A 279978-nucleotide genomic window follows, 5' to 3' on the forward strand; every position below is an offset into this window, starting at 1 on the left:
ATATTGAGTGCAGCACTTTCACAGCATCATCTTTCAAGATTTGCAACAGCTCAACTGAAATTCCATCACCTCCACTAGCTTTGTTCATAGTGATGCTTTCTAAGGCCCACTTGACTTCACATTCCAGGATGTCTGGCTCTAGGCGAGTGATCATACCATCGTGATTATCTTGGTCATGAAGATCTTTTTTGTACAGTTCTTCTGTGTATTCTTGCCACTTCTTCTTAATATCTTCTGCTTCTGTTAGGTCCATACCATTTCTGTCCTTTATTGAGCCCATCTTTGCATGAAATGTTCCCTTGGTATCTCTAATTTTCTTGAAGAGATCTCTAGTTTTTCCCATTCTGTTGTTTACCTCTATTTCTTTGCATTGATCACTGAGGAAGGCTTTCTTATCTCTTCTTGCTATTCTTTGGAACTCTGCATTCAGATGCTTATATCTTTCCTTTTCTCCTTGGCTTTTCGCCTCTCTTCTTTTCACAGCTATTTGTAAGGCCTCCTCAGACAGGCATTTTGCTTTTTGGCATTTCTTTTCCACAGGGATGGTCTTGATCCCTGTCTCCTGTACGATGTCATGAACCTCCATCCATAGTTCATCAGGCACTCTATCTATCAGATCTAGGCCCTTAAATCTATTTCTCACTTCATCTCCAAATAAGGGATTTGATTTAGGTCATACCTAAATGGTCTAGTGGTTTTCCCTACTTTCTTCAATTTCGGTCTGAACTTGGCAATAAGGAGTTCATGATCTGAGCCACAGTCAGCTCTTGGTCTTCTTTTTGTTGACTGTATAGAGCTTCTCCATCTTTGGCTGCAAAGAATATAATCAATCTGATTTCAGTGTTGACCATCTGGTGATGTCCATGTGTAGAGTCTTCTCTTGTGTTGTTGGAAGAGGGTGTTTGCTATGACCAGTGCATTTTCTTGGCAAAACTCTATTAGTCTTTGCCCTGTTTCATTCCGCATTCCAAGGCCAAATCTGCCTGTTACTCCAGGTGTTTCTCGACTTCCTACTTTTGTGTTCCAGTCCCCTATAATGAAAAGGACATCTTTTTTGAGTGTTAGTTCTAAAAGGTCTTGTAGGTCTTCATAGAATGTAGGTCTTCATAGAACGGTTCAACTTCAGTTTCTTCAGCGTTACTGGTTGGGGCATAGACTTGGATTACTGTGATATTGAATGGTTTGCCTTGGAAACGAACAGAGATCATTCTGTCGTTTTTGAGATTACATCCAAGCACTGCATTTCGGACTCTTTTGTTGACCATGATGGCTACTCCATTTCTTCTAAGGGATTCCTGCCCGCAGTAGTAGATATAATGGTCATCTGAGTTAAATTCACCCATTCCAGTCCATTTTAGTTCTCTGATTCCTAGAATGTCGACGTTCACTCTTGCCATCTCCTGTTTGACCACTTCCAATTTGCCTTGATTCATGGACCTGACATTCCAGGTTCCTATGCAATATTGCTCTTTACAGCATCGGACCTTGCTTCTATCACCAGTCACATCCACAACTGGGTATTGTTTTTGCTTTGGCTCCATCCCTTCATTCTTTCTGGAGTTATTTCTCCACTGACCTCCAGTAGCATATTGGGCACCTACTGACCTGGGGAGTTCTTCTGTCAGTATCCTATCATTTTGCCTTTTCCTACTATTCATGGGGTTCTCAAGGCAAGAATACTGAAGTGGTTTGCCATTCCCTTCTCCAGTGGACCACATTGTGTCAGACCTCTCCACCATGCCTGCCCATCTTGGGTGGCCCCACAGGGCATGGCTTAGTTTCATTGAGTTAGACAAGGCTGTGGTCCTAGTGTGATTAGATTGACTAGTTTTCTGTGATTATGGTTTCAGTGTGTCCACCCCCTGATGCCCTCTTGCAACACCTACCCTCTTACTTGGGTTTCTCTTATTTCGACCTGGGGTATCTCTTCACGGCTGCTCCAGCAAAGCGCAGCCACTGCTCCTTACCTTGGACAAGGGACATCTCCTCACCATCGCCCCTCCTGGCCTTAAACGTGGAATAGCTCCTCTAGGCCCTCTGGTGCCCACACAGCCACCACTCCTTGGATGTGGGGTTGCTCCTCCCGGCCGCTGCCCCTGGCCTCGGGCGGGGGTAGCTCTTCTTGCCAGCTCCTGCGCTGTCTCAGCTTGGCACTCTCGGCCGCCACCCCTGACCTTGGACACGGGGTAGCTCTTCTCAGCTGCTGCCCCTGACCTCGGACTTGGGCTAGCTCCTCTTGGCCGCCGCACCTCGGGCATGGGGTCCTCCCTGCTTCTGCCCCTGACCTTGGACGTGGGATAGCTCCTCTTGGCCGCCGCACCTCGGGCATGGGGTCCTCCCTGCTTCTGCCCCTGACCTTGGACGTGGGATAGCTCCTCTCAGCTGGGCTCTACGCACCGTCGCAGCCACCTGCACTCTGTGTGCCATCGCAGCCGCCCTATATATACTCATAAAAAGATCATTAAAACACCCTTGCTCTACCAGAGACTTGGGTCCCCGTGTCTTTTTCTCTCTCTCTCTCTTTTTCTCTCTCTCTCCCCCTCCGGCTAATGCTCTGGAGCGTGGAAACCCGCCAAGCTCACTCTCCTGCCCGGGCTTTCAGACCTCCTCAAGAGGATGCTCTGTGCCTTTGTGAGCGGTGCAAGCCCTGTTCTAGGGTTTTATAGGTTCTCTGCGTAAACCAGGGAATACTAGCTTCTTTCTCTCTTTCACTTTCTTATCGTGGACTCCGGACCACCAGGTTCTGGTACATTAAAGGACCGCAACAGCCCTCCAGTCCTCCTGGATTCTGGGAGGCCAAGAGCCACACAAAGCATGTAAGAGTCTTCTCAGGAGACCTGAACAAGCCCATAAGATAGAGACAAACAAACTCTGACATATAGGTATTCCCCAACAGAAAAGCAGGCTTGCCATCTGACCACCTCCAGTGGAGCACACCAATAGCTGAGCCTGGCCAGGCACACAGGGCTTTAGTCAGCATCTGGGGAGCTCTTCCCAGGTGGCTCAGTGGTAAAGAACACATCTGCCAATGCAGAAGCCACAAGAGATGTGTGTTTGATCCCTGTGTTGGGAAGATCCCCTGGAGGAGGGCATGGCAACCCACTCTAGTATTCTTGCATGGAGAATCCCAGGGACAGAAGAGCCTGGTGGGCTACAGTCTGTGGGTCACAAAGAGTTGGACACAACTGAGCATGCAGTTAGTAAGAAATGGTACCCAAGGATCACTAGACATTTGACATTAAAGACCAGACATCTGACATTAAAGACTAAAGTCCAAACAAAATACAAGATCCAATCTGCAAAGAAAGAAACAAGAAGGATGGAAAGAAGAAAGAGGGAAAGGAAGAAAGAAAGGAAGAAAAATAGACACTATGCAGAGAACAGAAGAAAACTTTAACAATGCTAATTATAATTATAACATTCCTAATGAGAAGGAAAATATCACATCCAGACACAAGGGAGTTTGGAAAAAGGAACAGAGAACAAAAATGAGTTCTCAGAAATTAAAATTAAAAAAGTGATAAATTTAAAAACCAATATATGGGTAGAAGATGAAATATGAGGAATCCATTCAGAAAAAAATTCTCTTTAAAAATATAGGGGGACAATGTTACAACAGAATTAGAGCTTCATTTTAGGAAGTCCAACATACAGCTAAAGGTAATTCAAGAAAGCAAAGACAGAGAAAATGGAAAGAAGAAATTACCAAAGAAATTACACACAAAACCTCACCAGGGTTAAGGGACAAGAATTTCCAGAACAAAAGGGTTCACTTGGGTCCTAGCATAATGGATGTGGAAAAAGTCATGAGAGAGAATTGGGATGGTTATGAAGAGATCTTAGGAGCCTCCAAGTGACAGAGCAGGTCACAGGGGACCAGAAATGGCATTGGGTTTCCAGCAGTTCCGGAGTTTAGAGGTCAATGGCAATGCTTTACAACGGAAAGTATTCCCAATTAGAACTTCATGCTCTGGGAAACTTACAACAAAGTGTGAGGATAGAATAAAGACATTTTCAGACATAAAAGGATGGAGAATTTTACTTCCCAGGTGCCTTTCTCAGGAAGCTATTGGAGCATGGGTGGCACCAAAACAGGGGAACAAATGCTGTTTTGGAAGAAAAAGAAAGAGATTCCAGAAATGAGGACATGAACTGAGACGTGCAGTGAAGTATGTCTCAGCGTGAAGACGAAGACCAAGTGTCCTAAGAAGACGTTTGAGTCCCAGGCTTAGCAAGCAACAAGTCCAACTTAAAACAAGAAAACAGCAAAAAAGATAAAACCAACGTGTTTGATTGATATTGATAGGTAAGAGGCAGACACTGAAAAGGTTAACAATAGATACCTCACATCAGATAAATAAAAAAGGTTATTAGCTCTAGGTTGTATAAAAAAAAGAATGCCATTTTACTGTACAACTGAGCTCAGCAATCTTTTCTTTATTGTTCAGTTAAAAAAAAAAACTGGAAAATAACCATGTTGGAAGGACAGAGGGAAAGGAAAAAGGAAGGAGATGGGAGATTTGTCTTATTTTTTTTTTCTACCATGGCAAAAGTTCAAAAGTGAATGCCCAAAGCTGGTAAATAAAAAAAATTGTATGCATATTTTTAGAAAATGGAACTAAATAAACACTAGATGAAACACCTACAAGAATTAAGGGAGATAAGAGCCTAGAAATGATACTGAACTTGGAGAAGTTTGGACCAGAGATTGCTGATTTTCATTCTAAACCTTCTAGTATAATTTAACTTTTGTTATATGCTGACTTTATTTTGAGTTCCCCAAGCACAATTTTTAAAATTCAGTCCTTGTCCATAATCCAGACTGGCACACTGTAGGTCCTCAAATGTGTATGTATGGAATGAATAGAGAGAGAGATTCCACAGGCGGAATCTTAATAAACTGGGGCTGGAAATCTGCACAGGATTTGAATAAGCAGAGAGAAGGACCCCAGTTATCTTGAGTGGAAACTGTGGAGCATAAGGTCTGCAAAGACTCAGTAAGTTCAATTATTGCATTGCTTAATTGTTCTAGGAGTTTCTGGGTTCTGAAAGAAAACCCACAGAGAAAGCCCGAAAGGAATAAAGTTGGAAAAGCAGAATTTCAGCGCCCTTGGTGGGTGGGACTCTGTCTATCTACACAGAACTCTTAAACAGCTGCAATTAGGGGATCACATTGCATCCCCTCTTTCTCCTCTGCAAACCTCAGACATGCCTGCATTAGCTACTTCTTTCAGAGCAAGGGAACTCAACTCTGCACAGCAGAACTACCTGCAGAGCTTCCCACAGATGGTACCTCTGTCTGGAACACCCTTCCCAGGGAGTCTGACTCTACTGTCTGAGAAGGGACCTGAGCTTCAGGGCTGGGACTAGAGTGAGGCCAGGGAGGCACTTACTCTCTGGTTCAGCAGGGACAGAGTCCATCGTCACTTAAAAGCATGGGTGATTACTTTACAATATTGTATTGGTTTTGCCATACATCAACAATTAAAATAAATAAATGTATATTAAAAAACAACAACAAAAAAAGCATAGGTGATGTTTTGTTCATCATGGGTTTTTAAATTAATTTTAATGTCTTGAAATATTATTTATCTTGGCTACTGAGTTTGGGGAATGCATGTGTTTTAAGTCGCTTCACTTGTGTCCAACTCTTTGTGACTCCATGCCAGGCTCCTCTGTCCATGGGATTCTCCAGGCAAAGATTCTGGAGCAGGTTGCCATGCCTTCCTCCAGGGGATCTTCCTGACCCAGGGATTGAATCTGCGTCTCTTATGTCTCCTGCGTTGGCAGGTGGGTTCTTTACCACTAGAGTCACCTGGGCAGCCCCCACTGAGTTTGAGGGTGCCTCTTAAATTTTACATCTTAGGAGTGCCCCACTCTCCTCACCCTAGTTCTTCTAATCCTAGTGAGTAGAAGCATTTTTACTTAATCTAAAAGTAAGGTACTGAACCGTGGTGGGGTGGGGGGGGGCGTAATCATTGTTCCGAAGGTCCTTGGATGGGGAGTGGGGCTTCTCACAGCATTAGATACACTGCTCAGTTGAGGGTGGGCTGCAGGTCAGGGCAGTCCTGGGCTTCTGGACCTTCTAGAAGAGAACCGGCAGCATCCCGGCTCGGATGGCTCCATCTGCTTCCTGTGAGCAGCTTCAAGGTGAGAGGAATGTCTCTGTTGCCCCTGTTTTGGGCTGGGAAACTTCTACAGAGGGAAGAACAACATCTGTGTCACCTTCTTTTTCTGGAAAACCATCCAAAGGGTGTCCTGACACAGAACATTTCGATTTGCTGAGGGAGTAAATTAAGCGCCTGCTTGTTTCTTGAATAGCTAATGCTCATTCTGGTTCACATTGGTTCTAGCGATATTTGCAATCCAGAGAAGCTGAATGTTGCATGATGGCTAATTATCACTCACTATGTGCCAAATGCTGTGCTGGGGCTTCGGGAGAATGATCTCAGTGCATTCTCAAGCTTCATATGAGGTAGACAGCATTGGCACCCCCAGTTGACTGATGAAGAATCTGATGCCCAGAGAGGTCAGGTAACTTTCTGGAGGTCACACAGCCAGCAGAGGGTGGAGATGGAATTGGCACGTCGTCATCCTGACCCCCATGCTCAGAAGAATCCTCATCATTCTGACCATACTGGCAGAAATGTCTGGAGTATAGACTGGAGTTAGAAAGCCAGGGTCTCTGAGTGGAGACACAGCATGAGCCTAAGCGAACACACCCTCCTGTGTGCTGTATTTGATCCTCAGTTTCCTCATTTGAACAGAGGTCGCTCTGCTCAGCAGCGCTGACTGTTATGGCCCCGGTACTTAGGGATCCTGTGACTGGACCATCTGGGCCCATGTTCCCAGCAGTCGTCTGTCCTAGCAGTGTTTCCTCTGAAAATACTATGGGGGAGAGTGACCCCCAAGTCACAGGCTTGGCCTCAGCTTCTGAAGGAAAGAACAGTGGTGATATCTGGGCCATGGTCTTACAAAGTGCTCTGGTCACCTTCTCCAGGATCTCCTGGTCAGAGGATTCAGCTACTCCAAGCCCCAGGCATGCCCTCTCCTTGCCCCAGGATCTCCTGGCTCAGAAGGTGAAGGAGAGGTAAAGACTGAGCCCAGGCGGGATGTGGGAAGGGAGAAGCTGGTCTTGGAAGTGGACAGGTAGAGTCAGAGAGGCCTGGGGTGGCCAGGCCAGGAGGGGATGGAGCCCTAAGAATCCCCCAGTATCCAGGAGAGAACAGCCCTCAGGAAATGCTGGATATGTGCCTTGTCTTGAGGCAGGAAGGGAAAGAGGAGAGGAAAGGACCATCTGAGGTGCCTCCCAGCCCATGACAAGGGGGAGGGGAGGGGGGTTTCAGGAAGCTAAGATATAGCAAAGCCTCTCGCATAGGAAGCACGGCCAGTCCAGGAAGCTCAGGTCCTCCAGTGGTCAAGCACAGGGAACTCTGAGGAGCTGGGAGCTGAGCAGGTGGCCTAGAGGCAGCAGCAGCTGTCCCTGAGAAGACAGCTGGAGTGTGTGCCAGGCCCTCCAGAGCCTGGGGTAGCCCCAGGAGCTGTGAGCTCCTGAGAAGCCACAGTTGGGGTGGCCCACCAGAGAAGCCCATGGTGAGCCCATCTGGTGCCCAAGAGACTAGTGGGTCTCTTGCTAGGATGCTTCCTGCTTCCTTGAGGCCGGGTGTGAGGCCAGCAACAGGCTCTGCCCATGACCCGCTGCCTGGGCCGTGTGGTCTTTATGTCTGTACCGCCTTTCCCTGCATGAGTGTGTTTTAAGAGGGTGGGGATAGGCAGCATGTGGCAGGAGTAATTTCAGGAGGCCTCTGCTGGGTGGATGAGCCTCCTAATGAATGGCCACCAGGGTCTCACTCTGATTCTCCGTCCCTCCCTCCACTGGGAAATAGGATGGCCACCTTGTTATAGGCTGAACTGGAAACCATGAGGTGTGCCCTCGTCACCACCTCCTCATTGCCATGCTTGTGGTCACCGGACAAGGTAGCTGTAATCAGTTGTCTTAGAGGGTCTTGGTCCTTTAAAAACCCTGACTCTGCAGGTGATTGTGTGCCTAGACTCAAACAGTCTTCCCTGTGATGAGATCAAAGGGGCTTATCGTGACCACTGCTCCCTGCCTCTGACTCTGGGGCTCTCACGACCCCTCTTACTCTTGCCGGTAGGACAGCCCCCTCTTCTTGATCATCCTCGATTCGGAAACATTTGATTCTCCCGCAACATCTCAGGACATCAGTCATGTGAAAGATTCAGAAGGGAGGTGACTGTCCTTATGGAACGGACTCACCGACCAGGCCAAGAACACACTGACCAGGCCCAGCTCCCTCTGAGCTGTAACCTTTGGGCCACGGTAACGTCCCAGTGCCCCACCCAAGTCCTTTCCCCTCCTTCCTGGTCCTCCTTCCGGAGCATCTTAGTCCCCAATTATTCAGAGCCACAGGAGCCCTGCCAAGGAAGAAATTAGAGCTACACATCAGCTCTTCTATATTTACCACCTGACGGCTGAGGAGGATCTATCTTCTACACAATTAAATGAAAAGAGTTTTAATATCGGCAGGCAAAGGACTCGGGCATCAATGGAGAATTAGGTTAGAGCCAGCAATTGGATTAGCGCCCAGCTGCAAGTGAAATGAGGACTCAGACACAGTAGGGTTATCCTTCTTCTGGCGGCAGGCCCTTCCTACGTGGAGGGCGGAGAGGCTGTGTTCCTGAGACTGGCCAGACCCCTCCCCGCAAACCCTGAGACCCAAGACTAGGAGGGCCAAACTTTGCCAGAATCCTCTGTGAAGAGAAAGCCCTGGGCTGGCTGCAGCAGACGAGGGCACACCAAGGCCCCCAGAGCCAGTCAGACACCACCCCCCTGCTGAGAAGTAAACCGCATCACGTCCCCTCCTTCATGCCTCCTATCTCCTGCAGCAGCCCCTCCCAAGAGAGCTGCTTTCGTCCCTGTCCCCCACTGGCTCTCTTCTCTCCTTCCAGCCTCACCTGCAATCTTCCCGAAGCTGCCTCCTTCCTGAAGCGGAGGAAAGAGATGCTGGCGCACAGGTGTCCCCCGCTGACAGCTGTTGAAGACACAGCAAAAATGCTAGTCAAGTAATTGTCCCTTTGTTTTGTTTTTTTTTTTTTCCAATGTCACACTAAGTTGGTTTCTCTGGATTTGTTAAGTGTGAAGAACATGAACACAACTAGTTTTGCCAAGAGTTGATTTGGGGGCAAATTCCAGCACTTCCTGGGGAGCGACCTCACACGCCCGTCCCCTTGTTTCTGGCTACCTTCTACCTTCCCTCAGAAGACACAGATTCAATCCCTGGATAGGGAAGATTCCCTGGAGGAAGAAATGACAACCCAGTCAAGTATTCTTGCCTGGAAAATCCCATGGACATAGGAGCGTGGTGGGCTGCAGACCATGGGGTCGCAAATAGTTGAACTCAACTGAGCAACTGAGCTCACACGTGCTACCTTCCCCAGGCTGCCACAGCCTCCCTGACAAAGCCACCTCAAATCCTTGGCTAGAAACTACGGCAACTCCCTCCTGTCAGCTCCCTGAAGGTGGACGTCACATGTCTTTCTCCAAACAGAACCCCAGGAGAGACGCACAACAGCCCAGCCTCATGACAACACTGAGCCCCTGTCCTGCTTGCGCAGACCTCCAGAAGGAAAGACTCCGCGGCCAAGTGCGTCTCCGCTGGCTGCGTTCCCCCTTTCTCACTCACAGTGAGTTCTTCCTTCCTCTTTCCTAAGTTCTCTGGTTGGAGTCCAAGTGTGCTGGCATCACCTCAAAGGAAGACAGAAATCAGCTGGCAATTGCCAGAGAAGGCCAGTCATCCTCCTCCAAACCTGATTCCAACAGCCCTGAGTGTGAACTGGGTCCTGGGTGCTGTGCCTCTTGCAGACGGGAAAACTGAGGCTCCAGGAAGCATCAGTACTGCAGCCCCTAGGGAACCGGTATAGAATGAACTGTCTGGAGACTCCCCGGTCCCCAGGTCAGTGAGTGAAAAGGACACTTACTGACTGCCCGTCAGTCCACAGACTGCCCGGTCCTGAGCAGAACTGGGGTGGGGTGTCAAGAGCAATGCAGAGACTGAAACATCACCCTGTTTGTAGCTGTTGTTTAGTCACTTAGTTATGTCTGACTCTTTCGCAACCCCATAGACTATAGCCCACCAGGCTCCTCTGTCCAGGGGAGTTCCAGGCAAGAATGCTGGAGTGGGTTGCCATTTCCTCCTCCAGGGGATCTTCCCAACCCAGAGATCGAACCTGGGTCACCTGCACTGGCAAGCAGTTTCTTTACCACGGAGCCACTTGGGAAACCCCATTATCCTGTGTATAAGCTCACAAGTTAGCCTGCTACTGTTACACAGATGCCAGCCAAAGAGCCCAGACTCCTAGGTCTGAGACAAAGGACTTCATTACTCAGGCAAAAGCAGTCCCCAGAGCACTCTGATGGTTGGCTCTGGTTCTCTGCTGCCACTCAAGTCCCACACAGCCATTGCGAGGGGCCCAGGACGGGTGGGGTGCTCAGTGGCTAGAGTAACAGGAGAGGAACTCTGGCCTCAGGAGATTTTCCACTTTTATAGAAAGTGGGAGAAAGACTGCTCTTTGCCTGGTAGGAGATGTTACCTCTTCTCTCAAGATTGTTTGTGGCAGACATGACTCTGAGGAGTGGCCCAGGTGTAGAGAGGTCAGGGCCTTGAATTCGTGGAGTACCCAGTAGGAATGTGGAAAAATGCCCAGGGTTGCCAGAGAGTTGTCTGTCTCAGCAGGAGGGAAATGCAGGAGGGGGGTGGGCACGGTTCCTGCCCCCCGGCGTGTCCCAGGTGACCACACTCAGTATGCTGCCTCGTGCTTGCCCACTAGGCCTCTCCTTGGAGGCCTTGCACACGTTTACTACAGAAACAACATCATAAATAAGGGCTGAGTTCTCTGGGTATCCCACAGCAAAAACAAAGAGCTAGAAAGAAGAGTGAAATGAGGTCTAAGGAGACCATACAGAAACACTGGAGCAATATAGAGAAATACATCAAAATGCCCAGACCAAGACTGAACTCGTAGTACTTGATGAGTATACCGGTTGGGAGGAGGTAGTAGGCTAGACCGCAAAAACGAATCACTCCCCAGACCTCAGCAGTTCAACCCACACAGTCTTGGTCCTGCTGCAGACTCCTCCTGGTAAGCAGGGGCTCTGCTGCAGGCCTCGACAGCTGGTGCAGCTGATATCTGCACCTTTGCCAGAAACCAAGGCAGAAGGAAGAGAACATGGGGAAGCATGTGCTGGCTTTGCCAGCTCCTGCCCAGGAGTGACTCCCGTCACTTCCGCTTACCTTCTGCTGACCCAGGGAAGTTACCTGGCTGGAATGAACTTCATGCGGGCACAGAGGGGCTGTCTTGCCCACCCTGTACACAGCGAGTGTGAACCAGCCCACACCCTCACTGCTCTGCATATTAAAGAACCAGAACAGGAAACCAAAGATGAGGCATCATGGGTGTGGCTTATTAAAAAAAAAATAGATAAACTGGAGTTCCAGTCAGTGAACTTCTGTTCAAAGAAGAGGCTTTGGTCATATATTCAGAGTTATTAATAGAGCCATGCGTTTTAGAAATTGTCCCAAAATATGTAAGAACCATGTGCCATTGTTTATGACTCTCCACTTTAACTGGCATTTTGAGTTATCTCAACAGTAGTCCCTCAGGGCTTACCTTCAGATTGAATACTCCTTGGACCCCAGTGGTGAGTTACGTAGTTCTTCACTGAAGGGCTCCAATAAGCGTTCTGAAGTCACCGCAACCTGGGGGACTAAACTTTGGAGGGCAGCCCGAGTGTCTGCTACCCTGTGCCTTCCCCCTTCCTTTCTTCGAGCCTCTTCTCCATCTAATGTTATTACTCTTCCTTCTTACAAGCTTTGTGATCTTTGCCAAATCGTGTAATCTCTTTGTGTCTTGGTTTTCTCATACATGAAGCAGGGGCACAAATATTGCCTGTCTCAGAGGGCTTTGTGAGGATGAATGAAGATGACTTTTGTAACATGCTTAGAACATGGTCTGTCATTAATGTCTGAAGAGAAAAGGATTAGCTGTTGTAGTTGTTCTGTGGACACACACCTTGCCATCCAGATTATGAACTTTCAGCACCCCACCACATCCTGCCCTTGTGTGCATGGCACGGCCTCAGGCACTTGCTAAATGTTCATAAGTTCCTCCTTTTATAGGCTTTCTATTAATTCCAGGTGGGAAGAAAACACCTCTATCCCTTCCAAGAGGAAGACAGTGGTAACTTTCTGGTTGGTCTCTGTACTGCTGATGTTGTGTCTCGTTTTCACCTACATTCCTAAAGGCAGATACAACTCACTGCTGAGAACTGATGTCCTGTCTGGTCTCCTTGAAGAATATCGACTCCTCCAGCTGCTCCAATCTTTACTTTAATCCATGGGAAATAATAATCCAGGAGTATAATCCTAAAGGTATGTTTGCCTATTTTCTGGCAGAGCATCTGAACATGGGGTTCTCCGGGGGAGCTGAAAGTGACCATGCTTAAGGCATTGCCATAATGAAACAGATTTGCACCTATGTTAGTTTGCTGGGGTTGCTGTAGCACCTAGCACAGGCTGAGGGCTTAAAGGACAGAAATTTATTTCCCCACATTTCTGGAGGCTGGAAGTCCAAGACCCAGGGGTCGGCAGGGTTGGTTTCTCTTGAGGCCTCTCTTCTTGGTTTGCAGACGAGCATCCCTTCCCTGTGTCTTCACATGGCCTTCCCTCTGCGTGTTTCTGTGCCCTAACCTCCTCTTCTTAAAGGGGCACCAGGCACATTGGATGGAGAAGGCAATGGCACCCCACTCCAGTACTCTTGCCTAGAGAATCCCATGGACAGAGGAGCCTGGTGGGCTGAAGTCCATGGGGTCGCTAAGAGTCGGACAAGACTGAGCGACTTCACTTTCACTTTTCATTTTCATGCACTGGAGAAGGAAATGGCAACCCACTCCAGTGTTCTTGCCTGGAGAATCCCAAGGACGGGGGAACCTGGTGGGCTGGCGTCTATGGGGTTGCACAGAGTCGGACACGACTGAAGCGACTTAGCAGCAGCAGCAGCAGGCACATTGGATTAGGTACCAACCATAAAACCCTGTCTTAACTGAATCCCCTCTTTAAAAGCCCTGTCTTCAGATACAGGCACATTCCAAGGTACTGGGGGGTAGGACTTCAACATAGGAATTGGCAGGCCACTAGTTAGGCCCATAACATCTCCCACTCTCACGTTTTAACCCCAACAGCAGTTATGGGGGGAGGGCAAGTTTGATCCCTCTCAGTCTGGGATGTGAGTTGCCCACTCTGTAATCCCCACCCACCTGTATCTTCCATTGCCCCCAGCTATCGCAGCTGCTCCCAGCCTGGACCACCCTGCGGGAGGCCTCCACCCCATTACAGCCCATCAGCCCAGTCCCAATGTCCCAGAGAGTGAACTCTCATGGGAGCTTGGCTTGGGCCCCTGCCCCCCAGCCTGGCTTTGCTCCAGGGGAGCTGACATCCCCATGGGACCTGGCAGAGAGTATGCCCCGGGTGGGCACGGTCCACTCTGAGAAGCCAGAGGAGGCAGGCAAGACCAGAAGGGTCCAGCAGAGAGGCTGGGGAGGTACCACGCCGCCCTGGGTCTGGAAGTGATGCTGGGATCTGGGAAGGAAGAGGCCTCCCCGGCCCCACCCCCAGCCCACTCAAGCCCTGGCCCTTCTCCCTCGGTGGGAGAAGATGGCTACCAGATGTTCCAGATGTTCCCAAGGGCTGCTCAGCCTCCAAGTCCAGAAGAAGGCCAAAGGACAGCCTTGTAATTTCCTGGCAGAGGAACTGTACTGACCATGAGGCCGGCAGTTTATAGCATTTCCATGCGCCTCTCCCCACCTTTGTTCTGAACACTTGTGTTCTGTGTATCCGTCTCTTTATGGTAGTCTGCCCCTCCGGCCATCGGTCTCAGAGCTGCATGAGGCTGTGTGGTGAGGATGGAGGGCCTGTGTCAGGGACGGTTCAAGTCTCTGGTCTGATATTGACGTTTGTTTTCATTAGTGTATCCTTAGTGCTAAGGACCCGGTACATGACAGAACACATAGTCAGTACGAATTTTTGAAAAAATGAGTGACAAGGATGAGCAAACCCCATCTCGGGCCCTGAGTATGCTCATTAGAGTGGAGAGGGGGTGACAGGAGGACAGAAGTCCCCTCTGTAAACACGGACAGACAGCAAGCATGTGAGGGTCCTTAGAAGCACCCTTGGGAAAGGCAGGATGAGTCAGAAGCAGAGAACCTGAACTCTAGGGTCTGGGTCCAGAGATCAGGTGAACAGAAATGGAGAGAGAGCAAGAGAAAACACAAACTGGTAGTGAGTCCCCCATCATTGGATGTATGTAAGTCTAGCTAGAAATCTGGACTCCAGGATGCTGCCCAAATGAAATATACCAGAATTCCTAAAGGAGCAAATACAATCAAACTTGATGATGATGCAAAACTCTGACTCCAGGCCTGGCCCTGTCTCTGTCCCCCTGGGACCTTGGGCAGGCCTCGTACCTGCTCTGAGCCTCAGTTTCTCCTCTACAGTATGTCAGGAGAAGGTATGACTTTGAATTTTATGACAGCCCCTCTGGGCCTAAAAATCTATATTCTTGAGCCTTGGGAGAGTTTGCCCCAAAAGGGTGGACCATGCCCACCTCCACCACCCCCCTCCCCCCGCCCAGAGCTGCTCTCCAGAGGAAGGCAGTGCAGAACCCTGGCAGAGGCACGCAAAGGCTTCAGTGAGAACTGGCTTTACCCCGACTCCCACGCCTCTGGCCAGCCCCCACAGGCCCTCAGCCCTGAATTCGGTGGCCCCAGGGGTGCAGAAGGAGTGGATGCAGGCTTAGCAGGGTCAGAGGTCATGGCATCTTCCAGGAACCCAGGCTGAAGGCAGGGGCTCCAAAGAACACATGTTTGGCAGTGGAAGGGCCTCAGGCTGAGAGGCAGAAGGCCTGGTTCCCAGTCCTTGCCCAGACTCTTAATTCTCTGTGTGACCGTAAGCAGCTCACTCTCTCTCTCTGAGTCTCAGTGTCCTAACTGACAAAGGCTAGCTTGAGATGGTGGAGAAGGAAATGGCAATCCACTCCAGTACTCTTGCCTGGAAAATCTCATGGATGGAGGAGCTTGGTAGGCTACAGTCCATAGGGTCTCGAAGAGTTGGACACGACTGAGCGACTTCACTTTCACTTTTCACTTTCATACATTGGAGAAGGAAATGGCAACCCACTCCAGTGTTCTTGCCTGGAGAATCCCAGGGATGGGGGAGACTGGTGGGTTGCCGTCTATGGGGTCGCACAGAGTCGGACACGACTGAAGCGACTTAGCAGCAGCAGCAGCTTGAGATGGGGTCAGGAAGGAGGCAGGATGAAGCTGAAAGGGTCTTGTCTCAGGACCTCTGGATGAGACTGAAATTTGGGATGGAGGAAGAAGTTCACACAGGAAGGGATAAACATGGCAAAATCTGTGAAATGGACTTACTGATCTCTGCCTTGGCTTCTTGCCTGTTTCTGAAGAGTGAAAAGCAAAAATCTCTGCATGTCATATTTCAGAACTGGATGGGCCTCCAGTTCTTCACCTCACTTGGTCTAGAACTCAGCACCACCGTGAGGAAACACTCTAAGGAGGTTAGCTACCCACAGGTCAGCTACCCACACAACCATCTTCTTTGTCTGGGAAAAAGGATTTCCGTTTCCATTTCTCTTTCTTGTTCTATGGGTGCCCTCCTGCTTCCCTGTCACACACATGTCATTGCCTTTTGTCTTCCTGTCAGCGTCTCCAGCAGGCTGGCGGGTGGGGTGTGGTGTGGCTTTCTGGTTTGCGTCTGTATTTACAGGGCCCAGCTCGGCACCCAGGAGGATGACAGCTGGGGCCAGCCACTGGGTCAGAGTGGAAACTCACCCAAATGAAGACCTGGAGCAAAGCAGGAATGTCCAAGACCAGCTTCTTCAGAAGATTTTGGCTTCAAAGAATTTGATATGGATGATTCAGGGACTTCATGGAAGAAATCCAAATTCTGGATCTCTTTACACATACTTAATTCTCTCTCAGTTCTTTTGCACCTTTTTTTTTTTTTTGGATGCCTACTTGGTGTTAAGTTCCGCTGAACAAAGACGCAAAAAAACCCACCCCTGTGGAGCTTACATTCTAATGGAGAGAGATAGATGATAAACATCTTTGGATAAACAAGGTAGATGAATAAGTCATACAGTATTTTAGTAGGAGGGGCTTCCCGGGTGGTGTTAGTGGTAAGAAATCTGCCTGCCAATGCAAGAAATATAAGGGATACAGGTTTGATCCATAAGTCAGAAAGATCCCATGAAGGAAGGCATGGCACCCCACTCCAGTATTCTTGCCTGGAGAATCCCATGGACAGAGGAGCCTGGCAGGCTACAGTCCATAGGGTCACAAAGAGTTGAACATGACTGAAGTGATTTAGTGTGCAGGAATATAAAGTGAGAAGGCAACATAAGGCATCCCATGGGCTGTAGCTGAGGCTGAAGCATGCCTTTGGATCAGGGACCCTCACTGAGGTGAAGGAGTGATCCATGTGGGTATCCGAGGAAAGATGGCTCCAGACTGAGGGAACTGCAAGTGCAAAGGCCCTGGGGCAGAAATGCCAAGAGGTCAGCATGGCTAGAGCTGAGTGAGTCCAGAAATGAGACGTGTCCAGAGAAGTAGACATACAGGACTCTGAAGCCCTTTGTAAACCACTGTAAGGCCTTCGGCATTTTGCTTTGAAGAGAACGGGGAGCGACTGGAGAGTTTGTGAAGTAACAGGGTTTATTTTAAATTCATGTCTGTCAGAGGAGGAATAGGCACCATACTCTTCTATGAATCCAGCCCTGGTGTGAAACCAGGTCCAACTAACTCCAAACTCAGTGCTCACTAGGTCCCCACACCTCTGAAAAGGAAGGCGCTAGGAATGGAAGCAACCTGTTTAGCTCTGAGGGCCAAGCCCTGGGTCAGGGGTTTGGGCTGGGGCAGCGTTGCTGGGCTCTGAGCAGCTCTGGGAAGGAGTGTGGCTCCTGTGACCATTCACCCTCAGCAACACAAGGCATGCTGCCCTCAGGTGCCAGCTATGGAGCGCATGGGGAAAGGAAAAGTCTGGGTGAGGTAGATGTGTAGACCCAAGGTTGCGCAATAGCCTTTGGAGTCAGGGCCAGGCTCTCCTTGGGCGGGACCCTTCCCCACATTTCCAGGAGGCTTCCCAAGCTACTCCACCCTGGGGTCCTTGAAATCAGAAACTGCTTCAGAGTAGACCCACAGAATCCCACAGGCCGTGAGGGAGGGGCTCTCAGGGGAACTTGGTGGCCGAGGAGCTTGGGTACAGAAGGGAGGAGGAGGGGTCCCCAGAGGTGAGGTGACAGGGTCAGGGAGCCTTCTCATCATTGCCTGCCTGTCATCAGCACCTGTGTGTCCACCATCCAGAACCCAGTTATGATGTGTGTGAGCTGCAAGACTTAGTGAGCACATGAAACTCACTGAGCCTCAGTTTCCTGATCTGTGGAAGGCAGAGACCAGGGCCGCTTATTTCATGAGGCTTAAGAGGTGATGCAAGCAAAATGCTCAGCACAGACCCTGGCGCCTGGTGGCCTACACCACACAGTAGGCTCTTTGCTCACGGCTCAGTCTGTAAGCTGAGTGCTCTCCTCCGGGCACCCGGAGCTGGGCTTGGCTCTGCAGTGTGGGGAGCAGGGGGACTTCCCGGCCGGGCCTGATCCAGATGCTGGGCTGCCTTCCATGGATGCAAGAACCTAAGTGAGATGCAAAGAGTAAGAAGGCAACCTCTGGGAGGTTCATCAAACTTGGGGGTTTTTTACTTCATTTTTACTGTGACTCAGCATAAATGTGTGAAATGGAAATAAGTTTCATGAAACAGTACCTACCTTTACCAGGCATGATGTACTCTACTTTCATTCTTCCATTTCATTGAAACTATTAAATGCTGTTGTTGTTGTTATTATTTAGTCGCTAAGTTGTGTCTGAGTCTTTTGCAGCCCCATGGACTGTAGCCTGCCAGGCTCCTCTGTCTGTGGGACTTCCCAGGCAAGAATACTGGAGTGGGTTGCCATTTCCTTCTCCAGATTAATCGCTGGTCACAACCCAAGTGCAAAAAATGATTAACAAGCTCACATGAGGCGCAGCCCGCAGTCTGGCAGGCAGTCGGGCTCACAGAGGGTTCCCTTCAGCCCTTTTGAGAACAGCTTGGGGCTGTGAGGGCTGGTGGGTGAGTGTGACCGTTGCCACGCGACTGTCCTCTTCAGTCCCCCACAGGGACACAAGAGGCCTGGTGAGCAGACCCCAGAGGCAGATGCTCCCGAGAGTCTGCTTCAGCTTCTCAAATAGGGCCCTTCTGCCCAGCCAAGCTGCCTGCAGGAGACGACAGGGGCCATTTCAGGCAGAGACCAGATGGCCACTCACCATACAGCCTGCACGGTGTGTGTCTGCTTTGGGAAAGACCAAGGGACTGGGGACTCAGGAGGCAGTAGAGCATAGTGGTTAGCATAGGACCTTTGCTGCCGCACTGCCCAGGTCTAAATTCCACCTCATAACCAGCCAGCTCTATGGCTGTGGGCAAAACACTTGATCTCTCCGTGCCTCAGTTCTCTCATCTGTAAAATGGGGATAATGCAAATTCCTCAAAGGAGTCTCTGCAAGTCTATGTATGTGAGTGTTGTGTGTGCGTCCTAGAACAGCCCCTGGCACTACTAATATTTTGACTGCTGTCAGATGAAAGTGCTTATTGGCTGGAAGCCAGTCTTATAGCGTGCCAACATACGTCACATGGGGCCTCTGGGTTGAGTTTTCTCTCTCCACGGCCCCCAGGCCAGTGAGCCAGGCTCGCCTTGAGACAGTGGCGGGGCTGGGGAGAGGGGAGGCTGCTGCTCACCCAGAAAGCCTGACCCAGACAGCATGGATGACTGTCTGCCCCGTCCAGCTCTGCCCTCTGCAGAGGGAGTTCCCTGCCCCACCCAATGCCCCTCCGCAGACACAATCATCACTCGCTGTTCACAAATAACCTGCTCTCTGGCTGGGGGCTGGGGTGGGAAGGGCAGCTCTCAGAGTCATGTTTAGGGCTTTCTGGGGCCAGAGGTGTGTGGAGAGCCACAGAAAAGGAAAAAGGAAAAGAGAAGACCTCAGCTGGGAATCCAGAGCCTGGGCCAATGTATAGCTTCATGCCGTGTCCCCTCAGCCCCACCCATGTGAGGCCGGATGGCTGTGCTGGGGGTGGGGCCACCCTGCACGTGGAACAGGGTCCCTTAGACTTGATGTCAGTGTGCACGATTCATCTGTTTTCTTCCTGGAGGGATATGTGGGTTCCCATGGGGCCACCTTCACCCTAAAGTATTAAGAGGTATGCCACAGACCACGTGACAGGTGGGAGGGAGACAGGATGGTGGATGGGGGTCGTCTTTCCAGTGTTCCTTACACCAGACACCAAATACGAAAACCAGAGAGCCCGCCTCCCACTCCCCAGGGCTCCCCTCTCCCTGCCCCACAGGGCCCCACAGCCCTGGTCCCGGAGTCAGCCAGCCCTGCGTTCAGACTCCGGCTCTGCCAGTTGCAAACTTCACAACCTGAAGCTCCTTCCTCGACCTCGAAGGCCAGGTCTGGTGTTGGTACCCCAGGACCATTTCCTACCTGGCAGGGTCTCTGTGAGGATCAAATAAACTGAAGCGGGAAATTAACGAGCACAGTGCCTGTCACTTAGCAGGTGTATGACAAATATAAGAGGCTTTCTCTCTCTGTGGCCTCTCTGCTGGGTCCCCACTCCATCCTCCCCAGGAGTTGCAGCTCCCAGCAGAGCCTCCCAAGGCCTCTTCCGGGTGCTTGTCTTTGTAAACAGGTCCTGTGGCAGCAGCAGCAGCCTTAATTTTAGTTCTGGGCTTGGTAATTTCCCGTGATTACAGGCCTGTCAGTGCAGCAAGCTCTGCAGCTGCGAGGAAGCCAGCAGGCCTCATCGGGGCAGGCTGGAGCCCGTGTTCACACACGTGCTTGCTAAGGGGCATGGCACCCTCATGCACACACCCACACCATCCTCCCAGGACCAGACACAGGGGTCCTCAGCCAGGCCGCATACATACTGCATGTTCTCATGGATTCCTGCAGGGGGGGCAGGGTGATGGATTTAACAACACACTTGCACACACAGCTAGCCCCAGGACTTGTAAGTAGGGAGCAGAGGCCAGGAATAGCAAAGGTTTAGGACAAGGATGCCCACCTACCCCCTCTTCCTTCTCTCTCTTGCCTGTGGTGCCCAGAAAAGAGAATCCCTATCTTCTCAGCTCCAAGACCTGATAAGTACTCTGTATTGTAAGTGCATGTGAGTGTGTGTCTGTGTGTATGTGAAAGAGAGAGAGGCAGGACAATCAGTCAATAAATATTTATTAAGCATCTACTGTGAATCTTGACCTTGGCCCTGTTTGGTGCTGAAGATACAGCAGTGAATAAGCAAAGGGAAGTCCAGCAATACACACGAAACACTTAGGAATAACAAGCAGTGGGTCCTCACTACTGGCAGATTCCGTATTTGTGACTCGCCTGATCCCTGAAATGTATTTGCACCCCTCAGTCAATACCCACAGCGCTGCCACAGTCATTCTTGGACGTGCCCTGGGTGGGGAGAACTTGAACAGCCCGATTCACGAATCCCCAGCTGGGTTCCACCACGACGACCTCTGCAATCTTGGCTCAGTTCAGACTTTAAAGTGTCCTTTTTGAGGTTTACTGAGAGCTATGTTTCTTTACATTTTCATGCTTTTTGTTGGTGGTTTCACTGTTTAAATGGCCCCGAGCCTAGGGCAGAAGTGTTATCTAGAGTTCCTTGATGCAAGGCATCTGTGATGTGCTCTCCAGAGAAAATTCAAGGGTAACTTAGGGTCTCTCAATCATGAATAATAGTGCTGCTGGCCACGAGTTCTATGTTAATGAATCAGTGATATATATTAAATCAGGTATCTAGAAACAGAAACACACAGAAAACAAGGTTATGTATTGATCCGTTGACAAAACCTGGTGACTAGAGGCTCACAGGAGCCTAGCTCTGTCTCTCTTCTAGGAGCAATGGTTTCATATTTACTAATTCAGTGTTCGAGGTGACTTTATAGAATACCTGTGAACAATAAGGCTCTACTGCAACCACAGCCAAGTGCCACAAAGAAAATAAAACATGGAGATGCCACACGACCTTGAGCGATGTCCCCAGGTGGTTAGGATGAGCCTCCCTTAGGAGATAATAGTAGCGCTAAGTCGGGACTCGGTGAAGACAGCAGTTGGGGGAGATGCGGCGGGCAGAGCGTGCCAAGCAGCAGTCATTCTGGAATGAGCATGGGCCCGAGGGACTCTGGGCACCATGAGATGGCCAGTGTGGCCAGGGCAGAGCCCAGGGGAGAAAGATGAGGGAAGATGAAGCTGGGGAGGTAGGAGGTCCCGGCCACACCGGGCCCTGCAGGCCACGGAAAGAAACCTGGGTTCCTCTTTCCTAGTTAAATGGGAAAGTGGGGAGGGCCAGGAGGGCTTTATCCCTCCCCTGTGGTCGAGGTCCTGGAATGGCTGAGAGGCCACCAGGGAGGGGACCCCTGTGGCAGGAGCTCTAGGGTTGTCACAAGGGACTTGGTGACGAAGGGTGGATGTGAACACAGGACCGACCCTGAGGCTTCAGAACCCCCTGGTGGAGATGCAGGAATCAGTCCTGGAATCGTGCAGGACCTGCTGGTTTAGTGGGGGTGACCCTGAGAGCTGGGGCAGAGCAGGAGGAGCTGGCCCAGGTGCCCAGGCAGAGGGAGGTGTGGAGGAGGAGCTGGTTGGGGTGTGCGAGGGGAGTGGGCTCATGCAGGAGCCTCGTGGAACGTGTTCAGGAGCCTCCCTGGAGGCTGTGTCAGGGCGTCGGCAAGGCTCTTTCTAAGGGGATTTCCCACTAACTTTCCCCTACCTCACCCTCCAGGAGACTTCCTGCGCTCAAGCAGCCCAAAGCTAAACCTGGAGAAACCGCTACACACACACACACACACACACACACACACACACACACACACACACACAGATATTCTCTCTTTTGAAAGACCTAATCTCATCAGAGAGATCGTGTGTTCTGGGCCTCCCCATCTTCATGTCAGATGCTCCTCCTCCCAGGATCTTTCCCTGCCTCAAATTTTACTCATCCTCATGGGTCCAGCATACCACTGCCTCTCAGGAAGACTTCTGTGACTGCTCTGACCCCCACTGACCTCTGACATTTGAACCCCCACTGTCCTGCTGGCCTGAATCCTATATGCCTCTATCCTCAGGATGTGAAAGTGAAAGTGCCAATCACTCAGTGGTGTCCAACTCTTCCAGGCTCCTCTGCCCGCGGAATTCTCCAGGCAAGAATACTGGAGTAGGTAGCCATTCTCTTCTCCAGGGAATCTTCCCAACCCGGAGATCAAACCAGGGTCTTCTGCACTGCAGGCAGATTCTTTACTGTCTGAGCCACCAGGGAAGCTCCTGGTGTGCATTCCCCCCAAAACAGGGCTTAGGTCTCCACTGTGAGAACCCCAGGGCACAGGCCTAGCAGGAGAGTGTGGAGGGGATGAAAACTCTAAGGATGAGGCTAGGGACAAGGCCAAGATTTCTGCAGGCTGAGGGTTGAGGATGGGGCTGTGGACAGAGTCAGTTCTGCCTGCGCTGAGCCAGCTAGTATGGGAGGCATTTACTCCCATGGCCAGCCCCCACCCCACAGAGCTCTGGCCGCTGGGCTGAGACTGGCCCTGGGCTGCTTGCCTCCTGCCTGACTCCACAAGCACTCGGTGCCCGGGAGGAGCCCTGCCTGGCAGAGATCTGTCCAGTGAGAACCCAGAGTTGCTCTGTGCCAGCACCATGCCAGCTGAGCCCTGGGCCATGCTGGTGCCATGGCGATGCCACCGCCACCAGCCTTTCCCAGCCCCGTAACCATGGGGATGTACGCGGGGCTGCGGCTGCTTATGCAACATCTCCGAGACTGGGAAACGGACTGCCCATCAACCTCATCCTGCCTGCCAGCCTGCCCTGCTCCCTGGGAAGCCGGCAGACAGGCTCCGTGAACTTGGGTTGTGCTGTCCCTCCTGTCATTCCCCAGACTCCCTACACACACACACACACACACACACGGCATCCTGTCTGTGGCAGGGACACCTGGGGTAGAATAGTCTAGAGAGAAGACAGTGAGGAAAGAGAGAGACATACTGAGGCAGGTGTGCAAAGGGAACCAGGATTCTGACAGAGCAGGCAGCTGGCCACCTGGATGCAAGTGCAAAGCTCCAGCCACGTCCAGCCAACCCTAGCCCCAGATGTCCAGTATCACAGAGACAAGCCAGCTGCCTAATGGGTTGGTCCTTCACTTCCCACAGCTGGAAGCTGGGGCCCCATAAAGTGGAAGAAAGAGACAGAGAAAAACAAAAGGACAGGAACAGAGGGAGAGAGACATGCACACAGAGACAGGGTCGGGGGAGCCCCAGAAGAGAAACATCCACACCAGGAGATTCGCACAGGAGACACTACAGACCACCCCCTTCCCACAGAAGCCCCAGACAGCTACGGCTTTTGGCTTCTCGCTGTTCTCCAAGGCCCTGCTCTACCTCCCAGAGCAGTCCTGCTCCTCATGGTTGCAGGGCCCAGCTGCTGGCAGCCCCGGAGGGTGGTGAGGGCGTCGCAGGACACTTGGGCAGGACCGGGACACGCAGGCTCTGGAGAGGGGCAAGCGCCTGGGTCCTCTCCCGCCCGCTGCCCGCCCTGCCCGGTCTGCTCCATCTGTGGCTTTGCCCTGCATCTCCCTCCAGCATGCCCTGTCCTCCTCACTGCGTCACCCCTCCCTGCCTGAGCCCCCTTCCGCCATCACCAGCCTTCCCTCCTCCCTGGAGACTCTGGCTCCAAGTCTTCCTTCCCCTCCATCCGAGCCTTCTTCCTGGGTGACTGTGATGCCCAGGCCTACTGGCCAAGCGGCCCCTCCCATCCTGCACCACCCTGCCCTCCTCCTCGACTCACAGCAGCTCTTCCCCTGCCCGGCGAGGAGCCCTTGCCCTGGGTACAAAGGGCAAGGCAGGCAGAAGCTTCGGTCCCCTCTGACCTTGTCATCTGTCCTTCCAGTTCTCAACGTCCCCACCCACACAGCTAACACTTCCATACCCTGGACCTTCCATTCACTGTCCCCTCTGGCTCAGATCGCAGGGTCGTCAACACAAACCCTCATTTGCAAACATGGCCTAGAAGCCACTAGTGCCTCGATCTTCTGGGCAAAACCACACCCTCAGTAAGGCTCCCCTGGGCCTTCCCTGGGCCAGACACTCTCCTCAGGGGGAGTGCCGTCACTCCAAACTCACCTGCCCAGCTCACCACATTTCTTGCCAACTAGTTCCCCCACCTCTGCCACTGCTACTTCCCACCTTCTGCCTTCTCCTCAGGATGCCCAGCTCCCCTCCCTTCCCCCGCAGATCACCATGCTTTCAGAGTGAACGGCCAGCATTCCACAGCCGTCCACCCCTGCCCCTCCCGTCGCCTGCACCCACCACATCCCCAGGGCTTCCCGGGGGCACCAGCGCTAAAGAACCCGCCTGCCCACGCAGGTAGACGCAGGAGACCCGGGTTACACCCCTAGATCAAGGAGATTGCCTGGAGAGGGAAGTGGCAGCCCGCTCCAGTATTCTTGCCTAGAGAATCCCATGGGCAGAGGACCCTAGTGGGCTATAATCCATAGGGTCACACAGAGTCCGATATGACAGAAGCAACTTGGCACTCACACACCACATCCCCAGGGGCAGGGACCCCCTTCCCCAGACAAGGTACCCTCGTCTGGATTCGGAGACTACATTTTCGGTGAGCTCGCTCCACAACGTGCCCTCCCCTTATCCTTCAGTGATTCCCATATCCAGCTCATTAGAATTTATCCCGATTATCTTCTTATAACAAACCTCCCTACCATGAACCCCACATTCCCCTCCCAAAACCCTTTCAGCTCCCCTACCCCGCCCCAAGCCAGCTTGGTCTACACATCCTGCCTCTGTGTCCTCACGGCTCACTCACTTTTCAACACCCGCCCATCTGCTTTCCAAGTCTATCCTCTGCCCCAGACGTTCCTGTCCTGAGCTGTGCTCCCAGGTCCACCGACGAGTTTGCAACCCCGGTCTCAGGTCTCAGGGCTGCGAGGCAGTGCTCAAAGTGTCCCCAGTCCCAGTCCCTCTGGATTTCCTCCCAGTCTAGGGCTGTCCCCTCCAGCCTGCTCTGGAGTTTCCTGCTCCCCACGGGAATGTTCAGCAGCTCTGTCTCCACTACTCACTCTCACCCTTCGGGAGTCAAACACCACCACCGATATTCCCACCGCTCAGGAACTCCACTCCAGAGCCAGGCCTGTCTTCTCAGCTCCAGCCTGCCCTCTAGCATCCAACTGTCTCCCATGCACATCTCCTAAGATGTGATCTTCCTCCTAAAATGTGCTCTTCTCCACCACAACCTGTTTCAGAAGAACCTTCCTGGAAATCTCCCTTCCCTTCACCTCACATATTAACTCATCACCCAGTTAGACATCTTTACTCTGGCCTAATCTTTCCTACCACCATCCCCTGAGCCAAGCCTCCCTTTTCAGCCTCCCTGCTTCCAGCTGAGGTCTCCACCGGAAATTCAGTCTTCCTATCCAAACCAGTCAGAGAGATTATTGCAAAATTGGAAGTCTCATTACATCACACATTTCCAACAGCTCTTGAGATAAAACTTCCTCAGTGTGATTTCGCTGACCCTGCATGAGCTGGGTGCTGCCCAAACTCCCTCATCTCAGGCTTTTCTCATTCCAATAACCACAGTAGCTACTTTCAGATCCTGCCAAATGACAAGCTCCTTTCCACCTCAGGGCCTTCGCACATGCTATTTCCACTATCTGGGATTTTCACCCACTTTCTTATCCAGCCAATTTATACTTGTGGTCTAATCTCAGCTTGCATGGCACTTTCTCCAGAAAGCCTTTTTTATTTAAATATTTTTAAATGTATTTATTTTTACTTGAAGGATGATTGCTTTACATTATTGTGTTCATTTCCACCAAACATCAACGTAAGTATACATATGTCCAATGGGCAACAGCCATAGGCATCCGATGTCCCCTCTCTCCTGAACCTCCCTCCTATCTGCCTCCCCGTCCCACCCCTCCAGCTTGTCACAGAGCAGACAGCCTTTTTTTTAAAGAACTCGCCCAGGCTAGACTTGGTCCTCTAGCTGCTGCTTCTTTTGGAGCTCTGTTTCCCCCGAGTACACCATTATCATGCAATAGTTTGAGCTGCATGACCACCTCCCAGTGCTGGACTCTGTCACGTCCATGGCCAGCTTATTCTGAATGTCAGTCTTATGTCTGAGGAACTTGTGACAGTGTGCAGACTCTCTCAGGGTAGAAGTCAGCAGGGGCTCTCTAGCACCGCCTGCCACTAGCAGGCCAAGGCCGTGCCATCAGAAGTAGCTCTGTGGGACTTGGGTTTGGAAGAGAACACCAAGAGGAAGCCAGGTGCAATCGAGCTTTTGGTAAGCAGGCCAGTAGAGGAGTTCGGCTTTTCAGGACAGCCGTGTTGGGTACCTGGCATTTTATCCCCAGTGTTACTGGTATGAGCAGCTGTGTCTGCAGCCAAAAGCAGTGGAAGGGGGAATTCGCCACAGTGGTCCCCTGGTGGGGCACGGGCACTGCCTCTGACTCCTCTCCCTAACATCATTGACTACATCATGTTTCTACTCAACCCAACCCAAGGAGTTCTATCTTCTGACCCATATCCTCCCGAGCCAGACCCTAAGCCCCTTGAGCAGGGTTGTTCTGGAGCTGTTTGCAGCTGTGTTTCTAGGCTCTACAAGTTGTCTGACACCTAAGCATGTACTGAGCAAATGGGTGGCCCTGCGGAACCCAGCATTCTAACAGGAATGCCCATGAATATTCCTGGGGAGAACAAAGTCTCTGTCTGATGCCCACCATCCTGTCCTGAAGACCCTTCCTCCAAACATTGCTATCCAACTTGAGATCAGCCACATTCTTGCTTCCTGCCCAGCAGATGGTGGTGCTTGGCCTTGTGGAATTCTAGAGTCTATACAACCAACCTGAGTCCCCTCCTCCAGGAAGCCTTCTTTGACTGCTCCTGCCCTCACCAACACCCCGTTCTCTGAGTTCCTACAGCTGAGAAAATGTTAGCCCTGCACACCCGTTCTTACATCACGTTTTATCCTTGGGGATAGCTTCAACGCTCCCGAGGGCTCCCCAGGGACAAGGAACAAGCCCCTCATTTTTACTGTCACTCCTCCTTCCCGCAATGGAGAGGAGCACCTGGACACAACAGGAGGGAAGGAGAGTTTCTTCCTTTCCTTTAGAAAATGCCTTTTAGGACCTGCGGAGAATACGGCTGGAAGGAAAATGCTGCAGTGGATGATGGGAAATCCTACTCTTCCTGCGCAGAACCAGCGGTCCAGGGAACCCCTACGCAATCTGCTGTGAATCCTGTAGGGAGACTCCAGTGAGCACTCCTGTCTCTTCAGCTCTTATTCTTCTCATCAGCTTCTTACTCCACAAGACTGAGGTCAGAAGGGCTCAGGGGTATCGCATTGCCCCCTCCTCCAGGAGCCTCTTGCTCCCCTATGCTGGCCAGACCAGGAGCCCCTTTCTCCATCAGCCCTGCGGGCTTACTACGCGCAGGCCAGCATCTCCATCATCTCCAGTGTTGGGGCCTCATCCAGGAAGTACTGTCAGCCCATCCAGGGTTCTTCACTGCAATTGTTCTGCCATCTGGTGGCCAACTTAAGCATTGCTCGCCTCAACCTTGTTGCCTGCAATTCAATTTCTCTTTTGTAGAGAACTCAGAAGCCACTTACTGACCGACTTCTTTCCCCATACTGATGGGGATGCTGAGGCCCCAAGAAGGGATGGGTTTGCCAATCAAAGGACATACATAAGAACCCTTGATACAGTCCCAGTCCAGGGATTCTTGTAATGGAAGAGGCTAACAAAGTGGTGGGAATTTGAAGCTCCAGTAGAAACTGGAAGGAAGCAAGAAGTAGGCTTCGGGCCATAGATGAAGCCTCTAAGGAAGGAGTAGATCATTCACAAAGTGAGCTTCTGCTTCAACCACTGTTTCCAACTGCTAACTAACCTCTACTTAACACCAGTTAAAACTTCAGGAAACCACTGTTTGACTATTAAGCTGATGAAGATACTTTTAATGGCAATAATGAAGCAGAGAGACCATCACATTCACACCACTTGTGCAAGAATACACTGAGTCAACTTTTCTGGGAGGCAGTTTGCCAATAAGATTTTAAAAACTTATCACCTGCATTGTATTGGCTAAAAAATTCTATGTTTATGGGTTTACTCTAATGTTTTTATTTTTTTTGAGTTGTACATGAAGAATTACATGCAAAGAAGTTTGTCATCACAACTATTAAGAAATTAGAAGCAAAGTTCACCAATAGAATATTTGTAAAACACTTATTGGTTAAATAAAGAATATTAGATACATGAAATAAAACTGGAAATATTGATGCTTTAAAAAGACTATTAAATAGGCTTTACAAACTATGAAGCAGAATATAGGCCTGCAAGAGTTCTGCAGCAACGATTTGTTTACTTTTTGAATAACAATTTTATTGAGATATAGCTCACATGTCAAAAACTTTACCCTTTTAAAGTATATAATTCAGTGGTCTTTAGTATATTCACAGAGTGTGCAACCATTACCACTTTCTAATTTTAGAACATTTAATTCCCCCTAAAAGAAACCGGTACCTATTAGTAATCAGTTTGCATCCTCCCGACCCTTAAAACCTCTAATTTGCTTTCTGTCTCTATAGATTTGCCTATTCTGAGTATTTCATATAAATGAAATCATATAATAAATAATCTCTCATATCTAAGTCATTTCACTTAGCACAATATTTTTAGGGGTCATCCATGTTGAATCATGTATCCATATTTCATTCCTTTTGTTATTCATTATATGGATATATCACCTTTTATTTATTCATTTAATAATTGATGGACAGTTGGGTTTCCATCTTTTGGTAGTTATGAGTAGGGCTGCTATGAATATTCATGTATAAGTTTTGTACAGGCATGAGTTTTTCATTCTTTTGCCTATATGCAAAGTCACACGGTAACTAAATGTTGGACTTTTCCAGGAACTGCCAGACTTTTTGCCAAAGCAATGGTACCATTTTACATTTCCACCAGCAAAGCATGAGAGTTCCAATTTCTCCACATCCTTATGAATACTTGTTACTTTTTTTTTTCATTTTAGCCACTCTGCTGGATATAAAATGCTATCTCATTATGGTTTTGATTTGCATTTTCCCAATGACTGATGACATTGAGCATCTTTTCATGTGCTTGTTGTCCATTTTTATATATCATTTATGTTCATTTTAAATATAAGACATGACAGAAATTTATGAACACATCATGATCTCACAATGTTTCGAGAAAGCAGAGGAGAAAAATGTTTCAGGAAACATACAAAAATACGAGTGGTGATTGTCTTTGGGTAATGAGATTATGACTGATTTTTTAATTTAATGACTTTTTTTGAATATGGACCATTTTTTAAGGTCTTTACTGAATTTGTTATAATACTGCTTCTGTTTAATGCTTTGGTTTTTGGCTGTGAGGCATGTGGGATCTTTGCTCCCCAACCAAGAATAGAACGTGCACCCCTGCATTGGAAGGCAAAGTGTTAACCACTGGACCGCCAGGGAAGTGCCCACTGGCTGATTTTTATTTTCCTTTAAAATCCCTTCTATATCTCCCAAATGCCCGGCAATGAGGATGAACTACTTTTCTGATTTGAAACTAAAGGAAGAAAAGCATGTTGCCTTACTTCGGGGGCAGCACTTGGGCAGAGGACTTGGGAGGAAGAAGCAGGCTGGGGACACAGGAGGGCAAGCAACGGAGAAGACATAAGAGAAAAACCTAGAACTGAGGAACCTCCACCCTAGAGAAAAGTAAAGAGAGAAATTCGAGCATTTTCCAGAAGGCCAAACCTAAAAGGCTAACAGGCACAAGAAGAGAAGAGATGCTCGCTCATTAGTTATCAGAGGAATGTAAATTTAAACAACAAGGAGATGTCACCGTACACGCATTTGACTTGCAAACATTGAAAAGCTGGGTAATGCCAAGTGTTGGTGGAGCTGCTGGTGGGAGTGGAGATCTCGCTGGCAGTTCTGGAGTGCAATCTGGAAACACTCTGTCGCGTTAAGAAAAGGCATATCAGCTGAACTGGCACAGCTTTCACTCCCCAGAATGTGTCCCGATGAAAGGCTCCCCGGCCTGGGGATGAGAGGGCACGTGAACAGTCACCTAGAGGCGGGGGAAGATGGGATGGTCACACGTGGCTGGTGACACCATGTGGCACCATAAGGCAGTCAAAACAAGCCACCAGATGGGCACATGGCAACACGGGTGGCTCTCTTGAAAGTACTGTGCTGAGAGGAAAAACATTAGAAGCAGGATGAGGCATATAACCGACAGCATTTATGTAAATTTAAAGTACGGAGACACACAACACTACGTGTTTTGCAAGAACACAGAAACAAGTATTCGCATTTAACACAGTGGAATGTTTGCCTGTAGAAGAGGGGAATGGAAGCAGAGACAAAAGAGAACATATATTTTTTTTAATGAATTAAATAAGAGACCGTGCACAGACCGTGATGGGGATGTGACAGGAACGGAGACGGGATAGATGCACACCAGCACCAGGGTCCGAACAAAGCTTACAGGTCCCTCCCCCGCAGAGGCAGACAGGGTCACTCTAACGCAGCTATGCGTTTACAGGTTTATTGGCTCCTCTGGCCTTGGGCTGTGGCCCAGATTCTAGGAGGAGGGACATGAGAAGAATAGGAGCGGACACACAAGGACCCGGGAAAAAGAGTCAGGAACGAAGAGACAGGAAAGAAGTGCTGGGTGGAAGCATGAGGGTTCCCATGGGATGCTGTGGAGGGTGGTAGACCCAGGTAGCTGCCCAAGTTCAGGTGTGGGCTCCAGTCGCAGGCTGTGACCAGCCTAACACACAGATGTCAGCACCTTCACCCTCGAGTCCTCACTTGATATGAGTCCTCCGGGCTGGCAGAAGTTCAGGATCGTAGCCATGCCATCTCCGTGAGATCTCAGTCCTCACCTCCAAGAACAAGAGGGAGGGTGTTAGGAGGGTCCCACTGCCAGTTCTTTATTCAGCCCCAGTGGGGTTGAGGGTGCCAGGGGAGGCCATGCAGGAGAAACTGAGACAGGGGTTTCCTGCAGCAGGAGAAGCTATAGTTGGCCACAGCCACAGCTAAGTACTACCTCTAGAGGATACTACTTCCTCCTTCCTGCAAGTATTTCTGACCACTCCCTTTGGCTCCTTCTCTGTCTTTTAGTACTGCTTTTGTCTTGGCCCACTTAAAGACAATTATGGGTGTTTTCTTGAGTTTCTGGCCAAAAGATAAGTACTCTGTCCTCTCCAAGTAGCCCAGGGCCCATGAGCCATTACAGGCAGGTATGGAAGTCCTGTGTTTGCTCCCAGATCCCAGATAAGTCTGCAGGAGACTCAGAGAGGCTAGTGGGAACAAAGAATGTCAGAGGAGAGGGAGCCAATAAGAGACAGAAGTGTCAGGTAAGGGGTAGCAATGCTCCACAGCTGGCAGACAGGTCTGTGTACCCAGGTCTCCAGCAGAACAGCTGCTGCTGCTAAGTCTCTTCAGTCGTGTCCGACTCTGTGCGACCCCATAGAGGGCAGCCCATCAGGCTCCACCGTCCCTGGGATTCTCTAGGCAGGAACACTGGAGCGGGTTTCCATTTCCTCCTCCAATGCATGAAAGTGAAAAGTGAAAAGTGAAAGTGAAGTCGCTCAGTCGTGTCCGACTCTTAGCCGACCCCATGGACTCCAGCCTTCCAGGCTCCTCGGTCCATGGATTTTCCAGGCAAGAGTACTGAGCCCACCATAAATCCGTGGCCACCAGAGGGAGCCCATGAGTCGCCCGTGCACACAGCCGAAGCACCTGGTTGTCGCGGGAGCTGAGTTAAATCCTCCCACTACTGCCCATATAGCAAGTCTGTCCGAAGGGAAAAACGTGAAGTGTCTTCCAGGTCGGATGTTATGATTTACTCCTCTCTGCCATATCTCCATAATTCTACAAGTGCACTGGCACCATCTATTCGGTCTATAGGGACTTTGCTGGTGGCTCAGACAGTAAAGAATCTGCCTGCATGGAGAGAGTAACATGGAAACTTACAACACCGTAGGTAAAATAGGTAGCCAATGAGAATTTGCTGTATGACTCAGGGAACTCAAGCAGGGGCTCTGTGACAATCTAGAAGGGTGGGATGGGGAGGGAGGTTCAGGAGGGAGGCCTGATGGGTGTACCTATGGCTGATTCTTGCTGTCTGACAGAAAAAAAAAAAAATTCTGTAAAGCAATTATCCTTAAATTAAAAAATAATAATAATAAAGTGGCCAAAAAAAAAAAAAAGAATCTGCCTGCAATTCAGGAGACTTGGGTTTGATCCTTGTGTCAGGAAGATCCCCTGGAAAAGGGAATGGCAACACATTCCAGTATTCTTGCCTAGAAAATCCCATGGACAGAGGAGCCGCAGGGAAAGAGTCAGACATGACTGAGCGACTGCCGCAGGACAGGGACATTCTGGCTGTTCATGTGTGTGTTCGCCTGTTTGGTCTGCTCTTTTTGCGTATCTCTCCTCCAGGTCGTCTCTCTCAGCACCCCTGCCTCTGCTCTCCAGCATCTTCTCTGTCTTTCGCCTGAATCTATTTTCCTAGGCTTTGTGTGTCTACCTTAGACTTTGTTGTTTCCTCTGTGTCTTCTCTCTGTCTCTCTAAGATCTGACTTACTCCTTCCCCCAACTCTCTCTAATGTTCAATTTTAGGAATACAGAACGGAGGGACCCCTTTTAGCCCCTCAGCCCCTACATCCCTCTTCTAATCCCTGAGAGGCTTTTCTACCTCATGATGAACGGATAGTAAGCTTCGCCAAGACCAGAGGAAGGATGGATAAAAGATGCTCACAGGAAGTATTCAGGTTAAGCTTGATGCAGAAACTCAGGACAGAGTCCCACAAGGATTGCAGGACTCAAGTTATGGCCTGAGGTGGGATTTACAGGGGCTGGACAGGAGGGAGGCAGGCTTAGGAGTGGTGGGAGGAAAGGCTTAAAGAATAAGGATAGTCTGAGTCACATACCTCTTGGTTGAGGAAGCAGTACAGGATAGCGACAATGAAGCCCTGTGGGGTCAAACAGAAAAGACCCCATCACGCTGGCCTGGCCTCAGATGTCTGCAGTCTTCTGCTGCCTTTTCGCCCACCCCCCAACAGGCTGTGACCTGGGCCAGGTCTCTGGGAAAATGCAAAGTAGACGTATTCATCACATTACTATCTGCCAGGCATACTGTCATATGCAATTGCCGTAGCAAGCATTCAAAAGCTTTATCATTGGCCTGATGGCCCGTTTCTCTGATTTTATTTATTTCTGCATCCCCCAGTATTGAGCACAGAGCCTGGCACATAATAGGGGCTCAGTAAATGCTGAATTTGTGAGATGATTAGATGGCATCACCAACTTAATGGTCATGAGTTTGAGCAAGCTCCAGGAGTTGGTGATGGACAGGGAGGCCTGGCGTGCTACAGTCCATGGGGTCGCAAAGAGTTGGACATGACTGAGGAACTAAACAACAACAAAATGTTGAATAGAGTGGATGGATTGGTGTACGGAAGGATGGGTAGACAGATTCAGGGATAGGTGAATGGATAGATAGGTGGATATAAAATGACAAACAGAGGGACTGCTGAATAGATGAATACGTACCTGGAAGGAAGAATAACCAGTCTAGTCACCCTCATCTTCCATGAAATCAACCAACCCTGTGGACAGCAGCACTCCCCTCCCACCCAAAGACTCAGAGGGAAGGAGAGAGTACTGTGGGGACTCTCACCTGGAAAGAGCCCAGTCCCAGTTCTAGGGGGAGGCGGATGTCCAGCCCAGCACTGTCAGGCAGGAAGTTGAAAATGACATAGTGGATTCCAAACAGCGGAATGAGGAGAAGCGTTGACTTAGAGAGACGCCTGCATAAGAAGACAAGGCCTGTATTCTGCTGTTCTCTCTCTCAAGTGCTCTGGTCTCAATTTAACCCAGTCAAGTCTATGCATCTTTCAAAGTCTAATTCAAGGACACCTCTTCCAGAAAGTCCTCCCAGATTGTACTCCAACCCCACGATCCATTTAGAAAGGATCTCCTTCCACAAGCTCCCATAGAAATTGATCTCCTCACTCATCGCCCACAATGTGGGTTGCTAACTGGCTGTTTGGGACCCCCATTCTTCCTATATTGTGTTCCACTGGAGGCTAAGGACCAGATCTATTCTCTCTCTGGGAACCTGGGGAGAAGCACAGAACCAAGATGATGGACATCTAATTGCGAATAAAAAAGAACCATTTGACTCCTGCACCAGTTATGTCCCCAGAATTTCCTGAAACACATACACACACACCCACATGACACACACATACACACACATATGTTACCAGTACTGAGTCTGGGTGTGGAGGCTGCCCTGAGTTGGCTCCAGTTTCCTCAGCAGGATACGGATAATATTGAGAAAAAGCCCAAAGTTCACCTGGAAATGGAGGTGCAGGAAGATGGAAGGCAAGTGGCAGGAGTGACCCAAATGGCTTGGGGTAGGACCTCTTTGGGGACTAGAAACCTCAGGTCTTTGAGGGCCAGGATGTGCAAGTCATTGCTCGTGACCTTATCACCTGGAGACTGGGAGGTCTGACATGGTGCTCAGGGGATCCTGGGCTCAGGCCCTCCTCCAGTCCCAGGCCAAAAGTGGGACTGCTTCCAGCACCTCTCAGGCTCTTCTAAAAAGCGTGTGGCCTTCACTTGCACAATTAAAAAATAGACAAAGATGTGTGCATTCACCCAGGCCATGCAAACCAGTCCTGGCTGCCTTGCCTTGAGTGTGGGCAAGGTAGGGGTTTCAGCTGCTGCTCCTTCTACGCCCCCAGCCAGGCCTCACTGCAATGGTAGGTGATCTGCAACCAGGCCACCAGACTCATCCAAATTCTGAGTTAGAAGAAGCCTGAGCTCTGATTTTTCCAATGGGCTATTCATGGGCTTCCCTTGTGGCTCAGCTGGTAAAGGATCCGCCTGCAATGCGGGAGACCTGGATTCGATCCCTGGGTTGGGAAGATCCCCTGGAGAAGGGAAAGGCTACCTACTCCAGTATTCTGGCCTGGGGAATTCCATGGACTGTACAGTCAATGGGGTCACAAAGAGTCAGACACGACTGAGCGACTTTCACCACTGAGGTCCAGAGAAGGCCTCACAGAGCACATGTGGTTGAGTCAGGCTCGAACCCAAGATGCCCAGACTCCCAGCCTGGAGTCATGTTTCCTGCTGCGTATGGCTGCTCGGTAGGCCCAGGGAGATTGGCTGAATAATACAGAGGACACTGGCCTCAGGCACTGACCCCAACAGAGAGGACGATGGGTCCTTTGATGATCCACCAGTAGGGGGAGCTGTCGTCCAGGTCCCAGCACCTGAAGAGAGGGCAGGCCTGGACTGATGGCCGGGTGGCAGGGGCGCAGATGCTGGGAAGCCCTTTTCTGGGGTACCCCTGCTCCTCTCTCCTCTCTTCCCTCTACCTACCGCTCTAGGCTCCTCCCTCTAGAATTCTATCCTTATAGCCTCACCTTACCCCCAGCCAGCCTTATCTCCTAGAGACATTTAAGCCCTTTCCAAGGGGACACCCTAATTCAAGAGGGGCTCACCCTCTCCCTTCACCAAGGTGGGTGAGTTTCTCAAAAATCAGTCGTGTTTGCTGCTTTCTTGTGGCCCCAACACTTCCCCTGTTCTGGAAGGTTCCTACTTACAGCCCCTATCCCCTGAGATCCCTAAACCTGAGACCCTGTGCCCCCTTCCCGCCCAGGCTCAAGCCTCTTCTGTGTTATCCATGGACTGTGCCTCCCGCTCTTCCCCACCCCCACCCAACCCTGGGAGTTCCTGAAGTCAGGACCAGGGACCCCCTCCTTCTCATCCCAGCCTGGAGGACAGCCTCATCGCCCGAGCATCCAATCCATGCCCCATCAGGACCCAGTACAGGTGTGATGAAGGGACAGCCCAAACTCACGCAACATCTTCAAAGGCCAACTTGCAACCCACCCACATGCTGGTGAAGAGCAGAGGAAGCCCTGTGGGGGTACAGAAAAGACATGAGTAAGGGTCAGCATCCTGTGCCCACCTCCCACCACCACCACCACCAGTTACACAGGGCACTGTGAAGGCAGGACCCTGTGAGAGCCCCGGGGCAGGGGACCTGGTCCTGATCTCAACACTCGCTGCACGGCTACAGCCGTCCTTCCCCTCTCTGGGCCTTGGGGTCATCATGAGTGAGCTCCCTGGTCATCCCCAATCCTCCATCCACTCCACAGCCCCCCCACCATGGTGCCCAAACCAGCCCTCTGTGCTCACCCCAGGCAGCGAGAACCAGCCACCAGAAGACCCTCCTTGTGCTGGGCAATGTGGAGGCTAAGAGGCAGGTCAGGTACACAGCTTCTGCCAGCAGCCAGCTGAAGTTGGTCATGGTAGCGAAATGAGAGGCGGTCACAGAAGCCTTGCACAGGACCTGTGGGCCGGGGCCTGGGTGCCTCAGAGCCAGGACGCCCACCGGAGCCCCCTCAAGCTCCCTACCCCCGGTCTCTTCCACTTCAGGCTACCGCCGCGGGGATGTGGCAATATAACGTGGTGGTGAAGAGTGCAGATTTGGGATCCAGAGAGCCTGGCTTCAAGTTTATCATCTGGGTAACCCACCCACACCTTAACTTTTCACATATAAAATGAAAAACTTCCAACCCCTAACTCATGGTCTCATCATAAGGATTAACTGGAAACCCTGTATACAAATTGCTACCATTTTTACTGACACTAGCTCGCCATCCCTCCCGAGCACAAGTCTGCCCCTAGAGCTGAGGCTACGGAACGCCATTTACTCTTGCAGAGCTCCATCCTGCACAGGTGCGCGCATGCACGCATGCATCACTCATTCACTGAGTGATTCTGCTCATCGGTTGGGTGGCAGAGCGCTTGACTCTGAGCTCAGAGGCGAGGGCTCTGAGCGCTTGGCCCCATTCCCACCACTCAGCAGCCGGGGTGGCCTCCCAACTATCCCTCATCTACAAATGGAACTAAAATGAAAATATACATAGGAAAGAAAACGAGACAATGCATGTAAAGCCCTTAGCATAACGCCTGGTACCTAAGCACTAAATATATATGCTATTATTGTTTCTTACATTAAGGAATGAAGGTCATCTGTTGGTTTGTCCATTCATGTATCTATTCATTTCCGGTCCAGTGTCAGGAAACCTAGTAAGAGCTGCCCACACTCCGCGCAGCTTCTTTTAGTTTTGGCCTCCCCTCATTTGTCCACCTCCCCACCCCCATGATGGCTTCCCTGTTTCCTGGAGCAGCCCCAGCTTCTCCTGTCTGTGAGAGCTGCTTCACCCTGGTCCTCCCCACTCCCTCCGCATCATTGCTGCCCGTTCCCCGCACCCCAGAGCTCCAAAGCCACCTCCTCCCTAAAGCCCTCTCCTGTTCTCTCCCAGCTTTCGGCTCCCTCTACCCGGTGGTCCTGTAATCTGGTGCAATCTGTCCCCTTAGGCATCCTGGGTGCTTCTTGAAGAAAGGACCTGGATTTGTCCAGCCCCTGACACCCACACCCAGCACAGACCGAGCCCAGAAGAAGTGTGAGATGGAAAGCATGAGCGGAGTGAAGTGTGCTCTGGGTTGGGCTCTGGGATGGGGAATGAAACCAGAACACAGAATATGGAGCAGAGAGTGGACCAAGGGAATGACGGGGCTGGGCACAAGAGGATTTAGGACTTGACCCCAAGGAGGGGCGGGAAGGGGGAGGGGTGCTTTCCCGCTCTGTCCTTGGCAAAGCCAGAGCCCCGGGGTCAGCCCACTGGACTGCACGGGCTGACATCTCTAATCCAACCTCCCTGCCCACACCAGCACCCCCACCCACGACTGTTACAGTGGAGAAGCTGCAGTGGTCCATGTTCTCCCGGGGAAAGAGGGTGGCGTCCTTCAGGAACACAGCTGCCGCCTTGAGGATAAAGGTGGTGAACAGCTGGGTGTGGATGTAGTTCCTGGGGCAGTGGAGCCTCCTGGAGGGAGTGGGAGGGGTGAGGCAAACAGGAGGCAAGGAGGGAGAGCAAGCTTGGGGAGGCTGAGCAGGAGGGAGGTGAATCACATGGGCTTGGATTGGCTTTTATCAGATTGGATCCATTGCACTGAATGTGAGGCTTCAGCTTTAACGTTGTAGGACAGCCAGGCTCAGTGCAGGTGAAGGGATGGAAAACATCAGTTCCCTGCCTTCAGGGAGCTCATTATGTGGAGGACAGAGGCAGAAAAGACAGGGGACCCCCACCCTCCACCCCCGGATAATCAAAGAAACGAGGCTCATTCCCAGGAGACAACAGCTCAGGCCAGGCTGGAGAAGGCTTTAGGAGGGCAACAACCAAAGGCTGGAAACAGTCAAGAAGGGCTTCACAGCTTCACAGAAGAGACAAAGAGGATTCTTTAAGGCATATGAGAACTGAGCTTTGAATACGAACAGATTTGAGGGGTAAAGGAGGCAGGCACTCCAAGGAAACTGAATAAGTTCCCCAGAGCAAAGATGTAGAGGTGGGAGCAATCCTAGGGTATAAAGGGATGGGTCCACTCATGAGGAAAGCGAAAGGAGAAGTTAAAATGGCCACAGTAGCCCTGGGAACGTCTTTAACATCCAGGTGGAAGATCAAGTTTGGTCCTGTGGATGACGGGGAGGCAGGGAAGGTTCTGGAGCAGGGAATGAGGATGGCAAACCTGAGAGCGACCAGGATGATGATGGCCACTAGGAGGGCTGCAGCCGAGACGCTGTGGCCCATGGTGTAGACGATCCTTACCGCGGAGAAGTAGGATTTCTGGGGAGGGTGGAGGCAGAGGGAATCTCAGCAACGGGGCCTCTGAGGAAAGGGAGGCTTGACCATCAAGCAGGTGACGCTTTCAATTCTACCCCCAAACTGTCAGTGTGCGGGCAGGGGTGTCTGTGGGGACCAAGGCAAGCTCCCTTTGGAGTCTGTTTACAGCCTGTAGGCTAGTGAGCGAGCAGGACAGGGGAGGGAAGCGGGGGTGGGGGGAGGACGAGGATCAAGATGCTTAACTCTAGCTGCTGCTGGGAGATGGGGGGAAAGAAGCTTCCACAGAAACTGTGCGTCCCTGGGGAGTGACAAAGCTCAGGAGGAAACTGGGCTTGTTTATTGACATCCAGCTTGCTCATCAGCTTGGGAACACGACATCCTCAAATAAAGTGGACAGCAGGGACAGCTTCAAGGCTGAGCTCTTTCCACAAACAAGTATTTGAATCAATCAACTCAGCCTGGACCCCGGAGATGGAGACAGAAGGTGTAGCCTTGCGGGGAGGGGATTGATCGGGGACCCAGCTCCCCTGAGGGATGCAGGCAATCACCCCTGACTGCCTCTCCCTGACTCAGTCTTTTTGTCTGAAAGACTGTCAGACTCATGCTCTGCCTTCAGGGCTGGAGGGAGAGAGCTATGGGGTTATGGGAATGGAAGCGACGTGCCAAGGCACTGCTCACTTTGGAAGCAGGGAGTGTGCTGCTGGGGTAGGAGTCACTCCCTTCATTGGGTTTCCCTCGCTCTCCCACAGCCATGCACACCACTCCACAGACTGAGGACCAGAGAGGGCAGGCAGCTTTTGCAGTGGTCCTTGCCCAGAACAACTCAGAGCCTTTGTTTCCCGGAACCACCCCCAGCTCCCAGTCCTGGAGCCTGGGCACAGAGGGTGTCAAGGAGACACCGGCCAGGTAACACTGCCCACCCTGCCTTCTGCCTCCCTCTTCCTCCCAGCAGCGTAGCCCACCTGTCGCTCTGGAGCAAGTTAACACTTGCTCTCTTCTAATTCTCACTCCCTCTCTTCCAGCCATCTTCCACAAGTGTGCTATCATTCATATTCCGACCCGCCAACTTCAATGGAAGTGGCAGCCTCTGCCATTGTGCAGTCTACCAGCCACACAAACATCCGTGACGAGCCTCTCACCTCCTCAGTCAGCAGCTCCAGGGGCACAGGGCAGGCCTCAGGATAAGGCGGGAAGGGCTCCGACCAGCCTGCAATGGTGCAGTCCCTCTTCACAGCCCCTAGGAGGCAAGGGAGCCGGGGAAGCTGAGATGTGATCAGGACGACTCCCCCCTCTTCCCAGGAAGGTGGGGGAGCCGGGAGTGACCCTGGTCGAGTCTGCAGAGACAGCTCATCTCTACAGCAGAGAGAGGGGAGCCTTTTCTCCAGAGGCCTGGTGTTCTGCCTGCTTGGGACACCTTCTGGGACCTTCCTTTCTGGCCTCAGACTCACCTTCCGTTAATTGAGAGCTTCTGTTTCCTTGGAGCAGAGTAGCGAACTGGGTCCCCAGCATCCTAAGGAAAGGAGGCCCTCTCTGCCACCGGAGGAACCATCCACCCCAGACACCCAGGCCAGGGAGGTGAGGCAGAGCATGGCTGCCCTTCCGCTCTCCCCCACAAAGCAACTGGCAGCATCTTATGGGGAGACTGACTCTGCCTCTCCATCCCCATGGCCAGTCCTCCTTCTCACACCTCCTGCTCACACCCAGAGAACAAGTGTTCAGTGCCTGACCCCAAGCACAGCACTCTCAGACCCAACCACACCCTCTGTGCAGCCAGCGCTCTTGTTCTCCCCAGGTCACAGGAGGTCAGGAAGCTGAGTCTCAGGGAGAGTAACTGACTCATCCAAGTTCACAGAGAAAGACAAGAAAGGGTAAGGAGGTGCTCAATCCAGGTCTGCCTGACTCCAAAGCCAGGACGTGGCCACCACATTCTGCCACTGCCTGAGAAAACCACCTTGCCTCAGCTCTTCCCCCATCTCCACCGCCAGCACCCCTCACCTGGCTCCAAGCTGAAGTGAGAGAAGAAAGCCGGGCAGGGGAGGCTCACCCACTCTCCGGAGCCCGCCATCGGCCAGCACAGCAGCCCGTCCCAGATTCTGGGGCAGCCTAGACAGCGAGGTGGGAGCAGGAGGGACTCAGCCCAGGGCCAGGCTTGTCCACCGTCCTGAGCGGTGAGACTGGAGGAGGTGGAGAAACCCATGACGAGCCACCTCCTCCCTCCCCAGCCCCGTACCCAAGGTGGAGTTGGGCATCCCTTCAGCAGCTTGTAGACATGCTTGCTCGTCCTCTCTCAGCTGAGTGATGACATCACACTCTGGGTGCACGTGGCCCAGGACCTGTGCAGCAGAGGATGAATGACATGAGCCAAGCCAGCTGTGTGTTCCTTCCAGGCTTGCTGGTCAAATGACCTGAGGACAGAGGTAAAGCCTGATTCGTTTCCTTGGCTGGGCTCTTAGTTAGGTACAAGGACCAGGTTCATCAAAGAAACGCAATGGCCATTTGGATGAAGGTCAGGCAAGCAGGGAGGGAGGGAGAATAGACGGAGATTTGGACAAAGGCTTCCCCTTTTCAACTCATGGAAGTCAATTCTGAGACACATTAAGTAAAAGTCTTCAGAGGATGGTATGGGGGTGGTCAGCTCAACAATGCAGCCGTTCAGTGGCTTTTTTTTCTTTCCATGAGTGAGGTGAAGGAGCAGATGAATAAGTCTTCATGGATGAATGGATGAATGGGTAACTGTGCGGCTGGCTGGTAGAATGAGTGACTATACATACAAAATATAGATAGATGGACTTCTCAGGTGGTGCTAGTGATAAAGAACCTGGCTGCCAATGCAGGAGATGTTAGAGATACGGGTGAGATCACTGGGTCAGGAAGATGCCCTGGAGGAGGGCATGGCAATCCACTTTGATATCCTTGCCTGGAGAATCCCATGGACAGAGGAGCCTGGTGGGCTACAGCCCAAGGGGTCGCAAAGAATCTGACTGAAGCGACTTAGCACACATAGATGGCTGGATGACTGGATACATGGTGGATGGGTGGATGGATAAGGGCATGGGATGCACATAGAGATGGATGGGTAATGGATGATAGATGGAGGGATAACTGCTTTGATGTGTAGCCCAACAATCAGGAAGAATTAGGTTTTAGGAATTTCCCAGAGCCTGGTGCCTGTGGATCATTTACAGGGAATGATCTCTGTGATCAGCTAGGAAGCAAGCTGCTTTTCTGGAAACCCTCTAGCAGTATTTCTGAAAGTGTGCCTCTAACCCAGCCAGAGATCAACTGGAGTGGAGCCAAGAATACGCAGAGATCTATGGCTGGATCTGGAGAAGGCAATGGCACCCCACTCCGGTACTCTTGCCTGGAAAATCCCATGGACGGAGGAGCCTGGAATGCTGCAGTCCATGGGGTCCCTGAGGGTCGGACACGACTGAGCGACTTCACTTTCACTTTTCACTTTTATGCACTCCAGTGCATAAAACCCACTCCAGTGTTCTTGCCTGGAGAATCCCAGGGACGGGGGAGCCTGGTGGGCTGCTATCTATGGGGTTACACAGAGTCGGACACGACTGAAGCGACTTAGCAGCAGCAGCATGGCTGGATCTAGGACTTCCCATTTTAACAAGTTCTCCAGGGAGCTTGAGTCAAAGGCAGGAATTCTTAACACCTCTCCCTCCCACTTCCCCAGACTGGAGAAAAGCTGACCATCCAACAGGGCACAGCCCCACACAGACACATGTGAAGGAACTTAGCTTTACAAGACATGCTCCTTACACTGTGAACATGGATCCACAGCCCACGTTTGAATCCAACATGCACATCAAATTCAATCAGTGTAGATTTCTGTCCCCAAGGACTTACCAGGGAAGAGTGTGGTGAGGAAAGGAGTTAACACTTGGTCCTAATACATCTAATACAAACTGAGCAAGGGCCGGGCAAGCACTATGAGGGCATGGCCCCTCTCACAAGGACTGAGGAGGTGGCGTTTGAGCCAAACATTTGAAGAGAAAGGAGCATATTTTTAGAACATGCCCAGACAAGAGAGTGGGCAGATGTACCTGAGCTGCGTGAGGGGAGAGCCCTGCCTGTGGCCATCCTCACATCCACATGCACAAAAAAGCCCCCAGTGTCTGGCACAGAGTCCATGTCAGCAGGTGGTTCATTAACTCCTAGTGTCCTTTGACAGAAACCCAGGTGCAGCAAAAGCATAGTGGGTGTGAGACAGTGGCTGGGGTCAGAGACTTCAAACACTAGAATGGGGGCAGTCGACAGTAGGTGACCACATGGAAGGGACCCAAAGGCCAGTGGGCTAGGAGAGGACCTGGAGACCCTGACCAGTAAGGAGGGTCACCCCCAGCAGACCCACCCCTGCAAGGGAGGACACCCCAGTCCTGGCCGGCTGACCCCACTCCCCCAAAGCCAACTTGGGCTCAGCTCTGCCATCTCCTGCCTGGGCCCTGGGACCTCACGATGCAGATTCCACCTGCAGCCGGGCTCTGGATCTCCAATCTGGGAGCACCTCTTGGCTTCTTCCCAGGACTCAGTGAGCCTAGGGCCACCTCAGAGGAGAGCCCCAGTCTTACCTCTCCCACATGTCCACACAGCAGTCTGATTGTCCACAAGGGGGTAGATGGGGAGGGCGGGGCCTGATATGAGACCATGGGCTCCATCCGCCCCCCTCCCCCTCCACATCTACAATCCCATCCTTCCCTGAGACGCCTTCTCAGGGCCTGACTATGGGACCACCGAGGCCAAGGGAACTAAGGCCCCTGGTGGGAAGCCTCCTGTCAAAAGGAGAAACAGACAGCCACCACACTTCCCAGGGGAAGAAAAATTCAGGGAAGCTCGACTCATGACCCAGATGTGTGGTCACAGGTGGAAACTGCTAGGGGTGAGAAGACGTGGATCATTCCAAGACTTATCCCAATACTCCGGTTGGATTCCCAACTCACTGTGGGACAAGGGATCATCTGGCCCATGTCCAGGACCCCACTCCTCCTGAGGGGAGACTGTCATCCTGCATACCTTGGCCTGGCTGACCATGGCTATCGCTGACCTGGGCTCTGTGCAGGACAGAGGCCACACCGGGAGACTGGGGTTTAGTGCTAACCCTGACCCTGGCACCAGTGACTGAGTGACCCCCACAGGATCTCAGTCCCCCTTCTAGAATAAAGCATTTCCTGTGGGGTGCACACAGATGAGAGGGAGGAAGCCCCACTCTGTGCAGTGCGGGGAGGGAAATAGAAGTCACCCATGATGCACCGCAGGCCCAGCCTCTGGCAAGTCAGACCCTTCTCCAGGCACAATAGCCCTGGGGGGCAGATGTTATTTTCTTCTTTTACAAAAGAGACAAGTGAGGCTCAGGAAGGGACTTACCTAGGTCACATGGCGAATTCACAGCACCGGTATCCAAGCCCAAAGGCTGTGCACAAAGAGCAGGTGCGGCCCCAGCCACACATACACACTCACACATACATACACTCACACATATGCACACACATTGTCAAACACACACACACTCACACACAAGCCAATGGAGGAAGAGGGCAACCTCAGTCCTGTGAGCTCACAGGAGACCCTGGGAGCCACAGCTTCCAATCTGGGACTGTGTCTCCCATCCTGGTCCCCAAGTCACTATCACTTGCATTAAACTCTGGGAAAGTACACAAAACATTCAGAGAGGGCCCCTCCTGGCAGCCTGCTCCCTATCCTTCTAGGCCTTGGGACTGTACCTGATTGTGGAAAGCTGCTCAGGGCCCAGGGTGTGCCCTGCGAGGGAGAGGCTCCCAGATGTGGGAAAGGGGAGCAACTTCTCACTTACTACCCAGACACACTCAATCCCTGGCCACACCGTCTTCAAAGGAAGCAACTCAATCAAGTGGCTCCGGGGATCATGGGGACTGGGAGGGCTCTGCAAGCTTGTCAGAGAAGGAGGTGTGGAGAAGACTCAGGGTGTGAAAGGGAGGCAGAGATACTGTTTTAGGACAGAGTCTTGCGGCCCCGAGGGTGCAGACAGGCCCTGGGGGATGCAATGGGCAGTTGAACTCAGTTCAACTCCAGGAAGGACGTTTTGCTGTCAGAGGTCCCCAGGGATGAGCAGGCTGCCTGGAAGGGAGGGGAAGGAGACGTGGGGACCGCAGGTGTCAGGAGTTCTCCAAGCCAGGCCACCAGACTGCTTAGTAGAAAGACTCCTGCGCCGGGGAAGGGCAGTGAGCCCCAGGATGGCCCAGCGGTTCCCATATCTCAAGCTCAGTGCGGGGGCAGGAGGGTCTGAGCTGGCTACTCACGATTGGCAAGGGGCCCAGCAAGCAGAGGACGCAGGCGCCCCACATCCTGCTGCCCATGGTGGGAGCTCGGCGACGGCTGCCTGGGTCAGCCTCGGTGGCCCTGCGCTCCTTCCACTGTCCCGTTGTACTGCTGCCAGCACGCCCTCTGCTTCTCCTTCCCAGCTGGCTGTCTGCATAGACAGGAGCCAGTGAAGGGAACAGAACCCACTGAATATTCACCAGGATTACAGAACACCGTGCCCAGCTCCGCCACAGGCTCAGGGTAGAACTCATTCCCGGGGGGAGGGGTTGACTTTGTAAGTCTGCCCATGTCTGTCCTAACATTACCAAGGTCACAGACAAATGGCAGCCACAGGACAGCTCTTGCCCCAGTAGGTCAATATTCTTTATAATTTTCTTCTCTGAGCCCAGCCCTCTGAGGCTCCACCGTGGAAAGATTCCCCCCAAATGAAGGAGACTCAGCAAAGAAGAAGGCCTGAGTTCACACTCAGGGAGCCCAGTTTGGTTGTGATCTCAGCCCTCATCCACAGGCCTGAAGGATGGGTTCGGAGCCCTGGGGACCCAGCAGAAGTGGGTAGGGTGTCAGTAGAGTCTGGAAAATAGGAATCTTAGAAAAGGAAGTGCAATCATGAAGTCCCCATGCACCCCCATGGGCTGGTCGTGAAGATAGTAGTTTCAGCAAAATCTTGTCTCTGTTCCCAGCAAGGATACCAGTCTGGATGGCGAGGTGAAGTCTGACGAGATCCAGGCTCTGGACTTTACATGGGGGCTTGTCAAAGTCTCTTCAGAAGTCCATATGGAAACAGGGAAAAACAGGAAGCATGCAAGAAGATTCACGTAGCTAAGCCATCCTGAGTGGGGCAAAACCAGTGTTATCAGGGGCAGAAACAAGAGAACCTACATAGCAGCTCAGATTAATTTGAATATTCATTACCCTGTCATTTTTATTATAGTTTCAGACTTTAAAATGAGGGATCTCAGTTGGCCAGGCTAGAAACAGTGTTCTAAATTGCCCAGAACCTTGCAGAGCACTGGGGCGTCTGGAAATCACATTAGATCTTCAAGCGTCCTGAAGGTGCCAGTACCTGGTGGGCCCCGCCATCTGTGTGCTGCTGCTGCTGCTGCTAAGTCACTTCAGTCGTGTCCAACTCTGTGCGAACCCATAGACGGCAGCCCACCAGGCTCCCCCGTCCCTGGGATTCTCCAGGCATGAACACTGGAGTGGGTTGCCATTTCCTTCTCCAATGCATGAAAGTGAAAAGTGAAAGTGAAGTCGCTCAGTCGTGTCTGACTCGTAGCGACCCCATGGACTGCAGCCCACCAGGCTCCTCCATCCATGGGAGTTTCCAGACAAGAGTACTGGAGTGCGGTGCCATTGCCTTCTGTGTGCAGGTCTGCAATCCCAGAGCTTGTCAGGCGGGACTCTGACACACGTTTCCAGCCTGACGCCAATCATGAATGATGGAGCTCCTCGTCCCTGCCACATCTGGACTGAGGAATCATTTTACATCAGCAGGGCTGTGTTTTTCCATTTGTGCTCATCACCAACAAAGAAAAATATTTTGAAAGGAAAGAGAGAAGCACCCCCAGCCCCAGACACTCCTGCCCTTGTACGAGCGTCTTCATGTCCTCGGCCGTGACCTGGGGCAGGGCTCAATCACACCAAGCTTGCACATTTGCAGGGTGATGCAGAGCCCCTCTGTTAACAGGCTCAGTAAGGATCAATGCCAGACACAGAGCACCGAGCAGGTGTAGCTTAAAAGGAAAGCCAGAGCCTCCATCCCCAGCTACAGAGAGGCAACAGTCCAAGGATAAAATCTGCAATCGATCACAGTTGATAATTAACATCAACTGGTGTTACTGAGGGTTAATAATTGATATTAATGCTACTACTGATTTTTATCTATTTGTCAATGCCTAGAGACAGTTTTCAGTGTCACAGCCAGCAGTCAGGGGCGGGGAGGAGATGTGGCAAGGTACTAATATTATGTAAAGGATAAAAACTATAAAAACTGGGGTGCTGTTAAAATCCTACCACGCACAGGATGGCCCCCCACAACCACCTGAAGAATTATCCACTCCAAAGGTCAATAGAATTAAGGTTGAGAGACCCTGATTTAATTGTGTTCCTCGCTTCCCCCAGGCCCACTATCCCTTCTGAATGGGCCGGGGTCATTGAACTTCCATCTCCAGCTATTTCTGTATCTGCTCAGGGTTCAAAGTTTGACTCCACCACTTGGAGTTCAATGGCAGACATAAACAGGTCTGTCTCACACACACAGCGTGTGTGACCTTGGGCAAGTTATTTAGCCTTTCTGAACCTCAGTTTTTCATTGAAAAACTGGCATGATACCTTCCTTATTGGGTTTCTGGAATAAGCAGAAAAGGAAAGGCCTACAGAGAACCTCATACAGAGCATAACTCACAGAGAACATGTTACGAGGCTGGAGTCTCAGCAAAGAAAGTTAGAATAATCAATTCTTTGGATGGAAAATATAAGATTAGCTCTTTAGCTCACATTGATGAAATATAAATTCTAGAAGGCTTAAAGTCCAAACTATAAAGCAGTAAGACTTTTTCCAAAAATGCAAATTTGTTTTTACAACCTCAGAAGAAGAGAAACTTTTTCTACATAAAAAGAAATCATAAAGAAAAGAGTAGTAAGTTTGAGCACATTGGCATTAATAAATATATATGTTCAAGAAAGAACCCTATAAATAAAACTTCAAGCAAACTACAGACTGGTAAAAATATTTGTGACCAACAATGATAAAGATATAGTATTAAAACTTCATTTTAAAATACCTAAAAATTAATAATAAGAGGAAAATAATCCGATAGAAAAACGAGCAAAGGATATAAACAGCAATTCAGAAAATAAGTAAAATGGAAGCAATGAACAGATAAAGAAATGCTCAACATCACTAATATTCAAGAAAATGAAAATTAAAATAATGAGTTACTCTTTTTTACTTATCACATTGCTAAAAATTTTACGTCTGACAATATGATGTTTAGAATTATTTGGGGAAGTGGTACTTCTATATTGTACAGATGAGAGTGAACATTGGTACACACACTTTGAAAAGACAGATATAATCTTTTATATCTATGAGTGAACCTACCTTATAAACCAGAAGTTCTATTCCTAGATATTTGTTCTAGAGGGCAGAATTATTTGTGTTGTTGCTGTTTAGTCATTAAGTCGTGTCCAACTCTTTTGCAATCCCATGTACTGTAGCCCACCAGACTCCTCTGTCCATGGGATTTTCCAGGCAAGAATACTGATATGGGCTGCCCTTTCCTTCTCCAGGGGATCTGCCCAACACAGGGATTGAACCTGAGTCTCCTGCATTGCAGGCAGATTATTTACCACTGAGCTACCAGGGAAGCCCAGTATCATTTGTAAAACGCAGTAAAACCCAGAAAACAACACAAAAGTCCAATGATAATGAAATAGCTAAATAAAATGTGTATATTCACACAACAGACTAGTATAAAGCATTAAAAGGGTAAACTAATTCTATTTGTATCAACAGGGAAAGATTTCAAAAATACATACTTGAGGAACTTCTGCTTCCCTGAAAGGCAGAGTAACAGAAAGTGATTTCAGTTTAGTTGCTCAGTCGTGTCTGACTCTTCGGACCCCATGGACTGCAGCATGCCAGGCTTCCCTGTCCATCACCAACTCCTGCAGCTTGCTCAAACTCATCCATTGAGTCAGTAATGCCATCCAACCATCTCATCTTCTGTCATCCCCATCTCCTCCTACCTTCAATCTTTCCCAGCATCAGGGTCTTTTCTAATGAATCGACTCTTTGCATCAGGTGGCCAAATTATTGGAGCTTCACCTTCAGCATCAGTCCTTCCAGTGAATATTCAGGACTGATTTCCTTTAGGATTGATTGGTTTGATCTCCTTAAAAGCACCAGTGATCCAACACTCACATCCATATATGGCTACTGGAAAAACCACAGCTTTGGCTAGACATACCTTTGTTGACAAAGTAATGCGTCTGCATTTTAATATGCTGTCTAGGTTTGTCATAGCTTTTCTTCCGAGGAGCACGCATCTTTTAATTTCATGGCTGTGGTCATCATCTGCAGTGATTTTGGAGCCCAAGAAAATAAAGTCTGTCACTGTTTCCATTGTTTCCACATCTATTTGCCATGAAGTGATGGGACCAGATGCCATGATCTGAGTTTTTTGAATTCAACATCAGGACACCTAATTGTGTCATCTGTGAACAGAGGTAATTTTATTTTTTCCTTTCCAATTTAGGTGCCCTTTATTTTTTTCTGGCCGAATTATTCTGGCTAGAACTTCTAGTACCCACTGACTAGAAGTGGCAAAAGTAGAGATCCTGTCTTCTTCCTCACCTTAAGGAAAAACTTTCAGTCTTTCATTATTGAGTATGATATTCACTGTGGGTTTCATATATGGCCTTTATCATGTTAGGGGAATTCCCTTTGGGGCTTCCCTGCCGGCTCAGATGGTAAAGAATCCTCCTGCAATGTGGGAGACCTGGGTTCCATCCCTGGGTTAGGAAGATCCCCTGGAGGAGGCCATGGCAACCCACTCCAGTATTCTTGCCTGGAGAATCCCCATGGACAGAGGAGCCTGACGGGCTACAATCTACGGGGTCGCAAAGAGTCAGACACAACTGAGCGACTAAGCACATAAAATAGATATACATACACGTACACATTTTTTAATGTCTGGAAACTCCCACATCAAAATTGTAAAAATGGAGAAAAAGGAAACGGGAAAGGTATAGACTGTAGGCAATGGAATAGTTGCTTTGTCTCCAGTATTCCAGTGTTTAAAAAAATATGTATTTGTGCACTACTTGTAAAATTAAAATTAAGATCACAGCAGCTGGTGTTTAGTTTTTCCTTGTCACCAGTGGATATTGTAGATGTCAGGGTAGAGTCTGTTCTCGCTACAAGCAGGTGGGATTTTTTTTAATGGACTATCGGGTTTCTCCCTGAGAACCCCTCGAAGCCACAGCAAAAGCCCCAAGGCACTTGACCGCACAGGCTTTTCAGTGCCATCTATGTCTGGTGCCCCCTGGTGGTGATGCTGAGTAACTGCTGCCTTTTCCTGAGGTCAGTGGGAGGGGCCAGGCTAGAAAGCAGCCCTTGCCTCAAAATGGCTCCAGGCATGTCCATAACTGGGGCTGGGGTCTTATAGCTGATGCACAGGCCTCAGGATGCAGCTCTTTCTGGATATTTGGCCCTGATCTCCTTTGCTGGAGTGGGCTGCCAACAGAGGGTACTTGGCCAGAGCAAGGCTGGGGCGAGCCCTGTCCCTGGCTGAGTTTTAGCCCCTCTCCCTGTTACATGACTCTGTGCTTCCCTCAGGGGCAGGAACAGGCTAGCACAGGAGCTGGAGTGCTGGGACCTCAGAGCGGATCCCTATGGACAGAAGCCCCATCCTTGGCCCTCTGGGAGGGAATCACTTAGCTGAGGCTCTAGAGCTCCGGCTGCCTGAAGCCATGGGCACTCTCACGTGTGCCTATGACCCAGCTTTGCCTGAAGCTGGGGTCAGGGCTCAGCCTCTGTCTGGAGTCACAGTTCAGTCTGTGACCTCTTTAGGGTCAGAGTTGGATCCGGTTCGGAGCTCAGTCTGGCGCTGGCTCAGGGATCAAGTCTCCATCCAGGGTCAGGATCGGGAGGAGGACCAGGGCCGAGCCTCTGGGCTCTGAGGGCAAATCCATTTCTCTTCTTGGGTTTTCAGGTCAATCTCAGAGTCCCAGAGTGATTTTTCCCTGAGCAGGAATTATGACCCGCAGGAGCACCTGCTCAGTGCGGGTGGGGCAGGGTGGGACAAGGCGAATGGGCAGGGTGGGGGAGGCGCACTTCAGCCAGGCAGCCCCAGAACAACGTGACACTTTGTTTTCCTCTAACTGAAGAAGGCGCTGGCTTTGATTTGTGTATGGATAACTCATTTCTTGATAAACTTTAAACTTCCCGCAGACTTTGCCCTCCTCCCAGAGCGGGCTTTCTCCAGCCAGGCCTGACGAGAGGCACTGCGTGAGGGAGGTACAGGCCCAACCGTCCCTGGCACGTGCCCAGTGTGGATAACTGTCCCTGTTTTGCAGAAGGAGAAACTGAGGTGCGCGAGGTCACCTGGGAAAGTGTTCTCTGAGTTGGGACTGGGATGCAGGTCTCCAGGTTTCCAGCCCCAGGAGCTGTCTGTGGCCCAAGCTGCATGCTGCCATTCACGGCAAGATTCTGACTCAACGTTTCAGACGCTTATTTTGGTGTTGAAGAGGCTATTACACACTAAAGGTGCTGAATCGGGAAAATCCCCTGGAGAAGGGAATAGCAACCCACTCCAATACTCTTGCCTGGGAAATCCATCCCATGGACGAGGGAGCCTGGTGGGCTACAGTCCACGGGTTTGCAAAAGAGTCAGACACAACGTAGTGACTCAACAACAACAAAGGCGCTGGGAGCAGAGTCCCTAGAGCTCTGGGACATCATCACCAAGGAAAGGCGCCCACCAGCCCCACTGAGAGGGGGAAAGGAAGTGGCACCCCCCGCGCGGCCCTACCTTGCACCCGGCACACCAGACTTTCCAGATGGGGCAAGGTACCCCCTGCAGCAGAGAAAGGACTCCGTGGCTGAGGAGGGATGGACCACTTCACCCACTCTCCTCACAGTAGGGAGATCGTGGCCCAAAGAGGGCAGGAGACCTACCCAAGGTCACACAGCCAGTCAAAAGCAGAGCTAGAGTGCCATGCCGCCAGCCACTTCTCCCCAAACCACAAGAGAAGGGGCACTGCCCATGAAACGTGGCCCTGTATCCAGAGATCGTACTGGGATGCCAGGGCTCGGAGCTGAGGGCCAGTGGAAAGCCGCAGGGTGGGGGTCCAGGCCTGAAGCCCCGCAGGTGGTGGGCTTTGTGCTGCATAAGACTCTCCGTGGCCAGTGGTCAGGAGAGGGCAGGAGTGGCCGGAGAGACCAGGGGTGGCAGGTTCTTCACGATAAATGAATTCCTGCTGCAGGTGACAATAAGGATGAATCTCAGAAACAAAAGATGGAGGGAGCATCCTGGAAAGCTATCTACAATGTGCTATCATTTCCAAAAAGAAGAGTTCAGTTCAGTTCAGTTCAGTAAACAATAAATCGATTAGGCACTTAGGCTTGCTTGCATAATAAAAACGCTTTTTTTTAAGCAAAGGAATGATAAACACAAAATTCAAGACACTATATACCTCTAAGGGGTCTTCAGAGAGTAGCCGACACACAACCAGATGCGAATTACTGGAAATGTTCTAACTGGGGAGATGAATGATGGGCTCATGGGTGTTTATTATATGACTGAACTTTATTACTTTATGTTCTTTATATTATATGTATTATATTATTAAACTTTATATTTTACCTCTACAATAATGACTATTTTTATCAAATTTGGCCTTCCCTGGTGGCTCAGAAGGTAAAGAATCTGCCCACAATGCGGGAGACCTGAGTTCGATCCCAGGGTTGGGAAGATCCCTTGGAGAAGGGAAAGGCTACTCACTCCAGTATTCTTGCCTGAAGAATTCCAAGGATAGAGGAGCCTGGCAGGCTATAGTCCATGGGATAGCTAACTGTCAGACACATATCAAATTTACCACGTGCCAGACCCTTTAATAAGCTCGTTATATCCATGAGCTCATTATATCCTCACAACAGCTCTGTGAGGTGGGTGCCCATTTTACAGATGAAGAAACAGAGGCACCAGTGATCTGTTGGAGATCGTATAGCTGATATGAGATCCCGGATTCTAATCCAGGCAGTCTGATTCCAGAGCCTGTGACCTAAACCCTTCTACCAAGCTACATATATTATTTATAAGTATGTTATTTTAAATGTAACTTTTCAAAGTTAAAATGTACAGGGAGAGATATGTTCCACGTGAGATATCGATGTCCCCACCTGTTCTTCCCTTCCTCTGGTAAAATCCTTCCCTCCATCCCCACCTTCCCCCCTCCTTTCCCATCACCTCTCTGCCTACCCAACAGCCCACACTCATCTTCTCTGGGCACCCAGGTTTCATTTGCAAGCAGGGCAACTGGAGCAGTCAGGGTAGACGTGCTGAGCCGAGAAGATGAGTGGAGGAAGCCTCCCTGGTCCCCGCTTCAAGGACCTGAGGGCTGGACCAGAGCTGCCTACCCTGGCTTGGGAGGGGCAGTGAGTGAAGGAGGGTCTGGCTGTCCTCTGATGCCTTCTCTTGGCTTCTCCCTGCAGTGTGGTCCTCACTCTCCCCAAAGCAACCAGCCTGGCCCCACCCAACCCCTTTATTTATAAACTGTATGTCCCTGAGTCCCTGCCTGTCACTTCTGTTTGTCCAAAGCCTGAACTGCTTCCTCTGAGGACCAGAGGTCCTGGGGCACTGGGAGAGGCCCGGGGAAAGCTGTGTTCAGGGATGTTCAGCTGTGCCCCTCCACCTGCTCAGGAACCTTCAGGGACTCCCATGAAGGTTGCAGGACCTGATGCATAGAACTTGCTCAAAAATTGGTAGTTGTCCCCATTTAAAATGTTAATTTCTGTTGTTGCCTCCCAGGAGCAATTCCAGATGGCTTGGTCAAGTCCCTCAAAGTTGGGAGGGGAGGGGAGGTGACCCGTCTTCACTCACACGGCAAGGCAGTTTGAGGTTCTCTCCTCCTCGCTACACTGTCTTTCTACTCCCTGCCTCCTACCAGCGGAGAAATGGGAAGAGCTTGGGCCCAGACCATGGCCCTGAGTCCTGGCTCTGCCCTTGCTAGCTGTGCAACTTTGAGTTGGTTGCCTACCCTCTCTGACTTATAGTTTCTTCATTTTTTAAATATAAGCATGTCTGCTTTGTTCCATACTTGATACCCAGAACAGTGCTTGACAAGTAATAGTATCTCCAGAAGCATTTCTCCATTAAAAGAACGAGTGAATCCCTAAATCTCAGCTCATTCATCAGTATCAAGCGAAGCGACATGGCTGAGAGATCTTGCACAGAGCAAACACACAGCAGGGCATCGTAGGTGGCTTCCCCTTTGCCCCTTCACTCCGAGAGCTCTAGCCTCCCTTCTGATCCCATCCAGGGTCCTCCATCTCCAAAGCCCAGATCACCCTGAAATTCCCAGGCACCAAGCGCCTGGAGGCAAAGGGCTCAGAGAACCCCAGCCAGCCTCCTCCGCAGCGGCTCCTCTGGCCTGTGCTCCAGCTTCCCTGCCTATCCCGTGGCCCCTTCAGTCAGTGCCTAGAGAAACAGCACCCCCTGCTTCCTCGGGAGGTCCAACCTGCAAGGCCTGCAACCCGGACACCCCTTCCCTCTATTCTCTTTGGTTTGGTGAACATTTCCCTCTCTCCATGACCAGTGGAGGTGCGCAGGTGGGCAGGCTGAGCAAGCTGAGAGCAGGGAACCAGGTGAGTCTGACAACGATGCCCAGGTACTCACTGTGTTCGGAGAGATTCTGGAGGCTGTAAAGGCCTTCCCAGAAATGGATCGGGGCTGCCCCATGGGGACAGGGCAAGGCAGAGACAAGAAATGACCTCAGTGAAAAGCAGCCAGAGACGAGAGCTAGGGAAGGCTCAGGCAGCAGAGAGAGCTCCAGTCCAAGTGGGGACGGAGCCCCCAAGTGAGGGAGGGAAAAGCCTTTGTCTCTGGCCTCAGTTTTTCCAGCTCTTTAATGGGGGCAGGAGTGTAGATATGGGGGATTTGGTCAACTATCTGTCATCTCAGCTTCCTAGCATTATCACACATCACATTAAACAGCTTGCTCCCACGGTCCCCACGGTCCCCACATGCAGACACGGCTGTCCTGGGACACCCAAGAGAACAGGAAGCTTCTACTTCCAGCCTGGCCTGCTAAGGAACCCTACCCACCCCCTTCTCAACTCCTTCCTCAATCTATTTCACCCCAGAACCTGCCTTGTAGAGCCCACAAGGAATTAGCAGCCATCAGAGGGAGGGGGTAGGACCCTGTGAGCATGAGATTGGGGCTAAGAAATAGTCCCCTTGCTCAGCCCTGGGCAGGGACCTCTCTGGCTTCCTCAAGAGCTGGCCTGAGGTGCAGAGTGGTGCTTCCGCCCTCAGAAGCCCCAGCTCGTGTGGAATAAAGGCCAGGTCTGTGGGTGCTGCCCAGTCCCCCTCCTCCCTCGGCAGGGGGTTAGGTCTGGGTCTCCAGCAAGGGGTGGGAATGATGGTGCATGTGGCCAGCCTCTGTGAAAGCCCACCATGACCCACCTTCCTCTCACCTCCATGCTGTTGCCAAACTAACTTGGGGGAGGGGTGCCCCAGGTGCCCCAACCCAGGAGAAGCTCAGGCAACTGGGAAGAATGAGCATAGTACAGTCCTAGAAGGTGATGGACCCACTTGCCTCTCTTTCACCCTCTCCCCTTGCACCTGCCCTCAGGAGAGGTTCTCACCTTCTAGAGCTGGACGGACCCCGTCCTGGCTGTGTGGGATATCGGGTCTCCCAAAACATCCTGGAGCTTCCAGGATGGACCCAAGGCCTCCATCCCTCTGCCCATCCCCCACAGCAAGTGCAGAGGCCAGAGGGTCTTAGCTGCCGAGGCATGAGTTGGGGTCTGAATACAAAGACCCCTCCCAGGCCCATACATGGGAAGAGGCTTTCTGCCGTGTGATTTGGAAAAGCCTTTGGGAAAATCCTACATCCGAGAGGGGTTTCCTGGACTCTCAAATTCAGTCCTCCTTGTACAGTTGGGGAAATCGAGGCCCAGAGAGAAGGAACGAAGCCAAGGTTTCATGGGAAGTGGATGTCAGAGGCAAGCCCAGAACTCTGGGCCCGGAATCCTAGCCCACGTCCACTGCTCTGGTGGCAAGGGATCCCCCAGGTGCCCAGCACGTCCTGGTGGCCCTGGGTCAGCCTGTTTCCAAGGCTCTGTGTGAGATGCGGTTCAGCTCGGACTTACTCCCGGCCCACACCACCTTTGCCCACAGCTTGGGGAGATTGGCATGGACACAAGACTCCTCTGGTTCCAGCACAATGAAGGCCAGTCAATGATTCATGAAGGCTCTTTTCCAGGAAGCCTTCACTGTGTACTCCAGGTGCCTGCTACTGGCCACAGTACAGGCCCCCCTGGACCAGGCCAGATGGAGATTAATCAGTGACGGGCCCTGAAGAAGGTCCTCCCCATCCTTCAGGCAGACTGTAAGCAGCCCACCCCCAACCCCTAGCCTCTCCCTCTCTCTCTCTCTGTCTCTCAACCTTGGTAATCTATCTGCGTCTTCTGATAACTGGTTATTTTTCTCTCTTTCCGAGTCTCTCCCCTACACCCTCCTTCTCAGGCTCTCTCTTGCACACACACACACACACACCCTTACCTGCCTCCCCCATCCCCAGGGGCCCCAATACCCTCACCCTGAACTCAACACTTGTCTCTCTTTCACCCTCTCCCCTTGCACCTGCCCTCAGGAGAGGTTCTCATAGAATAAGCACACCCGCATCCCTGAGGTTTTAAATAGGGGAATCTGAACGCTGAGGAGCCCTCAGAGACGACGCCCAGGCCACAGTGACAACATGTGCTCTCTGGAAGATCGGTTGTCCAAAACAGTCATCGAATTGCTTTCAAAAGAGAGTTCTATGGACAAAAATAAGTTTGGTGAACACTGGCTTCAACAAGTTCTTTATTGAAGGACTTGTCAAAATCTCTACTACGATGAGTTTCCCAGAGGGCGATGTGTTTTTCAAAATCACCTCAGACCCTGGGAAAACCGGTCAAGAGCTGAGGCAACCACAGAGGGCAGGAGAACCGCCCACACCGTTCACTCAGGCCGTGTCTGGCCACATGAATGGCACCTGTCAGTAAAATCCCATGGCTGCTAAGCTTTGTCTCAAAGCTAATTCTCCAGAATTTCCCCTCCAGCTTGAGGCGGCTTCACAGGGAGAAAGAGGGAAAGAAAAGTGAGCAGGGAGCTGGGAGTCCTCAGAATCGTCTGGAACTGAAGGTTTGGGCCCGATGGAAACATTCCTAGGCTTGGTGTCTCGAGGCCCCACCTTCCTGGAGGCAGATGCCGTGGCTCCTCCCAGGCCGGGAGGTCAGCAGTGCCAGCAGTGGAAATTCTTGGAGTTCGTCTCGGATGGAAGGTGCCGCCGGCTCATCAGTCACAACCCGGACACATCAGCTAATCCTGGACCTTCACGAACAGTTTCACAGAGTCATCCTCTCCACAGAGCCCAGGAATCCTCTTGTGGGGTGTGGAGCAGATACAGAGCAGCGAGGCAGCGGGGAGAGAGAGAGAGGGGGGCAAACAGGCAGGGGACAGAGAGGTACGAGTGTACAGAGGACCGGTAAATGCCCGTGTTCCTGTCTCTGCTGCTAAGACCTGGAAATATGGGTGAACACACAGTATGCTAGAACAGGAGCTCACAAATACTTCTTTCAAAGTTGCAGGTGTATGCTTGTTGGCTCACACCTGCCAGAGGCTATAGACAGCGAGGGGCCATGTGCCCCTGTCCTGCGGGAGAGGTTGCCTCCCAAACCGGCCTAGGTCAATGATTTGACCTAAGACACAAAACGAGCTCCATCCTTCTCGAACATGGAACTTACCTCCCAGTGCTGATTCACAGGAATGTCAGCTGAGGAAGCGTGGTATGTGAAAGTAGAGGTTGCCAGCATTTTTATCAAATGTATAATTTATTATGCATTTCTCACTGGCCAAAAAGGGAAAAACACCACCACGTTATGTGTAATCTGCCCAAGCAAGAAGAGCTGACTTGGCGAGGGCAAGGAGGGAGTCTGATCTCTACCAGGCTCCCAGGAACTTGCTTTTCCCAGCAGGCAGATCCACTGGGACTACCTGGAACTCAGCATATGCTCATCTGCTCTGTGGTCTGGGTAATGTGCCTTCAATGTGTTCAAAAACTCAAGCTCGGCGATTTAGAGGTTTCCTTGGAGTTCAGACAAACCACCCCAAATGTGTGAGATGTTCACAACAATTCAGTGGCAAGCAGATGCTACAGGAGGTTGCACGGTCACCTCGGGCATCACTGATTTCTGCTTTATAGCCATCACTCTTCACCACACCCACACCCACCAAAGTCTATTGACACCTAGCGTGACCTGGGCATGACCCACAGCTGTCGATGTCTGCGTGATTATGACTAACTCTATTGGTTTTATGGGTTTAGGTTGTTTGGTTGGTTTTTTGTTGTTGTTGTTCCTTAGAGGCATAGGTTATCTAAATTGCATTCTGGAAAATATAAGTGAGTGAAAGTCACTCAGTCATGTCCGACTGTTTGTGGCCCCACGGACTGTAGCCCACCAGGCTCCTCTGTCCATGGAATCCTCCAGGCAAGAATACGGGAGTGGGTAGCCATTCCCTTCTCTAGGGGATCTTCCCGACCCAGGGATCAAACCCAGGTCTCCTGCATTGTAGGCAGATTCTTTACTGTCTAAGCCACCAGGGAAGTCTGAAAAATATAAGCTAAGTTTTCTTAAAAAATAAAACCCACATTAAGAAAGGGGTCAAGGATATGTTAACCACTTTTCAGAATGTTCGAGAGTTCTGTCACTGGTGAGCTCCCATCCTTGAGAATTTTTTTATGTTTATTAATTCTTTGGGTGTGCTTCTTTTGGACTAATCTCATTGGTTGAATTCACTGAATCTCTCTTTCTCCCTCCCTCCCTCTCTTTCATTTTTCTCCCCAAAGACAATACTTTTCTCCCTCCAAATTGTAGTTCCATTGGCTCAAGCAGTAGTTTGTTGAAAATGTATACCACCTCCCCCTTCCTGAGCACAGCCAGGCCAGTCCTCCCAGGCTCATATTCTCCATGGAGGGCAGGGAGGCTTCATGTAAATTGAGCATAGCCCCTGGTGTTGGACATCTTTTAAGATACACGACCATGAGCAGAGGAGGTTTCTTTAGCTTTTGGCCAGGGATTGGTCCTGGATGAGGCTGTAAGAGCTAGCAGAGCACTGGGTCTGTGTGCCTGCACAGAGCTGTCCCGTGACTCTCCCATGAGAACCACTGGCAGGCTCTCAGGACAGATCAGAGGGTGATCCAGATGCAGTCCTGTAGGAATGAGTTCTCCTCCATCACACACGGTTCCTAATTTGGACCTTACTGGATAGACACCTCTAAAATATATATATGGCTCACACAGTAAAGCATCTGTCTGCAATGAGAGAGATCTGGGTTCGAGCCCTGGGTTGGGAAGATCCCCTGAGGAAGAAAATAGCAATCCACTCCAGTACGATTGCCTAGAAAATCCCATGGGCAGAGGAGCCTAGTAGGCTACAGTCTATGGGGTCACAAAGAGTTGGACACGACTGAGCGACTTCACTTTAAAGAGAGAGAGAGAGAGAGAGAATGCACTCTCTTTTTTTCCCAACTAGAGGTGATGTGCAAGGTACACGTCTTGTGTGGCAGGGGCACCTGTCTACCAAAAGCATCCCACAACTGTTGAGCTGGACAAGATCTTGGGGGTCTTTCATCCTGCTAATGACACTTCAACCCTTTAAGTGCTGAACTGCGGACAAGTCTAGGGGAGGCTAGAGACTAGAGAAGCACCAGGGTAGCCTGAAACCAGACAGCTATGGGTGAGGGGGAGGTACTTGCAGAGCTCAAAATATATGGAGGTATTTTAATATTAACACATACATGCTCCTATACATACACTAGATAACCAACAAGGACCTACAGAGAACTATATTCAGTATCAGTGTAAATCAACTATACTTCAATTAAAAAAATAAAAATGAAAAAGTTAATAGGGAAGAAATTAAAAAGAAATAAATATTTCTAATTCATTAAACTTAAGTTCATGTTTAATATATTTAGCAATATGTTTGACTTGTACTCAACTTGGTGCCATTTAGTATTTAATTTAAGTAAAATTTGTTACTTAAAAATATTTTTGAAAACAAACAAAAAAAGAATTGGTGAGGTCATACTAACCCACATGGCCAAAGGTCAGTTCTGCCCTGGTCCCATTCCTCATCAGTACACTGGAAAAAACAGAAACATAAGCACACATCTATATACTGAGTATAAGGTTTATTAAAATGAAGTAGAGTCATCTAAGCAAGACACACTTGTTACAATTCCTGGGCTCCCTTCCCCTGTGGCCTCTCTGCACCCCAGGGCCCGAGGTGTTGGTGGGAACTGTTTCTTGAGGGCCAGGAATGAGGGCCCTGTTGGCAAGAGCCTCATTTGCCTTTCCTACTTCTAGAATTTCCCCTTTTGAGGCACCAAGGACAGTAAACATCACTACCTGTGGGTCCTCGGCCCCCAGAAACGGCCCCTCCCTGGCCCCCAGATCATAGCAAATTCCACTCATCGTCCTCATTGTATTCTAATCCTAAAGAAAACAAGGCGTCATGCCCAGCACCTCGACCATAAAACATTAATCACTATCTCCTTCCTTGAGAGGCTCCTGTCCAGTGAAGGTGTGACCCCCAGGAATGATGGAAAAATCCTAATGGCTCAGCACGTGGCCGGGCCACGCTATGGGTGGAGGCTCCTGGCACCAGTCCCTCCAGTGCTTTTCCAGACTGGCTCCTGGCTTTGGTTGCAAGGACACTGAGGGCCAGCCTGGGAACCCCAGTAGGCAGTGAGCCCTGTTTGCTTCTACCAAATCCCGAAAAGGCACCATATCCTTGAGGCTAGGTGGCAAATGGATTCCCTAAGCCACCCACAGTCTTTCATTTGGGCCCTCTTGGAGCTCACATGAGCTTTGGAGATGGACAAGGATGCTGGGTTCAGGGACAGTTTTGGGTCTCTAAACCCACTGAAAAATTCTGAAAGAGATGGGAATACCAGACCACCTGACCTGCCTCTTGAGAAACCTATATGCAGGTCAGGAAGCAACAGTTAGAACTGGACATGGAACAACAGACTGGTTCCAAATAGGAAAGGAGTACGTCAAGGCTGTATATTGTCACCCTACTTATTTAACTTATATGCAGAGTACATCATGAGAAACACTGGGCTGGGAGAAGCACAAGCTGGAATCAAGATTGCCGGGAGAAATATCAATAACCTGAGGTATGCAGATGACAACACCCTTATGGCAGAAAGGGAAGAGGAACTAAAATGCCTCTTGATGAAAGTGAAAGAGGAGAGTGAAAAAGTTGGCTTAAAGCTCAACATTCAGAAAATGAAGATTATGGCTTCTGGTCCCATCACTTCATGGGAAATGGATGGGGAAACAGTGGAAACAGTGTCAGACTTTATTTTGGGGGGCTCCAAAATCACTGCAGATGGTGACTGCAGCCATGAAATTAAAAGACGCTTACTCCTTGGAAGAAAAGTTATGACCAACCTAGATAGCATATTCAAAAGCAGAGACATTACTTTGGGTCCGTCTAGTCAAAGCTATGGTTTTTCCAGTGGTCATGTATGGATGTGAGAGTTGGACTGTGAAGAAAGCTGAGCACCGGAGAATTGATGCTTTTGAACTGTGGTGTTGGAGAAGACTCTTGAGAGTCCCTTGGACTGCAAGGAGATCCAACCAGTCCATCCTAAAGGAGACCAGTCCTGGGTGTTCATTGGAAGGACTGATGCTGAAGCTGAAACTCCAATACTTTGGCCACCTCATGTGAAGAGTTGACTCATTGGAAAAGACTCTGATGCTGGGAGGGATCAGAGGCAGGAGGAGATGGGGATGACAGAGGATGAGATGGCTGGATGGCATCACTGACTTGATGGACGTGAGTTTGAGTGAACTCCTGGAGTTGGTGATGAACAGGGAGGCCTGGCGGAGAAGGCAATGGAACCCCACTCCAGTGTTCTTGCCTGGAGAATCCCAGGGACAGCGGAGCCTGGTGGTCTGCCATCTATGGGGTCACAGAGAGTCGGACACGACTGAAGCAACTTAGCAGCAGGGAGGCCTGGCATGCTGCAATTCATGGGGTCGCAAAGAGTCAGACACGACTGAGCAACTGAACTGAACTGAACCGAACCCCACTGAGGTCTCACAGCGTCTATGTCTGGCCAGTTGACCAACCCCAGTCTTGGTCCTCTCTAGAGCCCTTCACCCTGGAAGAGAAGGATATATCAGAAGGAAAATACAAGTCTATGTGCGTGTGTGTGCTCAGTCGCTTCAGTTGTATCCACCTCTTTGCGACCTTATGAACTGTAGCCCGCCAGGCTCCTCTGTCCACGGGGTTCTCCAGGCAAGAATACTGGGGTGGGTTGCCATGCCCTCCAGTGGGATCTTCCTAACCCAGGGATCAAACCTGCGTTTCCTGTGGCTACTGCACTGCAGGTGGATTCTTTACCACTGAGTCACCAGGGAAGCGCATATGAGTTTCCAAGACTCCCAGATTCCTGGATATTTAGAAGCCCAGGACTGAACTGATGCAGGAGGTCATATATATGTGTGACTAAAAGGCAACCCTGAGTTGACCTGAGCATTACTCACAGGTCTTTGGCTGATGTCCCCTATAAAGGGCTTTGCAAAAGCATGCAAAAAGGTGTGACTCAGAACAGATGAGGCAATTGTGAAATCATAACTTTTTGCTCTTGTGAGTTTAATGGAGGGATAAATATCCTAGGATTCAGTAACTGCTGAATTACATCCTGCTTCCTTCTGGGCCAAGTGCTGAGGGCACAGTCTTCCGGGCCAACTGAGCAACCTTCACGCGCAGGTCTCCCCTGAACCGTGGGGAGCCCAGTGCAGGAAGCAGCCTGTTACCTGGTCTCAGCATGGATGCAGCTGGGGGAAGGGAGGTTGGTGATAGGTGGCCACCCCCCTCCATCAAAGCACCTCATGTGTGTAGTGGCTTGAATGCTCAGCAGCTGGGGAACCAAGGCTGAGTCATAGAACATTCCAGGAAATATACTCTCTCCATTAAATTTTGATGAACAAAACAGACAAGAGTTATGATTGCTTCAGAAGCTCTGCTTCAATTCAGTTACTCTCCTAAAGCCTCCCCTCTGTGCTGGGCTGGACAGAATATGAGCAGAGTTGGGGATGACCCTTGGGAGAAAGAGGACCTAAAGCCCGGAACCCACAGGCTGGAAGGTGAGGAGTCTGGGGCAGCCTGGCCCCATATGCTTTAGCCCCTAGGCCTGAGTGGTGCATTACTATCCCTCAGGGTGTAGCATTGTCCTACTCCTTCCCATATATGCTAGTGGCAGAGGACGACCTCTGGATGAAGAAATTTATCAAATGTTTTCCTCCCAAATAGAGAGAGGGGCAGTCAGGCCTGGCCGGCACTGGGTGGGGCCAGTGCCAGAGGAGCAGTCTTGGGCCAGGTGTTAACAACAGGCCCCGAGCAGACACAATATCCAGCTGGCCCCCAAATAAACGGCATTTCTCCTGGTGCTGGAATCCCCTTCAGTCAGTTATTGTTTTCCCTTATTTTTCCTCTAACACCCTCCAGGCAAAGCAAGCCTAGCTGGCCCAGAGGTAAATTTACTGGGAGTCTTGACAAAATGGGACAGCACCACATAGTGGAAAGAGCCCAATCTTTGAAGCCAGACAGAGCAAATTCAAACCCCAGTTTGGCCACAAACACACTGTGTGGGCTTGGGGAAATTATTTCATCTTCAGGGCCCTTAGCATCCTCTAGAAAAGGAAGCTGTTATCTCTGCCTTCCAAAGGTATTGTTAAGATTAGAAAAGCTGTATGTGAAGTCCAAGGGGAGTTCCTCAACCTCTTCTTCAGGCTCTGTATCCTGGTACTAAAATTCTAGAAGTTAAAACTAAACAGTTAACTAAGAAAGGCCCTTCTCTGGAATGGTCAGAGGATGGCAAAGGAAGAGCAGGGGTTAAGGTGGGGGGTGCCCAGGGCCCCTGGTGAGGACTGAGAGGGCTTCACACCAGGGAGGAGGGGACAAGATAAGGAGATAAGCCCGGAAGGGCTGTGAGAGAGAGTCTCGGCACACCTGCCTGGGTAGGCCTAGCTGCCCCAGGCTAGCCAGACCCTGTTTCCATGGCCTGGCCTGTACACTCCCACTCATAGCAGCTTGCCCTCAGCCTGGGAGGTGCAGAGGCAGTTTGCATGGACTGAGGCCCTAGCTGTCACTCGTAGTGGCCCACTGCACACTGGGATAAGAAAGCCTGCTCCAGCCACACTGACCTCACAACCTCCACAGGCCAAGCTGCCACTATATCACCATCAGCAAAGCCCCCGCATAGAGGGAGGCAGGACCTGGGCATCTCTTAGAGCAGAATGGGGGTGCCGGGACCTTCCCAGTCACCCCTGACCTGCCCATGTGGCCCAGTGAGATGTCCAGGTTGGTGGTTCTTGGAGTCTTCCAGACTCTGGGCCTCCGTTATTGGGCACTAGGTTTCCCCATGTACGTGTCCCTATTTTGAGAAACTAGCCCTAAGAGTGTGGGGGGGAGGGGCGGGGGGGGGGCCTGCATCCACATATCAGCTTGGCAAAGATCTGTCCTGAGACTCGGGCCTGTCTCTGAGATCCTCTTGCCTCCACTGAATGAGGGTATGCACGCCTGTTGTGCCCCCAGTAGCAGGGGGCCACATGTGGGATGGGATTTTGTGATCTGAAGAGGGCTGGACGGGGCCTTTCCAGCCTGCACCGGCCTTGGGCTACACCAGGACAGGTGTAAAGTCAGGAGCAGACAGAGGGGTCCTTTTCTGGCTTCCTGTCCCCCTGGGGACAGAGGTCAGGCCACTCTGATCTCTTCTGCCCTGAGGATGCCCTGACAAAAAACGTGGGAAGATGCCCATCCTCACAGAATGTGGCTCATGCTTTCAGAGCAGAGGAACCCTTCACACACACATACACACGCCTGCCACCCCTCCCCCGCCAGGCCCTAAAGAGCTGAGGGACTTTTCCCCTCTTAGCTACTGCACGTCACCTCTCCCCAGCATCCCTTGCACCTCTCACTAACCTCACTCCGATGGGTGAATCCATCTCCACCTCCGCCCCCAGAGCTGAGCCCCCCCAGGCAGAGCCCAGCCCCAGGGTAGGTGGGTCAGAAATGTGCGAAGGGCCAGAGAAAGAGGGGCCCAGGCAGTCCCTGGTGCTCCCCTGGGCTCTGTTCTAAGGAGGGGGTTAGAGAGAACCCTCAAGCTGTCACACTTCAACCCTGCAGGAGCCTTCTGTCCCTCAGATGGAGCTCTGGTTGTGTCCACCCCCTGAGACCAGGGATCCTGGGGTACAGTGGCTCCCCCTGAGACTGGGCCCAAGTTCTCAGACCCAGTGATCCCTTGTGGGAACACAGTGCCCAAAGAAGAAAAACCTTCATTCCATGGAGTCTGGATGACCTATATTGTGTTTATTTTCTTAACATATAATGAAATTCCAATTCCAAAGAGACATATATGCAGAGCAGACAGACGCAGGGTCCTGTGTGCAGCAGCCAGGACAGTCAAGATGGAGCGCCCCCCTCTCCCCTCCAAGAGTCCCCTCATCCTTCCCAGCACCTGGCCATTAGCCGGGCAGAAACGCAGGATCTGGGTCTAAGAGGGCCCAGTCCCACAGTCCAGGGAGTAGCCAGAGGCACAGCCCTGGCTGCTAGGCCTGGCCGAATCGTCGTCTTGGTCCGGGTCCTGGACCCCAGTTTCTTTCTCTGTTAAATGGACTAGAAGCTTTTACTCAGAAATGGGGGAGAGAGTGTATGGATGTCATGATGTGCTGTGACCATTAAGGGCCTCCTGGTCGTCCTGCTGCTTCCAGATACCTATGTATTGTGTCTCCCAGTGTTTGTCACCATCGTGGCTGTGGGGGATGGGGGGACATACTCTGGCCTTGGTGGATTTGTATGGAATGTGTAGATAGCTGCTAACAGACTGTGCTCAGAATTATCCTTGGGCTGCAGCCATAGCTACTTCATTCGGTCAAGACCAACTCTCCCCTCCAAATAAATGAAGAGGGAAGCCTATGGCCTAGGAAGCCTGTGCAGGTCACCCAGCTTCCCCCCAGGGCCTCCAACCAGGACCTCTAGAATAAGGGGGGGAATCTGCTTCTCCTCCCACCTCGGGATCTGCTGGGGGCTCAGAACCCTCACTGAGGGTCCAGCAAGGACATCTGTCTCCAGGGGCTGACCTTCAGATGACCAAGCGTCCTTCAGTCAACACACCCCTACATAATGTTGACCTGTGTCTGCACTGGCAAGAGAAACTGAAGAACCAAATAACGCCGAGGATGACGCAATGATAGGTGGAAAAGATCAACTACAGCTCAGTGAAGGAACGTGGACAGTCCTCCCCTCCCTCAGATGATCTTCATTCTGCAACAGCAGGCTCTGTCCACTCTCAGCCCTGCTCCCCTAGGAACGGGAACTTCCAACGGCTGGATGACCTGTTGCTCTTTGCTTTGGAACATGTGTGTCTATGTACATGTGTTCACATAGATGTGTAGGTTACAACTACATGCTAGGCAAGTGGAAGAAGCAGCGCTGGGCCAGACTAGGTCTTCCAGAATGTGCAGTGTGTCTACACTTACAGAATCCTGTAAGTGATTCTGTAACGGGTCTCGGGCCCATGTAGCTCTCCCTACCCCTGCCACATTATAGATGGAATTACTGAGTCCCCAAGATTGAGACGTTCCCAAGGTCGTACAGCACCTCCAGAGCTGGGGGAGCAGCCCTGGAAGCCAGCCAGTCTGCAAGGACGGGCTCTGACTGCCCCTGACCCCACCACTGCACTTGGTGGGGTCTCTTCCCCCTCAGAGCATCCTTGGGGCAAGTGCATGTTACAGGAAAGAGGGCCACACCCGGAGGCACAAAGCAATCACCGAGGAGCCCCAGGCACCTGCGGCAGGTGAGCTGGTGAGCAATTTGGGGATGGGGGGGCGGGTTTCTGGCATACCTCCCATCACACTCTGAGAGGACAACTTAGCAAGGTAGGTCCCTCTCTTTCACCTCCTTTGTGACTTCAAGGGAATGGATGATTGGAAAATCTTGGTCCTCAGGGATCCCCAAAGCCGGGAAGAGGAGAAAGAGAAAGAAGGTGATAGCAACAGTCCCAAATCAGGCTTGGCCACGCAAGCCCTGTGGATCTTCGGGAAGCGACTTTGGCCAGCTTGTCAGAGTGTCTATGATACAGATTTCACCCCTCCCCTCCCTCTGCCCGCCCCTGCCCCCCACACCCCTGACGTGGATGCCCAGGCCTAGCCCCCTTATTTGGGCTTCATCTCCACCCTGGAGTTGATGTCGTCGGCATCCAGGTCATACTCCTCCACCTGACCGCTGGTCCACACCTTCACGCGGTCTGTGAGGTCGCTGCTGCGTGGGGCCAGGATGAAGTCATAGATGAGCACTGCCAGGGCTGCTCCGATGAACGGCCCCACCCAGAAGATCTAGGAACAGACAGCAGACGTGCTCAGCAGGCCCTGATGCGACCTGCTTCGCATGAGAGCCCCGACCCAACCCCCCACTGCACGGTGCACCCCAACCTGTGCCTGGGACAGAAAAGGCAGTGCTGAACCCCAGCATCTGCAGCCCTCCACCCCCTACAACTGGTCCAAGCCAGGACTTAGGCAGTGATTTTCTCCTTGCTTCTGTGTGACGCAACTCAGCGTGCCTGGGAGAGGAGGCTGCCTACACTGCCCTGCCTGAGGTCTGAACCCACCACCCCTGTATCTCAAGTCTCATCTTCCTGAGCTCGTCCCCCTGGCCATCTCGCAGGGCCTCTGTGATGGAAGATGATGTCACAGGGTGGGGGATGGATCTACCATAAGGCACCAAAGTCTCCCTCCCACCTGCACGGTACAGCCCTTCGACCCCTCACCCAGTGGTCCTGGAAATTGTGCGTGATCACCGAGGAGCCGAAGGACCGGGCAGGGTTAATACCGCAGCCGGTGTAGTCTATCTGTAGGAGGGAAGGGTCGGGGGAACAGGAGAGGAGATGGAGAGAAAGAGACAGAGGGAGAGGGAGGGAGAGGGTGACATGGAGGAAGAAGACCAGAAGGGAAACAGGGCAGTGACCGTCAGACCTGGAAGGATGGTCAGCCAGGCCCTGTGCTTCCCTCTCCAGGGCAGCTGGTCCCCCAACCCGTGGAATGAGCCCTGTGTGAGTCCCACCCCCTGCCCTCAACAGGACACCCTCAGCAGCCTGGCTCCACCCTCCCCACCAGCACTCCTACTTGGGAAGATCCCCCCACTCACCGCCAGCAGGTGTCCCAGGGCCACAGAGAAGCCAATGGCCAGGGGCCCTGAGCCCCCGAGGTCGCGGCGCCTCCGGTCGGTGGTGGCCAGCACACACAGCACCAGCTGCAGAGTCCCGATGATCTCGATGCCCAGGCCCTGGCCCGAGTTCACGCCAGGGGCCAGCTGTGGGGGAGAGGGGCGGAGAGGCTCAGTGAGCAGAGCAGTGAGGATGGAGTCCCAGGGCCCCCAGGCCTGGGCACCAAAGGCCAGACCCTCAGTGCCCTCAGAGCCCACTGCATCCACCACGCTCAAGCACTCACAGCCAGCAGTGAGCACCAGGCCTTGGCCCCTCCCACTCCTGTTGAAGAACCAGCTTGTCCTAAACCCCACGGCGTCCTCCCCAGAGGCCAGAGGGGCCTGGAGACGATGGTGCTTCTGCATCCACCTACATCCAGACCAGGGTACCCTGGGGTATCAAGGCCATAGGTGGCAGGCAAGCCCTAGGCATGGGAAGAGATGATCAGGGGCATTCAGGGACAGTCAAAGAAGAAGAGGAGCAAACGGGTGGGAGGGCCCAGCTGGAGACACTTCTTCCTACCCCCACATCTTGAACATTCCACCGCATCCCCTGCAGAGCTGGAGAGGGACTTCGGCAGTTAGCTGGCCGCAGCTTCCCGTGTCCATCTCTCCCTTGAGCCTCTGTTCCTCGCAGCCCCCACCTCTGTCTCCTTCCCACCTCTGTCTGTCTCTCCCCTCCGCTGTCTCTCTCCCATTTCCTCTGGGCCCCACCCTCCCTATCTGCCCCCTCCTTCTCCCTCCTGGCCACACAGGCCCTGCCACCACCGTCTGGCTCCCACTTGCTCCTGGGCCACTTTTAGAAACATGACTCATGGAAAAAGAAGGGAATGGGAGCTGCCATGAGGTCACCAAAGCCCTCCCTCTGTAGCTGCAGCCAGGAGACCCCTCCCCAAGGAGCCTCTGCACCATCCCTCATGTGGGGGTCGGTCCCAGGGGCCCAATATGCCCACACAGGGGACCTGGGCCACGTGGGCCAAGGCCCACTCACAAATATGCCTTGATGTGGCCACGGAGGCTGCCTTCTCCCAGGCAGGGCTGGTGTGTCCAAATAAGACTGAACTTGAACCTTCTTCCTGAGCAGGGTGGGGGTGTCTCCAAGGCTACAGGGCATTTTGCAGAATCCTAGGTGGAGGGCACCCCTCCACCATCCAGAGGTTTTCACAGCCCCACCCTGAGGCCATCTTACAAGAACAATTCTCTTCCCGCCTTTGTCTGCCGCCCTGGATCACAGGGAGAATGACTCATATCCCCTCCCCTCGGTTGCAGGCCCAGCTCTGCGCGCCTTTCCTGATCGACCCCAGGGCTGCAGCCCCTCAGCTCAGCCAGCCCTCTGGGAAGTACCCAGCTTTCTTTGCACCCCAGTGTGGGGCTGTAGAAGTGACCCTGAGTTCAGGTCCCTACTCTCCTACTTGCTGGCACTATGACCATGGTCTTGCCCCTCTCTGGTCCTCAGTTTCCCCATCTGTAAAGTAGATCTAATTTTTCCTTCCCCATTCTCCAGAGAGGCCAGAGGTTCTAAGGCGTGGGGTGGAGGGGTAGGGGCTGTCTTGGGGCATTTGGAAAGGGTTGCAGAGGCAGGTGGGCTCAGGATAGTTGTTGTGGCTTTGTTCTGGTTCTTTCTCTTATCCTCAGAACTAGGTGGGGCAGGCAGAACAGGAGGGGCTGTGATGCTCAGGAGTGTGGACAGTAGAGTGAGGCCCACCTGGAGCAAAGACAGGCTCCACGGAGGCCAGGATGATGAGGCCAGGCAACTTGCACCAATGCCCATCACATTCACACCTGCCGCTGCCCTCCGTGTCTGAGCGCTCAGGAAGCTCAGGGCTCCTCCTCCCGCGCGCCTCCACACACTCTCCTTTGATCCCCAGGGTCGGCCTAATTGCTGGCTGGCAGGAGTCCCGAAACCAGCCCTTCCACTCTGATTAATGTAATGATCCCTCTAAGCGGCTCCTGCCTCATACTCCTCATCCCCACCGCACTCATCACAGATGTGGTCTGGGCGAGCTCATTCTTAACCAAATCTCAGCTTTTCAGCTCCTGCTCTGCCCAAGGACACCACTTTTCATGCAAAGTGAGCAGACCAAGGGCCCTGGTGCCATGCCCAGTCCACAAGAAGTTATATCTGCCCTGGGGACTCTAAGACATACCTCATCCTAGCGGCCCAGAGCCCTTAGAATTTGACTGCCCAGAACCACATGGGTTAGTAAATTTCCTCTCCCTAAACCCATTACCACCACCGCCATCAAAAGGAAGACTCCCCTGATTGCTTCTACGATCTCCTCTCTTTCAACTGCCTAAGAAGGTGTGCTAATTACATCTGAAAAAAAAAAATCATCGATCATTCCAAATTGAAACGGATAAAGGTCTGCTGAAATTTGACATCCAGAAGAGAGCAAGTAAAAATTCAGACCCAATGTTCCGATTTTGTTACTTTTGTTATTTCATCTCTTAAGTCATTTCTGACTCTTTACGACCCCATGGACTGTAACCCGCCAGGCTCCTCTGTCCATGGGATTTTCCAGGCAAGGATACTGGAGCCAGTTGCCATTTCCTTCTCCAGGGGATCTTCCCAGACCAGGAATCGAACCAGCATCCCCTGTTTGACAAGCAGATTCTTTACCGCTGAGCCACCTGAGAAGCCCATGTTCCTGTTTACAACCTATTGAATTTGACACAATGGCATAAATAGGGCTAATCCCAGTTGTGGTTACTTGTTATTGAAAAAAAAGTTTGTATATCCCCAGAGCATTTTGCCCAGCCCGGGTCTTCTATTTCACTAATTAAGGCCAAAAAAAACAAAAAACTAGTAACAATTTTCTGAACACAAGTATAAATAAGAGAAAAGCCACACATTTAATCTTAAGCATCAGAAAGATGCAAGCTCTCCAGTTTTGTATCAAACTCACTGAAGCCCACTCTCAAGGTCCAATTCAGATTCCTCCATCAATTCCAATTCAGCATCAAGGAGTTTTTCCAGGTCCCTGGCTGGAATTAACTTCTGCTTTCACTCATCAAGCCCTCACTGAACAGCCTGCAAATCTTGCAGAGAGATAACCTTTTTGTCTCCTATCGGGTGCCTCAGAACCCCTGGCCTGGGAGCTCAGTGGGGACAGAATACGGGTACCTTCTCATCTCCCTGCCCAGACCTCGAAGGGACACTTACTGTGTGGAGACAGGAGGGGCAGACAAGGAAATTTCTTGGAGACCCAGTGGTTAGGACTCTGCACTTTTCACTGCTGAGGGCCTGGATTCGACTCCTGGTCAGGGAAGTAAGATTCCACAAGCTGTTAGGTGTGTCCCCTCTCCCCCAAAAGAAGTGGCAGATAATGCTAATTTTCTAGCATTTCTACCCACTCTAGAAGGAAGTTCCCTGGAGCCAGGGCTGGTTCATTTGCTTTCTAGCTGGGAGACTGCAGGCCAATATTAGTCTCTGTGGACCTTGCAGGGCAGCCTTCTCAAGACTCTGTGAGGTTACAGATGGGGAGCTCAAAGCCTGGGAAGGAGTTGGCAATGCCAGAATTCTTGCCCCAGAGTCTATGCTGCCTACGTTCACAGGCAAAGGTGCTGGCTACCTATGCACCTGGCTAAAGGTCCTGTCTGTTGCCACCTTAGACTGAGGAGCTGGCAGAAGATGTTCTGTAGCTGCCAGGGTGCCCTGGGCCCCAGAGTGGCACAGAGCTGACCTCTCCAGGCAATGAACTTCTAACCCTCCTCTCCCTGCTGCCCATGAGCAGACTGACCAAAGTGACTCCTGAGGCCCAAGGCCCCAGCATGACCTGAGCATCCTGGTGTCCCACCCTTCCTGAACCAGGCCTGGTGGAACTCTGGGCATCCATTAAAGAACAAGACATCAAGGACCGCCCCACCCACCCGCCGCCTGCAGGACTCAGTATCCCAGTGAGGGGGACCTCAGTGAGCCCCCTCCCCAAGTATCACCCTTCCATCGGTGATTTTTCAAGCGCCCATGTGCCTCTGGGTATCCACGGCTTTGTGTGTCTCTCTACATCACTCTCTGCAGAGTCTCTGCTTGACCACATATGTCCAGATGTGACTCTTCTTTTTCCTTAGACATTAAGAGGTTTCTTAGACACTAAGTAAGTGAAAAGTCTACCCAACAGTTATAAAAGTTCTCAACCTGTACACACTAAACTATACAACCTAAAAATAGGTGACACAAAAGTTGACAGAGCTACAAAAAGAAAATGATCAATCCACTACCAGAGTGAGGGGGGTTAACCACCTCTCTTAGAAACCAATGGAGGGAAGTGTCGATAATATACACAGCAAGAACAGGGAAGATTCAAACCCCATAACTAACAAGCTTGATTTAAGGAAAATACATATGCCCTGCACTTCCAAATTCAAGAATATACCCTCTTTTTCAGCCCACGGGAGACATTCAAACTAGTCATGTATTAACCCTATTAGGCAGGATGCCGCCTCTTGCAGATGTGGGCTCTGGGGTGGGGTGGGGGGTGGGTGCTGTGTGTGGCCTTAGGTGTCTGTGCTGTGTGTCTAGTGGCATTTCTGAGTTGTCCCCATGTGTCCCCCTGTGTGTCTAGTGGCATTTCTGAGTTGTCACCCTGTCCGCATGTGCTGTCCTCCGACAAACAGGTCCGCTGCTGGCTGGGGATGGGGGAGGAGATGGGATGGAAGCACCCTTGAGTAAGAGAGAAAGAAGCAGGTCTCAAAGCGCCCTTTATTTGCTCTCAGAAGCCATTTCATCTTCCTGACAAGGAACAATACACAAAGCAAGGGCTTCCTCCTTCCCTCCCTCCTTCTTTCCTCACTCGGGGGCAGCCCCCGCCTTCCTGCTCGGGAAAGGAAGAGGTGCCATTGAGGAGCCCCCCCTCCACCTCCTCCTAGGGTTCCAGGGCTTGAGCGGGACCACCCAGGCTTGAAAACGTTCTTCCCGCCCACCCGTGTGTGTGTGTGTGTGTGTGTGTGTGTGCCCGTGTGCATCATACCCTTGTGACTGTGCACACACACATGTGTGCCAGTGAGTGTAACTATGTGCAATTAGCAGAGATCTTCAAGGGTTGCAGGCAGGCGGCTGGGGTCACAGTCCTGCTCCGCCATCATCTGCTGCACAGTCTTGAGTGACTCCACCCATCTGTGAGCCGGGGTTTCCTTATCAGTAAAATAGAGGCCTCAGCCCAGATTACAGCCCCAAACTGTCTCTAGGATTCCTTCCTGCCTGACATGGGACCCTTTCCCCCAAGACCTGCAGTCACCCTCCAGGCTAGGGTCCCGAGTGCAGGATTCCCATCTGGCCATGTGAACGGCCGATCTCCATACAGCCCAGAGCCTGTCATAGGGCCTCCCGCCCACCTGGAATGTTAGATGGTCCCCACCACCGCTCCCGCCCCACAAGAGCCACATGCCCCAGAGCCACGGCTGCCCGACCCCCTGCCTGCACAGCCCTGGTAACCAGGAGCTTATTGATTTGGAAGCTGTCCCTCCCCAATTTAAAATAGTAAGTTCTTTCTTTACCCTGAGCAGACACCAGCCCCGGGTTGTCCTGATGGTGGGGTTTCAGGCACTGAAAGGACGTGCTCATGGGAATGGGCATTTTCCCGCTTTTCTATCAGCTTGTGAGTTGTTTTTAGCCTCAGGGTGTACTCGTCCACTGGCCCGCAGCTCCTCGGTTGTGTGAAGAGAGCCCCTCACTTACCCCCTGGGGAACCACCTGGGTTAAGGAGCCCCTCTGAACCAGGACAGAGGGTCTGGCTGAGGGAATTTTCCTGCCCTTACCTGCAGTTGTGTGGGCTCAGCCCACACAGGGCTCAGATACATCTGTTCTTCCAGAGGGCAGGGACCATGCCCCTAGGGGGGCTCTGCCAGCAAGAATCAAGGGCTCCCTGTGCCTCCAGGAAAGCTTGCCCAAGCTAGTCTTCAAGGTGCAGGCAGGGGGCATGTCTGAGCTGCTTGGGGGAAGCCCTAGGTGGGTAAGGCTTAAGGCACCCTGCTGGGTGGGGCCCTAGAGAAAGTGGGGAACACCATGCGGGCCTGAGGTCAGGTTGGGGGAGACTGCATGGGATTGCCCTCCAGTGAGCCAGCGCAGTGAGGGGAGGCTGTGGCCTGGGCTGGGGGAGAACAATGGAAGAAGGTGAATCCCCTCAGACTGAGGGACCCCGGGGGGCCATATCCCCCCTCAGGGCATAGTCTCTTCAGAGGAGGATTCCCAGAGCAAGCCCTGGTTAGGGGCCAGTGTCAGGATGGACGATATGGGGCCGGCAGGGCGGCTCCAAGGGCTCTAATGGGGAAACTGCCTCAGAATTTTCCATGGTGAGGAAAGTCTCCACCGCAAAGCTTCTGCCTCTCTCTGCGCCTTCCCCCTCATCGGGCTCTGGCTGGAAACAGTAATTACATGTCCCATCTGTGGCACCACCACCCAGCCCCCAGCCCACTCTCTGGACAGGGCCGTCGGAAAACTGGCTTCCCTTTCCCCAGTCCACTCTCAACTCTGGGGGAGGCGGAGGGCTCTCAACACTGGAAGAACCGGTGGCACGGGGAACAGGGGTTAGGGAGTTGGGGGTGCTCTCATTCTGTGGTTGGGGAAACCGAGGCTCAGGAAACTGGGGAAGCAGAAAGTTTGGGGCTAAAGTCAGGTGCCAGATGCAAAAAGTAGAAGAGGTGCCCCAGGCACTCAGGCCCAGCATCAACAGGGTTGAGAAAAGACCCCAAAATAAAGGAGATTTGCACTCTGCCTGAGCTCCCAAAGGGGCTGAATTCACAGGCTCTGGGACGCAGGCAAACACTGACCTGAACCCTGAACCCTCATTGTTCTCTAGAGGCCCTGTCTCCCACCATGGCCCATCCCCCACCCAACCCCGCATCAGCCACACCCTGTGATTCTCAGGCCATGACCTCCTCTGCTGGAAACCCCTTCCCTCCACCCTGGAATCTCTACTTTTAGGCTCCCGGGACACCTCCTCCCTGAAGGCCTCCTGGCCCTCATCACAGCTCAAGGTCAGAAGTTCCCAGGTGCCCTGACACATCTTATCACACCTGCCTCCTGCCCCCTATCTTTGACAGATGCGCAGCGGCCTTATCTTGCTCGGGACCATGGACTCCTCAGAGCAGGGAGCGGCCTGACTCAGCCCCGAATTTAGTCTGTAGTAGTGAAAATCATGTTTACAGCGAACATGGGTGAGCAAGCAAGAGAGGGGAAGAGTGAACAGAGGCAGTGAGTGGTCAGAATTTCAAGGTTCAAGGGCATCTTCCAGTTCCCAGCACCCAGCCACATCTTGAGATATACCCATTCCACAGATGGGACCTGGGACCACACAGATGAGGTGGCTTACCTGAAATCACACTGTATTAGTAGCTGAACTAGGGCAGGGCAGGCCAGGCACCAGCCGCTGCCTCTGTCTTTTACTCTAAATAAACTCAGGGTCTGGCTTTGAGAACCAGCTAGGATGTGGCAGGATGGAGAGAGGTCCACGGTAGCTCCAGGGCATATCCTGAGCCCTGACTCAGTGAGGAGAAAGTTTTCTCCAACATATCCCCATGGGACACCCCCTGACTCACTCCAACCACTTCCTGCCACTTCTTTCCCTATTTTCCTTGAAAATCTCCATGCCAACGACTGGTTTGGGCTGGGAGAGGCCCGGATTCAAGGGGCTAGGGGAAACCTCTCCCAGAGCCTGGAGGAAAGAGCATGTCACCTGCTATGTAGAGTGGTTTCTGCCCTTCTTGAGGCACTAAGGCCACCTCCCAGGCCCCTTTAGATCCCAGGCTCATTGTTCTGAACCCTTTCTGAGTTCTTCAGCCCAAGACACGTGTTTCTGGACCCCAAACTTCCATGGTGGGGCCAGGGCAGTCCCTGGGCTCCCACCACGATGTTCACTGCCCTTATGTTCAGCCTGGCACTTCTTGGGCTCCTCTTAGCCAGCCCCTCCTGCGAAGAGTGATAAACTCAAGTCCACAAAGTGAGCTTGCTGGCAGTATGGGTGTGGCCAAGAGATATCAAGGTCCCCTCTTGGAGACTTAAGGGCTCTCAGCTCCAAGAAAGTCAACAAGTAAGCAGCCAGGCCTTGAACCCAACTTGTCTGCTTCCCTGCTCAGGGTTGGCTTCCCTTTTCTCCCTCTCCTGCAACCCACCCAGCTCAGGTATTGGGGAGACTGGAAAAATGGAGGCTGGCAAGGGAAAAAGACACTGAATCAGGGCCTGGCCAGATCAAGATTGCACAGGGATGCTTGCCCTCCTCAAGCCTGCCTGGGATGCCTGTGTGAGAGAAGAGAGTCACCAGCAGATGCCTGGCCTGACTTGCCCTTGAGAAGGAAGGTCAAAAGGGGACCAGAAGGCCTGGGGAGACTCTATTCCTCCCCAGGAAGGATCCTTCCCCTTGCCCATCATACCCAGCTGAGCCCCGAGGTGATCCTGACCCTACTCCGTGGGCACACCCTGAGGTTGCCCGGCTCTGCCCCAACTAGAGAGACAGGCCTGGAGGACCTTACACCCACAGAGACCACATCTTCTTTGACTAAAGTTTAAACTCCAGCCTGAAGGGCTAACCTTCAGTCCTGGACTGGGTGAAGTGTCACGGTGACACAAGGAGTGCTAATCCCTGCCTGGCAGGGTCATGCCAGCTGCCCTCTGCATGGACCTTCGCAGCCGAATCTGGACTTTGGCTGGGAAGCAGGAGGACGGCTGCTTGCCTAATCACCCGCCACTCTCTCTGTGGATCCTTTGGCTGCCTCCCTCACTGTCCCCACACTCGCCTGCCCTGCCCACGTCCCGCCAGCCCAGACCTGATCTGATTCCTTCTCTCTCCCTCCCTGTGAAAACACCTCCTCGGGCACTCTGAGACCTCCTCCAAGCCTTCCTCGGCCTCTCAGGCCAAATTTTCCCCCTGCTGTGGCCCAAGCCAGGTCTGAGTTTGCACTTGGCTGAGGGTCTGGAAAAGCCCAGGTCGGCGACAGCAGGCAGCTGCCTGCCAACGGCCAATTAGCTGTGCTAAGCGGGCCGGGAGGAATTCTTTTCCACAGTTTCCACCCAGTCACCCACATCTGCTTATCATGAGTGCCCCCAGGTCAGGCCCGAACAGTGGGCACACACAGGTATGCACTCACCTCCAGACACACTCACACCGCAGCACTAACACGCTCACAGATACACTTTCAGAAGTAACACAGCCAGCTTTCACAGGTTCGGAGACCCATGCTGGCATCCACGTGTGCACACACTGCTCACAGACACAAATACATGCGCCACACCTCTCTGCGTCTGGTGATAGACAGCAGACCCAGAGATGGAAGATGTCCATCTCCATCAGAACGGAGGCGAGATGTCCCTGCTCCAGCCCCCACCCTTTGCTCCCATCCAGAAAAGTCACCTGCAGGCTGCCCTGAAACTGTTTTCACTTCCCATCTTTGCCCCATTCCTGGAGCCAGCAGAGCAAGAGGAGCTTTTTCCTTGAAGGCAGTTTGTTTGAGGACCTGTGTGAAGGTGGGGCTGCCTGGATGCTCGAGGAGCCCCTCTGGGAGAACTCTGCTCACACAGGATCGTGTGACCAGCTGCAGACATGCCAGACGTGTGGTCCAGGGAGACTGGGGGCAGCAGGCAGAGTGTAAGAGGGTACAGGCTGCATGGAGGAGGGAGCCGCTGCCCAGACAGGGCTGAGGGGAGGGAGGGGAAGAAACTGCAGCCCAGGGGTGAGGAGCCGCTGGCCCCACTGTTGGCTGACTCCAGAGCTTATTCCCCACAATAGAGACCCGCAGGGGGCATTGGCAAGACCGTTATGCTCTGGGTCTCAGCTTCCCACAGTGCCTGGCAGAAAACAGGCTCTGGATGGCAGGCATAGCTGAGTTCCAGGTACAGCTCTGCTTGACCTCCAGCAACCTCTCATCCTCTCTGTTCCTCAATGTCCCCATCTGCACAATGGGTGGAGAATGAGACGGACCCATCTCAGCACCATTCTAGAGCCCCCAGAGCCTGGGGCCACCCCACTCACCGCATTGAGGCCAAGCGAGTTGTCAGGCAGAGAGGAGGTGATGCCTGAGAGGATGGCAGTGGCGACGATGGCCCCCACGCACTGGGCAATGATGTACATGATGGCCCGGAGGATACTGATCTGGCAGCTGAGCAGGAGCCCCAGTGTGACGGCTGGGTTGAGGTGGGCACCGCTGATGTGGCCCACGCTCTGGGCCAGCGTGGCGATGCTCAACCCAAAGGCCAGTGACACTTTCACGTTATCCTGGACTGCACCTGTCGTCTGGTTGCTCTTTATTGGGTAGTGGAAGCCCAGGGCTGAACCGATGCTGATGAAGATGAAGAGGATCATGGCCAGGAACTCGGCCACCACCGCCCTCCAAAAGAGCTTCTTCTTGAACTCGCTGGCCATGCTGGCAGGGGGCTTGGCTTGAGACCGCTGCCTGGTGCTCGCCTCCCTCTGAGAACTGAGCCACAGCCTGGGCTGGGCCTATTTATAGGGCCTCGGGGGGAGGAGAAGGGGGGAGCACAAAGGGAGGAAGGCCTCTCCTTGCTCCTGGCCCGCCCCACGCCACACAGGCCTCCTCTTAGCGATGGATGCAGACACAGCTCTGCTGTCGGACTGCCAACTTTTTTTCCCTTCCTCCTCTCTCCCCTCCCTCCCTCTCTCCCTCCGCCCTCAGCCCTGCCCAGCCCGAGGAGGCAGGCAGGAGGCAGCCACTGCTCTAATAGGCTTTGAGAAATTCCTCCAAGTTGGCCCCACTCAGGGGGCCAGAGAAATCCAGGTGTCCCCGCCCTGTGTGCAAAGCTCAGGGGGTGCCAGAGGGCAAAGCCAGGCCTCCAGTTGGACAGGGCGGGGTGAGCGGCAGGGATCAGCAGGTGGACGTTGCCCTCCAGGAGGCGGGCACCAAGACCCTGCTGGCCTGGCATCCCCATCCCACTCCAGAGTGGGCCCACATGTCCTGGGGTTCCTAGGGGCTGTCTGCGCCTCCCGCACATGGTTCAGACCTGGCCACTGGATGTCACTGTAGGAATGGCCCAGGGCCCCCAGCCCCACCAGCCGGATCTCAGCTGATGGAGACACGGCAACACCAGAGGGTACAGAGAACTTGTCTGTGGACCACCCCCGACAATCTGGTCAAGGGCAGGCCTGAGATAGGTGAGAATATGGAAGGCCCCCACTCTGGGAGCCCTCAAGTTTCTGGGGCAATTTGAGCAAATGATCTCGGGGCAGGAGCGGGAAAATGAAGGCAGGTAAGGATATTCGTCTCAAAGACTGTCAAGCTGGTGGACCCTAGGGGAGACAGAAGGAATAGCAGACTGACCTGGAGACGGAGGCCTGTGGTTGGCAGTGGGGAGGAGGGAGCATGAAAGCGAGGGGCAGAAAGACCCAGAGAGAAGGAAGAGGAAAAGGAGACAGACAGAGAGGAAGAGAGACAGAGAGAGAAGCATGGACAGAGAAGCAGAATCAGCAAAAGTGGAAGTGAAAGGGGTAGATCCCCAGGCAGAGACAGGGAGGTGGGTCTGGCTGAGTGAGAGAGACAGAGAGGGCATGCAGGGTGAGGACACAACCTGGAAAGAGGGGAGACAGGACTGGACCCAGAGGCAAGAGTCCAAAAGAGAAAGATGAGCGAGCAGGAGGAGCTGGGGGAGGGATCAGACAGTGTCCCCAGCAGGGCAGAGGCAGAGACTGCTCTGCAGACCATGCACACCCCCACCCCGCCCTGTAGTCCAGCCTCTACCCTGTGCATCCCCAAACCCAACGCCCGGAGGCAACCAAGGAAAGGAGAAGAAACTGGATCCCTGGGCCAGGAGCCCAGTGAGGAGCCACCAGCCGGCTGCGCGTTATCCTGTGTGAGAAAAGGAGTCGGGTGGGACCCTGGGTGAGGTTGGACCCAGGAGGGAGGGTCTTCCTAGCCCTCTCCTACCTGCCTCGCCACGGCCCTACCTCATTTACACCACGAGAATGCTGGCTTCTCCCCACTTTACAGGTGGAAAACTGAGGCCCAGTGAGGGGAAGGGCTTTGCTGAATTCTGTGTGTGTCCAGGGGCCACCTGCAGAAGATGAAGCCAGCCCTCATGGCCTCCCCACTGCCTGACTGCAGTGCACCAGAGATGCCCTCACTCTGGGGTCAGCGGTCAGCCTGGTGTTTACTGGGAGAGGAGGCCCCATAGGGTGGAGCTGTAGGGAGCTGTGTGCCCCTAAGCACACCTAAGCATCTGTCAATACAGGATGGAGTGGACGTGAGGCAGGGAGGCAGCATGGTGGCGACGGGCCCAGCCTGCCCAGAGAGGCCGGCGGCCGGAGGTAATTGGTGCCTTATTAACTGTCTGAGAGAGGGAGCCAGCCCCACTGGGCCACTTCCCGAAACCTCCTCCACGTCCTTCACTCTGGGCAGGCCCAGCTCGGCTCTCCACACCCCGGGAGGCTCCTCGCTCCCTAGCCCTGGCCCCATGGCCTGGTGGCCACCATGCCCCTCAGTGAAGGGTTTTCTGGTCAGTTCCAAGCCTCTGACCAGAGCTCCCTCCACGTGGCCGGGATCCCCGCATTCTCAGGCTTTGGCGGATGGCCAGTTTACCCTCAGACCAGGCTCTGAAGACAAGGTTGGGGTGCACCTCAGAGAAGGGTCTTCTGGAGCAGGACTGCTCCCTCAAAGTCCCGGACTCCATGTCCATTAAGAGGGCACACACCCTCGGCTTGGGCAGCGACCAGTTCTGACGCCGGTAGGTGCTGGGACCCAGCCAGGACAGCTTGAGGAAGGCAGCAGGGGGAGAGCTGACTCCAGCCGCACAGGGGCCCGTAGACAGGCTGGCGTGGGGGCGCAGCACCCTGGAAACAGGAACAGGAGTCTGAACGGGCCTGTGTGGGCTTCGGGGTCTGTGACGGTGCCTGGGGGTGAGGCTCACCTGGGAAGCACTAATTCATCCAATAAATAATTACTGAGCACTTTTCAAGTGCCAAACACCATTCTGGGCACTGGGGGGACAACTGCAGCCCGATGGCCCAGCTCCTCGTCCCCCTGAAGCCTAGCATATGAGCCTGCAGGCTCTGTGTGGGTGACCAGGCATGTGACAGTGGGGCCGTATGTGTGTGAGTGTGTACTTGCTGGAGGCCCACGTCCATCTGGAGCTGGGCAGAGATGGGGGATGTGAAGGGGTTGTGACAAAGCAATTTGCCCAGGCAAATTAGGCAGCCTCCAATCTCAGGATGATACGAGGGTCCTCGGGGCAGTACCCTCCAGCCCCCTGCATTTCCTGCCCCCTCTCCCAGGCCAGCGTGGCAGCTGCCTCTCTCTGGATGAAGGCACTGCCATCAGCAGGAGGCGCCATCAGAGTGCAGGCATCTCCAGAACAATGGCAGACATCTCTCCTCGTTGGCCCGCCATCTCCTGTTATGCAAAAGGGCCTCTGTGGCCATGTCCTGACCATTCCAACAGGGAAGGAGGAGCCACAGATGCTAAAAGACCCCCAAACTCCTCCACCTCCTTGCTGGTCGGCTGCAAATCAGCCCAATCAGGGAAGGAAAAAAATGGAAACAGCCTTTATCTGAGGGCCCGTCCTCACCATAACCCTGGGAGGCTGAGAAGGTAAGTGGTTTGCCAAGGAATGGCAGAGCTGGGGGATCAGGAGCCCCAGTCTGGTTCTCCGCCAGCCTATCAGGGCCCCTAATAGGAAACCCCAGTGCTGCTGGCCCAGGAACAAGCACAAGGACTGGGGGAGCTGGCCTCAGAGGCAATAGGATGGGTGAGAGGTGGGTGTGAGAGGACCACCTGCAACTCCCCGACATAATTCGGGTAGGGTCAGTGGTGCATGGGAAAGGGAGCATCAGGGAGAGAGTGGGTACATGGAGAAGCTGGGAGTCACCCGTGCAGCCCCACCAGCTGGGGAGCTTGGGCTCCGAGGAGAGCGCTTCCCCCACCCAGCTCCCCCTCCGTGCGGCCTGGCTCGGGCTCCGTGGCCCTCCCATGGGCAGTGATGTGGGCCCGGCCTCCAGAACCCACAGGCCTGAGCCAGCCTACATAAGGCGGGGGCTGCCCCCCTACCCCGCCCCTGAGGCCTGGGCACTGTCTGGCCCTGCCGGAGCAGCAGCCTCAGCAAACGCTTTTCCAGATGTGCTTTCTTCTTCCTGATGTGCCCAGGAGACCTGCCTTCCAGTCAGAGCTGGCTGTTCCCAGGGCCGTCTGGTCCCGGTCCCCACCGGATCCAGCGGGGGGACCTCCGCTTGGTCCAGAGGTGGACGCACAGAGACTCACACACTGGCCAAGGATCGGCCCCGGGCTGCGGGGGGGCGGCAGGGGGGCGCTGGTGGGAGACACCCATGGGTGTGGCCGAGGCTGTCACTCTTAGCGCCAGGAGCTTCTGTGGATCACAGAGCAGAGGGATGGAGCGGATGGACTCTCCCTTCTGGGCCCACAGGGATTTCCCACCCATGGGCTGAGTTGTGGGGAACAATGACTTCATTCCCTCCAGGAGGCCCACCGGGAAGATGGAGTTCGAGGTGGGAGGAGACGCAGACAGCAGACTGGCCGTGACAGTCATCAGCTCACCAGCAGCTTGGATGAATTTCCCAAAATCCCTCAGGCTTTTCTGAATCTGGCAGAGTACACCGATGGAGGGTGGAGATACAGGACAAAGTCCCTGGGGGTCTTGGAGAAGAAGCCACGAACGCCCACTCCCAGAGAATCCCTCTGGTCCTCGTAGCTCTTCCCCTCAATAGCACACCGGCTACAATACCACCCTGACCTTGACCTGGGCTGCCCAGATGGGGCCTGTCTGCCCCCATTGCCTGGGAAGCAAGGATTTGGCTCCAGCACAGAGTTGTCATTCCTGGGAGGCATGGCCATTCCCCTCCAAGAGGCAGGAGAGGCAGGACCGAAGCCCAGAGTACAGAGATCAAAACGGAGACTCAAATCCTTGGCTACCTCCTCAAGGCTCTCCACTAACCACCCTGTGTGGCACCTGCCACCACCACTTCCAGCCCCAGACAAAGGCCAGGGCCCCTGAGCCAACAGGCTCACTTTGCCCAGATGTTTGCGCTCGAACCCTGTCTCCTGCCTCCTTGCTACGCCAGCCTCCTCTGACCCCTCCTCCACAGCAGCACCCACAGCTACAGCACTGAGCTCACTGCAGCTTGGGCTGTCCCCTTCTGACCTGGTGGGGTGAGGTGGGGCCCAAGGGCCTGGGTCTTCTCCCTCCCCAGCCACAGGATCCCCCGCAGAACTGAGTGCAGGGCTGGGCGTGGCAGACCTGATCTTGGAAACTTCTGCTGGCTGACTGTCCAACTTCCCCCGGAGACAAGGTACCCACCTCTTAAAGCATGTGAATTCTTCCCTGTGTGACAGATAACTCCTGGCCATTGAGGCGTCATGCGATCCCCCTTAAATCAAAACTGGATTTAGCGGCCACCAGTGATTCACCAGAAGCGGAACGACTTAGTAATTTTCTAAACTACTGCGTCCCATTCAATTCCCCTCACGCTGCCCTCACCCCCTCCCTGCCTACCCTGTGTAACATCAAGGCTTACTGGGGAGGTAGGGAGGGTAGGACAGTGTCAGACCTCTTTCTGGAAAGCAGGGTTTTCTATTTTGACATCTTGGCAACTCTCCAGCAATAGCCCTTACTTGAAGCTGCAGAAGAGGATCCAGTGAGACAGAATGGGAAAATTGACCCCCTGCCTTGGGGTGGGGGGGGCTAGGTTCCTAGGCCTGGATGAGGACACGGGACAGCCCCTGCCCGCTTCACTCCCTTATGCCCCTGTCTGCTAGGACTGGAGGAAGTCCTCCAAGAGGGAGTGAGGCCACGTTTTCCCCAGCCCTACCCTTCGGGCGAGGAGGGCGGCATCTCTCACTTCCAGAAAACGCTGGTGGTGCCGTTTGTCCCAAGCTGCTGACCACACCCTTCAGGAGAACACTGGCAGGATAGGGGGCTCCACCTGGAGCCGACCTCAGCATACTGAGGAAAGGTTTGGAGCCTTTCCTCACCCTGGGCACACACAGGGCACCGCCTGCTCCACTGGGCTGGCTGTCCCTGCAGCTCCCATTTGACTCTCCAAGACCCACACACCCTCCTGCCCTGGACCCTCAAACATCTCTTGTCTTTGCCTTGTTGGATCACAAAGCATGAAGAATTGAGTGGGGGGTCTGAGAACAAGGGATCTGATGCCCTCATTTTGCACATGGGGAAACGGAAGCTCGGAGAGGCCAGGTAACGGGTCCGAGGTTCTTTGGTGGGTCAGAGTGAAGCCAGGGCTAGAGTGCAAGTCTTCAGGTTCCTGCCAAGGCCCAGTCTGCCAGCCGCACCCAGCCTCTTCCTCCTCCCTTCTCTGCTGGACAAGAGGCCACCTCCTCCTTGGGCTCCAGCAAGGATTCAGAGAAGTGTCTGGGCAGCTGGAAGATATCTTTTGGGGGAGCCTGACTTCTACTTCCTGCGCCATCCCGGCCTCACCTCACCTCATTGGCTCGGAGGAAGTGTCCAGGTGGGCACTGCAAGTCCAGCAGGCCGGGACTCTAGGCTCCCTGTTGTTCTCTCCTGCCCTTGCCTAGATGCCCCCGTGCCCTCTGGCCACCAGGTCTCCCTATCCCGTGGATCCCACTGCCTCTGACCCTCCTCACGACATTTCCCAGGGCCCTGCCTCTTCCTGAGAACCATCCCGGCTGCTGGACCCTGCTCCATCTGGCTCTTGCTCCCTTCACACCCGCTGGATGCCATGGCCGCCTCTGGGCCCTGCTGGGACGCCTGAGCACTTCCTAGGGCCCGAGCCTTGCTGGCTCTGTGGCGTTTCCAGCAAGCACGCTGCCACTGGGCTCTAGCAATGGGAGCAGGTGCCAGCTGGTGCCACGTTGTGTTCGCACCGGGCCCCATAGGGGGACTGCCTGGGTCCTGCAGGTTCCAGAGCTTTAGGGAAATTCCTCTTTCACTGTGCTTGTGCCTCACCACCATGATTAATACATTTGTCTTTATATCCACCTAGTCATCAAATTCCACTTTTAGTATTTTGTATGGAGGAAGGGACCCACGAAAGCAAAAGATCCCCAAACTCACAAAAATCACAGTACAGCTTGGAGTGCCACCACCACCACCACTGAGGCCAAAGGCAGTATTCAGGGAGGTGCCAGAGATGGGCACGCTCCAGCAGTGCCCACTTAGACTGACCCCTCCGACAAGTAAAGCGTAGCCCTGGGCTGAGCAGCATCCGCGACTCTCTCCTTCATCGTGAGTCCTTCATCCCTCTTGACTGCCCTGCCAAGTCACACCTGACCCAGCTGCTACAACACAGGCCAGTTTGACCCTTCCTTCTCCCTGACAGTGAACGGGCTTGCATGCACGTGTGCACATACACACACAGCATATTCTCACACACATGTACACACATACACACAGACATTGCCCATGGATATGTATGCAATGCACACACATTGGTTTTCATACACAAAACACATGTTGCACTCATATAAACATGTGTGCATGCCCAAATATATACACCTGCATGTGCACATACATGCAAACACACAGAGTAAAGATATACATCATGGCCCACAAACCCCTGCACCTCTGAAACACTCTACCACGTACATTGTGGCCTCTGCTGCCTATACCTTGAGCCCAGGGACATCTGCACAGCCTCTCTGGCACCTCCGAGCACTCACAGCTGCAGCCACCCATGTTGTTCACAAGCCCGGGACCTCCCTCTGCTCCTCAACATGAAGCTGAAGTTAAATGGTGGAGAGGAGGAGCCAAGGGCAAGAGGAACGCAGCAGTGGGCATTTCTGTGACACAGTGGCTTTGTGGATTCTCTTGGAAATTATCTTATCTCACTTCCTCTCTAGATGGGACACGGCTCCCCAGTCCTGGGTGGGTATGGGTACTGAGTCTGATCCAGTTGGGGAGCAAGCTCACTGTGCAGGGCAGCTTGGGCAAGTGTCCAAAGGTGAATGGAACCAGCCAGCTGCCAGCCCACCAGCCAGTGTCAGGGTGAGTGTGCTGAGCCCCTGCAGTGCCCAAAGGGGCAAGGCCAGCTATGGGGACCCCCCTCTTTCACTCTTTGACTTTCTAGAATTCTGTGGGCTGGGGCTGGTGGGGGAAATCGAGGACGGTGGGAGGAGGCAGGCAGAGCTGCCCTTGTCCACATCCACCGGAGCCCCCTCCCTCTGTGGTCCAGTCTGGGGATTCTATTCATGTGAAGCCAACATTCCTGGAGCCCACAGGGCCAGCAAGATCATCTCACACAGGCGGATCGCTGTCTTGCCTAATGAGAAAATGATGACATGGCCCCCTGCCCTGGGCTCCCGGGCCCCACAAAGGCCCTAACTCCCCAGCCTCCAGTACCGCCAGCCTCACCCCAACACACACACCTCCTGCTTTGTGCTACTGTTTTACAGGTATACCAGTCAGTCCTAGGAAGTCAACTCACAGGGTGCCTGTGTAACTCTTTCCAGGGCCCCCCTGCCACCAAGACTGGGCATCTCTGATCTCCTGAGTACTAGACCATTAGGATAGGAGGGCCTTCAGGTCATCAACACCTTATTGCACAAAGGTAAACTGAGGCCACAGGCTAAAGTGGCTTTCGCAGTGTCATACACAGTGAACTAGTCTCAGCCTAAGCCCCTTCCCCACCATCAGAGCGGCAGTCAGGCAAGCACACAGTGACCAGGAAGGACTCGCTGCTTGAGAGAGGCAGGACTCACCCCTCCCCACCACCCCCTCCAGGCTGACATCACTGGGACCTCTGAAGAGCCAGCACCTGAGGTTGAGGCAAGTATTGCCCTAAACTCAGGAACCCCGAGTCCCCTCATGTCAATCCTGCCTCTGCCCAAGGCAGGGTCAGGCCTGAAAGTGAATAAACAGAATGTTGACAGCAGGTTAAGAAGTGGTGAGAGGTCTTCCTCTGAGCCCTCCATGTTCAAGAGCCAGATGCCCTGGAAGCGGCTATTTTTTGAGTCAGCAGGAAAAGGGACCCACTGACCTGGATCAGCTGCTGGCATCTTCCTCTCATCTTCCTCTCGTCTCTACCCTGCCAGTCAAAGGACAGAGGGGCAGAGGGGGAGACCTAGACTTGAGCTACCAGGTTGCTTGAGGGGTCCCAGACTCACGAGTACAAAGCAGTCAGAGAAGAGCCTGGGCAAGGTTACCAGCTGGTGAGGAGAGAGTGATCGGTGAGGGCAGGAGAAGTCATAGAAGCCTTCTTGGAGGAGGAGGACTTTGAATCATAGAATCTCAGAATCTGAAGGGATCGTATAGGCTGGCTAAGAATTGCATTTCATTAGACCTTGGAAGCTCTTAATGTTTTCCCTTTCAGAGGGCTATGAGCTCCCCTGTGGATACTTCTCCCCCTAGGAACCCCCTCATCTGCTCCTGGTGAGGAACTCTTGTGTTTAGTGAGTGGTTCTTCATATGTCACTTCCCAGCATGCTGCCACCTTCACCAGCGCTGCCCTTCAGGGCCACAGACCAGGTGTGCCTCCAAACACTGACCATCACCAGCTTTTTGCAGAAGAAGTGGGGACTTAAGGACCATTTTTCAGGGGCTGTCACGTATCAGAGGGGCCATCCCCAAGTCTCTCCGGCCTTCTGTGCTCCCGCTTCATCCTGGTGGTGGTAGGGAGCCCAAGCCCAGCAAGATCACACCAGGACAATTCCATTACCCCCGGGAGTGGCCAGGAGCAGCCACTGCCCGGAGCCCAGTACTGTAGAAAGGTGACCTTGATTCATGAGGGAGCAGACAGCTGGCCCACGGAGGGTCCCCTGTCCTGGGGCACATGCCCACCACCTGTCTCATCCTATAGATGAAACTTAAGAAGACTCCCATCCCATCCCCTCAGTGACCTAAGCCTGCTAGAGAGCACAACTGAGGACCAAAATCAGAGCCAGGGCTGGTGTGACGGGCTGAGGTCAGCTTGAGCAAGGCTTCAGCAGAGATAAATTTCGTTGGTTAAAAAAATCAGGGTAGGAAATAGGAGAATCATTACTGGTTTTATTCAAATCTCTTTTACATCTGTTCCCAAAGCATCTGAGAAGACCATCAGTGCTTCTCAGACTTTGATGGGAACACGAATCCCCTGCGGATCTTGTTAAAATGCAGATTTTGATTCAGCAGATCTGGTGGGGACCAAGAGTGTGCTTTTCTAACAAGCTCCCAGGTGATACCAATGCTGCTGGTCTCAAGACCCTTGGTCTCAGGACCTCGAGCAGCAAGGAGCTGAATTACCAAAACAGGCAAGCAAAATAAACTCCTGATCTAAGTCTAGTTAAAATACCAGCACGGAAAGGAATGAACCTTCTCATGATACAGGAGCGATTGCAACTGAGTATCATTTTCCATTGGAGTTTCCTGGAAGCCATGGCAAGAAAGGAAAGACGTGTTTATCTACTTTTACTCTATGATAACAGACACAGCTCTCTGTCTTTCCCCTGATTCTGGCTCCCCAGGGAACTGATGAAGCAGCCCTCACCATCAGATTTGAGAAACAGGCTATGTTTTAGGGGCACGGCAGGCCTTTCCGTGAGAAGGACTGAGCCTGGGTAGCCCCGTGGCATGCACCCCTGAGGGACACAGTGCCCCTTGGGCCCAGCCTGAGTCAACACCGTGGTCAATGTTCACGGAAGATGACTCTTCCAACCACCTACTGGCTCAGACACTAGCTGGCTCAAGGGCCCTGACAACAGGCAAACCTGGAGCTCTGAGGCTTCACCTCTCAACCCTGAGTGTGCAGAAGAGGGCAGCTAAGGCCAGGGCCTGAGCCTCAGGAAGGGGTGAGGTGGACCTGTGGGCAGCGGAAGAACCCCACCTCTTCCCAATAATCAGGAAAGGCTTCCCGGAGGAGGGGACATGGCAGACAGATCTGTTTATGTAAAGGAAGGGAGGTGGTCTGTGGAGAGGAAAGACCAAGCAGAAGGAGGGATGCAATGGGGTGGGCTTCCAGCTACAGCAGAGGTGGGGAGGTTCCCTACCGCCCCTCTCTCCGTTGCTGGCTCAGATCCACAGGGAGGCACTGGTGGAGATGGGATGGCACAGCACCCCCCTCACGCCTGGGACATCCTGTGTGAGTCTATCTTCTCTTCGCAGCCCGAATCTCTGCTTCCCCTCCCAGCTGGTGTGGAGGGGAAGGCCTGGGCCCTGCCTACTCAGGGAGCACCCATGCCAGGGGTGGAGAGGCTGTGGCCTCAGAGAGCTCCAGGCCGGGGACGGTGGGAGCTGAGGCTGAGCGAGGAACTCCAGTATGGCCTCAGAACACGACCATGGGCAAAGCCACGGACCAGACCCAGGAGGAGAGAGACTTGGTCAGCCTCACGCCAAGAGGCCTTGGGAGGTCACTGGCCCCGCCCAAGGCCCTTCACTCGTAAACAGGTTTGCTCCTATGAAAGGCCAACCCAAGCGGTCATCTCAGCCCTTAGCGGGGTCAGATAGAGCACAGCGGGGTCACCTGGGAGCTGGGTCCCCAGTCTTCCTCACTGGCTCTCCCCATGGTGACTCAGAACTTACCCTGTCTCCCCAGCCTTCTTTGTGATGAAAGAGATGTGCAGGACTCTGATGATTTCTCAGAAAAGGAAATGGAAAATCTAGACAAATAAAGCCAAGGTGTGTCTGTGTTAGCAGGGAAGAAAGACAAAAGCTCTTGGCATTTTCTGTGATTGCCAAAGTCGTTGGGAGTGGATGGGGAGAACTGGGGGAAGGGGCGAGGAAATGGGGTTTGCAGGAGGCGCTGGGGCTAGGTGGCTGCTCCTTCCTTGGCAGGCCAGGCTTCCTTCTGGGCAGGGCCAAACGGGGACTCTGACCCATCCTTCTCTCCGGGCTGCTCGAGGGGAGAAGTCTGCAGCCTGAATTGAAGGAAAGGCTGGGCTCCCACACAATCGCTTGCTGGTATAGAAACCAGGACACTCGCAGATGTTTCCAGAGCCCCCAGAGTCTCAGGCCTGAGCTGGCGACAGGGCAGGAAGTAAGGGAAGATAGGAGAGGAGGGGTTCCAGGAAGCCCAGCCCCTCCTCCGCCCACTTGACCTTCAGGAGGCAGGCGAGCAAATAGGAAGGCTTGGCACCTGCCTTCTGTCAGCCTGGGGCCCTGGGAGAGTGCCCCGACGCTCTGAGACTCTGTTTCCTCATCTGGAAGCAGGAGGTTGGAGGGAGATGCCGGTTGGGTGCTGGTCTGGGTCTTAACTCACAAGCGGTCACTACTGAGACTGCAGGCCCAGCTATCCAGGGCCACGTCATCCAAGTGCCTCATTCCACAAACGGCACAAGAGGGGCTCAAAGTCCAGAGTCAGGAGGCAGGGCCTTACGGGGGTAACCAGAGAGGAAGACATTTCTCCATCTAATTCAGAAGCAGTAAGACCTGGGGGAGGGAGAAGAGGGACAGCTATTTTGGGATGGGTCTGGAAAGGTATGAGGAAAGGGACTGACCTCCAGGGCTCAGTGGACAGGTTAAGGTCCATCTGGCCTCGCTGCTTCTCAGCTTCCTCATGGTCACACTTCTTGGACACTCAGTGAGTGAGACCTCCACACCCCCCACCCCCCAATTCCTGTGCCTTTCCACCCAACTCCCAATAAAAGACTGGCATCTACTGGGCCCAGACTGGGTGATGGGCTCTGATCCAAGAGCTGTACACTTACTCCTCACACCAAACTTCAGAGGCATGGGATGTGATTATTCCCATTTTACAGGGAGGGAATCTGAGATTCAGAGAGGTTTTAATTTTGTTTGTTTTATAACTTAGGTGACATTGGAGCTAAGATCTAAACCCAAGTAATCAAGCTGTCTGGGCCCCTTTCTCACAGTGCACACCCCATGATGGATGCAAGACAGATTCCTCCAAAACCAGAGAGAGAAGAGCAGATGGATAGACTCAGGCCCTGTGATCAACAAGTCCCAGAGAGCTGCGGCTGTGACACAGCAGACATGAAGGAAGCATGACTTAGGACCAGGATCTGGAAGCTCTCTTTACCTTCCTGCCTAAGAAACTCCTGATCCTCGGGAGTGGAGCAGTTTCCAGAATGCCCACCAACATTCCAAATGGCCAGAGCTGGGGGACTTCAGCCTCTGAGAATACAAATGAGGCCCCAAGCCCCACCCCTCCCCCCCGCCTGACCGCCATGGCAGAGGCCCTCCCCAAGGCCACCAAGGGACCAAGAACCGTCCTGCCAGACTGGCTGTCTTCCATGTGCATTTGGAGGTGGCCAGGCCCAAGGGAGCTGACTGGTCCCGTCCAGCTGGCCCAAGGTCACCAACAGCTCTAGAAACAATGAGCAGTGGGTCCAGCCGTGGCCGGGGCCAGAACAAAGGCTTGGGCACTTCCTCACATTGAGGCCCCCTCCTTCATGGTTTGCCAAGGCAGGAGATGGAGGAAGCCTTCATCAGGAGGGCAGGCATGTTTTGCAAAGACTGTTCCCAGGAGAATCGCAGTCGCCAGTGCCGACAGGGGAGCTGACAGAGGGGATGGTTATTCATGGCTGAAGTCTGCCTGCTAGGAAGCAGGGGAGAGGGGGGCCTTGACTCAAGGCAGGACCAAGGGGTTCCACCTTGCTCCCCAGGCTGGATCACTAAAATGCAGGGTATCACCCTCCTGCTCCTCCTCTCCATGTCTTAGCTTGGAAGTTGGCATCTTCTCTGAGCTGCCTCGCCCTCCACACTGTTGCAGTTTTAGTCTTCTAAACCAACTTGGCTCTACTGTCGCCCTCCTCTGAAACCCCTCGTAGCTCTGCAGTGCTCAGAGACAGCTCAAGCTTCTTCGCTTGCTATGCAAAGTCCTTCAGGAGCCAGCCCTAAAACCCTCTATCTTCCTGCCCACCCCCAACCCCTGGACTCCCCACGCCCCTTTCCCCTGGCAACTCTGCCCTGCTCCCATCCCACCTGGAGTGCCCTACCCCTCCAATTCCCCTACCCTCCTTCAGGGTCAGTCTTCAAAGAAGCAACTTCTCCCCCTATACGAGTTTCCTCCTCTGAGCTCTGTGCCCCCAGTAAAATCCAAGAAGGATCTGAGCCCAGGAATTTGGAGAACAGGGTGTCAGGAGACAAAGTGATAATGGAACAATTCTTTCTCAGACTAAGCTTTCCCACACAGAACAGTCTGTTGACACAAGTGTCCTGACATCATTGTTAACAGCACCCCCTCAGGTTGGCCCCTGCGCTGGGGCAGAGGAGGCATGAGGCAGAGGGGTAGGGCCCAGTGTCCCCCACCCATGGTCTGAGATTGCCTGCCTGGGGTGCCCCAGCAGGGCCTGGGGAGATGGAGAGAAGGGCGCTTATCCCCCAGGGCTCCATTCTGCATGGAGGTGGGACTTGGCTTAGCCTCACAGATGTCCATGGGCCTTAAAACAGACCTTGCCAGATAAGCACCCAGGATCACCCTTATCAGAGGCCACAGGAAAGGCGCTGGCTTTAATCTCAAAACCACACCTAACTCAACAGTTTGGACACTTTAGGCAGCTGGGCTGCCTGTCAGCCCACACTTTCCCAGCCAGACACCCAGTGACTGGGGCTGGAGCTGGGGCCCAGGGTGAAGGGAGGGGGCAGGTGTGGGCTGGAAGGGGCTTCTTCAAAGAGGAAAATGAACCTTGGGCTTCATCCCCCACGACAGGACTGGTACAGGTTGCTGGCGGGAAGGAGGGAGAGAGTGAAGACCAGGACCTCCAGGTCAGGGATAAGGAAACACAGCCACAGTGTGTGGTATAGATGAGTGTGTGTGTGTGTGTGTGTGTGTGTGTGTGTGTGTGTGTGTGTGTGGTAGGCATGCAAACACACACACACTAAAGGGGGAAACCTGTAGCTGTGTGACCTACCCCCGCTCACTGGGCTCTGGGCTTGTTAGAGAGGAGCTGATCAAGGAAATTCAGCCAGGTAATCCAGGAGGGCTTCTAGAGGTGAGGTCTTAGACACAGGCCCTGAGGGATGGGCAGTATTTGACAGATGGACACAGGGAGCTGGAGGGCAGGGACCCAGGTGCAGCAAGGAGCACCAGGGAAGGCCTCAGGCGGCAAGGAGTTCACTGGGCAAGCAGCTGCTACGGTCTAGGGCAGGGAGTGCATGGAGCTGGAATTAGAGGCAGATAGAGTCAGCCTTCCCATCATATGTGCTCCTTTCCACCTGAAGACCTCTGTGGTGGTTTGGTTTCCAAGAGACGCCTATGAAGGAGAAACGTCCTAGGAGGACTCTTAATTACAGACTTCTCTCTGATCAGTTCCCCCATTTGTAAAGAGAAGTCCTTCGGTGTCTTCCTGAGGAATAGGATGGGTATTTTATGGGAATGTGGGCTGGACAGCAGGATGAAGCACCATGATATGAAAATGGCATGGAAGGAGGGGTGGGAAGGCAGACTGAGTATTTGATCAGGGTGGGTGTTCTCCCCTCTCTCATGCACAGTGGGTCTGCTGGAGCAGCGACCCCAGCAACGTAGAGGCCCTTGTCCTGTGCACCCCAACCCACGGGAAGTCTGCCTGCCCACTGGTCCAGCCCATCTCTCGTCCTGCATTAAGCAATCTCCATTATCACAAATGCCTGGCATTTTTGCCTGGCAATTATAGCTCCCACAGGCCTCTGAGGATTAGGGCATGATTAGGGAGTGAGGAGCCCCACTCCAGTACTCTTGCCTGGAAAATCCCATGGACGGAGGAGCCTGGTGGGCTGCAGTCCATGGGGTCACGAAGAGTCGGACACGACTGAGCGACTTCACTTTCACTTTTCACTTTCATACATTGGAGAAGGAAATGGTAACCCACTCCAGTGTTCTTGCCTGGAGAATCCCAGGGACAGGGGAGCCTGGTGGGCTGCCACCTATGGGGTTGCACAGAGTTGGACATGACTGAAGCACCTTAGTAGCAGTAGCAGCAGCAGGGAGTGAGGAGGACTCTGGTGGTTGGGGAGAAATACTTGCAGATGGATTCAGCGGCCTCTTTACCCCCTGCAAGTGTCAGGATCATGTAAGGAATCAGTGGCCAGTGAGGATCATCCACGGGGCCGCCACTGGCGAAGGCCACAGCACTGGTCCCCCCACCACTGGCTCCTTGCTTTTCCACTAGGACTGCCCCCCTGGGGCCACCCCAGTAGCCCTGGATGTGCCCTTCTCTGCCCCACATCCACACCCCCGGCAAGGAGGAAGGTGAAGGAGAGCTCTGAGCAGTCCTTGTCTCCAGAGAAAACACCCCCATCTCGGGACCTGCTGTCTCAGGTCTTCACCTCCTCAGCCCCCTCTCCTAATCCTCGGAGCCTCTCACTCACGTCATCCCCAATGAGACCAACCGGCATCATGGACTCTGATGGGCTCACCTGGAAGGATCTTCCATCCAATTCTCCGCTTGTCAGAACCCATCCTGATTCATGGTCGAGGTTAGACTCGGTGCCGAGGCGCCTCTCCTCACTCATGCTGGAAATACGACGAGCAAACACTTCCCCGGCCCTTGTGATGTGCAGCCCTGCTCCCCCCATCACGGTGTAGTGATGCCCCTTGTCCTCATGATGACCTGATGAGGGCTCACTTTACTGATGAGGAAACTGGTCCAGAAAGCTTAGGTCAAGTGCTCACAGCTACACAGGCAGGAAGCAGTGATTCAGGACTAAACCCAGGCCTTCCGGTCCCGATGTGACTTCTTCCCCGTGTCTATACAGTGCTCCACTTGCTCGCTCCTTCGGTACTTCTTCATTATGGGGATGACTCCTGTGCTTCCAAACTGTGACCCCACTAAGCTCTAGGGTAGGGCTTCCAAGGCTCCCCCTCACCACTCCCAGCCCTCCCAGGAACCTGGGCCCACGGCTGCCCACTCTTCCATCGGCAGTACTTCTGATGGGCCAGGCCTCAGCCCGGCTCCTGACTTCTGGCTCAGACACACACAGAGGGAGCAGTCAGGTGGGGCCTGGACGAAACCCCATCTTAGGATTTCCCCCAACGCCCCTCTAATCCCTGGCCCGGCTCTGATCCCCAGGGAGTTCTTACAGCTCTTCTGGAAACTCTTATCTATGCATCCACTGTGTAGAACTTAGAGAGACAGATGTGAACAGTTCTGCCAAGGTTGGCCCATCACACTGGCCAGCTGCAGGAGAAGGTGAGAAAGCACGGGGCTGGCAGTGAAACAGGCCAGCAGGCAGCGAGGGCTTCACTGAGGAGGCATCTCTGTGCTGGGATCCCCTTCCCCACTTCCTCCTAATAAAGCATCTCCTCTCCCGAAGCCAAGGGAGGGAGGCTTCAAGAAAACTCCTCGAAAGCCTGTCATGTGAGCCCTACAGTGTGGGACTGTCCCTGACTCCCGCCTGGGGATAATAAGATGCCACTGCTCCCGACAGGTGGCAGCAGACAAGCAGCTTGAGGGGAGAAGGTCCGAGGAGGTGAAGACGTGCTGGTGCTTTGCTTGGTCCAAGCATGGATCCTGCAGAAGGAAGACTCCGGTCTTTCTGGAGTTGGGGAAGGAGGGAGGGTGACGCCACTGGAAGTGGGGGTGGGGCCAGTGCTGGGCGCCTCCGTGAGCTCCAACTTGGGGATGAGTCACCTGACTCAGGAGGGACCCCTGTGGGTTAGCAGTCCCCCATAAGACTAGCAGGAGGAGGAGGAACTTTCCAGGGATGAGAGCATGAACTTCGGTGTTGCCATCAGCCTGGTCTTATTGTTCACACTGCCAGAAGAGCAGTGGAACCAGACTGCCCTTTCATCCAGAGACCAAGACCACTGAAAAGAAGTCCAAGCAGAAATGCAGACAACACCCCTTGGTCTCTGAGGGGGACTGGTCCAGGAGGCCCCAAGGGTACCAAGTCCCAAGGATGCTCAAGTCCCATAGCTGGGCTCTCACTATCCGCTGGCGCAGAATCCATGGATAGAGGGAGCCAACTATAATGAGAAAGAATAAAGCTGCTTCCTGCTCGCACCCCACAGAGGTCTGCTTGTTCAACAAACTGGCTCCCCCGTGCACATGCAGGCCAGAGAGGGAGCAGCCAAGCCCAGGTTCAGCCCTTGAGAGGCCACTCAACTCTAGGATATGGTTCTTAACCTTCCAGGGGGAAAGAGAGGGACTTGTTGCAAGATCAAGGCCGTGAGGTAAGCTACAGACTCTCTCCACAGAAAATTACACAAATGTACACGTGCACAAAAATTTTAATATAATTTGGGGCCACTATGGACCCTCACCCACAGTCTCCTCAAAAACTCTGCAGCCCAGATGGGAAAGCCATGTACAAGGAGGCAGGTCCTACAATTCATTCTTACAAGTTTGGCAGCAGCACCGTGGGCTCATTCTGATTTGTAGACCGGGAAGAGGGTGGTGTCAGGCTTTGCTCATCTTCCTTTCCAGAAAATTCCAGGCCAGGGGCGTCATACTGCACTTGTACCTGTGTCTTGGCTTCTAGAAAAAGTGCTTTTGTAATTTGTTGGAACTGAGCTCCTCAAGCAATGCTGGGAATATTTTGATTTCTCCAGCTCCACCAATGGTGCCCTGGTCAGGAGGTTAAGTGTTTTATTGAAAAGACACACTTTTCCTTCCCAGGCTGATAAACAAGGCTGCTGCAGGGAAACCGACTTCCTCCCCCGGGTTGCTCAGCTGGAGCAGCCTAACCCTGGCCAAGGAAAACAAATGCGTAAACATTTCAGGGACATATAGGAAGCGTTTCTGCTGGACGCCTGCAGTGAATGGCCACTGGAGTTTACACAGCAAACCCCACGGGGGCCTCGGCACAGCCAGGACAATGCACTCCTGGCCTCTCACTTCCCTCCCGGCTCCTACTTGCTGCTCCCCAAAGACCCATAGTCCCGCCACTGCTTTTACCTAGCCCACGAAAGCACTAGCCAGGCTTTTTAGTGGTCACCACCAAATGCCAGCTTTGCCTGTTGTATGCTTGGCTCTTAAAGAGAAGGGGGGTCTCCTTTCAGCCAGCACTGCAGGGGGAGCAAAACCCCCAAGCTCTTTGTGTCCTGAGCCTTAAGGGGGGACATGGAAGCTGGAGAGTGGCCGCCATCCAGTGTCTACAATTCTCCCTGGGTCAGGGCAGTGTTGGGGGAGCGCGTGCCTGGTCCTTGAGTGTGAACACTCTCCTCTGCAGGCCCCACTCAGAATCCCAGCCAAGCACTTGAGGGGCACAGCCAGGCGTGTGTGGGCTGGAGGTGGGGGGGGCCTCTTCCATGATGCTGCTCCTGACTCCCACGTGGACAGCCAGGTGACAGAGGTTCCTGGAGGCCATGTTCTACTTCTGGGTGGCCTCGCTCAGTCCACCATTGTGAGCCACTGCAGAGGGGTCCGTAGCTTCCGTTTTTGACAAAACTCTCTCTGGTCTCCTTCACCAGCCTCCCATTTCATTTCTATGCTTGCTCGTGCTCCTGTTTGGAATCCGTGGGATGTAAATTATTGGAATGAAGGAGGCTCCAAGTGCAATTTTCTCCTCACGGGTGACTGTGGAGTCTTCCCCGTTCCCACGTGCTCTACCCTCCCCACCTACTCTGCCCTCAGTCTGGAGTGTGAGGGTCTCCGTGGGCTCTGCCCACCCACCTTTCAGCCGGTTTTCTCCACACATGCCCCACTGCAGTCACGCAAAGGACCACACCTAGTCCCTCTTCTCATCGTCAGCTTACTGTCCTCCGGCGCCAAAAGGTCCCTCCCTAGAAGGTTCTCTCCCCCGTACCTGTTTGGCCATACCCTCCGGATGCGCGTGCCCGTCCTCATGGGGCCTCGCAGGCATCGAGGTCAGCCCTGAGATGGGATCCTAGGGGACCTGAGTTACTCCTGGTCAGCACAGCTTATGGAGCTTGGTGCCTCAGACATGGGGCTGATCAGAAGAAGGCAGGCCAGACCATAAGCCCAGCCAGGGACACCTCTGGGCCACAGGGTATGGCTCACATAGAGACCCTTCCTGGGTGATGACTGAGCCCACAGGTCTCCAGGGTTCTGGCCCCCTCCACCAGTCACCATCCCCCCCAGCTATAAACCTCGCAAACCTCATGCTTTCTTTGCAGCAACAGAACAAATGAGACTGGCCCTCAGCACAGATCTGACTCCTGGTTTATAGAAGCCAACTGTCAGAAATAATGAGTGCCCTGGATCCCTCAGCTGCCCACATCAGAGGCTGGAAGAGGGGATGGCCCAGCAGCGAGCAAGGGCAGGATGCAGAGAAAAGGCAGCAGGGGCCCCACCAGCCTCCCTGGGCAGTCACAGCTCTGCTGGGAGGGGCCACACAGCAGCGCGCTGGGCCCAAGTCACTCCCTGGCAGGCCCTTCACAGAAGAGGCAGGGAGGTTTCGGATGCTTCTGCGGCAGCGCTGGTTCAGGTGGTGGCCCAGACATGTCCCTGAGGCCTGGGAGCTCCGCCATCACCCCTAGTAATGAGCACTGGAGCCATGAGGCTCATCCCCACAGAGGGTCACAGGATGGGTTCCGAGCCGTTCCAGTTCACTGATGCCCCCTTCCACCTAAGAACAGAGGGACAGAGAGTTAGAGCTTCGGGGCCACAGAGGAACTATCTCTTGTCCTCACTCACCTGATCTCCCATCTCCAGGGCTTCGAGGATTTCAAGTTTCATCATGTCCACGTCACCCTTCCACACCCACAGACAAACCTACACACCAGGTCCCTATAAGACAAACGCACCCAAAACCCCTCAACAAGCCGACTGATCTACACACATCTGAGTCCAGCCACTCTTTGTGGGGGGGCCGGATGGTGGCACTTTAAAGGCACATGGGAAGACCCAGATATGGAGAAATCCTGGAGGTTTCAAGGCATGGAAGGGGGTCCAGTCGCCGGAGCCCAGAAAGGCAGGCAGGGGGCAAAGGGAGCCCGCAGAGGCGGCACCATACAGGACCTAGGAGAATTCGCAAGAATTCTGGCCTTTGCTCTAAAAACCACAAGAAGTTAATGAAGTGCTGTGAGCAGTTCAGTAAAACACAGGTTTGCATTTTCAAAAAATTACTTTAGGAAGCCTTAAGAAGCAGTGAGTATAATTAAATAGGAGTCCAGAGTTAGACAGGGCTTCCCTGGTGGATCAAATGTAAAGAATCTGCCCACAATGAACAAGACTCAGGTTCGATCCCTGGATTGGGAAGATCCCCTGGAGAAGAAAATGACAACCCACTCCAGTATTCTTGCCTGGAGAATCCCATGGACAGGGGAGCCTGGCAGGCTACAGTCCACGGGATTGCAATGAGTCGGACACAACTGAGCAACTCACACTTCAGCAGAATTAGATATAATTTAATAATAGTTTAATTCCCAAATTAAAGTAATTATAGGAAAGACAAGCACTTAATTTTAATATTAATACATGGAATTAGTTTTCTATAAAGGACTGAGAGGGATCACATTTATAGCAGGTGGAATATTTCGGAAAACTCTGGCATTGGGTGCATTATACACAAACGTACATCCTAACATTATACAAACCAGGAAACAGATGTTGCATACCTCAATAGCAGTGCTAGAACATGGAGTTTGAGGCTGGAGTTTTGAAATGTTTCCCAGGGTGTGGGGTTTGGGGAGTAGACATTCTCAAAACCTAAAGTTTTACAAGTCAAAATTGAAATTGTCACAGAGAGGGAAGAATGGGACACTTTTCTTACTTTAATTGTACATCTGCATTGGAAAGCCCAATACAAGCAGACCTCATTTTATTGAGATTTTCTTTATTGCACTTTGCAGATACTGTGGGGGTTTTTGTTTGTTTGTTTGTTTACAAATTGAAGGTTTATGGCAACCTTGCATCGAACAAGTTATCAGCACCATTTTTCCAACAGCATTTGCTTACTCTGCAGTTCAAGCTGTTTCATTATTACTATCTTTGTTACGGTTATCCATGATCAGTGATCTCTGACATTATTACAAAAGATTATGACTCATTGAAGATCATGATGTTTAGCATTTTTGGCAATAAAGTATTTCCTAATTAAGATATGCACATTGTTTTTTAGACATAATTCTATTGCATACTTAACAGACTACAGGATAGTGTAAACCTAACCATCATACACACTGGGAAACCAACAATTCGTACGACTCGCTTTACTGCATGGGTCTGTAACGAACCCACAACATCTCTGAGGTCTGTCTGTGTCCCTGAGATTGCACCTGCAGCAAGAAGGGAGTGAACAGGTTCTCTCAAAGTAAGACTGTTGCATTTTCCAACTGAGTGCTTAGAAGCACCACGAAGTTTTAGTTGTGGTTCACCATAAAGCCAGCACTTTCCGTCTTCATGAATAACCTAGAACCCCACTGAATTTCTCTCCTTCCTTCCTCAGGCTTCTGCTCTTTGCCTTTCTTCATGACTGTGCCTGCCTTTCGGGACCCCATCTATGTCTCTGAGTTTCCAGTTGAGAGGGACAGCCTTGCAAAGGCAGGGGGATTCATACTCGCTCTGTTCTTCAACCTACTTTCCTCCCGATGACCAGCAACTTCTTGGTCTCTGTAAAGACTGTACGACCCTCACGGAGGATTTTTCACACTTTACATCATTCCATTTCCCTTCAAGTGAGCAAAAAGATTTCTTGTCATTTGGAGAAGGAAAAAAAAAAATCTTAGTGTAATTTTGTGCTTCTTGCTCCCATAGAAAGGTGTGGTGTTCTCCTCCTAGCTCCACCGAGGCCTCCACCTTGCCCAGGGCTTCCATAACTCCCCAGGGAAAGTAAGAATGTAATGGCTGTCTTAGTCTAGACACCAGGCACAGCCCTGCCCTGTGTCATGCGTGTCAAGTGACAGTTCAAGAAATTTTCATCTGGTCCAAATATGAGCATTGGAATGCATCTTCTTGTTAAAACACTTGGCATAAAAGGCTATGGATGATGGAATAGCTGCTCAGCCACGGATGTTAAACTATTTTAAGAAACCCTCCAAAACTAGCTCTGCATTCCCTTCAATGTCATTTGGTAGTATCCTGGGATACTGCATGATTGCACCCAAAATGGGGTTGTATGGTTTTTTGGCAAATTGGTTCTTTTCTTCCTGCATAAAAGGCTAAGAGAAGTACCATTTCATCACCCAAACCATTTGGTCCCTGGAATCCTTCCAGTCTCAGATACTCAGAGGCAGGTCTGGATATGCAAAAAGTTTGTACACATTTCTAGAAGATAGTTTCTCCCAAGAGTAACTGTTGGAAGAACTACCTTAACAAGATCCATTCCAAGCCTAACCTGCGATAAGAAATGCAGGATAACCTCTCATGCTCCTCCACGGACCCAACCTCTGCTTCATCATTAGTCATGTCTTGTGCATCAACAAGGTCAGCATCACCTGTTCCATTGGAATGTGGATTAAGTGATTCTTTGGTACCCAAGTGCTTTAGACGGTGTCCTGAGGTGCTGTGTTGTTGGCACTGAGATAGATCTAGAGGAACCTATTAGACGCTTTGGGGTTGAGCTAATTTGATGCATCAGAGCATCCATCACTGCTTAAAGGAGAGATACTGGGACAGTGTCTGGAGACAACTTAGCAGCCCCGGAAGGAGTCAGGCTGCTCCTTGGTGAAGAGTGCCCACGGCCTGTCCTACTGGCACAGGACCCTGATGATGTCTCAGGGTAGCTAATAGTGGTCCAGCTGGTGGGGAAGACGGATAGAGCTCTGACTTCCACAACCGAGCAGGCTCTGGAGGTAAGATAAGCTGAGAAGGGTTGCGATGACCACAGGTTGCAAGGGAGTATGTGGACCTACTGGGCTAACAGCACTTGGGCAGCCTGCAGCCACACAAGGCCGAGCTTCACTGATTCTACCATGCAACTGGAGGTTTTCAGTTTGCTTTCTCTGTTCATCATCTTTGCAGTTTTGAAACACATCGTTAAAAGCTTTTTACTGTTCTGTTAAGATGTGTAGTGGAGAAGGCAATGGCAGCCCACTCCAGAGGAGCGTGTGTATGTGTGTTAGTCACTCAGTCGTGTCTGACTCTTTGCCACCCCATGGACTGTAGTCCACCAGCCTCCTCTGTCCATGGAATTTCCCAGGCAAGAATATTGGAGTGGGTTGCCATTCCCTACTCCAGGGAATCTTACTGACTCAGGGATCAAACACGGACCTCCTGCACTGCAGGCAGGTTCGTTGCCAACTAAGCCACCAGGGAAGCCTGTAGAGGAGCATCAGCTTCGGTAAAGCTCCTATCAGAACCTTAGACACTAGGAGCATATCCTGAATCCAGATGCCCAGATGAAAGGCAGAGAAAGGAGCGACATTCCTGCCCACAGGCACCAGGGACCCAGATTTGCAAAGCAGAAACTACTGCCAAGACCAGTTTGGATTCTTGCCTCCAGTCATGGAGAAAATGAGGGGAAGAGTCAGAAATAGAGCAGACTTCCTGTATCCCTATAAGATCCACCCTTAGCCTGGTCCCCAACACCCTTCCCTCATCCCTCTCCATCCCTCTCAGCCTCACCCTCCCCATACCGACAGGCAGACAGAAGCTTCTCCTCTGAGCTCCCAATTTGACAAAATAGAGTTTGGCTTCAGTGCAGGGGTGAGTCACTCTCATCTGCTGCTAGACGCCCATGTCACACCAATCAGTCACTGAATCCTAAGGTCAGGCTGTGGGGTTGATGTTGGCTTTGACGCTTTCCATAGAGGTAACCAACCCACCGCACCCTGGCCAACAGGTGCTGAGGCAGGGAGAGCAGTAGAAACACAGAAAGAAAGCAGTCTACAACTACAACAGGAAAGCATGTTTTAAAATCGAAAGAGCTGAAATGCTGGGATGCTGTTTATGAAGGGGTTGAATGGTTCCCCAGGGGGTATGGTTCTGAAAGTCTATGGGCCAATTACAAGGATGAACAGAACTCTAAACATGCAATCAGGGGCTGATAGAGAAAGGAAAGGGTGAAATGGAGTGGCTTCTGAGTGGGCTGCTGCTGCTAAGTCGCTTCAGTCACGTCCAACTCTGTGCGACCCCATAGACAGCAGTCCACTAGGCTCCCCCGTCCTTGGGATTCTCCAGGCAAGAACACTGGAGTGGGTTGCCATTTCCTTCTCCAATGCATGCAAGTGAAAAGTGAAAGTGAAGTTGCTCAGTCGTGTCCGACTCTTATCGACCCCATGGACTGCAGCCCACCAGGCTCCTCCATCCATGGGATTTTCCAGGCAAGAGTACTGGAGTGGGGTGCCTTCTCTGTCTGAGTGGGCAGGCAGCATCAAAGCTCACTCAGCTATGAAGAAGGAGGCTGAAGGTGTGAGAGTTTAGAGCAGGGCTCCTCAGCGTGGGCACAGTGGGTATTCGGGGCTGGATAGTTCTGTTGTGATGGTTGTCTTGTGCACCGCATGACCTCTGACACCCTCCCCCCAACCAAGGACATCCCAAAATGTCCCCAGATGTTGCCAATTATCCCCTGCAGAACAAAATTGCCCCCAGTCAAGGACCACTGGCTCAGGGGTTGAGCTCAGTGAAGATGCGGTGGTCCCGAGCTCAGGTCCGCTCAGCGTCATGGGCAGGCCCATCCCATGATCACGACTGAATCCCTTTCCTCTCCAGCAGCCATCACGGAGTAGTGACCTGCCTCCACAGATTCTGAACACTGACAGAACTCGTGTATTTCAGAGGAAAAAAAGATGACTTGCTGTACCAGCAAGGAGAAGACAGCAGGCGTGCTTTTAAAGCCACCAGAGCTGACCTGTAGAGATACACCCCGGAATTCCTCTCACTCGCTTTGGATTTCCAGACAAGTATCCAGTGTGCCAGCATCCCATCCTAGGTGCCAGCCGCTGGCAGCCAGAGCAGCTAGAGCATGAGCCCCACGGGCTGCCTCTCACCTGAGAGCCTGGCCAGGGCTGCGCCCTCTGTTAGGGGAATATACAGACTGAAACCACCCACCCTGGCCAGGAACCATAGGAACCAATCGCGTGAGTTATTTTACGACAGGAGATCCTGGTAAGGAACACGGAACAAGCTACCATCAAACTGAAGAGTTCAGGAAAAGGTGGAAAGGAGGCGCCACATGCCCGACCACCTCCCAGAATCCTTTTCGCTGACATCCATCTTGGCTGAGCAACGCGTGCTTCAGCAGCAAGGACCCTGAGTCAGAACGATTGCCCAGAGACCACCCGGAAGCCAATCCCCTCCCCATAAGAGCCGAGACTGCGAGCCACGGGCAGAGCAGCTCCCCTGGGCTCCCTTACCCTGCTGCTCTCCGCCCAGGCACCCTTCCAGTAAAGTCCTTTGCGCTGTCAGCACCTGTGTCTCCCCGGACAGTCGAGTGTTAGACAAGAGCCCACTGGTGTTCCCGCAGCACCTCCACCTGCAATGACCATCCTCCCTGCCCACCCCGCATCCTTCAGGGTCAGCTCTAGGACCCCTCCTTCCAGAAGTATCCTTCCTCAGAACTGCTGTCAGGCTCCCCCCACCATACTGTCGTGCTGTCTCCCTCTCCTGCTAGACTGTGAGCCCCTAACGCGCAGAGCTGGTCTCACTTGCCTCCATCCCCTCCATGACCGCTGGCTCAGGGCTGGGCTCCCAGGGGTGCTGCTGAGCGGCCACACCCCCTGCACACCCACTACCCCTGCTACCCCTGCTCAAGCCGGGGCACCAGCAGGAAAACCTGAGTCTTCACACTGCACTCCCCTTCTCCTTTGACCCTAGTGGGCATTGAGAAGGCCCACCTCCCCTCCCTTCCCTTCTGTCTCCTCCCCACACATCCTCGGCCAACCTTGCGTGTGAGTCCCCCAAGGTCTCCAAAGGAAAGGGAATGCTTTTTCTCAACCTCACAACAGCTCAGGGAAGGCACCATTATACCCAGTCGACAGATGGGAAGTGGAGGTCCAGACTGAGCCAGACCTGGAAGTCATGCCACGTGACGGTAGCAGAGCCAGGACTCAACTGGGGTCTCCAGACTCCCGTTCAATGCTGTGCATCATGGTGTCGCATATTCCATGAACAAGGAACACCACGGGCAGTTGTGCCTGTGGGCTGCAGGGAGGGGACTCAGAAGAGAGGGTCTGGGCGGCAGGAGCACTCAGGGAACCCTCCCTCAGCAGGTGAGAGGCACTGTGAAGACGGCACCGAGGCAAGAAGGGTGTTTGCAGAGATTCTTCAGGCCGGGGGAAGCAGCAGAGGGAGGTGGGTGCTCAGCTACAGCCCCTCAAAGGCACCGTCCCAGCTGAAATTACATTTTCCATTTTTCGTCTGATCCTCCAAACAGAAACATCTGTGGCCCAGCCCCAGGCCCCAGTTATGAGTTCTTTCCTCTTTTCTCTGGCCTGTTGACAACCGTTTCATTTTCTCTCCCCTATTCTACTGAGGCTGGAAGCTTGAGAGAGGTTACTGTGTGTGCCTTGTTTGGAAATGACCATAAATCAGGCTTTTTTTTTTTTTGCTGAGATGGTTAGAGAACAGAGGAGGGAGGAAGGTAGGGGACAGACACAGCAAAGGTAACAGGAGCTTCTCTGAGGTCGAGGCATGCGTTACACTAGAGAGTGGAGGTGGTCCGGAACCGCGGGTGGGTTCCAATTAGGATGCTCTTCTCCAAAGTCTGGCAGTCTGGTCTTGTGCAATGTCACCATGGCAACAAAGCCAGGTGGCGGGAAGTCACCCTGCCCGTTCAGTGACCTTCCACTGGGCTGGGACAGCATGGGCCTAAGCTCCAGGCTCTGCACTGCTCTTGACTCGGGGTGTGGCCTGGGGCCAGACCCCAACCCTAGAGAACCCTGTCCGTAGAAGGAAGGGCCATGTCAGATGTTGTCCAAGGGCCTTTCTGTGGATCCAAGCAGGCTGCCAGATGGCCAGGCATGTGGCGTGCCTCGTGCGGGTTAGTGTGAGTGTCAGAGGCTCTTACGGGGCCACAAGAGCTGAGTCTGAGGGTGGGCAGTGCGTCTCTTCCTGGATTCCACAGAGTTGATTCTGAACTTGACTTCTGTCCATTTGTGAACTCTGAGAGCAAGATGCAAGTCTCATCCAGCTGTTTCTTGCATAGAGTCAAGTCCAGAAGTTTCATGAGGTTGGAGTGATGATGGAGAAATCCCACCTGCCCTCAAGTTGGTCTATGCTGCTGTGAGAGCTCGCTGTCTTTCAGCAGGTGCTTGGACTCTAACTGGCCTTGGAAAGGACCTGAGCTTGGGCCATACATGCTTCCTGTCAAGGCAGCGGCACCTATCCCCCAAGAGAGCGGGCCCCAGCTCTAGCGGGTCTCGCTGACCTTGAAGGCCACTTTCCCAAGTTTTTCCCTTTGAGCTGTTTGAGAATCTGGGATGAAAACAAAATGCAAAGCCTTTGTAATCCAACCCCTTGGAACAGGATTCCAGGAGGCCGGGCCTGCTGTTTCCCATTACAGTGGTATGTTATCTGATGGGTACACAGGGGGAAAAATCCCGCATTCCCTCTACTCACTCACCCACTCAGCTTTCCGGGAAAGATGCTGGGAAAACTTGTGCCGTGTTAACTACCCAGAAGGACCCATCAGGGTAGAGCAAGTGATGGGAGATGTTGAACTGGTCTCAGCAAAGTCCACACAGGGGGTGCAGCACTCAGACCTGGGGGGGCAGGGCGCAGCCAGCAGAGCCAGGAAGGAAGTACCTCAGGGCCAGTGTGTCATAGCAGGCCAGACGCTGGAGGCTCAGCATCTCATTTGATGTCTGACCCTCACCAGGCAGCCAGGGAGGGTGAGGGGGAGGTGGACACCACCCCCACCAGCCACCAGAGCATCAGTTCTCAAAGCCGCCCTAGGACAGTGGCACCTACAGCCTCTGGGTACTTGAGAAATGTAGGTTCTCAGGCCACATCCCAAACAGACTGAATCAGAAGCTCGGAGATGAGGGTGGGGGGATGTGGGATTTGTGTTTAACCACGCCCCTCCAGGGGAGGCCCACTGAAGCCTTGGGGACCACACTCTAGAGCAAACCTTCCCTGTGAGGGGACAAACACAGATATGCTGGACCGTTGATCCCCTCAGCCATCAGGGAACTGTGTGGAGTCTGGGCCAACCAGGAGCCCAGGCCAGTTGTCCCAAACCCTGCGTGTTGCCCACATATGACAATTTCCTATCTGTGACAAGCACTAAGGAGCTCTGCTGGAGGAGATGCCAGGACTCAGTCTGGCCCAGGCTGCTCCCGTGACAGTGAGCCGGGACGGACGAGGGCAGGGCAGGGACTCAGCCTGGACCGCCTGCCCCGGGCCAAGGGCTCAGGGCAGCCTCTCCAGATCATTTTACATGCCGTCATTTCACTGGTTCATTTCAGGGCTCGTGGCCCCACCCTGGAACAGGGGTAGGTCCTAGGAGGAGAGATAGCTGACAGAAGACGGAGAGGAGACTCAGGCCCACGTTCACACTTGGATGTCTCTGGACTGACCAGAGCCCCAAGTCATTCTCAAGCACTTGTCACTCAGGGCTGAGTCTACAAAGCCCAGTCCCTGGACCCCTGGGAGACACCTGGTGAGCCGAGTTCTGCAGCAGAAGCATTCTCAGGAAAGGAAGAGTTACTGCAGAGAGGGCCAGTGGAGAGGCTCGGGCAGTGGGCCACCGGGGGGGCTGCAGAGACAGACTTTCCTGCAAAGGCCTTCAGAGAAAGGGCCCAGGGGTTTGGAGGTGGGCAGAGCCTGTGTCCAGGGCGTGGTCCGGAGCCCCGCTGGGCAGACCCTCCTGCAGGAAGGATGCCCAGCGGCCCCCACCCTGTCCTGCAGGAGGCGCCAAGGTCGGTGTCACCTCCTTCCCCCGCTGCTGCCCGTCTCTCATCACTCTGAATGAGTGGCCCTTTGTACATGAAAGGAAAGCGGGCTGCGTGTGCCTTTAATCCTCCCGACGAAAGAAACGCCGGCACATGACCCCACAGGAATGCTCCACCCCGGCCCGGCGGGCAGGCAGGTGGATGGATGAACAGATGGACGCACGAATGGGGGACAGGCAGATGTCCCCACACCTCCTCTATGTCCCTTCCTGTGTTTGTAGAGCCTACTTTCTCTCCTTGGCTCCATTCAAGGGCTCACTGGCCTGTGGGTGGCTGGGCAGCAGCCCTAGGCTCCTGGTGAGCCCCCTGGATCTCAGGCGGTCAGAGATGCGGGGCCCCAGACATGGCCCACATCCTCCACCCCAACCGCCACCACTTCACAAACAGGAAAACAGAGGCTCCGGGCGCCCAAGGTCACTGGGAGTCGTGAGCGGCTGAGACAATAATAACCAGGGCTGTGCAAGGCACTTGGTGATGTCCTGGGTACTCTTCATGACAGCCGTGTGAGCCAGCAACCCCACTTTACAGACGACAAAGTGAGGCACAGACAGAAGTCCGATGGCTCAATGACAGAGAGCGGCAAGGCCGGGATCCAAACCCTGGGACCCACGCTGGCAAGTTCTCCCGCTCCCCTGCTGGAAGCCGGGTCTCCTCCCTCCCGGCCTGCCCGTCCCATGGCACCCTGAGGCCTCTGAGTCGCCGCCCAGAGGCTCTGCGAAGGGTCAGCCTGAGCGCTGGCAATTCCCCCTGCCTCCCCGCCACTGAGTGCCACCCCAGCTCTGGGCCTGGTCAGAGAACTCCTGAGTCAAGGAGTCGCCTGGCCTGATCCTCAGGCCCCCTAGAGACCCAGGGTCGGGTGAGAGGACTGGAGGACCCCCACTGCCTTGGAGGCCCCAGGGTGCCTCCACTGGGTGTTCAGAGGGCTCCACCTGCACCAGCAGAAGGTCCGGGGCCGCCCCTCCCCGACGCAGAGACGTCGCTGCTCCAGGAGGCCGTGGCCGAGCACACCCTGGCCCGGCCGGGTCCTCCTCGCTTCTGATCCTATTCAAGCGCCCCACTGCCCCACCCCCGACACCACCAGGTAACCTCACCTGTTCTTCCTCCTTTGGGCCTAACAGTACACATCACATCTGGCAGCTGCTGCCTTGAATGAGGAGGGGTCTCAAGAGGCACCAACTCACCACCCCCACCACCTGACACGGGGCATTTTAACAAGCTGTCTGAAGACACGTCATCTCACAAATCACACGCTTCTCCCTGGGCTCCAGTGACCACAAAATGCCACATATGAACCAGCCCCAAGCGTTGAGTCTTTCCAGTCTGCGGGGGTCCTCCGTTTCCCATCACACACACCCCTCCTAGGTGGGGACAATCCAGGAACCTCATTCTCCTTCCTATAGGCCGCCCCCCACCACTGCTGCACCCCACCCCCCGCCCTTCCACCACCACTCAGGCAAGGCTCCGAAGTCAGAGATGCGCCTGACTCACTTGGTTCTGATGCAGAGCTCAAGGGGAGGGACGAGGCCGTTGTCTCTGTCCTCAGGGACGGTCTGGGTGGTGTCTGGGGAGGAAGGGAGAGAGAGAGGCACACGGTCATCAGCCAGGCCCAGGCTCACCCGAGGTCAGCATCAACAACCCTCCTCCTCGAACCTGACTTCTCAGGCAGCTACCGCTCTTCTCTCATTTGGACCCTCCCTGGTTCCTGCCCGTCAGCTCTGACCCAGATACCACAGAACCTACTCACTGGCTTCCCATCTCCAGTCTCTACCCCACCCTCCTGCTCCACTTCAGCTACCAGAATAGTTCTTTCCAAAAACATCTCATCCCATCACTCCCCTTGCTCCAGAACCTTCCCTGGCTCCCCTCTGCCTGGAGAATAAAATCCCAAACTTGCTGACATGATGCTCTTTCCTATGTAGCCTGCACCGCACCTTCCAGCCTTTAAGCCCACTGTTTCTCAAGGCCCAGTGCTGGCCCCCTCCTGCAGGAGGCCCTGCTCTTACTCGCCCTCTGATCCCCCAGTCCCAACAGTCGAGTCTGCATTGTTCTCTGCCTGCCCTGAGTGGGCGTGCTAAGGCCGGCGTCCCCGACCAGTCTGAAGGCTCCCCGGTCGCACAGGATGGGTGGGGAGGTAGCGCACCGATAGTCAGCCGGATCTGCTCCTGCTGGGTGGCCAGGCCATCGTAGTAGTACAGGTCGAAGAGCCGCTCGGTCCTCCAATCTCGCAGCAGCTCGAGCTGCTGGCTGAACAGGACGCTGAAGTGGCTCTCACTGCACACCACCCAGATGGGGAACCTCGGGGTCTTCAGGAAGCAGCCCACCTGGACAAGGGACAGGGAGCAGATGGAGATACCTGCAACGTGCCACCCAGGGAAGCAGGTTGGCGCATCTGCTGTCCAACCCCAGACCTGGGCTGACCTCAGCGAGGCCCTGTGGGGGATCCCAGCCTGTGTATGCTGCTCACTGATACAGGGCTGTCCCTGCCCACTGAGCCCAGCACTCCCAGGGCCTTTGCCCCACAGACAGTCATAGGGAGATACCCCAGCCTGAAAGGCAGGTGTCACCCTCCCCTCATCTCCAGCAGCAAGCTGGCATGTGGTGCTGCCCATCCTGCCACCGAAGGCCCCTGCATGTACAGCCCCTCTGCCCCCATCAATGACCTCCTAACCGGCTCTTCCTATACCTTCCCCTCCCCAGACGCAGCAACACAGGGCCTCTCACCAGTCCTCAAACTAATCCAGCAGGGCAAGCCTCATGCCTGCGCCCTGTCCATGAGTACACCTCCCTTCTCCTTCAGGTCCCGCATCATCCGGACAACCCAGTCAGAGAGCACTCATCATGTCCCCCTTCTGGCTCCCAGGGTGAGGATAGGAACTAGGTACCAAGTACCCACCCTCCTCTGCCACAGCGCATCCCTCTGCCCTACGACAGCGTGTCTGCCTGCCTCTTGCACGGACTATATACCCTTAGCAGCAGTGCAGGGAGTATCAGTCGACATAAGCAAATGTTTGATAACCGAAGGTCCTGGTGATTGAAATGGAACATGAGCTAAGAATTTAGCTTGAAGACAGGTGGAGCTGGAGCCAGGGGGAGAAGGGAAGGAGGGCCTCTAGGTGAGCATCAATGGGTGATGCCAGGACAAATGTCCAGAGACCTTCAGGGAACAGCAGCCATCAGGGAAAAGCAGGGAAGGGGAGAATAATGGTGGAAGTTCCTGAGGAGGAAGTCCTTTGGAAAGTCCCCAGCAGAGGACCTTCATGGTGGAGGAGTGCTGCGGGCAAGGCAGATGCCTGGGATCAACATCAGGGCCCTCCTGTTGCTGGATCTGCGAAGGCGAGAGGCAAGGCCCGGCCCCCCACCCCACTCAGATGCATGGCTGGCCTGCCCCTTGGTGGCCAGACTTCGACACGCTCTCTCCCTGTCACCTGTGATTCCCAACCCTGGGCCCTGGCTGCTTCAGTCCTGTACATGCAGTGGGCCAGGCTTGATTCGGCCTAATCCCCACCAGCCCCGGGGAGATGTTTGCACACTCAGGTATTTACAGCCGCAGCCTGTGGATTAAGCAAAGAATGGGAATTATTTTTCCAGTGGGGAGATGGGCATACTTTCTCCGGGGCCCGTCCCAGAAGACTGGGCCTCCCATAGCCCACCTGGAGCTGGCATGTCTCGGCCAGAGAGGCTGTGCTCTGGGGAAACGCTTGCTTGTGAACCTTCAACAGAGGGTAGCAGGGTGAACTTCACGAAGTCTTCACTTTCTCATTATCCAAGCACCCTGCCCACTCCCTACTTGGCCCTGACCCCAGCCCCCTGGGAACAGTAAAGTGTGACTACAGAGCTCCCTCCTTGGTGAGGGGGGCAGGGAATTCGTTGTCTTAAGGGACGTGGCTGGACGTGCCTAAAGCCCACTGCAAACTTGGCTTCCGTTCCGGTTAAAAGAGGCTTTTCTGGTGAGGGCATCACCTCGAACAGGGAGCCCTGCAGACTGGGAAGCCAGTGCTCACTCACTGCAAGAAAAAGTGCTGTGCAGCCTGCCAGGAACCGGCGTCTGCAGAATCAGCCACCTTGAATTTTCCAGCAGAGGGACAAAAGGGCAGCTTGCCATCTAAGCAATGGTCAAAAGATTAAGGGCAAAAAAAGCTGCCCGGGGAATTTATAAATGAGTTTTCTCATTCAGGAGCCCCTTCCAATTGGGTGACTTTTTTCCAAAGACGAAATTCGCTTCCTGTGGATTCTAGGGTAGCTGACCAAAGGCCTGGGGCGAGGAAGGAGGGTGGGGGCACATGTCCCGTCCCCCGGCACAGCCCCAGGCTTTCTCCTAGCGAGTGAACGTGCAGCACAATCATTAGGGATTACAGTTGACCCTTGAACAACGTGGGCTTGAGCCGTGTGGGTCCACTCATACACGGGTATTTTTCGATAGTAACTACTACAGTATTACATGGCCGGTTTGACTCTGGATGCAGAGGAATGGCGGAAATGGAGGCCCTATGACGAATTATATGTACATTAACCCCTGAGTGGCTCAAGGGTCAACTCGTATTTTTGAATGGATTCTTGCATCTTTTGCATGCAGAGGTGTGTGAACGCCTCCAACCTGTTCACGGACTGCCAGCTTTAAAGCCCTAATCTAAAAGGACCAACATTTGACTTCAGGCAAAGTGACAGTCCGCCATCTCCAAGGATCGCATCCTTTCAATGTGACTTATACCTCAGTCCCAGGCATCAGTGTTGAAGGACCCCAGAACAGCCTGCCCCTGCGGGGCTACCCATGAATGAGGTGGAGATGGTAAACAAATAACCACAGACACATTCGCACCACCTGTCACTGAAACTAAGGCGCCGTCAGAGTCACCATTAGTTGTATGTCACTAAGAAAGAACGCAGGCTGGCAATTAAAGCCGGACACTATACATCAAAATCTCCGAAGTGTTCACATGTAGGGCAAGTTTGCATCTCAAAAGCAATGAAATGGGATCTGTAAAACCAAGAGGAGGCCTGTGAAGGAAAGAACTAAGATTCTTGTGATGGAGAATGACAAGGTGGGCAGGGGACCACAAGAGGAGACCTCTGCTGAGATAAGAGTGGTGAGGTTAGGAAAGGCTCCCTCTTAGAAGTGACAGTGAAGTCAAAACACGAAGGGTAGGAAAAGCAGGGACGGGATGTAGGGCCCTATGGATCAAGGGAAGGTCTGGACTGTATAGTCTCTGTATTAGTTTGCTAGAGCTGCGTAACAAAGTTCCATAGACTGAGCAGCTCAGACAACAGAAATTAATTTTCTCACAATTCTGAAGGCTGGTGGTCCCAGGTCAAGATGTCAATGGGGTTGGTCTCTTCTGAGGCCCCTCTGCTTGGCATGAAGATGGACAGCTTCTCCCTGTGTTTTCAAGTGGTTTGCCCTCAGTGTGTGCCCGTGTCCCAACCTCTTCTTATAAGGACACCACCGGTCAGCTGGATTTGGGCCCAACCATCGGACTTCTTTCCCCTTTGCTACCTCTTTGATGACCCTATCTCCAAGCATAGTCACATTCCAAGGTACTGCCAACTAGGACTTCAACAAATTAGTGCTGCGTTGAGGATTGGGGAGAAGACGCCATTCATCCCATAACAGTTTCAGAGGACTGGGAACCCATGGAAGGCTGTTAAGCAATGGAATAATGTGATCGATCTACTGTTTTAAAGATCACACTGGCTTCAGAGAAGGAGCCCGATTGGAAGGAGGTGGGGACAGGAGCCAGAGACCAGCTGGGCTGACACAGGTGTTCAGACCAATGAGGCTGGTGGCTCGGACAGGGTTGAAAGAGGACTTGAGAAACAACTTAGGGTGGGCACCCCGTGACCTCCTGATGGACTGGATGCGCCCTTGGTTCAAGTAACTGGGCAGATGGTGCTGTTTGTGGAGCTGGACAAAGGGGAGGAGGGTGGCGCTTGTAGATCTCTCCCTGCCAAGCTCAGTCTTTGCCCAGGTCCCTCCATGAAGGCAAGCAGTGAACGTGACTCACAGGTCATGGGGAAGCCCTTAAGTGAAATTCCCTGTGCCTTGCTTTCCTCCCTGGCCGGTCAGTCCCCCATCACCACGGCCACCGGGAGCCAGGAGGAGCTAGTCTTCCCAGTGCAGCCTAGCCTTCACATTGAACCTGGGAATGGAGGGAGTAAGGGGAAGTCAGATGGGCAAGGCCAGTTGGTCATGGAGAACAAATTAGGTTCCACAGGACACAGCCAGGCTGGAGTGAGAAGCGTAGGGGCTCGTTACTTATGGCAGGAGTGCATTTTTTGGCCCAGAGTTGCCTCTGCTTCTCCCAGGGCACAGGAGGAGTGTGGGTCACCTGACAGGACCTATCACCCCCCACAGACTCATGAGGGCCCAGAACTCTGGCTCCCAGCCAGAGGCTGCACTGAGAAGCCTGGGGATGGGCTGTGAGTGAAGGCAGGCCTGGCTCTGTCATCTACATGAAAGAAAGGCTTCAGCCTTATCAGAACAGCTTTGCTGTGGACATCATTTTTAGGTTGCTCCAAACACCAGATCTTCCCCATAACAACATCTGCGCTGCCTGGTGGAAAAAGACCAGGCCAGGCTGAGTGGGGCCCCTGGCTCTGGGTCCAGGTCTGGGCCTGCATGCTAAACCTCCTTGGATTCCTTCTATTTGTTGTGGCTAATCATGAATTCTCTGGGGAACTCAGAACCAAAAGGATGGAGGGTGGAGTTACAGGAGATGAAACTCTGGTCAACTGCCAGGCCTCCACCCTCTCCTTCAGACGCCTGGTCCTCAGAGAGCTCTGGGCAGAAGGAGAGAGGCCCAGGGTTCCTTCTTTAGCAAGGCTGCTGTCCCAAGGCAGAGGAGCAAACCACCCCTTGTTTCAGGGAGAGAGAGCACCCATCTCCAATCAAACAACAGTGGGGGCTGGGGTGGGAGTTCCATGTGGATTTGAGGATTCGGATCATTGTAGGATCTGAATTTTTACAATCAGCATTTTACTCCAAGGAAAGGATGATGCCCAACTGATGTTCCTCTCAATTACCCCTAACAGACCAAAGGAAAATAGTTTACATTTTGACTAACACCCTCCACACAAAAGTGAGATCAGGGCTCCTAGTAAGCCTTGGGATTCTGTGAGCCTGGTCAAGGTTACCTCTTAGCCCATGGAATTTCGGGTGAATGCCTGCAGAGCCCACACAGGGTCCAAGGCTCAGGGTGCCTGGTGCATCCATGGGCCACATGCCTGCACTCCTGGGTGCTTTCCTGACATCAGCACATCTGACAGTGAGTCACTCATTCTTTACTCCCCAAGTCTTTGGAACCCACAGGGTTGCTTCCTGTCCGTGGGGGTGGGGGGGGGGTCACCCTGAGAGGGGTTCTGGGGATGGGGCCACCCAAACAGTGGTGTTCAATGGAGACAGCACACTTGAACATGTGATCACGCAGGAAGGCCTTGATGAAATTGAACTACCCCACATCCCATCCACCTAGTATGCTCTGAGCGTCCCTTTGGCTCAGTCTCTGCATCCCTGGTTCTGGGGATGTAAGATCTATGAGGCCTCATCCTGACCCTCCAACAACCTCTGCAGGGCTGGTCACTGAAGAAAGATCTCCTGCTACTCCCTCAGGACAACTCTTTCACAAAATCGACCACAGAACAATTCTTCCTTGAAGACATGAAGTCTGAGACTCAGAAAAGGCTTGGCAGCAGGCAGGGACAAGAACACAGGGCTCAGCGGTCCTCTGCCCATGCTGCCAGAGATGCTGTCACCCTGCCCTCTGCCCAGCTTCACCTGGGGGCCACATCCTTTCTAAGACTCCAGCTATAGTGAGAGGGGAGGGAGAGGGACCCAAACGCTTGCAAACAGACTGAGTGAGACCTATTGCGATTGAACTGTGTCCCCTCAAAAAAAGATCTGCTGAAGTTCTAGCCCCCTGTACCTCAACATGTGGCTTTATTGGGAAACAGGACTGCTATAGGTTACTTTAGGATGAGGTTAGTGGAGTAGGGTGGGCCCGCAGTCCACATGACTGTCTCCTTAGAAGGAGACGCTTAGAAGGAGGCCGTGGGACAGTGGAGGCAGAGACTGTAGTGACACCTCTACCAGCCAAGGATCACCAGGGATCGCTGGAAAACATCAGACACTATAAGGGACGAGGAAGGACTCTCCTTGTGGATTTCAGGAGGAGCATGGCCCTGTCAACACCTTGATTTTGGACTTGTATTAGGAGAACTTATCCTCCAGAGCCATGAAACACCACATTCTGAGGTTTTGAGCCACCTAGCTTGTGATGCTTTGTTGAGACAGCTCTAGGACGCTAACACGGGGCCCAAGACCTCAGGACCTGACTACTGCAGAAGACCCCTGAGCCAACACAGACACACACGACAACTGCAGCCGTTCTGACGCACAATCACGCTGCAAATCCCCTGAAGTCCCTTTCCAGGTGTCTGCTGGCTGTGGGTATGAACCCTGGATGGCAGGGAAGCCACACTTTTCCTGGAGCCTCTGTGATTGAGACTAGACCCCGCTCCCAGGACCTGGAGTCGAGCTCTCCTTCTCCTCCCTCCTTCCTGCGGGTCCCCAGGAGCTGGGCTCCTGGGTCTCCGGGCCCCTGAGCGCTCCGAGGGTACCTGGCACACGTTGTAGTGCTCAAAGAGGGACAGGAAGCCTATGTCGCTGCGTGTGGAGATGCCTTTGAGAAGTGTGATGTTCCCGTTCCCAGAATCCAGCTCCACCACGTCGTTGAAAACGTTGGATACGGCCTTCCCAGTCAGGAGCAGATTGACAAGTTCCTGTTGATGAGAGAAAGGGGAAAGGCTTGTCAAGGTGAAGCAGGGAACAAGAGAAAAAGGGAGGAGAAGGAAGGAAGAAAGCAAAGAGAACGGGAGCCCAACATCAGAGGGGCCATACCCAGCCCTCCCCCCAGCCCTCGGGGAAGCTGCCAGCTCTGCTCATCAAAGTGAGTCTGGGAACTCATCCGTCTTTACCCCACAAGCAGTCACTGAGCATCAGCTGCACCCGGGACCCTGCTGGGGGGCGGGGGGCGGTGCTCCTGATGGAGGGAAAGAGTGGTCCCTGACCTCGGGCGTCCGGGTCTAGAGCAGGGAGGATCAGGTATGGCCCTGCATGCCTGAAGAACAATGTAGGAAGTGACCAGAGCTGTAAAAAATGTGTGCACAGAGCACTCGTGGCCCACACGGACGCGGGACCGCATGACTGGGTCAGAGACGCTTTGTGGAGAAGCGACATTTGGGTGGGTCCTGAAGTGTTGGACTTTCTTTTCTTCATAAGCTTTTTTATTTCAAAATAATTTTAGAGAGTCAAAAGAAATTGTAAAAATAGCACAGAGGGTTCCTGTGTACCCTTCGCCCAGCTTCCCCCACAGATAACATCTTGCATAACCAGAGCATGTTCTCAACGTCAGGAAGCTGACAATGGGGAGACAGCAGAAACTCAGATCCAGGCTGTACTAGGATTTCATCGGTGAGAGCAGGGTCTTCCAGGGAGGGGGAGAGAAGAGGCCAGCAGAGGCGGGGAGGAGGGGCAGGCGGGCCCGGCCTGGGTCCTGCTCTGTCTCTCGCCCTGTCGGCAGCACGGCCTTGGGACTCAGCTGCTGCACACCAGACAGGCCAACGCGCCCGCCAGCCCCAGAACCACCAGACTCGTGAAGCAGTGACTCTCTGACCATCGCCCTCAGTCAGTGCCTCCTGCGCCAGGGTGGCTGCAAAGGCCCTTCCCCAAGCAGAGCATCCAGGGCTCCAGCCTCCTGTTAGGAATGGGGAATCAGGCTCTCAGCTGGGAGAGGATTTGCCCAGGCCACGCAGCCACTTAGCGACAGAGCCGGACTCCCACCCTCACTCTCCAGCTCCCTTTCCGGCGTCCCTTCCCTCTCCCCTCACTCGTTACCCCTCAGGGGACCATCTGGCCAGCCAGAGACTCTAGATGAAGGGCAACCTTTAAGTATCTGCTACGCCACTAAGGAAGGTTGCACGAGCCCAGCCTTAGCACTGGGGCAGGGCCTTCTGTCTAACCTATCTCCTGCCAGGGCTGCTGCGTGTCTGAGGCCAGCCCGCAGGAATCTCCCCGGTGGTGCGTGGGAACAGCCGTAAGAGCCCTTGCCCATCATCAACTCTGGAGGGCAGAGTTCACAGAAGTGTTTTCCCCTGAATTGTGAGAGCGATGTGCAGGTTAATAAATCTCTCCGTCAACAGCGGTATCCCTGGCCCAGAGGCAGTAAAAGAGGCCCCTCTGATGGTCACAGAGGGGCCATTATTGAAGGGAGATGCCGAGGGGGCCTCATTGTGTTCTTGCAGAGGAAGCGAGAAGGAATTTGGAGGAAATGTCTGCTCTGAGATACTGCACCTTGGGAGCAGTGGCTGCCGAAGAAAGGCACAGCCTTCTCCAGACACATTCAAGTGTTCCCAAATGGTTTTCAAGGGGAAAAACAGGTCCTGACCCCCATGTGAGGGGTATCCCAAAACTTTCCTCAGAGCAGAAAGTCTTCTCAAAATGAGAAGTGGTGACAGGCCGCTTCCTGACCCTAGTCTCAAAAATCACACAATGGCAAAGCTTAGTGGTCACCTGGCTCCTCACAACTCAAAGTGTCATCCGTGGACCAGCAGCATCGCCCTTCCTGGAAGCCTGTGAGAAATTCAAGACCTCAGACCCCAGTCCAGGCCCACTGAATCTGAGCTGACTCTTCAACAAGATTTTGCAGGATTCATGTGCACATCCAAGTTCAAAAAGCACTAACCTAGGGATTTCCCTGGTGGTCCAGTGGCTAAGAATCCACCTTCTAATGTAGGAGGCTTGGGTTCAATCCCTGGTTGGGGAACTAAGATCCCACATGCCACAGGGTACCTAAGCTTATACACCTTAACTAAAGAGCCTGTGCACCACAACTGAGATCTGATGCAGCCAAATAAATATATAAATACTTTAAAAAAAGAAGAAGACCGATCTCATCCCAGTGTTTCACTTTACAAATGAGGAGACCAAGGTTCAGCGAGGGGAAGAAAATTGTCCCAGCCCACGCCACAAGTGAAACTGCCAACACGGCTCAGAATTCAGCTCAGGCTCTGTATGCTGCTTAAGTGACCTCCCCTGGGTGCCATTGCTCTCTACCTGTGTGGGGAAGCTCCCACAGGGAGGACAGGCACCCAGAGCAGGCTAAAGCACTCCCGGTGGTCCCTCAGCCTGAAACCTTTCTCTGGGGGCTGGGCAACAGCCAACCTCACATGTCTTTGGGTGCCTGAGACAAACCACAGGCCCCGAACTAGCCCTTGCATGGTGCCCAGGTCTGTTTTCAGGACTGGCATGTGTGAGCCAGGACCCCTAGGACAGCTGGGTCCTTTGTGGGCCCAGCAGCCAGAGAAGCTCCACCTAGCCCAGTCTGTGCTACACACGCTACCCCTAGAGGCACTGAGGGTCAGGTTTAACCATGGCCAGGTGGCCACTCAGGGAGGCCCTGCCTTGCAGAGAAAAGCTCAGGCAGAAGTCAGGTGTAGCATTTGGCTCCCAGTCCTGACGCCTGATGACAAGATGTTAAATTTATTTTTATTTATTTTTTGGCCGCACCTTGCTGCATGTGGGATCTTAGTTCCTCAACCAGGGATTAGAACCTGCGACCCCTGCAACGGAAGCGTGTTTTCTCAACCACTGGACTTCCAGGGAAGTGCTTGCCATGATAGGATCTTAAACAGATCCTTTTCCTTGCATCACCGGGAGACCGGGAGGATTGAAGACAAGCAGTTGTGCTAAGGGAGCCCTGCTCTCCACAAGGCCCCTGGAGGGCCCCTCTGTGAAGATGCAGAGGGGAGAGTGGTCCTAAGGACAATATCTTATACAAATACAGGGGGCCAGGGCTGTCATCGCCACAGCTGGACTTGGGCCCCTCGTCCATGCCGGGGCTCAGGGCTGGGCAGTGCTTGGGTCTGTCTCTTTGGCACCTCCTGCAGCTCCAGGCACACATATTGGGCACAGCAAAGCCCAGAACCAGAAGCTAACCCGAGTTCCTTTTCTAGGTCTCTGTGATGAGGAAGCCCAGCAGAACCTGAAAGCTGCTCGGGGAGAGCTAGCAGGAGCAAAGCCAGAAAGGAAGAGGAAACGAAAGACGCGCTAGGCTGCCCCACACCCTACCACCCTACCCACTGACCTGCGTGCAGTATCCGTGTGCTCCAATCAGGTGGCTGGTGGGGACGTCAAAGTCTTGGCGAACACTGGAGAGCAAGAAGAAAGGGCTGTTAGCATGTCTCTGCCTGACTCGGGCTGCCAGGCAAACCTCAAGGGTGGCCGGGGCTTCCCTGGGTTCCAGGCTCAAGCCCAGGACTCCAGCTTTGTCGGGAACCTGAGTTTCTGAGCTCTGTGCCCACCCTGGGGCCGGAGCCTGGGACTCAACTCTGCTCTGGGCAACGGCCTCCACTCTGGCTTCATCAGACCCTTTGTGGACAACCAGAGGTTGGTGATAGAAGCATGCCAGGGCAGAAAGGGCCCTGGGTTCGGAATCCATACCCTGCATTCACACTCCGTCATTTACTGATGGTGGGGGCTGGACATCCCCAGCCCTGTCCTCAGAATACAAGTCAGTTAAATAGGAGGAATGGCCTCGAATGCCTCCTTGAGTCCCAAAACAATAGCTACCGCCACCTGGGCACACTGTATCAAGCCGAGTATAACCAATGTTTCCTAAATCTTGAAAGAAAACCAAGGCTCCAAGAACTGACTTGCCCAGGACACTCAGCTCATGGGTGATGGGGCTGGAGGGCGATCTAGCTGCCAGTCTCAGTGGCCTGTGTTCCCCTCGCCCCAGGTCACCCCTGTGGCTCCACCTTCAGAATGGGTGCCCCTGCAAAGACACAAGGTGAAAAGCAACTTTGCCAAAAGAAACCCATCAAACTGAAAGGAAGAGGTTTCTAGGACTGTATGCTATTGGGGGCCAGAGCAATGCAGAGTATCCTGTCAGCACTGGCCCTGTCACATGTGAGGTGAGTACTAGGAGGCAAGCCCCTTGCCCCTAAATCTCAAAACCATCGCATTGTATGGAAAGCTCACCATGAAGACAGTACTCCTTTTACCCCAAAGCAAATCCCTCAGGACACAAAGCATTGTTGCTGGACAGAGCTGTGGGATGGGTAGTAAGAAAGGAGCTCCCCTCCACAGACTGCACTTGTAGAGGACAGCAGTTCAAACCTCCAGCCACAGGGGGAAATGGCAATTACTGTATTTTATAGACATGGAAGGGCTTCCCAGGTGGCGCTAGTGGTAAAGAATTCACCTGCCAATGCAGGAGACATGAGAGAGGTAGGTTTGATCCCTGGGTCAGGAAGATTCCCTGGAGTAGGAAATGCCAACCTGCTCTAGTATTCTTGCCTGGGAAATTCCATGGACAGAGGAGCCTGGCGGGCTACAGTCCATGGGGCTGTAAAGAGTCAGACATGACTGAGCTTTTATAGACGTGGAAAGAAGCTCAGAGGTTAACACCGGGGGTAGGGGTGTTATGTGAGGCCAGGGAGCTGGCTCCCCCTATAGCTGCCCACCCAGCACGGGCCATGGCCTGGCCTGCCCCCTACAACCCCACCCCAAAGAGAGTGCCAAGAGGTGTCCCAGAGGTAGGAAGAGCCAAGTAATCATGACGTTTGTTTTTCCTTACAGTGGAAGAGAAGAAAAATCTGGCCTCAGTTTTCATGCTTTAAATCTAAGACCTGTCATAAGTCCATAAACCTAAAACATACACCCTGGTTCCACCGTAGAAACCCCAGCTCCACGACTCCACAAGAGGAACCCTTTCTTGTGGTTTTTACTAACTGTGGTCAAACAGGGATGGTCCGTGGTCCACATGGCCCTGGGTTAGCACTGCAGAGCCCAGCCGAAAACCACTGAGGTGGGAGTCCTTCGGAAGGGCCCTGGTGGCTGGCCCACCAGACATGGCCCAGCAGGCCTGGGAAGGAGTCAGCTGGGGGGACAGGGGGACAAATGGCCGAGGGTGGCGTGCAGCTGGTGCTGGCTCGGGCAGAAGAATTGATGGAAATACTCCTCATGGCATACACAGGCATCTTCTGAAGGGAAGAAAATAACCTCAGAGGGGCCCTGGGTAGACTGATAAGCATCGCTGGCCCCGAGCCACCCCGAAGCTTTCAGAAGCAGTCTGATCTTCATAATCTCACAGTTTCATGTTCACCCAGAAGGGCTGAGCGCCTGCGTCAGCTGAGAGCAGAGGGACGGGCAGAGAGGACAATGGGAGGAAATGGTAATTGCATCCTTAGGTGCAAACATGATGGGAAATTCAGAAGTAGACTTAGATATTAAAAGGGAGTAACATCTGTATTTCATATCAGGGCGTTTGGGAGACGCCAAGGAGCAGCTTATGGCTTAAAAGATTTACAACTTTGGCAAATCTAGATGCCCAGACCTCCCTCCAGGGGAAATCCCTGGAGAGCTGAATGTGAGGAGTCTCGGAGCAAAGAAACAGCAGTTTCTGCTCTGCCCAGAGATGAGGCAATTCACATGGCAGGGCCAGCACCACGCCTGAGTTCTAGCCCTCGTTCACTGTGGGGCCACAGACCTCCCCTCTCTGGGTCTCAGTCTCCCCTTTTGTAATATGAGGGGCTTTGTGCAAGGCCAGGCAGTGTCCCAGGAGTAGAGGCTGAATCAGTTGGGGGGTGGGGGGTTGCTGCAGGGCTCTAGGGTCCCTACCTTCTGAGCTTCTGAGCTTCAAGTTGCAATGGGCCCTCCCCTAGGCTGACCAGCATTCCAGTCTAATGAGGAGGTTATTACTTCCATGGTCCTCCTGGGGGCTAGACAACACTGGACCCAGGGGAGTTCTGCAGAGCCCAAGGACCTGGGCACTAGACTGGGTGACAGGAGCCAGGAGGAGTCAGGGCCTGATGAAGTCTGTCCCCTGAGACTGTCCTGTACTGGGGACCCCCTCAAGGAACAGGAACTTGCCTGGATTTTAGATTGCAGGAAGCACAGAGTGGTGGGAGCTTGAGCAGACCTGCCCAAGACATGGAAACTTACGAGGAGGGGCTTGGCCCTAACTGTCCTGCCACCAACCTCCTCAGCATTCTGGAAGCCAAGGGCCAGAACCTGGATCAATGGTCTGGGGTGATGGCCCAACCCTAGGGGTGTCCAGTCCACCTGCTGACAGAGGAGGGGGCTCTGCTCAGTGTGTCAGCAAAGACAGTTTCTCCCAGCTCTGCCTATGTCGGGAGGTCCTGAGACGCTGCTCTGCACCAAGAAACAGAACAAAGAGGGCGTCAGGGCTGGCAGATTCCCCAGGGCCCAGCATTGTGCAGGTAGGAGAATGAATGGCCAGAGAAAGGATGCAGCTGGCCCAGAGGTAGTGACGGGTGCCAGCTCACTCTCAGGCTGGAGCTGCTCTGAGAGCTCCACTGGCTCTGTCCAACCCTCCCTCCAGCACAGGGCTGGCGGGGGACAAAGGTTCTGCCTCTGAGCAGCTTCCAGGGCACAAGCCTCGGACCTGCAGAGTCTGCGGTCTCCGACACTTTCAGGAACACCTGAAAGTCTTCCCTAAAGCCTTGGAGGCCAGCAGGCAAGAACCACCATCCCTGTGATGATGGGGAAACTGAGACCCAGAAAGGAGAAGAGACTTGGGGTCATACAGAGTCAGCAGGCCAGGACTGTGTCCCTGACCTGACACCAACATCACACAGTGCAGCCTGAAACACATGATCGTAGTCAGCCTGGTCGGCCAGCTTCAGGCAGCTACGGGAGCCCTGCAACCCCACTGCTGGTTGCCACCCTCCCTGGCTGAGACACAACTTATCCCTTCACTCTAAAGCCTACCCAACACACGAGTGAACGTGTGAATCTGGGCATTTTGTGCAGAAGTTTCTGAATAAGAAGGATACGCCCAAGTGGCTGAGAAATAGGGTTCTGGTCTACAGCCAAAATTCACCTAAAATCAGTGTCCGTGAGAGGCGGGGTCAGTGGGGTCCTGGCCTGGCTGGGTGACCTCGGGCAAGTCACTGCCTCACTCTCAGCCTGTGTCTTCATTTATAAAACCAGAGGCCTGGAGCAGAAAGGTCTCCAGGGACCTTCCAGGATGTGAACAAGTGTGTCTGATCCACAACTCTGATATTTAAAACATCATGCTTAAAAATAGTTGGTAATTAACCAACTATTTTTAGCAGGAGGACCTCACCAGCCACCTTCCCTCCATCTGACCTCTGGGGTGCCAGGCCCAGGGCACCCCCAGACCCCACTAGGCCAGCTCCTGCCTGTCCCTCCCAGGAGACCCTCCCCCAGATAATGCACCTTCCACTGTACTCCCAGCCACCTGCAGTGGCCTCCAGAAACCACCAACTATTGCGGGGACTTCTATTGACTCTTGAGGGCAACATCAACAGTGAAAGGACAGCTGTGGAACAACTAAGAGAACCTGGGCCCTCAACTCAGGGACACTGGAATTGCTCCCCTCTCTGAGCCTCAGTTTCCCCACCTGCAAAATAGGTATGAAGACACCTTTTTTATTACAGAATTGCTGTGAGAACTGGATGAGATGAACTATATAAAGCACTTGACATTTGGGAAATGTCACTTCCTGTTTCCTATGATAACAGCCATAACAACAACAACAAAAAAAAATAACAATGACTGAGCAGCCACGATTCCTGGAACTTCGACTATTCGTATCACGGCCAAGAACCCAGAATAGATGGAAGCTCCACTCCCAGCGACTGAACTGTGGCCATGGATATCTAAAAAGGATCTGGATGTGATGGATACTGACTGTTTTCTCAGGAAGGTCGGCAGGGGATTGACAATGAGTCAGAACATCTGGGTGCCAGCTCCCCTTTGCCACCTGCGCTGTGACCTTTGGTAAATTGTTTTCTACCTCTGAGCCTTGAGCATGGCATCCCCTGACAGGGATAACAATAACCACCTCAAAGTGTTGTTGCGATAAGGGATGAGCCCATAAAAAAGACTTCCAAACCCCAGACAGCTCCCCAGATGGGAGGGAACAGGTGCTACTTCCATTCTGCCGGCAGGGGCCCTAAAGAGGAACGGGCTAGATGGGGACCCAGGAACAGGGCAAGGTATGGGGATGGAGAGAGAGGGACAGACCTAAATGAAGAAAGAGAAAACAGAGATGCCCAAGCCCTTCCCTCCCCATCCCTTTTCCCCCTCACTGCTCCTGGTCCTCCCCCTACAGGCCCATACCTTCCTTCCAACCACACCTGGAGGAACCATTCCCCGAAGACCTCTCAGCAGGCCTTCACCTGCTTTATCCTTGCTGCCTGCCACGACCCTTCCAATGAAGCCCTCAAGCTCTGCTAAATATCATCTCCTCCATAAAGAGACCCCTCCCATGACCCAGGAGAGAGATGCCCCATCTCTCTGTGGATACCCCCTTCCGAAGAGTGCTCCCCCATACCCACTGCTTGCTGGGTGCCAGCCTTGCTCCTCCAAGCAGCAAGGACTTGGAGGGTCAGGGTGACACTGTCCATCCAGCCCCACAGCATGCAGAACTGGGCCCTAACCCTGCAGGTGCAGAGCGGATGGACCGGAAATGATGTGAGCTTGGCCACACCCATCTTATGGAACACCCTCTAGAAGTGGGGTCCCAGGCCGTGGTCAGAGGCAGGCGGAAACAAGCTTCCCACCCAAGCAGCTGAAGCTAGACTGGAACAGGAGATTCCTTCCAAAGGTGAATGGTCTATTCTTCCTCCTGAGCCCAGTCCTCTCTATCCAGGCATCTGAGCAAGCCCTTCGTGAAACAAGCAGGTGTAGCTCTAGGGTCAATGGGTAGGGCTGCTGGGTCACCAGGCATCAAGAGACCCTCCCAGCTCTGCCACTAACCCTGGGGTGGTCTGGGCTTGGTCACCCTTCTCTGCATCCAGCCCCCGGGGTCTGTCTGTGGGCGGACCTGCCACCCTCAGCCATGCCCTGCTGGCACTCACTGGCCATGACTTGCCATCTCAGCATCTAGGAGCAGACCATGCTGGCTGAAATGAAGTGGAGAGTGAAGCCAGGAGACAAACACCAATTTGTTTGGGACTCCCTGGTGTCCTGTTTCCCATTCTCCTTCTAAGTGGACAGACATGGCCGAGCAGAGCCTGTCATTCCTCCCCCAACCCAGGAAGGGCCATGTAGGCACAGGATATGTGGGCGATGGTGTCAGCTGTGTGCCAACCTGCCCTGAGTTCTAAGAGCCTTGGTTCCCATATCTGCAAAATGGGATAATGACCCCAGGCCTATGGGCCTGCCCCTTGGGCTACCATCAGCCTGCAAAGCCTAGGGTAGGCTGTTTTTGGTCAGCCTCAGTTGAGTGGGAGGCACGCCTGCTTCTGTCTGCCTCCAAACACTGCCTGAGACCCAGCTTCGGGAAGCTGTTCCAGGGGCTGGGTGTGGGCAGGCTCACATCATTCGGGGCCCATCTGCTGTGCACCTGCAGGGGCCCAGGGCCCCTCCCTCTCCCCTCCACCTCCAGCCGAGGCTGCACCCTCAGATCCTGGCTTCCTTGGGGTGAGGGAGCGGACCAGAGAGCTACAGGACAGAACTCTGGTCACTGCACAGGAGCTGGGAGACAGGGGAGCTGGGCGCTCCCAGAAAGGGAACCCAGGAGGAAGCAAGGTCAGTCGAAGGAAGGGGGTCTGGGGAGAGTGTCTGCTATTTCCAGTGACAAAGTATAGGCAAGCCCTTTGGGTCTGCCTCCCACATACCACCCTGGCCTCTTCAGACGCAACTGCTGAAAGCGCTCACTACCCCTCCTCCTTTGCTGTCGTTCAGTCGCGAAGTCTTGTCAGACTCTCTGTGACCCCATGGACTACAGCATGCCAGACTTCACTGTCCTTCACCATCTCCCGGAGCTTGCTCAAACTCATGTCCACTGAGCTGGTGATGCCATCTAACCATCTCATCCTCTGCTGCCCTCTTTTCCTTTTGCCTTCAAATATGGCCTCCACTGGAATTCAAATCCAGGTTAAAGGTGACCTGTTCATTGAGAAAGTTCCTATCCTCCAGTCTCCCACCTATAGTCAAAAGAACTTGCCATGTTGGGAAGGAGGGCCATTAACCATTTTGCTTGGTCTCCGTGTCCCACCTGGAAGAGACAAGGGAGAGAGGCGAGGCTCCATTCAGGGTGGAGTCAGGGCACACGGTCTGGGTGGTTCTGTGTGCACCTCCCTTTCTGGGCTCGGGTTTAGGGAGTACGACAGGAGGGTGGAGGAGAACGCTGACGAGAATCCTGTCTATCCCTTCCCACCAGGACAGCACATCTGGGGCCACCAAGATCCTATGATCCTTAGCAGAACAGCCCTCTGCTCAAATCCCTATGTCACCAGCCAGCCCAGCCCCCCTCAGCCAGACCGGAAGCTTTGCCGCTGCTTCTCTCCATCTCTGAGGGTGTCCTGCCGGGCCCAGATCTAACCCACCCCCAAGCTCAAGCCCCCTCCAGCTCCTGGATATGTCCCACACCTCAAGGTCCTCAGCATACAGCCCATCCCTCGCCCATCCCTTCCCCAGCAGCGTGGCGGGTCCCTGGGCGGGGGAGGAGGGGCTGACCACCTTCGGGGGCAGCTCCCTGAGTTCACATGCCCCACAGTAGGTGCAGCCCGGGCCTGGCCACTATGAGGTATCAGAAGTGGGGACACGACACAGCTCCCGGTAGGCGGAGGAGTGCCAGTGAAAAGGCTCCCTGGAGCCCACCATGCAGGAGGCTCCCCTGGGAACACGGCGGAGACACGCGGAGGAAGAGTGAAGAGACGGGAGGACACCCAGTCCCAAAGACACTGTTTGGGTTTCTAGATCCAGTCACTCCCAAAGCCCTGGGCTTGACATGAATCAGTTAATAGTGTTTTCTGCTTGTGGTAGGAAGTGCCTTTCTGTTACTTGCCTTTGCCTAACCAGCACTCATGGCTGGCCTTCAGTTCCAGGCTGTTTCGCTGCGTTGCTGTTTTCACTGTGTTGGAGACGGTTACAAAGAACACAGAGCCACATGGCGTGGGGGCTGCTCCACACCCTCAGTGCCTGGCTTGTGCTGCCCAAAAATTACTTCAGCAAATGACAAAGTACTGCCTCTTCTGGACTTTCAAGACTGCCCTTGGGCATCCAAAGTTGCCACTGTAATGAATGCCAAAGGTCTACTGAATGAAAAGGTTTTCTTCACAAGCCGTCTCCCCCCACTCTCTGGGCCTAAGTCACCCAAGGGGCGTCGCCCAAGCCCTCCCTGTGCCGAGGGGCTGGCACACCCCTGTGCTGCTGGCACGGAGCTGACCTTGACCCCACAACCCTGAGCATCTTTGGGGTTTCTGAGAATGTGCTGGGGAAAGTTCTGGGCCAGGCAGTTTGGAAAAAAGGGAGGCTAGGCAAACATGAAAGCTTGCATGAGATTTACTGTAAGCAACTCGAGATCTTAGGAAAGAAAATAGATGGCTTGAAATCAAGCAGAAAAATAATAAAGCCTTCTCAAGGCTTTGCACTCAGCCTGGAGTAAACAAAACTCAAAGGCCAGCTTTGCTGCGGTTCTTTCAGCCTCTGAGGGCGAAGGGGGCAGGCTGCACCCTACTGCATCTGTCTGTCCATGGTGCCCTCACCCTGGCTCCACCCAGTGCTGGGGACATCCCATGGACACCAGGATGGTGACAGCCATCCCCTGGGACTCAGACATGTGTCTCAGAGCCTTGCTAAGAGGAGGGTTGGCCGTGCTCTCGGTCACACTCACACTTCTGCACACACACAATCAAGTTACCCTTCCCAGTCTCAGATACAATCACCAAAACCCACATCATCTCACACCCAGGCCTGCACACTCACTCATCTCTCATCCACAGTCATCCCACCACACACGCACACAGACTCACACTATGTTTGCGAAGAACTTGGTGTGTTTCCCAGCCATCCCTGCTCCGCTTCTCCCGGCTGAACAGCATATGATTTGAGAGACTTACGCTCTCTTTTGGGTTACCCACTTTATGCCCCAGATCACCCTGAAATGGCATCAAAGGATTCAGCAAAGCTAAATCTGAACCCCAGAGCAGGGAGGACCTTGGGTTCACCTGGTCCTGTGGTTTTTCAGCAGTGCTTGCAGATCTGGGATTTCTGCAAAGAGGAGTCTCCAGGCAGCAAGGAGGACCCAACCCCCATTTGCAGGACATCCCCATGGCCTGGTCTACACCACGAGGCACCCAGCCAAGACTGAGGGCAAGATAGGACAGCACAGGACAAGAGAGGCTCTGAGCACAGCTAGGATGGGACGGGACGCATCACAGCCGCCATCCAAGACCTTCCACCCCTGGAGACCTGCCAGGCACACGACAGGCACTTTATTTAACCCTGTGAGGTAGGAATTATCAGCCCCATTATACAGAGTTAAGAAGCTCGGGCTCAAAGCTGTATGGAGGCAGGCATGAAACCAAGTCTGTTTTACTCCCAAGTTCAAGTCCTTAAACAACAAACCCAGAGAGTCCTGTCTGGGACCCGGCTGCCCGAGATGAGCTGTGTAACTCTCGGGCAAATCACTCAACTCGTCTCTCAGAGCCTCATTTTCTCATCTGAAAGAGATGCTGACGGAGGTGGCAAGAGTGCCACCTAACAGGATTGCTACGGGGATTAAACGCATCTTGTGTAAAATGTTACAGCCAAGGACCCAGCAGGTGGGAAGCTTCCTGCACGCTGGCTGCTGTCCTTCTACTTCTGATGAGAATGCTCTCTATGGTGTCTACTTAGGAGAAGGGAAAGGGGAGCCACAGGAGTAAGACAAACCCCGCCAATGTGCTGCCAGGGCCAATGCTTGGGCGGGTCTCTGTGAGGTCCTCTTGGCAGGCAGGGGCCAGGATGGCTGTAGTTGCCCAGGAAGGTTTCAGAACCACAGGCCTGCAGTTCACACGGGAGGTCCTCAGGGGCCCTGAGCAGGAGAGACCATCTTTACATACTCTCTCTGGGTCCAAGAGGACCCCACAGTGCTGTGTGTGTCTGCATGTGTATCTGTGTGTCTGAGTATGTGTATGTCCCTTTCTCTGTCTGTGCATGGTGGAGGCGGAGGGGCCTGGCAGCCCCTTCCCATGGGCATGAGGTTGTGCTGGTCCAGCAGGGCAGCCTACCCCAAAACAGATGCCCCACAGGTACCACGGCTGAGGCAGGCACCTAGCGGTCCGACTTGGTTGGATGGGGCGGGGAGGTGGCAGAAACCACCCCATTGGTGGAGCTCTGGAGAACATGAAGCAGGGTCTGGATGGGGGGCCCTGAAGGCCCCTCAGATGGACACGGCTGCCTGAGCAGCTCCCTAAGAAGCATGCACGTGAACAGGGGGCCCAGCTTCCAGGCTGGCAAGTGGCACCAACAGCAGAGACACTCTAAGCATAGAGACCTCGACCCCCAGAGTCAGGGGGCCCCCGTGCAGAGGAAGAAACGGGCCCAGAGGACTGCAAAAAGGCCTGGTCCTCCAGTCAGGAAGCTCAGGATTGTCCCCCACACACTGGTCAGCCCAGGGATTAGCAAACCCAGGCCTGGGGAGAAGGCAGTGCTGCAGCTTACGGTCTCCGTGCACGTGAGCCCAGCCAGGAATGAATCATATCATTATGGCAGGATTAGAAGAAAAAATGCCATTAGAAAGTGCACACACACGCATTTAATAAGGTCAGTAGCAGTGAGCAGCAGGCCGGCCCGCAGCACGAGGATACAGAGCTCTGGCCTCCCTCTCCTCCCACCGGCACCCAAGGCCTGGGGCAATGTGGACAAGACCCACCCAGGCCCAGGATCCGGGAGCAAGCATCTCCTTCTGCTGGGCCCCCCGCCAGCCTGGGCACCCCACAGCTACTCTTTCCACCTCCCCTACTCAGAGCTGTTTTCAAATCTTCCCCAACACCATACACACCCTGCTCCCCCGTCAAGTGAAAATTTATCCCCCTTGCTCTCCACGTCCTCTGGGGTCTGCGCTCTGCTTGAAAGTAGATGGGGTAATCGATTCTACTTTACAAACCTATTAATGTGCTATTAATCTGTTACCCTCCCTGGTGACACAATGCTCAGGTGACAACTATGGAAAAGAGGGCTAAAAGCACCCAGGGAATGAGGGTGATGGCAGAGCTCCAGCTCTCAGGCAGCCTGGGAGCCTGAGTTTGACAGGGATGCCCAGAGTACAAGTCGGGGACCCAACCTCCCTGCTCCCCCAGCCTCTAAGGCCCCGGTGCACCCCCCAACTCAGCCCTCAGAGTTGGCTCTAGACACGAACCTGGAAACCTTTGGGACTGCCTTGGCCTCCAGCATGTCCACAGGGCCCGTGGCCATCTCCCAGCTCCCAGCCTCAACTGTCCAGCCCTGCACACATCTAGGAGAGTCCACGTGCACCCTCAAGTACTCGCCCACTGCAGTGCTGCTAGGACCCCAGGGGGGCTATGAGCTATTGAGGGGGTGTGGGGGGTCTTTTGGATCCGAGGCCCCTGCACTCCCCAGTACATGTGGGGAGATGGAGGAGAAGGTAGTGCTGCCCTTGTGTACAGAGGATGAAACTGTTCTCTCCACTAGCCTACCGACCCCCCAGTTCACTGCCACCAGGCTCACTGAGCACCCACTGCGTGCCAAGCTCTTCAGTGACCAGACAGATATGCCCAGCTCCGGGAACTAAGTGGGGAAGATACTCACAGCTCTGTGGATCTGGACAGGATGGCCGACAGTGTGAGCAGGACACATCCGTAAGGGCCTGCTTCAAACTGGAAAGAGGAGAAAGTAGTGAGAACCCATCATGTGTCTGCACCTCCCTCCTCTGGGTTCCTTGGGGACCACACCCTGGGGAGCAGGCTGACTCCAAGCCAGCCAGCTGCTTCGAGCTGGGTCCCAGAGGTTGCCAGATGAGGCCACAGCAGACTCCATGCAGGTCTGCCAAACCAGATTCCCAAAGGGATGAGGAACACACAAGCCTGAGCGACAGCGGAGCAGATACAGTGCCCCAGAGGGAAGTAAACACCCACGGCCTCGGAGTCCTGGAAGCTCGTGGACAGTGGTAGCCTCCACTGCCGTGCAAGTGTCTTCTGCTCATTATCACAACTAAAACTACCCCAGGCCTATATGATAAATACCATATTCACTGCCCTCTGCTGTGCAAGGAAACTTGGGCTCAGAAATTGAGCAACTGGCCCAAGGTCACACAACTTGCAGGCAACCCACTGGGAATCCAGGGGGCTCCCTCTGATTCCAAATCCCTTATTCCTAAGGGGTCCTAAGAACTGCACTGGGCAGGGAGCAGGCTGGAGGAGGGTCAGGTGGGGAGGTGCTAGTGAGGTGACCCTGGCAAGTGCAAGGGCAGAGTCTGTCTTTTCAAAATATTTTCCTGTTCATCATGAATTTATTTCAAATTAATTTTAATAGTTTTTAACTATTGCACTAAAATATTATTTATGCTGATTACTAAGGTTTGAGCGGACCCCTTTGAATTTGGGGAGTGCCCCACTTGCATTCCCCTAGTCTCAACCCTGGTCTGCAGCCAGAGGTCTGCTGCCTGAGTTTACATCCCAGCTCTCCACCCTGACTCCTAGCTATGTGACCACAGGGACATTTCTTAATTTTTCATCCCCAGTCTTCTCATCTGTAAAACAAGGATAATACAAACAGGAGCCATCCTCATAAGGTTGTTGTGAAGATTAAGTGAGATCGCCCTGGTAAAGTACTTTAAACAGGGCCTGACACCTATGTTAATAGTCAGTCTGGTGCTGGGTCCTCAAGGCCCACCTGTCCAGTGAGCCCGGCAGGCCCAAACAGGCCACGAATGACTAGGATGGACTATGTCACTTTTGCTTCCTAGAGGAATGCTCTGCCAGCTGCAAAAGGGTGTGAAGGCATTACTCATCCTCCTATGGGGACAGTACCACTTCTGTGAGTTATTGTTGGAAATGCTGCCTGTAATTATAGTCATTGTTATTAACGGGTGATCAGTTTCTTTTTGAACTGAAAACTGAAAAAAAAAGTTTACTGTCCTGGAAGAATGAGAATTATATAACTTACCGTATTTCCATTTTGGTTTTGCCTTGGCTGCTAGGAAGCTGAGAGCCAAATATGATATTCAACTACACAAACTATTTTAGCTCAAACTTCTGATAATATTTTCTTTTCGTCAAAATATAGAATTTATCAGGGGAAGACACATACTATATGTTACCACTTTTATGTGGGATTTAAAACATAAATGAATTAATATAATAAAGCAGAAACAGACTCACAGATATATATATCAGTGAGGAGGGGAAAGGGAGAAGGGAACGAAAGGGGTCGGGGATTAAGAGGTACAAACTATCTTGTGAAAGTGAAAGTGTTAGTCGCTCAGTCAGGTCTGACTCTTTGCAATCCCAGGGATCAAACCTGGGTCTCCCACATTGCAGGCACATTCTTTACCATCTGAGCCACCAGGGAAGCCCACAAACCATCATGTATATCACACAAATATATTGTACAACACAGGGAAATACAGTCACTATTTTATACCTTTAAATAGAGTATAATCTGTAAAAATAGTCAACTGCTATGTCATACACCTGAACTACATTGTAAATCAACTATAGTTCAATTAAATATGTATGTATTTTTTAAATATTACATACATATACAATCTTTATTTTCACTCAGTCATTTGTCAGTCATTCCAAAAAAAACAATTACTGGATGGACTTTTCGTGCCAAGAAGATGTGCCTGCTAAAGGTCTACTCGGGAACTTGGGGTCTGCCCTCACAAGAAGTAACTCAGGAAAGAAAGAATCACAAGCAACTTGAAAAAAGGGGGGTGGGGAAGGGGCTCTATGCTGATGGGAAATACAAGGTTCTCTGGAAACCCATAGGAAGGGCCGTCAATACAGACCTGAGGCTTTGGGAAGGAGGGAGTGTCAAGGAAAGCTTTCTGGAGGAAGCAATGTCTGGACAGAAACCCAAGGGACAAGGATGAATCAGAAGAGAAGGAACTTTGTTCCAGGTGAGAGGAAAAGCATATGCAAAGGCTCAGAGGCAAGACAGGGCAGGTTCATTACAGTTGAAGCACCGAACAAACAAACAAACAGAAAACCAAGGACATCATTTTTTATCTCTGTGTGAGCTCAGTAGTGTCTGACTCTTTGCGATCCCATGAACTGAAGCTCACCAGGATCCTGTGTCCATGAAATTTTCCAGGCAAGAACATTGGAATGGGTTGCCATTTCCAACTCTAGGGGATCTTCCCAACCCAAGGCTCAAACTTGCATCTCCTGCGTCTCCTAAGTAACTTTAAGTTTGTTTGTTTTTTTTTTGGTGGGGGGGTGTGGAGCAGGAATGGAATGAATGAATGAACAGCAATCTTAAATCAACTTCATCTAATTCTGTGACCTCAGGCTAGTCACTTCACTTCTGTCGTCTTCAGTTTCCCATTTGCAAAATGGGGATAACGAGTATCTCCGTTGCATGTTTCCTTGGGTTATGGGGGACATCTTATGAGGCCAGGTCGGTGGAAATGCTCTGCCAATTGCAAAAAGTAATGCTGATGTCCTTGCATGGGGATGGGGGGGTGGGGTGGGGGGGACAGAGGTCCGGGAGGGTTCAGACCACGATTACCCTTGTCATGGCTCTACTACAGGCTTGCCTGTTGCCTTAGGGAGTGACAAAGCTCTGTGGATCTCAGCTTCCCCTTCCAAAATGCTTACATACTTCGGCCAGTTGTCTGGGGAGCCCACGGCACTTCCAGGGCCTATTTCCCCCTACCTGCAGGACTGCAATGAAGTAATGAACACAGACGCCCGTTGTAAGCCTAACTCTCTCTGCAAACATAGAGAACTATTATTATCCTCAGGCCAGCCTGTTCCACCGTCCTGAGGACATCTCCAAGTGGTACTCACTCTGAGCCAAGGATATGCCTGTCTGTGTGGACATGGTTAGACTGGACATGACCCCCACCCGAAGCATCTGGCCTTTGCCGGAACACGACTGAATGACACCAAATATCCCATTTGGTTTTAAAAAACATTTATTAAAATTATCTCATCAAATTCCAGCTGCCAAGCCATGGAAGGCCACAGGGCAAAGTGCCTGCATTGAAAGGAGAGCCCAGGCAGGCAAATGGGCCAGAACGCACCAGCAGGGTCTGGAAAAATGTCTGGTACTGCTTGGGAAGAAGGGGCCATTCCCCTGAGCTGTTGGGGCTCTAGAGAGACCTGAGTCCACTGAGAACCCCAGTAGGAGGCAGGGGCGGAACCATCCCCCAGCTCGCAGGGGGCAGTGGCCAGACATCTCACCAGGAGGGTGAGCTGTAATGAAAACACAGCAAGAAGGCTATTTATTTTGGGCAGACGTGGCTCAGTGTTCATTTCCAGGCCTGGCACGAGGAACCCCTCTTAGGCCCAGGCCATGAAAAATGAATTTGGTGAGGGTAGTGCTGAGATGGCTCAACGGTTTCCAGCAAAAACACAAATTCAACTGCAGGCGGGAAACACCGCCTTCCAGAGCAAGGGCCAAATATTGACCACTCGCACCCAGAGATCAATGCCAGGAGAGGACGGAGAATTGCCCTGAGCCCAGAGGTGTGGCAGGAAGAAGGCAGCTCCCACTGCTGTGAGGACCCCACTTGCAGAACCTGTTTCACGTTCAATGTCTGGCTTGGGCATCATCGAAACTCCTGGGGGTACAGGCCAAGGGAGGAGGGAGACCCCATTTATAGACAAGGATGCAGACGATCTTCGTGCTGAAGAGTCACCCCAGGGCCATCAGGGCAATGACAGGGCCTCAGATCTTTGGACAATGTGAGCAATCACCCCCTCCTATGACCCACAGTAGCCCCACAGGGCTTCTCTCTCCCAACTCTGCTTCACCTGACAGTGTGGACATAGGTGGCCTTGGTCCTGGCCTTCCTGAAAGCACATGATGCTGCCCAGAGTTGCTCATCTCTCAGATGCATTGCTGTAAGCTCACACCGCTCTGGTATGTTTAATCAAAAGCGTCCTTTCTGCCTGTTTAGCTTGCCTCCTATGTAATTTGGAAGACATTCCTTCCCATGCATTTAAGGTTCCTCTCTAAGAATCCCAGTTGGACGACAAAGAGCTAAAAGTTACCCACCAACTGCTCCATCTTCTATTTTCCAGATGAGGCCACTGAAACCTGGTGACATTCCTGAGGCCTCACGTGACCAAGGAATAAAACAGAGAAGGTCCCAGGGCCCCTGCTCCAGGTCGGAGGTGAGCGCGCTGTGTTGACTGACTGCCCACTGGGTGATGCCCATGAAGAAACAGAAAGCCAGGGACAGGCAGCAATGACAGCCTACCCAGGACTCCCAACGCCAAGGTCAGGACCCCTCCTACATCAGAGCCCCTCCCACCTAACTCTGGGACAGGCCAGGCTCTGGGCCTCTCCTCAGGGAAAGTCACGCCCAAGGCATCAGCTCTGAGGGAGTGGACTGCAGGTAGCTCGGCACCGCAGGGACCGCACCCCCCCTGTGCAGGTCTCAGTACAGGCCCCCTGTTCCTACCCAAGGGGCATCTGTGCAGTCAGGGCCAGAACACTCCCCGGGCCGTGCCCGGACCCCCAGCGTCTTCCAGGAATTGTGCCCGAGGAGGCTGTTCTGACAGCAGGCGTGTTCAGCCTGGCCCCTTAACCAGTGAGTCCTCCCGCCCTCTGGGCTCACCACCAAATGCTCTCATGCCTTCTCTGGAGCCTGAAAGGGCCGATTCCCCCAGCCCGGACAGCTGAAGGGAGGGCAGAGAGGAGGGCGGGAGATTGGCCTGTGCCCCAGAAGAGGGTGGCCTTGTTGCCTTTCTCTCCTGCAGCCCCGGCACATAGACATCAGAACTGTGTGGCCTGGTGGTTGGGAATCCATCCCTAGCCTTGGCTCAGGCTGCTTCTTCTCAGCCACGCTTCCCTTCCATTTCTACCTGACTATAACTAGCCTGTCTCAAGGTTGCCTTAGGAGATCACGACCAGGGTGATAAACACCCACAGTGAAAGCTAACGGCCACTGGAAACGTGGCACAGGACAGTGCTCCAGGCACTCTGCACACAGAGCTCTGGGGCTGGCTCCGCCACCGTCCTCACACTCCATAGGAGGAAACTGAGGCACAGTGGGCGCCCGAAGTCACAGAGCTGCGAGGGGTGTAACCTAGAGGCAAACACAGGCAGATGGCTCCAGAGACAATGTTCTTCACTCCTGGAGCCCCGTGGCTATAGCCACTCTCTCAATTCACTCGGCTCTCTGAACGCTGGCTGGGTTCTGCCGCATCTCACAGTCAGGAGCAGACTGGCTCTCCTCCAGTAGACGGATGTTCTAGTGGCCCTGGCCAGCCCAGCCCTGCCTCCCAGGACACCACACAAGGTCCTCTACTATCAGGGTCTCCAACAACAGTGCGCATACCTCCAACCCAGCCCAGGGATCCACGTCCTAGGCACCTCCCTAGCTGATACGGGGTCCCACCTACTGACGAAGGGGTCTTTACCTGCAGAGGTAGCTGCTCGCCCTCAGACAAACAGAAGGCTCTCATAATCACAGTCTGATCACAGCTTCCCTTAGTCTGATCCCACTCCATCCCACTCTGCTTCTGCAGCCCTCGCTGTGGCAGCTCCCTTTATCTGTAGCTGTAGCTAGGACTCAGTGACAGAGGTCAGATCCTCGGCCTCCCAGCTGACATCACTCCACCGCCCCAGGCTGGGGATGAATGCGGAACAACCCCAGCTCACCAGCATCTCTTCCGCAAAGAACGCAGAAGCTGAGCAATGCACATCCCACACACTAAACCACGGTTCGTACCTGATGGATGCTCTGCTGAAGAAAAGTCACCAGCTCCTCATAGCAGGTCAAACTGTGGAGGATGAGCTGAGAAACAAAAACACACAGGGTGAACTACCCAGGCCCGGTGGATGGACCCCATGCTGGATGAGCTTCTGTGGCCCTGACTCCCGAAGCTAGCGGACCCCGCTGGGGAATGACTCTACAGTCAGACAGCGGTGACCTCGGGAGCCGGGGTGCAGAGGGGCTCCCGCAGCTGTGTGTGACTGAAGGGCTGCAGGGTCCATTTGGGATCTCTGGGGCTGCCACCTTGCTGCAACACTGGACCTGCCTTTAGAGATCTGAGGATTCAAGACATCGTGGGACAAAAGCCCAGGAGTCTGCCTGCGTATCATGTGAGGCTGATGGGTGGGGCTGCACCCTGAGGGCTAGTCTCAGATTTCTGAGAAGCACCTTGAGGGCAGGGTGTCCAGGGGGGTACAGGGTGAGTGACCAGCCAGTTCTAAGTCCAGCAGGCAGCGTCCCGAGTTCAGTGCAAAGCAGTGGTCACGAGTCTCCTGGGCTTTCTCAGGCAGGTCAGAAAAAAACACTTTTCTAGAAAACATTCGACAAAGTGAGATCCTCAGGTAGGATCCCAGGACACATGTGTCCAAAAGGAAATAAACAAAGTAAACGAGAAATTCTCAGTGAAGCAGTTAACGTGTGGGAAAGTGTCACAGTTTCTGCACATCCACACATCTCACATTTTCCCCTCCTTGTCTCCCTCGAGTCCGGCTTTGTCCATCAAAGCTCTTCTCTGCTCTCCACTTCCTCTCCCTCCCACCCCCAGCATCCTCTCCCTGCAATCCCAGAGAGGATGCTATGACATAAGAGGGCACAGGGAAGGCTGGGTTAAGCCAGAAGGCATTACGAACAGAGTGCTGCAGGGACTGCAGAGTCTGTGCAACCTCAGTGGGACAGAGTTCCTGTGAGCCTTTTAGCCATAAAGCCAGTTCTGGCTGGAGTCCCCTGGAAAGCCCCCCACCTCAACCCAAGGTAGAGGATTCTGCTGGCCTGGGCAAAGGGAGGGCTTGCTCAGCCCCAAGGGATTTACTTATACGAAAGGAGACTGTCCCCAGACAAAGCCAAAGTTTGCGTGATAATTTTCCAGAGAGCCGTACTGTTTCTAAGACTCCATCTGCTTTGTATTTCCCTGTTGGACTGAAGTGCTGTGTTCCCGAAGCCCTAAAAAGGAAAGGAAGATGCATCAGTCTCTGCCTGCAGAGAAGACATGCCCTAGAGCCAGGGTGAAACCACACAGCCACTCAGGGAGGACAAACAGAAAGGTGGCCCAGACGAAAGAAGGGAGCCAAGTGCTTCTTTGAAGTCACCCACTAAGCTGGTCCGGAGAACTCCACTAACAGGCGGGGGTGGGAGGAGAGGGGGGTGATATAGAGTGGGAAGAAAGACAGCTGAAGGAGAGCTTGGGATAACCAAACCCAGATCCTGGCAGTCAAAAGTCGAGCATATTTCCAGACTAAGGAATGCTGACTTGCCCGTGGTTTTGAGGGACTCGAGCAAGTCCAGCCTCTGTCCTTTTGGAGGTCATCTGTTTACACAGCCTCTGTATGTGCAGCCAGAAGCGGCATGGACCAGAAGTGGCATTTGGGTTTTGGGCTTCTATGATATGAGCCTGCTGGGCAGCCTTGGACTGGCCACTGCCCCTCTCTGGGCTTGTCTCTTAATCTGTAAAGTGAGGAGAAATTGAGTTTTTCTCCATCTGCTCTCAGGGCTGCCATGCAGATCCTAAGGGCCAGGGTTTGCAGGTTAACTGGAACTTGGGCACCAAGGACAAGCACTCAATGAGAACATCAGTGGTGACGACGGTAATGCCTAACACTGACCTGATACTTAGCATGTGCCAGAACTTATCCTGAGTGCCTCATGTGACTCTTCATCACTTATTTGCATGAATAAATGATTAAGCTGATCAATGACACTACCATTTACTCTACGTCACTTACACTGACTCATTCAGTTCTCACAGTCACTGCATTAAGCAATCACTGCTATCACCCCTATTTCCCAGATGAGTAAACAAGTTAGGCACAGAGAAGTCAAATCAATTAATCAAGGCCACACAGCCCATAAGCAACAGCACCGGAAGTCAGCCTTCGGAGCCTCTTAAGTGCTGTGCTCTCCTGACCGCTGCGCCCCAGCGGGGTGACCCCCTTGACTAAGCTCAGCCACACAGCTGGAATGAAGTGAGGCTTCCCCTCTCAAGGGTCAGGCTGAGGAACCGGCAGACCGTCTCTGTGGATTATGGGGGTGGGGTCCTCCGCTGGCAGGACAGGGCAGGGAGAGACTGCGCTGGCTCCATCACCGCATCTCCCCTCTCTGAGTCTCCTCGTCTGAACACGGGCCCAAGAGACACAGCAAATGCGAGCGTACTTTGGGGACTGGCTCGGCCTAGAGGCTGCTTTCCAGGGTCTTCAGATCAGAGATATACAGAGGGGAACAGGCTGCCAGGACCCAGGGGTCTTCCCTGGTGGGTTACAGCCCCCAGGGCTCCCTAGGGACGGGGTCCCTGGATCTGACACCCTCTCAACTGGGGCCATGCGGAGGGATGGCCCTCTCCCAGGGCAGGGCCGCCCAGCACATCAGGGCAACTGTCTGGGCTCCCCCTGACCTGGAGCACAGGGTAGGGGTCTAGGAGGACACAGACACGGTCCTTCAGCCCAGACTGCCTGCATGAGAAGACGATTTCCCCAGTGACGAGGAGGCACACAGCCAGCTCGCCTGCAGCCCGGCCCGCCCGAGGTAGAACAGCAGCGACACAGCCCTGGGAAGCACTTACAGTGTGACCACGGCTCTCTCGCGGCCCCCAGCCCGCCACACAATGTCTGCAATGGCCAGGGCCAGGCAATGGGTCCTGCGAGCGTTTGAAGGCTGCAGCCTGCGGACAGAAAGGGAAATGTGCTTAGGCCTGTAGTGGCAGAAGTTAGAGACGACACAGCCATGAGGCAGAGGACCTGTCCTTTCCTCTGCCACTCAGACAGAACCTGGGACCGGGGCCTCCACAGATGAGGACCAAGAAAAGAGCCGAGAGGAAGGGAGCCCCGGCAGGGCTGGAGAAGGAGCAGGCTGAGAAAATCACCCACGGGAGCAAGGGGGCCTCTGGAGACTTGGCAGGGCCCAGAGGTGTGTGCAAGAAAAGCCTGCAAGCTCTGACAGAGCCCGGGAGACTGGGCCCAGAACTGCTGCCGCCCTACGCACAGGCGCAGCCCTGACCCACCCCAGCTGGGCCAGTCCTGACACCCGGGCCCCAGAGACAGCAGCTCATACAAGCAAAGAGGTGCCCTGTGCTCCTCCAGCTGATGGGGATGAGACCCAAAGTGTGGACAGGAAGTGGCCTGACTTGCTGATTACTTAGACACAGGATGTGGAGACACGGGAAAGGAAGGATTAATGATGACTGCAGGGTTTGGGGTGAGTGTATGGTGGAGCTGAAATGTGGGCACAGGAAGGGGAGTAGGGAGACAGAAGATGCATGCGGGACCTCCCCCTGAAGGACCCCCATGCCCGCCCCTCAGCCCCAGGTGAAGCTGTCGCTCTAAAGCCCAGGAGAGCAGCTTGGGCTGAGTAGACGTTTATGGACCACCAGCCTGTGAGGTGTCCTGGGCACTCTGAGTGGCTATGATTTCCCAGAGAGAAGATGAACCAGGCAGAGGCGGGGCCAAGGCTGGAGCCTGGTGGGACTCCAGTATATGAGGGAGGCGGGGAGGGTGGCAGGAAAGGCAGATTCGGAGAGGGGCCAGTACTATCTTAGGACCAAAATGGTTTAAGAAGGACAGGTAGTCAGTGGTGTCAACAATGGCAGAGAGATCTCTGGTGGTGCTGGTGGTAAAGAACCCGCCTGCCAATGCAGGAGACGTGAGAGATGTGGGTTCGATCCCTGGGTCGGGAAGACCCCTTGGAGAAGGAAATGGCAACCCACTCCAGTATTCTTGCCTGGAGAATCCCATAGACAGAGGAGCCTGGTGGGCTACCGTCCATAGCGTCGTAAAGAGTTGGACGTGACTGAAGTCACTCACACACACACACAAGAGGCCCCTAGTGCATGAAGGCAATAAGGGAGAAGGAGCAGCAGTCAAATACAGACGCTCTTTCTGTCTCCAGGGCTCCATAGAGCTGTGCTTCTTGCCCAGCCCTGGATCCTGGGCTAAATTCCTGCAGACGCAGGCTGAGTGTCTGAGTGTTCCCCTACCGAAGGAACAAAAGGGGCTTGATGCCGGGGCTCCCGAGTACAGAGGGAGTTCCCATGCGTTCAGTTACCAAGTACCCTAAGCTCCAGGCTGAGCTGTTGGGAGGAAACTGCTGTTTGTACTTCGTCCCCAGGGGAAGAAAGGAGAACCTGGAGACCAGGACACAGGTCACCATGGGGGTGGCACATGTTCACAGCCTAGAACCTGGGACACAGAGCCAGCCGTCTGCACCTAGGCTGGTGTGGTGCCGTGTCTTTAAAGTGGGAGGCGATGTGACATAGGGTCCCTCCATGTCCCACTTCCTAAAGGGGCCACAGCAGTCGTACCTCCTGCATCGTGTTGGGCGATTTACATGAGATGATGTGCGTCAGGTCCACGGCCAGCGCCTGGCGTGTGGAGGATGCTCGTTAAAGGGCACCTTCTGCTTGTTGTCTTTATGGAAGTGTCCCCACTTGACATTTGGCTGTGGCCAAAGAGTTGACAGGATGGTGATCCCCTGACGTCTGGTGTGAAAGTGACGACAAGCCACCGACACCAGGCAATCTTTCAATGAGACAAGTGAGCGCTCAACCACTTGAGAAATGAGACTCAGAGTACCTGGGGTGTCTGCAGCCTCAGGAAGCCTGCCTACTCCTCTGGAAACAGTTACCCCGCCATCAGCACCTGACACTTGGGAAGCACTGGCTGCGGGCCACCGTCAACCATGAAAACAAAGGTGAGGAAACATTGCTCTGGGACTCAGGAGCGGCCGCCAAGGACCATAGAGGGACGGCAAGACAGGGCTTGTCAGACAAAGGAGAAATGGCTGGACGTTCATCTCTTTGGAATCAGAGCCCTTGGATGTGGGCTCCATCATCCCCACAGCTCCTGTTTCTGGCCCTGCCCCCATCCGGGTGACAGTCAGACACGGCAGTCCCAGCTCCTGAGCACCCATGCTTGCCCCCTTCCTGCCCCTGCTCCTCAGCTGAGCTGGCCAGCACTGCTGCTCAGTCTTGCCCTCCCTCCAGCCCTCACTGAACATACTCACCGCAGGTTCCTCCTGCAGCACAGGTGTGACCAGGGGGCCCCAGCCATCCCGCACACACGCCACACACACACACCTAAATCCTGCAACACGGGCAAGAGTGCTGCAAAGCTATGCCCAGATTGTACACTCTGCCTAGAGCATCTATGCTGGAAAACCCCCAAACGGAGCTTCCAAACATTCACTCACACTAACTTGCTGAAGCAGGTAACCCTTCATTGAGAGCTCCTCAGGGTGGCCACAAACAAGACTTTAAAAACCAGCATATATTATAATAAGTACTCATCATGTTAGAAGCTGTTCGGAGCACTTCACACGTATTACTGCATGAATCATCAAAGCCACCCTAGGAAGGAGATACTATTATTGTCCCCTTTTTAAATGGGGAAACTGAGGCACAGAGCCTAAATGATTCACCTAAGGTCACACAGTTAGTAAAAACTGGACAAAGTGAAACGACAGTGAGGGAAGCAGGAGAGGCTGGGCGGTGGAATCCACTGTTTGGAGCCCCGGGCATCGAGCACAGCACCCCTCTGCCTCTGAGCCTGTCTCTCCTGCGCCTGCAATGCCATCAAGAGACCTGGCTCCTGGGAGGGGCCTATCTTCCTGGCCTCACAGGCTTTAGTTACAGACCCCCTGAATGTCCATGTTTCTGCACAAAGTCCTGGTTCTTTCCATTGCCTTCCATTTAGCCTCTCCATCCTTCCCTGGGCCTCCTCTGGCTCTTTCTTTTGAGACAAGCTTTCCAAAAGATGGCAGCATGGGGGCAAGTGCAGTGGTGGGGACTGCGTTTCACTTCTGGTTCACTCGGGGAAGCCCCTTGCTCTCGCTGGCCTTCACCTCCCCACCCGGAAATGCAGACACCGGACCAGATGTCCCGAGCATCCTCCCAGCCTTGCCCTCTGCCGTGTAACCAGCCGCAGGGTGTCCAGGGCTGTGGTGGGTGCAGATGGCCAGAGGAAGTGGGGAGGTACTGTGGTGATTCACTGGGCCTCCACCTTCCCTGGGGGAACTCAGCCACTGCCTTCACCTTGTTGACAAGGGTGGGGCTGAACTGCCTGCTTCCAACCCCGACCATGAACCCAGCACCTGGCCGCGCTCCTAAACCAAAAGAAGTTTCTTTGCTGCTGCTCAGTCACTCAGTCCTGTCCAATTCTTGTGCGACCCTATGGACTGTAGCCCACCAGGCTCCTCTTGTCCATGGGATTCTCCAGGCAAGAGTACTACAGTGGGTTGCCATGCCCTCCTCCAGGGGATATTCCCAACCCAGGGATTGAACCCAGGGTTTCCTGCATTGCAGGCAGATTCTTTACTGCTAAGACACCAGTGAAGTTTCTTTAAAAGAGTCTAACTCCTTGCAGGAGAAGTGCAGGATTTGTCTAGGGATGGCGATGGGGGTGAGGGAGGAATACGTCCTGTGTTTGGCTTAATTACCCAGGTCTTTCAGATTAAAAAGATGGTTCTCCCATCCTCATTAACTCAAAGCAGGCTCGCCTGTCCACTCTGACATGCTCACCAGTCTGAGCCTACAGAAAAATCAGAGGAGAGCTGGCGAATGACTGCGGGTCTTTCTTCCCCCTTTGAGGGTCACATGCTGCCAGGGCAGGCCTGGGGACCACTGGATCTGGAGTCTGAGCCTGGCTCCACTGACTAGTGTCTGGAGGGGCCTTGGACAAGCGCCCCTCCTTCTCTGGGCCTCAACTTCCCCAGTTGAGAAGGGAAGTGGAGGCAGAAGGACAGCTCCCTGGCCCATGGTGTATCCCAGGCCCTCAGGGGAATGAGGCTCACCATCGCTTCCCACGAGCTGAGCTGCTGGCACGGCCCCTCCCAGAGTGGAAAAACACCAAGTCCTGCCGTCCGGCTCCATCCTCCCCGATTGAGCAGAGGCCGGCTGCCGGCCTGATGGAATGAGTCTTAATGAAGGCAGACAGTCCCGCAGAAAAAACACCACCGCTGCCAAGAAGCCTTTACTTCAGCATGATTTCCCTGGAGGGCGCAGTCACATCCTTGTGTGGCTTTCACAGAACCATTTCCCCATCATTTGTTGGGGAGGCAGCGAGCAGGGGGGCACCCCACTGGCCCTGCAGACCCAGTTCAGGAAGGCCCACCAACCTCGTTCCAAGAGACCCCCAGGGGCCCAGCGCGGCAGCTGCGGATGCTGTCCCTGTCCCTGCATGGCGTGAGGGCCTTTGTGGTGTTCCTAGATGGAACAGAGGAGCTTGCCTGCTTTTTTTTTTTAAGCCGGATCATTTTTGAAATCTCAGATTTCAGAGTCAAAAGGGAGGACTGAAGTTTCAAATCCAGCTCAGCACACACAGCTCATGCAGCAATGTCAATAACCCAATCAATGTCGAGATCATACAAATGAATCCATGCAGCCAGAGGGGCTGGGGCTGCGAGAGGTTCCTGCAGGGACGTCTAATGTCACCCTTTCCTCACACGAGGCAGCAGATCCCCGGGGGTTCACGGGACTCTTCTGCATTGATTTTTTTTTTCCAAATTAGGAAAAAAGGGGAGGTTCTGCCCAGAAGCCCTTTGTGAATGATAGCACCTACAGAGCCGTATCTTCATCACTGAGAGTCTGTCTGGGGTCCAGCCCTCGGGTGCTTTAAGGCCATGACACTTAGCCTCCTGGCACCAGCCCCTTCCTGGCCTCTCTGGACGTCCTGGTACCTGAGTCTCTTGTGGGGCACAGCATGGTGTGACACACAGGGTGTCACGTTCCAAGCTTGGCTCTGCCTTGGAGGCCAGGTGTGAACCTGGGCCAGCATCTTTCTGTCTTTGAGTCTCAGTTTCCCTGGATATACCCTCGTCGGTGATCCCCAGGTCCCACCCACTTGCACAGCCCTTCATTTATGAAGGACTAGGTTGCATTTCCTTACCAAGTCAGACGTGGGCAGGACCCAGATTCACAAATGGAGAAAGTGAAACCTTGCTGGCCCACAGGCTGTGATCCAGGTCTCTGGCTAGTCCAGGACTCTCTTTAGCAGCCCCCATCCTGAAACAGGCTAAGCCCATGCACTGCCCCAGCCTCAGCACAGGCACCGACAGGGTGCACCGACACCCACTTGGCACGGACAACTCTCTATGGCCTCTGATCTGGAGGGCCTCACTTCTGCAAGCAAACCCTGACTTTCACCCTTCCATCCCTCCACTGCCAGCCTCAGGCCCCAGCCCCACTCTCCCCTGGCCTTTGCTTGACCTAAGCCCTAGCCTGAACCCAGGAGGACTCTCTCCTCTCATCCCCAGTCGCCTTCCAGTCCCAAGGCAGGTTCATGCCTCGGCAAAGTCAGGCCCACTGCACGGCAGTGGGAGGAGGAGACACGGGAGGAAGGCATAGAGGCAGCTGGTGTCCCTTGCCCACAACCTGTCACCACTGGGACCTCCCCGAGCTGGTGCCCCATAGAGCCACATTTTCCTGAGTCCTCTCAGGCACTTGCAGTGGCTCTGGCTAAACAAGGGAGCCTGGGTCACTAGGTCAAGCTCTCTGTCCCTCTCTCTAGGCTGGTCATGAAGAGCACCCACTCTTGGGTCTGCTTGGCCATCAGCGTGAGCAGGAAGGGAGCCCACTCTGCTAGGCCTGCGTGGAGAGCAGCTCTCGGTACAGGGCCCCGGGCAACAGGGAAGGGACTTACCAGGAGCACCTCAGTTGTGGGGCTCCAAAGAAAGGTGAGTCACTCTTCTGTAGCATGAGTCTCTCCATGCCTCCTGGGGGAGGGGACCCTGTCTGGCCAGCCAGCCGAGCTCTCCCGGCCAATCCGCACAGGCTTCCTTCAACCTAGCCAGGCCGCCTTCCCCCAGAGGGGGGTTCCTTCCCACCAGGCACACCCCACACATAAACCCCAGCAGCCAGCAGCTCCTTCCAACCTCCTCCCACTATGCTGACCCCAGAGGGCCTTCAGTCAAGGCTGGCCCCAACTCTTCTATCTCAGCTGGTACATGTTTCTTTCCACCCTGAGCCTGTCTTGGGCCCCTAGCCAGAATGGCTTTCTGCCTCCCAAACCCTGGCTTCCCTCTCGGGTGTGGAAGGAAAGCAGAACTCTTTCCCGAGGACATGCTTGGGGATCCAGAGGCTGTCACAGCCCCTCAGTGGGGCTGCAGGGTAGGAGACGAGAAACCAAGTCTGCCATGCACACAAACAGCCCCTCAGGGAACCAACTTCCTCACTGCTGGGAAATGAGCCACAACTTCCCCTGAGAAGCCCAAAGTCCAAGTTCAAAAGCAGCTCTGAAGGGGCATGGGGCTGAAATAAATTATAAAACATCTCCCACGATGGCCAAAGCCAAGGTTTGACCTGAGTAGGCTGCTGGGCCCTGAGCGCCCTCTGGCAGCCCGGCCTTTACCCACCCACCAGCCGGGGCCTCACCCTGCCCTCTACAACTCTGCCCTGGTCACCCCAGCAACTCTCAGCTGCTCTCCCTGCCCTGGGGCCTCTGCACATGCTGTTCTCCTTACTGGAATACCATCCCCTCCCCTCCCAATCAGCCTAGATAATTCATGCATTTGTCCATGCCTTCATTCAACAAAAATTCTGAGGGCCTCTTCCGTGGACTAGGTCTGGGGCTGGATGCCAGGACGGAGCTATGGATCAGGAAGTCCAAGAAGACTCCTGTTCTCAGGGGTCTTGAGTTCCGGGGTGCAGGCGATGGGCAGGTGATGACTTGGATAAAAAGGGCATCTTGTGGCAGGGGGTTTTGCAGGCAGCATCTGGGGAGGTCGGGGAATGCCGCCCTGAGGTCACAACTTCTGCACAGTGAAGAGCCAGGGGAGGAGTCTGAAGGATTTGCTGGGAAAGGAGAAACCAAGGGAGGAACAAGCTCATGCAAGGACGTGTGTGAAGCCGATTGGGAGTCCTGCTCACAATCTAGATCTCAGTAAGATTAAAGTGCCAGGCGTCTCCAGCAAGCACCCCCACCCCCCGCGACCCTCTTCACGCCCAGGTGGGCCCTGAGCACCTGGCCTGTCCTGTGACCTCCCACTCGTCTTGGCTCTTGTATTCAGGTGTAGGTCCCATGAGGGCAAGTCCACAGTTACCATGCTGGGCCCCGCACTCCCTCCAAATGCCTACTAAGTCCTCTCTGCGTGCATCTCTCCTGTGCAAGGAGGGAAAGGGGACAAGGGGTGCATATGTGCTCAGAGAGGGTCCCTGTACCCTTTGAGAGTGGGCAGCCAGAGGCCCCTCACTCAGCCAGTCCCACCCAGCCAGTCAGGAGCATCCGGGACCATCACGCACTACATGGGCCTCTCCCGACCACACCATGGGCAGCACTTCACTGGACTGGACCCCAGAGCAGGCAGAGGGGAGAAGAACAGGACAAAGTCTGACCTTGCTGTGGAAACGCTATGTCACTGGGCTTCTGGTGACAGACACGCTATGCCTCTGGATAGCATCTTTCGGCTTGAAATCAAACACCTTGATTATTACTTCATACAGTAATTAGACAAATCACCTTATTGGACAAACTATAAAACTGCAAGCATGAAAAGATACCTTCACTTGGACCCTGTCTAAGGCCACGTCCTTGACGCTGGTAACACATGTTTCATTTGCACCAAGCTTGGCAGGGTGCCTGGAGAACTAGTATCTTTCCCAGTAAACCGAACATGAGTGAATGGGGGGTATGGGCCTTGTTGTCTTTGAAAAAAAAAAGCTACCAAAATGCCTAGGTCAAGAGCGAGTCCCTTTAATTAGCGTTCAGGAACTGGCAAAACTAAACTATGATTTTCAAATCTGGTTAATTACAACTTTGGAGAAGAGAATGGAAGTGTCTACTGGGTAGGACGCTTCCACGATGCTGGGAATATTTTCTTCCTTCGTCTGGGGATGTGTTCATGGGTGTGTGATTTTGCAAAAATTCATTAAACAGAACATGCAGGAGTTGTGCACTCTCCTGAGCTGTGTACTCTTCTGTACGCATGTTGTGGTGGCGGTTTAGCTGTTAAGTCATGTCCAATTCTTGTGACCCCATGGACTATAGCCTGCCAGGCTTCTCTGACCATGGGATTTCCCAGGCAAGAACACTGGAATGGGTTGCCACTTCCTTCTCCAGTATGTATGTTAAGATTTCAACTGAAAAAAAAAAAAGAACAAGTGCCAGAAGTTCTGTTAACTCTGAGGGTTACTCAAAACAATTGGGAATGAAGTTATAGGTTAAGAGAGCTGCCTCTTCAAATTGGCCAAGCTGGTCTGCCCCCAGCCAGCCCCTCAATAATCCTTTTAACTGAGCACTGACCACAGGCTAGGATCAAGGTTTTCTCTCTGTCCCTCAAACTCACAGAGCACCCTGGAAAACAGAGAATGCATCTATTCCTCTCTATATCACTTGTGCCTGCACAGAATGTTCCAGAAACATCTGTTGAGAGAGTGAGCGTGAGAATGAGCTGTGTGCAAAAACTCAGCGTGTGAGGTGGAAAATGAATGGCCAAGGGTGGAAGCCATGTCCTGTGGGGCTGGTTGGACCATGTGTGGGGAGATGGCTGCTGGCAGAGATGGGGTAACAAGGGGAGGGAGGGGAGGCCTGGGTTCAGCACAGGGGTCAGTGACCTGGGTGTGGACAGGATTCGGGCAGCTGCTGCTCCATTCCTAGGTTGGGGGGCGGGGGATGGCCTGAGTTTCAATGCTATTCCAGCTTCTGATTCTCATGTGGAACAGGACTTAACAAGCTTGCCCGCTCACAAGACACAAACACATGCAGGTCATTTAAACAGGCCTGTGCTGGCCCTGTTAGCCAGCCTCCATTTCCCTTTCCAGAAGACGGGAAATATCAGGGAACAAACACACGTTTCCTTGCTTATTTGTTCTGGACAGTGAGGAGAAGCCTTGGGAAAAGAAGATATTGCCGGAATGAGCACTGACTTACCGAGCACAGTCAGCACTGCTATCTCCTTCAAACAGGAGTTTCTGCAGGACACAGCCCTGGACAGCCGCCAGGACCCCACAGGGACCACCCTGCAAAGAAGGACATGCGTGAGTGCCTGTGAGAACTGACCCAGGGCTCAGCCTTCTGTCCCTCCAGAACCAACCTCCGCCCACAGATTACAGAACACGGGGAGCCCAGGCCCCTCAAACAGGGGTCTCTGTCGCAGTGTCTGCTTCCCTGGAGTGCCGACCCTCAGTCACAGGGAGAAGGTGGCAAAGACCCCGGAACCCATTGCTAGAGGAATGCATGTGTGATGCATGAACATGAGGTGTGTGAGGGGAGGAAAGCAACACTTCACAACCCACCAGAGGCACCATCACAGATGTCTACTCATCCAGAGACACATTTCCATGTCCACAGGCTGAGGGCGTTAATTATCCACCCATCCTAAAGGCCGCCTCCTCCAGGAAGGCTTCCCTGACCACCTCAGCTAAACACGATCCCCCTGGGCCACCTCCACTTGTGTGAGCAACATTGTCCCCGGCCCATAGCCTGCCTCAGCACCCAGCAGTTGTGTCTCAGAGGGAGCGGGCTCCTTGAGAAGCTCAGCCCTGCAGCCATCGACAAGTACGAGGACTATCAGAGCAGGGCCCGCAGGTGCTCGTGAACTCAGGGTGCGAGAAAATGTGCCGACTTGCCCAAGGTAGGGACAGAAGCAGGTGGTCTTGGGGTTTTCCCTCCCCCTGCCCCACTTCCTTGGGGCAGTGTGGGGCAGTAGGAGGCTCCTGGGGCTTGAGAAATGGAATTTGGATGAGCCGCTGGATTTTATAGTATCTTCTGGCCCTGAAGATACGCCTTTTGGGAAATGTGTTTAAGCCACATTCAGATCCTGCCACAAGCTACTTGCATGTCCCTGCCTATGTCCTCTCCTCCTCACGTCTCCTGGTTCTCACACCAGATACTTCTGCCCCCTTCTGCAGTTCCTAGGTATTCACAAGTCTCCCTTTGTTCAAGCTGCCACCTGTTTCCAGCATCCTTTCTCCAGCTCTGCCTGTAAAATCACCACTCGAGGTACACTCAGCTAAAGGACCCTCTCTGGTAACCCCAAGTAGACACAGGGGCCCCCACCCCGCTCCCTCTCAGTGAGGATTCCCACATCACGCATCACTTATATTAGGGGTCATGTTCCCCAGCCCTGCTCTGCTAGCCACAGTGAAGTTTCTGTCCTGGGTGACAATGTCCCTGATGGGCCCAGGGAAGGGTCCCGGGGGGCACTTAAAAACAACCTGCCTTGTTCTGCACAATGCCATATTTTAAGGATACTGAGTCATTAAAGGAAAAACTCTGAAGTTTCCACTCATCGTTGAAACAGCAAAAGCTGGAACCAAACAGAATGGTCTTTATGTCCTGTCAAAAGAAACAAGAATTTTATTGGTTCTTTTAAAAGCAAACAACAACACACCGCTGGGTGTTTGCATTCCCACAGGAGCTGGTCTTGAATCCTATCTAGCAGGGTAGTCTGTTTTCCAGCAGGGTCATCTATTCCCTTTTTGTTTTGCAACCCCATTTTTATCATATTTGAGGAAAGAGAAAATTGACCCTGAGGGTCTTACCTCTAGAACATCTGTAAACCCAACCAGCCTGTGCTGATCCAAACCAAAATCTTTTTAGGTTCCTTACACATTCCTTGATACACAAAATTTTAGTCTTACATGGGACCTTGGGGATTTTTGACTGCACATTATAATTACCTACAGATCTCCGAACAATCCTGATGCTCAGACCCCATGCTGGACCAATTGAAGCACAACCCCTGGGCGTCAGATGCTGTGATCTGTAGTTATAAATGAGTCCAATGCACAGCCAAGTTTGAGAACCTCTAGCAAACTATGACCCACAGGCCAAATCCAACCCTCTACTTCCTTTGTAAATAGTGTTTTACTGAAACGCAGCAATACCCGTGTGTTTACATATTATCTGTGTTTACTTTTAGATTACAATGGCAGAGTTCTATGGTTGCAATCGAGAGCCAAAAATACAGGATCTAGCCCTCTGTGGAAAAAGTTTGCCAACCCCACACCGGTATAACCCCTTCCTATATGTCAGAATCTCAACATCTCCAGAGAGTGGTGCCGGTGTCCCCCAGAACTTGGTTTGAACAACCCCAACCACCAAGTGAAGGGGTTCCCACTATCTCTCAAGGCAGCCCCTCCATTTTTTCGCAGCTCTATCTTCTTCAAACTTCTGGCTGACATTACTCTCCCATCAAACCAAGCCCCACCCTCCAGAGCCCCAGCGAGCACCAACACTTCCCCACTGACCAGCCCTCCGACGGGAAAGCAAAGCCTTTCCCCAGATGTCCCTCCCTATGCTGGCTGCCTCTCCTCTCTGTCGTGATTTTACACTTCAGAGGATCTGAGGGGCCAACGTGTGGATTCTGTCACTACACGCTCAGAGCCCCTTTCCAGGTCCTCTCTTTCCTACAGACTCATTTTTCCCTCTAAGGTCAGTTCTTTCTTTTCATTGTGCGTGCATGCTCAACAGTGTCCAACTTTTATCGACCCCACAGACCATAGCCTGCCAGGTTCCTCTGTCCATGGGACTTCCCAGGCAAGAGTACTGGAGTGGGTTGCCATTTCCTTCTCCAAGGGATCTTCCTAATCCAGGGATCAAACCCATGTCTCTTGCAACTTCTGCATTGGCAGGCAGATCCTTTACCAACTGTGCCACTTGGGAAGCCCTTCTTTTCATTAAGTACAGAGAAAACTCGGTGGCCAAGCCCTTTTCCCCACATTATCAGATGTGGGCTGACACCACACAGGAGACAGGGGTGGCTAAATCAGGGCTTGGTTCCCCTTCTTGCACCAACTACAGTCATCCATGTATTTGGACTGAGTTTCCCAGGAGCCTAGAAACTATAGGAACTTGAGTTTTCTGGCTGAAGCCTATGTCTGTTCTTTCAACCACAGAGTGACAGCTCTCATCTAGGCATAGTACAGTTGCCAGGTCACAGGGTTACAAGCCTGGAAACCTGGGTTCTACTTGCTGTGGGTGCTGTGTGTCTTGGGTTGTCCTTTCTCTGTGGGGGCCTCAGTTCTTTCTGCTGTTTTTTGAGATGCTACTACTGGGTGGTCTTTAGGGGCCTCTGAGGACCCCTCCCAAAATGACAGTACCCACTCCAAAGAATCATAGCCTGTGGCTATGTCTGTGGCTAAGGACAGCCAGAGCACTTACTCCCAGGCGTGGGACTGCTTAAGACCACTTGCCTGACCCTCTCCCTGTGGTCTCAAAAGAAGGAAGGGAAAGAGAGGGGAGGGATGGAGAGGGACAAAACCTCTAGAAAAACCTTTGACTTTTCACCTGTGTGCTCAGCAAATACTTGTTAAGTAGGAAGAGAAGAGGGTCAGCTGTGTCCCCAGGAGTTTTATTTTCCCTTCCTGAATCCTGGCTGAAAAGCCAGGGGAGGACAGCAGGAGCCTCATTCCATCGTGCAGGAACTGCTGGCCACGGGGAAGGGTGAGGCCCTCTGGCAGTGGAGATGGAGAGGAGGCCAGGACATCCCCGCAGAGGAGGCTGCTAAGGCCAGGAACTGGCTCCCAGAGTCCTGTGACTCTCAGGACATCCCTGCAGAGGGGGCTGCTAAAGCCAGGAGCCAGCTCCCCAAGTCCAGTAACCCTCAGGACATCCCTGCAGAGGGGGCTGCTAAGGCCGGGAACCAGTGACTCCAGGAGGCCACTAGCATGACCCTAGATCGTGCTGAGACATTAGCCACACGCCCCTGTCCTCCCTTCACCGCTGCTTAGCCTGAGCACCGCTCAGGGGTCCAGTGCAGGAGCAGAGTCAAGCCAATGAGGATGATTATTCTGTTCCCAGCTCAACTCTGGAGTTAGCAGGTACAGACATGGTGAAGCAGCTCTGGGCCAAAAGAAAAGCTGGATCCTGGAACGTTTCAGTGAGAAGATGCTGTATCCTCACCTTTACTCTCAGAGAGGGAGAGGGAGCTGCCTGCACTAGGTCCCCATTTCCCTGACTCTCCGCTCATGTGTTTTTCCACATCACATGCAAATCCCATTTCAACAATGACTGAGAGATTATAACGAGATGAATGAAGGCAGAGAGAGGAAGATCATCTCCTCCCACCAACTCAAATCAAGACGGCTTCAAGTCACACCACACCGATTCAGTTCAGTTCAGTTCAGTTCAGTCGCTCACTTGTGTCCGACTCTTTGCGACCCCATGAATCACAGCACGCCAGGCCTCCCTGTCCATCACCAACTCCAGGAGTTCACTCAAACTCACGTCCATCGAGTCGGTGATGCCATCCAGCCATCTCATCCTCTGTCCTCCCCTCTTCCTCCTGCCCTCAATCCCTCCCAGCATCAGAGTCTTTTCCAATGAGTCAACTCTTTGCATGAGGTGGCCAAAGTACTGGAGTTTCAGCTTTAGCATCATTCCTTCCAAAGAACACCCAGGGCTGATCTCCTTCAGAATGGACTGGTTGGATCTCCTTGCAGTCCAAGGGACTCTCAAGAGTCTTCTCCAACACCACAGTTCAAACGCATCAATTATTCACCAATTCACACCAGTTCGAATTAAGAAACACATCACGTCACACTTTGCAGTTGACACCTACCTTTGCCACCGAGAGGTCGATGGGCTTGGATACTACTTGCAGCTTGAGCACTGATGAGACTGGAGACAGGACGATTTCTTCCCTTACCAATTCATCTTCCACATCCTCTGAAAGAAAATCGCGGCCGTTTGAGCTCTTCGTTATGATGCACAGAGAACAGATTAGGAGGCCATTTAACACCCAGGACACTGATAAGTGCTGAGAGGGTTGGGATGAGAGGAGGGGTCCTCTACCATCCACCCTCCTGTGGACCCTCTGGGGCTCCCAAGCCCCCATCAGAAGGAAAAAGGCAGAGCAACAGCCCTTGCTCCTTGTCACCCCATGCTGGTCCAAGGATACTGGCAGCTAGGACATGGCTGTCAGTCCACTAGAAGGCTCTGCTTGTGGACATGCAGAAACAAAGGCCTAGGCCTAAGTTGTTGACTCAGTCCCGGAAAAGCCTGGCCCAGATGTGATTCCTCCAAAAGGCGGACATGACCCACAGATCTGTCCCCCCGAGGATAAACATTAAAAGGTCAAAAGTAGGAAAGAAAGTGCTGCCCTTCCTGAGAGAATAATGACAGTTATAATAGATTATCACTATTGTGGTTTTCACGACCTATGTTTATCATCTAGGCACCACTCTCTCCTCAAGAGAGTAATTATCATCACGCCCATTTATAGATGAGGAAACTGAGGTTGAGACAAGTTACGTCATTGACCTAAAGTCACCCAGGTGGAAAGTTACAGAGATAGAATATAAACCCAGGCCAGCTCCCAACAGCTCTGCCATCCTGCCAATCAGACCTCCATGGATCTCCAGCCAAAAGGGACACTAAGTCACATTCCAAATACAGCCTTCTCACAGCTGGAGGGATGGAGGCCCAGAGAAGGTCCCGGAGTGAGTGCTGGCCGCTCCAGCCTGTGCCTTCCCTGGCAGGCGAGGCTCCCTCTCGCCATTACACCTGCTGTGGCACCACTTACCAGAACCCTCAGGTGTGGGACCCACATGAAAACAGCACAAGGCAATGATGCTGGCAGAGCTCAGCAGGCTGGTCTCCAGACAGCCTCTGGAGACTTCCTCCCACCCTTTTCCCAAGACTAAATGATTACTTAAAAAGCACACCACACTGTATAGACCTCAACATTATCTGCCATAAGCCTGTAGAAATGTCACAGTCCCTGCCGCGCATCTTCTGAGATACTGTTCAAAGGTCAACATCCCAGGACACGTGCCTTACGTCTTACTCTACAGCCTCCTTCTCTTCCCTGGAGGAGGACCAGGCACAGCATGAGGCCAACTCCTAGAGGCTCAGTGCACTGAAAAGGAGACAGATTCTACCTTTAGGCTGAAACAAAAGTTGCCAGTAAGTCTGGAATTTAAATGAGAAACTTTCTTAGTGAGGGTCTCAGAGAAAAGCCACCCTGTGACCACAGTCTTACAAAAACACCTGAAATAAAGACCAGATGTTCACACAGTAACATACACAGGTCTTGAAAGCATGCCACTGGATAGGGAAAGTAAGAAAAAAAATGAAATTTATAACACAACACAATTTACATCCAGTATAAACACATGCACGCAAAACAACTCTAAACATTTTTGCAAGAACACACACAAGTGAAAAGAAATCACTAAATACACGGGGGTGGAGTGGTTGATAGTGAGGAGGGTCATGAGAGTGTGGGGTGGGGCTCAAGCGAAATCAGGAAGGAAAGGTAAGAGGGCGGACAATGGGCAGCCTTGCAAAGATCAAAACTGAGAATGTTCACTAAGGTATGGAGATGTGTGATTAATTCAACCCTAGGCATCTGAGGCCCAGAAACAGGGGGAGAAGAACTGAGCAATTCCACCAGGCCTCAGCAATGCCTCAGCCTGGACTGCTTCCGGGAGGCCCAGAGAGGGCAGGATTTAAGCCTATTTGGAGGCTGCTATTTAATCTGGGATGTCCCATAGGGAAGCGGGGCTGAAACGTGCTCTGCTCAAGCCCATGAACTAAGTCTAAGGAGGGAGGCTGGGGCCCACAGAAGGCTGACTGGGTGGCGCCCCCAGGAGGAGGCAGCCTCTCTCGGCCTCTGCCAGCTGTTCAAGGCAGCTAGGCAGGTGCAGATGTGGCGGGATCGCCGTGCAGGGAAAACAAAGCACTCTGGCGTGACCTGTTGGCCAAGCAGACAAACCTAGCTGCAAACGCTGAGGGTTTTCAGTTGCTATTTTTAAGGCCCGGTGTAAATATCTGGTTAAAAAAAAGCAAGGGATTTTATTTCCCATACCATTTAACTTACCCTTTGGAGAAGGAAAACATATACATAACCTTGGAAGTACTTAATAGAGGCCTATCTCTTTTTCCAGGTCCCCACTCAGTATTTCCCACTGTAACTACAAGATGTCTTCTGCTGGAAGTGCCCCAATGCCCCAGACTCAGGAATCTCAGCACCAAACCCCTCCGGGCTTCTATTTTGATTACAGAATCCATCTCCCCAGCCCTCCACCAGGGACCCAGGCCAAAACCTCAACCCTCTCCCACACAGCACGCTGCTTTAGCCTCCAGGTTATCCTGCCCCCAGAATGCCTCATAACGCCGCCCACCTCCCACACTTTCCCTCTCCACTTTTATAGCAACGTGTCATTATTTTCCTATTTGCTCATCAAGCACTTTACTGAAGACCCATGATGTGCCACTGGGTATGTGGGACAGAAGAGGTCCAGAGATGATGAAAGCACCATCCCTGCCTTCAAGGAGCTCACTAACTAAAGAGGGAGACACAGCCCTAAACATATACATGACGTCAGGGCTAAAATGGGGATTAGGGCAAAGGTTCTAAGAGCAGAGAGGAAGAGGCAAGTAATCCTGCCTACAGGGTCAGAAAAGCTTCACATAAATGGTAAGTATTTGAGCAGGGTCTTGAAATAACCAGAGGATTTCCCCAGATAGGACAGGGGCGAGTCACCTCTTTTTTAGACTATTCCAAGAGCCCCCCAACCAGTCTCCCAAAATCCAGGCTCTTACCCCTAAAACTCATCCTCCACCCACACCCAGAGACGGCCTCAAACATCATTCGTTTCACGTCTCTGCTTGATAAGACCTTGTCCATCCTTCAAAGCCCAGTCTAAATGATACCCAACTGTGGAACCCACCACACACTTGGCTAAATCACCTCTTGAAGCAGTCAAGAGCTGCTGGTCATTTACTTTGGTGCGGTTTTCACAAAACACCTCTCTTCCTTCATCCTACCCAACCCCACCCTCCAGGAAAGCAAGAGCACTTTTCATCACCTCCGTCCATATTCAACAGTCCTGCTTGTGCCCGGGCATGTAAGAGCTAACCAAAGTGGGCAGAAGTGAACCCAACAAAGATGAACTGGGGTGAGGAAGGGAATGCTGTCCCCCTAAACAAACTGCATTCCTTGTTTCTGATTCCCCCACCCCAAACTTCTCCTCCACTCTCTCGGGGTAACTGGGTTCCATGAGAGGACTCTGGACCTCTGATCTTTTATCTCAGCGTCCTTCTCTAAATCGTTAGCTGAGCCACCAGCAAAGAGAGGCTGGCCTCCCTCTGAAAACCACACACACTTCAAAGAGCTGGGTTCTGAGAGAATTGCTAAAAGCCTTCCTCCCAGCAGAAGCCCTCTGGGTTCTGAGGGCCGGGAACCACTTCACTTTACATCCAGACAGGAGTGGCTTTCATCAGAAAACCTTAGAACACTTTACAGAAAGGTTTCAGATGCCATTGTTTTCTGGCTCCATGCTTCATTCTGCGCAGCCGTGTGCCCAGTGAAATCTGCCCCTTCCTGGGTGGGCCAATGATCCCACCGGCCATTCCTGGGAGGAACGGTTACCTCTGAAGAAAACAAAGTAGAATAAACCCCTGCTTCCATCACTCAGAGGCCAGTCCCTGCCTTTCAACTTCATCAAAGCAAACCATCAGACAGCCTGTCTCACACCAGTCACTTCTAAAGGGCAAGCTGCTTTCTTCCTTCGTGTAAAGGGGAGTGCTTAAAAGGAGAGGAAAAGGATGTGAGTAGCTCTCAGCTCTTGTATGCCAAAATGGTCCAAAAGGTATCAATACATTGCTGGCTTCCAGGAGAAGAGCAAAGGTCAATGGCACTCAAGCCTCGTCCTTTCATGTCTGGTCCTTGGTTGTCATCCTTAATTCTATTCCTGGCTTTTGCCAAGGCCTGCAAACATACTAGTCTTTGGGGAATAAAGAATTCCAGAAAGAGGGGAAAAGGTGGCTTCCAAGAGAAAGAGTAGATGGACAAGTTGCGGTCTAGATCTTACAGAGGAGGTACACAGATGCATTCACAGGTGGAAGGGCATGAGCTGACGCACCTCACGATTTGTATTTTACACCTCAGTGAGGTGGTGTGTGTTAGTCACAAAGTCGTGTACAACTCTTTGTGACCCAGTGGACTGTGGCTCCCCAGGTTCCTCTGTCCATGGAATCCTCCAGGCCAGAATACTGGAGTAGGTAGCCTTTCCCTTCTCCAGGGGATCTTCCTGACCCAGGGATCGAACCCAGACCTCCTGCATTGCAGGCAGATTCTCTACCATCTGGGGCCACCAGGGGAAGCCCCAAGGATATGGGGTGTAAAGGACGGGCTTCTCCAGGCAGAGAAGACGTACTAATATTTTGACTGAGAACTATCTTCTAGAGACTTCTGTAGGTTCTGAGAAACCCTAAAAGAACCCCCAAATGCAGAAAATGCTGCTCTACCCCCTCTCTCCCAGTGTAGATCTAGACGAGTAGATTTCTAGATTTCTCCAGGTCAGACGGGCAGTGGAAAATGGATTTGGACATCAACCAAATATGAGAGAAACCTGCTCTACTCTCTGGGCCAATCCCTCCTTCCCAAGGTCAGCTGGGAGAAAAGGAGCCCTGCCCCAGCCAGCAGAAAGCCCCACTACTTATTACCTCCCAGACAGACCAAATGAAGACCGCTGGACCCTGTGGGGCAAGCACAGAGGCCCCAGGGGTACCTACCAAGCTGCAGCACATCCAGATGACCTTCGACCTTGTTGGACACTGACAACTGATTTTTCCTAGAGGAAAAAAAATAAAGGGAAATGTCAACGTACCATAGGAGAATACCAGAGAAAGGCAAACAACAGAGAAGAATGGGAGGGGCACTGGCTGGGCCTCCAGGAGGGGGTTCTCTCCAGACCTGGCCCTGCCGCTCTGTGTGTGCCATGTACCAGCACTCTCTCGCGCGGAGCCACAGGTTCCATGTCAGATGGGATCAAATCACTTCTGGGGCACTTTTCCGTTGTGTACACACACAAGCACACCCCAGCCAATACAGGACGAGAGACCCTGTAGTTTGACACTTGCCAAGAACTGAATGCAAGCTGTTTTGCTGATGCCACTGTGATACTGCTGGGAAACACTCGCACGTGCACACGCACACACGCACACAGGCACACACACGAATCAAGTTCCTGCAATCACTGCACAGATTTTCTTATCTCATTTTTTTGTTGGTTTCCTTTCTCCCAGCTTTCTTGTAAAGCTATCAGCAGCCATTTCTCAGAAATCTCTAGAATGCACCAGACAGAATACCTTCTGTGATTCTGACTAGTAGATTTAGGGATGTGTGCACAGAGCCTTCTTTAAACAGCCCACCTGTATTTCAGCTCTCTTCAGATTTTCTTTTCCTTCAGCATGCTTCATCTGAACTAAAGTAACATCATTTTTTTTCAAATGTTTTAAAAATTAACAACATTACATCACCCTCTTGAAAACTCCCATTTACTATGTTAAAAATGACAGCTCTTTTGAACGTAGCATTGAAATGTATTTTCCTCCAACATCCTTGCAGGATAAGATATGATTGAAGTAACAATCGTAATCTTGCCACAGCAGGTTCTATTGAATTGGCTTCCTCCTGAAGATGTATGAAGGGGCGTGAGTGGAAGACCACAGAGGACGCACAGTGCTGAATCCCCCAGCACGTACCGCTTCGGACCCCAGGGTTCCTGTCTGTGGCGCTGGAATACAGAGAGCCTTCCCCTTCCTCCCAGGCAGCCCTAAGCCTCCCGTGTCCTCCTCCACTCTGCCAAGCCCACTCTCCTCAATTCGAAACCACAAAATCCCTACGCTACCAGGGTTCTGCAAGCCTTCTTGGGAGCGGTGAAAGAACAAGCTAACTTGGAGAGAAGAGCTAAGGCACGGAGGGGCAGCAGAAGGACATCGGTTGGGGGTGGGCAGGGGGTTAAAACAGAGGCTGTGCCCCCCAGCCCAGTGCCCAGCAATGAAGAACTGTGCTTTCATCAGACGCCTCCGCCGACTCCACCTCTCCCCTACCACCCGCGCTGCAAGGGAAGGCAAGGACCAAAGTCCCATTTCTTCTATCCCCTCTGTCACTGTTCCATTCAGAGACTAAGGCAAAGGGCCCTCTCCTTGCTGCGCCTCAGTATCCCAGTCTGAAAAGCAAGGACTTGGGCGCAGGTGCTAGATGGCCTCTAAGAGCCACCTTGAACCATTTTGAGCTGGAAATATCAGGAGTAAAGATGCCTCTGGCACATCCCACTGCCAACATCTCTCTGGTACCCATCTCTGCTCTCTGCCTCTTCGTCTGTCACCCAGATCATTCTCACAGCCCTCTAACTGGTTTCCTGACCCCAGGGTGATGCCCTACCTGGTACTGACCCTACATCTTCACGAGTGTCAAAGGCATCTTTCTATAAAGAAAGTCTGACCACACCACGGCCTGGCTGAAATTCTTCAACAGTTCACCATCATCATTATCATCAACCGTGGTCATCTTATTTATAAAAATGATGGCAATTATAACAGCAGATGCTTTCTGATTTCTTTGACTGTTGCAGCATCAAAAGTCACCTGCTCCTCAGAAGAGCCTTATGAAGTGGTCAGTGCACTGAGTCTCAGAGAGGTCCTGTAATCTCCCCAGAGTCACACAGCAAGCGGTGGCAGTACAGAAATACAAGCCCAGGCAATGACACTGTCAACTAAAAAAAAAAAAAAAAAAGTACAATGTGAGGGCTGCAAGTTGAGTTTTATTGGGGGCAATATGAGGCCTACAGCCTGGGAGACAGCTCCTCAGGTGGCCCTGAAAGACTGTTCCAAAGGCATAGAGGGGAAAGGCAGTATATACGTGATTTTGGAAAAGGAGGAGTGTATGCAGCCCAGCACATACTTTTTGGTAGAAAGTTTCTGCTGGCCTCATGAAGCTTCTGCTAGTCACAAGAAACAACCATCACCATGAAGAATTTTAGTCCTTTTCTAGATATGAGGAGATACAATAATTGGGCTCATAAACTCCACCCTGAGAATATCTAACTATCTAAAGACCTGTCCTGCCAGTTTCTCAGAGCACAGAGTGCCTCACTCTTCCTCCTGAACTCCTTTAGGGGAGGTGTTATAAGTCAGAAGCTGCAGCAGCACAAAATTTAATCCTTGTAGAATTAGATGCCAAGCACCCATGCTAAGTTCCAATTCATGGTTGACAACGCCAAAGATAATGGCAGCAAACACGATATATACTGCTTCCTCATAAAACAAAACCCAAGCCCATTAGTGTGCACGCTGGGCTGCCCGTGACCTGGCCACCTACCACCCCAGCACCACCTCCCTCTGCACCCTCCCGCTCCACCTGCATGTCCTCCATGCTAACCTCTCATGCTAACGCCTCGATACCTTTTCACAAGCTGTTCATTCCTATTCGAATATCCTTTGGCAAACTCATACTTATCCTTTTCAGCCCAGTTGGAATGCTACCTTCTTCTCAACTCCAAAGCATGCATTTATTCGTTTCTTCACTCACTCACCTAGCTAGCGCATGGCAGTTATCCAGTAGGTCTGTCTCCCCGCCCCAGTGAGACCCAGCTGTGTACAATAAACAGACGCAAATTGCAATATGACATGGCACGGTAGGCTGAATAACGGCCCCCAAAGATATTCACATCCTAATCCCTGGAAACGGAAAATGGTAACTGGTATGGCAAAAAGAACTTGCCAAAGAGATTAAGTTAAAGATCTTGAAAAGGAAGAAAGCATCCTGGATTATCCAGATGGGGCCAATCTAATCACAAATGTCCTTATAAGAGGGAGGCAGAAGGAGATCGGACACAGCAGATAACAGGTAGGATGGTAATGGAAACAGAGGTTGAAACGATCCACTTTCAAGACAGAGGAAGGGGCCACAAGGCAAGAAATGAGGGTGGCCATGAAGAGCTGAAAAAGGCAAGGAAACAGATCCTAGCTGTTAAAAAGCTAGCCCTGCCAACACCTTGGCTTTAACACAGTGGAACTGATTTCAGACTTCAGTCTTCCAGAACAGCAAGACAATAATTCATGTTGCTTTAAGTCACTAAATTACTGGGTGATTTGCTGGAGCAGCCATGGGAAACTAATACACACAGAGAGAGAAACACCGAGGAGGAACAATGGACTACAGGATTCTCTTGATGGCCTCTGTGTCCTGTGGGCCCTGCACCTAGTCGCTGCTCCAAAAATGGGTGCCAAATACCAGAATGACCCTCACATAAGCTAGGCGGCTCACATAGGTCACTCAACTTAGAGGTGCCAGAGCCAGGGCTCAAACCCAGGCTGCTGGCTCCAAATGCTGTTTTGCTCTTTCTTATACTTGATGCTTCCTTTCCCTGCCCAGAACTCTCCATGGCTGCCTGTGGACCAGAAGACAAAACCTACACCTCCCACATGGTCCCCTTAGTTCCCAAGGGCGAAGCCGCAGGAGCACGCAGACTGGCAGGAGCCACGGGGAGAGGGCAGGGATGATGTTCCCGCTGTGCAGGGTACAGCTGGGCCTCTTCCCGGTCATGAGACTTCCACCCTGAGGCCATCCATCAGCCACGAGAGTCAGGCTCAGATGCTGTGTGCCGCTTCCCATCAATCTCCTCACCAGAGGAGACTTCAGTCATGCTCACACTTAGGGAATGTGCTATTGTTCCTTTCATGTGTCCCTTTGTGCCATAAGCATTACACAGTTGAAAAGGTCAGTTTAAAAGCATGTTCTTGCCTTTGAGTGAAAACTATTATGAGCAACAATGACAAAAAGATAAATCAAGGATTCAAAACACTTTTTCAAAATGCGATTGTACAGATAACCTAGAGACATGTGTCAGAGTGTGCATCTAATAAATCTAGGGGAGCCAGGCTGGAAACACCCGCTTGCCTGCTGGGACCAAGGCCTCCGTTTTCCAGCCAAGATCCTCTGTGGGCTCCACACCCCCCATCCCAGGAGGGGCAAAGGCTAGGGCACTGCAAGTATTCAGGGCTACATAGAGCCAGGACTCAATCCCTGGATAACTGGGTCTTGGGTGGGTAGAAAGAGCCACTCAGAGACCAGAGTTTTTGCCCTTGATCCCCCAACTCTGAGTGACCCTAGGCAAGACACTCACCTCTGTGGGCATCAGATGCCTCAGCTATACTTTGGAGAAAGCCTGAGCATGGCTGTCGAACATGACCAGGCGGGCAGACTCTGAGAGGACTGACATGCCCAGCTTGTGCTATTCTTTATGATGTTCAACCGCTTTTGCACCGAATACTCAAAATAGTTCACCAGATCTTAGCATAAAAACAGACGACAAGGAGCTATTCTTTCCCCTGTGTTTGGTACTGCATACTTGACTAAACTAGTCATGATTACAAACAAAAGCTGTCCCATGAGAGGACAGACATTGATCACTTACTATATAGTCTATTTGATGAAAGCACTAAACCCAGTGTGAACTGATCCCACTCATGTTGCTTCCCAGGTAGCTCAGATGGTAAAGAATCTGCCTGCAATGCAGGAGACCTTGGTTCAATCCCTGGGTCAGGAAGATCCTGAAGGCAATGGCAACCCACTCCAGTATTCTTGCCCAGAGAATTCCGTGGGTAGAACATGGGATCGCAAAGAGTTAGACAAGCAATTAACACAACAACATGTTGCACAAGAATCCAGAATGTAAGAAATTTACATAAAATTTCCCAGCACACCTCACTGAAGCAATGTAAAATTATCTGGAGAGACACTTCTACAAAGCAAGTAGGAGCTCTACAATCTAGCTTCCCCAGGAGAGAGTTTTATTTTTTTTTTAAAGTCCCAACTAAAAATATGCTTAAAACAAACAAACAAAAAACCTGTTAAATATATGAGATGATCCACCATAAGTGAAAGTCAACTGACACAACAAACAGGACTCTCAGGAACTTGAGATAACAGAACAGCAATCTAGACAGCAATCTAAACAGTAATTAGAGAGACTAGGGGAACAGTTTAAAAAGGAATGGAAAGTGTACAAAAAGAAACAGACACTATGAGAAAAGGATGGGCTGCTCCGACAAGCAAATATAGTCATGAGAAAAGAGAAACCTTGGGGCATACAACGATGATGATGGACAATACCATATAAATACATATTTTGTTTTAAATCCATGAGTCTGCTAATAGAGGAGGAAGGAGGGGCAGGGGCAGGTAACAGAAAGCTCTTCTCTGTGAAACATGCCGCCTAGTAAACGGAAAAGGAATGATAAAATGACAAAAATTAGGAAATCGCCATTTTTTACATTTCTAATATCAACGGATATTCAAACCGCAGGTTAAGAGGTTTCTGAGGCACCGGATATTCACATGGTCTAAAAGTTGGAGTCCTTACTAATTCCAAAGGGGAAGGTTGCCTTTATGATAAGAGAGACTGGCAGAAACCCTAGAGGACTGACACAACTTAGCATCGCATCACCAAAAATACACTTACATCCTGTGCTCCTGATGCGAAGCAATGGGAAGTGCACAGCATCACGCAGGTACTGTCCTTAACCAAAACTGCTTAACATAAACCCAGTAACGAAACAGACATATCTAGAATGTGGTCACTCTATGAGACAAGAGCCTACATTCTCCATGAAAAACTAAAAAGAGAGCGAAATTATTTGAGACTGAAAGAGATTAGAGAGACATGGCAACCAAACACAAGTGAACTTTAAATGGATCCTGGGTTGAAAAACTAAAGCCCAAAGAACATTTTGGCGCCATCTGGGAGAAATCTGATCATGGGCTTTACATTAGTGGATGTTACTGAGTCAATGTGAAATTTCTCGGTTTTGATACTGGTGCTGTGGTTATACTCTTGTTCTTAGGAGACGCAAACTGAAATATTTAAGGGTGAAATGCCATAATATTCGAATTTCAGTTTCAAATCAACCATCAAAAATATTTGTGGACGAGGGAAGAAGAGGAGAGGGAAAAGAAATCCAAAAAAAATCTTAGAATTACAGAAAGTAGGCTTCAGGTACTATTCTTTCAACTTTTCTATGGGTTAGAACATTTTTAAAGTTGGGGGAAAATTGTTGGAGAACTTAAAAAAGGAGATTAGATACAGTGAAGCGATAATAAATCACTGGTAACAATGAGATGACATTCAGAATGCAGGTCAGAGATCAAATATATGAAAGAACAAATAAGAGACATGGAGGGAAAAAATTTTAAGCCTATTATACATCTAAAAGGAGATCCAAGGATTTCCCTGGTGGTATAGTGGTTAAGACTCTATACTTCCACTGTAGGGGGTACAAGTTCAGTCCCTGGTTGGGGACCTAAGATCCCACTTGCTGCATGGTGCAGCCAAAAAATAAATTAGTTAAAAAAATAATAATAATAAAAGGAGTTCCAGAAAGAAAGGATAAAGAGAATATGAGAGAGGAAATTATTAAAAAGATAATTGCTAAGAATCCACCAGACATGAATCCTCAGAGAAACATAATAAATTTCAAACAGTACATGTGAAAGTAAATGCATACCTAGACACTCATCTTGAAACTACAGGATACTAAAGACATGAGAAAACCCTTAGAGAAAGGCAGGCCATCTATAAACAACTGCTACTTCAACAAAAATGTTAGCCATCACAGCCCTTCACTGAATGAACCACTAAGAGACTAACTGCAGGAGAAGAAAACTGAACCCGGAGGGAAAGAGCAGGATGCAAGCAACGGCAGAAAAGAAATCTGTGAACATGTAGATGAACCTAAATGAGAGCTGGCAATAACAACTAACCTAGAGAAAGCTTTTGAAAACAAAGGGACAATACTAGACAATAGGAACAAGGGAACCTGGGAGGGGGAGATGATCAGAACTAAAGCTTTCTAAAATCCTTGCATTTCTTTTTGAGGGAGTAGAGATATTGACTAAACCGAAACCTTTAAGTCGTCTCAGCTAACAACATAGCAATTACTCTGCCAGATACTATTCTCAGCACTTGATGTATTAACTTGTTGAGTTCTCACCACCAATGTTTGAGGCAGGACAATTATTAGCCATTTTACAGAGGTTCACGTTGGGCTAAATTTTCATGTCGAATTCCTCCTTTGGTTATTCTGTAACAAGTAGGTTTATCACTCATAATGTTTTTCATCCTATTTTGATTTTTATCCAATAGCGTTTAGCCACATTAGCTTTTAAATGGTTGGCATCCAAGTGATTTATTTTTTCCCCGTTTCCCTGTGCTTGGTTGTTCTCCTTTTTTCCACATGTATCATATGAAATACCATCGTGCTAATTTAAAAAATCGATTTGAGTGTCTCTGTCTTTTAACTGGCGAGTTTAATTTGTTCATCTTTAATATAATTATTGATATACTTGAAGTTATTTGTCCTGTTATATTTCACACTTTCCTTTTGCCATACTTTTACTTTCTTTGTTTTCTTCTTAAAAAAAAAAAAAAAATCAGCCATTTTAAAGTGAACAATCCAGTGGCATATAATGCATTCACAAATTTGCGTAACCACCACCTCTTGGTAAAGAATCCGACTGCAATGCATGAGACCTGGTTTCAATCCCTGGGCTGGGAAGATCCCCTGGAGAAGAGAAAGGCTACCCACTCCAGTATTCCTGTCCTCCCAACAGTGACTCTGCACAGCCCTGGCCTTAAAGGCTCTTATTAAAGACTGAACTTCAGAAGGGGTTAGCCTTAGTGAGGGGGATCCCTGAGGGCAAGCTAATATAAAAAGAACTTTAAACAAAGTTCTCCATAGAAGAAAAGATTTCTTCTTTCGATTTTCCTGCTCTCTGTTTCCCTCTGGCTTCCCAGAGAGGCTCAGCCAAACTCCCCCAGAAGAAGGCGCAAGGTGCAGAATCACGGTGAGTTAGACTTGGAAGGCACTTGGATAGTCACCTGGCATAACCTTTGGGCTTACAGATTAGGAAACCGTGCTCTGGAGTAAGAAAGGGGGCTCCGCCAGTGTCTCCACCTTCTGGGTGCTCAGCCCGAGGGATCCACGTCCCAGCCTCGGGAAGAGCTCCACCTTCCTGGGCCGCCACATCCACAGGTGTTTTTAAAATTAAGCCGTCAAAGAACAGGAGGTCTCATCAAGGGCTGGGTTATCAAGAAGTCATCGTGTATACACATCTCGGTTTTATACCCGGCAGTTGTCAGTTCTCCAACTGTTGACCTTCAACATATAAAAGGAATCTTTTTTTTTTTTTCCCCTCTCTTTTCTCTTACGGATGTGGAAAACCTGACTAGAACTGCCTGGTCTGACATTTCCTGTGAGAAAGCACTCTGCTTGGATACTGTGAAAGCAATCTGCCTTAACAATTCAGCCCAAATAAATTATCTTCCTGAAACGAGTGAATGACTTTAATTGGGAATTGGGCTGCAAACCCAAGACTCTCTCATCCGGGCTGGACAAAGGTGGGACAAAGATAGGGATCGCCTGCTGAGAACGGACTGGGAGGGGGGTCCCCAACGGCCCTGCATCCTCCTGGAAAAGCCATCGGCTTGGCCCATTGAGCTGGAGAGAACACACGTACTCTAACCTTCTGAACCATTGTTTTGTGGGGTGAAGATCTCTCAGCTCAACTATCTTTCTGTGTGCGCCCCCCCCACAAACTCTGGCACACACACCCTTGGCCAGAAGCATGCAGAGCCAGAGCAAGATCTAAAACCAAGGCCGACAATTCTCCTTCCCTGAGCAGGGCTGGATTCTGGCACATTCCAGGAATAGAGAAGAAATTTACCCCGGGTAACCAAAGCATCAGACTGGGAGAGTTCCTCAAGGGCACACAATTCGCAAAACAAAATTGTACCAGCTGTGACCTTCCTTCATGTTATTCTACCAATTTGGCACAAGACCTTGGCATACAACTAGTATTCAACGGATGCTCCCTCTGGAAGCTGAGCGGGTGTCCGGAGTAGCCAGTGCCTTGTCCAGGGAATCTTCCAGACCCAGGGATTGAACCGGGGTCTCCCGCATTACAGGCAGACTCTTTACGGTCTGAATTCTCTACCAGGGAAGGCTCACCCAGATAAGGCTCATGCCTCTGTAAGGGCTGGAAACGCTAACTCAGACCATCTAATCTAATCCTGCCACTCTGTCAGGGGTGGGAAGGGGAAGGAGAGCTTTTACCTAGAAGCCCTGTGTAGTGGGCAAAGCCAGAAACAGAACTTTAGGCTCCAGACTCTCACCACAGGTCATTTTCATCTATCCCTTGTTGGATGTTGGAGGCACCAACAGTGTTTTCTAAAGACCCAAAATGCACTGGGTCAGGGTGATCGCTCTCCCTTAATGAATGCACACTAGCAGGATCTGCGGCTCTCCCAACTCCTATCTTTCTGCCCCTCTCGCAGGCTGCAGTTTCCTGGGTGTGGCTGAACTCAGCTCCACAAGGTGACTGGTGCCGAGCGGCAGGCATTGCTCAACAGGCAGTGAAAACGTGGGTAGAGAGGAGGTGGCTCCAGGGGAAGAAAAATATCCTCTTGAAGGACAAGTGGTCTCCCTGGAGTACAGCTCTGGGATGCGGCCAGATCACTGAGTAATCACTCATTCACCACCCGTACTGTGCAGCTCACCAGGCAGAATGCTGCCAGCCCACGATCCTCCTTCCCCTTGGTCTCCCCTCCTCCCCTCTGCCCACCAGCACGTGGCTGTGTGGCTCAGCCAAACCCAACCATTGTGGAATGCTTGTTGTTGTTGTTCAGTCACTAAGTCTTGTCCTACTTTTTGCGACCCCATGGACTACAGCCCTCCAGGCTCCTTTGTTCATGGGATTGATTCTCCAGGCAAGAATACCAGAGTGAGTTGCCATTTCCTTCTCCAGGGGATCTTCCTGACCCAGAGAGCAAATCCGCATCTCCTGCACTGGCAGGCGGGTCCTTTACCTCTGAGCCACCTGGGAAGACCCTGTGGGATGCTGGAAGAGCCCAATCACCAGGGCTGGAGCGAGAGGCATGAGGTGGTACCTGGCCCACACCGGCAGCCTCGCCCCCTCCCACCAGGAGCCCCAGACTGCGCACCCAGCAGGTGGGATCACTAAGGCTTTCTCTGATTAGGGCTCCCGACTGTGGAGTGAAGACCTAAGGGGATGATTCTGTCAGAGACAAAGATTCCCCCAGCCCTGCCCTCCCCAAGTCTCGTGTGACGGCCCAGGATGGAAAGGATTGCCTCTTGGCCCTGTCCCAGGAAGTCCAAAGTCACACTCGGAGTTATAAAAGGGAAGGTTTCCAAAGTGTGCCTGAAAGGCATTACATAAGAGTTGCCACCGGTCTCCATCATGGATTGGAAAGCTGTGCGGAGATATTTACTTAGCTGCTAGGAGAAGCTGCTCTTTGGCACCACAGCTGCTCTTTACTGTCTGAATAAAGGACAACACACCCTGGGAAGGAGCTGTCCCAATGAAAGTGGGACTTTTTCCGAGTCCCATTAAATGTTAAACCCACTTGAGTTCTGTTTGATAAAATAGGCCAAAGAGTGGCTTAAAACAACTTTTGGGGTGAAATATTTTCATTTTGAACTCACAAAGCATTTCCCTGCATTAAGCAGTAATAAAAGGGCCTGAAGCAGCAAGTCTGAAACAACACTGTCCGGGTCCAAGGCTAACTTCATATCAATTTGAAAATAAAGAAACTGGGGTTCATTTACTTTTCAAAAAGGTGAGGAGGTGTACACTTGAATAACACCTTTTTTCTGGAGCTCCTGTCTTTCCCCAAGCAGACGTGGATGAATCCTCCCTTGCCCTGAGCTTCCACTGTCCTTTCTGTGACAGTCTAAGGGTTCTAATTTTTGTCTTTACAATAAGAAGTGTTTATTTGGGTGCTTATTTCTACTTTACCAAGCACTTTGAAAACACAAGTTTTTGTTTTTTTTTTTCCTCATAAGCAGCTTTGCTGCAGAGAAGCAGCAAAGGGACGTTTTAGCCCTAATTTCAAAAATGAGGACACTGAGGTTTGGAAAGTCAGAAATATTCCAACACAGACCAGTCCTTGGCACACAGGTCTATGACCAAATGGGGGCCATAGGTAACAATATAGTGAATCTTTCCTTAGGTTTAATTTGTTCATTTCAAAGCTGGGACTTTTCTTTCAAGATTGGATATATATTAAATTTTACATAATTGTTCTAATGTTCTTACTTAGCAAGAAAAGCAAATAATAATAACAACCTGAAGAGTATCTGATTTCAGTTCAGTTCAGTTGCGTTCAGTTCAGTTGCTCACTCGTGTCCGACTCTTTGCGACCCCATGGATTGCAGCTCACCAGGCTTCCCTGTCCATCACCAACTCCTGGAGCTCGCTCAAACTCATGCCTGTTGAGTCCGTGATGCCATCCAGCCATCTCATCTCCTGTCATCCCCTTCTCCTCCTGCTTTCAATCTTTCCCAGCATCAGGGTCTTTTCCAATGAGTCAGTTCTTCAGATCAGGTGGCCAAAGTATTGGAGCTTGAGCTTCAGCATCAGTCCTTCCAATGAATATTCAGGGCGGATTTCCTTTAGGATGGACTGGTTGGATCTCCTCTCAGTCTCTCAAGAGTCTGCGAGAGTCTCTCAAGGGACTCTCAAGAGTCTTCTCCAACACCAGAGTTCAAAAGCATCAGTTTTTCAGTGCTCAGGTTTCTTTATAATTCAACTCTCACATCCATACATGACTATCGGAAAAACCATTGCTTTGACTAGACGGACGTTTGTTGGCAAAGTAATGTGTCTGATTTACCATGAAGTTAATGGGACTTAAGCTTCAGGGATCTTCTCACACAGGCCCTGTCACGAGGCCCTAGTGTTGGCACAGTCTTCTATTTTTGTCAGATTTGCAAAAATGAGGTAGGTGTATGTTCTTTATCTTCAAGAGACACCCAAACTGTGTAAGTTTCAGGCCCACAACGTCTGGATCTGAACATGATTCCAGGCAGTTTGTTTTGGCATTTTTGTTTGTATTTTGCTGATCCATGAATTCCCACCCAGAGATGAAGATGACCCATCCTACCAATAGAAGCCCACCATCTCCTCCACCCCAGGCACCCTATGACTGTCTTGTCCAAGTTCGTACAGAGCATTCTGTACCCAGCCAAGACTGGCTCCTGGAGCCCCTCTTTCTTCCACCACACGCTGTCCCATCACATACACACACAAAAGGAATCTCCAGGAAATTTTGACCTACTCCAAAAACACAGAAGACTTATTGTTTTATGGGTCTTTCTTAGAAAAAGGAGAAAGGGACGCTGCTTTAGATCCAAGGGAGCTTTGCAAACTTAGAGCATTACACCACTCAAACACATAAAACTGGAGAGCTGTGGAATTTCCCTAGGTGAGCCAGTCCCCATCAGGACATGCACACCCTGGACTAAAATTAGCCATGTCCCTGAGCCAGCTCAGCCGCCTCCCTGTGCCTCTCCAGGCAGTGTCTGCACTTGACGTGGGGGGTGAGGGTCCTCAGGTACCAACGAGAGTGTGACAGCCCTTGCTCTCCCCTCTTGGGGTTCCCACCCCTGCCTCCCAGGAGGATTCCCAGGAATTCATCATGGGGGGCTCACAGGTGGAGAACCTGGGCATTCAGTGGGAGCAGGGATGCTGATAAACACAGCTGCACAAAGGTGGGGAATCTGTGCTGGAACTTTCCATGAGCCCCAAAGTAGGGGGTGCAAAGGACCCCCTTCACACAGAAGTCAGGAAGTAGAGACTTTGGATTTTAGCACAGAGCAAGTATTCCTTCCCAGATCCTTATGCGGTAACTATATTCTGTGAGAGTTTAAGAAGGAAAAAAAAAAAAATCAAAGCAGCACATTCTCTTTTCTCCTTGATAGTGAAACTTCTGCAGAAGTGGAATGAAGGAGACCCTTGGCAAGGTTCTGGCTCCCTTGGTTTCTAGGGATCTAAATGCGAATAACATACCACAAAGGAGACTGAAAACACACGCCCTGCAAAACTCTCTCGAGTTCTGCTTCTCCAGGCGGCCACACCCTTCTGCAGGGGTGACCTGGCCCCCGGCAGGGTGGACGTGCAAGGACTTACAGACTGCAGCCTCTGCTGGACTGCGTGGGTGAGAAATGGTCCCAGAAGCACGGCCAACAGGAAGAGCGTTGACCAAATGTATCTGGAGCCTTTTCCAGGACAAATAGAAAAACCAGATGAAGCAGCTGGACCCACGTCGGGCAGTCTCCTGTTGGAAATGTCACGTTGAGCCTCACGGTGTGGGTGTAATCAAAGGACTGTGAGTTTCGAGAAAACATCCAGAATGTCCGGAGAGCGAAGGTGTGGCCAGCTTGTAGTGTGGGCATGCAGACTCCAGGCCCAGCAGCGTGGGTGGGGGGGGATGGATGTGAGAAGGGAGGTAAGAGTGGGCTTCCCAGTGCCCCCCAGGACTACGCCAATGGAGGCTGCTTTCTGTGCATCCGGAAAACACATTCAAGTTCTTGCTTCTGTCACAGTCACTGGTTCCTTGGACATCGAAGGACGTGAGGATGCCCATATAAAACAAGAAGAGGCTGAGTTAGGGTGTTCCCTCAGTGTCTCCTGGGCTCGCCTTGGGTCTACACTATCACCTCACCCAGATTCTAGCATTTAATGACCCTATTACATTCTTCGTGATCTCTACTGAGAGATAAAAAATAGATCCTACTGACCATTCATTTCTCCTATTTGTTCCATATATATTTTCCCTTTTTATTTTGAAAAATGTTAAACCTATGGGAAAATTGAAAGAATGCATACAATAACATCAGTATACGCTTCACTAACAGTGACAAATTGTTAATATTTTGCAGTATTTGCTTTCCCTCTCTACATCTCCCTCTCTCTCTCCAAACACACACACATACGCACACACTTTTTTTTTTCTTGCTGAACTATCTGAAAGCAAGTTGCAGATGTTACTGTGGCCTTAATTCGTAAGAATAAGAACAGTCTCCTGCAAAATCCACATGGGGTTTATTTGTATGACAACACTTTTTAAAACCAGGATCTTTGTTTAAGCTCTCCCAGATTCCTGCATCTGATAAGTCTATCCTTTTGGAGTTATTTTCTTTAAAAAGAATCATAAATTAGTCATGATGTCTTTAATAGGCCATATCTGTTTTGGGGTTTTGTCTAACATGGATACTTTCAACTTCTCTTTTCTTCTTTTAATACACTGTGGGAGGTGAGGCTCTGGGTTGTAGAGTGGTGTGGCTAGATTTCCTTGGCAGCTTCTGGCACTGGTTCCTAGACACTTGTTGAAATGTCCTTATAAGTTCATCTGCCCTCTGCATAGTAGCTTCTGGAATAGGAACACTCAATGTGTCATTGTTCCATGAGGAGGTGAGTAAAAAAATGAGGCAGCCTTGCAAAAGAGCCTCCAGTTCTCAGATGAGCTGTTGTTGTTGTTCAGTTGCTAAGTCATATGTGACTCTGCAACCCCAGGGACTGCAGCATGCCAGGCTTCCCTGTCCTTCACTATCTCCTGGAGTTGCACAAACTCACATCCATCAAGTCGGTGATGCTATCCAGCCATCTCATCCTCTGTGGTCCCCTTCTCCTCCTCCCGCCCTCAATCTTTCCCAGCATCAGAGTCCTTTTTGATTTGGTTTCCATCAGTGACTTTTTGAGTTTGCTCCATTTTTCTTCCTTATTCAAAATAAGAAGGGAGAAGGCCAAACAAAGTGAACTGGGACCAAAGGAAACATTGTCATCACTTACAGGAGCTCCATCCTCCATCATGGACTTCCCGTTGCTGTTTACCACCTTTCAGAATCTAATGAAGCCTAGGGCCCTGAGCAGCAGCCTTGAGAGCAGGGACCACAGCTGTGTGGGCCAAGCAAGGGCAGTTCACTGTGCCAGCCCACTGTCCAGGCCCGGCCTCGGGAGAGCTTCTGGAAAACAGAATGATGTGTACACACCTCCCCTGGGCCCTCAGTGCACCGGGTGGCCACCCCCTACAGAGCAGGGACTGCCCTAAGCCTGGGTCTGGGACCCCAGCCCGCACTCTGAGCCTCAGCGTCCTCGACTGTGACCCACACAACAGGGCTGAACATTCCTCTTTGACCATCACCATCATGTATAATCTGCCTCTAATCTCTCACTTCCCATCCCTTTCTTTTTTTTTTTTTTTTCCCATGCCTTTCTTACAAAATGCCCATTTATTCAGGAATGCGTCCATCCATTTGAGACACAGGGCATTCGGAGTAACTAAATAGTAGGCAAGAACATAAGTATTTATTAACTTTCGTAAGCCCAACATTTTACACACATTATTTCGCTGACTCTTCACAATATAAAAATAACATAAACATAAAAGTACGTACCTCGTCCCATTTTTCAGATGAAGAAATGAAGTTGTAACAATTTTTTTTAAACACACACACACACACACGCTGTGCCTGAGGTCACCCTGTAAGAGGTAGATCTGTCCAGTTCTAAATCTTGGGCCCTTTCAACCCACCATGCTGAGTTGCCAAATATATTACAGATGGAAAGCCCCACTGCACAGTCTCAGAATACGATAAAATGCTATGTTTCCCAAACAGCAGTCCTCAGTAACTTAACAAAGCTTTGCTTAATTGGGATACATTTCAAAGAACCTAAAAACTGCTGAGCAGAATTGGCTCTTTCACTGAGGATTTCAAAGGTACTCTGGGAACTTGAAATGCCCCGGGCCCGTCATTATGGACATCAATTATCATTGTGGAGCGTGGCAGAAAATTAATCTGACTGCTGTGGCCGCTGCCCACTCCCAGCCTGCCCCAGCAAGCCATTCCTGCCTCCTTGGGGTCTCTCTGAACTATCAGCCTCTCCCCTCTGCTGCTGGCACCCAGCCCTTGGCTTACAGACGTGCTCACATCTCTCCCGTCCTGAAGACAAAGATTCTGCTCCCTAACCCTCTCCCCTTCTGAACTGCCATCCTGTCCCCACCTCCCCATCCCCTCTAACTTCTTTGAAAAAGCCCCGTGTTCTCCCGTGTGTCCTCACCCCACTGCAGGAGACGTCCTGTCCCCAATCCCTACTGAAAGTGCTCTCTCCAAAGCCGCTCCATCACCAGTCCCAGTGACCTTCCCAAATTCCCAGTCAAGGGCTCGAAGCTAGCTGCCCACACCTCCTGCTTCCTGAAGACCCTCTCCTCCCTCACCTCTGGAGTCCTTCTCCACTCCGATCACTCCTCGTCCTTACCACACCAAACACTGCAGGACTCTGACCCTGACACCTTTATCCTAGACCCCTGGACATGACCACCCCCTCCAAGGACTTCAGCTCTCAACCCCTCCCAGACACCCCTCTCTCAGCTTCTTGGAACTGTGTTTCTGCCTCACTCCTGACTGTGGAAAAAGAGCCCCACTGGACACCTCCAGGAACAGCCTCCTCCTCTGCTTCCTGACCCAGTCCCTCTCCCGTCGAGTCCCCTCTCCCTGCCGTCTGCATGCCCGGCCTCCCAGCCCCTCCAGGCCTACAACCTCCCTGCACGCCAAGTCCCAAGGACTCTCCTCCCAGATCCCCTGCTCCTCGCCCCTCTGTACAGCTGGGTCAGGGCCCACCACACCTTCGATGTCAGGCTCCTGCTCCCGGTCACCCTTCTTAGTCCTGCAGCACGCCCAGGCTAATCTTCCTGAAGTACAGCACTAACTAGTTAAAAAAAAAAAACACCACCACCACCACCTAACTAAAAATGCCAGAGGACTTTCTGTTTCTCTCTACTGCTCTTTAACTTGACTCTCAAGCACCATCCAGTCTTCCAGTCTCCTCTCATCCTGGTCCCCACACATGCCCTGGCTTCCAGCTATACCACCTCGCCCACCTCTTCACACTTGCTCACACTGGCCTCTCAGCTTGGCATGCATCCACTCCCTGAACTGCCAGACCAACCCTCTCAGTCCTTGCCCAGGTCAGCTCCCCATCAGCCCTTCCTCAGACAGCAGCCTCAGGATAGGGGTTAAGACTGAGGTGCCTAAGAGCCAGACTGCCTGCAAGTACTCAGGCTGGTTAGCCATTCTGTGCCTCAGTATTCTCACCTGTAAAATGGGACTGATAACCCTCCTAGTACTGTCAGAATTAAATGAGGTAATACATCAAATGCTCTTATAATCTGACAACAGAATGAGTATTCGATAGGTATCAACAGCTTAATTATCCCTGAAACAATCCACACTCCAGCTCCAGACCCTTCTCACGTTCTTTCTTTTCTTTCAGTTCTGTGGACACTTATGTGTGCGGATGTCTCAGTCTCTCTGGGGCAAGAACCACATCTTCAGCATCTCTCTCCCCAACACTATTCGAACAAGCAAGAGGCGCTCCATAAACACTTTGTTGAACTGAATAAAATTAAATCACAGGTATTTCGACAGAGATCAAGGACTGTTTACTCTATCGGGAAGCGGCCCTACTTCTGAGGGACCCATGGCCGCGAAACTGGCCTCAACAGGAAATGGAAGGAATCCCACGGCTTTAGTAACTTCTTGTGGAATGAGCAGAGAAAACAAAATAGAATTTTCTGGAATGAGGCACACACACGGAATCCAGCTATACAGGAAACACCCCGGCGGGTCATCTCTGCGATTTGCAGAACTCTGCCCCGAATGCCCCCAATAGAACTCAGCCTCAGAGGCCATCTTTTCAAGGTGGAGACAGCAGCCCAAGTGAATCACAGCCACCATTTAGGAAAAGCAGCTGAGGGCTCACGAGGGAAGGTCCCCTCCAGCAGGACGGAGTGGGCTTTGGCAGGGGAAAGACTTCAGCTCTTTTTCCCAGGCCCCCAGGTACACACCAACTGTCAGAGTTATACTCAGGGTGGGAACAAGGATGCCCATTTTTGTCCTAAATCAATGCCCTTTCCCAATCCTTTGGAAAGTTCCAAGTTTAGGCTCTTTCTCCATGAGCCACCATACATGCCCATCATCTAAAAATATCGCAAATACAGTAGAACCCAATGCAGGCCCCAGGAAAAAAAGGAGGGGCTGAGGAAGATCCAGGGAGCCACTTTAGTCTTTAGGAATGAGATCCCAAGGACACGAGCAAACTTTTCCCCCTAAAATCTCAGGCTTGGAAGAAGGTACAGAAAAGAGATGAGTATGCCAGACACAGTAGTGAGGCCCTTGGCTGGCCCCCAACTGGTCTATCCCAGCCCTGCTCTGCCTCCAAGGCCTGGCCCAGGACACCCCTTCCTCTAAGATCCTATGGCACCTCAAGGGGCACCATTCATCCGGCTCTGGGACAGATGCTGCCTCCTATTTTTAAGTGACCTCCCTACTTGCTAAACCCCTAGTCCCACTCTCCTATGTGTCCCCTAAGTGAAGGGAAGATCTCACATTCACTTCCCCCTCTCCCCAAGGCAAAGCCTATCATTTAGGTCCATTCGATACATTTGGAACAATTCTGAACAAAATTGAAGGAGGCACAGACAACTCACCTCCATACTCAGATGGCTGACAATCCAGCAGGAGAAACATAGGAGCCTGTCAGCTCTCTCCAGTGTGACATGTGCTGTGAAAAGTACGAGAAGGGGCTCACGTCCAGGTATAGGGGAAGGGAAGAGATCGGAAAGGCTTCCTAAAGAAGGCAACATTCAAGATGACTTCCATACGGGACATCACAGCTGTGAAGGGCTGTGCTGGTAGATTGGTGGGTTGATAGGTTGGTGAGTTGGATAGCTGGTTGGTTGGTTGGTTGGATGGATGGTTAGTTACATGAATATATGAATAAGAAATAAAGGAGTGAATGAAAGCCAAGTGAACTTGAAGATAAAGTTTGGATTGCTCCAATTCTATTAAAGATGATCAGTTTAAGTTTCATGACACTGTCCCAAAAAAATCAGCATGACTTTCCCTTTCGTTCTCCTTATGATGCACATGCTCTCTTTTGCTCAGTATAGATTTCCAGGTCCAGGGATATAGCTAGGAAAACAATGACAACAAAGAAATACAGCCCACTCCAACCCTTAAAGACTTCATGGAAGTAAAAATGAGTTATCAATCATTGTGCTCTATCGAGGATTATCCGTGATACTAAGGAGCAGAAGAGAAGCAGCCAGACTATGGGACAGGCTGGAATTAGGTACCTAGGATGCAAAATTTAAGGAGGCACTCAGTCTCAAGTCGACGGAGGTGACTACACCACAGGTGAAACACCTTAAGAGTAAGTGCCTCCTTAAATTTCGCACCTCAGATACCTCTCTTGTTTCACTCTCATCCTGACTCTGTTGCTGATCTCTATATGGACCTCTCTCTGGTCTGGTAGCCAGAGTCTGCTGGAAGCTAGCTCATAGCTCAGCTGATAGGCATCTTGGCATGAGGATGGGAAAGCCCCCAGGAAATAAAGAGCTTCCATATACGTCTTCTGCTGGCACTCATCTTCCCCAAATTATCCCTGAGCATTAATGGCCTCTTTCCATCTAGCAGCAGCAGCTTTCCCCTGCATGGAATATATTTCTGTCTGTGCCATGGACCTGGGCCTGGAGCAGAGCTGGCAAGGCTCGGGCATGGGTAGGGGAGGCTCTCAGAGGTGCCATTCTGATGTCCAGAGATGGACAAAATGAGACCATTCCTCCTTCCAAGGACGGGGGTACAACCTCTCTTCCCTCTTTAGCCACACTTTCTTGATCTCAAAGGAAATTTGAGTCATGAGAAGTCTCTTTGCCCTGGAGGATGCATTGGATCAAAAGAAACTCAGAAACCCCAGAACTGAAGGTATGTGGCAGCTTTAATTACCGCACAGGGGAGAGAGCGTCAACCCTGCTCATGGAGGGCTCCAAGTGGCCCCTAACGTGTGCTGGAGTCGGTTCTCATGTTTTCTCTCCTGGGCAATACTAGGGAGAGGCGAGCATTCGGAGGAGACAGAAGTGGCACACCACTGGATGGGGGATGCACAGGTAGCGTGCATGTGGGCAAGAGGTGGGAAGGAGAACCAGCTGGGCACAGGGACCAACGGCGGGTGTGCAGGGCAGCCGTGCCACCCCAGAAGACTGGTCCCTGGGGTCAGCAAGAAGGGGAAGCTGCACAGCACAGGAGCCCCAGCCAGGCCACCTGTCTACACGGGGCTTCTGGCCCACAGGAAAGCAACTGTGTGTGACGTATGTTTCAAGAGTCAGCTAATTTCAAACCTTAGTCTGACATAAAGTCCAAATAATGTGCAGAGACAAATGAAAATGGGATTCTCTCCATGACTCATCCCAGGCAGTACAGACGTTGTTGTCAGAGTCGGGATGCTCGGATAGAGGGAACAGTCAATAAACCGCAAATGCCACATCCTCTGCTTAGCCTCTGCCAGGCCCCAGATGGCAACATTTGCTCCCTCTCACGACGCAAACAGGCCTGGGCTCATGATCTGGAGCCTGGGCAGGGTGAGAACCGGAGGGACTGGATCTCATTCATCTGTCTCCCACCCAAGTGCACTGTCATCCTCGTCGTAGGGGCCTGAGCAGGGTCACACAGCAGGGCCACCCAAAGTCTCTGGGGGTCCTGAAGACAGATGCGGGTCTGCTGCCACCTACTGTCCATTCTCCTGCAAAACTCGAAAATCGGACGGGGCACACCCAGTGCCAGTCGTTGAATCCCTGGAACTGACTACTGGCTTTGACAGAGACGGGGACATTGATGCTGTGGTGAGGCAGTGGCTGTGCCCAGGCTGCAGAGACCCACGCAGAACAAGGCAGGCTAATCACAGCTATTCCTCACCCAGTGTTACTAGTGCACCACGAGTTCACATTTTTGCATTAAATGCAGCCTCTTCAAGCCCAAGGCTGCCCTGCCCTGTCGACAGAGCCCCCATCTGTTCCTGGATCTTCCACTCTTCGAGGACCACAGTTTAGCACCCGATTACATAGAGCATGGGCTTCAGAGCAGGGAGCCATCTCATCCTTTCACATCCCCAGTGCCGGATCTGGACACCAAGAAAGCTCAAATCCACCTCCTGTCTGAGACGTTGCTCAGCTGTGACACCAGTGATGGGTTAACACGGTGCTCTCACAGTGAGACCTGAGGGGTCTCGATGGGAGGGGCTGTCTGCCGGCCTATATCAGGTTTCACTCCAACCTGCCTCTCTGGAGTCTGTCTCCTCACCTGTAAATGACCCTTGTTTGGCCTGCCTCACCAGGGCATCCTATGCACGAGAGGTGAGAGCCATGAGCAAGCTTTGGAAATGTCTATCTCCATTATGCCACTGGGAGCGGGGGGAGTGTAGAAGGAATCATGAGGACTGATGTGGAAGATGCCAGGAGTCCCTTGCCTGGTCACCCTCATCCCAGCTGCCATCTGTGTTGGCTGCTAACAGCTCACAGCTGCACCCTTTGCCAGAGACCTACCCTTCATAAAAGTCAGCCAGGAGGTGGCACACTGCCCCCCAGTATGGGCCCCCCATAGCCAATGGCTGACACAAGAAAAATAGGCCCTCTCCTGGCTTAAAGCTCCGGGTCAGTCCACACTCTCATCTCCCTGCTGGGAGGAGCCTGCGCCACCCCCACGTCCTTCCCTGCCCTTGCATGTGCCCCTCACTGCCTTTCTCCTGAGAGCACACCCCCGATAGACTACATGTGCCTGGCCCTCCATCTCAGGCTTAGCTTCCAGGACACTGCTTCTCCAAACTCAGCCTGCAGCCCATCACCTGGAAGGCTTGTTAAAATACACTGCTGGGTTTCACCCCCAAAGTTCCAATTCCGCAGGTCAGGCAAGCTGTGTTTCTAACACGTTCCCAGGCGATGCACGTGCTCCTGGTCCAGAGAGCAGAGTCTGAGAATAGCTATTCTTGGGACTTTGACCTAAGATAGAAATCATTCAACAGGTAACAGGCAAAGGGGCTGGGGGTGTCAGGATTAAACCATGTAGCACTCAGCCTGCCTCCCAGTCAAAACCCTGCAGCTGGAACAGGAGAGCATCATGCCTCCAGCAACAGACCCTGTGCTCAGGGCTGGAGGAGAATCTGGGTTGCTGAGCCCTGCCTGCAAGGCTACAAGAGCTCAGAGGAGCCCACAGTCCAGGAGGGACTCCCATGGCACAGGAACCCCGTCTGAATTCTCCTTCTCTACATGAGATGAACATCAGAGGTCAGCCAAAAAAGACTGATTCCTGGATCTCGGACAAAGTGAAAGTTTGATCTGGACACATCCAAGGCCATGTGTAAGTGGAGGATGAGGGGCTGTCAGAGACTGTGGTGGTTGTTGTTGTCCCCAGGTTGTGTCTGAGTCTTTGCAACCCCAGGACGGAGAGCCCACCAGGCTCCTCTGTCCAAGAATACTGGAGTGGATTGCCAGTTCCTTTTACAGGTGATCTCCCCAACCCAGGGATCAAACCCATGTCTCCTGCATTGGCAAGCGGACTCTTTACCACTGCGCCACCAGGGAAGTCCTCAGAGATGGAGATGACCCTAAAGAGCAGTCCATCCAATCCCTTCCTTTACAGACAGGAGCACAGAGGCCCAGAAAGGGCTGGAGATCTGACCAAAGCAGACATTCTACCTGCAAACACAGGAAAAATAAGTGCTCGATTTAAAGGCAAGACAACTGCTTTTACTGTCCTCAGAGAAGAGCCGTGAGCAATCCTATTACATGGGCTCTAGTAACAGTCCTGGTGTGAGAAACTACCTCTTCACAGCTTCACTAAGACCCCAAGGCCAGAAGAGAAGACAACTGATGCACAGTTGCATCACAACAGCATCAACAGGGCCTGAAATGAAAACCACAGGACAGCTGACTGCTCATATCTGCAGACTCCAGACACAAGGTCCCTGACTCACAGGCTACAGGGAGCCCAGTTAACAAAGAAACACAATTGGCTTGATAAAATAGATCCCGACAGGTGGGCAATGACTGTGCCCCAACGTCCATGACCTAACCGTGCTCCTTCCACCGTCTTCCTCATTTCAGGGAACAGCAACCCCATCTCCCGGTTGTTCAGCCAAAAACTTTGGTGTCATCCTTGCCTCTCTTTTTCTCTAATGCACACATCTAATCCATGGGCAAATCCTGTTGACTCAACCACTTACAGGTTCCCCTTCCACTCAAAAGTAAAGCCTTCCCATGAAAGCTTTCCTAGGCTGAAGTGGGGTAAAGCCAAGAAGCAATGACCTCAGGACACATCTTATTAACAGAGGCACAGAACAAACTGAGATCAAGCCCAGAGGCTTACAGGCACAGAGCTGAGGCAGGTTCCAGGGGAAGGGGCTTTGTAGTGCTGCTCTGACGGCCGTTCCCGGTGAAAGCTGCCTTTGAAACGACTTAGTGCAAAAGTGAGTGAAAAAGTTGGCTTAAAGCTCAACATTCAGAAAACTAAGATCATGGCATCTGGTCCCATCACTTCATGGGAAATAGATGGGGAAACAGTGTCAGACTTTATTTTTGGGGGCTCCAAAGTCACTGCGGATGGTGACTACAGCCATGAAATTAAAAGATGATTATTCCTTGGAAAGTTATGACCAAACTAGATAGCATATTAAAAAGCAGAGACATTACTTTGCCAACAAAGGTCCATCTAGTCAAGGCTATGGTTTTTCCAGTGGTCATGTATGGATGTGAGAGTTGGACTGTGAAAAAAGCTGAGCGCCAAAGAATTGATGCTTTTGAACTGTGGTGTCGGAGAAGACTCTTGAAAGTCCCTTGGACTACAAGGAGATCCAACCAGTCCATTCTAAAAGAAAACAGTCCTGGGATTTCTTTGGAAGGAATGATGCTAAAGCTGAAACTCCAGTACTTTGGCCACCTCATGCAAAGAGTTGACTCATTGGAAAAGACTCTGATGCTGGGAGGGATTGGGGACAGGAGGAGAAAGGGACGACAGAGGATGAGATGGCTGGATGGCATCACTGATTCGATTGACGTGAGTCTGAGTGAACTCCAGGAGTTGGTGATGGACAGGGAGGCCTGGCATGCTGCGATTCACGGGGTCGCAAAGAGTCGGACACGACTGAGCGACTGAACTGAAGTGCAAAGCGCTGATCACTATTTTCACTTTTTGTCTTTTCCTTAAAAGTGAAAATCCTCTTTAGATTTATTTTGCTTAACTAATATAGGTCTTTAGTAAAAGTGAACTGGAATAAAACTAAACTGAAAAAGCAGAAGACGTGTGTGTGTGTGTCCTCTAGCTCATGTCTCATCACCTTCACTGCCACTACCCGATTCAAGCCACCGTCGGCTCTCCTGAAGACGGTTGCATTGTCCCCTGCCCATTTTCAGCTTTGTCTCCTGAATCTATTCTCAACCCCAACCAGCAACAAGAGGGATCCTACTTAACACAAGTCACCACAGGCCCTGCCTCTGCCTAACCTCCAAAGGCTCCGCCATCACCTAGAGATAAAGCCAGCACCTTCAGAGGCCTCCAGATCCCCCTGCTCCCTCACCTCCTCCCTCTCCTCCTCTCTACCTCTTTTGCTCAGCCTGAACAAGCAACCCCAGGACCTATACATGGCTGCTCTCTCTTTGCATTTGCTTTCAGGGATCAAAAGTTGGTTCCCTGTCTTCCTTCTGGTCTCCTCTTGTGCATCTTCTCAAAAAAGGCTTACCCAGCTACCCCTTGTAAAATAGCAGCCCCAAAGCCAGGGCTCTCCATCACACTTCCTTGATTTATCAATACTTTTCCTCGCAGCACACAGGTACATTATATATTTACCTGTTGGGTGGTTATGCTGGCTGCCTCTCCCCACCAGAAGTATACACTCCACGAGAACAGAGACTTAGTCTGTTTTATCCACATGGAATCCCCAGTGGATAGAACTGTGTCTGGCACACAGGAGCCTATCACAGGTGGAGTGCTGGCAGGAGTTAATCAGCTTTCCAGGATGAGTGAGGGGGATGCTAATTTGCAGCATTTGCCAATTTTCTGGGGCTTCCCAGGTGGTGCAATGGTAAAGAATCTGCCTGCCAATGCAGGAGACACAGGAGACGCAGGTTCAATCCCTGGGTTGGGAAGATCCCCTGGAGTAAGAAATGGCAACCCACTCCAGTGTTCTTGCCTGGGGAAATTCCATGGACAGAGGAGCCTGGTGGGCTACAGTCCATGGGGTCACAAAGAGTCAGACATGACTAAGCATACACACATAGCTAAACGTGGTTTAAACACTCCTACCATGACCAAGTTCAAGCTACTAGCTTGACATCAGTCATGGCAATAATGGGCTCTGCGAGCCAGGACAAGCTGGCTATAACACACTATTGCATTCACTGAAGACTTATTAATAAGTTAATGGAATAAATGAATATTTCTGTGAATTGATGTGGATTTTTTGAGGACTAACTCCATGAACTAGGGTCTAAAGTCAAGTCTCTCTGAAACCAAGGGAATCACTGCATGAGGAATAGGAATGTCATGTGTTGACTGGTGACAATTGTGCTTATACTGAGAACAGGAAGGGTCATACATATTTTGAGCAAAAGCTCTAAACATAGCCAGTGAAAGCAGAGCTTATAGAAGGACTGTAGGACCCTTGCAAGAGCTCAGGTGAGTCATCTCCCCACTGCTCCCTGAGCCCTGCTCCCCAACTGCCAGATGAAGGGCTAGGATCCTAAGGACCCTTCTACCCTTGACAAACTATAAGGTTAAGAATTGAGACAGATCCTAAAGCAGCATCTATTCTGCTCTGCTTTTAAAACACCCAGTTGAAAATATTGTGTTTTTTTTTAAATCCAATGAAATTAAACCTGAATTTCATGGATTCCCATCATTCTTTAAGCTTGTCTTCTGGGAAAACATTCACCGTCCCCAAGGTGACATCCATCAGCGTTCAGGAAATTCACAACTGCCCTGAGTTCACTGGACACACCAAGGCAGCCCCAGAGCCAGACATCTTCCCCATGCCTAATCCTAGAGCTCCCAGGGACTGACCGGGCTTTCCTGGTTCCCTTCCCACAGGTGACCCACATGAAAGAGAGACATAAAGACAGTCAAACAGGGGAGAATGCCTGGAAAAGGTGAAAACAACACAATTCTTCTGGGAGTGGTAGAAAGGGATACCTGAGAGGTTAAAAGTAAGCACTTTAAAAATCATAAGGAGACCAAAAAAGATTTTAAACACTGCAAGAAAAAAACAGTTGCACTCTGTAGCAAGCAGGTTAATGCCCACCCCTAGTAATGCTCATTTCTTAAGTTCTGGAACCTGTGAAATGTTGGGTTACATGGCAAGGGAATTAGGTTCCAGATGGAGATAAGGTTGCTGGTCCACTGATCTTGAAATCAGACTACCCTGGATATTCCTGATGGAACCCAATGGAACCAGAGAGATCCTTTAAAGGGGAAGAAGGAGGCAGAAAAGGGAGAACCAGAGAAATGGGAGCCTGAGAAGGATGCAGCCAACACTGATGGCTGGGAAGATAGAGAAATGGGCCACAGAGCAAGGGAGATGGGTGACCTTCTGAATCTGGAAAAGACAAGGAAACAGATTCTCGCCTGTTGTTCAATCGCTCAGTCGTGTCCTACTCTTTGCCACCCCATGGACTATAGCACACCAGGCGTTCCTGTTCCTTCACTATCTCCCAGAGTTTGCTCAAACTCATGTCCATTGAGTCAGTCATGCCATCCAACCTCTGTCGCCCCCTTTCCCCCTAGAGGCTCCAGAAAGAACACAGCCCTGCCATCACCTTGACTTTAGCCCAATGAGACTCGATTCTGATCTCTATCTTTCAGAAGCTAGACACTGCTGCTGCGGCCACTGCCATGGGTTGAACTCCCAAGGGAGGCCAACAGTGCTTTTTAACTTCCTGATCCCGATTACACCCATGGTTCCAAAGGAGACTGGGCAAAAAGTACATGGCTGCAGCTTCCACAGCCCACACACATCTGGAAAACATAAGTGGAAGACAATTCCTATTTTTAAACATCCAGCATATTGTGCTTTGAACTAATATGCATAAAATCAACCACAGCATGGTACAAGGGGCCCTGAGAAGGCCCAGGGGTTCACTCTGACAGACTCAGACAAATGACTGGCCACCGTACCCCGAGAGAGTGCTGTAAGCACCACAAGTGAGGCTGCTCCCAACCAGACTGTCAACCTTCCCCAAGTGGCACTTGGGGAACTGCAGGCTTGAAACAGTGAGCTCTGGGAAATGTAAATAAAGAATTGGAAGACAGGTTCTTAGCACTGCACGTGAGGTTTGTAGAGGGCCTACTCTGGGCCAGGCGTGTAGGTGATAGCAAGACATGCAAACGTGCAGAAGAGGCAGAGTGAGGCAAGGGTTACAGGATCACCTTGGTCGGGGCCAGAGTCCCAGCAGATCTGACTGATGGTGAGAGAAACACCCCAAGGGCAGTCCTGATAAGCCAGCAACAAATGACAGGTGGCCCCAAACAGCCACGACCCCCACTGTGAGAGCCCAGACGATTTAAATATTTTTAAAGTATCTTCTAAAGTCAAAGGACACTGGAAAGAAACAAAAATCAAAGCAGAAAATAGTTCCTTCAGCAACTGAGTCAGATCTCAGGAACCAGGGTCAGAAGGGGCCTGACTGCACAGACATGCATGTTCCCTGACATCTCAGCAGGTCCCGTCCTCCACCTGTCCCCTCTCCCAGGACACATGCTCACTCCCGCCCCTGGGTATAACATCTATGGCCATCCCTGAACCTGATGCTGCAAGGCCCAGCAAAGGCCCCCGGTAGCCACCTTCCCTCCAGCTTCACTAGGCCCCAGTGATGGAGTATGTGCCATGCGTATGAGCCAGGTCTGCTGTCTTCTCACTGCCCCTTGTCAGTTTTACAAGAACTGCATACGCACACAACTCTCTACCTGAAGAGTTTACAGGATCTTACACACACTAGAACTTAGACCTATGTTTACTGAATTGAATAAAAAAAAAAAAAAAAAACAAGTGATGGGCAGAGAGAACTGCTGGAGAGGGGTTGGGAAGGACAGGAGGCAGTGTCCTGTGTGATTTATCAAGTGGGATTACTTTGGCCCTGGTTTCAAACCAAGCGTGCTACAGCTTTGAGCAGTATAGCTGCAAACAGCACAAAGCAGCCTAACGGAGGTGACTTGCATCTCCCCAGAAACTTGACAGCTCCTTTGATCCTCTGTGCCTCAGCTTTCTCACCAAAAATGGAATAATAATCGCTGGGGAGGGAAGATGCTTGTTCTCAGTGCCCAGAGTGTCCTGGGTGTTTGGAGGAAATTCTACCGGTCTACCCCATGGACCTTTCCTCTCCTCCTTTCTATTCACTCCATCCTGAGGAAGGAGGTGTGTCTTGTCTGACTGGCTAATTGGGGAAAGAAAGGAAAGAGGAACCTCCGGCTCAGCTGCACCCTGTCTCCTCTGGGAGTGAGCTGCTCTCCCAGGGCCGCCCCCACCCCCACCTCGTGGCCTGGGCCTGAGATGAGGTGCGGAAGCCTGTCCCACGCTGGGCATGCCAGGATCGTGGTCTGCTGTGTCTTCTATCTTTCCATTATCAATCTCAGAGATGATATGCATTTTACCCCAATCTAGTTAATACCCTTTGTTTTATTGGGCAATTTGTTCCAAACTCAGAATACTATTTAATGACAAACTCCCCTCTCCACCAGAAAAAAACTAATAACATCCACCTCAATGGATTATCCTAAAGAGCAAATGAGATAATATACACATGTGTTTAGCATGGTGTTCAGCATACAGGGAGTAAGTAGAAGGTAAACAACAAAGCTCCCAAAACGTTTACTGATATAAAGATCAACACTGTGATCATATCACATGTTAAACACTCCTAGTTGTACTTCACCTGGTACTAAGGAAGGGGCCAGTAGCAGCATGTTGACCTGCCACCTCCCTCTTCCTATAAGACAGAGTTCATAGTATCTTTCAAAGGTTTGATAACTGGTCAAAGGCCATAGGTGTTGTAAAGGGCAGAGGTGGTTTGCCAGTTCAGGTCATCAGACTCCAGAGTCCATTTCAGGCAATGCCAGATGCTGTAATAACAATAAAATAGGCTAGAGGTGATAGGGTGGAGGTGAAGTTAGTCAAAGAAAACCACTATGAGTACAGAACATCTGACTGACAAGAAAGAGACAGTCATGAGATGGGTTGAGAGCAGGACCTTTATAGCAAGGGGATGACCCAGTTCTGCCTCATGTAGAAAGAATCTAGACATGTTGGGTGAACAGAGAATAAAGATCTGTATTGTCAATCCTAAAAGAAAGGAGAAGTAGGGAACTGATCCTACTAAGATAATAGGCTATAACTACAATGCCATAGTACTAAAAGCTATGGTCATGTGGTTTTTTTAAAAAAAAAACAACAATGAAATACAGAGAGATCAAAGACAGATTCACATCTACATGGGTGGAGAAGGAAATGGCAACCCACTCCAGTATTCTTGCCTGGGAAATCTCATGGACAGAGGGGCTGGGTGGGCTAACAGTCCACGGAGTCACAAAAGAGTTGGACACAACTTAGCAACAACAACATCTATATGGGAACTTAGCAAAGAATCAAGACAGCTCCATAAATCTATGGGGTAAAGAACAAATTGTAGAGTAGGTAATGCTAGGAAAACTGTCTTAATATTGAATATATGGAGAAAAATAAAAGTGAGTCTTTCAGCCTAACAAATACAGAAGATTAGATACCCAAATGTAAAAGCTGAAATTATAAAGTCAATGGGAAAACATAAGAGAACATCAGCAAAATTTAAAGAAAAGAATGAACTTAATAAAGAAAAATGCAAATCATATGCCAAACAAGAAATTTCTTAATTATGTCAAAATTAAGAATTTCTGTTCAACAAAGGAGATAATGGACAAAGTTGTGGGACAAATAACAGAATGACAGAAGTTATTTTACAAAGTCTAAAACTAATTAGAGATTAATATCTACTGAAAGAAAATTAAATTCTCTTGGAGGAAGATAATATTAAGCAGACAACATTCATCACTACAATTATTCCTATGCAATGTCTGGAATTCAATCAGTTCATCAATGAAAGAAACAGGACAAAATGATCAAAACCTGAAAGAAAAACAGACAGTATCAATAAACCCATAGGTGATCCAGATACGGAAGTTACCAAACAGGACTTTAAAGTCACTGTGAATAATATGCTCAAGAAAATAAAAGATGGAGAATCTCACAAAAGACCACTATTTTTTAAAAAGAAATAGAAATTATAAAACTGAAAAATAATTAAATTAAGAACTTATTATATATATTTAATAGCATGGCAAAAGAGAAGAAACACGAACCAGAAGGTAGATCAAAAGAAAATATCTAGGTTAAAGTAGAGAGAGAAGAAAAACAAAGATGGAAAATACAGGAAAACATTCTTTCCTACCTAGTGTATGTGTAACTGGAGGGCCAGGAGAGAAAAGAGAAAATGGGATGAAAGCAATATTTGAAAAGATAATAGATAATAACTTCCGAAACTGATGAAAGGTGTCAATCCCAAGTTGCAGGAAGTTCTACATATCCCATTGTGATTCAGCTGGTAAAGAACCCACCTGCAATGAAGGAGACCTGGGTTCGATTCCTGGTATGGGGAGATCCCCTGTAGAAAGGAATGGCAACGCACTCCTGGCCTGGAGAATTCTATGGACTGTGTAGTCCATAGAGTCACAAAGAGTCACACACAACTGAGCAACGTTCACTTCACTTCACTTCACTACATATCCCAAGCAGAATCATCAAAGAAAACCATGCTGAGGCACATTATAGTAACTCTGTTGAAATCAAAGAATGAGAAAATCTTAAAAGGGGTGAGGGGGGGAAGCAGCCAGAGTTAAAAAAAAAAAAAAAGACACACTACCTTCAAAAGAGTAATACAAAGGTAAGACAATGGAATGAAATATTTAAAGTCCTGAAAAAACAAACCACCAATCTAGAATTTTATACCCATTGAAATATCCTTCAAAAATAAAGGCAAAATAAAGACATCACTAAACAAAAATTGAAAAAAAAAAAGTAACATACCTGTTAAAGAAATACTAAAGAAAGTTAAGTTCTTTAAGCAAAAGGAAAATGCAAATGCAATAATTATTTCAACTAAAGCAAAAAATTATCAGACTAGATTTAAAAATCCAAATACATGCTGCCCATAGGATATAAACTTTAAATATACACTAGACCATAAAGAAATCTCAATAAATATCAAAAGGACTGAAATCATAGAGAATATATTATGAACAATGTAGAAATAAGCCAAAAATCAACAACAAAAAGATAACCATAAAAATAGCCCAAAGGCTTTGAATTAGTCAATACATGTCTAAATAACCCATGGGTCAAAAGAATAAATCACAATAGGAATGAGAAAATATTTAAACTAAATTATATGATTATATAATATATTAACGTGTGGGATGCGTGGTCCACTGGAGAAGGGAATGGCAAGCCACTTCAGTATTCTTGCCTTGAGAACCCCATGAACAGTAGGAAAAGGCAAAATGATAGGATACCAAAAGAGAACTCCCCAGGTCATTAGGTGCCCCATATGCTACTGGAGGTCAGTGGAGAAATAACTCCAGAAAGAATGAAGGGATGGAGCCAAAGCAAAAACAATACCCAGTTGTGGATGTGACTAGTGATAGAAGCAAGATCCGATGCTGTGAAGAGCGACATTGCATAGGAACCTGGAATGTCAGGTCCATGAATCAAGGCAAATTGGAAGTGGTCAAACAAGAGATGGCAAGGGTGAACGTCGACATTCTAGGAATCAGCGAACTAAACTGGACTGGAATGGGTGAATTTAACTCAGATGACCATTATATCTACTACTGCGGGCAGGAATCCCTCAGAAGAAATGGAGTAGCCATCATGGTCAACAAAAGAGTCTGAAATGCAGTACTTGGATGCAATCTCAAAAACGACAGAATGATCTCTGTTCGTCTCCAAGGCAAACCATTCAATATCACAGTTATCCAAGTCTATAAGAAGCTGAACACAAAGCATTACTTAGAGGGAAATTTGTAGCTTTAAAGATATTACAAAAGAAGAAGGCTGAGGTGGGTAGAAGGTGGGAAAAATGGGTCACCTGTTTTTGTTCTGCTTTGTTTTAGTTCAGTTTAAATAATTAGCTTTTAAAGGGGGAAAGCCTGGTAAACCCCAAAGGCTTTTAGTTGGTACCCTTAAATATGAACAAATATATATTTATGGAATATATGGAAAAGATATACCATAAAAACACTAATCAAAGGAAAGCTAAGGTAGCTATACCTAAATAGACATTAAGGCAATAAGCATTACTAGAAATGAAGAGAAATTTCATAATAATAGAAGTCTCTCCAACAGAAAGTTATAATAATTCTATGTGTATATGTACCAAATAAACTAGCCCAAAAATGTCTAAGCAAAGTAGGCCCAGCTTATCCATGGTCACAAAGGGACTTAATAGACAACATCTGTTTAGCTTCCCTTGTACGACCAAAGTCTGGCACATATTAGATGCCCAGTAAATGATTAAAAGAGCAGTACTACAAACCAGGATGTCTATCTTATACCAATCCTGCAGAAATTACTAGTGCTTAAAACACTGCAAGTAAATTACTAGTGCTTAAAACATACACAGGTGCCAGGAGCCAGCACGGGAGATCCCACCCATGACAAGGTCATGCAGGACTCGAGGGACTCCCTGGGCTATCCCACCCATGACAAGGTCATGCGGGAGAGTCCTGATAAGCAAGGCCTCAGGACTCGACGGACCCCCTGGACCTGCTTGAGCATCTACCACAAAACCAGAATCTGTCTGTCTTACTATTTTATGTCTTTCACCAACTCTTCTGACATTAACAGGGGGCTGTCCCCGACCACCTTTCTCTGGAAAGTGTTAACTTAGGGCTTTAGTTAATAAGTCTCCTGGACAAGATAAGAGTGTTTCAGTTCAAACCCCCTGTTAGCATTCTAGCTTACTTGGCAGGTTCATCCAGACTCTTGCAACGTTGTTGAGCCAATGCTTGCTGCCAAGTTCTCAGATCCCTTATCCATTGTGTTCCTGGGAGTGCATATAGTCAGGATGTAGAAAAAACAAGCAGCAGCTTTAGCATTAGTAACATTAGACTTTGAGTTAATAAGTTCTTTCTTTGCTGTAACCCACTGAATCTTTGCTCCATAAAAATGTAACCCTGTACTTTAAGGGTGACGCAGCCTAGAAATTTAAGAAGAAACACTTCAAGGGAAAATTATTGTTCTGGCTGACCAACCTTTATCAAAAAGGGTCATAAAATATCAACAGGCCTCCGGGCCAGAAGATAATGTACAAAAAATAAGACTCTTGCAGGAAGGAACCTGATATCGATAAAAGTTAATACTGATGGAACGTTGAGTTGACTCTCATTTTTCACCTTGCTGTATGTACAACTCAGGGTATAAAAGCCCTCTCTGAAAATAAATTGAGGGGCCTTGCTCACTGAAGCTTGGTCACCCCATGTCATTCTTTCCTTATCTCTTTCTCTATCTTTCTTCATTCGCTGACGTCGTCCATCCTGAGGATATCCCTGGACTCTGCTGAGGCTGGACCTTGGTACACAGGGGCTTGTTATGTGATACAATGGTAAAGAATTTACCTGCCAATGCAGGAGATTCAGAAGACATGGGTTCGACCCCTGAATTAGAAAGATCCCCTGGAGTAGGAAATGGCAACCCGCCCTAGTATTCTTGCCTGAAAAATTCCATGGACAGAGAGGCCTGGCAGGCTACAGTTCACAGGGCTGTAAACAGTCAGATACGACTGAGCACACAGACACTTTCTTAAAACATATACAACACATATAAACAAAAACACAATGACCTAAAGAGTATAGGAATGTGTTCACGGGCATGATGGGCTTTGGATTCGTCTGTAAGTTGAGGAGTACCTCCTTGCTGGTTTAAGAATTATATAATAATATATGAAAAGTGTCCAGTATAGTGTCAGGCACTAAGTAAACACTCAGTGGGAGCAGTTAATATATGTAAGAAATATTGAAAATAATTCTGGAATAGCAGACAACAAATCTTCTAAAAATTAAAATCAGAAATGCCAGAAGGAAGAAGGGACAAAGAAGAAAAAGTGGCTGAGAATCAATAATTCAAGATACATATCAATAAAATAGAAAATAATAGCAAACTAAACTCAAAGAAAGCAGAATGAAAGAGTGGAAATCAATAAATTAGAAACCAAACCTACAACACAGAGGAGGAGATGGTTGGATGGCATCACCAACTCAATGGACATGAGTTTAGGTTGACTCCGGGAGATGGTGATGGACAGGGAGGCCTGGCATGCTGCAGTTCATGGGGTCGCAGAGTCGGACACAACTGAGCACAAAGAGTCGGACACGACTGAGCGACTGAACTGAACTGAAACCTATGAAGCTAAAAGTTACCTCTTTGAAAGAAAGAGCATATAATTCACAACCCCGTACTAAAACTAGCTGAGAAATAGAACACAAATTACCAGTATCAGGAATGGAAACAGAGACAATCTTGAAGATTGAAGACAATAAGACATTATCAGTTCAGCTCAGTTCAGTTCAGCTGCTCAGTCGTGTCCGACTCTTTGCGACCCCATGAACTGCAGCACACTAGGCCTCCCTGTCCATCACCAACTCCCGGAGTTCACCCAAACTCATGTCCATCTAGTCCGTGATGCCATCCAGCCATCTCATCCTCTGTCGTCCCCTTCTCCTCCTGCCCCCAATCCCTCCCAGCATCAGAGTCTTTTCCAATGAGTCACTCTTCGCATGAGGTGGCCAAAGTACTGTAGTTTCAGCTTTAGCATCATTCCTTCCAAAGAACACCCAGGGCTGATCTCCTTCAGAATGGACTGGCTGGATCTCCTTGTAGTCCAAGGGACTCTCAAGAGTCTTCTCCAACACCACAGTTCAAAAGCATCAATTCTTCGGCACTCAGCTTTCTTCACAGTCCAACTCTCACATCCATATATAACCACTGGAAAAACCATAGCCTTGACTAGACGGACCTTTGTTGGCAAAGTAATGTCTCTGCTTTTGAATATGCTATCTAGGTTGGTCATAACTTTCTTTCCAAGGAGTAAGCATCTTTTAGTTTCATGGCTTCAGTCACCATCTGCAGTGATTTTGGAGCCCAAAAAAATAAAGTCTGACACTGTTTCCACTGTTTCCCCATCTATTTCCCATGAAGTGATGGGACGAGATGCCATGATCTTATAATTACAATTTTATATACACAAAGTTAAAATATAAATTAAACAGTTAAATTCCTTGGAAAAATACAACTTGCCAAAACTGACACGAAATGAAATAGAAAATTTTAAGTACACATACAAACGGCTGCTTAGTTGTGAAAATACACAAATGCTACCAAGAAAGACAAACAAATGCTAAACTGCCTGTGATTATGAATGGCTTTGTGTTTTGCTTCCTGAGTTTTTTGGTTTCCTATTATGCACATGCTAACTTTTAAGAAATAAATGTTATTTTAAAAACATTTTAAAAAGATAATTTTAATTTAAATTTTTTTATTTGAATTCATAATTTAAAACCTTTTAAGTCAATGCTCAGAAAATTCTCTCAAATATTTAAGGAAGAAATAACACCAATCTTATACTAACTATTAAAGACTATTAAAAAAAAAAGGAACTACTTCTAGCATATCTTAGATTAAAAAATCTGACAAGGCTGTTGTTCCAAGAAAGGAAATTTGCCAGCCAGCCTCCTCCATGAATTTATATACAAAAAACCTATACAAAATACTAATAAATTAAATCAAACAATATATAAAATTAATATCTGATAGCCAAGTGTATTTTATTGCAGAAATGTAAGGTTGGTCTAACATTCAAAAATCAATCAGTGTAGGAATCCTCAAGGTTCAATGTGAAAGAATAAAAGAGAAGGATTCAGGATAGGGTTTTAAAAAACTGCCCCTTAAGGAGCCTTGTGGGAGCTGATTCACCATCATACCTCTGGCTTCCATACCTCTGGCTTCCATACCTCTGACTTCCATACCTCTCTTGAACCATATCAGCCTGACCTTTGAGAAGAAGTAAGAAGAGCCAAAGAAACCTCCCCAAAGCTTCCTAGTGTGTGGGCTCTGGGCTATTTTCTCCCTGGTGGAATGACTACCATCACTTCCCCCACTTCACCAGCCGCACTCAGAGCCCAAGGAGCCAGTCAGAACTGGATAGCTCTCTGAGAAACCATCACCTGGGCATAGTACGCTCACCTGAGGGATGGGGGCTGGCTCTCCTGCCGTTCGAACGCTCTCTCTGGCCTCTCCTGCATCTTCGGGACATTCCCATTGGACAGGGAGAACTTCGAGGCAATTCTGATGGCCTCCGAGCCACTGTCCACAGCTGGACTGTCTTCGGAAAGGTCTCTCCACCTGCCACTCCCCTTGGGGAGCACCCCTTTGCCTGGCAGGTGAGGCGGGCTGCCAGGCAAGGTTCTCTGCTTTTCCCAGGTCAGCTCGCTGAGCGGGCCCCGAGGGCTCCTAGGGGTGGAGGCAGTGCCGGAAGCTGGTCCCTCCAGAGGGGTGGGACAGGTGGGGGTGTGAGTAGAGAGCTCAGGCTCTTGTGGGCTCCCTTCCTTGTGAGGCTGGGTAGAGCTGCTCAAGGCTTGGGACTGCCTCAGCGAGCGTCTGCGGAGGGAATCCTGGAAGGGACAAGGACGAAAGCAGAGGTGAGGATCCCTTGGAGGGAGGTGGGAAATAACCTACTTCAAGACTATGCTGGTCCCTTCCCACCTTTCCCATCCTCAATTCCTTCTCTTAAAACTCTACCTACCCTCTGAGGAGACTCTCGGGGGCCCCACTTATCCCATGCTTTCACAGCACCCCACGAGCATAAACCCCAGGAGCATGCCTCAGCCTCCTCCCACACCCCTTACAGACAGCTCCAGGGTCAGACGTGTTCTAATTCCTGAATCACCACCTGCTATGTCCCCTGTGACAAGTCACTGAACTTCTTAGTTCCTCACTTGCCCTTCCTGTAATCTAATCTGTCTACAATCTGCTGTCTGTAATTTCTAAACCCCAAAACCTCTAAAAAATGAACATTTCTGTTGGAATCCTATGGCAAATTCTTTTTAATTGTTATGAAGTTACTTGTAGTCTTTTTTTTTTTTTCCCCACCATACCACGGGGCTTGGGGTATCGTAGCTTCCTGACCCGGGATCAAACCCAGGCCCTCAGCAGTGAAAGTGAGGAACCTTAACCACTGGATTGTCAGGGAATTCCCTTGTGGTCTTTTTTCAAGCATGAATATTCATATGTTTTGTGGCAGATATGTTTTGTTTACGGGATGCTACACCAAATCCTACTTCAGGCGTTCTGTGGTACGTGGTTTATGCACAGTATTTCCTTTCTGAAGTTTAAAAAAAAAAATCTAAATTACAAAGCACATTTGGCCCAAAGGTTTTGGATAAAGGATTGGGGACCTGCATTGCTGACTTCCCACAAGACCACGGTGAGGGCTAAAGGAGAGACCCAGACCCATGTACGGCAGTAGCACAGAGCCAACCCCTCAAAGCAGCCAGCAAATGTTATAACACCACTGCTTAGTATCATTGCCCCTGTCCCCATGCAGGGACATACTCATGGCCCTACCCTTTCCTGCCAGTAGACCAAGTGATGGAGGCCGTTATTCCTTCCTCTCTGGTGTCCCCAGAGCTTCCCAGTTCAGTGACCTATACCTAGTAAGCAATCAAGTCTTGCTCACTTTCCAAATGCAGGAACTTCAGAGGAGTCAACTGAAGTGTCCTCTCTATCAATCATTAACCAGTGAAATGGGAACTCATGTTGTTACCCATCTGAGGTGGAGGAGTAGAGGGAGGGGACAAAAATACACCTGCTGAGCTTTTTCTGGACCTCTCAGCAATTCCAGAAATAATCCTGAGCCAAATGATAAAGCCTGTGCCAAAAAAAGAACATCTAATTCTGTCCTGTTCCCACCCAGTGGAAATTACTAGGCACCATAAACCTCCTCCGAAAGCCACCCAGGGCATTCCTTGCCACAGAGCAAAGAAAACATTAGTCATTGTTCCCAAGGAGACCCAAACTTCCGGCCAAGGGCAGGGAACCCAGCCTCTTACTCATCCTTCAAAAGTGCAGAGCTGACCTAGCAGTAAAAAATGATGCAATACCTAGCAAAGCTTGCTCTTCTCTCTTATATGGCCAAAGCACTCAAAAACCCACAGAACACCTTCCAGAAAACCTGGGGAAAGGCCACCTTAGTGTCCCTTCACCAGATTCAGATACCCCAGGGGAAAAGAACACCTCAGAGGAGAACTGCTTTCTTCTTTGGGAAGGAGTCTGTGGCAATCTCTCAGTAGCAAAGCAGGTCCAAGCCCTCACCCTCACACCTCAGTACTGAAGGGGACTGAACTGCACAGACTTGATGATTCGAAAGTCATGGTAGGCAGGCCCTGCCTGGTGGTCCAGTGGCTAAGACTCTGAGCTCCCAGTGCAGGGGACCCAGGTTCAATTCTTGGTCAGGGAACTAGATCCCACATGCCACAACTAAAGATCCCTCATGCCACAGTGAAAATCGAAGATCCCTTGTGCCGCAACAAAGACCCGGCACTGCCAAACAAATAAATACATATAAAAAAAGCAAGTCATGTTACGATAGGACCCTAACATTCATCTGGTCCACCAGTTCTCAAAGTATAGCCCATCAACCTTAGGGGTCCATGCCCAAACCCTTTCAGAGAGCTCAAAACTATTTTCGTTATAATAATAAGATTTGATGTGCGTTCTTCACTGTGTTGATGTTTGCAGTGATGATCCAAAAGCACTGGTGGGAAAACCTCCTGGGCCTTCAGCACGAACCAAGGCAGAGGCACCAAACTATACCAGTGCTCGAGGTATTCCACCGCACTTACAATAAAAATGCTAATTTCACTTAAGAATGTCTGTGCTGATGCACAGAAAACGTTAATTGCATCCGATCCTGATCCTGTGTTAGACATCTCTTTAACAGTCTGTGTGACAGAGTAGGAGGTATAAATAAACATTGTGCAGGATGCAGATGATGAAGGCTGTGACTAGGCAAAGCCCTATATGCAGCCATCTGAGTTGTGAGCTGAACTGGCTACTGTTTTTCATGGAACCACGGACAGATGAACTACGGTTAATTCAGACAGATATTTGGCAGGCATTTTCTTGAAAATAAATTGAACTCAAGGGAAACAAATTATATATTGTTGCCAGTGATCAAATACAAGTTACCTTAAAAATCAGAATTTGGAGAAACATGTTTGCCATTATGAACTTGAGGGCTTCTCGATACTTAAAAACTTTCTGATGAGTTGAGTGATGACATTAACAAATGTGATTTTTTATATGGTTTCTTGTATAATGAAATGTGTCAACATTCAGAGGATATATAACTTCATAAAACAATAACTTTCACGTGACCAATGCATCATGTTACTAAGCCACACAGTGGTAAAAGATTCATTCAAAGTGCAAGACAAACCAATGAAAACCAATAACACAAAAAAAGTTCATTGGGATGGTTTCAGATTCCACATTAAGAAACAACTTATCTAGCTTTGATGTACAAGTAAAGAATACCCCTAGTTTTCTGAAAAGACAATGAAGAAACTTTTCCCTTTTCCAACTGCATGACCATCTCTGAGCCATAAAATTCCAGATCTCAAAGGGGTCTTGGAGACCTGGGTCTAACAAATAAGACCATGGCCAAGAGGCCATGTCCAAAAGACCTTTGAAGACCTTGTCCGAAAACCTCACAAGATGTAGGCAGGGGCGGAGAGAGGGTCCACTGCTTTTTGCCTTTAATTCCAGATGAACTGGGAGAACAGTGCTGGCCCCTGAAGCCTCGCCTGCGTGCACACACGCTACTCCGAGAGTGGGGTGACCAGCGTGGACACAGATGACCTGTTTTTTGGTTTGCTTAGGCGCCCTGATTCGACTGACACCACACTATGAGTTTGGTGTTTGATTTTCCTTTGTTGTTCTGTTTCTCTTTTGTTTCACAAACACCTTTTACATTCATTCTCTCCTTTGCTTTAGTTTCCCACCTGACAGGAGCCTACAGTCGCCTCTTTAAGGGAGACTATAAAACATTGGTGTTAAATTTTTAGAACATTTTTAAAGCAAAACCAAACTATAAGGATTGAGATTTCTTTTCCTCTTTTCACTATCATGTTTTTAAAAATAATAAGTACGTTCTCTAGACTTGGCTGGGTCCCCCACTCCTGAACTGCAAAGATAAACCTAGGTCCATGTGTTCTCACTCGGCAAAGGAACACAGAACCATGGTAACTACCTGCTTGATAAGACGGGTAAACTGAGGGCAGGGAAGGTGACGAGACCATGGCCCCAGGAGCTGGCAGTAGAGCTAGGGACTGATAAAAGGCCCCTTATTCTTGCCCATCCCACGATATATATCCTCCCTTCTGGAGCTGTCTTGTGGGGCACCCTAAATAAACCCAGGCACCCCTTAAGCCATGCCTGTCCTCAATTTCCATGCTCACAGCATCAAGCTCAAGCATCATAGCTCATAGTTCATAGCTCATAGCTCATCATGCTCATAGCTCAAGCATCAGGCCCACCTGTGGGGAGCTGGCAATGGGCCCGGCCATCATGCCTCGGACAATCAGGCCAGACTTTGGCCTGACCTTCTCTCCCATCCTCTTCGTGTCCAAGGAAGGCTCTGACATTGGAAGCTTGTCCATCTTCTCCCAAGCAGAAGCCACAGGGGGCCTTTCACCTGGGACTGTCTTTATGGGCCTACTTTTGTGCGAGGACCTTTTGGATGATACAAAATGACCAAGTACATCCCCATCAAGACTGTCGTGTCTGCAAAAAAGGGATATTTCCATTAAAACAGTCCTCAAAGGAAATCGCTAGCAATAATAATAAATTGCACAGTCCATAGGCACTCACAGTAAGCCCATTCACAAATCTGTGGTGGTTTCTAACCAGCTTTATCATTAAAGGTAAGGAAAAGAAAAGACTTCTGTATCTGGGCAGGTCTGGCCTACAAAATGAGGCCAGAAACAACAAAATCAGGGTTGATGACTGATGATAGGATTCCTTGAACTGTCAACATAAAGAGCATCCTTGTTTCTTTCAGACCCAGTGATTAAGGAGAACTGTCGCCCTTCAATACAATAGTTCCCCACCCCACCCCACCTATAGTATATATAGGGTTACTTACTAACCAGGGTTCTGGGCATTTATTGGGGGGTTTGGAATGTATCCCCCATGGATAAGGGGGAGGATTGTATAGTCTTGAAAGGGGTGGAGCCTCATTACTGCACACTATTGAAGGTGGTGGATGGAGACCTTTGGCAAACTTGGTGTTCCCAGTTAAAGTTCGGCAAAGTTAGGCATGGAAACAGCTTCTCTTCCTGGGTTGCTTGGCATTGAGAGAGAGAAAGAGTAAGAAGGAAAGATGGTGCATGTGTATGTGTGTGTATGTTTAAGAGAGTAAGAGAGCAGGACTTCCCTGTTGGCTCAGTGGCTACGATTCCACACTCCCAATCCAGGGGGCCCAAGTTTGATCCCCAGCTGGGGAACTAGATCCCACATGCTGCAACAAAGATCGAAGATTCTCATGCCACAGATAAGACCCAGTTCAGTTGAGTTCAGTTCAGTCGCTCAGTCGTGTTGGACTCTTTGTGACCCCATGAACCGCAGCACACCAGGCCTTCCTGTCCATCATCAACTCCCGGAGTCCACCCAAGCCCATGTCCATCTAGTCAATGATGCCATCCAACCATCTCATCCTCCGTCGTCCCCTTCTCCTCCTGCCCTCAATCTTTCCCAGCATCAGGGTCTTTTCCAATGAGTCAGCTCTTCACATCAGGTGGCCAAAGTATTAGAGTTTCAGCCTCAACATCAGTCCTTCCAATGAACACTCAGGCCTGAACTCTTTAGGATGGACTGGTTGGATTTCCTTGCAGTCCCAGGGACTCTTAAGAGTCTTCTCCAACACCACAGTTCAAAAGTATCAATTCTTCGGTGCTCAGCTTTCTTTATAGTCCAACTCTCACATCCACACATGACCACTGGAAAAACCATAGCCTTGACTAGACGGACCTTTGTTGGCAAAGTGACGTCTCTGCTTTTTAATATGCTGTCGAGGTTGGTCATAACTTTCCTTCCAATGAGTAAGCGTCTTTCAATTTCATTGCTGCAATCGTCATCTGCAGTGATTTTGGAGCCCAGAAAAATAAAGTCAGGCACTGTTTCCACTGTTTGCCCATCTATCTGCCATGAAGTGATGACACCAGATGCCATGATCTTAGTTTTCTGAATGTTGAGCTTTAAGCCAACTTTTTCACTCTCCTCTTTCACTTTCATCAAGAGGCCCTTTAGTTCTTCTTCACTTTCTGCCATAATGGTGGTGTCATCTGCCTATCTGAGGTTATTGATATTTCTCCCGGCAATCTTGATTCCAGCTTGTGCTTCCTCCAGCCCAGCGTTTCTCATGATGTACTCTCAGTTCAGTTCAGTTCAGTTCAGTCGCTCAGTCGTGTCCGACTCTGCGACCCCACGAATTGCAGCATGCCAGGCCTCCCTGTCCATCACCAACTCCCGGAGTTCACTCAGATTCATGTCCATCGAGTCAGTGATGCCATCCAGCCATCTCATCCTCTGTCATCCCCTTCTCCTCCTGCCCCCAATCCCTCCCAGTATCAGAGTCTTTTCCAATGAGTCAACTCTTCACATGAGGTAGCCAAAGTACTGGAGTTTCAGCTTTAGCATCATTCCTTCCAAAGAAATCCCAGGGTTGATCTCCTTGAGAATGGACTGGTTGGATCTCCTTGCAGTCCAAGGGAATCTCAAGAGTCTTCTCCAACACCACAGTTCAAAAGCATCTGCATATAAGTTAAACAAGCAGGGTGACAATATACAGCCTTGACGTACTCCTTTTCCTATTTGGAACCAGTCTGTTGTTCCATGTCCAGTTCTAACTGTTGCTTCCTGACCTGCATACAGGTTTCTCAAGAGGCAGGTCAGGTGGTCTGGTATGCCCATCTCTTTCAGAACTTTCCACAGTGTAACCAAATAAATAAATACATAGCTTTTTTAAAGAATGTCGCTTCATTTTTCCTGAGTTCTAAAAGGCCTTATTTTTCAGATATTTTCATCTCTTCAGTGTTCCATGGCCTTTCAGAATTCTATACTCCTGTCTTTAAGAAAATGCAAACAAAGGAAGTCCTTGAACCTTCTGAATCAGGGAAATTAAATTACACATTTTGAATCATAAGTATCCTCCATCACAAAGTGGTCCATTCCCAGGGCCTCTAGAGAAAAATAACCATGCTCTATAACAGGGATTCTGAAAACGTAGAGTGTGGGAGGCTGAGTGACCAGCCTCCTGAAGATGTTCACACCCTAAACCCTGGAACCTGTGAATATGTTACCTTACACGGGAAAAGAAAGGGACTTTGCAGACATGATTATGTTAAGACTCTTGAGATGAAAAGGGAGGGGATAAATGTTACACACAAGTGACTCATGATGTTGTACAGAGGAAACTAACACGATGTTGTAAAGCAATTATATTCCGGTAAAAAATAAATAAAAAGAATCTTGAGATGGGCATATTACCATAGATTGACTGGGTGGGCCCAGTGCAATCACAGGGCTCCTTCTTAGAGGGAGACAGGAGGATGAGTCAGTAGTAGGAGGTGTGGCAACAGAAGCAGGGGTTGTAGTGATGTGCTCTGAAGACAGAGGGAAAGGCTGCAAGCCAAGGAATGGAGGCAGCCTCCAGAATTCAAAAAAGGGGAGGAAACAGATTCTCCCCACAAAGTTTCAGATTCAGTCCTCCTGACACCTTGCCATTAGCCCAGTGAGACCAATTTTGGACTTCTGACCTCAATCGTAAGGTAATAAATTGGTGTCACTTTAGGACATCGTGACGGTTCAGTTTTGTAGGTCAACTTGTTTAGGCTATACTCCCCAAGTGTTTGCTCAAACACTAGTCTAGATGTTGCTATGAAGATATTGTTTAGATGTGATTAATATCTACAATCAGCTGCTTAAGTAAAGGATATCACTCTAGATAATATAGGTGGGCTTCATTTAATCAGTTGACGACCTTAAGAACAAAAACAAAAGTTTCCCAAAGAAGTAATTCTGCCTCAAGACCATAACACAGAAAACCTGCCTGAGCTTCCAGCATACTAGTCTGCCACACAGATTTCAGACTTGCCAGCCCCTACAACCACAGAAACCAATTCCTTAAACTAAATCTTTATTTAAATACATAACATTTATACACACATATATTTATACATGTGTGCTAAGTCACGTCAGTAGTGTGTGACTCTTTTAGACTTCGTAGACTGTAGCTCTCCAGGCTCCTCTGTCCATAGGATTCTCCAGGCAAGAAAACTGGAGGATGGTTGTCATGCCACCCTCCAGGGGATCGTCCCAACTCAGGGACTGAACCGCATTTCTTAGTGTCTGCTGCATTGGCAGGCGAGTTCTCCGCCACTAGCAGCACCTGGGAAGCCAATGTATATTTACACCTATACACATTTATATACCCTGTTGGCTCCTGCCAGTCGTGTTTCTCTGGAGAATCTGAGTTTAAATTACAGCCACTATTACAGCCACTGAGTTTATCATAATTTGTTACAGAAGAAATAAGAAACTAATCCACAGTATAAATGAGAAGAGGTACCTGGCTTTGCTTATCTCTGACAATGGTGTTCTCCAACTCTCATCTTCATCTGTGAGGTGGTATATGTCTACCAGAGTGGTCTCTGAGCTTCTCAATGGTAAATTGTTACTTTTCTTTGGTACTGAGAGTTCAGGGATTGGTGTTTCTTGAGTGACGCTGTTACCAATATTCCCAAAGTGATCCAGAAAGTATCTGGTAATGAGTTCAAGGTTTGTTTTTAGAGGGTTTTCCTTCGCCTATCATTGGAAGAAAAAAAATCCTTAATTTATTTACAGCTTTAGAGGAAGGGTGGGAAAAGCAGCCACTGAAATTCTTTGACATAGTTTATCAACTTCTTACTCATCCATACATTCTCTCAGCAAACACTCACTAACTACTTATTATATGTCCAGTTCTGTGTTAGGTAGCAACAGGGATGAAATAAAACCAATACCTTCAAAGAACTAGCATCCAATGCATGAGATAGGAGACTCAGTGAACAAATGTAATAAAATGTGATATGAACAGAGGCATACCTAATCAAATTTCTTCTTGGTTTCTTTCATCTGGAAATAAATTTATAAAATATATATCCTTTCATTCAAAAAACAATTCAGTCTTTATGATCACTAACTCTACCAGTTTATAAACATTTGGGACCTGCATGATTTCTTAGTTTGTATATAATGTGTGTGTGTGTGTGTGTGCTAAGTCACCAGTCTTGTCCAACTCTTTGCGACCCTATGGATTGTAGCCTGCCAGGCTCCTCTGTCCATGGCATTCTCCAGGCAAAATACTGGCGTGGGTTGCCATGCCCTCCTCCAGGGAATCTTCCCATGGAGGATCTAACCCTGACCGAGGATCTAACCCTCGTCTACTGTGGCTCCTGCCCTGCAGGCAGGTTCTTTACCACGGAGCCACCTGGGAAGCCCCTTCTTAGCTTGTGCACTCTACATCTAACACTGGACACAAGAAACGACAGAGACAAACAGCAGAAGGTTAGTGCAAGAGCACAGAGAGGCAGTCAGGATTGACTCAGTTTATGTCCCAATCTTTAAAAAAGATAAAATGAAACTCTTTGGTAGTAGATTTTGGAAACAAGTAGTATCAGTACTCCCTTACCCTGACAGCACTAAATATTACCTTTGAAGGTTTTTTTAAAAGACAAATTATCGGGCCTTGCTGAGTCTTACTAAACCAGAATTGCCAAGATTAGAACACTGATTCCTTTTAGAAGTTCTCCTAAGTAATTTGCACAGAGTTATCCAAGCTGGTCTCAGGAGCTAAACCATGTGTCAGTCAGCACCCCACCTGCCGGGTAACATTCAGGCCCTTCAGAAAGGCAGCCAGGCATGGTGGTGAGTTTGCAGTCAGAGTGATAAAGTGCCTGATAAAGAGCCTGACACAGAGGGAACCCTTGGGTGTATCCAGTCTCCCCCTTACTATTTCCCTGACCTATGCAGTAGAACTCTGGGACCAAGACCCACAGGTTATGACCAAACTCAACAGAATTATCAGGCAGTCAAAATCAGGGGACAGTTTTATTTTTTAGAATAGGACCTGAACTATTTCGTCTAAGTCTAAATGAAACTTACAAGGAAGAGAGTTGGAGGGCTGGGGACGTTACATAATTTACTTCAACCTTCTTATTTTCCTTGCAGTATGAAAGATTTGGGGCCCTAAATACCTGAATTATACATTGTGGTTTTTTGTATCATTTTGCTCATAAAGATACAGCCTTTATATGAATCTAGATACCATTTTTCAAAACTGTAGTTTTATATAGGTATTTTATCTATGGCACATTAAAGGGGGAAAACAAATTACTAGAATTAACATTAAATCGCAGGGCTTTCCCAGAATCACTCTAGTTTTGAGCTGAGTGAACGTGAAAATTGTGATGACATAGATAGATTAATGAGTATATTATTTTCCTGTAAAATATAAGCTCCAATTTATTGTATAACAGCTAATAACTACTGGATAAATCAAATAATCAGGAGCTGACTATGGCTCAGATCATGAACTCCTTATTGCCAAATTCAGACTTAAGTTGAAGAAAGTGGGGAAAACTACTAGACCATTCAGGTATGACCTAAATTAAGTCCCTTATGACTATACAGTGGAAGTGAGAAATAGATTTAAGGGACTAGATCTGATAGAGTGCCTGATGAACTATGGACGGGTCAGGTGGTCTGGTATGCCCATCTCTTTCAGAATTTTCCACAGTTTATTGTGATCCACACAGTCAAAGGCTTTGGCATAGTCAATAACGCAGAAATAGATGTTATACAGGAGACAGGAAATAAGACCATCCCCATGGAAAAGAAATGCAAAAAAGCAAAATCGCTGTCTGGGAGGCCTTACAAATAACTGAGAAAAGAAGAGAAGTGAAAAGCAAGCAGAAAAGGAAAGATATAAGCATCTGAATGCAGAGATCCAAAGAATAGCAAGGAGAGATAAGAAAGCCTTCCTCAGCGATCAATGCAAAGAAATAGAGGAAAACAACAGAATGGGGAAGACTAGAGATCTTTTCAAGAAAATTAGAAATACCAAGGGAACATTTCATGTAAAGATGGGCTCAATAAAGGACAGAAATGGTAGGGACCTAACAGAAGCAGAAGATATTAAGAAGAGGTGGCAAGAATACACAGAAGAACCGTACAAAAAAAGTCTTCACAACCCAGACAATCACGATGGTGTGATCACTTATCTAGAGCCAGACATCCTGGAATGTGCAGTCAAGTGGGCCTTAGGAACCATCACTACAAACAAAGCTAGTGGAGGTGATGGAATTCCAGTTGAGCTATTTCAAATCCTAAAAGATGATGCTGTGAAAGTGCTGCACTTTGCACATGTCAGCAAATTTGGAAAACTCAGCAGTGGCCACAGGACTGGAAAAGGTCAGTTTTCATTCCAATCCCAAAGAAAGGCAATGCCAAAGAATGCTCAAACTACCGCACAATTGCACTCATCTCACACACTAGTAAAGTAATGCTCAAAATTCTCCAAGCCAGGCTTCAGCAATATGTGGACCGTGAACTTTCAGATGTTCAAGCTGGTTTTAGAAAAGGCAGAGGAACCAGAGATCAAATTGCCAACATCCATTGGATCATCAAAAAAGCAAGAAAGTTCCAGAAAAACATCTATTTCTGCGTTATTGACTATGCCAAAGCTTTTGACTGTGTGGATCACAATAAACTGTGGAAAATTCTGAAAGAGATGGCCATACCAGACCACCTGACCTGCCTCTTGAGAAACCTGTATGCAGGTCAGGAAGCAACAGTTAGAACTGGACATGGAACAACAGACTGGTTCCAGATAGGAAAAGCAGTACGTCAAGGCTGTATACTGTCACCCTGCTTATTTAACTTATATGCAGAGTACATCATGAGAAATGCTGGGCTGGAAGAAGCACAAGCTGGAATCAAGATTGCTGGGAGAAATATCAATAACCTCAGATAGGCAGATGACACCACCATTATGGCAGAAAGTGAAGAAGAACTAAAGGGCCTCTTGATGAAAGTGAAAGAGGAGAGTGAAAAAGTTGGCTTAAAGCTCAACATCCAGAAACCTAAGATCATGGCATCCGGTCCCATCACTTCATGGCAGATAGATGGGCAAACAGTGGAAACAGTGACAGACTTTTATTTTTCTGGGCTCCAAAATCACTGCAGACGGTGATTGCAGCCATGAAATTAAAAGACACTTACTCCTTGGAAGGACGGTTTTGACCAACCTAGACAGCATATTAAAAATCAGAGACATTATTTTGCCAACAAAGGTCTGTCTAGTCAAGGCTATGGTTTTTCCAGTGGTCATGTATGGATGTGAGAGTTGTACTATAAAGAATGCTGAGTGCTGAAGAATTGATACTTTTGAACTGTGGTGTTGGAGAAGACTCTTAAGAGTCCCTGGGACTGCAAGGAGATCCAACCAGTCCATCCTAAAGAAGATCAGTCCTGGGTATTCATTGGAAGACTTATGTTGAAGCTGAAACTCCAATACTTTGGCCACCTGATGCAAAGAACTGACTCATTTGAAAAGACCCTGATGCTGGGAAACATTGAGGGCAGGAGGAGAAGGGGACGACAGAGGATGAGGTGGTTGGATGGCATCACCGACTCGATGGACATGGGTTTGGGTGGACTCCGGGAGTTGGTGATAGACAGGGACGCCTGGCGTGCTGTGGTTCATGGGGTCCCAAAGAGTCAGACACGACTGAGAGACTGAACTGAACTGAACTGAACTGAACTGAATGAAAATATCTTAAGGATCTTAAGATAATAGCTACCTTAGGAAGACCATACTACAGTGAAGAAATAAAAATAACTTGAACGACAAAGATGCTTCTGGGAAGTTAAGTAAAGGTGCATTTTTACAAAAATCTCACTGTGCCCCAATGGTTAACTGAATTTTCTGCTTAACTGTCTCACTCTCTCTGGAAAAAAATCTTTGTAAAATATACAATCCACTCTCCTGCCTTGTAAGAGAGCTGGTGGAGGACTGCTGAGTGTCTGCTACCTACAGGACTTCAACCAAGTAGGTACAGGAGATGGAGGGGCCCGCGTGTCACCACAGGACTCAGAACATGAAGGTCTTTCCAGGGCTTCTGGAAAGACTTCACCTGGCTGCCACTCGTGATAAATGCTGAACAATATGTCCATGAGGTTCTTTCCACCTCTGACACTATGCCCTCCCACAAGGCAACATCTGCTGGAGAGCCCATTCTTGAATCTGTCAACTACAAATTGGTGCTTGCTAAGGGCATTTGCTGTCTGCCTCTGTGGAGATTGACTCCTGTGCTGCTGAAGTTCTTGGCACACCCTGAGGGAGTTCAGGATGGAGAGTGAGGCGTTCTGTGCTCCAGGGAAACTGGTGGAACAAGTCTTAAGACAGTTTTCAGGAACTGATATTTTCAGGATAGTAGTAGTTATAGTAGTTTGTCGCTCAGTCGTGTCCGACTCTTTGCGACCCCACGGACTGTAGCCTACCAGGCTCCTCCCTCCATGGGATTCTCCAGGCAAGAGTACTGGAGTGGGTTGCCATTTCCTTCTCCAGGGGATCTTCCCGACCCAGGGATCGAACCCGGGTCTCCTGCGTTGCAGGCGGATGCTTTAACCTCTGAGCCACCCTGAAATATTTTTAGGAACTGATTTCAGGATCCTAATCCTTGTACCTCCTCATACCTAGAAAAGCATTAAAACCCTTCATGATGACATCAGCTCCTTGTGACAAGCACAAAATCTCTTGCAAAGTAAGCACTTGTTTACACTGAACTCCTAACATATTGCCCTTTCCCCACTACGTCTTTCGGAGAAGGCGATGGCACCCCACTCCAGTACTCTTGCCTGGAAAATCCCATGGACGGAGGAGCCTGGGGGGCTGCAGTCCATGGGGTCGCTAGGAGTCGGACACGACTGAGCGACTTCACTTTCACTTTTCACTTTCATGCATTGGAGAAGGAAATGGCAACCCGCTCCAGTGTTCTTGCCTGGAGAATCCCAGGGACGGGGGAGCCTGGTGGGCTGCCGTCTATGGGGTCGCACAGAGTCGGACACGACTGAAGCGACTTAGCAGCGGCAGCAGCACTGCTTCTTTGGCACAGTCTCTCAGAGCTGTCTGAGGTACTGCCTCCCAGGCTGCAGTGATCACTTTGCCCCATATAAAACTTAACTCACAACTCTCACACTGTGCATCATTTTTGGTCGACAAGTCAAATCATAAGATTCTCTCTTCTAACAGAAAGAGCAAGTAATTCAGGATGGTAGTTTTATTCATTCATTCATAAATACACACTGACTATTTACTACATCTTCAAGCATCATGGTGAAGTATGGTGATACAACCAGTATCCTGGAGCGTCCAGAGTAGTGCAGGAGGCAGACTCTAAGCAAACACCCACACAAATATTCTATTATAAGCGTAATAAGCACAACAGAAGAAAACCAGGCAGTGTCCTGAAGGCTTGTAACAGACGGTGTGGGGATCGAGGAGGGGGATCAAGTAAGCACCCCCATCACCACCCAAGGAGGTACTTGTTCCATTTGCTATCTCAACTTCAACATATCTGGGTTAGCTGAACCCAAACCCCCCATCTGCCTGAATTAAATGTATTACTCCGACCTGAAGAAGGAAAACCACTCCTTCTTCAGGAGGCAAAGAATGGAAAATTTTAGCATAACTGAATGCTGTATTCTTCAGTACAGTCTTACTAAAAATAGTCTCTCGGGAAAGGAAGGAACACAGGGAATAATTGTTAACAGGCTCAGGCCGGGGTGCAAAAATGAGCCCCATACGGTGCTTGTGTGCTCTGACAGTGGGGTGGGGCAGACAGAAGCTAGAAACCCAGCACACAGTCGGGATTTGTCTGTTTCTCCCTAACTACCGGTGCGGCAAGCCTCTAGCCACTGGTCTCTGGTGACCTGGCAGGGCTCGTGAGTACCCTGACATTGCCAAAATCCATTCCAGAACTCCCCACCACACTTGGAAAGCATGTACCTTGTTCTCCTTGTAGAGAAATTCAAGATGCAAAACCTTTCGGAGATCGTTTCTGCTGTTTATGCTGAGATCGGAGCGTGGGCGTTCCTGGTCCATGGTCACAGACGTCTTCTTTAAGCCCTGAGGGAAGTACTCCAAATCACTATTTATCATTTTAAATCTAAACCTTCCCAGCTCTGACGACAACAAAAAGGCTGTTAATGTTCATTACCGTCATCTTCTCCCACCTTCCTCACAGTGTATTGGGAGGACTGAAAACTGACTTAAGAATTTACTCTTATGTAACTTTCACACTTGACATCATCTTCATAATTATTACTCCAAATCTTACAGCCACCCTGTGGGCAGAACTCAGGCTGAAGCTGTCAGCACATTTTAGAGACAAAGAAAGTGAAATCCAGGTAACTGTCTCGCTGCCCACCACTGGCTCAGGAGCTCAGGGTTTGGCTTAGATTTGGGGCCATGGGATATGAAGCTTTAAAAATAAACAGGAGGAAACACATAAGCAAAAGGCCAACAGTCATTCCCTTCTTTTTGCAAATGGGACGCCAGGGTTGATTTGTCCAGCATAACAGAGTGGACTCACATAGCTGGAGATCTGACCATCCCAGACTGTGAGGAGGTGACACCAGGACCCAGACTCACAGGAAGCACGTGGTGAGCGTCTGCTGTGTCCCAGTGCAGCTGCTTTCCATCCTCCAGCCCTGAAATCCCAAAAGGCCCAGCCCTTGGGGCCCCTTAAGAGTCTGGCTCCTTCTTTTGAAAAAACCACAGCAGCTGCAGCCTGCCTACCTCCCCAGACAGTGATGATCACTGAAAGGCAGAAGAATGGGAGATGCCTCACACGCAGATCAGCCTGGCACTAAGGGAGCCCCTTGCTCTTGATGGATCCAGACCCCAGTGTGAGTCAGGCTTCAGTGGCTCCCGCAGGCTTTGTGTTCAGAATTTTGCAGAGGCTCTCAGTGCTGCGAAAACAAGAAAAAAGCTGCTGCCTTCCATGAGCTGGGCCAAGAAGAATTTGTGAAACGACATGTGCATGCAACCTTGAACCAAAGAGAATAAAAAGGAAGTTTCTAGTCAGCTATTTACGGACCATCATCCATGTGCTCACTCCTGTTTTCCAGTTTCCCCATCTGTGAAATGAAAGGAACAAGCCACGGGTCCACCAGTTTGTCTGCTGGAGGCAGAAGAGGGAAAAGACCAAAGTCCTGACCCTCATAGAGCTCACCCAAACGACAAGTACAAAGGCCTTGTGGCAGCTACACGGAGGCCAGTATAGCTAGAGTCATATAACTAGGGGAAAGTGGCAGGAAATAAAAGTCAGAGAGGTTGCCCAGAGCTTGCTAAGCAAAGGCCTTGTTGGCTTTTGTGAAATGGGAAGCCTATTGGAGGACTGGGAAAAAAAGGAGCATTCTGAACTAACATATTTGCAAAGGACTGCTTGGCTTCTAGGTTGAGGACAGACTGTATGGGACAGGGGATTAAGCATTAAGACCAGGAGGCTATAGAACAATTCACATGAAAGATGGAGGTGGCTTGGACCAGGGTAGTTGTAGCAGAAGTGGAAATAAGTAGTTACATTCTTTATGTGCTCTGATGGTAAAGCCCACAAGTGTACAGATGGACTGCATTCAGGCTGCACAAGAAGGAAAGAGCCAGGAATGGTTCTAAAGGCTTTGGCCCAGGCAACCATACAGTTAGTGATGCTGCTTACTGAAGTGGGGAAAATTGAAGGAGGTAGAAAGAATCAGGAATTGAGTTGTGAACATGTGAAGTTGAGATGTTTATTGGATATCTAAGTGGAAATGTAAACTAGGCAGTTGGAAAGAGTGTAAGAGCTCAAGGAGAGGTCTTGGCTAGAGACAGACATTTGGAAACTGTCAGCATGTCGACAGTAATGGAACCCACAACAGTGGTGGAAGTGGCTGAAAAAGAAGACAAGAGAGTCAGAGACTAAGGCTGTAAATCCACCGGCACGCACACGGCTTCCCTGGTGGCTCAGACAGTAAAGAATCCGCCTGCAATGCGGGAAACCCCAGTTCAATTCCAGGGAAGATTTGCTGGAGAAGGGACAGGCTACCCACTCCAGTATTCTTGGGCTTCCCTTGTGGCTCAGCTGAAGAATCTGCCTGCAATGAGGGAGACCTGGGTTTGATCCCTGGGTTGGGAAGATCCCCTGGAGAAGGGATAGACTACACACTCCAGTATTCTGGCCTGGAGAGTTCCATGGACAGAGGAGCCTAGCAGGCTACAGTCCATGGGATCGCAAAGAGTCAGTCACAAGTGAGCAACTTTCACATGCACAGCTCAGGAAGCCACAGGGAACTTGCCAAGAACCCAAGAACGAGTGACCAGAGAGGTACAGAAGGAAAACCAAAAGGAGGTGATCTCCAGAAGCCAAGGGGAATGAGTTTTCCAAGAAGGGCATAACCAACTGAGTTCAACACGATTGTTAGATCAATAAATGTAAAGACTAAAAATAAGAAGTCACTGATGAACCTGACAAGAGCTGTCTCCATGGGTTGATGGGGAAAAAAGCCTGATTAAAGTTTGAGAAAACAAGAAGAATTAGAATCAGAGCATACATAGTCCTTTCATACAGTTTTGCTATAAAAGGGAGAAGAAAAACAGACCAGTAGCTGGACGGGCTTGGGGGTCAAGATGGGATTTGTAGAAGCATGTTTACATGTTGACAGGACCAATCCAGTAGAGAAGGCAAAAAGGTACGATACAGTAGAGAGAAAGGATGGTAACTGCGCCAGTGTCCTGGAGCACACAGAGAGGACAGGCACACAGGTGGGGCTTGGCCTTACCCAGAGGATGGAGAACTCATTCCTAAGAGCAGGAGGGAGGATGGGGCAAATGCTTCAGGCCCAAGAGGGTTAGTTACTGTAGTGGTCGGGCATGATGGAGTTTTCTTATGAATGCTTCTATTTTCTCAGTGAAATTAAGAGGGGGAAGGGCTTTGGAGCTTGAGGAGAGAGATGTGTGAAATGTCCATCTAACACTGGAGACTAGAGAAGGAAATGGCAACCCACTCCAGTATTCCTGCCTGGGAAATGCCATGGACAGAGGAGCCTGGCGGGCTGCATGCAGTCCATGGGGTCGCAAAGAGTCAGAAACAATTGAATGACTAAGAACAAGACTGGAGAAGTATAACCAGGTGGGCAGGCATCTCTGGGGCGTCACAGGAGTGAGAGAACTATCAACATAACAGTGTGTTTTTCTCCAGCCTCATTCAGCTCCGCAGTGCAAGCAAGAAGTAGGCCAAATATAAAGAAGGGAGAGACAGACAAGGGAGATGAGCAGGGTGTTGAGGGCTGATGTGTGGGTAAGATGTGGGGAGAGGCCACAAGAGGGCTGAGGGACCATGGAAAGTTGGCAAGAACAGTGGAATGGAGATGGGAGTGAGGCTGAAGAATAGTTTATATTGGACTGCTGACAGGAATGAGCTGGAAGTGAGGATGATGGGATGCTTGGAACTGGGATTATGGCAACGACAAGCTTAGGGCATGACCACCTGCAAGAGGTGGCAGAGGCAGGCTAGGGCACGTGCTTGCAGGAGAGTGCAGCTGGGGCATAAGCTTGGCGGATCCCGCCATTGCAAGGAGACTGTCCTGATTCTCACTGTGGAGGGATCACGCTTGGAGGGGCCAGCATAGCTGGGCATGATGTAGGATGGATGGTAAAAGAAGCAGCATTAGGAGGTGAGGCTCAAGGGGGAGCTGGCAGCCAGGTTGTAGGGAGCCTGGTAGTCCCGGGCAAGGCCTTTCCTGGGATTTATTCTAATTGCAAAAGAAACATATCGAGGGTTTTGGGCAGAGGAGTGGCATGATCTGACCTGCTCACCCTGGGCAAGTTTATTTACCTCCAGTCTGATCATAGTCTTTTGTGAAAGGGAATAATTATACATGTCTTTCAGCACTGTTATGAGGGTTTGAGATAATAAACAGGCACCTGGAAGGTACCTCACATCAGGATGGGAACTCTCTTGGTTAGGTAGGTAGGTACCCGCTTTGCACCAAGCCCCAAGGAGAGTCCACAGTCTCCGCCCCAGAGCAGAAAGCGGCCAATCTGGGCTGCAGTCCTGGCTCTCCATGCCTTTCTGAGTGATTGTGGGTAGCAGACTCCTTTCTCCTCTTGGGGTTTAGTGTCTCCCGACAAGAAGTCGGAAGAGAGGAAGCCAGGTGAGCCAGATAACTGCAAAGGCTCTGCCCAGTTCAGTCTCAGCAATGTGAACCTGTCTAGTGAGTGAGACAGGCAGATGCATAAACTATAACATGAGGGCCCATGAGCAGACCACAGACAAATGAGTCGGTTATTCCAGCCACAGGTACCTGAGACCTCTTGAAGGAAATGGGACTTGGGATGGAACAGGGGAAAGCATGTGAGAGAAGCTGGAAATGAAACTGGGCTGGAAAGCTGGGGTCAGGCTACACGGGAGCCTCGAACATCAGGTGAGGATTTTGGATTTCGTTTGTACTCAAGAGAGGATAGGCATGGGGAAGACATTCAGGGAGTTCAGCTCGGTAGCCCAGACTTAAACGATGGCAGTGGTCATCCTCACAGGGTGTATCATTGATATCCTGTGTGCACCCAGGACTAGGTGATGATGGGTCAATTAGTCATAAAAACAGAGCGGATACAGTTGAGGCCACATTACATTTTAAATAAAAATACATTTTCGAAAAGCAAAGAAAGACACTTTCATAACAGGGGCACATCAGAGACGTTGAATGCCTACTATGTGCCAGATACAGTGGCTGGAACCTGCCTGTAGATCATTATTAATCTTCACTACAAATCTGCCATGGGCAGGTCTTACTATTCCTCTTCTGTTGTTGTTGTTTAATCGCTAAGTTTTGTCAGACTCTTCGTGACCCCATGGACTGTAGCCCCTCTGTCCAAGGGATTTCCCAGGCAAGAATCCTGGAGTGGGTTGCCGTTTCCTTCTCCAGGAGATCTTGTGTAAGAGCAATGGGTACTCTCCCTACACTCCTACTGTATACATGGTGCAACTCCCAGCAACCTCTTCCCCAGCCCGCCTTCACCTCCACTGTCAGGACAGGTGACAGCCAAGGACCGCCCCAACTTCTGAGTTCCCTGAAAACTCTCCTGGTACAAGATAATGTGCTCTGCTGTGTTTAGTCGCTCAGTCATGTTGGACTCTTTGCCACCCCATGGACTGCTGCCCACCAGGCTCCTCTGTCCATGGGAGTCTCCAAGCAAGAATACTGGAATGGGTTGCCATGACCTCCTCCAGGGGATCTTCCCAATCCAGGGATCGAATCCAGGTCTCCCACATTGCAGGCAGATTCTTTACCATCTGAGCTATCAAGGAAGCCCAAGAATACAGGAGTGGGTAGCCTATCCCTTCTCCAGGGTATCTTCCCCACCCAGGAATCGAACTGAGGTCTCCTGCATGGCAGGTGGATTCTTCACCAGCTGAGCCACCAGGGAAGCCCGGTACAAGATAACAGAACTTAAAACGACCTCGACTGAACTTCCCATTGATGAACAGGACTAAAGGGTTTGACTGGCAAGAACTTCTTTTAGCCCTCTGGGTTCCCTTTGGGAGGAAGTTCTTTCCTAGTGGGATGTAAGTCTGATTACATCAGAGTCGGGCACCCATGCCGGCCTGCTGGGCTCCCAGAGCCTCGGGAATTTTGGGAAAATGAGGAGGGCGCAGCCCCGGGGTTCGCGAGCCGGGGAGGGAGAGATGCCTCTAAGGGCGGCCGCTGTCCTGTCCCTTCTTACGGGAAGTGAGCGGAGACAGAAATGGCTCCTGGGAAATGTAGTTCCCAAAGCCCGGGGAAAGGGGCTCTCACAGCAGTCATCTCTAGGGCAGGCAGCGGGCAGGGGAAGGGCTCCCTCCCAAAAGGTCTCCAGGACCAGAGAGTCTCCAGACTACTCCCCTCACCCACCCCCACAATCAAGCAACTTCTCATAACTGTAAGGGTGGCGCCACGTACCTTCCTGCTGAGGAACTCCCTGACCAGGGAGGCCGCCACTTCCTCCACGAAGAGACTGTCCATGCTCCGCTTTCGCCACGAGGCCGCAGCGCCGCAGACCCAGACCCCAGGTCCGTTGAGGCCAGTATGGCCGCGTTGCCGTGGTGACGGTGTCAGCAGGGCCGGGGAACTCCGCCCCTCCCCTGGGAGTGAGCGGGTTGGGAAGGCTGGAGGAAAGGGGAGGAGCATCCTTCAAACTTGCTCTGAGAGCGGGAAGCAGAATCCAGAAGGCACAAACCCCGTGCATCCCAGTGACCAGGCCAGGGCTCCCGACTTGTGCGTCCTGGCACTGGCCTTGTCCATCTGGGTTTCCTGGATCAAGTTACTGTTCCAAGTTACTGTCCCTATCTCTCAAGGTGTGAATGGGGGAGAGTGCCTGCCTCCTGATTCCTAAAGGACTAAACCCACAGTGAAGTGGCCCCTAGAGATCTAGCCCCAGCACCTCCGCCTTCTCCTGGGTTCCCACAGGCTGGCTAACCTCAGTTGGCCCAGGTGCAGGGAAAAGGAGGCCCAGGGCTTTCTGCTGACTTGGTGCTGAACTTAAAGGATGAGTCCCTGGCCTCCTTGGTGCCTGCTTTCCCATAAGGACACTGCCAGTTACTAAGCAGCAAGAATTTACATGCATCATCACATCTTTAATCCTGCAGCCTCCAGTCCAGGTGGTTACTATTGGCCTATGCTTTAAAAACAAGACACTGAGATTCAGAGAGGTTAAGGCTGTGCTAAAGGTCACACGGGCTTCCCTGGTGGCTCAGTGGTAAGAACCTGCCTGCCAATGCCGGAGACACTGGTCGATTCCTGGATTGGGAAGATCCCCTGGAAAAAGAAATGGCAACCCACTCTAGTATTCTCACCTGGGAAATCCCATGGACAGAGGAGCCTGGAGGGCTCCACTCCATGGGGTCCCCAAAAGAGACAGACATGAGTTAGCAACTGAATGATAACAACAGTATTTCAGCAAAAAACAGAAGAAAGGATAAAAGCCACACAGATGCTCAGCGCAGAGCTCTCCAGGTAGAAGCAGCAGCTAGTGTAACTGTCCTGAGACCACATCGAGTCTGAGTGCTTGTGAAACAGGGAGGCCAGGAGGAAATGGGGCAGCAGGATCCATGATGAAAGCCTGTGATTTCAGAAGGGCTTGGGCTTTTACTCTGAATTGGGGTTTGTTTCATTTCTTTCTTTCTTTTTTAAAAAATTATGTATTTATTTATGGCTGCACTGGATCTTGGTTGCTGTGCGTGGGCTTTCCCTATTGTGGCAATCGGGCTACTTTTCCTTGTGGTGCCTGAGTTTCTCATTGCAGTGGCTTCCCTTCTTGCTTCAGTAGTTGCTGCAGGCCGGCTCAACAGTTATGGTGCCTGGGCTTCATTGCTGTGCCACATGCAGGATCTTCCTGGACCAGGGAGCAAACCCCTGTGCCCTGCATTGGCAGACAGATTCTTAACCTCTGGACTAGCAGGAAAGACTCCTAAATTGGGTTTTGAGCAGACTTTAACAGGATCTCTCTGGCTTTAATGTTGAGAATTAACTGTAGAGATGTCAGTGGGGAAACAGAAAGATGAGTTAGGAGGCAATTACAACAATCAGTAATACAGGTAAATTTTAGGCTAGACATATTGGGGGGGGGGGGGTGTGTGTATTATATTTTCCCGATTGTGGTACTTTTTTTTTAACACACTGAAATGGAATGGTTAAGCAAAAGAAGCCCAGGAACGCATTCTTTTTCCAGACACATAGCTGGATCCTAGGGATACAATTATTTTGAGATAACTTTGCATGTCATGCTCAGTTGCTCAGTCTTATCTCTTTGTGACGCCATAGACTGTAGGCCTCCAGGCTCCTCTGTCCGTGGAATTTTCCAGGCAAGAATACTGGAGTGAGTTGCCATTTCCTGCTCCCGAGGCTTTTCCTGACCCAGGGATTGAACCTGTGTCTCCTGTGTCTCCTGCATTGGTAGGAGGATTCTTTACCACCAAGCCTCATGAAATAACTTTAAGATGCCACATAAAAGGGGATAAGCAGTAGGGGAAGGGTGAAGGGTGTCCTGCCAGCAATCTGGGGGAGGGAGTAGATTGCATCATATATCCCATTTCTTACAACTCATCCCAGCCAGTCATCCTGACTTTTTCACATTGTTGTCTGGTCAGTTGGAGAATCCCACAAAGCACTGTAAGAGAGTTTAGCTCTCCTGCCAGAATGTGAGTGGCGGTTGAGGTCCTCAAAAATGACTCCTTGTATTGAACATGCAGAGATGTGACAACAACATCATCAAAATAAACACCCAATCATTTATACTCAGTTGCTAAGTCATGTCTGACTTTTTGCAACTCCATGGGCTGCAGCCCACCAGGCTCCTCTGTCCATGGGATTTTCCAAGCAAGAATACTGGAGTGATTGCTATTTCCTCTTCCACAGAAATCATTATAAATACCAATAATAATCATTTTTAATGCTTTTCCAAGTTCCGTAAATAGGGATCCACTCCCGGAGCCAATAAATAAACAAGAGCTATAGAGCATGCAATCACAATTCCTCTACACCACTTGCTAGCCTAAAACCAGCCATAGCAAAGACAAGCATTGCCTCACTAGTGATTAGCAGTCATATTATTTGCTTAACAATAGAATGGTGATTATGGAGAAGGCAATGGCACCCCACTCCAGTATTCTTGCCTGGAAAATCCTATGGACAGAGGAGCCTGGTAGGCTGCAGTCCATGGGGTCGCCAAGAGTCAGACACGACTGAGCGACTTCACTTTCACTTTTCACTTTCATACATTGGAGAAGGAAATGGCAGCCCACTCCAGTGTTCTTGCTTGGAGAATTCCAGGAACTGGGGAGCCTGGTGGGCTGCCAACTATGGGGTCGCACAGAGTCAGACACGACTGAAGTGACTTACCAGTAGCAGCAGAATGGTGAGTGAGAAAGTTAACCCTCAAAAGATTACATACAACAGATCTCTGTGTAAACTTAAAACAATGTAAACCAAAAAATCAGAAAATTTGTAAGAAATATGACTTCAGCATTGCATTTTAAAAATAAAAGTGAGAGAGTAAAGACCGTATTATTCAGAACAGCAGTTGCCTTGGGAGTGGGAGGCAAGGGCACAAGGTTTTACTTAAGTATGACGGTAAGTATAAGTAATTGCTAGTGTTCTGGGTGTCATAGGGGTATTTGTTTCACAAGCGCTTGCTATGGTACTTCTATTAATTTGTTATTTAATAAAAAAGATGGCCTTGCAGGGACCAATGATGAGAGGATGTCATGAACCAAGACATATTAATAATTAATATGCCTCTAATTAATTCTATGCCTCTGAGATCCAGAAGGAAGTAGAGGAGGAAAGGGGAACAGAGGGAAATTCAATGGACTTTACATTTGAGGGACAAGTTAATGTCTTATAACACAGAAAGTGTTCTGCAGCCACGTGTGTACATATGTGCGGCGGTGGCTCTATACATCTGAGAGTCCATGAGCTCCTGTGCTTGTATGAGTCTAACCAAAGGAGTTTAAGAGGTCCCTGACTCTGCCTGGTGCCCTGCTGTGTTCTGACAGCAGAGTCCAGCAGCTGTGGAGAGGGCCTTGGAGCAGGGAGGCAGGACTGTTGCACTAGTTTGTGAGAATTAAAGGTCATGTGATGCCTCCTCCAGGCTACTCCAGAGAGGGGGCTGATGAAGGGATCCCCTTCCAACTTAGGGGCAATGGCACCCCACTCCAGTACTCTTGCCCGGAAAACCCCATGGATGGAGGAGCCTGGTGGGCTGCAGTCCATGGGGTTGCTAAGAGTCGGACACGACTGAGCGACTTCACTTTCACTTTTCACTCTCATGCTTCGGAGAAGGAAATGGCAACCCACTCCAGTGTTCTTGCCTGGAGAATCCCAGGGATGGGAGAGCCTGGTGGGCTGCCGTCTATGGGGTCACACAGAGTCGGACTCGACTGAAGCGACTTAGCAGCAGTGGTGGTAGCAACAGGCATGGCAAGGCAGGGCATTTCCCTGGATCAGAAGTTTCCAGAAAACAGAAGCACACATGCTTGTCCCCATGACCACATCCTCCCCAGAGACCTGCTTTCCAGGCTCAGGGAGGTGGGAGCAAGGGTCTGACCAGGTGGAGCTTGTTGGAACCAGCTGGGTTGGAAGAACATTGTGAGAGTTCATTAATGACATAACCTTCAGTCTTTCCTAACTGTCCTGACCACCACTCCCAGAAGTCAGAGCTAGCCCAAGCCACTGTCCTTGGCAACAGGAAGGAAAAGTTTATCCACACACTCTCCACATGGCCGTGTCTCACTGGCCACCTCCTAGTCTCTATCCACAAGTCTACCAACATGAGACTGCAGAGGGAGGGAAGAACCAGGCCCAAGACATCTGGCCTGATGAAATGGGGCTGCCACAGCCCCAGTAAGGCTCCAGGCTTTCATGCTCACAGCATCCCAGACCCTCTCACTCTCAGAAGTGATGGGGTCCAGCCAGCTGTGCAAATATGTACAGTAAGGCCACTCAGGCAGGCCTGTCCAGGCAAAGAGTGAGGGGTAAGCAGAGGCATCCAGTGAAATTTTGACAATGCGGCTACCTTAGCCAAGAAGTATGTACAGTTCTCTTCCACATCTGTGATAGTACCCAGATATTTGGTCAAACATGTCTAGATGTGTCTGTGAAGATATTTTTTTTTTAGATAAGATCACCATTTAAATCAGTTGACTTTGTGATGTTAACAGACAACTCACTGGACCTGATGCTGGGAAAGGTTGAGGGCAGAAGCAGAAGAGAGGGCATCAGAGGATGAAATGGCTAGATGACATCACCAACGCAATGAACATGAACTGGGGCAAACTCTGGGAGATGTTCAGGGACAGGGAAGCCTGGCATGCTGCAGCCCATGGGGTCGCAAAGAGTCGGACATGACCGGGTGACTGAACAACAGCAAAGCGTATTACTGTCCATAATGGGGTGGGACTCACTCAATCCACTGAAGGCCTTAAGAGGAAAAGATAGAGGCCCCCCCAGGGAAGATGGCATTCTGTCTTCCGACTGCCTTTGTCTCAAGCTGTAACAATGACTCCTCCCAGGGTCTCCAAACTGCCAGCCTGCCCTGCAGACTTCTCTCTCTTATCTCTCTCTTTCATTTGTATACATTCTACTAGTTCTGTTTCTCCAGAGGACTCTCACTAAGCATCCCCCCTCAACCCACCTTGCTGCATACCCACTCTGCAATGGTCCTGAGAAATTCTTGAGCAAAGCTCCTTAGACACTGAAAGTGACAGTGAAGTCATGTCCGACTCTTCGCTGCGACCCCATGGACTGTAGCCTATCAGGCTCCTCCGTCCATGGGATTTTCGAGGCAAGAGTGCTGGAGTGGATTGCTATTTCCTTCTCCAGGGAATCTTCTGGACCCAGGAATCAAACCCCGGTCTCCCGAACTGCAGGCGGACACTTTACCGTCTGAGCCACTAGGGAAGCCCTTAGACACTGCCCAGATATAAAAGATGCCTTCTCTAGAGAAAACCAGTCTTCCACAGTCGCTCCATATTCTGGTGCTTTCACCATCAACTGCAGATCCCAGACCCTCAGACACAGCTGCCAGTGCCAACTAGTGAATAGCTCCTGATTGAAACAAGATGATGGCATCCTATGGAAATCACAATGTAATATCTTCTAAAAAAGCATTCTACATGAAAATGCTGGTCCAGGTAAGCCAATGGAAATTTTTCTCAAAGCACCGTGGCAAAATCCACTGATTGCCCTCAGAACCCATTCTTCCCTTCATTTGCAATAATATATTTAGAGGTGGGCAAATGGCTTCCCATTCAGACTGCATTTCCCAGCTTTTCTTGCAGTTGGACATGGCCATGGAACTAAGTGGTCACCAAGGAAAGAGAATGAGAGGGTCAGCACTTTAAGACCAGGCCCCACCTTTTCCATACTCTTTTCTCTCCAGTAAGGCTGAGCACAGCTGCACCTATGGGTGTGTGCTGTGACCATAAACACAAGACAGCACCCTAGGGCAGCGCATTCTACACGCATTCTGCCTCAGACCCATTTATCTAGCTACTGTGCCTCAGTCAGTCGTGTCCAACTCTTTGCGACCCCGTGGACTGTAGCCTACCAGGCTCCTCCATCCATGGGATTCTCCAGGCAAGAATACTGGAGTGGGTTGCCATTTCCTTCTCCAGGGGATCTTCCCAACCCAGGGATCGAACCCAGGTCTCCCACATTGCAGGCAGACGCTTTAACCTCTGAGCCAACTGTGGCCGCCAAAACACCAGTATCACCTGAGAACTAGTTAGATATGCTGATTCCCAGTCCTTACCTTTGGATCTCCTGAAGTTCTGAGGGTGGTGCCAGCAATTTGTATGAAACCATATCTCTAAGTAATTCTGGTGCTCACCTCCATTTGAGCATGCTTCCCTTGGGGCTGGCAAAAATAAGATGCCAGCCTTCCCTGAATGACTGCGTGGAGCAGAGTCACCTGGTGGCCTGGAATTCAGAAGTTTACAAGTAAGAGAAGTAAACTTTGGGCTTTGTTTATTTATTTGTTTGTTTTTATTTTTGGAAGTGGGAATGGACCTGTCTCTTGTTACGGCAGTTAATCTTTTCAACCTAAATAATACAAACCATCTAAGGCTATACCACCCTGAACGTGCCTGATCTTGTCTAAATAATAGAAATTATCCCCATGGGGGATCATCCGTACCAACCTGCTGCAAACTGGGAATGGGTGTGCTGAGATCACCACCTCGTCAGGCCTCCTGGAAGCTGGTAAAGCCTCCCTGGCCAGAGACCACAGGCTGGATAGCCATGACCAGCCTTCTCCACTTACCCCAATACACAGGGTCATTTCTGTATGCACCCTAACTTGAACACTGCCCAGGGGATACCTCCTGCTCTGCACAATATTCCATCTTCTGCTTCTTTGCTCTCCCCTCTCCTGGTTTTCTGACCTCTTAGTACACAGCAAGGTCTGGGTCTCTGGTTCCTGTGGCCTGATTTGGGCACCTTGCTCCAGGTTGGCTGTCTGAACATTTCAACACTGTGCTTCTAAGCTGATGGTCATCAGGATTTTCCCTTCCACTCCAGTCTCCCTAAAGGCAGGGGGATCCCTTCTCAGTTTTAAGGTGGTACTTGGGGGTTGTTGGAGGATTTCTTTTCTCCCAGGTTTTTCTGCCCAAATCATTTGCTCCAAAGGAGGCTGTTTGGAGCAAGTGGCTCTCCATGCCTCCCCAGGTCAACTCAGGCTCGGGGTGGTTGCTTCAGGGACCACCATGTGAGCTGGCAGGCAACGTGATGGGTCTCAGGCAAAAAGTGTCTGACTCTTTGCGACCCTATGGACTGCAGTATACCAGGCATCCTTGTCCATCACCAACTCCTAGAGTTTACTCAAACTCATGTCCACTGAGTCAGTGATGCCATCCAACTATCTCATCCTCTGTCAGCCCCTTCTCCTTCTGCCTGCAATCTTTCCCAGCATCAAGGTCTTTTTCAATGAGTCAGTTCTTCGCATCAGGTGGCCAAAGTATTGGAGTTTCAGCTTCAGCAACCATCCTTCCAATGAATATTCTAGATTGATTTCTCTTAGGATGGACTGGTTGGATCTCCTTGCAGTCCAAAGAACTTTCACGAGTCTCCTCCAGCATCACAGTTCAAGAGCATCAGTTCTTCAGCGCTCAGCTTTCTTTATAGTCTAACTCTCACATCCATACATGCTGCTGCTGCTGCTGCTAAGTCGCTTCAGCCGTGTCCGACTCTTATCGACCCCATGGACTGCAGCCCACCAGGCTCCTCCATCCATGGGATTTTCCAGGCAAGAGTACTGGAGTGGGTTGCCATTGCCTTCTCCAATCCATACATGACTACTGAAAAAGTCATAGCTTTGACTAGACAGACCTTTGTTGGCAAAGTAATGTCTCTGCTTTTTATTATGCTGTCTAGATTGGTCATAACTTTCCTTCCAAGGAGTAAGCATCTTTTAATTTCATGGCTGCAGTCACCATCTGCAGTGATTTGGAAGCCCCCCAAAATAAAATCTGTCACTGTTTCCACTGTTTCTCCATCTATTTGCCATGAAGTGATAGGACCAGATGCCATGATCTTAGTTTTCTGAATGTTGAGTTTTAAGCCAACATTTTCACTCTGCTCTTTCACTTTCATCAAGAGGCTCTTTAGTTTTTCTTCATTTTCTGCCATAAGGGTGGTGTCATCTGCATATCTGAGATTATTGATATTTCTCCCGGCAATCTTGATTCCAGCTTGGGCTTCATCCAGCCCAGTGTTTCTCATGATGGGTCTCAGGAACCAAAGCAAAGGAAGGCAGACAAGAGCCCTCAGTTCTTTGTGTTTATTCCTGTGCCTGATTATATTGGTTAGCATTAGGTTAATTCGAGAGAGAGCAACAAGAGCAACTTAGTAAGGAAGTGCTCCAAGAATGATGGGGACATGTCAGAGAACACACATCCAGCTAAAAGGGACTCCTACAGGCCAAATCTGTGCATCAAAGGAAGTGATAACAATAATATAGGTCATAACCTATGGAATAAAAGAAGAATCCATGAGTCCATATTTACAGTAGGAAACGAAGCCAAAGAAAGAAAGAAGGAAAGCTCCTTTTACATTTGTATTCAACTAATTAATGTATTGAATAAAAAAATGATAGAATTAACAAATCACCATTCGGCAGCTAGCATAATAATAATTCACTCAGGCAAGAAAGAATCACTAATGGGAACTTCCCTAGCCATCCAGTGGTTAAGACTCTGTGCTTCCAATGCAGGTGGCACAGGTTCAATCCCTCGTCCGGAACTAAGATCCTGCATGCCACTCAGCACAGCCAAAAAGAAAAAAATCATTAATGGGTGCTAAAACTAGTGGGTAAAATTTGGTGAGGAATGGGGTATTTTTTATTGTCTCAAAGTATCTGTCTGTAAGATATTTCTGTATTACAAAGGGGAAAATAGTCACTTTACAGTAAAGAAAATTGACCGATCCAACATTAGCCAAGCAGTAAAGCCAGTCTACTGAAACCAGGTTACATGGTGAAGAAAAGTGCAGCATTTTTTGCAGGGCACCAAGCAAGGAGTCCAAGGCAGTTCGGTTCAGTTCAGTTCAGTCACTCAGTCGTGTCCGACTCTTTGCGACCCTATGGACTGCAGCATACCAGGCATCCCTGTCCATCACAACTCCTGGAGTTTACCCAAACTCATGTCCATTGAGTCGGTGATGCCATCCAACCATCTCATCCTCTGTCATCCCCTTCTCCTGCCTTCAATCTTTCCCGGCATCAGGGTCTTTTCAAATGAGTCCAAGGCAGATGGTGCTCAAAACACTCAAATTCCCTAAAGAGTTTCAGGGAAGGGAGGGTGAGGAAGGAGTCCCAGGATATGTAAGTCAGCTTGTGCACAATTCTCAGGTTGGTTGATGGTGCGGTAACAGGATGGTGTTGCAGGGGTTAACATTATCAATCTTTAGGGGCCAGCAGGTCTGGGGGCTACATGTTCACGGTCATGAAGTAGCTAATTTCTTCCACTTGGTGGTGGTTTTAGCAACTGCAAAACAACTCACGAAATGAGTTGATACTCATCAGATGCTGTTATCTGGGTACTTCAAAGAAGAAATTAAGCAGAGGATATGGGAGAGTGATCTGTGCCCGGAAGGCCCCATAGGGTCCTGCTTGGTTCCATGGGGAGTTGTCTTCTAATGAGTACGGAGTTTCAGTTTGTGAAATTGAAAAAAGCATGTTATGAATGTAGATGTCGGTGATGATTGTACAATGCGAGTATACCTGGTGCAACTCAACTGTGCACTTTAAACAGTTATGATAAATTTCATGTCATGTGCTTTTTACCATAATTATAAAAAATGAATATTCTTTTAAAGTGGCTGACACTTAATAAGAGCTATGAGGGTACTAGTTATTAACATCAGCATAAGATCTGTATGTGTGTCATCTGTCTCTCTCCTCACTGAAGGAGTTCAGTCTTGGTATAATGAGCACCTCGTAAAGGGCAGGGTGGGGGCTGAACATGCACGGTTCATGCAGAGCAACTCATAGAGGTGGACTAGAGGACAAGGCAAGGAAGAGTCCAAAGAGAAGCTGCCTCTAAAGAGAGGTGGCAAGGGATAAACCTCACCCGGGTTGAGCCTGGTGAGTGCAACGTGAGACAGAGAATTCACAGAGCAGGGACAGCCCAAGGAGAGTCGGGAGCGCCTTTCTCCTCAGGGCTTGAGCAGGGGTACCTGCAGCCATCATATGGTATACACCCCCTCTGAGCTTTCCCATTAGTGTCTGAGAAGCAGCTGTCACATTAAGGGCAGAGCATCTAGAAATGGCGTGGGAGAGACAGAGCCGTTGAGCTTTGAGACCAGGCTCTCATCCAGTTCCCAGCAGATCCCACTGAGGAACATGTGAAAGGGGCTGAGGCATGTACAGAGAGGGGTCTACTCAAATAGACACACATGTTGGAAAGAGCCAGGACCGCTGTTGCTGACCAAGCCTGTACTAGGAGAGACCCAAGGCCAAGAGGGGTTTCCATGCCCTTCCAAACCTGTGGGAACACCTAGTGGAGGGGAAGGTACACTGGACCAGGAGTCAGGAAACCCGATTCTCACTCCAACTCTGTCACCAGTTTGCTGTGAGTCTCTGGGCAAGCCACTTACCCTCTCTGGACCCCGTTCCTGGCTGCAGAACAAAGAGATCATACTAATTTCAAAGGGCTGTTTCAACACCTTTTTTTTTAACTTTCCACTTATGTCCCTACTTTCTTGTGTGTGTATGTGTGTTAATTTCTTTTTTTATGTTCCAACTCTTATTTGGGGGAATAAAGCCCATAGTCAGTTTGTACCAAACATTTTACTTTTCAAAGCACTTTCACATCAACGATTTTTTGCTCCCAGAACTTCTTTGTAGATTATTAAATTAATTCCCATTTCTCCAACTTCATCGAAAGGAAACATGAGGCCCAGGGAAGGGAAAAGACTCACCTAAGTTCACCCAGCCAAAAGATGGCAGAGTCAAGACCCGAATTTGGGTCTCCTGACTCTTGTCCGGGTTGCTGTGTCCAGCTAAGCTGGTTTTACCTCACACAGAGGTGTAGTCTCCAGGGAAAAGGAGACTGAAGGGCACTCAGGGGTAGAACCAAGTCAGCCTGAAGGAAAGGACAGCTTTCCCCAAGTCAGCCTGAAGGAAAGTACAGCTTTCTCTCATTGGTCTGCCCAGAGGGGCACCTTCTCTTCATAGTTCTTCCAGAGACAGAGGGAACATTTCTTTCCCAATGAATCAGCCCAAATGGTACCCTTCTACAATTTCTGTCTGTCTGTCTGTCTGTCTGCCTCTCTATGGGAGCACCTTTCCTTAATTTGCACAAAGGCACCCAGCCCTGACTCCTGGGTTGTGCCTCTTTCCATTAGGGGCTGGAGTAAGGCTGCCAGATGGAATACAGAACACTTAGTTATATTTGAATCTCAGAGGGACAATTAAGACTTAGATAATATGTCCTATGCAATTTGGGGAACACAATTACCCTTTTAAAATGTATTTTGCTTATCTTAAATTTAACTAACTGAGCATCCTATACTTTCACTTGTTCAATCTGCCAGCCCTAGTCTGGAAGCCATAGTGTACTCATTCTGACTCCAGCTCATGAGACCCAATGGTTAATTTTCTGGGAATTTTGTGAGCCAGTTGTTCAGCCACTGGGAGCTTAAAATCAACCATGGTGGGAGTATTCACAGTATGGAATCTGGCTGCTGCTGCTGCTAAGTCACTTCAGTCGTGTCCGACTCTTAGCGACCCCATGGACTGCAGCCTACCAGGCTCCTCCAGCCATGGGATCTTCCAGGCAAGAGTACTGGAGTGGGGTGCCGTTGCCTTCTGGAATCTGGCAGTCACCACAAAACAGTACTTTTCTTTTTTTAGAGCTGGCTGTGAAACATTTAAGAGGGTTTCCCATGTGGTGCTAGTGGTAAAGAACCTGCCTGACGATGCTGGAGACACAGAGACGCAGGTTCCATCCCTGGGTTGAGAAGATCCTCTGGAGCAGGGCATGGCAACACACTCCAGTACTCCTGCCTGGAGAATCCCATGGACAGAGGAGCCTGGCAGGCTACAGTCCATAGGGTCGCAAAGAGTCAGACAGGACTGAAGCAACTTAGCACACACACCGTGTGAAACATTTACCAATATTCCGTTGCCCAGAGGCTTCCTTGTCTTTAACACAGAGTCGAGACTCTGAAGCCATATCCCTGGCTGCTGTACAGCTGCATGGGGGGCACACACCCAGGGCCTCCATGGGGGGCAGCCTCGCGGGGACCACTGGTACTAAAAGCACGTCGCACCCACGGGGACTACCTGGGCATCTGCCACCTTACCCTCCCTACTATGGCTCTGACTGTGACCTCTTGTCCATGGCTGAGAGGTTCAATTTAACCTGGAGTTTCATCACAAAACCTTTGGCCAGTGAGCAGAGGGAGCCCTCCTTCCCCCTTCTCTGCCGCCCTTTGAGCATCTCTCTACCAACCGGGATGCAGGATGGGGGAGAGTGTCCGGGTGGCTAGCTGAGGTGGAAACTTGGTCTTCTCTGGGGCTTCAGGGAGTGAGGGTTGAAGTAGGGGGCTGGTGGGGCCCTACCCCTCTCTTCAAGTAGATGTTATGCAAGAAGGGGTTCTGGAGCCGAGTGCTGGAAGAGAAAGCAGGAAATGCTGTGGGGAGAGTACAGCGCCTATTCCCAAATACTCTCCATCAGCTCCTAAGACTTTGGAGTGAGGCAAGGAAGGCCACCAAGGTTACCAAGCCCAGCCCTACCTGATCCCCGCTGTCAAACTCGGGTACTGTGGTGGGGTCAGGGTGTGGCTGTAACCAGGTTCCAGAAAAGTCCTACACGGGGAGTCAGGAGTGCTGGGTAGAGTCTCAGTCCCGTCACAGACTCGCTGGCAGGACCTTCAGCCTCCAAGGGCCTCAGTCGAGCCATCTGTAAGATGTTTCTCGGCATCTGCCTGCCTCCCAATGTAAGTATCCTCTCCCAATGACACGGTGATTGGGCAGTGGCCTCTGGGCTCTCCTGGCCAAAATGTCACTCTACACACTTGATCAGGGAACAGTGGAATGTTCCCTGGTGAGGGAACAAGGGAATGTCCTGGTGAGGGAACAGGGGAATGTCCTGGTGAGGAGGGTGGGAGAAGGTTAAGAGGCCACTGGCCCTTGAGGAGCAGGAGGGTTAGGGACGAAGAAATCAGAGAACAGCCTAGCCCTGCAGGCTGAGAGATGGCCCCAAGCCTGGGCCCCAGACAACCTGTTGGAAGTCACACTTCACTGCGGTTTCCAGGCCACCCTAAACTCAGCCCTGGGCCATCTTCCCAGGTTATCTCCTTCTCAGCCCAGCCGCCTGTCCCCATCTGCCTTCCAAGAGGAAGTCATCCAGGCAGAACCAAACATGCAGGGGAAGCTCCCAGTCAGCCTTGAACTGAAAGGCTTTGCTCCCAGGATGGACTCTCTGAACACTCCAGCCAGAACCTTCTCCAGATCTAGGCCTGGAGCTCCTGTTCTTTGTCCAGGAGGGCAGAGGTTAGGCTCTTGGCTGAAAGGTATTGGGACAATGGTTTAATATTTCTCAGAATCAGTTTTATAACCTAACTAGTCTAGTTAGTCGGGGCCCTCCAGAGAAGCAGAACCAACAGGCTGTGGTGTGTGTATGTGTTAGCTGCTCAGTCGTGTTGGCTCTTTGTGACCCCATGGACTGTAGCCCACTAGGCTCCTTGGTCCATGGAATTCTCCAGGCAAGAATATTGGAGTGGGTGGCCACTCCCTTCTCCAGGGGATCTTCCCAACCCAGGGATTGAACTCAGGTCTCCTCATTGCAGGCAGATTCGTTACCATCTGAGCCACCAGGGATGCAAATAGACATACAGAAAGATTTAAAGAGTTGGCTCCCACAATGTTGGAGTATCACGGAGGCAGACAAGTCCAAAAACTGCAGGATGGACCAGCAGGTTGGAGAATCAGAAAAAGCCAATTCAATAGCCAGTTCAAGTCTGAGAACCATCTGCTGGCAAAATTCACCCTTGCTCAGAGGAGGTCAGTCCTTCTATTCAGGACTTCAACTGGTTGGATGGGGCCCACCCACATTATGGAACACAATCTATTTTACTCAAAGTCCACCAATTTAAATGTTAATCTCATCCAAAAACACTCTCCCAGAAACATGCAGGATAGTGTTTGACTACAGATCTTAGCCCCAGGGCCCAGCTAAATTAACACACAAAAGCAACCATGCAAGTGCTCCGGGGGAATAGCAAGGAGGAACCATTGTCCACCCTTGACCTAAGGCAGAGCTGTACAGACAGGGCCTCCTCAACTGCCAAAAGGAGCTGAAGAGTAAACACCCAGACCTCCCTTTCCTACCTCCCTTCAGTATCCAGCAAATTCCAGAGGGCAGTGGAGCCACAAATATAGTCCACATAAGTTAGTCTTCTGGGGTTCACAACAGAATGGAGAAGGATGGAGAGTGAATAGCAAGAGACGCGTGGAAGATGCTCGGCTTAGCATCTGTTAACATTTCTAAAGTGAACTGTGGACATCTGTGTGCCCGGAGCCCCAGCAGTGGGATGTCGGCATCCAGGGTCTGCCCAGCTTGGGTGAAGAGAGACCACTCTTTCATTCATCATGCTACAATGGATGTCCTGGATGGACAGATGAGGCGTACCCCAACTCAGGGCCTCCAGTGCCTGCTGCTGCCCAGTGGAATGGATCCAACCTCCCCCACTCCACTGATATTCCAAAACTTCTACCCTCTGACCTCCACCAGCCCACCCTCTCCATCCCAACTCACATTCTGACTCTGGCCTAGCCAGGCGTCTTCACAGAGCTAGGGTGATCTGCTCAAAATCAAATCTTTTACAGATATGTTCTAAAAAAAAGGTGTCTCCATGTCAGCAACACTGATGTTTCAGGCCAGATAATTCATCTCCAACTGTGAAAAATGAAACATCTCCAGATATGGACAGATGACCCTAGGGCAGCAAAGTACACCCTCATCCCACACCCCAGTAGAGAACCACTGTCCTAAGGTTTGCCTTCATCAATTTGACACCATTTTGTTCATGCCAGGGTTGTCTCAGACTCTTTTAAGAATATCTGCCTCATCTTAAAACATCTTTCTATATAGTGACTTCTGAATAACTCAGAGAAATTTCCATTCAAGAGGACTTCTCCCTTAATTTAACACAGGCGCACATTTTCAAGCTAACTATCAAGAAAACAAATTGCTTAAGTGTCAACCAGATGAGAAAAAAGTCAATCTCATTCTCCACATTAGGAAAGCTACCATCTCAGCATCCCGTTATCTTTTTTCCCACATGAGCCTGTGGGGTGAAGAAATAGTCCAGGACTTGCATATGAAAACATACTTTTCTCCAGCGCATTGTCAGCAGCCACACAGAACCTCATCTCACACCAAACACCAAAATAATGGGTAAATAATTTTTAATAAGCAATCACAGAAGCTATCACAATCAGACAGCTCTAGAACTCTGAACAGGGAAGGATTTTCAAAGCTTAGGTAGAAACAAACCCAAAGGAAAAAAAAAATTCAACACATTTCATTAAAGAAAAAATAAATATTTGTCCTGGAACAGTTAAAAAGTAAAAAGCATTGTTTTTCTTAGAAACATAATTTGGCAAGTGTTTACCTAATTTACTTATACTAAAAGCTTTAAAACATGGATCCATTAATCCCATGTTTAGGAATCCAACCCAAAGCCTGACTCTAAAATACAGAAAAAACTGACTACATAGGGGTGTTGATTACAGGATTATTTATAATGATGAATGTCTGTAAGTCTCTCACTTGTCAACCACTTGAGGAGCAGGTAGCTCAAGTTAACTTGAACTTCTGTGTACTGTGTATTAGGCAGCACGGAAAATGGACATTTCTAGCACATTTAAAGAGAAACGGAGAAGCGATGCTGACCCCATGCCAGGACCACCGAGCACGCATGGGGGTCACAGTGACACGACAGTCCTGCAAAGCCACTGCCGGTTCACGTGTCTGCAGGCACATCGATATTAAGAAACCCTGGGGACAACATGATACACACAGTCACCAATCACTGTAATCCTCCTAGATTTCATGTTAATTGAATTTGAGTATAAAATTCTTTTCTCACAAATTGGAGAGAAGTCTAACTGTATTTTCTTCCAACTGGACAGGAAGCTGTGCTATCATCATTTATTACGTAATCAAACCTGTTCCCACTGAGTGGAAATAGCACAGAGTACAGGTTTTAGTAATTGCAATGAATAAAATTAGAGGTTCTGTTCTGTAGGAACTCCAAACGCTGAAACATAAATGTTGACTCTGGGCAGTAGGATCCAGGGCTGTGCTGTTCACATCATGGGGGCCTCAGTATCACCTAGGATTATTAAGGCTGTAAAATCTCAAGAACAACAATCTGCGTTTAGAGGGATCCCCGGGTGATTCCTGGGCATGCTAGTTTGAGCAGCACAGCCAAGCGACCCTGCTAGACCGCACAGCTTGATGAGGAGACAATACATTTGGAGTGATTCTTTATTTTGGCTCTGGACGCTGGCCTTAAATCTACTCCTAGACCCCGTCACTTGCTGCCAGAACCCCCCTGGGAGAAGGCTCATCACCTTCAGCTTCCTAATCTCCAAGGAGTGAGTAGGTCTCAACATCTACTCCACAGTTTGTCACAAAGAAGGCAGATGATGAGTGTGATGGACACACCCGGCACACTTTACAGACCAGGGCCCCAGACTTGCCCATTTGCAAAACACATTAGAGTTTGCTACCTGAAATCTCTGATCTTAGGTGAATTTGGGGAAGAGATTTGGAAACACTTTTTTTTTTTCTGTTTTTTATCCCTTTGGAAACACTTTTTTTTTTTTAACATAACTTTTTATTTTGTAGATTCACATGCAGCGTAGGAAATAATAGAGAGAGATTTGAGTACATTTCAATGATAGTATAATGGTAGCACCTTTCAAAACATAGTATCACAACCAAAAAATTGTCACAACCAGAAGACTGCTGGAAATAAACCAGCTCCTACCAAGAAGTCAATCTGAAACCTATTCAGAAGTGCAGGCAAGCCTTTTGATACAACCCACTGCCCTCATTCATCTTTTACACGTTTTACTAGTAGTTATGTGTGTGTGCATTTCTGTGTGTGTTTGTGTGTGATTGTGCATGCAAGCAAGTTCCACAAAATTAATCACATGTTCTGTTTATGAATGCCAACAATTTTAAAGTGATTTGTGCAAACAGAGGCATCTCAACCTTTTCAGTGGCCCTGGTTACATTTATTTCTATCCTCACCAAATAAAGATTGATTAAGCAAAGAGAGTAAACAGGATTGAAGATAGGAGGAAATATTTAACCAAGTTCAGGACTAACAATTTTAAGGAGCAAACTCACTGACCTCAGTGAGTGAAATTTTAGCCATTTCTGCATTCTGTTTTCCATGCTATAGGGTTTTCCTTTCTGGGTTTCATTTTCCCAGCAAACCCAGAGAGAGAAGGACACTTGACCTATCCCAGATACTTGCTTTCTCTCTGCCTTTGTCTTTGTCTATCTCTCTTTGCTCATCTGTGTCTCTCTCTTTGTTCTGTGGCCCAGACCCTCTGCTTCATTCTTTCCCAAATCTAACCCTTGCCAGCAGCATCTACATTCAAAACATCACCTCTCAGAAGCGAAATACTGAGACCCCCACTCCACCCCCCAGGAGCATTTGTTGACCATCCTGTTTGTGTTTCTGTGTTTTGATGATTACCAAACAGATAAACCCCAGCCAGAAAGCTAACATGTAGCCTGACTCCATGATGTGCAATCCCAGCTCCTCCCTGGGAGGGAGGGTCTGTCTGATGAGATTATGAAACTCCCCATGGGAAGGGCCTGGGAAAAGAGGGTAGATAAAATGGGGAACCACAGCAGGGCAGAAGCAGCAAGGTCCACAGCCAGAATGGAGGGCAAGCTGTACAAAGGACAGGACTACAAGACAGAGTTCCAACCCCGGGACTACTTAAAGACTTACTATGCCTTCGATTCAGGCACTGTAGCTGAAAATGAAATCTTGAAATTCAACCTGAATAATCTCTTTGAAACTTTCTCTCCAGGTGAGTGTCTGGTCTCCATCTCAGGCAGACGATGGGGCTGCGCCTTACAGGAAGGGCTCTTGGTGGCAGGGGACCTGGCCTCTGGGACACCACTCACCTAGGATGCTGCAAAGGCAGGCAGCCCAGCTGTGAATCCACGAGGACTGTCGCTGGTTGGCCACTCGTGGAACCCAAGCACTGGCCTTTGCAGCCCAGGAACCAGGCCTGAATCTTTGACAGTCCATCTCAGTTTCTTGCCCTGTGAAATGGGAAGGTACCTCCTGAACTGTGGGGCTCACAGACTCATGCTGGAAGGGATAGGCGACAACAGATATGAGCATACTGCCTCCCCTTCAGTAACATAAAAGCGGCTTTATAGCCTGGTCTCTTGAGCCACCTTGAAAACCTGATGAAACATCTGGTATATACACAACACAGTAACGCTCTTAATCTTTTACACAAAATTAAGACGGTTCATGGATACCCGAAGCCAAACCACAGAGCTCAGTTTACAAATTTCTGCTCTGAGTTGTCAGGCTGGGGGGACCGGCAGAGATTATCACCCAAGTTCTCCATGCACACAAGGGGAGGCTGAGGTGCAAGACACCAGGCTGGCCAGCCCAGGTCAGCCCACCCGTCACTGGCAGTAGAAAATCTCTAAATCAGTTCATGCAGGGCTGCCTTGCACAGTTGCACAGGGAGTGCACTGAACAACTAGGGGCTTACTCAGTCATTCAACAAACCTTGCCCTATGTATTCGATGCCAAGAAAGAGATCAAGCGAGGTCCACAGAAATACAGACAAATGAAAGCTTAAGGCTCACCGAGAAATTTGAGGAGACTCTGGAGGAAGGACTGGGATTAAGCCTTGGAAAATGGACTGGTTTCAATGGAGGAGGATGGAGGGAGGAAGCAGGGAGAGGAAGGTGATGTACTTATATTGCTCTTCCCCCAACTCACCACAAGATCCTCTTGCCTTCTGTGATTGGTTGAGCGAGTTTTGAACCCACTGGCTCAGCCCTCATCCTTTACCAGAAGCTCTGTCCTTGCAGCAAGGAGGTGGGAGGGGGCCGTGGGGTCACTCTCACCATTGCTTTAAACCCAGAGTCAGAAGACTTGCCAATGAACCAGCTTCTACCAGGAAGTCAACCTGAAAGCTGCCCAGAAGGGCAGGACTTGTCCTACCAGGGCTCCAGTAGCAACCCTTGAGGCAGCAGGGGGACCCAGTATGTGCCAGCCTGTGCCCCACCCTCCTTTCTCACCCTTCTGAGCCCCAGGCATAAGGTCTGGAATCCTCAGACAGTCCAGGTACTGCCCAAGGCAGGGTCCGATCCCCTGGGAGTCACCCTGGAGAAAGGGCAGAGCCTGACATCTCCATCCACCGCAACTGGCATGGAGTCTGCCCCCCACACCTGGAACACGCTATCTCTTGCAGGAGGCATCGGAGGCGACATCCTGATCGATGTCGGCAGAGGCCCCACCATCTACCAGCTGCTCTCGGCCTGTGAGGCCTTCCGGGAGATCATCGTGTCAGACTACTCGGAGCTCAGCCTCCGGGAGGTGGACAAGTGGCTGAAGAAGGAGCCAGGGGCCTATGACTGGTCCCCAGCCATGCAATACGTGTGTGGGCTCGAGGGAGACAGGTATCCACAGTCCCCATCCTTCTCACAAGACGTCTCCCATCCTCACAGGCCTGAGCCTGAGCCTGCCACCCTGCATCACTGGCCAGCTCCCTCTAGCTTGTTCCTAACCCACTTGGGTCTCTGTACCTCCCTCCCTTTGAGTGAGTCCCACCTGCGGCCTCAGAGTTGCCTGTGCTCAAAGCTTCGGTTACCTGATTTGCTCTCCATGTTTTGCATCTCTTCCATCCTGTGGGACCTTTTTCAGTCCCTCCTCTTCCTGGAACCTCCCCTGATTGCTCCAGCACACGCAGATCTCTTTCCTCTCGAAACTCGTGGTTCAGCTTCCACGTTACCTAGTGTTGGAGGGGCACGTGTTATGGGAAGACATGAGCTTCTTGGAATCGCCCACATCTATCTCCTCCACACTGCTACCAAGTCCCAGAGACCAACAGCACTCACCCCCTCCAGGCACCTTCCCCATCCAGTTCACAGAGAGGGAATCCATCAACCAGAGTCCAGGAAACCGAAGCCCAGATGTGGAGAGTGACCTCTAGGCCACCTTAGAGCAGGACGAAGACCACACTTTAAATTCCTGTCCCATCTTTCGGCCATGAGGGCCTGACCAAATCACAGACAAGGGCAGCCTGAAATGGAACAGGGCCTCAGGGTCTCTGAGCACAGGGTCTCTGCATCAACCCAGCCCGGGCTTCATACATTCTTGTCATCATTCACAGAGAGCATTCTGAGAGTCAGGTCACTTCCAGATGCTGGGAATAGCACAGTGAATGAAGCCTCTGCCCCGTGGAGCTCACATGCTCATAGGAAGCACAACGTCCCCAAAGTAGATGGAGGCAGGATTCAGGAAAAAACAAGCGTTCTAGAGAAGACTCTCCAGCTGCAGGGGCCTAGAGAGGTATAGGTGCTATGTCAGGTGGGAGGGTGTCTTACTCACCTTGAGCCATCATACGAAATATCACAGATGCAGCGGCTTGAGCAAAGACGCTCACTTCTCACATTCTGCAGGCTGGGAGCTCAGGATCCGTCCTTGAACTTGGTGAGGGTGCTCTTCCTGGCCTGTAGATGCCATCTTTTTGCCATGTCCTCTGAAAAAGGAGACGGAGAGTTAACTAGGTCTCTAGTCAGTCTTCTTGTAAAAGGCACAAATCCCATCATGCGTGGCCCCCGCTCATGATCTCATTTACCTCTATTTACCTGCCAAAGGCTCCATCTCCACATACATCCACATACATGTTAGGCTTTCAGCATATGAATATGATGGGGATACAATTCAGTCCCCAGCAGACAGCAAGAGAAAGCCTCTCCTCTCAGAAAGAGCACTTCGAGCAACTCCTTGGGAGATGTGAGGGAGAAAGGATGAGAGTCAGGCAGAGGGGATGGCAAGGGCGAAGGCCCAGCTGTGGGCAAGAGCTGGTTTAAAGAAGGATATTTACAGGCTCAGGGGCTGCAGGGAGGAGGAATGGGGGTACATTGCATAATGGGGGCAGAGTTTCAGCATGGGGGATGACAAGTTTTGGAATTAGGAAATGGCGATAGTTGCGCACATTGTGAATGCAGTTAATGCCCCTGGATTGCACAAAGGGACTGAAACGGCAAATGTTTGTTATATGCCTTTTGCAACTTAAAATTAATAATGCAATATGCTAAAATTGAGTTATTCAAAAAAAAGAAAAAAGGAGGAGGAAGTGGAGAAGGAGGAATCAGATGTCAAATCAGCTGTGTGGCCTTGAACAAATCACTCAACCTCTGTGTGCCTCAGTTTCCTGATCTGTATAATGGGAGAAATATGATGTTCCTCATAGGCCCATAGGAAGGCCTCCTTAGGGTAAGGGGGATGTTGTCCTAATTGTCATTGTCACCTCATTGACCCTCCCTCACAGGAGCAAGTGGCAGGAGAAGGAGGCCCGGCTCTGAAGGACCGTCACGCGGCTACTGACATGTGATGTGAACCAGCCCCGTCCTCTGGGGTCTGCCCAGGTGCCCGCAGCAGACTGCGTGCTGAGCCTGCTGGCCCTGGAGTGCGCCTGCCATGACGTGGACGCCTACCGGGCAGCCATCCACAACCTGGTGGGCCTCCTGAAGCCAGGCGGGCACCTGGTCACCTCGGTGGCCCTGGGCTGCCGTGAATACATGGTAGGCTCCAGGAAGTTCTTTGGCCTCTGGCTGGAGAAGGAGACAGTGGAGAAGGCCGTGCAGGAAGCCGGCTGCCAGGTGCTAAAGTGCCAGTACAGCCCCATCAACTACTCAGAGGCCTACTGCGTCAACGAGGGCCACTGTTTTGTGGTGGCCCGCAAGGGCCCCAGGGCCTGAGGCCAGTCTGGTAGACAGCGCCTGCCCAGAGGGGGAAGTCAGGGTCCCAAAGTCTAGTAAGTCTGCAGCCCCCTGCTGCAGAGTCAGCCTGAACACCATCCCTTCATCTTGCACTATGTCCCCAGGTCACAAATGAAAAGCAAGTTCTCCCAGCCCCCAGCCCAGGAGGCCATCCGCCACACCCCTTTCCATTTCATCCTGCACCGTAAGTCAGGAAAATAAAGTGGCCCAGCCAGACGCTGTCTTGATTTGGGTCACCCACCCCCCAATGCAGACCTAGAAACAAGGATTTGAGAGCAAACACTTGACCTGAGAAAAGATCCCAGGAAACTCTAACAGGAACGAAAGGAGGAAAAGAAGGCAGATAGGCGGGCAGGTAATGAAGGTGAGTCATCAATTCATCGCCAGAGTGGCAACAGTTCATCAGAGGGAGGCCTCAGAGTCACCCATCCTCAGGGATCTGGGACTTTGTCACCAGTATCACGATAGAGCCTCAGCTGAAGCAGGCCAGGCAGGGCAGGGAGTCAGGCAGCTCCATCCACATGACCAAGAATTGGAGCTTTGGGAAGACTTGAGTCACGTCTCTAGAAGCACCTTCACGGGGTCATGTGTCTCTCAAGACACTCCTTGTCCACACAGCCGGCCAGCTCGCAGCCCAGCCAGCTGCTGACCCTGGGCTGACATATTTTTTCTGGCATGTGGGGGAATGTTGGCCTTCCGCCACCCAAGCCTGGCTACCTCGTGAAGCCCCTAATGCCCTCTGAACTGGGGCATGGGCCCCTCACAGCTCCCACTGTTCACTGTAGTCCATGCCCCACACAGCAGGCCCCCTGGGCAAATCTTTACCCATTTGCTGGCCTGCTGCTAAAGCCCAGTGTTTTCCCAATGGCTTCCATTGTGTTCTGGGGAGTCCCTGAGCCTTGTGGCAAAGGGCAGCAACAGGAAAGTCCTCTTCCTTCCAACCTCAGTTGGGTCTTGGGGTTCAGGCAATGCGGTGGCCATGACGACCATGGCCACCAGAGGGCACTGCAGGACAGAAAGTGGCAGGCAAAGTGCAGCAAGGACAGATGTCAGGGGCCTCAGAAAACTCACTCAGCAGAGAAGCCATGACCTGCATGCTCAGAGAAACCCGACAACCCTTGGACAGTGAGTGCCTCCATGAAACTAGAACTTCCAGTCACTGTGCGTCCTTGACCCTGCATTTCAGCTGGGGCCCAGGAGACCAGGGCTTTGCAGAAGAACGTGCATGTGAGACAGCTGGGAAGCTGGTTAAAGAATGGATTCTGATCCGGTAGGTCCAATGTAGTAGAGCCTGAGATCCTGCCTTCTCAGAATCAAACCTGAAGCTATCCTAGGCAGCTAATTTGAGGGCCAGTATTTTGAGTAGGCAGCAAGGAGTGCCTCTTGTTCTGCTTCTCCCTGAATAACAGGACTCCTGGGCACTCCCTGCGGCTGGCATCCCTCACTTCCTGGTTCCTATCTCTAGGTGAGAGAGGGCGAAGCCTAGCACTCTTCCTGGAAGACACCCCCACCCCTTCTGCCTTCTGTTACCCCTGGTGTGGGGGGCTCTCCTCCCCCTGCTCCTTGATGGCCTTCCCCCACAGATGGAAGCCCTCAGGGTATGAGCCTCTGACTCCTCACTCAGCAGTTCCCTGGCTGGCCTGGCAGATTCTGCCGCTCCTGACGCTGGTGTGTGTTTCAAACGACATGCCTGCCCCAGCCAGCCCTTCACAGCTCTGGACCTCCCCTCCATCCCCACCCACACATCTCCTGCCCTCCTCTGAGCTCCTACAAAGCAGAGGGCAAGGTTTCACGTGAGGCCCAAAGATGCAAAGTGACTTCCACAAAGGGGCTGCCCTCCAACATTCCCAGCTCTAGCCCCTCAGAGAGGACTGGGTAGGGACTGGGGTTGGGGTCCCACCCTGGATATACAGGAGAGTCACCCAGGGAGCTGGCACCTTTGGGCAGCCTGGGCCTCCCCCAGACCAACTGCATCAGAAGCTCCAGTTTGGGGGTAGGGACCCAGGAAGCAGTATTTCATCACACTCTCCTGGGGATCCAAATGTGTAACCCCAGGGGAGAACTACTCACCTGGGCCAGTGCTTCTGAAATGCTCTTTTGCTCATGAACCACCAGGGCTCTGATAAAACTCAGAGTCCGAGTCCATAGGTCTGAGGTGGGCTGAGAATTTGCATCTCTAACCTGTCCCCAGGTGATACCTCTTCTGCTGAGCCCAGAGCCAGTCTGGGAAACAAGACTATAGAGAAGGGACTCTCCTCTCAGCCTCCAGCCCGGGCGCACACTAGTTGGGAGGAGTTCAGTTTAGCTGCTCAGTCGTGTCCAACTCTTTGTGACCCCATGGACTGCAGCACGCCAGGCTACCCAGTCCACCGTCAACTCCCAGAGCTTGGTCAAACTCATGTCCATCAAGTTGGTGATGTCATCCAACCTTCTCATCATCTGTCGGCCTCTCCTCCTGCCTTCAATCTTTCCCGGCATCAGGGCCTTTTCTCATGAGTCAGCCCTTCACATCAGGTGGCCAAAGTATTGGAGCTTCAGCTTCAGCAGTCAGCCCTTCCAATGAATATTCAGGATTGATTTCCTTTAGGATTAACTGGTTTGATCTCCTCGCAGTCCAAGGGACTCTCAAGAGTCTTCTCCAACACCACATTTCAAAAGCATCAATTCTTCGGTGCTCAGCTTTCTTTATGGTCCAACTCTCATATCCATACAAGACATCTGGAAAAACCATGGCTTTGACTAGACAAATCTTTTCTGGCAAAGTCATGTCTCTGTTTTTTAATATGCTGTTTCGGTTTGGGGGAGGCGTACCAAGGAATAGGGCTTCCCTGGTGGCTCATATAGTAAAGAATCCGCCTGCAATGAGGGAGGCCTTAGTTCAGTCCCTGGGTTGGGGAGATCCCCTGGAGGAGGGCATGGCAAGCCACCCCAGTATTCTTGCCTGGAGAATCCCCATGGACAGAGGAGCCTGGCAGGCTATAGTCTATGGGGTCACAAAGAGTTGGACACGACTGAGTGATTAAGCGCAGACCACACATGCTGAGGAACATTTAATAAAATGGTCCAAGTGTAAAGCAACACCTCCTGATGGACTACCATATCCTTCAGACCTAGGGTCTTGAATGATTCACAAAAACCTCCTGAATCACCAAAGACGTATCTCTCTGTACAGCCTCTACTAATAAGTCCTTAGGAGTATCATTCCTTCTAGAAGTTCATCCGCAGCACAGCTGTGTGCATTTTAGCGTTCCCTGCTCTCTGCCCTCCCGACTACAGTGTCCAGCTGCCTTCACTTTCCTGACCTCATCCCCTCTAACTCAGCACATCCAAAGGCAGAGGCCCCATTCCCCATCCTCGCCCCCCCTCTCACGTCCCCACCCTAGTGAGGGCACTTCCGGCCATGCCCTTGCCCATCACAGCCTCCTTCCTCTCGCCCTTGGTCATCACTCCAGCTCACCTGGACCTCTTGATGTCACCTCCTAAACAGCCACGACATCACCCGACTTCGCTGATCGCTGTCACTGCCTGAGCCCAGCTCTATTATCCTCACATAAACTCTGCCATGGTTTCCTGACCAGTCCTACGTCCATATCTGCAATTTTGTGTCTGTTTCATCTTTTCTACCAGCCAAGGAACTCCTTGGAGCACACAGGGCATGCACACAGGAGGCATTTGATAAATGACGTCTGCCTGAAAGAGTCAGGGGCCCTGGTGTCCAGTCTTAGCTCTGATCACTCACTCACTGACATTTGGCAAGAACTTTCTTTCCCCCTAGCATCACTCCCCTCATTTGAAATGGTACCCTAAGATGCTTAAACATCAGTTCTGAGATCCCTGTGAGTGGGGCTGCCATACCCTGTATCTTATTCATCCTCCAGTAGCCAGAGGGGTCAGTTGAGTGTCCCGGGAGAAAACAGCCTTGGGGTTTCCCATCTCCCTCTCTCCTCACTTCCAGCCAAGCCCAGCCCTGAACCTGGACATCCCAGCCTGAGAAGGGTCGGGGTTCCCACAGCCCTGCACTCCGGCCTCAGGATGGGCATCCCAGGGAACTTGGTAGAAATTCAGATGCTCAGGTCCCAGCCCAGACCTGCAGGAGCAGAGCTGCACTTTAACAAGATCCCTGCAAAGCTCTGCTATAGACATGCAGAGATGAAGACAGGACACAGAGGAGGGAGGGGCCATGGAGAGGGAGCTGGGCTCCTTCCCAGGAGTCTCCTCTCCAGCCCTCCTCACTCTCACAGCTCAGCTCAAGGGTTGGGGTTCCTGCTCCCTCATGGAGCACATGCTCCCTCCTCACCCCTCCATCCCCACCACATCACCTGTTCCTTTATGCACCTGTCCTTCTGCTTCTGTGTCCCTCCCTTCCCACCCTGGAGAGGACATTCGTTTCCCTATAGCATACTCAGTGCCCACCACGCAGAGTGACTACACAGCTATTGCTAAGTAAAGACCTTGCCTGTGTGAAAGTGATGATTATGGATTTATTGTTGCTGTCAACTTCACCCTCTGATCTTCAAAACTACTAAAGCCATCTAATCCAGCAGTTTTGTCTCATTCCCTCTACGCGTCAAATGGGCCCCAGTCCAACAACTTGGTGCTTCAGGTAGAAGACTGAGATATCAAAAAGCGTGTGCATGAGCGGGGAAGACTGTACAGCTGACCAAACATCTTCCCTTCCCAGCAGACAATCTGTCTCATCAAATGACTTTGCTTTTCCTCCCACTGAGAGGACAAGTCCATTTCTCCCTGTCACCTCCCCCCTCCCAGTCTGACTCAGTCACGTGCCTTGGTTTGGTAGCTACAACATCAGCAAATACAATGCCAGGACAGGCTTGAAAAAGACTTGCACATAAGGCTAGTTCCATCTCTTGCTCCTTGGTGTTTACCCAAGAAACTTGAAAACATATGTCCAAACCAACACCTGTACACAGAGGTATACACCAGCTTTATTCATAATTGTCAAAACTCAGAAGCAATGAAGGGATTGCTCGTCTCATAGGTTAACGGATAAATAAACTGATCCATCTAATAAGAGAATAATATGAGGTGCTAAAAAAGAATGATCTCTCAAGCCCTAAAAGTCATGGAGGAACCTTAAACAATGTTGCTGAGTGCAAAAAGCCCATCAGAAAGGCTACATCCTGCAGGATTCCACTCCATGACGACTTCCTAGAAAAGGCAAGACCATGGAGATGGTAGGAGGATCAGCTTTTGCAGAGATGGGGGAAAGGAGGTATTAATGGGCTGAGCACAGAAGACATTTAGGACGGTGAAACCACCCTGTATGACACTGTAATGGTGGATGTGTGTCTTTATATGCAGTTGTCAAAACCCATGTACCCCCAGAGTAACCCAAAGAAAGCTGTGGACTTTGAGTGGCAATGACACACCAGTGCAGATTCACTGACTGCAACAAACGTACCTGTCTAGCAGGGGCTGCTGACAGCAGGGGAGGCCAGCAGGGACAGAGGGCTACGGGAACCCTCTCTATTTTCTGTTCAATGTCACTGTGGATGTAAAACTGTGCTAACCAATAAAGTCTTTGTTAAAACACTGTGCTCATATACCGGAGCTTGTTTCTTGTCTGGCTGCTCTGGGGACCCTGCAGTTTGGAGCATGTGCAAAAGCCCAGTGGCCTCTGGATCCTGGTAGCCATGCCATTGCCCTTGCCCCAGTCAGTATAGAGCAACCGCCGCCTGCAGAGCACGGAGTCGCCAAACCCGCGCTGGCCAGGAGCCCTGAGCAGCCGAAGCACAGCATCACAAAATAATAATCAACGTTCCTTGTTTTTGGTCTGTGGTTTTGGGGGAAGTTGTTATCACACAAAACATAGCTGAAACACGGAGTTTTTAGTTTATGATGGCAGACATCAGAATGCGTTTGGGGAAATAGGAAGGGCTCAGGCAGCGGGAATCTTCCCTGGAGGAGGATGATCAGGGCTTGACACAAGGAAAGACAGGCATTCTTCCACTGAGGAGGCTGGCAGGGGAGTGCGTGCATGGGTGTGGGAGAAGGGAGTGAGCTCCCCATCAGCAGGGGCTATGTAAGCAGAGCTTGAGTGATCCTGCAGAAGGACAAGAAGGGCTCCTGCAGCCCAGCACCCAGAGGGAACTTAGTCCAGAGGAAGTAACTTCAGGCTCTCTCTTTAGTCCCCAGGCTGAAGGTGCAAGTCTGCCATGGGTGTGGCTGGTGGCCCTGAGATGGGGCCCAGCGAGGGTGAGCACCAGGAGAGACGGGAAAGAGCTGGGGCCCCTGGGAGGGTCATCAAGTTCTCCTGCAGGAACTAGTGTGGGCATGTGGAGGTTTCCACAGGTAGACTAGGGGTTAAGTCCTGGAGGTGGGGCCCCGGGGAGGGGGCCATGGCCCCCTCTTTGCTGTCTTCCTGGCAAAGAGATTGGTATGATCTAAGGCAGGGGGAAGATGGGCAGGGATGGGGTGCCCAGATCAGAAAGACTGGGTGGCTGGTGGGTGTTAACTCACCAGATAAAAAGATGGAGAAGCAGGAAAGGTCTGAATAAGTCTGGCATGCCAGGATGCCTGATGCCCCGTCCTTGGGAAGGGGAGGGCCAGAAGCAAAGGAGGGTGCTTCTCCATGGCTATGGTGGAGATGGGGGGTCAGAGGCTTTCCCAGAAGGACCAGGGTCAGGAAATCCTTACTCTGCAGACATAGCCATGCCCACTGGAGAGGTCAGCCCAGCGGAGACCCGACAGGACCCACAGGGTTACAGACGATCAGGGGACACATCTGTAAGGAAGGGAGAAATCCACTTCACCCTCTTGGTAGACTCCCTGAAACATGGGAAATTAAACGACGAGCTTCTCTTTGTAATGATAACTTGTGGATCTGAGAAAGAGGTCTGCTGTCAGTTCTGGCAGTAGTAAATTACCCATCCACCTCTCTCCCCACCAGTTATTAGTCCCTTTTTATACCTCAAAGAGCAGAACTGCTTGTTTTTCTTTAAATATCACAAAGAAGGAAATCTCTACTGTGGCAGCAAAGGCAGGAAGCTTCTGAAATCCATTAAGAGAGCCCAGCATTTGGCTTTCAGACAGCCAAATAACCCCCTCACACCTGCACGCGGTGCTGGGGGTACGGGGGGGACAGGGACCGAAACCCAAAGTGGTTGGGAGAGGCCACCATGGATGGAGCCCGCCTGCTGTCAGCCTCCCCAAGAGCTGGCGGGAAAGGTGAGTCCCAGTGCAGCCAGGCCCCTTGAAGGCCTTGGAGTCGACCACCCAATTCACAGCAGGGAAAACTGAGATTCCAGAAGAGGGGGAGCAGCCTTTGGGCTTGCAGCTGAATGGTGACCCGGCACCCTGTTACTGGGAAGCCTGGACTCCAGGCACAGCTGAGCCTCTCATCAGCTCCGTGGCCCTGAGTGTGGTGGGTCGCCCGCTCCCTGACGTGAGGGGGTGGAGGGATGGTGTTGCCTGGGCTCCTTCTCCATCTCATCTTGGTGGCACCCCAGGCTAAAGGCAAGGGGCCTGGTGGGGCACAGTAGTGTCCACTGGAGGGCTGCCAGGGAGGGCCTCGGTGACCTTCGAGTCAGGAGGTGAGGGAGGGAGCCAGGCAGGTGTCTAGGCAGGTGCTTCCCAGGCAGCGGGAAGAGCAGGGGAAATGACCCTGAGAGGGAGAGTGAGTGGCTGGCGAGTTCCAGGCGCAGAGTTATGCAGTGGCATGTGTGTGCGTGAGTGTGTGTGTGTGCAGGCATGTGTGCATTGTTCACGCAAAGGTTGTGTTTGTGCACACAGGGGACAGATGCCTGCAGACCTGAGGTGAAGGGTGTGCTGTTCGTGCAGGGCTGTGTGTGTATGTGTGTGCACATGTGTGTGTGCATGTGTGTGTGTGTGTCCACGTGCCCATGTATGGAGAGCTAAAGGGTCCCTGTAAGGCCCATGCCCTTCCTCTCAGGGAGGTGAGAGTCATTTCTGGCACTTGAGCAGAGGCGTGACAGGATCAGACTTGGCTTTCAAGGCCCACTGAGGGGGCCGTCTCTGCCTGGGGCCCTGGCTGCTGCCCCGAGGCCACTCCCACCCAGGCCTAGGACTAGGCTGAGCGGTGCCTCCAAAGCTCTGCTCACAAGGCAGGAAGCAGGGGGTGCGAGGAGAGGTGAGGGGGTGCAGCAGAGCTGGGGCAGGGTGATGCTGCTGTGATCAGTCTGGGCAAGTAATTGTAGAAGAAAAGCCCAGCGTCTCCCTGGGTCAGGGCTGCAGCTCAGAGGGCCTTATAAATAATGTTCTGAATAATTAAAAAGAGACTGCATTCCCCTCCTCCTGCCTCTGGAGAGGGATGTTCACCTGCAAATAATTGAAACCGAAACCAGCATCTGCATGACTCCCACACTCAGGCTCTGTGTGAACCACTGGGACCCCGGAAGATGCCTGAGCAGCAGGAGTGGTTCAACTCAGCTGCTCAGCTCAGCCCTGGTGGGCTTCCCAGCTTCTGGCCCCAGAGTCCAGCACCCTGGGCTTACTATTTCTGAACCCAGAACACGGTCCACAGGATGGGCGAGGGGGAATGGGGGTCACTAGGCCCCCTCCACAATGAGAAGGGTTTCTGGAAGGTCAAGGCTGTCTGTGTGGATGGCTCAGTAGGTCCAGTCTCTTCTGACTTAACAAGGGGCCTCCACTGACCATTTGGCGGCAAGAAGACTCTGGCTGATAGACTGCGGGAAGGGCTGCCGGTGTTGATGGAACAGGTCTTCACAAAGAATAGCAAAAGGCTATGCAAATTCTAGGTAGAATTATGTCATGTAACTGAAAAATAGCAACAGCCTTTGGGTGGCTGAGAAGTCAGCTGAAGTCCTAGACCAAGTGCCAAGTCCCCACTTGGCAGCAATTTTCCTCAGGGAAAGGGGCTGTTCTAGCGAGTCTTAGTTTTGTCCTAGTAACAGGTGGGCCTGACAGAGGCCATGGGATCTGGGCCCCCGTCTTGGAGCTGGACCCGGTGGTCACTGCCCCAAGACCACAGGTGGCAGTAGTCTGCTAAGTCACTTCAGTCGTGTCCGACTCTGTGTGACCCTGTAGACAGCAGCCCACCAGGCTCCCTTGTCCCTGGGATTCTCCAGGCAGAACACTGGAGTGGGTTGCCATTTCCTTCTCCAATGCATGAAAGTGAAAAGTGAAAGGGAAGTCACTCAGTCGCGTCTGACTCTCAGCAACCCCATGGACTGCAGCCCACCAGGCTCCTCCGTCCATGGGATTTGCCAGGAAAGAGTACTGGAGTGGGGTGCCATTGCCTTCTCCACAACTGCTGGCTAACCCGCCCCAAGACACCTTGTAGGTGAAAGAGGCCAGGGGGACTCTTGGAGCCTAGAAGGTCAAGTTCTACTACCAGGAGGATGTGTCCCACCTCACCCACAGCCTGTCCAGGTGAGGGTCCTCCTTGATGAGAACCAGTGCACCTCATTTTGTCTGGCAGAGGCCCAGGGAGGAGAAATGGGATCTCCCCCTCCTCCCATACCTCTGTCTCTGTCTCTCTGTCTCTCGCTGTCTCTCTCTGGCACACATACACACACGCACACACGCACACACGCACAGGAAAGAGGACACACCTCCCTCCCAGCTCAGGGCTCCGGCCACCTTGCTGCACACAGCCTGCACACAGAGCACTCTATCTCCCAGAATCTGTGACCTCCCCAGTCCCACAGCCAAAACCAACTGCTGGCACCCGATCAATTAACTCTTCCCAGACACTGAACTCCCAGGTAGAGCGGCAGGGATGCACTGAGGCCTGCCTGAAATCATAAAAGGGAGTCAGGTTAAGCGTTCTGAGTTGGGGGTGGGGTGCTGCAGAAGCAGATTTAGCCCCTTTTCATCTGCTTAAAGCAACAGAACCCCCGAGAACTCTGTGCCCCTGCCAGGGAGCTGGAATCTGACCAGATGGAGGTATTCTCCCTCTACCTGCCCTGGGCAGGATTATCTGGGCAAAGTTTGCTTTCAAGTCTTATTGGCAGTGATGCTGGTGGTAGTAGTGACAGTTGTCAGCTATGAAGCACCTACTATGTGCCAGGCACTGACTTCCTCTCACCTATGACCTTCTACTTGAACTAGGTGCCCTTGTTGGATTTTACAGTCAAGGCAACTAAAAGTTGGTGAAATCAAGAAATTGGCTGAAACTCACACAGCTGGCAAGTGACGTACCTACATAAGAATGTAATCTCTATGTCATCCTGCCCCATCCCTGGCACTCTAATCTTCCCTCCTCTCCTTCATTTCACCCCATAGCACCTACTATGTGGTTACTCAGAGAAGGCAGCAGCACCCCACTCCAGTACTCTTGCCTGGAAAATCCCATGGACAGAGGAGCCTGGTAGGCTGCAGTCCATGGGGTCGCTGAGAGTCGGACTCGACTGAGCGACTTCCCTTTCACTTTTCACTTTCATGCATTGGAGAAGGAAATGGCAACCCACTCCAGTGTTCTGCCTGGAGAATCCCAGGGACGGGAGAGCCTGGTGGGCTGCCATCTCTGGGGTCGCAAAGAGTCGGACACGACTGAAGAGACTTAGCAGCAGCAGCAGCATGTGATTACTATGTGACTTACTATGACTTGATATAATCACCAGTTTATGGCCTGCCTCCCACAGCAGAGTCTCACAGCCACAAAGGCAGTGATTCTCATCTCTTCTGTTCCCCAGGGCTACAGCGGTGCCTGGCACAGAATAGCTACTCGATAAATAATAGCTGAATGTATAAACAATATGTTATGAGAGTGTTCCAGGCCTTGCTGCCTGTGCCCCAAATCCCTGTGATCCATGTTGAAAGGAGACCGATGTCCAAAGGGAGGTAGGAACACTTCTGAGAATCATGTGGGATACTATAGATGCAGAATATCAGAACCACAGCCTGCATCTAGAGGGATCCCCGGTGATTCCTGGGCATGCTAGTTTGAGCAGCACAGCCAAGGGACCCTGCTAGACTGCATCGTTTGATGAGGAGACAGTAAATTTGGAGCGAGTCTTCATTTTGGCTTTGGACCCTGGCCTTGAATCTACTCCTAGAACCCATTGCTTGCGGCCAGGACCCTGTTGGGAAAAGGCTCATCACCTTCAGCTTCCTAATCTTCAAGGAGTGAGTAGGTCTCAATATCTACTCTACAGTTTTGTCACAAAAGAAGGCAGAGGAAGAGGGTGAGGGACACACCCGGCACAGTTTACAGACCAGGGCCCCAGACTTGCCCATTTGCAAAACACATTAGAGTTTGCTCCCTGAAATCTCTGATCTTAGGTGAATTTTGGGAAGAGATTTGCAGACACTTTTTTTTTTTTTTTCATTTTCCTTTGGAAACACTTTTTTTAACATAAAACTTTTTATTTTGTAGATTTACAAGCAGCTGTAAGAAATCATACCGAGAGATTTGTGTACATTTTAATGATAGCATAATGGTAGCATCTTTCAAAACATAGTATCACAACCAAAAAATTGTCACAACTGCTGGAAATAAACCAGCTCCTACCAAGAAGTCAATCTGAAACCTACTCAGAAGTCCAGGCTTTGTCCTTTTGATACAACCCACTGCTCTCATTCATCTTTTCTGCATTTTACTGGTAGTTGTGTGTGTGTGAGTTTCTGTGTGTGTTTGTGTGTGTGATTGTGCATGCAAGCAAATGCCACAAAATTTAATCACATGTTTTGTTTATGAATGCCAACACTTTTAAAATGGTTTGTGCAAACAGAGGTTTCTCAACCTTTTCGGTGGCCCTGGTTACATTTACTTTTATCCCCAGAAAAATAAAGGATTGACTAAGCAAATAAAGTAAACGGGACCAAAGATAGGAGGAAAATTCAACCAAGTTCAGGACTAACAATTTTAAAGAGCAAACTCACTGACCTCAATCAGTGAAATTTCAGCCATTTCTGCACTCTGTTTTCCATGCTATAGGGTTTTCCTTTCTGGGTTTCATTTTCCCAGCAAACCCAGAGAGAGAAGGACACTTGTCCTATTCCAGATACTTGCCCTCTCTCTGCCTTTGTTTTTGTCTGTCTCTCTTTGCTCATCTGTGTCTCTCTCTTTGTTCTGTGGCCCAGACCCTCTGCTTCATTCTTTCCCAAATCTAACCCTTGCCAGCAGCATCTACATTCAAAACATCACCTCTTAGAAGTGAAATACTGAGACCCCCCCTCCCCAGGAGCATTTGTTGACCATCCTGTTTGTGTTTCTGTGTTTTGATGATTACCAAACAGATAAACCCCAGCCAGAAAGCTAACATGTAGCCTGACTCCATGATGTGCAATCCCAGCTCCTCCCTGGGAGGGAGGGTCTGTCTGATGAGATTATGAAACTCCCCATGGGAAGGGCCTGGGAAAAGAGGGTAGATAAAATGGGGAACCACAGCAGGGCAGAAGCAGCAAGGTCCACAGCCAGAATGGAGGGCAAGCTGTACAAAGGACAGGACTACAAGACAGAGTTCCAACCCCGGGACTACTTAAAGACTTACTATGCCTTCGATTCAGGCACTGTAGCTGAAAATGAAATCTTGAAATTCAACCTGAATAATCTCTTTGAAACTTTCTCTCCAGGTGAGTGTCTGGTCTCCATCTCAGGCAGACGATGGGGCTGCGCCTTACAGGAAGGGCTCTTGGTGGCAGGGGACCTGGCCTCTGGGACACCACTCACCTAGGTTGCTGCAAAGGCAGGCAGCCCAGCTGTGAATCCACGAGGACTGTCGCTGGTTGGCCACTCGTGGAACCCAAGCACTGGCCTTTGCTGCCCAGGAACCAGGCCTGAATCTTTGACAGTCCATCTCAGTTTCTTGCCCTGTGAAATGGGAAGGTACCTCCTGAACTGTGGGGCTCACAGACTCATGCTGGAAGGGATAGGCGACAACAGATATGAGCATACTGCCTCCCCTTCAGTAACATAAAAGCGGCTTTATAGCCTGGTCTCTTGAGCCACCTTGAAAACCTGATGAAACATCTGGTATATACACAACACAGTAACGCTCTTAATCTTTTACACAAAATTAAGACGGTTCATGGATACCCGAAGCCAAACCACAGAGCTCAGTTTACAAATTTCTGCTCTGAGTTGTCAGGCTGGGGGGACCGGCAGAGATTATCACCCAAGTTCTCCATGCACACAAGGGGAGGCTGAGGTGCAAGACACCAGGCTGGCCAGCCCAGGTCAGCCCACCTGTCACTGGCAGTAGAAAATCTCTAAATCAGTTCATGCAGGGCTGCCTTGCACAGTTGCACAGGGAGTGCACTGAACAACTAGGGGCTTACTCAGTTACTCAACAAACCTTGCCCTATGTATTCGATGCCAAGAAAGAGATCAAGCGAGGTCCACAGAAATACAGACAAATGAAAGCTTAAGGCTCACCGAGAAATTTGAGGAGACTCTGGAGGAAGGACTGGGATTAAGCCTTGGAAAATGGACTGGTTTCAATGGAGGAGGATGGAGGGAGGAAGCAAGGAGAGGAAGGTGATGTGCTTATATTGCTCTTCCCCCAACTCACCACAAGATCCTCTTGCCTTCTGTGATCGGTTGAGCGAGTTTTGAACCCACTGGCTCAGCCCTCATCCTTTACCAGAAGCTCTGTCCTTGCAGCAAGGAGGTGGGAGGGGGCCATGGGGTCACTCTCACCATTGCTTTAAACCCAGAGTCAGAAGACTTGCCAATGAACCAGCTTCTACCAGGAAGTCAACCTGAAAGCTGCCCAGAAGGGCAGGACTTGTCCTACCAGGGCTCCAGTAGCAACCCTTGAGGCAGCAGGGGGACCCAGTATGTGCCAGCCTGTGCCCCACCCTCCTCTCACCCTTCTGAGCCCCAGGCATAAGGTCTGGAATCCTCAGACAGTCCAGGTACTGCCCAAGGCAGGGTCGGATCCCCTGGGAGTCACCCTAGGGAAGGGGCAGAGTCTGGCATCTCCATCCACCGCAACTGGCATGGAGTCAGGTGTCTGCCCCCCACACCTGGAACACGCTATCTCTTGCAGGAGGCATCGGAGGCGACATCCTGATCGTCATCGGCACAGGCCCCACCATCTACCAGCTGCTCTCAGCCTGCGAGGCCTTCTGGGAGATCATTTTGTCAGACTACTCGGAGCTCAACCTTCAGGGGGTGGACAAGTGGCTGAAGAAGGAGCCAGGGGCCTATGACTGGTCCCCAGCAATACGTGTGTGGGCTCGAGGGAGACAGGTATCCACAGTCCCCATCCTTCTCACAAGACGTCTCCCATCCTCACAGGCCTGAGCCTGAGCCTGCCACCCTGCATCACTGGCCAGCTCCCTCTAGCTTGTTCCTAACCCACTTGGGTCTCTGTACCTCCCTCCCTTTGAGTGAGTCCCACCTGCGGCCTCAGAGTTGCCTGTGCTCAAAGCTTCGGTTACCTGATTTGCTCTCCATGTTTTACATCCCTTCCATCCTGTGGGACCTTTTTCAGTCCCTCCTCTTCCTGGAACCTCCCCTGATTGCTCCAGCACACGCAGATCTCTTTCCTCTCAAAACTCGTGGTTCAGCTTCCACGTTACCTAGTGTTGGAGGGGCACGTGTTATGGGAAGACATGAGCTTCTTGGAATCACCCACATCTATCTCCTCCACACTGCTACCAAGTCCCAGAGACCAACAGCACTCACCCGCTCCAGGCACCTTCCCCATCCAGTTCACAGAGAGGGAATCCATCAACCAGAGTCCAGGAAACCGAAGCCCAGATGTGGAGAGTGACCTCTAGGCCACCTTAGAGCAGGACGAAGACCACACTTTAAATTCCTGTCCCATCTTTCGGCCATGAGGGCCTGACCAAATTACAGACAAGGGCAGCCTGAAATGGAACAGGGCCTCAGGGTCTCTGAGCACAGGGTCTCTGCATCAACCCAGCCCGGGCTTCATACATTCTTGTCATCATTCACAGAGAGCATTCTGAGAGTCAGGTCACTTCCAGATGCTGGGAATAGCACAGTGAATGAAGCCTCTGCCCCGTGGAGCTCACATGCTTGTAGGAAACACAACGTCCCCAAAGTAGATGGAGGCAGGATTCAGGGAAAAACAAGCGTTCTAGAGAAGACTCTCCAGCTGCAGGGGCCTAGAGAGGTATAGGTGCTATGTCAGGTGGGAGGGTGTCTTACTCACCTTGAGCCATCATACGAAATATCACAGATGCAGCGGCTTGAGCAAAGACGCTCACTTCTCACATTCTGCAGGCTGGGAGCTCAGGATCCGTCCTTGAACTTGGTGAGGGTGCTCTTCCTGGCCTGTAGATGCCATCTTTTTGCCATGTCCTCTGAAAAAGGAGACGGAGAGTTAACTAGGTCTCTAGTCAGTCTTCTTGTAAAAGGCACAAATCCCATCATGCGTGGCCCCCGCTCATGATCTCATTTACCTCTATTTACCTGCCAAAGGCTCCATCTCCACATACATCCACATACATGTTAGGCTTTCAGCATATGAATATGACGGGGATACAATTCAGTCCCCAGCAGACAGCAAGAGAAAGCCTCTCCTCTCAGAAAGAGCACTTCGAGCAACACCTTGGGAGATGTGAGGGAGAAAGGATGAGAGTCAGGCAGAGGGGATGGCAAGGGCAAAGGCCCAGCTGTGGGAAAGAGCTGGTTTAAAGAAGGATATTTACAGGCTCAGGGGCTGCAGGGAGGAGGAATGGGGGTATATTGCATAATGGGGGCAGAGTTTCAGCATGGGGGATGACAAGTTTTGGAATTAGGAAATGGTGATAGTTGCGCACATTGTGAATGCAGTTAATGTCCCTGGATTGCACAAAGGGACTGAAACGGCAAATGTTTGTTATATGTCTTTTGCAATTTAAAATTAATAATGCAATATGCTAAAATTGAGTTATTCAAAAGAAAGACAGAAAAAGAAGGAGGAAGAAGAGGAGAAGGAGGAAGTGGAGAAGGAGGAATCAGATGTCAAATCAGCTGTGTGGCCTTGAACAAATCACTCAACCTCTGTGTGCCTCAGTTTCCTGATCTGTATAATGGGAGAAATATCATGTTCCTCATAGGCCCATAGGAAGGCCTCCTTAGGGTAAGGGGGATGTTGTCCTAATTGTCATTGTCACCTCGTTGACCCTCCCTCACAGGAGCAAGTGGCAGGAGAAAGAGGCCCGGCTCCGAAAGACTGTCACGCGGTTACTGACATGTGACGTGAACCAGCCCCATCCTCTGGGGTCTGCCCAGGTGCCCGCAGCAGACTGCGTGCTGAGCCTGCTGGCCCTGGAAGGTGCCTGCCATGATGTGGACGCCTACCAGGCAGCCATCCAGAACCTGGTGGGCCTCCTGAAGCCAGGCGGGCACCTGGTCACCCTAGGGGCCCTGCGCTGCCGTGAATACATGGTAGGCTCCAGGAAGTTCTTTGGCCTCTGGCTGGAGAAGGAGACAGTGGAGAAGGCCTTGCAGGAGGCTGCCAGGTGCTAAAGTGCCAGTACAGCCCCATCAACTACTCAGAGGCCCAGTGCATCAACGAGGGCCACTGATTTGTGGTTGCCCACAAGGGCCCCGGGGCCTGAGGCCAGTCTGGCAGACAGGGCCTCCCCAGAGGGAGAAGTCAGGATCCCAAAGTCTAGTAAGTCTGGAGCCCCCTGCTGCAGAGTCAGCCTGAACACCATCCCTTCATCTTGCACTATGTCCCAAGGTCACAATTGATAAACAGGTTCTCCCTGCCCCCAGCCCAGAGATCTGTCTCCCACACCCATTCCCTGCACCAAATATCCTACACCAAAAATCAGAAAAATAAAGTGGTCCGGCTACATGTTGTCTTGATTTGGGTCTCCCACCCCCTTATGCAGACCCTAGACAAGGATTGAGAGCAAATAGATCTTTAAGAAGAGTCACCAAGGAAATCACCATGGTGGGAACTGGAATCATCTGTTGGGAAGTCACCCATCCTCAGGGAGCTGAGACATTTATTCAGCAATACCCAAAGTGGTTGTTCAGGGGTACCGCATTAACTGGACAGCATTTTCAGCCTGCCAATTCGTGCGTATAGGGCAAGAGAAGCTCAGGCAAAGACCTGAAGGGCTGGTCCCTGGAAGCTGAGCGCAGGCTGAGGGGATGGGAAGAGCCTGCAAGAGCATGTGCCGCTCACACGCACACCCCATGAGCTGAAGTGTGGGGCCGGTTCTGGGCAGTCTGGCCCATCAGCTGAAGGAACAGAACTGCAGGTTCTCAAAGGACCACAGCATCCATAAGAACTGGATGATTTCTAGGAAATCTCCTATTAACCTTGGGTGGGAAAACTGACACGTGAGAGGAAAGGTGACTGGTCCACGGGTGCTCATGGAGTCCACTGCAGAGTCAGAACTGGCACCAAGGTCCAGGTGAGGATGGACCTGGCTGGGAGATGGAGCTGCTGGGAGTGGGCACAGGTGGGACCTGGAAGACCCAAGGGGAGCAGGGGTCTGCAATCAGCCCATGGGCTCTGTGCCCCTTGTTTTTTCTGCTTGAGGTCACCCCATTGGCCCAGCACCCTGGGCTTAGGAGGAAAACCAAACTTGCTCCCCCAGAATATCTGTGAAGGGAGGTTACTAGGGACCAAGAAGGTGATGGAGCCTCAGGGAGTGGTCATCTGAACCAGGGGAGGTAGAGCAGGGAGTCTGGCTGCCCCCTCCACATGACCAAGAATTGGAGCTTTGGGAAGACCTGAGTCACGTCTCTAGAAGCACCTTCACGGAGTCATGTGTCTCTCAAGACACTCCTTGTCCACACAGCCCGCCAGCTCGCAGCCCAGCCAGCTGCTGACTCTGGGCTGACATGTTCTCTCTGGCATGTGGGAGAGTGTTGGCCTTCCACCACCCAAGCCTGGCTACCTTGTGAAGCCCCTGATGCTCTCTGAACTGGGGCATGGGCCCCTCACAGCTCCCACTGTCCACTGTAGTCCATGCCCCACACAGCAGGCCCCCTGGGCAAATGCAGTCAAGCCTCTGGACACAGGACCAGGTCTCAACGGGTAAAAGCCTGCAAGTCCCTCCAGCACCTGGCAGCCGCCTCCTGTCCTGAGGTCACCACGCAGGGCTCCCTGAACCAGTTCAGCCTGCACATCCTCGCTACACGGCTCGTTCTGTCTCCTCCAGCCCATGTTCCAGCTCTGAACAGCTTCCTACAAGGAAAGGGCAGAGAGAAGAGTTGAGCCAGGACACTTTACCCATTTGCTAGCCTGCTGCTAAAGCCCAGAGTTTTCCCAACGGCTTCCATTGTGTTCTGGGGGGTCCTTGAGCCTTACAGCAGAGGGCAGCAACAGGAAAGTCCTCTTCTTCCCTACCTCAGTTGGGTCTTGGGGTTCAGGCAGCAGAGAAGGGGCGATGCGGTGGCCGTGGCTCCCAATGGCCACCAGAGGGCACTGCAGGGCAGAAAGTGGCAGGCAAAGTGCAGGAAGGACAGATGTCAGGGGCCTCCTTAGGAAAGAAAACTCCATAGTTGGGCCACTTTTTGACTCACTGGGGCCCTTCCAGGCCTCACTGAGGCCTGAACCCATGACTAGCCCACTCAGAGGAGCCGGGAAACCCTTGGACAGACGGAACCTCCATGAAGCCAGAACCCTCCTGTCTCTGTGTGTCCTGGACACTGCATTTCAGCTGGGAACCAGGAGACTAGGGCTTTGCAAAGGTAGGGATTGGGGGCAGGAGAAGGGGACGACAGAGGATGAGACGGCTGGATGGCATCACTGACTCGATGGACGCGACTCTGAGTGAACTCCGGGAGTTGGTGATGGACAGGGAGGCCTGGCGTGCTGCGATTCATGGGGTCGCAAAGAGTCGGACACGACTGAGCGACTGAACTGAACTGAACTGAACTGAACTGATGCATAACAGGGGAAGTGAATCATCTGGGAATCATGATAAACCATGGATTCTGAGCAAATAGGTCCAGTGCAGCAGGGCCTGGGACACTGTATTCCCAGCAAGCCTAAGGCTATCTGGTTGCTGCTGGTCCGAGGGCCGTACTTTGAAGCACACACACTAAGGAATGTATCCTGATTTCTTATTTCTTCCTGAAAAACCAGCGCTTATGGGCAACGTTTGAGTTAGCACCCTAACTTCCTAACTCCTGTTCTAGAAAAAGGAGGGCGGATGTCCAGCATTCCTCCCAGGAAACATCCCCGTCCCCCTTCTCTTACCCCGAGTTGGTGGGCTCTCCTCCCCCTGCTCCTTGGTGACTATCCCCCTCAACCATGGAAGCCCTCAGGGTATGAACTGAGGGAGCCTCCGACTCCTCAGTCAGCAGTTTCCTGTCTGGCCTGACAGTTTCTGCCACTCCTGACGCTGGTGTGTGTTTCAGACAGCTAGATAAATCTCAGCCAGACCTTCATGGCTCTTGACCTCTCCTCCATCCTCCCCCCCCACACCACTTGCCCTCCTCTGAGCTCCTACAAAGCAGAGGGCACAGGGTGGTTTCACGTGAGGCCCAAAAATGCAAAGTGACTTCCACAAAGGGGCTGCCCTCCAACATTCCCAGCTCTAGCCCCTCAAAGAGGACTGAGGAGGGGCTGGGCTGCGGGTCCCACCCTGGATATACAGGAGAGGCACCCAGGGAGCTGGCACCTTCAGTCAGCCTGGGCCTCCCCCAGACCAACTGCATCAGAACCTCTTGGAGGTAGGGGATGCAGGCAGCAGCATTTCATCACACTCTCCTGGGGATCTGAGTGTGTAACCCCAGTGGAGAACTACTCACCTGGGCCAGTGCTTCTGAAATGCTCTTTTGCTCATGAACCACCAGGGCTCTGATAAAACCCAGAGTCTGAGTTTGCAGGTCTGAGGTGGGCTCAGAATTTGCATTTCTAACCTGTCCCCAGGTGATACCTCTGCAGCTGAGCCCAGAGCCAGTCTGGGAAACAAGACTATAGAGAAGGGACCCTCCTCTCAGCCTCTAGCCTGGGCACACACTAGTTGGAGGATGGTACCACGGAACATAATAGAGTGTGCCAAGGGCAAAGCAAGACCCCTGAGGGACCACATTCTTCAGATCTGGAGTCTTGAATGACTTACAAAAGCCTTCTGAATCACCAAAGACAGATCATTCCGCACAGCCTCTACTAATACGTCATTGGGACAGTTCAGGAATCACTCATTCCTTGTAGAAGTTCATCCACAGAGAAACTGTATTTTAGCCTTACCTGCTCTCCCGCCCTTCTGACAACAGTGTCTGGCTGCCTCCACTTGCCTGTCCTGGGCCCCTCCAACTCAGCAGCTCCAAATGCAGTCTCCACCCCCCATCTCTGCTCTTCTTCCCATGCTCCCATAGCCGTGGTCACTCTTGAGCTCAGAATGACCCTTTGATCCCTTCCTCTCTCACTTCCAGCCAAGCCCAGCCCTGAACGTGGACATCCCAGCCTGAGAAGGGTCAGGGTTCCCACAACCCTGGACTCTGATAGCAGGATGGGCATCCCAGGGAACTCGTTAGAAATTCAGATGCTCAGGTCCCAGCCCAGACCTGCAGGAGCAGAGCTGCCCTTTGACAAGATCCCTGCAAAGCTCTGCTATAGACATGCAGAGATGAAGACGGGACACAGAGGAGGGGAGGGGCCACGGAGGGGGAGCTGGGCTCCTTCCCAGGAGTCTCCTCTCCAGCCCTCCTCACACTCACAGCTCAGCACAAGGGTTGGGGTTCCTGCCCCCCTCATGGAGCACATGCTCCCTCCTCACCCCTCCATCCCCACCACATCACCTGTTCCTTCATGCACCTGTCCTTCTGCTTCCGTGTCCCTCCCTTCCCACCCTGGAGAGGACATTCGTTTTGCTGCAGCACACCCAGTGCCCACCACGCAGTATGAATGCATGACTATTCCTGAGTAAAGACCTTGCCTGTGTGAAAGTGACTATTATTGTTGCTGCCATCTTCACCGTCTGATCTTCAAAGCTTCTAAATCCATTGAATCCAGCAGTTTGTTTCATTCCCTCTACATGTCAAATGGGTCCCAGTCCAACAACTTGGTGCTTCAGGTAGAGGAATGAGATATCAAAAAGTGTGTGCATGAGTGGGGTAGACTGCAAACCTGACCAAACATCTTCCCTTCCCAGCAGACAATCTGTCTCATCAAATGACTTTGCTTTTCCTCCCGCTGAGAAGATAAGTCCATTTCTCCCCGTCACCTCCCCTCTTCCAGTCTGACTCAGTCATGTGTCTTGGTTTGGTGGCTACAACATCAGCAAATACAATGCCAGGACAGGCTTGAAAAAAAAACTTGCACATGAGAATTGTTCCATCTCATGCTCCTTGGTATTTATCCAAGAAACTTAAAAACATATGTCCAAACCAACACCTGTACACAGAGGTATACACCAGCTTTATTCATAATTGTCAAAACTCAGAAGCAATCAAGATGTCCTGTCCGTAAAGGGATAAATAAACTGGTTCATCTAATAACAGAATAATATGAGGTGTAAAAAATAATGATCTCTCAAGCCCTAAAATTCAAGGAGGAACCTTAAACAAGACCCCATGGACTATACAGCCTTGGAATTCTCCAGGTCAGAATACTGGAGTGGGTAGCCTTTCTCTTCTCCAGGGGATCTTCCCAACCCAGGGATCAAACCCAGGTCTCCTGCACTGCAGGTGGCTTCTTTACCAGCTGAGCCACAAGGGAATCCCAAAACAATGTTACTGAGTGCAAAGAGCCCATCGGAAAGGCTACATTCTGCAGGATTCCAACTCTATGATGACTTTCTGGAAAAGGCAAAACTATGGAGATAGTAGAAGGATCAGCTTTTGCAGAGATAGGGGAAAGGAGGTGTTAATAGGGTGAGCACAGAAGACATTTAGGATGGTGAAACTACCCTGTACGACACTGTAATGGCGGATGTGTGTCTTTATATGCAGTTGTCAAAACCTATAGAATGTACCCCAAGAGTGACCGAAAGAAAGCTGTGGACTTTGAGTGGTAATGACACACCAATCTAGATTCACTGATTGCAACGAACATACCTATCTATGGGGTCGCAGAGTCGGACACGACTGAAGTGACTTAGCAGCAGTAGCAGAGGCTGTTGATAGTATTGGAGGCTGAGCAGGGACAGAGGTCTATGGGAACCCTCTCTATTTTCTGTTCAGTTTCACTGTGGACATAAAACTGCGCTAAACAATAAAGTCTTTTTTAAAAAAAAATGTGCTCATACACCGGAGCTCGTTTCCTGTCTGGCTGCTCTGGGGACCCTGCATTTTGGAACATGTGCAAAGCCCGGTGGCCTCTGGATCCTGGTGGCCATGCCATTGCCATCGCCCAGGCCAACATGGAGCAACCGCCAGACACGTCAGTGAGGGCCTCTCGGAATGTCGGCGCTGCCAAGGTGCCATCTGAGCACAGAGTAGCCAAACCCGCCCTGGCCAGGAGCCCTGAGCAGCCAAAGCACAGGATCACAAAATAATAGTGAATGTTTCTTGGTTTTGGTCTCTGTTTGTTTGGGGAGAAGTTGTTATCACACAAAACATAGCTGAAACACGGAGTCTTCAGTTCATGATGGCAGACATAAGAAGGTGTCTGGAAAAGCAGGAAGGGCTCAGACAGCAGAAATCCCCCCTGGAGGAGGGCAATGGGGGCTTGACACAAGGAAAGACAGGCATTCTTCTGCTGAGGAGGCTGGCGGGAGAACTCATGCATGGTGTGGGAGAAGGGAGTAAGCTCCCTGTCACTGTGAGCTGTGCAAACAGAGGTTGAGGGCTCCTGCAGGATGGACAAGAGGATCCCCTGCAGCCCAGAACGCAGGGGGAGTTTAATCTAGAGGAAGTACTTTCTGGCCCTCCCTCTAGTCCCCAGGCTGAAGGTGCAAGTCTGGAATGGATGAGGCTGGCTGCCCTGAGATATGGCCCAGCGAGGGTGAGCACCAGGAGAGAGGGGAAAGAGCTGGGGCCCCTGGGAGGGTCATCAAGATCTCCTGCAGGAGCTGGTGTGGGCGCGGAGGAGTTCCACAGGTAGACTAGGGGTTAAGGCCTGGAGGTGGGTCCGTGGGGAGGGGGCTGATCATCCTGGCAAGAGATTGGTATGATCTAAGGCAGAGGGAAGATGGGCAGGGGTGGGGTGCTCAGATCAGAAAGACTGGGTGGCTGGTGGGTGTTACTCAGTGGATAAGAAGATGGAGAAGCAGGAAAGGTCTGAATAAATAGGGTCTGGCATGCCAGGATGCCTGATGCCCCGTCCTTGGGAAGGGGAGGGCCAGAAGCAAAGGAGGGTGCTTCTCCATGGCTATGGTGGAGGTGGGGGGTCAGAGCCTTTCCCAGAAGGACCAGGGTCGGGAAATCCTTACTCTGCAGACATAGCCATGCCCACTGGAGAGGTCAGCCCAGCGGAGACCAGACAGGACCCACAGGGTTACAGACAATCAGGGGACACATCTGTAAGGAAGGGAGAAATCCATTTCGCCCTCTTGGTAGACTCCCTGAAACATGGGAAATTAAACAACGAGCTTCTCTTTGTAATGATAACTTATGGATCTAAGAAAGAGGTCTGCTGTCAATTCTGGCAGTAGTAAATTACTCTTCTGCCTCTCCACGCACGGAGTTATAGTCCCTTTTTATACCTCAAAGAGCAGAACTGCTTGTTTTTCTTTAAATATCACAAAGAAGGAAATCTTCTCTACTGTGGCAGCAAAGGCAGGAAGCTTCTGAAATCCATTAAGAGAGCCCAGAATTTGGCTTTCAGAGAACCAAATAACCCCCTCACATCTGCACACAGTGCTGGGGGTGCGGGGGGGAGGGGGACCGAAACCCAAAGTGGTTGGGAGAGGCCACCATGGATGGAGCCCGCCTGCTGTCAGCCTCCCCAAGAGCTGGCAGGAAAGGCGAGTCCCAGTGCAGCCAGGCCCCTTGAAGGCCTTGGAGTCGACCACCCAATTCACAGCAGGGAAAACTGAGATTCCAGAAGAGGGGGAGCAGCCTTTGGGCTGGCAGCAGAACGGTGACCCGGTGCCCTGTTGCTGGGAAGCCTGGACTCCAGGCACAGCTGAGCCTCTCATCAGCTCCGTGGCCCTGAGTGTGGTGGGTCGCCCGCTCCCTGACGTGAGGGGGTGGAGGGATGGTGTTGCCTGGGCTCCTTCTCCATCTCATCTTGGTGGCACCCCAGACTAAAGGCAAGGGGCCTGGTGGGGCACAGTAGTGTCCACTGGAGGGCTGCCAGGGAGGGCCTCGGTGACCTTCGAGTCAGGAGGTGAGGGAGGGAGCCAGGCAGGCGTCTAGGCAGGTGCTTCCCAGGCAGCGGGAAGAGCAGGGGAAATGACCCTGAGAGGGAGAGTGAGTGGCTGGCGAGCTCCAGGCGCAGGGTTATGCAGTGGCATGTGTGTGCGTGAGTGTGTGTGTGTGCAGGCATGTGTGCATTGTTCACGCAAAGGTTGTGTTTGTGCACACAGGGGACACATGCCTGCAGACCTGAGGTGAAGGGTGTGCTCTTCCTGCAGGGCTGTGTGTGTATGTGTGTGCACATGTGTGTGTGCATGTGTGTGTGTGTGTCCGCGTGCCCATGTATGGAGAGCTAAAGGGTCCCTGTAAGGCCCATGCCCTTCCTCTCAGGGAGGTGAGAGTCATTTCTGGCACTTGAGCAGAGGCGTGACAGGATCAGACTTGGCTTTCAAGGCCCACTGAGGGGGCCGTCTCTGCCTGGGGCCCTGGCTGCTGCCCCGAGGCCACTCCCACCCAGGCCTAGGACTAGGCTGAGTGGTGCCTCCAAAGCTCTGCTCACAAGGCAGGAAGCAGGGGGTGCGAGGAGAGGTGAGGGGGTGCAGCAGAGCTGGGGCAGGGTGATGCTGCTGTGATCAGTCTGGGCAAGTAATTGTAGAAGAAAAGCCCAGCGTCTCCCTGGGTCAGGGCTGCAGCTCAGAGGGCCTTGTAAATAATGTTCTGAATAATTAAAAAGAGACTGCATTCCCCTCCTCCTGCCTCTGGAGAGGGATGTTCACCTGCAAATAATTGAAACCGAAACCAGCATCTGCATGACTCCCACACTCAGGCTCTGTGTGAACCACTGGGACCCCGGAAGATGCCTGAGCAGCAGGAGTGGTTCAACTCAGCTGCTCAGCTCAGCCCTGGTGGGCGTCCCAGCTTCTGGCCCCAGAGTCCAGCACCCTGGGCTTACTATTTCTGAGCCCAGAAGACAGTCCACAGGATGGGCGAGGGGGAATGGGGGTCACTAGGCCCCCTCCACAATGAGAAGGGTTTCTGGAAGGCCAAGGCTGTCTGTGTGGATGGCTCAGTAGGTCCAGTCTCTTCTGACTTAACAAGGGGCCTCCACTGACCATTTGGCGGCAAGAAGACTCTGGCTGATAGACTGCGGGAAGGGCTGCCATTGTTGATGGAACACGATTTCAAAAAGAAAAGAAAAAGGCTATGTAAATCAAGTTAGAATTGTGTCATGTAACTGAAAAAAGGCAACAGAAGCAAGGCTGAGCCCTACTTCTGGGTGGCTGAGAAGTCAGCTGGAGTCCTAGACCAAGTGCCAAGTCCCCACTTGGCAGCAATTTTCCTCAGGGAAAGGGGCTGTTCTGGCGAGTCTTAGTTTTGTCCTGGTAACAGGTGGGCCTGAGAGAGGCCGTGGGATCTGGGCCCCCACCTTGGAGCTGGACCCCTTGGTCACTGCCCCAGGCCCACAGGTGGCAGTGGTCTGGCTCAACTGCTGGCTAACCCGCCCCAAGACACCTTGTAGGTGAAAGAGGCCAGGGGGACTCTCGGAGCCTAGAAGGTCAAGTTCTACTACCAGGAGGATGTGTCCCACCTCACCCACAGCCTGTCCAGGTGAGGGTCCTCCTTGATGAGAACCAGTGCACCTCATTTTGTCTGGCAGAGGCCCAGGGAGGAGAAATGGGATCTCCCCCTCCTCCCATACCTCTGTCTCTGTCTCTCTGTCTCTCGCTGTCTCTCTCTGACACACATACACACACGCACACACGCACACACGCACAGGAAAGAGGACACGCCTCCCTCCCAGCTCAGGGCTCCGGCCACCTTGCTGCACACAGCCTGCACGCAGAGCACTCTATCTCCCAGAATCTGTGACCTCCCCAGTCCCACAGCCAAAACCAACTGCTGGCACCCGATCAATTAACTCTTCCCAGACACTGAACTCCCAGGTAGAGCGGCAGGGATGCGCTGAGGCCTGCCTGAAATCATAAAAGGGAGTCAGGTTAAGCGTTCTGAGTTGGGGGTGGGGTGCTGCAGAAGCAGATTTAGCCCCCTTTTCATCTGCTTAAAGCAACAGAACCCCCGAGAACTCTGTGCCCCTGCCAGGGAGCTGGAATCTGACCAGATGGAGGTATTCTCCCTCTACCTGCCCTGGGCAGGATTATCTGGGCAAACTTTGCTTTCAAGTCTTGTTGGCAGTGATGCTGGTGGTAGTAGTGACAGTTGTCAGCTATGAAGCACCTACTATGTGCCAGGCACTGACTTCCTCTCACCTATGACCTTCTACTTGAGCTAGGTGCCCTTGTTGGATTTTACAGTTAAGGCAACAAAAAGTTGGTGAAATCAAGAAATTGGCTGAAAACACACAGCTGGCAAGTGACGTACCTACATAAGAATGTAATCCCTATGTCATCCTGCCCCATCCCTGGCACTCTCATCTTCCCTCCTCTCCTTCATTTCTCCCCATAGCACCTATCTCCATGTGACTTACTATTACTTGATTTAATCATCTGTTTATGGCCTGCCTCCCACAACAGAGTCTCACAGCCACAAAGGCAGGGATTCTCATCTCCTCTGTTCCTCAGGGCAACAACGGTGCCTGGCACAGAATAGGTACTTGATAAATAGTAGCTGAATGAATAAACAAGATGTTATGAGATTGCTCCAGGCCTTGCTGCCTGTGCCCCAAATCCCTGTGATCCATGTTGCAAGGAGACAGATGTCCAAAGGGAGGTAGGAAAAGTTATCCTGAGAATTTGAAAAAGGCATTGGTGAGGAGGTGACCTTTGCTGCAAGCCCATGAAGGGTGGAAAGGAAACACTTAGGAACAGAGTTGAGGAAAGGGGCTATTCCAGGCTGTAGGTTGATATCAATTAAGGACCTGCAGAAAAGAGGAAGGGTCTGGAAACCTAGAGCAGAGCTGCCCCTGGGTAGGGCCGTGATTGTGGGGCTACAAGCCAGGCTTTTGTGTAGACTGTGGGGGAAGATGTGAGGTCAGAGGCAGCCCAGGGGAGTCTTACCCAGCCAGGCAGCTTCACCCCAAGAGATACAAGGCTTCTCATCAGAGTTCCAAAAACATGGACTGCCTTCCCCAATGGGGCTCCAAAGTGATCATCACCGTCTGCCGCTTTTGCACCTAGCCTCAGAAGCCCTGTATTACCGGCCCACACTGGAGCTGGAGTGGAAAGACAGAAAGCCTGCTGGGGTGATTGAAACCCTTCACTCCAGATGAATCACACCTCTAAGTGGCCCCCCACCCACCCTGTGCGGCAGGATATTGCCCCTTCTAAGCAAGCAGGGACCAGAGGGGGCTGCTGGTTAGCAGGAGACCCAGCTGCCAGGGCTAGCACTGCTCTGCTCTCCTGAAGTTTCAGCTAGGCAAGGGCTGCGGGGGAGGGGGGCGCAAAATCCAGGGCCTCCTGGAGTAAGCCTTGGCTCTGAATCATATGGAGCCTCCAGGGCTGGGAACCTGGCTTTGTCATGCCCCAGTTCCTTATTTTCCAAATTTACAAGAAAAGATGCCCTGACTCTCTAGGGTTTGAAACGGGGATTCACAACAACCTGGGAACGTTGAGAACCAGAGGGCTGAAGGCACTCTCTAAAGGCAGCCTCATAGAGCCCATGAACATGGGGAGCAGAGAAAAGGGGTGTGCAGGGGAGGCCTTGGCGCCCCCAGGGAGCTAAGAGGGGTGCAGCGTGAGTGATCACTGGGGTTTTTCAACCCAGACCTTCCCTCTGCTGCATTTTCTGGCCTAGGCTTCTCTGAGATACCTCAAGTCCTTATAAATTCTCCTCTTTTTCTTCAATCTGTTTCGAGAGGATTTTAGTTGTTTCATATTGGGGTTTGCAAAGGTTACAACAGTCTCTCTCAGCCCACATGCTCTTTTGCAATTGGCCCTTGCCACTCCCCAACAAGAGTGAAATCTATGTCCCCTGCCCTGGCCCTGCGACTGGTCTAGCTGGTGGAATGAGGCATCAGTGATGTTCCAGGGCTTCTGGTTTGGGCATTAAGGAGACCTGGTAGCTTTTACTTATGCAGGCTGAGGGGAGCCGATGGCCAGGTAAAAAATTGCCATGCCGTCAGGAAAGCTCAGCTAAGCCACCTAGAAAGGCCATGAGGCACAATGCCCACCAGGCCCCAGCTAGTCCAGCCACCTTGGCCCAGGCTTCAGCTTTACAAATTTAGAAGTCTTCTTGCATGATCCAGCCCCAGTAGACAACTCAAAGAGCTGTCCATTAACAACTGAGCTCTCCTCGCTGAGCTCTCTACAAACTGCAGAGGTGTGAGCAAACCAATGATTACTATTGTCTTAACCATTACTTTTGAGGTAGTTTGCAATAATGGATAACAAACAAATTGTAGCCAAAAGACTGCAATCTTCCCTAGAGTCCAGACAATGACAGATCCCATCGTGAGGGACATCAAGTTAGGGTGGGACCCTATGAGCTGAGAAGAAGTCGAGTTCAGATCCCAGCCTTGTCCTGTGTCAGGAAGAGCCCCTGGAGGAAAAAATGACAACCCATTCCAGAATTCTTGCCTGGAAAATCCCATGGACAGAGGAGCCTGGCAGGCTACAGTCCATGGGATTGCAAAGAGCTGGACATGACTGAGCACGCACACACTTTCCTCTGTTCAAGTGTGACTCCATTGTTCTAAGAGTCACAGATGCCTTCCTCACCCTGTACCCCACCAAGTCCCGTGAGCATCCCTCCTGGACCCAGCCCGTGACCCGGACCTCACAGAGCAATCCACCCTGAGCCGAGGTACTCTTCTCCTTTCTCAGTATCTTTACTCGGCACCTAATACATTCAGTGAGTGTTTCCTCTACGAACGGCTGATAACCATATGGAAGCATGCTCAGCCTCATGAGTAATCAAGGAAACGCAAATTAAAGCAAGAATGAGATTCAGCTTCCTGCTTACCAGATTGGCAAAATGAGGACGGATATAAAGGCTCTAGACACGAGTGGACATATTGGGGGTCTTACACGGCAGGAAGCCGGCAATGTAGAGGACAATTTAACAGCATCTATTGGAAAAGGACATGGCAGCCCACTCCAGTGTTCTTGCCTGGAGAATCCCAGGGACGGGGGAGCCTGGTGGGCTGCCATCTGTGGGGTCGCACAGACTCGGACATGACTGAAGAAACTTAGCAGCAGCAGCAGCAGCAGCATTAAAATATAAAATGTCTATCCTCCAATTCAGTATTCCCACGTTGGAGTTTGTGCCCCAGCGAAATACTAGCACATGTTATATGAAGAGGCGTGTGCAAAAATGTTCTCTGCTGTGTAGTCAAAAACTGTGAACCTCTGGAAAGGGAGAATGCCTCTATTATCAAGGGCACTGTACCCCACTCTGGTACACAAGGCCGCAATTACCAGGAATGGTATTTCCTGCCATTTTTCTGCTGTAGCATTGATTACACACATATATGACATACATAAGTGACATTTACTACATCAGTGCTGATACTGGAAGACCTCTAAGACACGTTGTTAAGTGAAAGTGCATCTTTGCAGTACAAGTTTTGTGTAAACAACTTCAAAAGATAGTACAAAAATTCAAACGTAAATGCAGAATTTAAGATGTGAAAAGGAACTCAGAAAACTGACAAAATGTGTTCTCTGGGGACATGACCTGGGAGGGCCAAAGGAGCTGTTTGTCTCTTTTAGTTTTATTTCTTAATAATAGTAATATATTTGAGTGTTTCTTATGTTATGAAACACTTTTTAAAATTAGTATCTATGAATACCCATGGGTGCAAATGAGAAGAAACCAGGGAGAAGCTGGGGAGAAGAGCCAGGGCTGCAGTCTGAGGCTCAGACTCAGGGGGAGCACAGGAATGGGGAGATCACTAGGCCCAGGATGGTCAAGGAAGGCAGCTAGGAGGAGGGTGCCCCCCAAGGCTGTAAGTAAAAATAGACTTCAGGGTCTTCCCTGGTGATAAGGTAGTTAAGAGTCTGTCTTGTAATGCAGGTGATGGGGATTTGATTCCTGGTCAGGAAACTAAGATCCCACGTGCTGCAGAGCAATAAAGCCTACGCACTATGGCCGAAGCCTGTGCACTGCAATGAAGACCCCCACAGAGCCACAGCTGAGACCTGACACACCCAAATAAGTAAATAATATATTTTTTAAATAAAATAAAAATAGACTTTGAGAAAAAATGAAATAAACCATAAAGATACCCAAAATACACATTCACATTTTCATTATCAGATTTAGCAAGCATAAAATTACTCTGTTAATTGCTGTAAAAATTTCCATACACTTACTCTCAATTTCTGTACTCACTGCAAGACGACAGTCAAAAGTTTACAAGCTGACAGTATCCACGGACCCCCTCCCCACTTTGAGAAGCCCTACACCGTCTAACTCTAAGAGCCAGTCCCAGTCAGAAAAAGATGACCAACAGCTTAATGCTACCTTCCCCTGGAAAGTCACCTCTCTCTCTTCACTGTGTCTACAGTTCTTAAACCTGGATGAGCATTATATCCTCTTTCCTCTGTCTACAGACTCTATCTTTGATAAGGGCCAGAACTGGGAGATTTTCTGCAATATTTTTTAAAGCATCATTACTGGGACTATCACTTAGAGGGGGCTTGCTAAGAAGCACTATTTTCTTGCAGTCAGATTCCTGGTTGGGAAGTTAGCAATTCTGGGTTCTGGTCTTCAATCTATCACCAACTAGCTAAGGAGCAAATAATATTTCTCTTGGTGTCACCTTCTCCCCCGCCCCCATGAACTGGACAGAAAGGCATCTCTGGACCCTACAATGTCACCACTGTGGTTGCAATGACCTAGAAAATGCATATGGCCCCTTAGGTTCAGACCTCAATGGACAGGACAGAAATCATGGGGAGACCCTCTTGGAAAGAAGTCTCTGGTTAACTAGTCACACACACACGGGTACTAGGTCTTATTAAACCAATGGCCTCTGTCCCTCCCTAGGTGAATCGTGACACCACTAAAGTGCCAAACATGCTAACTTGTGTTTGCCCTTTCCCAAAAGCAATCTGCCGGATCTTTGACCTTCAGATCTCTGATCAGTTCAGAGTCATGGACACAGAAGTGAATCTGGAGAAGCAGTGCAGGCCCCCGTCCAGGGGGACATAAGTCCTGTCTCTAACAGAGCCTCACTGAGGAGGCTGAGCACACCCCGCCCCTCACTGAGCCTCAGGCTCCACATCTACGAGGAAGGGAATCAAAGTAGATGTTCTCTGAAGTGTTGAAAGTGTTAGTCGCTCAGTCATGTCCGACTCTTTTTGACCCCATGGACTGTAGTCCACCAGGCTCTTCTGTCCATGGGATTCTCCAGGCAGGAATACTGGAGTGGGTAGACATTTGCTTCTCCAAGGGATCTTTCTGACCCAGGGATCAAGCATTGCAGGCAGATTCTTGACCATCTGAACCACCAGGTTAGCCTCTCTATTTTGTACATGAGTTTGCCGGTTATCACTAGACTTTCATCATAACATGAGTCTTTGTAAAAGATTAATGTTACTTCTGGTCTGGATCACCTGGGTGACTTCCTCCATCCTGATCACATTTCACGTTCACTTTCCTATGTAAAGCCTGTCATAGCAGCTAGACTTGTTGAGAGTATACCACAGTCCAGGCACTGAAGTACCTTCTGCTTTGATTAATCCATGTCACCTTCAGAGCCATCCCAGGAGGCAGGAACTATAATAGGTCCTATTCTGAGCTCCACTATACAAAGAGAATTGTGACCCAGAGAACTGAAGCAACACACCCACAGTCACACAACTAGAATACAGTGGACAGTCCAGCTTTAATCAGTGTCTACTAAGCCCCTTTGAGGCACACATAAGACCTTGCACAGAATAAAAGTATGGGGCAACCTCTGATGGTATTTATGTTACGTTCAAAAATCAATTTCTCCTTCTTCCTGAGCAGCCAAGGGAAATGCAGGACAAATATTAATTTCCTTTGTCAACATTCTATATACACGCCAAAGAGAACATTAGCAGATTGTGCCAGGAGATGCAGTTCTCCGAACAAACACCTCCTATTATCACTGAATCAATGGCTCCAGTGCTCAGTTTGAGAGCACAGTCCGTAAGGGAAGAAAAGGCTTTTGAGTGAAATTCCAATTCCCCCTTTGCAAGCAGCCTCCTGGTCAGACCAGCCAAGGGGACAGGTCTGTGATGCCCAGGTGGGCTCTGAAATGCAGGAGAGCTAGGTATGGGGAGAGTGGAGGTTCTCACTTCATAGAAAACAAGAGTGACATCTCTAAAAACCTACAGGCCTTAGGTGGCCCTACCTGCAGAAAGACACCATAGCATGGTGGCTAAGATCACAGCTTCCTGACCCTCACTGCTTGGGTTCGACTCCTCAGGCCATTACCTATTGGCCCTGTGACTCTGGGCCCACTGCTCAATCTCTCTGTGCTTCAGTTTCTCCATCCTTAAAACAGAGACAACAGTAAGGTTTTGTGAGAATTATGTAAGTCTATACTGTCTATGTGAAGGGATTAGAGTCCTGTCTAGCAGGGAACTCGACTATGTATGCCTCAGTTATTATTATTTTAATTTCTGGTAACTCACAAAGTCCACTACTCGGAAACGCAGAAGTCAAGAATTTAAATGTGCGATTTCACTTCCTCATGAAAATACTTCCTTATAAGGAAAGTGTGATGACCTTCCCTGAACTCGAGGCAATGGGAATGATCTTCTTTCCCTCCTTCTCTTCACCGACTAAGTGTATCCATCCTTGGGTTCTCATCTCCTCTCCTCTGACTGTTCCCGCTCCCATGGCCTCCACCCCTCCTCAACATACTCGCAGCCTCCAATACCCCATTCTGGGCTGTTCCTTGACTGGGGCGGACTCAAAGCCCCAGAAAGTGGGGCCTGAATTTTTCCTCTGCTTCTCCTCTCATCCCCCTAGATCAGCCTGGTTCACCTCTTCCCATCCTCCCAGAGAAAGGGTGACAGAGGGCTGGGTCCACAGAAAGGACGGGGGAAGGACTAACTCATACCAAGTGACCATGGGGCAGAGGTTGCTGAGAAGACAGTCTGGGGTGAAATGCTGGCCACAGCTCATCTGCAAGCTATCTATCGAGCATAGGCTTCAGTAGTCCTAAGCGGCTGGTTTCTTCTCTGACTCCCACCAGGACTCTGCAAAGCCTGGCTGGAGTTTATTTGTGCACTTTGTCCTCGTCTGACCCAAAAGCAGCTCTCTCAGTATTCCCTCACCCACCACTCCCTGGGGGTTTGTATGTGGGGTAGGCGGAAGGTCAGGGAAGCCTGGTGTGCTGCAGTCCATGGGGTCGCAAACAGTCAGAAGTGACTGAGCAACTGAGCAACAACAGAGGGGGAAACTAGGCACCCCAGGCTCCAAGGGCACCCCTGAATTAACCCAGGGGTCTCAAGCTCCTTGCAGCCCTTGGCCCCCAAGTTTCCAACTAGAACCAGAAACCATGAGCCTGTTCAGAGTGATGGGGGAAGACTCAAGTTCAGGACCCCTGGGGTCTCCTCCACAGTAGGCTTGCTTAAATGCCCACATGACCCACCCAACCTGAGAGGTCGAGAGAAAGCCTTTCTCATTCCCCAGAGCAAGCATAACAAACTCCTACATTTTAAAATAAATTTTTCTTACTATTAAAAAGGACTGGGTTTCCCTGGTGGTCCGGTGGTTAAGAATCCACCTTACAATGCAGGAGACATGGGTTCAAACCCTGGTCCAGGAAGATCCCACATGCTGCAGAGCAGCTAAGCCCATGTGCCACAACTATTTAAGCCCATGCTCTGGCGCTTGTGAGCTGCAACTACTGGGCCCATGCACAGAGCCTGAGCTCCACAGCAGAAGCCACCGCAATAAGAAGCCCATGCATGGCAGTTAGAGGGTAGCCCCCACTCACCACAACTAGAGAAAGCCTGCATGCAGCAACAAAGATGAAACAGTTTCCCCAAGTGGGGGTGATGAAAGAACTTTCCCCCAAAGATGAACGAATTTGGCCTCAAGACTGCCACCTGGAAACCCTGCCTGCATTTCCAGTCTATCTGCCTTGCCTGGCGTATTTCAAACTCAAAACTGCAATGCAAACTCTCCCTTGAATTTCCAACCTGCCAGTTCTTCTATGGATTTCAGACTTTCTAACTTCCACGTCTGTGAGAGCCAATTTTTCAAAATGGATCTCTTCTTGTGTGTGTATATATCCTACCGGTTCTGTTTCTCTAAAGAGCCCTAATGAACACCGGCAAAGTCAGGTAGCAGAGTAGCTCTGAGACCCATGAGGGTAGGTCAGGGTAGACCAGAGGCTGGAGGGAAGGAATACCCTGAATGCACCATGCTGGTCTCAGTCTCGCCTCTCTGGTGGCCTGTGGGCACACCCATCCATGAAGGGCACTGTCCACTACACACACCCCGTCAGTCAGTCAGTCAGTCAGTTCAGTTGCTCAGTCGTGTCCGACTCTTGCAAGCCCAGGGACTGCAGCACAGCAGGCCTCCCTGTCCACCACCAACTCCCGGAGTTTACTCACTCATATCCATTGAGTCTGTGTTGCCATCCAACCATCTCATCCTCTGTCATCCCCTTCTCCTCCCACCTTCATTCTTTCCTAGCATCAGGGTTTTTTGCAATGAGTCAGCTCTTCACATTAGATGCCCAAAATATTGGAGCTTCAGCATCAGTCCTTCCAATGAATATTCAGGACTGATTTCCTTTAGGATGGACTGGTTGGATCGCCTTGCTGTCCAAGGGACTCTCAAGAGTCTTCTCTAACATCACAGTTCCAAAGCATCAATTCTTTGGCGCTCAGCTTTCTTTATAGTCCAACTCTCACATCTATACATGACTATGGGAAAAACCATAGCTTTGACTATACGGACTTTTGTTGGCAAAGTAATGTCTCTGCCTTTTATTATGCTGTTTGGGTTGGTCATAACTTTTCTTCCAAGGAGCAAGAATCTTTTCATTTTATGGCTACAGTCACTATCTGCAGTGATTTTGGAGCCCCCCAAAATAAAGTCTGACCGTTTCCACTGTTTCCCCATCTATTTGCCATGAAGTGATGGGACCAGATGCCATCAGATCTTAGTTTTCTGAATGCTGAGTTTTAAGCCAACTTTTTCACTCTCCTTTTTCACTTTCATCAAGAAGCTCTTTAGTTCTTCTTCACAGCATCTCCTTTGGGGCTTCTAACAGATGACTACTCTCTCTCCCTATTCCCCAGCAGACAATTCACTGGGCTCTGCACAACCTCTGTCCCCAGGCAGGGGTGAGTGGGGCCAGGGCCTGGCAGGGGTGAGTTTCAAGGCAGTGGATCCAGGCACAGCCAGCAGGAGCAGGAGGGTCTTGGCTCAGCAAGAGGGAAGAAGGGTCTCATTGTCGAGCTTCCACATAGCAGGAATAGCCGGACCTGGGTCCGTGGTCAGGGGCCCAGGGGAAATGCATGTGTGGGTCTGTGCAAGCCAAACAGAGAGATAAGGGCAAGACAAGAGGCCAGCAGAAGCTGGGACTCTGACCAGAGGTGACCATGAGAACATGAGCTCCCTGGAATCCATGACCACCCAGAGAGGTCACTGAACCTCCCCTGGGATGTGGGATAACATGCTTACACCAACTTGAGCTAAACCTCCAAGGACAGCTGTTGTCACATGGAAAGAGCTATGGATGGGCAAGGCCAAGGGGAAAGCAGTCCCCTGCCCCCACCACGGTTGGGAAGCAAGCATATTGACTGGAAGGCAGGGCCCAGGGTGGCCCAGCATCCTGGTTCAGGACATTCTTAGAGCTTTGACTAAATGTTTCTTGCTTCCGGCCTAGCTCTAGGCTTCGGTACAGCTGATTTTCTGTGTATCTTGGGAAGATTAAAGGGGGTGAATCAGGAGGTGTAAGTCTTCAGCTGTCGTAACCTTCATGGCCTGCAATTTGTCATTGTCAGATCATGTTCCAGCAAGGGCTGAGGACTGCAGAAAAGAGAACAGGACGGAAGGAAGCGGACTACCCCACAGCACTGACAGGCTGGCGCTGGTCGACGAAGCAAGGCAGAACCACCACCCCACCTGAACTATACCCCGGGCCAGGAGAGTGTCTGCCCGAAAGGCCATCTAACAAATCCCACATGGAGAGGGCCTGAGCAGAGACTAGGGACCCTGACAGGGAGACCAGACCTCTGGGAATCTGAACTTCTCCAGCCTCTTCCATGACCCGGGCGATGATGTAAGGCAGTCTAATCACAGACATCCTTATCCCCATTTGACAGATGCGAAGACTGAGGTCCAGAGGGTGAAGCTTTTTGCCAAGGGGAGACAGCTGGTAAGTTATGCAGCAGGACTGGTCCCTCCTCCCAATGCAGCCTTGGGGTCAAGTTCAGCCAGATGCTGCCAAGCTGCCCAGTCACTGGGCCTGATTTTTTGCCTGCAAAGGGTTGAATCCAGGCCTCACCAGCCTCACAGAACACTCACCTTTTGTTGAGCTATGTCTTGGGCTCTTGCCATCTGGGGTACCCACATATTACCCCAAAGCAGAGGCAATCTGGCCCAGGAGAAGCGGGGTGGGGGACCAGCCGGAGGTGCAGCCTAGGAGCAGCCTTCAGGGGGGCGGCCTTCCCGCACTGCCTTCACTGGGTCTTGGCTTCTCATCTGCAAAGTGGGGTGGGAACTGAGTGACTGGTAAGGCCCTTCTAGCTCTGATGTTCTCTGGGGAGCAGCGTCAGGACCAGGACTCGGGCCACCGCCACTTCCGATCCTTAGCGCTTCCTGACTTGTCTCCTGCCTCTGGGGCGTGTCCCAGTGCTGCCCACTCTGTTCTCTCTGCAGTGCCCATGTGACCCTGTCACCCCCACAGCTAGCTCCTCCACTACCTGCTTTATCCGGCCCGCGTGCCCCCTGTTCGGGACTCTGCCCACTGCTCAGCCTCAGTTCAGTGGTCTCACCACCTCCCCATCCCCATCCACGACTAACTCCACCCCCACGACCTCCCAGCCATCCCCCCGCCCCCTCCCCCAGACTCTTGCTTTCTCAGTCTCTCTGGGAGGCCCTCTGTCTTCTCTGGCTGCCCCTCCTCTGGCCTCCACACTTCCACCCTCACCCAGCTGCGTTCTGCTCATCCTCTGCCAACCTGGGGGCTAGATGGTATTAGTGACCCACACTCGCTGACCCTCACAGCCCCAGCCTGTTCACTAGTCTGTGTCCCCCACCACTCTGGGACAACCATCATGTCTTATCTCCCCGCATCCTGCACTGAATAGGTGCTCCATAACTGTTGAATTCATACTAAGGATAGTCCTCCTCCTTTCTGCTCAGTGCTCTTACAGGAGTCCAGGAAAGGCAGACTTGACTGGAAACATTCAGAATCTGCCCCATTGTGCCAGGGCCTTCTCAAATCCCTCTGTCCCTGACTGCTCCAAGCCTCTGCCTCCAAGACTCCTGTAGTCATCCCCAGTCATCTGCTAGCTTGATGAACACTTGTTAGGAACCTACTCTGTTCTAGGCACCCACATTCACCCCTTGCATAGGACCTTGCACATAGTAGGTCCTCAATATTTGTTGATTTTGAACTGAAAAGGCAGAGTGACCATAAAGATCTTCCCTTGCATTTCCTCCGATCCTATTGAGAATAGGCATCACTCTCTCATTTTACAGGTACAGCCACTGAGGAGAAAGGTCGAGAGAGTTAAGTCATAGGGGCCACAGCAGACTCTGGAGCGGAGCGGAAGCCAGAGACCAGACCCTTTCCCAGGGGGTAGCAGCAGACTGGGCTGGCCTGCACGGCCTTCGGGATCCCTTCCATGGGTTTCTGCCCAGTCCATCCTACTGTGCCTGCCCCTGGGAGGAGCCTGCACAGGACACAGGGGCAGCTGTGAAACCACAGACACGACAACCAGGAGCCAGACCCCAAGTACCACTCAGCCCAGGAGTCCAGGCTATTCTGGAAAGTACAAGTTCCACAGCTGTTCTCCAGGCACGAAGTTCAAGGCTCTTGGGTGAGTCGGTAAGAACTCTGCCAGAGCTGACTTAATCCCCATTAATCAAACATGATGACTTGTTTTCCTTTAGAGATGACTGACAACAAAGCTGATCATAACTCAGACTTGGATCTGGCTTCCCTGAAGCAGGATTTGGGAGGGAAAAAAAGACCAAGAGAGAGACCAAAGTAATAGCCCATAGAACCCACAGAAAAAATAAAAGCAAATAGTGAGCAAAATCAATGCCTGTTCTTTCAGCAGCGCTATAACACCGTGTTCTGAAATTGCATCACAAAAGCATACTCTGCAGTCTGAGGCTAAATGGGAGTGAGTGAGCACAGCTAAAATAAGGAAATAGCGTCATAAATAGCTAGGGGGCAAAATGAGAGATGGTGTCAGGACGGTGGCCCCACAAGGCAGGATGGGGAGCTTGGCCAACGTCCCCTTCATGGTGCAGGCCTTGCCTTCCCAACAGACTTGGGACTGAGATGTCCTCTTATCTCTTGCCTGGGCCAATGCCCCCAGCCACTCTGCTTTCTCCTTAACTTCAGACTTGTTGCTCTGACCCAAGACCAACCACCCTGCTGCTCAAGCAAGCGTTCTAGAAGCAGATCCAGCCCTGTCCCTCACCTGCTGAGACATGTGCAACCCAAGAGTCCTCCAAAATCACCTTTCATTTCACAGCCAACACCGTGACCTGATTGTCCCTGCCCATTAGACTTACAGAAACTCAGGCTCTCCCTAACAGTTCTGGTTCCCAGACAGGAGGATGGGGTATTTTCCATTTTCTTGCTCACCTTTGGTTCTAAACTCTACTGTTCAATTCTTTTTATTCATTTATCTAGCTGTGTGGATGAGGCCTTAGTTGCGGCATACAAACTCTTAGTTGCAATATGTGAGATCTAGTTCTCTGACCAGGGATCGAACCCAGCCCCTCCCCACCCCACCCCATCCACATTGGGAGCTTAGAGTCTTAACCACTGGGCCACCAGGAAAGTCTCTATGTTCAGTTCTTGACCCTTCTGTGTTGATCAGAATTCCTTGGATTGTCAACACAGAAACACACTTCGGATTAGCTCAGGATGTCAGGGAAGATTTACTGAAAGTTCCTTTCTGGGGGCAGAGGCACAGTGGGTTTCTGGCTGGACTGGAACCAGAGACTCAAAGGTTACCAGGACCTTCTCCCCTCCTCTTTTCTCTGCTCCCTTTCCTTCAGCTTGGCCTTCCCCAGACAACGGCCAACATCCTGGCAGTTGCTGCAGTTTACATCTGTCAGTTTCTCCAAGAGAGGAGTAGTCTTTCTCTTAGATGCAAAGTTCAAAAACCCAAGGGAAGAACTCTGATTGGGTCAGTTCACATCAGCTGCCCACTCTTGCACCAACCAGCTGTGCTCAGTGGGGTGAGGCCCTCTTGTCTGTCCGGCCTGACGGATTGCATTGGGCCAATGCAATCACATGGCTGAATTAGAACATGCACTCTGGGGGAAGGCGGAGGAGAAGAATCATGCTCCTAAGGAAGCAAAAAGTAGTTCTTGGAAGGCAAGATATTATAAGGGTTGATGACCCACCAAAGAACTATAATACGTAAACAGACACACAATACGTCTGTGGCATTAAAATTTTATAGCAGGGAGGGAAAATAGGAAAAAAGAAATCTCAAATGGCCTCCTTTCGGGGGGAGGAGTGATAATGAAAAAATACATTGGAAAACACTAGGACAGAGAATGGAGCATTGCTCAGAAGGACAAGACCAATCCAGACAAAATGTCCAATACCCTCCCACTTCCTGCCTCTGCTGACCCCTCTCTGGCTCTGTCCACACATGGCCCAGCACCTGGCCTCGTTCTCCAAGCACCACTGGCACCTGCTCTCTCATAGAATGCACTATTTCTAAAGGTGAGGGTAGCGGAGGAGGAGGGTAATTACAGCCCCATCGCTGATGTTCACTGACCATTCACACTGCTAGGAGGCCCTTCCAGCCCGCCCCTCCTCAGACCTGGCTTGCCCTGCGGTCCTTGTCCCCTTTTTCTCTCTGAGCCCCTGGGACAACCCTCAACTCAGATTCCAGCCCTTCTACTCCTTTCACTGTCTCAGATGCAAACCTGAGCTAAATTTCAGAATTTCCACTGCTTTATTTTACAAAGAAATCACCCACCTCCCTTCTAGACCACCCTCAGTTCATCTTTCATAATCAAAATAGGGCCACAAAGGCATTTTCATAAATAAAAGTGTCTTCTGCACCAGTTTTCCCTTAGAAACAGAAAGCTTATAAATGACACTTTGTATTAGCCTTGCCCAGATCAATAGCTTCAGGCAGGGTCTCTTCTGCCACCAACAATCTCTGAGAGCAGAGAAGAGCTCTCCAGGGGACAATTTAGGGGCTTGAAAATGTTTGTCTGTCTTGTATTGTTGTTGCTATATGTTTTTAACCCATTCTATTTAGGAGGGCCAAGTCCAGACTTTCCTAACCTTCTAGGCTCCTGTAGGTCCCCAGCGATGAGATGAGAATTCCCATACAGCACTCATGACTCTAGCTAGGTCATGTATTCTGAAACAGACTTGAGATTCTGCTCTGACTCACTTGCTGAGGTTTGTCTTTGGAAGAAGCCATACCCTTCTCTGGTGTTTGGGTCTATCAGGGCAATTTAGAATCCTTTGCTCATAAAGGAGGTGCTCCCGGAAGAGACTGGTAAGAGAAGGGGAAAAGCAGGACAGAGAGGGGGAAAGGAGACCCGCAGCGGTGAGATGCCTGGGAGCCCAGATGTTAATTACGTCTGGAGTTGGTTCACCTCCAGGCAAAGGAGCACCAGCCAGTCAATGGCAAAGCAAGCCCTTGGGGGTTGGAAGATGTAAACCCCTGGGTTCCTGGGGATCAATTCCTATGTTGGTGCAAAATGTGGCTCTAGCTGTCCAAGAGATGCCCTCCTATGAACATTCCAGGCTGCGGAAGGGCACCGATTTTGAAGCACACACAGAATGCCTGGCCAGAGAGGAATCAGGACCCGGCACCCTGCCTGCTCTGTAGACCCTCCTAGAACTAGGGCAGATCTAGCTTCGCTGTGGCCTGTCCTCCACCCCTGGGGCCTCCGCTGTCCCTACCCCAGCCCGACGCCCAGGCCAGCCAGCTGTGATTGCCTATCTCCTAGTTTCCACCCTCCTTAACCCCCCTCTGGATAGATCTCTCCCTTCATCACTTTAAATCATTCAAAGGTCTCCTGTAGCACATTTTCCCTGGAGTCCCCCCATTACTCCCTGAGCTGCCATGCACCTTGTGCCATCTCTCAGCTCCCTTCACAGTCACTTACACCCAGATCTCATCGGCTCCACATCTGCTCCCTCTGCTGGCGCTCTCTGCACAGGCAACAAGGCTGACCTTAAGGTCAGAGCCTCTGCTCTCTGCTCAGCAGCACCCACTGTGAGTCTGGCCGTGGAGGTGCTCTGCTAACACGGCTGAAAAGGACTGGTGATACTCATAATGACCC

At 51.0% G+C, this 279978-nt stretch overlaps 4 protein-coding genes and 1 pseudogene across 4 annotated transcripts; 2 read left to right on the forward strand and 3 right to left on the reverse strand.

Annotated features, from left to right (window-relative positions):
- Positions 1–31086: 31086 nt before the first annotated feature.
- Positions 31087–45338, reverse strand: GHRHR (growth hormone releasing hormone receptor). The gene is made up of 13 exons (XM_068973000.1): positions 45282–45338; positions 41225–41327; positions 40990–41097; positions 40134–40231; positions 38900–38997; positions 38067–38199; positions 36503–36656; positions 36162–36222; positions 35502–35571; positions 34555–34646; positions 33966–34095; positions 33217–33258; positions 31087–31164 (listed from the first exon to the last, which is right to left on the reverse strand). The coding sequence occupies exons 1-13, from the start codon at positions 45336–45338 to the stop codon at positions 31087–31089; spliced, it is 1224 nt and encodes a 407-aa protein (XP_068829101.1).
- Positions 45339–67309: 21971 nt separating this feature from the next.
- AQP1 (aquaporin 1 (Colton blood group)) lies at positions 67310–78726 on the reverse strand. Its single transcript, XM_068973197.1, has 4 exons — positions 78314–78726; positions 68298–68462; positions 67921–68001; positions 67310–67489 (listed from the first exon to the last, which is right to left on the reverse strand). Exons 1-4 carry the CDS (start codon positions 78701–78703, stop codon positions 67310–67312), a joined length of 816 nt encoding a protein of 271 aa, XP_068829298.1. The 5' UTR covers positions 78704–78726.
- Positions 78727–98262: 19536 nt separating this feature from the next.
- MINDY4 (MINDY lysine 48 deubiquitinase 4) lies at positions 98263–216508 on the reverse strand. The gene is made up of 19 exons (XM_068973121.1): positions 216409–216508; positions 210437–210556; positions 203957–204192; positions 199866–200112; positions 195514–195941; positions 159243–159301; positions 154282–154388; positions 150939–151055; positions 149649–149737; positions 147714–147716; positions 140357–140455; positions 138681–138744; positions 137542–137607; positions 131442–131509; positions 119995–120058; positions 116471–116632; positions 110001–110181; positions 109349–109421; positions 98263–98655 (listed from the first exon to the last, which is right to left on the reverse strand). The coding sequence occupies exons 1-19, from the start codon at positions 216469–216471 to the stop codon at positions 98607–98609; spliced, it is 2295 nt and encodes a 764-aa protein (XP_068829222.1). The 5' UTR covers positions 216472–216508; the 3' UTR covers positions 98263–98606.
- A 17906-nt stretch (positions 216509–234414) lies between these two features.
- On the forward strand, positions 234415–238496 carry LOC138080361 (indolethylamine N-methyltransferase-like). The gene is given in 3 exon segments (XM_068973356.1): positions 234415–234568; positions 235982–236189; positions 238067–238496. Coding segments are annotated over 3 exon segments (792 nt in total).
- A 12386-nt stretch (positions 238497–250882) lies between these two features.
- Positions 250883–255175, forward strand: LOC138080300 (indolethylamine N-methyltransferase-like; annotated as a pseudogene).
- The last annotated feature ends 24803 nt before the right edge of the window (positions 255176–279978 follow it).

Source organism: Capricornis sumatraensis, chromosome 5, assembly GCF_032405125.1.
Source record: "Capricornis sumatraensis isolate serow.1 chromosome 5, serow.2, whole genome shotgun sequence".
NCBI classification, from domain to species: domain Eukaryota; kingdom Metazoa; phylum Chordata; class Mammalia; order Artiodactyla; family Bovidae; genus Capricornis; species Capricornis sumatraensis.

What these genes read in the sequence shown, in the direction of transcription:
- AQP1 (XM_068973197.1), bottom strand. Translation starts at nt 78,703, where the DNA reads ATGGCCAGCGAGTTCAAGAAGAAGCTCTTTTGGAGGGCGGTGGTGGCC. An exon ending in CCCTGGGACACCTGCTGGCG is followed by an intron (nt 68,002 to 68,297) that starts GTGAGTGGGGGG and finishes TCCCTCCTACAG; the next exon opens with ATAGACTACACCGGCTGCGG. An exon ending in ACAATTTCCAGGACCACTGG is followed by an intron (nt 67,490 to 67,920) that starts GTGAGGGGTCGA and finishes GTCTGTTCCTAG; the next exon opens with ATCTTCTGGGTGGGGCCGTT.
- GHRHR (XM_068973000.1), bottom strand. Translation starts at nt 45,338, where the DNA reads ATGGGCAGCAGGATGTGGGGCGCCTGCGTCCTCTGCTTGCTGGGCCCC. An exon ending in ACCACTGCAGCTTCTCCACT is followed by an intron (nt 36,657 to 38,066) that starts GTAACAGTCGTG and finishes CCCGGCCCACAG; the next exon opens with GTCCTGTGCAAGGCTTCTGT. An exon ending in TGGGACTGGGCTCTTTCCAG is followed by an intron (nt 33,259 to 33,965) that starts GTGAGAGTCCCC and finishes TTGACCCCACAG; the next exon opens with GGCTTCATTGTCGCTATCCT.
- MINDY4 (XM_068973121.1), bottom strand. Translation starts at nt 216,471, where the DNA reads ATGGACAGTCTCTTCGTGGAGGAAGTGGCGGCCTCCCTGGTCAGGGAG. An exon ending in TCAGAGATAAGCAAAGCCAG is followed by an intron (nt 200,113 to 203,956) that starts GTACCTCTTCTC and finishes CCTTTTTTGCAG; the next exon opens with ACACGACAGTCTTGATGGGG. An exon ending in ATGGCATTGTGCAGAACAAG is followed by an intron (nt 149,738 to 150,938) that starts GCAGGTTGTTTT and finishes CCTTCTTTGCAG; the next exon opens with GGTGGTCCCTGTGGGGTCCT.